Source organism: Balaenoptera ricei, chromosome 8 (assembly GCF_028023285.1).
Source record: "Balaenoptera ricei isolate mBalRic1 chromosome 8, mBalRic1.hap2, whole genome shotgun sequence".
Classification (NCBI taxonomy): Eukaryota; Metazoa; Chordata; class Mammalia; order Artiodactyla; family Balaenopteridae; genus Balaenoptera; species Balaenoptera ricei.
The window spans coordinates 100193104-100436896 of NC_082646.1; the positions used below are offsets into that span (position 1 = coordinate 100193104).

At 47.9% G+C, this 243793-nt stretch overlaps 9 protein-coding genes and 1 pseudogene across 43 annotated transcripts in view; 4 read left to right on the plus strand and 6 right to left on the minus strand.

Moving 5' to 3' along the window:
- CSTPP1 (centriolar satellite-associated tubulin polyglutamylase complex regulator 1) overlaps positions 1-79767 on the plus strand; it is a 195657-nt gene extending 115890 nt beyond the window's left edge. Inside the window, exons 4-9 of the mRNA XM_059931530.1 lie at positions 56877-56961; positions 73195-73280; positions 75354-75549; positions 76221-76330; positions 78682-78745; positions 79009-79767. Of these exons, the coding sequence (XP_059787513.1) occupies positions 56877-56961; positions 73195-73280; positions 75354-75549; positions 76221-76330; positions 78682-78745; positions 79009-79183 (716 nt within the window). The 3' untranslated portion in view covers positions 79184-79767. The remainder of the gene's footprint in view (positions 1-56876; positions 56962-73194; positions 73281-75353; positions 75550-76220; positions 76331-78681; positions 78746-79008) is intronic.
- Positions 9270-9369, minus strand: LOC132371196 (U6 spliceosomal RNA; annotated as a pseudogene).
- A 1417-nt stretch (positions 79768-81184) lies between the features above and the next one.
- ARFGAP2 (ADP ribosylation factor GTPase activating protein 2) lies at positions 81185-91919 on the minus strand. 2 transcript variants are annotated; one of them, XM_059931528.1, is made up of 17 exons: positions 91803-91919; positions 91514-91632; positions 90921-90993; positions 90268-90399; positions 90103-90183; positions 89209-89290; positions 88862-88918; positions 88180-88221; positions 87765-87817; positions 87178-87314; positions 86947-87078; positions 84393-84521; positions 84179-84313; positions 83387-83513; positions 83134-83227; positions 82915-83033; positions 81185-82441 (listed from the first exon to the last, which is right to left on the minus strand). In XM_059931528.1, the coding sequence occupies exons 1-17, from the start codon at positions 91872-91874 to the stop codon at positions 82421-82423; spliced, it is 1605 nt and encodes a 534-aa protein (XP_059787511.1). In that variant the 5' UTR covers positions 91875-91919; the 3' UTR covers positions 81185-82420. The 2 variants fall into 2 exon arrangements, with proteins under 2 accessions (XP_059787511.1, XP_059787512.1); XM_059931529.1 differs by lacking the exon at positions 88180-88221 and having other exon boundaries at positions 91803-91918.
- Positions 91920-92597: 678 nt separating this feature from the next.
- On the minus strand, positions 92598-100426 carry PACSIN3 (protein kinase C and casein kinase substrate in neurons 3). 5 transcript variants are annotated; one of them, XM_059931533.1, is made up of 12 exons: positions 100337-100392; positions 98399-98485; positions 97304-97378; positions 96967-97055; positions 96657-96813; positions 95664-95899; positions 95394-95549; positions 94640-94815; positions 94379-94499; positions 94069-94205; positions 93536-93657; positions 92598-93139 (listed from the first exon to the last, which is right to left on the minus strand). In XM_059931533.1, exons 4-12 carry the CDS (start codon positions 97018-97020, stop codon positions 93024-93026), a joined length of 1275 nt encoding a protein of 424 aa, XP_059787516.1. In that variant the 5' UTR covers positions 97021-97055; positions 97304-97378; positions 98399-98485; positions 100337-100392; the 3' UTR covers positions 92598-93023. The 5 variants fall into 5 exon arrangements, with proteins under 5 accessions (XP_059787516.1, XP_059787517.1, XP_059787515.1 ...); XM_059931534.1 differs by lacking the exon at positions 98399-98485 and having other exon boundaries at positions 100337-100426; XM_059931532.1 differs by lacking the exons at positions 97304-97378; positions 98399-98485 and having other exon boundaries at positions 100337-100422.
- A 13251-nt stretch (positions 100427-113677) lies between these two features.
- DDB2 (damage specific DNA binding protein 2) lies at positions 113678-134382 on the plus strand. Of its 2 annotated transcripts, XM_059931566.1 has the most exons (10): positions 113678-113959; positions 115102-115235; positions 115641-115832; positions 129548-129693; positions 130990-131089; positions 131185-131362; positions 131691-131833; positions 133343-133507; positions 133654-133699; positions 134001-134382. In XM_059931566.1, the coding sequence occupies exons 1-10, from the start codon at positions 113833-113835 to the stop codon at positions 134048-134050; spliced, it is 1281 nt and encodes a 426-aa protein (XP_059787549.1). In that variant the 5' UTR covers positions 113678-113832; the 3' UTR covers positions 134051-134382. The 2 variants fall into 2 exon arrangements, with proteins under 2 accessions (XP_059787549.1, XP_059787550.1); XM_059931567.1 differs by lacking the exon at positions 115641-115832.
- On the minus strand, positions 132480-141994 carry ACP2 (acid phosphatase 2, lysosomal). 2 transcript variants are annotated; one of them, XR_009504702.1, is made up of 12 exons: positions 141852-141994; positions 141166-141261; positions 140748-140834; positions 139706-139858; positions 139498-139596; positions 139329-139418; positions 138702-138834; positions 137835-137917; positions 137614-137720; positions 137351-137526; positions 134687-135422; positions 132480-134588 (listed from the first exon to the last, which is right to left on the minus strand). XR_009504702.1 is itself a non-coding variant. In XM_059931569.1 (11 exons), the coding sequence occupies exons 1-11, from the start codon at positions 141963-141965 to the stop codon at positions 135289-135291; spliced, it is 1272 nt and encodes a 423-aa protein (XP_059787552.1). In that variant the 5' UTR covers positions 141966-141994; the 3' UTR covers positions 134659-135288. The 2 variants fall into 2 exon arrangements, 1 of the variants encoding a protein (XP_059787552.1); XM_059931569.1 differs by lacking the exon at positions 132480-134588 and having other exon boundaries at positions 134659-135422.
- A 129-nt stretch (positions 141995-142123) lies between these two features.
- Positions 142124-160512, plus strand: NR1H3 (nuclear receptor subfamily 1 group H member 3). 5 transcript variants are annotated; one of them, XM_059931563.1, is made up of 10 exons: positions 142124-142217; positions 154638-154717; positions 155234-155422; positions 155847-156113; positions 156377-156585; positions 156692-156871; positions 157038-157137; positions 159604-159717; positions 159936-160030; positions 160219-160512. In XM_059931563.1, the coding sequence occupies exons 2-10, from the start codon at positions 154675-154677 to the stop codon at positions 160363-160365; spliced, it is 1344 nt and encodes a 447-aa protein (XP_059787546.1). In that variant the 5' UTR covers positions 142124-142217; positions 154638-154674; the 3' UTR covers positions 160366-160512. The 5 variants fall into 5 exon arrangements, with proteins under 5 accessions (XP_059787546.1, XP_059787545.1, XP_059787544.1 ...); XM_059931562.1 differs by lacking the exon at positions 142124-142217 and adding an exon at positions 153436-153610; XM_059931561.1 differs by lacking the exon at positions 142124-142217 and adding an exon at positions 153667-153869.
- A 339-nt stretch (positions 160513-160851) lies between these two features.
- On the plus strand, positions 160852-201147 carry MADD (MAP kinase activating death domain). Of its 23 annotated transcripts, XM_059931560.1 has the most exons (36): positions 160852-161364; positions 165178-165337; positions 166116-166712; positions 167129-167432; positions 167954-168085; positions 168509-168622; positions 169319-169399; positions 171256-171434; positions 171788-172023; positions 172223-172379; positions 172658-172761; positions 173347-173537; positions 173915-174168; positions 174423-174562; positions 175395-175496; positions 177155-177214; positions 177573-177675; positions 178033-178219; positions 178317-178467; positions 178784-178990; positions 180736-180789; positions 181765-181865; positions 182450-182533; positions 182871-183029; positions 185508-185616; positions 185892-185954; positions 186190-186310; positions 186414-186519; positions 187611-187721; positions 189372-189479; positions 194884-195048; positions 195294-195366; positions 195504-195610; positions 197787-197856; positions 199671-199717; positions 200059-201147. In XM_059931560.1, exons 2-36 carry the CDS (start codon positions 165276-165278, stop codon positions 200161-200163), a joined length of 4944 nt encoding a protein of 1647 aa, XP_059787543.1. In that variant the 5' UTR covers positions 160852-161364; positions 165178-165275; the 3' UTR covers positions 200164-201147. The 23 variants fall into 23 exon arrangements, 22 of the variants coding, with proteins under 22 accessions (XP_059787543.1, XP_059787520.1, XP_059787521.1 ...); XR_009504701.1 differs by lacking the exons at positions 180736-180789; positions 185892-185954; positions 197787-197856 and adding an exon at positions 197881-197963 and having other exon boundaries at positions 182450-182560; positions 200059-200097; XM_059931537.1 differs by lacking the exons at positions 180736-180789; positions 185892-185954 and having other exon boundaries at positions 182450-182560.
- A 1581-nt stretch (positions 201148-202728) lies between these two features.
- MYBPC3 (myosin binding protein C3) lies at positions 202729-220448 on the minus strand. The gene is made up of 33 exons (XM_059929674.1): positions 220406-220448; positions 219004-219270; positions 218313-218426; positions 218142-218234; positions 217911-218059; positions 216830-216947; positions 216291-216339; positions 216045-216074; positions 215816-215869; positions 214532-214552; positions 214099-214262; positions 213060-213192; positions 212787-212789; positions 212543-212667; positions 212357-212462; positions 212096-212262; positions 211575-211740; positions 210674-210780; positions 210544-210573; positions 209508-209647; positions 209165-209245; positions 208299-208458; positions 207878-207982; positions 207600-207788; positions 206032-206166; positions 205666-205833; positions 204835-204923; positions 204513-204708; positions 204118-204257; positions 203763-203922; positions 203525-203661; positions 203057-203243; positions 202729-202793 (listed from the first exon to the last, which is right to left on the minus strand). The coding sequence occupies exons 1-33, from the start codon at positions 220428-220430 to the stop codon at positions 202783-202785; spliced, it is 3819 nt and encodes a 1272-aa protein (XP_059785657.1). The 5' UTR covers positions 220431-220448; the 3' UTR covers positions 202729-202782.
- A 1492-nt stretch (positions 220449-221940) lies between these two features.
- SPI1 (Spi-1 proto-oncogene) lies at positions 221941-238650 on the minus strand. Of its 2 annotated transcripts, none has more exons than XM_059929676.1 (5): positions 238443-238650; positions 236020-236116; positions 224162-224349; positions 223230-223392; positions 221941-222860 (listed from the first exon to the last, which is right to left on the minus strand). In XM_059929676.1, the coding sequence occupies exons 1-5, from the start codon at positions 238485-238487 to the stop codon at positions 222541-222543; spliced, it is 813 nt and encodes a 270-aa protein (XP_059785659.1). In that variant the 5' UTR covers positions 238488-238650; the 3' UTR covers positions 221941-222540. The 2 variants fall into 2 exon arrangements, with proteins under 2 accessions (XP_059785659.1, XP_059785658.1); XM_059929675.1 differs by having other exon boundaries at positions 236020-236119.
- Between the last annotated feature and the right edge of the window lie 5143 nt (positions 238651-243793).

A 243793-nucleotide genomic window follows, 5' to 3' on the forward strand; every position in this document is an offset into this window, starting at 1 on the left:
ACCAATGGACAGATCATCCAAAATGAAAATAAATAAGGAAACAGAAGCTTTAAATGACACAATAGACCAGATAGATTTAATTGATATTTATAGGCTATTCCAACCAAAAACAGATTACACTTTCTTCTCAAGTGCTCAAGGAATATTCTCCAGGATAGATCACATCTTGGGTCACAAATCAAGCCTCAGTAAATGTAAGAAAATGAAATAATATCAAGCATCTTTTCTGACCACAACACTATGAGATTAGAAAAGAATTACAGGGGAAAAAACGTAAAAAACACAAACACATGCAGGCTAAACAATACGTTACTAAATAACCAAGAGATCACTGAAGAAATCAGAGAGGAAATCAAAAAATGCCTAGAGACAAATGGCAATGAAAACACGACAATCCAAAACCTATGGGATGCAGCAAAAGCAGTTCTAAGAGGGAAGTTTATAGCTATACAAGCCTACCTTGAGAAACAAGAAAAATCTCAAATAAACTATCTAACCTTACACCTAAAGGAACTAGAGAAAGAAGAACAAACAAAACCCAAAGTTAGCAGAAGGAAAGAAATCATAAAGATCAGAGCAGAAATAAATGAAATAGAAACAAAGAAAACAATAGCAAAGATCAATAAAACTAAGATCTGGTTCTTTGAGAAGATAAACAAAATTAATAAACCATTAGCCAGACTCATCAAGAAAAAGAGGGAGAGGACTCAAATCAATAAAATTAGAAATGAAAAAGGAGAAGTTACAACAGACACTGCAGAAATACAAAGCCTTCTAAGAGACTACTACAAGCAACTCTATGCCAATAAAATGGACAACCTGGAAGAAACGGACAAATTCTTAGAAAGGTATGACCTTCCAAAAGTGAACCAGGAAGAAATAGAAAATATGAACAGACCAATCACACGTAATGAAATTGAAACTGTGATTAAAAATCTTCCAACAAACAAAAGTCCAGGACCAGATGGCTTCACAGGTGAGTTCTATCAAATATTTAGAGAAGAGCTAACACCCGTCCTTCTCAAACTCTTCCAAAAAATTGCAGAGGAAGAAACACTCCCAAACTCCACCATCACCCTGATACCAAAACCAGGCAAAGATACTACAAAAAAAGAAAATTACAGACCAATATCACTGATGAATATAGATGCAAAAATCCTCAACAAAATACTAGCAAACAGAATCCAACAACACATTAAAAGGATCATACACCATGATCAAGTGGGATTTATCCCAGGGATGCAAAGATTCTTGAATATACGCAGATCAATCCATGTGATACACCATATTAACAAATTGAAGAATAAAAACCATATGATCATCTCAATAGATGCAGTAAAAGCTTTTGACAAAATTCAACACCCATTTATGATAAAAAACTCTCCAGAAAGTGGGCATAGAGGGAACCTACCTCAACATAATAAAGGCCATATACAACAAACCCACAGCAAACATCATTCTCAATGTTGAAAAACTGAAAGCATTTCCTCTAAGATCAGGAACAAACAAGGATGTCCACTCTCACCACTATTATTCAATATACTTTTGGAAATCCTAGCCACGGCAATCAGAGAAGAAAAAGAAATAAAAGGAATACAAATCAGAAAAGAAGAAGTAAAACTGTCACTGTTTGCAGATGACATGATACTATACATAGAGAATCCTAAAGATGCCACCAGAAAACTACTAGAGCTAATCAATGAATTTGGTAAATTTGCAAGATACAAAATTAATGCACAGAAATCTCTTGCATTCCTATACACTAATGATGAAAAATCTGAAAGAGAAATTAAGGAAACACTCCCATTTACCACTGCAACAAAAAGAATAAAATACCTAGGAATAAACCTACCTAGGGAGACAAAAGACCTGTATGCAGAAAACTATAAGACACTGATGAAAGAAATTAAAGATGATACCAACAGATGGAGAGATATACCATGTTCTTAGATTGGAAGAATCAACATTGTGAAAAATGACTATACTACCCAAAGCAATCTACAGATTCAATGCAATCCCTATCAAATTACCAATGGCATTTTTTATGGAACTAGAACAAAAAATCTTAAAATTTGTATGGAGACACAAAAGACCCTGAATAGCCAAAGTAGTCGTGAGGGAAAAAAACGGAGCTGGAGGAATCAGACTCCCTGACTTCAGACTATACTACAAAGCTATAGTAATCAAGACAATATGGTAGTGGCACAAAAACAGAAACATAGATCAATGGAACAAGATAGAAAGCCCAGAGATAAACACACGCACATATTGTCACCTTATCTTTGATAAAGGAGGCAAGAATATACAGTGGAGAAAAGACAGCCTCTTCAATAAGTGGTGCTGGGAAAACTAGACAGGTACATGTAAAAGTATGAAATTAGAACACTCCCTAACACCATACACAAAAATAAACTCAAAATGGATTAAAGACCTAAACGTAAGGCCAGACACTATCAAACTCTTAGAGGAAAACATAGGCAGAACACTCTATGATATAAATCACAGCAAGATCCTTTTTGACTCACCTCCTAGAGAAATGGAAATAAAAGCAAAAATAAACAAATGGGACCTAATGAAACTTAAAAACTTTTGCACAGCAAAGGAAACCATAAACAAGACCCAAAAGACAACCCTCAGAATGGGAGAAAATATTTGCAAATGAAGCAACTGACAAAGGATTAATCTCCAAAATTTACAAGCAGCTCATGCAGCTCAATATCAAAAAAAAACCCACCCAATCCAAAAATGGGCAGAAGACCTAAATAGACATTTCTCCAGAGAAGATATACAGATTGCCAACAAACACATGAAAGAATGCTCAACATCATTAATCATTAGAGAAATGCAAATCAAAACTACAATGAGATATCATCTCACACCGGTCAGAATGGCCATCATCAAAAAATCTACAAACAATAAATGCTGGAGAGGGTGTGGAGAAAAGGGAACCCTCTTGTACTGTTGGTGGGAGTGTAAATTGATACAGCCACTATGGAGAACAGTATGGAGGTTCCTTAAAAAACTAAAAAGGGAACTACCATATGACCCGGCAATCCCACTACTGGGCATATACCCTGAGAAAACCGTAATTGAAAAAGAGTGATGTACCAAAATGTTCATTGCAGCTCTATTTACAATAGCCAAGACATGGAAGCAACCTAAGTGTCCATCATCAGATGAATGGATAAAGAAGATGTGGCACATATATACAATGGAATATTACTCAGCCATAAAAAGAAATGAAATTGAGTTATTTGTAGTGAGGTGGATGGACCTAGAGTCTGTCATACAGAGTGAAGTAAATCAGAAAGAGAAAAACAAATACCATATGCTAACACATATATATGGAATCTAAGGGGAAAAAAAAAGGGTCATGAAGAACCTAGGGGCAAGATGGGAAGAAAGACACAGAACTACTAGAGAATGGACTTGAGGATATGGGGAGGGGGAAGGGTAAGCTGTGACAAAGTGAGAGAGTGGCATGGACATATATACACTACCAAACATAAAATAGATAGCTAGTGGGAAGCAGCCGCATAGCACAGGGAGATCAGCTCGGTGCTATGTGACCACTTAGAGGGGTGGGATAGGGAGTGTGGGAGGGAGGGAGATGCAAGAGGGAAGAGGTATGGGAACATATGTATATATATAACTGATTCACTTTGTTATAAAGCAGAAACTAACACACCATTGTTAAGCAATTTTGCTCCAATAAAGACGTTAAAAAAAAAAAAAAAAGGACACATGCACCCCAGTGTTCACTGAAGCACTGTTTACAATAACCAGGTCATGGAAGCATCCTAAATACCCATCGACAGACGAATGGATAAAGAAGATGTGGGACATATATACAATGGAATATTACTCAGCCATAAAAAGGAACGAAATTGGGTCATTTGTTGAGACATGGATGGATCTAGAGACTGTCATACAAAGTGAAGTAAGTCAGAAAGAGAAAAACAAATATCGTATATTACCGCATATATGTGGAACCTAGAAAAATGGCACAGATGAACAGGTTTGCAGGGCAGAAATTGAGACAGAGATGTAGAGAACAAACGTATGGGCACCAAGGGGGGAAAGTGGCGGGGGGCTAGGTGGGGGGGAGGGGTGTGATGAATTGGGCGATTGGGATTGACACGTATACACTGATGTGTATAAAATTGATGACAAGAACCTGCTGTATAAAAAAATAAATAAAATAAAATTCAAAAATTCAAAAAAAAAGAAAAGAAATAATAGAGTAGTAGCTCTTCCAGATATTAGAAATTATTATAAGGCTATAATAATTCTACTAATAATTACTAAAACAAAACACTTACTCTGTGCCAGGTACTGTTTTAAGCACTTTCACTATAATAATTCATTTAATCCTCACAACAGCTCATTGAGATTAACTTGCTCAAGCTCACAGAGTTAATAAGTGGCAGCGGTTGGATTTAAACTCAGATACTCTGGCTCCAGTGTACATGCTCTTCATCACCATGCTATACAAACATTCATTACTGGAACATGAATAGATAAGTAAAAATCAATGGACCAGAATGAGAAGCCTAGATATTGACCCAAATATGAAAATAGAGTTAACCTGCATTGGGGGAGGGAGGACCTTTTAAATCAATGAGCATAACTGGTAGCCATCTTTTAAAAATAAAGGGATTCCTTCCTCACACCTTACATGAAAATAAATTCCAGATGGATCAAAAATTTCAGTGTAAAAAAAATGAAACCATAAACATACTCAAAGAAACCACAGAAAAGTGTTTTTATAGTTTAACAGAAAGCAAAGCCTTTCTTAATATGACAGAACATCAAAGCCATAAAAGAAAAGATTGATATATTTCATTAGATAAAAAGGATGAAAAATCTGCTTGACAAAAAAAAAATCCTATAAATAAGGATAAAAGATTAACAACAAACAAGGAGAAATATTTGCAACATATATCACAGGTGAAGGGCTAATTTCCTTACATATGGAGTTCCTAAAAACAATAATAAAAATAATAAAAACTCAGTAGAAAATTGAATGAAAGAAACGAACAGAAAATTCAAGCAAAAGATTGTATAAACCGTTCTTAAAAATACTTTTTTAACAGTAGCTTGATTGAGATATAATTCACATGACATACAGTTCACTTACTTAAAGCATGCAATTCAGTGGTTTTTAGTATATTCACAGAGTTGTGCAACTATTACCACAATCAATTTTATTTTATTTTTTATTTTTTAAATTTTTAAATTTTATTTATTTTTTTATACAGCAGGTTCTTATTAGTTATCCATTTTATACATATTAGTGTATATATGTCAATCCCAATCACTCAATTCATCCCACCACCACCCCCACCCCCCGCCACTTTCCCCCTTGGTGTCCATGTTTGTTCTCTATGTCTGTGTGTCTATTTCTGCCCTGCAAACTGATTCATCTGTACCATTTTTCTAGGTTCCACACATATGCATTAATATACGATATTTGTTTTTCTCTTTCTGACTTACTTCACTTTATTTTATTTTTTTAAAGGATTAGATTTTTAAAAATAATTTGTATTTGTTTATTTATGGCTGCACCACGTGGCATGCAGGATCTTAGTTCCCCCACCAGGGATCGAACCCGTGCCCCATGCAGTGGAAGCGCGGAGCCCTAACCCCTGGACCACCAGGGAATTCCCACCACAATCATTTTTAGAACATTTTTATCACCCACTCTCCGCCCCCCCCACACACACACACAAAATACTCAGCAGTAACTCTAATTACTAAATACTTATCCCTACTCTTTCCACTACTCACCCACCCACTTCCAGCCCTAGGCAACCACTAGTCTACTTTCTGTCTCTATGGATTTGCCTATTCTGGACATTTCATGTAGATGGAGCCATACAATATGTGGGCTTCTTTGTCTGGTTTCTTTCACTTAGAATAATGTTTTCAAGGTTTATCCATGTTGTAGAATGTATCATTTCCATACCATATTTCTTTTTTATGGCCAAATAATATTTCATTGTATGGATATTCAATGGATATTTATCTACTCATCCATTGACAGACATTTGGGTTGTTTCTACTTTTTTGGCTATTATGAGTAATACTGATACAAACATTTGTGTAGAAGTTTTTGTGTGAACATATGCTTTCACTTCTCTTGGGTATATACCTAGAAGTGGGATGCTGGATCATATGGTAATTCTATGTTCAACTTTTTGAGGAACTGCCTGCCTACCTGCCTGCCTGCCGAAATGGCTGCACCATTTTACATTCCCACCAGTAATGTATGAGGGTTACCATTTCTCCAGATTCTTGCCACCACTTGTCTTTTTTTTTTTTTTAATATAGTTGACATACAATGTTATGTTAGTTTCAGGAGTACTACATAGTGATTTGACATTTGCATACATTATGAAGTAATCACCATTATAAGTCTAATATCCATCTGATCCCATACAAAGTTGTTACAGTATTATTGACCATATTCCTTATGCTGTATGTTACATCCTTGTGGCTTGTTTATTTTATAACTGGAGGTTTGTACCTCTTAATCCACTTCACCTATTTTGTGCCCCCACCTTCCTGGCAATGACCCATTTGTTCTCTGTGTCTACTGAGACTGTTTTCATTTTGTTTTGTTTGCTTGTTTGTTGTTGTTGTTGTTTTTTTGTAGATTCCACATATAAGTGAGATCATGTAGATCTCACTTTGTCTTTGTCTGACTTATTTCACTTAGCGTAATACGCCCTAGATTATCAATGTTGTTGCAAATGGCAAGATTTCTTTTTTGTGGCTAATATTCCATTATATATCTACACCACATCTTCTTTATCCATTCATCTATCAATAGACACTTAGGTTGCTTCCATATCTTGGATATTGTAAATAATGCTGCAGTGAACATTGGTGTGCATATATGTTTTTGAAATAGTGTTTTTGTTTTCTTTGGGTAAATACCCAGAAGTGAAATTGATGAATCATATGGTAGTTCTATTTTTATTTTTTTGAGGAACCTCCATACTGTTTTCCACAGTGGCTGCACCAATATACAAAACCACCAATAGTGCACAAGGTTTCCCTTTTCTCCACATTTTTGTTGTCTTTTTGATGATAGCCATTCTGACAGGTGTGAGGTGATATCTCATTGTGGTTTTTACTTGCATTTCTCAAATGATTAGTGATGTTGCACATCTTTTCATCTGTCTGTTGGCCATCTGTGTGTCTTCTTTGGAAAAATGTCTATCTGGGTCCTTTGCCTGTTTTTTAATTGGATTATTTGGGTTTCTGCTATTGAGCTGTATGAGTTTGCCATATATATTGAATATTAACCCTTTATCAGATACATGGTTTGCAAATATTTTCTCCCATTCTGTAGGTTGCCTTTTCATTTTATTAATTGTTTCTTTTGCTGTGGAGAAGTTTTTAGTTTGATGTAGTCCCTCCTGTTTATTTTTTGCTTTTGTTGCTTGTGCTTTTGGTGTCATATATACAAAAACTTGTTGCCAAGACCAGTGTCAAGGAGCTTTTCCCTTATGCTTTCTTTTAGGAGTTTTATAATTTCAGTCTTACATTAGTCTTTAACTCATTTCAAGTTATTTTTTGTGCATGGTGTAAGATAGAGGTGCAATTTCATTATTTTGCATGTGAGTATCCAGTTTTCCCAGCATCATTTATTGAAGAGACTATTCTTTCTTGACTATCTTGTCAAATATTAGTTGATCATATATGTATGGGGTTATTTCTGGGCTCTCGAGTTTGTACCATTTCTCTGTCTGTTTTTATGCCAGTACCATACTGTTTTGATTACTTTCGCTTTGTAATATAGTTTGAAATCAGGACGTGTGATGCCTCCTGCTTTGTTCTTTCTTTTCAGGATTGCCTTAGCTCTTCAGGGTCTATTGTGGTTTCATATGAATTTTAAGATCTTTTTTTTTCTATTTCTGTGAAAAATGCCATTGGAATTTTTAAAGGGATTACATTGAATCTATGTTGGCTTTGGGTAGTATGAACATTTTAACATTATTGATTCTTGCAGTTGGTGAACACATATCTTTGCCTTTGTTTGTGTCTTCAATTTCTTTCATCAAAGTCTTGCAGTTTTCAATGTACAGATCTTTCACCTTCTTGAATAAGTTTATTCCTAAGTACTTTATTGTTTTTGATGCTATTGTGAATGGGATTATTTTCTTTATTTCTTTTTCAGATAGTTTGTTGTTAGTGTATAAAAATGCAACTGATTTTTGTATGTTGATTTTGTGTCCTGCAACCTTACTGGATTAATTTATTAGTTCTAACAGTTTTTTGGATTAGATTGTAGTTTTTAGGATTTTCTATATGTAAGATCATATCATCTGCAAACAGAGACAGTTTTACTTCTTCCTTTCTGATTTTGATGCTTTTTATTTCTTTTTCTTGGCTAAGTGCTCTGGCTAAAACTTCCAGTACTATGCTGAATAGAGGTGGTGAGAATTGGCACCCTTGTCTTGTTCCTGATCTTAGAGGGAGAGCTTTCACCCTTTCACCACTGAATATCTTGTTAACAGTGAACTTGTAATATACAGCTTTTATTTTGTTGAGGTGCATTCCTTCTGTATCCAAATTGTTCAGAGTTTTTAATCATGAAAGGAGGCTGGGGCTTCCTTGGTGGCACAGTGGTTAAGAATCCACCTGCCAGTGCAGGGGACATGGGTTCGAGCCCCGGTCCGGGAAGATCCCACATGCCCCTGAGCAACTAAGCCCGTGCGCCACAACCACTGAGCCTGCGCTCTGAGCCCGTGAGCCACAACTACTGAGCTCGCCCGCCACAACCACTGAAGCCCACACACCTGGAGCCTGAGCTCTGCAACAAGAGAAGCCACCATAATAAGCCCGTGCACCGCAACGAAGAGTAGCCCCCGCTCACCGCAAGTAGAGAAAGCCCGCGAGCAGCAAGGAAGACCCAACACAGCCAAAAATAAGTAAATTAAATAAATAAATTTAAAAAACAAAAAAGGAGGCTGAGTTTTGTGGATATATGTTTTTATTTCTCTTGGGTAAATATCTAACGGTGAAATTGCTGACAAATTGTTTTCCAAATTGGTTGTACTGTTTTACACTTCTATCAGCAATATCTGAAAATTCCAGTTGTTACACATCCTTGCTAACATTTGGTGTTGTCAATCTTCTTTTTTCCTCCAGCTTTGAGATATAATTGGCATATAACATTGTGTAGGTTTAAGGTGTACTATGTGATGATTTGATATATGTGTATGTTGTGAAATAATTACCACAATAATGTTATTTTTTAAAATATGGACTGCTTCACAAATTTGTGTGTCATCCTTGCACAGGGGCCATGCTAATCTCTGTATTGTGCCAATTTTAATACATGTGCTTCTGAAGCAAGCATAGTCTTTTTAAGTTTAGCTTTTCTAATGGGTATGAAGTAACCTTTCTAGTATCTCGTGGTTTTAATTTGCATTTTCCTGATGACTAATGATGTTGAACACTTTTTTATTGCTTATTGACCATTTCCTCTGTGAAATGCCTCTTCAAATCTTTTGCCCATTTTTAATTTTTTTAAAATTATTTTTTGATGTGGACAATTTTTAAAGTCTTTATTGAATTTATTACAATATTACTTCTGTTTTATGTTTTGGTTTTTTGGCCACGAGGCATGTGGGACCTTAGCTCCCCGACCAGGGATCAAACCCGTATCCCCTGCATTGTAAAGTGAAGTCCTAACCACTGGACCACCAGGGAAGTCCCTTGCCCAATTTTTAGTGGGTTGTTTATTTTAATCATTGAGCAGCAGTTCTTTATATACTCTGGATGCAAGTGAGGTATGTGTATTGCAGATCTCTCTCCCATTCTTTGGCTTGTTTATTTATTTCCTTAGTGGAGTCTTTTATTGAGCAGAAGTTTTAAAAATCGATTTTTTCTTTTATGGTTAGGCCTTCTGGGTCTGCTCTAAAAAAATCTTTGCCTACACTAAGTTCGTAACAGTATTACTCTACATTTTCTTCTAAAAGCATTAGAAATTTAGCTTTTATGCTTAGGTATATAATCCACCTTGAATTAATTTTTGTGTGTGGTTTGAAGTTGAGGTCAGGGTTTTGTTTTGTTTTTTTCCATATGGATAGCTAGCTGTTTGTTCCAGCACCACTCTTTGAAAGACTTCACCTTTCCCACTTAATTGTTTTGGTTCCTTTGTAAAATAAATCAGTTGATTTATATAAGTGTGGGTGTATTTCTGGATTCTCTTATTTTGTTCCATTGATCTATTTGTTGAACTTTAGTCTTGATTACTTTATCTTTATAGAAAGGTAGTGTATGCCCTTCAACTTTTGCATTTTCAAGATTGTTTTGGTCATTGGAGGTCCCTTGAATTTCCATATAACTTTTAGAATAAATGTCAATTTTTACACACACAAAAAAGCCTAACAAGAATTTGATTGACATATCCATTGAAAAGCATATCTAAGTTTGTGGTTGATTTTCGACTGTGGCTTATTGTGATATTACGATTGATTTTTTTTTTTCAATTTCAGTTTGGTCAGATTTTGCTTGGGGATTTTTCTCTAGAAATAACCTAAGGAAGGAAGTATTAGGAGACCTGAATGAAAGAAGAAGCATACTGTATTGTGTTCCAGGTTCAGATTCAAAACTGTAAAGAATTAATTCTACCTAAAAGTTATTAATTCACTACAAAAAAAAAAAAAAGAATTTGATTGAGATATGAAGAATCTGTAGATCAATTTTGGGGAGAATTGTTATCTTTGCAATATTGACTCTTCCAATCCATGAACATAGTAAATTTTTTCTTAGGTCTTCTTTAATGTCTCTCAGCATAAAGTGTTTAATATACAGATCTTACACATTTTATTAAATTTATCTATATATTTCATGTTTTGTGCTACTATTTTAAATAGCGGTTTTTTTCAAAGTTTTTTTATTTTATTTTATTTTATTTTACTTTATTTTATTTTATTTTTGGCTGCATTGGGTCTTCATTGCTGCGCGAGGGCTTTCTCTAGTTGCGGCAAGCGGGGGCTACTCTTCGTTGTGGTGCGCAGGCTTCTCATTGCGGTGGCTTCTCTCGTTGTGGAGCATGGGCTCTAGGAGCATGGGCTTCAGTAGTTGTGGCACGCGGGCTCAGTAGTTGTGGCACATGGGCTTAGTTGCTCCGTGGCATGTGGGATCTTCCTGGACCAGGGCTTGAACCTGTGTCCCCTGCATTGGCAGGCGGGTTCCTAACCACTGCGCCACCAGGGAAGCCCTAAATAGCGTTATTTTTAAAATTTATTTTCTTTACCAACTTTTCATTGCAAGAACATAGAAATATAATTGCTTTTTGTATATTCCTCTTATATCCTGAGACTTTGCTAAATTCACTTATTATTTCTCGTAGTTTTTTTGTAGATTCCTGAGAATCTTCTACATGCAAAATCATGTCATATGCAAATCAGAGGCAGTTTTACTTCTTCCTTTCCAGTCTCTGTGGGTTCTTTTCCTTTTTCTTTCTTTATTGCACAGAGTAGGACCTCATTACAATGTTAAATAGAAGTGGTGAGAGCAGATATCTTTGCTTTGTTCCCAATTATGGCAGAAGAGTTTTCAATCTTTCATATTAAATATGAGGTTTTTCATGGATGTCCTTTATTAGGTTGAGGAAGTTTACTTTTATTCTTAGTTTGCTGAGAATTTTTATTGTGAATTGATATTCAATTTTTAATTGGTTTTCTGCATCTATTGAGATAACATATTATTTTCCCCTTTATGCTATGATGTGAGTAAATCCACCTTAGTTGTGATTTATTATCATCTTTATATATCTATCATTGGATTCCTTTTACTAATATTTTGTTAATGATTTTTGCATCTATCTGCATAATGTATTTTAGGCTGCTGTTTTCTTTTCTTGTAATATCTGTCTGGAGTGTCAGGATGATGCTGGCCTCATACAATGAGTTTGAAAGTATTTCCTCCTGTCTTTTTTGAAGGCATTTATGTAATATTGGTAATATATCTTTTTTAAATGTCTCTTTTTCTAGGCAGACTTTTCTGAACTTTTAAATAAGGTTTAATATGCTTCTTATAAGCTCTGTTTCCTAACACTTTTCGTACATATAACTGTTTGCTTAAATTCTGTCTTCTTCATTAGACTGTAAGCTTCATGAGAACATTTCTCTGTCTTGCTTACCCCTGTGTTCCTAGCATCTAGCAAAGTGCCTCATTCAGAGTACAGTTGACCCTTGAATAACATGGGTTTCAACTGCATGGATCCACTTACACATTGATTTTTTTTCAATGAATATATTGGAAATTTTTTCAGAGATTTGCAACAATTTGAAAAAACTCACAGATGAACCATGTGTCCTAGAAGTATCTAAAAAAAATTCTTTTAAAATTAAGTATGTTATGAATGCCTAAAATAAATGTAGATGGTGGTCCATTTTATCATTTACTACCATAAAAATAGTCAAATATATTATAAAAAGCTAAAATTTATAAAAACTTATGCACATACTTACAGACCATATATGGCATCATTCACTTTCTAGAAAAATGAAAACAAACATAAAGATACAGTATTAAATCATAACTGCATAAAATTAACTCTAGTGCATACTGTACAACTGTAATAATTTTGTAGCCACCGCCTGTTGCTCTTGCAGTGAGCTCAAGCATCATGAGTATCCACTTAAAATGTGACACTAATCATCTCCACCTGGGCAGTTCATCTCTCCAGTACTGCTTATCACAGTAAAAGGTGACCTCTTGCAGATCACATGTATTTTTCATCATGTTTAGCACAATACTGTAAACCTTGAACAACACCAGTGGCCCCATACGAAGTGCCACTAGTGATGCTGGAAGTGCTCCCCAGAAGCAGAGAAAAGTCATGACATGACACGAAAGAGCTGAACTGCTTGATATGTACCATAGATTGAGGTCTGCAGCTGTGATTGCCCACCATTTCAAGATAAATGAATCCAATATAAGGACTATTATAAAAAAGAAAAACGAAAAAAGGAAAAAAGAAGAAGGAAGGGAAATTCATAAAGTCATCGTTGCAACTAGGTCAGCAGTCGCAAAAACCTTGCTCTTTTTGAAAAATATTGAATATTGCACTTTTTTTTAACATCTTTATTGGAGTATAATTGCTTTACAATGGTGTGTTAGTTTCTGCTTTATATCAAAGTGAATCAGCTATACATGTACATATATCCCCATATCTCCTCTCTCTTGCGTCTCCCTCCCACCCTCCCTACCCCACCCCTCTAGGTGGTCACAAAGCACCTAGCTGATCTCCCTGGAATATTGCACTTTTTATCTCATTGAAAATGCAGCTTTTATCTGGGTGCAGGATTGCTGTAAGAAAGGCATGCTTATAGACTTTAATACGACTTGAGAAAAAGTGAAGTTGTTATATGACAACTTAAAGCAAAAGGAAGGTAAAAGATCTAAAGCTGGAGAATTTAATGTCAGCAAAGGGTGGTTTGATAATTTTAGAAAGAGGTTTGGCTTAAAAAAAATGTCAAGATAATAGGAGAAGGGGCTTCTGCTGACCCGGAGGCAACAGGTGAGTTCCCAGAAGCCATTGAGAAAATCATTGAGGAGAAAGGATATCTGCCTGGACAGGTTTTTAATTCAGATGAAAGTGCCCTATCCTAGAAAAATTGCCATAAAGGACATTTATTAGTAAGGAAGAGAAGTGAGCACCAGAATTTAAGGCAGAAAGAAACAGACTAACTCTACTGTTTTTTGCAAATGCAGTCAAGTGCATGGTCAGGACTACCCTCATCTGTAAAGCTGCTAATTCTCAAACCTTGAGGGAAAAAGATAAACACCAGCTGCCAGTCTTTTGGTTGTACAACAAGAAGGCCTGGACAACGAGAGCCCTTTTTCTGGACTGGTTTCATCGACACTTTGTTCCTGAAGTCAGGAAGTACCTTGCCGGTAAGGGAATGCCTTTTAAAGTTCTTTTGATATTGGACAATGCCCCTGACCACCCAGAACCCCATGAATTCAACACTGAAGGCACTGAAGTGGTCTACTTGCCCCCAGACACAATGTCTCTAGTTCAGCCTCTAGATCAGGGGATAATAAGGACCTTTAAGGCTCATTACACATGTACTCTATGGAAAGGATTGTCAGCACTATGAAAGAGAACCCCAATAGAGAGAACATCATGAAAGTCTGTAAGGATTACACCATTGAAGATGACATTTTTGTTATAGAAAAAGCCGTGAAAGCCATCAAGCCCAAAACAATAAATTCCTGCTGGCAAAAACTGTGTCCAGATGTTGTACATGACTTCACAGGATTTACAACAGAGCCAATCAAGGAAATCATGAAAGAGATTGTGGATATGGCAAAAAAAAAAAAAAAAAAAAAGTTGGGGGTGTTGGTTTGAGAGGTTTCAAGATATGGATCTTGGAGAAATTCAAGAGCTAATAGACACCACACCAGAGGAATTACCAGAAGATAACCTGGTGGAGTTGAGTGCTTTTGAACCAGTGCCAGGCAATGAGGAAGAAGACGTAGAAGTAGCTCCAGAAAACATACTGACATTAGACAGTCTGGCAGAAGGGTTCCAGTTATTCTTCTATGATACAGGCTCTGAAACTAAAGCAAACAGTAAAAGAAGGATCAGTACTATATAGAAATATTTTTAGAGAAATGAAAAGGCAACAATGTCAGACAAATTATGATATATTTCCGTAAAGTTACACCGAGTGTGCCTGCCTCTGCTGCCTCCCCTTTCACCTCGGCCACCCCTAGGACAGCAAGACTGACCCCTCCTCTTCCTCCTCCTCCTCAGCCTACTCAACGTGAAGACTTCCACTTAATGAAGAGTAAATAATCATGTCATAAACTTATCTGTTGTGTATGTATGTGTGGGTATCTTCATGTGAAAATGTAATAACTGAACAGCAAGAACTGTATGAGATGTTTGTGTGTCATCACCATCATTATCACCTAAGTATTCATCATGTAGAACACTGTGTGCAAGACTGGTAATGAGGTAGTTAGTCTATCCGTACACAAGCATAAGGTGAGTGATATTTAATATAAAGTTAACAATCTGTTAGTTTTCTTCCTGTTTTATAACTTTGCTTCCAAAGAATTACATTACCATACTGTATGCCTCCCTTTCTTGTAATTGGAGAAACTTTGTATCATCCTGTCATCACAGGTAAGTGTTTTTTTTTAAATGTAGCAATATTTCCAGTACTGCATTATGAATATGACCATAATACTGTATGCCATACAAATTTTATAATGATTTATTCATTTGTGTATAGGCTAGCCTACCGTACAGTAATCGTATTGCTGCTTCTTCGTTATCAATACATGAATCATTATACCTGGAAATAAATATGAATTTCTTTTTCACATTATCTTTTCATTTTTGATGTCTAGTGTTAGTAATACATGTAACATCTACAGTGTTTTATATCGTATAAGACAATATTGTTGTAGATACTGACAGATGATTCACTTGTAAACAGACTATGTAAACTTAACGGTATAAAAACAGTACAGTACTGTAAATGTGTTTTCTCTTCCTTGTGATTTTCTCAATAATGTCTTTTTTTGTTTGTTTTATTTATTTATTTTTAACTGCGTTGGGTCTTCGTTGCTGTGCACGGGCTTTCTCTAGTTGCGATGAGCGGGGGCTACCCTTCATTGTAGTGCACAGGCTTCTCATTGTGGTGGCTTCTCTTGTTGCGGAGCACAGGCTCCAGGCGTGTGGGCTTCAGTAGTTGTGGCACTCGGGCTTCAGTAGTTGTGGCTTGCAGGCTCAGTAGTTGTGGCACACGGGCTTAGTTGCTCTGCAGCACATGGGATTTTCCCAGACCAGGGCTCGAACCTGTGTCCCCTGCATTGGCAGGCAGAGTCTTAACCACTGCACTACCAGGTAAGCCCAATAATGTTTTCTTTTCTCTAGCTTACTTTATTGTAAGAATACAGTATATAATAATATAACATACAAAATATGTGTTAATTGACTGTTTATGTTATCAGTAAGGCTTCAGGTCAATAGTAGGCTATTAGTAGTTAAGTTTTGGGGGAGTCAGAAGTTATACGCAGATTTTCAACTGCATGGGGGGCTGGTGCCCCTAACCCCTGCATTGTTCAAAGATCAACTATATATACAAATGAATGTTTATATTTATATTGTATTAAATTAAAGGGAAAATAAGAGACTAGGAAAACTGAGAATTGTGACAAAATACTGAAGACAATATAAAAAGTCTTCCTTTTAAAAAAATTACATCAGAGCCAAAAAGAACAATGAAGACTAGGTGGGTGGTATAATATTAATGAATGAAAGTGAGAAAGCAAAACCTCTTATTTTGATTTAGTCTTCTCAGTCAAAGAGGATGCTCTTTGGACTGGAAAAGATAAAATAAACACTGGTTCCAGAGAATGTAATCAAATATAGCTGAGATTATAAGAGATCACCTAACTGCTTTAAATGAGCTCAAGTTTCTGGGCCTAATTTACATTCTGAGGTGCTGAGGCCCAGTAGATAAACTGGCTGAACCACTGCTGGCAGTCTTTGAGAAAGCAGAAAGTGTGCACGTTGTGTGGAGGGGATGGGGGATGGGCAGGGGGAGGGTGGCATGGCAGGTGGAGAGGAGAAGTTCCAGAAGATTGGAGTCAGAAGGTCATTTCAGCAGGCTGAAGGCTGATGACCTTGCCATCCATCTTGGGTGATATTCTTCAACTATTTATTAAAAAGAATAAATTGTAGGTATTTAGAAAAGGAAGTTGTAGTCACTGTAAGCCTATCAGAGTTTACTGAAAAAGAAGGGGGTGGGAGGGGATGAGGGAAGGAGGAAGGGGAGGAGAGAAGAGGTGAGTAGAGTAGAGAAGAAAAGGAAAAGAAAAAGAGCGCAGGCTTGGTGGGTAAAGAAGGCCTGATTTCAACCCCATGTTTCACTTCTTAGTAAAATGACATTAGGCAAATTATTTATCTCTATAAGCCAAATTTCCTTATTGGTAAAACAGAAATAATAAGAGAACCTACTTCATAGGGTAGTCCTGAGTTGTAAATCAAATAATGTGTGTAACGCACTTTTTTATCAAAATCAGTGATGATTGTGACGGGAGTGATAAAAGATGAATGATTGTAATGGCAATAATCCTGAAGGAGGAGCAAGTGAAATAGTTAATGCAAACTTACTCCGTTTTTGAAGGCATTACCAGACAAATTGGGAGAAAGCTGTACTTAGTTTTAGCTATACTTATCATAAGATTATTCTAATGTTTAGCTATATTTATTGTATTTGTATAGTTTAATTGGGTTTCAACAAGACCTTGACAACATCTCCGTGATATCCTTGTGAAGAAGCAGAAAGAATACAGGCTGGTTGAACAACATATAACTGGTTGAACAGTCATATCAAATTGTGCTAATTAATGAGTTCATGTCATGCTGGAGGGGGGAATAGTCCAGAAGTATGATTCCGGACTATTCTTAAGCCTATCTTTTTTTTTCTAATCCATTATTTGCATGAAAGCATTGATAGCAGGCTAATCAAAGGTGGGAGAGATAGCTAATAAGCTGCCTGAAAGAAACAGGACCTGAAAAGTCATAGTATAATATAGTACAAAAAATATGGGCTTGGTGTCATGGGTCTACCATTACTTGCTTATGACCTTGAATAAATTACTTAACCACCTGAGCCTTTGTTTTCTAATTTGCATGAAGATAACACCATCTATTCCATGGTGGTTGTGGGAATAAAAAAGATAATATATGTGTACTAGTTAAATATATATGTATTAGTTATCTATCAGTATATAATAAATTACCCCAAAACGTGGAGGCTTAAACAATAAATGTGTATGTCACACAGGTCCGGAGGGTCAGGAATCCAGGAGCGGCTCACTTAGGTGGTTCTGGCTCAAGGTCCCTCATAAGGGAGAAATCAAGATTTGGGTTGGGGCTGCAGCCACCTGAAGGCTTGAATGGGACTGGGAGGTCTGCTCCTAAACTCACTCATATCACTGTTGGCAGGAGGCCTCAGTTCTTCATCATAAGTTCCTCATGATATGGTAGTGGCTTCCCCAGAAAAAGTGATCTCAGAGAGAGAGCAAACAGGAAGCATCAGTACCTTTTATGACCGAGTCTCTGAAGTCACATACTGTCACTTTTATTTTAGTCTATTCTTTAGAAGTGAATCAGTAAGTTTAACCCATACTCAAGGGGAAGGGAGGGGAATATCATAGAATTCTGTGGACCTTAAAACCACCACATTATAAAAAGTACTCCGTATAGTGCTTAGCACACAGCAGGCACTCCATAGATGGCAGTTGCTTTTATACTGTTACTAATATACACCTAATACACGTGGTCCTTACTATAAAGCTATTGTGAGCAGGACAAGAAAAACTCATGGTTTTTTAGATTCCTGGAAAATACAGAGAAGGAAGCACCATATATCACAATATTCATTATATCTGTTTTGTAAACTAAAATGAATGAACTATTTTTGTACTGCATATATTGCATTAAGAACATAACTGATAGGGACTTCCCTGGTGGGGCAGTGGTTAAGAATCCGCCTGCCAATGCAGGGAACACGGGTTCAAGCGTGTTGGTCCGGGAAGATCCCACATGCCGTGGAGCAACTAAGCCCGTGTGCCACAACTACTGAGCCGGCGCTCTAGAGCCTGCGAGCCACAACTACTGAAGCCCACGTGCTGCAACTACTGAAGCCCGTGTGCCTAGAGCCCGTGCTCCGCAATGAAGAGTAGCCCCCGCTCGCCGCAACTAGAGAAAGCCCACACACAGCAACGAAGACCCAATGCAGCCAAAAATAAATAAAAATAAAAAATAAAAATAAAAAAAAAGAACATAACTGATAAAAAAAAATTTAACACTTAATAGGTATACTTAAAATGTATAGTCAGCCTGCAAATACCAGTGACACAGATAGTTTGAATGACGGTTAATCCAAAAATTGATTTTGTTAGGTTTTGTTAAGATAAAATATAAACATCTATATTTATATTTAACAAATATGAGAATTCTTAAAATTTTAACTGTGTAGTACATCAACTTGTATGAGTCCTGCTCTCCTTTCCATCTAGAAATGGGCCACTAAGCTAAGACTGAGGGGCCCCAGTCTGCAGCAAAGATAAGAAGACTTGCTAGTTCACACACCTTCCATGAGGGCAAGGAGTAATTTAGGGGGGAATTAAACCAACAAACAAAAAAGCGTATCAACAAAGGGCTCAATTAAGCCAGAGAGTTGATGTTGACAGTAAAAATTTAGGAACAAGAATAAATATGGCTAAATCACTGGGTAACCCAGAGTTCCTCTGTTTATATATACATATGGATACATAGTATCCATACTAGCCTCAAGAATTGTCTAAAGTTCTTTGTAAACAAAAGCATAAGAACTCTTGAACCCCAGGTGGACAGAGTAATTCACTGGGCCACTTGTGTAAGATAAGATCATTAAATTGAAGATATTGTCATACCCTAAACTGGTTCATTTACTAGTGTTTTGATTTGTATTAATCATTAGACAGATCCTCAGGCTAATGTCTGATGTGGTAGAACGCTACTTAGCAACTCACCAACATAGCAATCAAACTTCTAACATGTTCAGAACATAGTCACTGATTTGAAAGTAAGTAAAAATGGCCCCTGAGGAGCCAGTGTTTACAGAGTTTATATGTGTCTTTGTAGGAGAGGCAGAAAGTCTCCCAAGAGTTTGACAGAGAATCCGTTTACTTATAAATGCATAACCTTCAAGTACTGATCAGGTCAGCAGCAGCAGATAAAAAAGTAGTGAGGAGGGTCTAAAGTGTTGCCTTAGCCACACACTGACAGTGGTGATAAATGTTATCAGAAAAGAAAGTCACTAGAGAACCAGTGAAGAGAAAATCCATATTAAAGACAAACAAGAGAAAATCCATATTTAAAACAAGCAAGCAGTATTTTAAGGTCATTTACCATATAGGGGACATGTAAAGGCTTTATTAATCTTTTTGTTCATCGAGGGTATCTTTCTATTATGGCCAGGGCAGTAAGCAATAGTCATAATGTTGAACCAGAGTTGATAAACAAAAGGTTACTTGTGTTTATTATCATCTTTTTAGTAAGCCAAGGAAGTTTGTGATACAGTTAGAGATAAGATACGCTTAAAAAAATTTTTTTTTAAGTTTTGACACTTGAGTAAGCTTTACTTATTGACTTATATAGAATGCACATAGAAGAAGGGGTCACTAGAGGCCTCTGGAAAAACTGTGTACTGATTTAGCATCATGAGGGTTGCACAGCCTGTTCTGTGAATAATAAAATAATTATAATAGTAGCCATCATTTAATGAGCACTCACCATGTGTCAAGAACTGTGTTAAATCTTTACATGCATTATAATATTGAATCTTCTCAACCACCATTTAAGTATTATTATTATCTCCATTTTAAAGATGAGGAAATTGAGGTATAGCAGTTAAATAATTAGTGCAACAGAATCAAACCAAGGTCTGAATACATCCATTCGGGTTTCCCAGCTCAGTCTAAGTGTTTTACGGTGATGAGAAATACCCTTTCTGAGGAGGAATGACATTGTGCCTTCTAATTTATTTTCAAAGAATGAGTGAGGATTCCCTCCTTTATTTCTTTTTTAATAAAATGTTATTCATGTATTTATTTTTGGCTGCGTTGGATCTTCGTTGCTGCGCGCGGGCTTTCTCTAGTTGTGGCGAGCGGGGGCTACTCTTCATTGTGGTGCGCGGGCTTCTCATTGCCGTGCTTCTCTTGTTGCAGTGCATGGGCTCTAGGCGCACGGGCTTCAGTAGTTGTAGCACTCGGGCTCAGTAGTTGTGGTTCACGGGCTCTAGAGCGCAGGCTCAGAAGTTGTGGTGCATGGTCTTAGTTGCTCCGCGGCATGTGGGATCTTCCTGGACCAGGGCTTGAACCTGCGTCCCCTGCATTGGCAGGCGGATTCTTAACCACTGCACCACCAGGTAAGTCGCAGCCTCCTTTATTTCTTACTTATTCATGTGACCCTTTATTTTCTCTCACTCTGTGGTAGGCTGAATAATGGCACCCAAAGATACCCAGGTCCTAATCCCTGGAACCTGTGAATGTTATCTTATATGACAAGAAGAACTTTGCAGATATGATTAAGTTAAGGATCTTGAGATCGGGGAGATTTTCCTGGATTATCCAGGTGGACCTGAATGTAATCACAGGTATCCTGATAAGAGGCAGACTGTGGGAGACTTTATGACGGAAGAGGAAGAAGACAATGTGAAAGCTGGAAGCAGTGGACAGGGGAAGGTGATGTGATGTGGGGCCACAAGCCAAGTAGTGAGGACAGCCTCTAGTCGATGGTGAAGCCAAAGAAATAGATTCTCCCGGATCTGCAGAAGGAATCGAGCCGCTGACACCTTGATGTTAGCCCTGTTAAGACTCAATTTGGATTTACGGCCTCCAGAACTATAGGAGAATAAATTTCAGTAATTTCAAGCCACCAAGTTTGTGATAATTTGTTAAAGCAACCATAAGATTCTAATACACACCCCATATTACTGGCTTCACGGTTTATTTCCTTCGTACTTTGTCCTTATATTTTTCCTATACTTTGCAATTATTATATTACTTTTCTAAATTCAGTTATAAAAGCATTATTTCAGATCAAGTTTGAGGAGTGTTGAGAGTTTAGCTAAGCTACTCCATGCTCTTGCTGCCTTGCAATCCATTTTGTTTGGCCTGCAGAGACCTTAAAATGATACCAGCTTCCTCAGCAAGTGCATGCCTTAGATAACAGCCTGCAAAGTCACAAACAAATATAAGTTCCTGATGTGACTTTACCACTAGCAGTCTCCCCTGCCTCCCAGGGCTTTCACCTTGCGCCTTAGATAAGACCCCCATGGGAGCTTACCAAAAGCCCACTCTTTTGGTTTGAATTGACCAATCCGGCCTTAGCCCAGGAACCCCAAAGTTCTCCACCCACAGACCCTAATAAAGCCTTGTTGCCCCAGGTCCTGTCACTCTCTGTCTTCTCTCTGCCTTGACCTCCCCCTGTGGCCCCTTGAGGTATGCTTTGTGCTTCCTCCAGGACCTGTCTGTAATAAACATCTCTATTTCAGTTTCTCTTGTGGTCTGTTGCCGAACAAGATAATATCTGGTACCCTATGCTCCACTTAAGAAATGTTGATTTAACAAAGTCATAACAAAGAGGTATTTTATTTTGAGAGAATATCCTATCCTATGGCTATCCCATATCCCAGCTTTTCCTATGCTGCAACAGAAAAGGGAAAGTGACAGGACCAGTGTTGCTATATGTATAATGAAAGGAAATCTTTTCAAGATGAGGGAGTAACACATTTATGGAAGAATACTGAGAAACAAAAGTCAAATCAATTAATCGTCCCACATCTCTGACTAGAAATACAATAGATTTCCCCTACACCCACCACTCTTCATTTAAAAAATTTTCAAACCTACAAGAAAGTTATGGGAGTAACTTGGATTCACCAAATGCTAACATTTGTTACATTTGTGCACAATAGGTAGGTAGGTAGGCAGATGGATAGATGGATGGATGGATGGATGGATGGATGGATAGATAATTTGAAACTAACTTACAAGAATCATGACACTTAACCCCTACATACTTAATCTCCTAAAAGTAAGAACATTCCCCTCTTCTCCTGGATAACCCCAGTCTCATTATCACATTTAAGAAAATGAATAATAATTCCATAACATAATCTAACATCCAGTGCAAATTACAATTTCCCCAGTTGTTCTCAAATATATTTAATAGCTGTTTGTTTTCTGACCCAGGGTCAAATCAAGGTTTACACATTGTACTTGGTAATGTCTCTTTAGTTTCTTTTAATCTGGAACAAACACTGTACTATTTTGTTTTTCATGACGTGTTTTTCTTGTGTTTTGCCTGACCCTGCCTGCACTCTCATGTAAACTCTATAGGGGCAGGGATTTGAGTCCCTTTTGTTCATTGCTATATCCTCAGCATTGAGAATGGGGCCTGGCACTTATTAAGACTTAGTAAATATTTGTTGAATAAATAGATGAGTGAATGCATAAGTAATACAAGTATAATGAGTGTCATGATAGGTGATTTAGAGGATGCCAAAGAGGCTGAGAATCTAATCTGTTGTTGTTTGTGTGTTAACTGTTACCTCTGTGTTCCAGGGATACGTGTTCCAGCAACAGGCTCATTTTACAAATCAAATAGGAAAATATAAGTATAATAAATAAAAATAAAAATTGAATTTGAAAAATACCCGATTGAAAAAGCTGGTCAGGAAAAAGAGGCATGGGGGACTTTCCTGGTGGCGCAGTGGATAGGATCCCGAGCTCCCGATGCAGGGGGCCCAGGTTCGATCCCTGGTCAGGGAACTAGATCCCACATGCATGCCACAACTAAGAGTTCACATGCCACAACTAAGGAGCCCATGTGCCACAACTAAGGAGCTGGTGAGCTGCAACTAAGGAGCCTGCCTGCTGCAACTAAGACCTGGTACAACCAAATAAATAAATAAATAAATATTTAAAAAAAGAAAGAAAAGAACAAGAGGCATGGGAATTCCCTGGCAGTCCAGTGGTTAGGACTCTGCGCTTCCACTGCAGGGGGCGCAGGTTTGATCCGTGGTCGGTGAGGGGGGGACTAAGATCCCGCAAGCTGCAAGGTGCACCCAAAAAAAAAAGAGGCATAATGACAAGCAACTTAACAGTAAGACTACAAGAGACTTAAATTGAGTATTGGGCAACAGGACGATGTGACTGTCATGAACCTAAATTAGCCTTAGATTAATACAAAAATAACAGAGGCTGTAAGGAGAAGATGATTGTTTTGCTCTATTTATTCATTCTTTCTTTCAACAAGTATTTATTGAGTGCCTACTGTATCCCAGGAACTAGTTTATAGATTCTTGAAGGTCATCTTTTTTAACCGTGCAGTAAAAAATAGAGATAGTCACAGTTTCAGTTTGGAATAAAGGAAGGTAATTATCACAGAAATAAAACTATTGTGTTATTTGGAGATATTTTTGTTTTACTGATTGATTTAAAATTGCTTCTTTTGAGCTCATCACTGTAATTAGAGAAATAAATTCCTGACCGGGAAATGGCCTACCGAGGGCATAGTCAAGACAAAGTGCAACAATCATTGCATCTTTTTCCTGAAAGAACTTTCCCATGATTGTTTAATTCGGCCTGAAGAGCCTTTTGTGACACTTAAAAATCACTGAGGGGATAAAAAAGGGACTGAGCTGGGTCAGTTTTGCAAAGGACGTAACAGGTGAGTCTTGTTTCAGTTGCCAGTATTAGACAGGATTTCATCTATGAACTTTGTTTCTTGTCCAACTCCAGTTTCCACAGGTTTCCATTTTCCTTTGCTCTCCAGTCAAAAGGAAAAATACTCACGTAATTAGTAGGAATACTGGAGCAGTAAATTGTTTGTGGGACTTGAAACACCCTTTTTTCTCTCCCTTCAAAGCTTTAAATGATACTTGCTTCATTGAAGCTTACAGATTATTAAAAGCAGGCCTGACAGAGTGCTTTAGCTTCCAGTAGAAAAAAATCTCTATCAAACTAATCTTTAGTCATGTAGAATTTTTCCTTTTCTAATGTTAATGCTTTGGAGCATTCCAGCACCTTTTCACTAACTGCCATACATAAAACTCCTATAGCTTCCTTGAGCCAAAAATGAAACTGGTGTCACCTCTAACAATTGTTAGAATTCCTAGTCTTTTTCAAATATGTTATTATTTACCCATTCTATTCATTGCAAAGCAACTCCCAAGGACTAGTGTCCTGGAAAAACAGAAATAACATAGTAGATTAGCAGTAGTTATGTGAACATTGAGAGTACCATTGCAAACCTGAATTTCTTGCATCTTTGTGGCTTCAGTTTAGAGTAAATGTAGATGGACAGAGGTCAAGCTGTCTCCAATTTGACCCTTAGTTAACCTAAAAGCTATATAAAAAATATAAAAACTAAGGATACCCTACTTCCTGTTACTTACAGAGAAAGAAACATAAAAGGGCCAGACTAACAAAAAAAGGAGATAACATTTGTTGAATGCCTACAATGAGGTAGGCATTGTGACAGGCACTTTTTAAAGTTATAATTCCTGCAGTATCACATTTAATCCTCATCACAATCTACATGGTATTGTCTCTATATTATAGACAAGAAAACTGAGGCTCACAACTAATTTGTTCAAGACCATACAATAAGTAGTGGAGAAAAGATTTGAAACAGTCTGTTGGGCTTCAAAGTTATGGCCTTTCCACTACCTCTTTCTTCCTACTTCTCTGACCAGTCCTCCTCAGTGTCTTTTATTTTTTTTTAATTAACTAATTTATTTTTTGGCTGTGTTGGGTCTTCGTTTCTGTGCGAGGGCTTTCTCTAGTTGCGTCAAGCGGGGGCCACTCTTCATCGCGGCGCGCGGGCCTCTCACTATCGCAGCCTCTCTTGTTGCAGAGCACAGGCTCCAGACGCGCAGGCTCAGTAGTTGTGGCACACGGGCTTAGTTGCTCCGCGGCGTGTGGGATCTTCCCAGACCAGGGCTCGAACTCGTGTCCCCTGCATTGGCAGGCAGATTCTCAACCACTGCGCCACCAGGGAAGCCCCTCAGTGTCTTTTAAAAAGTTACTCTCGGCAGGGGGAGGGGAGGTGGGCGAGAAAAAAAAAAAAGTTACTCTCCTGTATTCGGCTTAAATGTTGGTCTATCCCAGGGTTTCATTCTTGGCTCATTACTTTTCTCACTACACATGGTTACTGAGCAGTCTTGTCTCCTTTGACTTTTCCTACTACCTTAGGCAAATGACTTTCTAGCCCCGAACTCTCCCTGAGCACCAGACCCACACATGCAGTGTGCTATCAGCCTCAGACATCACTACTGGTGTGTCTGACAGTCACCGAATTTTCAGTATGTCAGAAACAGAACTCCTCACCCTCACCCTTGAATCTGCCTCTCCTCGTGGGTTCCCCAAAATTATACTCTATCATTCTAGACTCCTCTTTTCCTCTCACATTCAGTCAGCTAAAAAGTCCCACTGTTGGGCTTCCCTGGTGGCGCAGTGGTTGAGAATCTGCCTGCCAATGCAGGGGACACAGGTTCGAGCCCTGGTCTGGGAAGATCCCACATGCCACAGAGCAACTGGGCCCATGAGCCACAACTACTGAGCCTGCGCGTCTGGAGCCTGTGCTCCACAACAAGAGAGGCCGCGACAGTGAGAGGCCAGCGCACCGCGATGAAGAGTGGCCCCCGCTTGCCACAACTAGAGAGAGCCCTCACACAGAAATGAAGACCCAACACAGCCATAAATAAATAAATTAAAAAAAAAAAAAAAAAAAAAAAAAGTGTCTTCTCTTGGGGAGACCATTTGTATAAAAAAAAAAAAAAAAAAAAAAAAAAAAAGTCCCACTGTTCTCCCCTTCAAAATAGTTCTTGATTCCTCTTATCATTGCTCCGGTTCTTGCTTGAACCTTTGAAATTCTGCTCCCTTTACAGTCAAGTTATCTATATACGAAGAAAATCTGACTGTGCTGCTATTATTATTCTTTTACTTGAAACCATTTAAAGGTGCCCACACCATCTATAGAATGAAGCACACAAGACTTTCTGTGACCTGATCTCTGCCTCCCTCTTCAGCCTCGTTTCCAGCAACTCCTTGCCTGAAAAGCTACTCTCCAATTATACTGAACTCAAGTACTGGTAGTTCCTCTCATCTCACATGTTGCTTGCCATGGGGATGCCTTTGTTGAGGCTCTGCCTGTAGCCCTGCCACCCCCATCCTTCCGCCTAGATAAACTCCCGCTTCAGTACTCATCTCAGGTAGCACCTCCTCTAGAACACCTGCCCTCAGCAGCCCTCTACCTCAACCCACCAAGGAGGCTAAACCCTGTCCTCCCTGTCATTACTTCATCAACATTGTTTTGAAATCAGTTTTTGTCTTCTCCATTAGACTTTAAGTTCTTTGGGCACAAAGACCATAACTTATTGAATTTTTTAATCCTAGTGCCTAGCCTGGCACAGAGAGGGCTCTTAATGACTGTTTAACCTTAGTTAAACAACAGCATACTATCTCTCAAAAATGACTTCTGTATTGGCAGCTCAAACCATATCCTTCTCTATGTAATAAATCTGACAACTGTTAAAACACAAGGACATCAACCATAAAAAAAAAAAAACCTGATTTAAAAATTGGCAAAGGACTCGATAGACATTTCTCCAAAGAAGATATGCAAATGATCAATAAGCCATGAATGAAATGAAAAGATGCCATGAAAAGATGCTCAACATCACTAATCATTAGGGAAATGAAAATCAAAACTACAGTGAGATACTACCTCACACCCATTAGGAGGGCTACTATTAGAAAAAGAAAAGAACAGGTGTTGGCGAGGATGTGGAGAAACTGGAACTGGAACCATTGTGCATGCACTGTTGGTGCGAATGTACAACGGAACAGCTGCTATGGAAAACAGTATAGTGGTTCCTCAGAAAATTAAAAATAGAATTACCACCTCTGTGTACATATCCAAAGCAGAGTCTCAAAGAGATATTTGTACTCCCATGCCCATAGCAGCATTATTTACAATAGCTAAAACGTGGAAGTAACCAAAATGACTATCAGTGAATCAATGGATAAGCAAACAGTGGTATATACATATAATAGAATATCACTTGCCTTAAAAGGAAGGAAATTCTGACACATGGTACAACATGGATGAACCTTGAGGACACCATGCTGAGTGAAATAAGCCAGTCACAAAAACACAAATACTGTATGATTCCACTTATGTGAGGTACTTAGAGTAGTCAAAACCATAAAGACAGAAAGTAGAATAGTGGCTGCCAGGGGCTGGAGGAATGGGAGGGTATTGTTTAATGGGTATAGAGTTTCAGTTTTGCAAGATAAAAAGAGCGCTGGAGTTGGATGGTGGTGATGGTTGCATAACAGTGTGAATGTACTTAATATCAGTGAACTGTACGCTTAAAAATGGTTACAATGAATTTTTTGTTATGTGTATTTTACCACAATAAAAAAATTTGTAAAAAGCAAAAACAAAAGAAAACACAGGACAGAGGAATAGGTCTAAGTGTTAATAAGCTTCTTTTTTTTTTCAATTAAATTTATTATTATTATTATTAATTTTATTTATTTATTTATTTATGGCTGTGTTGGGTCTTCGTTTCTGTGCGAGGGCTTTCTCTAGTTGCGGCAAGTGGGGGCCACTCTTCATCGCGGTGCGCGGGCCTCTCACTCTCACGGCCTCTCTTGTTGCGGAGCACAGGCTCCAGACACGCAGGCTCAGCAATTGTGGCTCACGGGCCTAGTTGCTCCGCGGCATGTGGGATCTTCCCAGACCAGGGCTCGAACCCGCGTCCCCTGCATTGGCAGGCAGATTCTCAACCACTGCGCCACCAGGGAAGCCCAATAAGCTTCTTGAATTGGCACCATGGTGCCCCAATACAGACAGCATCCAATTATCACTTCATGATCCTTAGGGTCCAGTAGTTCCCAAATAGCCACTCTGGGGTGTGGCTAGAGAACCTGTAACTTTAGCAAGCACTTCAGATGATTCTGATGAACAGACAAATTTGGGGAACTGCCTAAGCCACATTATTATAAAAGAATGATTGAAGAACCCTTTATCTGGATATTTTTTTTTAAAAAGACATCATTTTTTATTGTGGTAAAATATACATAATAAATTCACCATTTTAACCATTGATAAGTGTACAATTCAGTGCCATTAAGTACATTCACAGTATTGTGCAACTATCACCAATATCCATTTCCAAAACTTTTTCATCATCCCAAACTGAGACTCTGTACCCATCAACCAGTAACTCCCTGCTTCTCCCTACCCCACCCCCAGCCCCTAGTAACCTGTAGTCTACTTTCTTTTTCTGTAAATTTGCCTCTTCTAGGTACCTCATAAAAGTGGACAGATAACTGATTTTTAACCTAAGTTTAATTGCTTTCTTGCCTGGAGGCATGAGTATGGGTGAGGGGAAGCAAACATTAAGTGGGTGCCTTGACATGACAAGCCAAGGTTGCATTCAGATTTATTGGATTTATCTCAAGCAATAGAAAATTATATTTATAAACTTTGGTTTCATGAAATCATGTAGATTCCTTTTATCCTAATTATTTTTATCGTGACTTATGTGTTCATTATAAAATCTATTCATTCAAGATGGTTACTGATTAGTTGGTGATATTTATCTGATTTTCTCTAAAAATTAATAAGCATCTTTCAATTACATTGTTCTAAGATTTTTCTGTAATATCAAGGCCTAGCAGAAAAAAATAAGGAGAATATTACTATTAAAATTGTTCCAAAGTTCAAAAACAGAGGAATTAGGACTTTTTAAACTCTTTTTATAAAAGGCATCTACTTCAAACCATCAAAAATTTGAAATTTCAAGTCATCTGGTCCACAAGATTTCGTACTTGAGTGCAGCCCTACTGGCTTCTTCTAGATATCCCAATGAAGCAAAGAACATCTTATGTGCTCAGCAGACTACTCTGGGGAGAAAGTCTCTTCATCTTGTCCAGAGCAGGACTTCAGACATCTGTGCCAGAGGCCCAGGAAAGAGCCACTACTTGGAATGTTTATTTTAACCATATTCCTCAAACTTTTAAGACCAAGTATCTGTGACATACTCACCACCTTCACTGTCTGACAGTATAAGTCTGATCCATAGTAACCTAATTATGTGTTTTGTGCAAAACTATGGAACTACCTGTTAATTACTTAAACCTTGCATTATAAAATTGCTTTTGATCTCAGTCCCCACGGGGTTGGACCACTGTATCGTGATAAATCATTGGCCTAAGGTCTTCCTACACATTCCTGTTCTCCATTAAAAAAAAAAAAAAAAGTATTCCAACTTCTAATTCTCAAACCTGTAAGGGCCCTTCTGATAGCCTACATCTATCACTGAAGTTGACCCTTGGATTCTATAATGCTCTTTGTTACAGACCTACTTTGCAACTTTGAGCGAATTACTTCTTGAATACTTAACTTTCCACACCACTGTTCATTGAGCATAAAACCAGGTTAACAATACCACCTCTAGAAAAAGAGAATAGTGAGTCAGTGGGTCAGTTTCCTTACTTATCTCTGGATGGGAAAATGCCTTCTTACTCTTCTTTCTGAATTCTCCCTTTTGGTACCTGGCCCAAATGAAGAATTGTTCTTCTTGGCAGCATCTGTGGCTACCAAGAGGGAGTTTACCCGCACTGCCGATGAAGTGGTAGAGCAAAGTCTTTACCAAGGGCTTGGAGGATCTGGCGCCCTGAGGAATCCTACAAGCCCCCATCCACAACCTCTTTGGGAGGTCCTTTTCCTAAAGTTGTATTCAGACTTACATCGATAGGCAGAGGAGACATCCTTCCTACAGAAGGTCTGCTTTTCCCCCACAGCTGTGGGAAGATGGTGAAGGGGAAGTGGGAACTGGGTATAACATTGGCATATGTTTTGAGCGCTTCAGATAAAAACGTTTGATGAGTACTGTCTTGTTTTTATTGCCTTATTATACTGCTCGTTGAAGAATGTGTTTTCTCTGGTCACCTGCCAGTGAAAATTATTAGCCTTTTCCTGAAACTAGGATTATTTCTTTAACTAGTTGTGTAGGTAGAACAAGATAGACAAATGCTTCTGAAATTAGCAAATCAAGACTGGAGCACAGTGGTGCTCGTTCCTGCTCACTGCCCTTTCCAGCTCACTGACAGCTGCTGCAACCAACAGGAGCGGGATTTCGGTGGGGCTCTCTTTCTCTCCTCACCTACTCCAAGTCGGAGTGTTTTCAGTTGGTTCCTTTGTTCTGATGTCCAAGACTTTAAAGGACTTGCCCCTCCCCCTCTTCATTCCTGTTTTATGGTACCCGGTAGGAACTGATTTTTCACTTAAATCCCTCTTCTGTAACAAAAGAATCACTTTTTTTTTTTTTTTTGCAGGGGGTGTTGAGTTGGGTCTTCGTTGCTGTGCGCGGGCTTTTCTCTAGTTGCGGCGAGCAGGGGCTACTCTTCGCTGCGGTGCGCGGGCTTCTCACTTAGGTGGCATCTCTTGTTGCAGAGCGCGGGCTCTAGGCGCGCGGGCTTCAGTAGTTGCGGCACGTGGGTTCTAGAGCGCAGGCTCAGTAGTTGTGGTGCACGGGCTTAGTTGCTCTGCAGCATGTGGGATCTTCCCGGACTAGGGCTCGAACCCGTGTCCCCTGCATTGGCAGGAGGATTCTTAACCACTGTGCCACCAGGGAAGTCCCAGAATCACTTTTTAGATTTCCATACCTTGTGTCTTCTAGTTTTTATTTTAGTCCAAAATAGTTACAGTTTCATTTTTTGAGGCAAAGTGTGAAGTTTTTTTGTTTTCGTTTTTGGGTTTTTTTTGGCCCTCTCTCAAATTTGTTCCTGGTTTATAGCAAAAGAAATGGCTAGCATAACATTTCTATATCAGAAGCTAGTTGAGCTAAATGTGTATACTACTTTGAAATTCTCCTTAATGTGTTTGCGTTGATCTAGGGTGTATCTTTTGGCTCTGGGCATTCTGAATAAAAGTTAAAGCATTTAACCCACCATTAGCTCATCTCCACCTCTTCAAACAAAAAGGAATGAACTATTGCAATGTGAGGGACAGAGGTCATATATGAGGGCAAATTTATTAGAGATAATGTTATTCAATGTCATGTTAGGTTCCTAAGCAATATTGCAGAATAACCTTCCCTGAAGTCTTTGTTTTGTTTTAATAGAGTAGACTCTGGTAGTGAGGAATTAATTACATACAGATCTACTTGAAGGCATGAGATGGACTTTATCTCTTGAAGTCACTTATTCTTTAGAACGAATAAGTTGTATATTATTTTGAGGGAATTTTAACACTGATTTAATTGGGAAAATTAAAATGAGCCTAAGCCTAGTTTACAGAGAGGAGCCCTTTTAGATAGTACTTTTTATTTGATTTGCCAACTCTCACTCACTTATGGTGAGTTTCAAGTATGGATAGTTCTACGATGTGGTCAGTTTCCATGACTACTAAATAAAATATGAATTTCTCATGTTATTTGAAGACTGCCTGTGGGAGTTGTTTTTTTCTTTTCTTTTTATTTTTTGGCTGCGCCGCATGGCACGCGGGATCTTGATTAGACCAGGGATCGAACCCGCGCCCCCTACTGTGGAGGCGCAGAGTCTTAACCACCGGACTGCCAGGGAAGTCCTCTGTGGGAGTTCTTGATTTGAGTCTTTGTATCTTCTGAGGAACATATCATGGTTTACTCTGTCTCATCTGAACCCTACAAAGATGATGGTATGCATCTTAGAAAAGAAAAAACTTTTGAACCTCCCTATACAGTGTACTATGCTACCTAAGCCATTTGCTTGTGAAATAGAAACCTTTAGGACAATAGCCTGAGTTCTCTTCCTCTCTCCCCATCGGTCAGTTCTTATCTGTTAGCACCTTCTTTTGCTTTTCTGTCATCAGATGGAGAAAAGGGGTTGTCAGAGGCAGAACAACTTTCTTAAACTTTTCTCTAGCAGAGTACCACGATCCTAGATTAAAGTAGGAACCAGAAGACATGAGGTCTAGAAACCTCAGAGTGACCTTATATGACAGATAAGACAGTTATATGAAGAAATATCAGTCCCTGTGACCTAAATTAAGCTACCTAATCTCTCGATGATATCATTTCTCTGATGGTAAAAGGGGAATAGCAATACCAATCACTGTCTTCCTCTGGAGTTTGGGAGAAGTTTAATGACATAATGAACTTAATTCTACTCTTACAAGGGAATATATTGTTGACGTTTAGGAGAGTGAACTATTTGGGGGTCCCTAAGGGACTTGACAATCTACTACCTCTTCCAGCACTCAGAAAGAAGTATTGTAAAAAGTTAACCCACAGCCAAAAAGTAAGCCATTATTCAGTGGATAGATCAGGTCCAGTGTGAAAAAAAGTATTTTGCTCTCTTCTTTGGAAGAACTATCACTAGATAGGCACAAAGATATCCTTTCTTCTTTCTTTCTTTTTCTGAAATCAGAACAGTGGTGTAGGGCTTCCCTGGTGGCGCAGTGGTTGGGAGTCTGCCTGCCAATGCAGGGGACACGGGTTCACGCCCTAGTCTGGGAAGATCCCACATGCTGCGGAGCGGCTAGGCCCGTGAGCCACAATTACTGAGCCTGCGCGTCTGGAGCCTGTGCTCCGCAACAAGAGAGGCCGCAATAATGAGGCCCGCGCACCGCGATGAAGAGTGGCCCCTGCTTGCCGCAACTAGAGAAAGCCCTAACACAGAAACGAAGACCCAACACAGCCATAAATAAATAAATAAATAAATAAACCCAAAGTTTAAAAATAAAAAATAAAAAAAATAAAGGTCCACACCCTTAACTATATGTGCAAAGTCCCTTTAAAACAAACAAACAAACAAACAAAAAAAAAAAAAAAAACAGTGGTGTAATTGTGTTTGGTGGTTCACTTTGGGAGAACTTTGGGTTCAACTCTGGAAATCAGATGATATACTTTTTAAAAAGTCTCTGGAACATGCATTCTCAGTGGGAGCAATATTTCTCTGAAGGGGGAAAATACTGGTTCTTTGAGAGGCAAAAAAATTAAATATTACAGTGGTTTGTGGCCCTCCACTTAAAAAAATAGACATACAGTGTCTCTATGGTGTTAAAATTTCTCGGCGGGGGGGGGCACTTGGAAAAAAATGTATGAAAATGCTGGGGGGGCAGGATTTTAAAAGGTTGGGAAACACTGCTGTAGTCTAGAACAAGCATACAGCTGTCGATTACTCTTCTGGACATGTCTGTCCCTAAGTATAGGTGAGCTGCACATTGTCAGGCTGAATGCAGATTGCTATTGATTCCTTCACTCCAACAGAAACTGAGTTCATAGGAAACTTGAAAGAGATTAAATTTGTACCCTAAGGGATAATGATCTCACACAAACAACTCAAACATAAAATCTACCCTTTTAGAACCAATACTTTGTACTTAAATGTGGTTAAATCCTTAAGGTAAGAGATTCCTTTTTTCTCCTGCCTCTTTAGCCTCACAGAAAGGCACGTCAAGGATAGGAACAATCTTCAAAGTGCTGCACAGAAAACGTCAGATTGAGAGAAAAGGGAGGGTATGGACCCCGCAGGCAGGAAGGGAATAATTGTCTAAATAGCAATGTAAAGTGCAAAGGAGTGAAGACAAGAAATATAGTGGGAATTGATGTTTAAGTGTTTAAGAAATTTGAAGTTTGATGTTGCTGCTGATATTAATAAACATTTATATATCCTTCCATCCCTCTCATATGTCTTATATAGTCTTTCATACCTTTTTAATGGATGGGACGTCTCAAAATTGACTTGCTCCGTACTATGAAATTTGGAAGAGGCCCTGTGTTCTGTAGGCTCAGCATCCCTGAAACAATAGAATGGCCATATTTTCCAAAAATATTTTCCCCCAGTCTCTGACTCTTCCTTGTTTGATTATACTATTCTTTGATATACATAACATAACCATAACTTGGAGGAAAGAGAAACAGTGATTTTTTTTTTTTCCTCCCTGCTTACCCATTTCACAGTGATGTTCTGGACAATGAGTACTCTTTCTCCAAGCCAAGCATTTGCTAAGCATTAGTTGCTGTGGGCATTTAACTGTCTTACAGAAATCTACCCCAATCCCCTGTTTGTCGATTTCCTTAAGATCTTAGAAGAAAGTGAAATGAATTGGAGAGAGGCCTTCAAGCCCCCTGATCCACAGGGGGCCCACTCATCTCCACTTCCCACCCCAGTTCCAAAACCTAACATATTGTCCCTTTCATAGTTCCTCAGATCCCCACCCTTCAGCTTCTTTTTGTTACCCACTAGGTGGGTGTAACCAAACCTCAGTCACACCATGGCCCCAGCAGCTGGGCTTCTCTCTCCCGCATCACATTGCAGACATTCTTTTCACATCATTTTGTCCTCTCTGCTGCATTCCCTCCATTTGGCATCATTCCCTCTGTGCAAACTTCTCTTTCAAGGGACAGGAGTTTGCCAAGGAGATGCTGGCAGAGAGGGTCCAGTTCTCTCCTTTCTATCTGAAGAGCCCAGTGTCACTCATTAGCATATGAGAAGAATGGTTGTAAATAAACATCAAATGAGGTTAACGAGCTGCAACTCATCAATATTAATGAAGTCCACCTCACAGTCTTGGAGTGAGGTACTGATGGCTCTAATCACAAGAAGCAGCTTCCTAAGGCCCCGTCCCCAGCTACAGGGCAGGAAGGGTTAGATTCAGCCTGCTGGAATGTTTGTCATTTTACAACCCCAGGAATGCTGCAGAGAAAGGCTGTCTGATACCAGATCTGTGCTTGCAGGGCCCCTCTTGTGTTCAGAATACATCTGTTTGTATCAACAGGTGGAAGCCTAGAGGAAGAAAGCTGTATCTGCTCAGCCAGACTCTGGGATGGGAAAATGCCAGGTCCATCTGCAAGCCAAAATGGAGGTCCCCAGAGTACTAGGATTTAATCTCTCATGGTCCTTTCATCAGTAACCCCATGAAACTCAAACTCTTGTTTCCAATGTACTGAGGGAAGATCTGGAGACCTTCTAAGCCCAGTCCAATAAAGAGATGAAGAAACTTCTGTTTCATGTAGCTCATGTGCCGACTACCAGTTAGGTCCCTCCCCAGAGCCATGTTTGATTCCTGTGCCTGTATTTAGAAGATTCAAAGAGTAATAAGTACAGCTGTAATTTATTGAGCACTTACTGTGTCCCAGGCACTGCACTAAACATTTTTCGTATGTTATATAATCCACATACTAATCCCATGAGGGTGATTCCCATTTCACAGGTGAGGAAGTTGAAGCTCACTGATCTTATGTGACGTGTCTAAGATGACACGCAGCAAGTGACAGATCTACAGTAGATCTGTCTGACTGCAAGATCCATGCTTTCTGCAAATGCCAGTCTAATCACTGCATTCTATGGCATCTCAAAGTCAATCACGGAAAGTATGTGAGCTTCTGTGCTGTTCCTTCTCTTTTGTAAGATGCGTGCCCTTGGGCTTCCCTGGTGGCGCAGCAGTAAAGAATCCGCCTGCCAATGCAGGGGACACGGGTTCGAGCGCTGGTCCAGGAAGATCCCACATGCTGTGGTGCAACTAAGCCTGTGCGCTGCAACTACTGAGCCTGCGCTCTAGAACCTGCGTGCCACAACTACTGAAGCCCGCATGCCTAGAGCCCGTGCTCTGCAACAAGAGAAGCCACCACAATGAGAAGCCTGCGCACCGCAACGAAGAGTAGCCCCTGCTCACCACAACTAGAGAAAGCCCGCGCGCAGCAATGAAGACCCAGTGCAGCCAAAAATAAATAAATTTATGATGCGTGCCCTTTTTTCTCTAGTTCAACAGACCAAACACAAAGTAGTTCTCTGAAAGTGGAATCAGAGGACTTTAGAATTAATTTTTTTAATCAGAGCACCTCTTTGAAATTATTTTTAGAATGGAAACTTTCAGTAGATGTGTTTTCCTGTGTATATGAATTTGAGGTCAGTGGGATGTGTACTTTGAGGTTTTGTGTGTGGGTGTGTGTTGGGTAGCACTGATACTGATTTATCCAGCTCACCAGGCCAGTTCCTTTTATGATTAAGCACACACCTTGTGTGAGATCGGTGACTATGGGACACAAAGGAGCCGCCTGACTCTCAGGGCTGATTTGAGCCTATGATCCTAGCCTCAATTACACTGTTTCAACAACTGAACCCTGGTTTATTTCTCAATGTTCATACTATCAGCTTCTTTATCTATGATTTCCTCGAGGGCGGAAAGGAGACCCTGGTCCTTCATCAAATGGTTGTTATCACAAAAGCTATACCTGATTGTTTTTAAAGAACAACTCACAGTGAAAGAGTCTGAGAGTGAAACAGCCACTTATCTTTCTTCTCCTTTTCTCCTTGAAAACTCAGGGACCTTACTTGGTAATTTTTACTTAGGCAAAATGCCCAGGAATGTTTCCACAGAATAGCACCCAAAGCCCACCCATGCAGGAGCCCTGCCCGCCACCAAGGTAACCAAGACTGGGAAGCAATTGAAACTGGGCCTTCCTTTCCCAGGCCTGTGGCCGGCAACTTGGCTCAGAAAGAGGCAGACTGATGACTCTGTCTCCTCACCCAGTCACATTACCACACAGTTCTCATTTGAGCCTGAAGTCACATGGTTATGTCACTTATGGCCAAACAAGGATGCGCTGTTTCCAGTTCTTTGAACCCTGGGTTTGGCCTGGGCGTCCTTAGTCGAAACCATCAGCGCCCCCAAACCTGAAGCTTTTCCAGGGACAAATTGCATGCAGCGGTGGAGAGGGGGAGCGGAGCAGCGCAGTGGAGCCGCGGATGGGGCGCCGTCGGGACATTGGCGAGAGCCAAGGGGTTAGTTCATTGCTGCTTTGTATACTCAGGCGCACCAGAAAACTCAGATTAATAGGCTGTTTATTCTTCAGCATGTTCCGTGAATCAAAGGCTCTGGATGGTATTATCAAAGAGTGTTTGTGAGAGTGCCCTGGAACACTCCTCCTGGCCTCCGCTCACTGAAGAGGAACGACTGAGTCCTTTCATTTCCTGGGCAGCATCCCTCACGCTCACTGCTCACTGTAGTATAAATGTCTGCAGAGCCTTTGTTAGAAACAGAATCTTTTGTTCGGTCTCTATGAGGTCCCATTACCTCCAGCACCTTGGTCTGTTAGAGTCTAGTCATTTCATGTTCTTGTCTTTGAGCTACCTGAACCTGATGAATGCAACCACTTTATCTCAGGGAGGTTTTTTGGTTTGGGATTTCTGGGGGTTTTGGGTTGGCTCTGTTTGGCACCAGTTCTCTGTCTGGGCATTACAGTCATCTTTTATTTTCATGGTTATTTAAAGGAATTTTGCCAGGGGTGAAGAAAACATACACCTGAACCCTATTCTGTGAAGCAAATGAAGAATATTTTTTTTTTTTGGCTATTAGAAGAGTCCCCTGAAATGTAATGAGGTTTCTTCAAACCTTGGAATTGAAACATGTCGATTATGGAGTTACTTCCTCCACCACCAACCCGCACAGTAGACATTTATGTCGGAGAAGGTCAAAAAATTAGGAGGAAACTGCTTCTCCACTCCCCCTCCCAACCTCTTGTCAGCAGCAGCCTGCTGTCACGTGAGGGATCGCTGTACCCTGTTCCCTCTAGCAGTTATACTTTTCCCGTGGCCTGGAAAATAATTGTATTTCAGGCCTTCCACGACTTTTGCGCGTGCACACACACACACACACACACACACACACAACCACAACCCTCACAGGCATGCCCTTAACACAGAGGCATCCAGTGTATTGCAGAGGTGCTCGAAGCTCACTAATCACTATAGACGATGCAAACGCTCAGCACATTGCGGGCACCCGTATATATCAAACAAACCCAGTACAAATCATAAGCAACAGTTTTGAATCTGGCACAACCTTAATTACCACAGAAAATGAAATTGGGGTCATATATCTGGGGCTGGAACTCTAGAAACCATCTGGCATCCTGTAGCCCAAGATTCCACCAGGGAGGTGCTCCTTGGAGGGAGCCCTTGGAGCACTCCACCTTGGGGCAGTGGGAGTCCTCTCGTCCAGAGGGTGCTGTCCCCTCACTTCCCTCCAAAACCAGCACAGCTGTGTGGATGAGGACTATCTGTGATATATACACTGAGATCAAGATATATATACACACCCTGGCGTTCCGCCTGATTCCTTCTGTGAAGGCCATCTGTTTATCCAGTTCCAAATCCCAGAAGACAGTCACCAAAAAGTAAATAGTGAGAAGGGACAGGTTTTTTTTTTTCTTTCCTTCTAGATAAACATGTTCCAATGAACAAAACAGATTTTGCAAACACATTCTATCTGGTAAATCTTACCTAACAGCTGTGTGAGAAGGGCTTAGAGGGGAGAAGGATGAGGCATGGGACATCTCGGACTTGATTAAGAGAATTAGAAAGTTCAGAAATCCACAAAGCAGGGCAGTTCAGTACTGTCTACTTCTTGTTAGATGGAAATTTGCTTCTTTATTCTATGCCCTCATCCCAAACCTGGGATCTGTGGTGGGCTTGCCGAAGATAAAGATCTGGCTCCAAATATCAGCTTCTTCAGCTGAAAAACCAATCTATCAAAACTTTATCTTTAGAGGACGTGTCCTGCCTTCTGACTGTACCCTCTTCCTCTCCCACTGACCCTGCTATCATCCACTTCAGCTCTAACGCTCCTCTGGAGTCAGACAAGGGAGTATTGCCCTAGAGCAGCCCATCTGGCCTGACTCTGCTTGGAAATGAGGGACTGAACTTAGATGAAGAACGGATTCTGAAGATCAGGGACAAGCACAAGAAATTGACCTTTTGCCTCAGAGGCGGCTGGATATTTGTGTGTGTCTGTTTGACGTTGAATTGGCTCACTGTACCATTCAGGAGTTGTTGTTGTTGTTTTTTTTTAATGCTCTCCTCACTCCTCAATTGCGGGTCAGATGCTTTGGATAATCTAGTGGAATTCTCTCTGCTTCACTGCTGGTTGCTGCCAGAAACAGAGTGCTAAATCCTGTCAGTTGGTGACTTGAAATGATGATGTGTGAAACAGTGCTGCAATTTGGACATCCTGCACTATTTCACACGGACTGCTTTGCCAATTAACCATAGTAGGGAAATGCAGCAACAAAGGGGGAAGGAGCCGTTTCTAGAGTCCTTGCCTTATCTTTCCTCTGGGATCAGAGTACCTACTTATGCTCCCAATCCTCCGCCAGTGCCAATATGTGTCTCCAGTAATCAGTGAGGCTTGGAATTACGTTTCGTTCAATATCATTCCTTTCCCAGGCCTCACAGAGCAATTTCTTTAACAGATTGTAACGTGCCAGAGACAGAGAAGTAGTATGTGTGTGCAGAGTAGGGAAATGGGAAGCAAAACACTCTTGCTGCTGGTTCCCATCTCCCGGCCTGTGCATGTGCTGTTTCTTCTTTCCCCAGATTGCATGCCTGGCTTCTTCTCATCTGGTTAGGCCCCAGCTCAAATGACACCTTCTCAAAGAGCTTATCCTTGACCACCCCATCTAGTATCTCACTTTCAGTCACTCCACATCACACCACCCTGTTTTACTTATGTCATCGCCCTTATCACTTTCTACAAGTATTTTATTTATCTCTTCACCCACACACACATACTGGAATGTAAGCTCCATGAAAATAGGGATTTTTGTCGTATGCATTGCTGTTTCTGCAGAGCCTAGCATAGCTCCTGGAACACAGTTGGCACTGAATATTTATTAACTGAATAAATAGGTAGGAATGTAGCAATTAAGAACCCCCAAAGCAAATATATGGTTACTATCAGGAGATGGTGAAAGCAGACTGACAAATAGTTTGAGGAATGGAATAAAAATACAAGGTTTCTCATACTGGTTTTCATAATGGTTTCGATTCCAAACTGAATGTGTTGAGTTGAACATCACATAAAGTGAGTTGCTCTTCACTTCTTCTGACTCAGACTAAACTGAAAGTAACACCTAAGTTACCTATTGAGTAGGTTAGGTCAGGGTCATGGAGACCAAGCACTTCACCCTTCCTTGGCAAGCTGGCATAACTGAGGCCACAGAGGATGCCCACTTCCAGATTTCCACTGGATAGTACCTGGCTTAGCTTTCCCGAGGGCAGGTGCCAGAAGAAACTGGCACAGAAATGTAAAGCAGTTTAAAGCCCAGCCTGGGTATCTTTATCCGGCCTTTATTACACTCTTGCCTGCCTCCAGTTTCCAAAAAGACCACACCCCTCTCCAGAGCTCCGGGGCCCTGCAGGCAGCTCTTCCCACTGGGAGAGCCCTGGAGGGTGGGTGGGTGTGTCTTAGCGCTGACCTCCCCAGCTGTGAAACAGGAGGGCTGAGAGAACACATCCTTTTAGCCTGGCAGCCACATGGCACTCATCTCCTCAGAAGTCCTTTGCCGAATCCAGAAGTAATAGCTTCTCAGACGCTATCCTTTTTCTTGTTGGGGCAAGATCAGTGCCTAGTGTCAGGAGAGAGATATTAAAGATTAAAGAGCCTCCTCCACCAGGAAACGGGATAGTTTTGCCTGAATCTCTTAATTTGCTTTTCCCCCCATACAAGTGCATTCATGTTGCTGGGCTCCCTGGCTTACTCCCCAGCAGTTTGTAGTCATTATTCTCCTGACTTTGTGGTCTCATTGATATTAGAATGTTTTTCATCTGCTGTGATGCTTCCACGCTCCACTGCTTTTTCTCTTGCCTTACTAACGACTCTTCTGTTGATTTCAGCCTTTAGCCAAGCCCACCCCATCCACACCCCACTCTTTCCCTGTCTTTTATTGAAGCTATGTTGACTTTGTGTGTCTCTGTTAGTTCAGTTTTCTGAGCACCTGCAGAGCATTAACCATCTCTACTTGCTGCTGGGGATCACCCAGGCCTTTGATCTGTTTGATTTCTGTACTTTTGGAAATGTTGAAGGATTCTGTAACCCCACCAAAGTACATAAAACCTGCTATAGTCCCTGTAGCCTGACCTTCCAGACTAGCTCTGCTTAGGGACCAGAAGATGTTAATGTAAATACAGATGTAGATACCGTCCATTAAGTGTTTACTATGTACCATGTACTGTTCTAAGCACCTAACATGACTATCTTATTTAATCCTTACGTGTAGGCCTAAAAGGCCACACATGAACTGGTCCCAGTTATTTCTCCAACCCTATTCCTTAGTCCTTTCCCTCTTGTTTTCTTGGCCGTAGCTACACTGGCTTCTATGCTGTACTTCTTACCCAGTAGGTATGTTCCCTCCATATAGCCTTTGCATTGGCTATTCCCTCTACCTGGACTGCTTTTCCCTCAGATGTCTGCCTAGGTTACTTTTTAACTTTCTTCAAGTCTTTGCTTAGGCATTACCTTCTTCATGAAACTGAACTAGACTCCTTTCTATAAAACGATGCCACCACTACTACCTCACACTCCCTATTCGACTTGCTCTATTCTATTTTTTCCATTAAACTTATCAATAACTTACTATATAGTTAATTATTTTGTTTATCTGTCTTCTCCAATATAAGGTAAGCTTCAGGAGGGCAAAGAACTTGTCTATTTGTTCCCTAATATATCCTAAGCACCTAATAGAGCAGTATCTGGCACACAATAGATGCTCTATAATTCCTGGTGAACTTCGTCCCTTCAAGAACCATGTGAGGTAGGTGTTTCTGTTATTTCCATTTTAAAGATGATGGAATTGAAGCTCAGAGAATTTAAGTAACTAATTTGCCCCCACATCACTCAGCTATTAAGTAGTGGAGCTGGGATCTGAAGCCAGGATTGACTAACTCCAAAGAATGTGCTTTCAAGCACTAGGTCAATAGTTCTCAAAAAATTTTTCTTTTAATTTTTTGGCCATGCCAAGCAGCATGTGGAATCTTAGTTCCCGGAACAGGGATGGAACCCACACTCCCTGCATTGGAAGCGTGGAGTCCTAACCACTGGACCGCCAGGGAAGTCCCATCAAACTTTGGTATACATAAATTCACCTGAGCTATTTGTTTAAATGCACATTCACACATCCTAACCCTGAGGATTCTGATTCAGATTCTGTAGGTCTGGGATATAGATGATCCGTGAACCATCCTTGGAGGTACATTGGGATATACTATGTTACCTTTAAGGGCTTGGGATCTATGTAAGGAGGCATAGAGATAAAGTCCATGGAACATTTTCTAAGTGCCCACTATGTACCAGTCCCTGTGGCACATAAAATCCTCACTCTCAAGATTCAATCTTTTGGTGGTAATGGGGCAAACAGACACATATATCATTAATAAATCATGGAATACTTAAAAGCACATGCTTTAGATTCAGGCAGACCCATGGTTCAAAGCCTGAATGGCAAATGACTTAACCTCCCTGCATCTGCAAGTAAAATGAAAACAACAATATTTACCTAATAGGACCGTTACGAGGGATTAAATGAGGTAATGGGTGTATAGGACTCAGGAAGGTAGCTTAAAAACAAATAACCAACACCAGGATAAATAAATGGCTCAGAAACAGTAAATATAGAAAAACTCAGAAGAAGAGTTTTACAGTTTTACAGCCTACTGTTTTATACTTAGAGTACCAAAAATTTTTGTTGTTTGTAATGTACATGGAAATCTTTTCAAAATATATTTGTATGTATCTATATAGAGATATAGATATAGGTATAAAATACTGTTCCCTGCATTCTTAAATAGAACTTATCTTGGCATCTAAGTATATACTTATAAATTGTGTTATGCTGGAAAACACTGCTGCCGTCAGAGCTTATTGAAGTGTACCCTAAAAGCATCGATTGTATTTTAAATATTTTTTCCTGCTTCTCTATCGTGTTTCTATCATGCTGTTAATGCCTAATTTCTCATTGCTGTCCTTGCACCTGCCTGTTATAGTTCCTTTTCCTCTCCCAGGTTACTTTGTCTAGTCTGTATTGGGTTTAGAAACTAGATGGCCAAGCTTATTACAACTGCGAGCATAATCGGGACATTTCTCAGAAGCCTGTAAGTTAACCACCTAAGCTTTAGTGTGCGAACTTGGTGACACCTGTCTTGCCTACTTAGAGGCTTATTGGCATTTAGACATTTGAGATTGCCTATTAGTTAAGTTTTAAATACGTTAGGTATTATTGTGTAGGGTACAGACACCTGGAAAATCCATTTTCATTGTTCTCAGCATTGGAAGTTAGTCCATTTTGTAGCTCCATAACTTGAAAGAGCCTTGGGAATCACAGGATCATAGATCTGGCCTTTTGCTGTCAAGTAGGTAACTGATTGTTATCTCCATTTTACAGATAAAGAAACTGAGGCCTAACGAGTAAGTAGCCTGCTCAAGTGAGGTAGTCCAGCAGAGCCAAGGCAGGGTTCCAAGTCTCTGAGCCTTCCCTTCTGCTCAGGCACACTGTTCCCAGGAGGAGACAGAGAATCACCTTAGGTTGTAGAAAGGAAGGAAAACCATCAATAACTATGACTAAAGAAAAATGAAGTCTGATTAGCATTGTAACTAATCAGTTTTAGCCCTGACTTTGATAGGTGTTTTTCCCCCTACCCCTGCCCTCATTTGAAGGGATGTATAATCTTATTGTGCCCCCATTGGGCCCGAACTGTGAGCAGGTATTGATATATAAGGAAGGGCCAAGGGGCATTATAATAAGATCCAGAAGCCTGTAAAGGATTTTAAAAGATGATTATCAGCTTTTCAAACTCTTTTCATTATGGACAAAACAATGTGATTTAGAGAGGGCAGATAGAGCCACTGAGAATGAGGGACATGGAAATAGGTTTCTGAAGGAAGATGCAGAGTTGACTGGCTGCATCTTCTTGCTTGCTGGCTGGGTGGTTGGCTGGCCTGCTTGCTTGCTTTTTTTTTTTTATTTTTTTTATTTTTGGCTGCATTGAGTCTTTTCTCTAGTTGCGTGGCTTCGTGCGGGCTTTCTCTAGCTGCGGCGAGCGGGGGCTACTCTTTGTTGCGGTATGCGGACTTCTCATTGTGGTGGCTTCTCTTGTTGTGGAGCATGGGCTCTAGGTGCTTGGGCTTCAGTAGTTGCAGCATGCAGGCCCTAGAGCGCGCAGGCTTCAGTAGTTGTGGCATGCAGTCTCAGTAGTTGTGGCATGCAGGCTCAGTAGTTGTGGCTCGCGGGCTCTAGAGCACAGGCTCAGTAGCTGTGGCTCACGGGCTTAGTTGTTCCACGGCATGTGGGATCTTCCCGGACCAGGGCTCGAACCCGTGTCCCCTGCATTGGCAGGCGGATTCTTAACCACTGCGCCACCAGGGAAGTCCCAACAGAGGCATTTTGAACCCAGGCCTGTCTTAATTCCAAATCTCATGTCCTTAGTTATTATGTATACTGCACTAGCAGACAATAACATGGGTTTCATAGCATCCCCACTCTTCTAGCAAGTTATGTGCTCCCTAGATGCAAATTATGTCCTACCTGTTCTTTAGGCTACTGCCTTAACCACAGAGAATTACAATTAAAGAATCCTAGAATATTAGACCCAAATAGAACCCTGAGGATTATTGAGACAAAAAATTTGCAATTTTTTATAGTTCTGAATGGTCTTGCTTTTTTAAGACCTGTTGATGTCTTCCCACTGCTCATACTTTTGTCTTCTTAATTTTTTAAATGGGTTATACATGAACATGACAAAATTCAAAAGGTATAAATCTTACATACTTTAAAATATATTTAACTTAGTCTAATCGACCCCGATCATTTGCGTGTGAGGCATGACAGAGGAAGAAACTGAGGCGTAAAGAGCTGGTGCCCAGTTGAAGGCCACCCATCAATGGGCAAACCAAGTACCTGATCCAAACTCCGGTGAGTAAGACCAGACTTTGTCTTCTAGAATACTTATGCCTAAAAGAAATTGGGTAGGTTTATCCTTTGATGTCACTGGGGTATTTTTCACCTTTTTCGTTTCCTTTTGTATACCTGCCAGTCCCACTGAAAGATAAGCATCCGAGTTGAGAAAGCCTAACCATTGTATCATTTCCCAGGATGGAGAGCCGCTAGCATTTGGTTCACATTTTTATTAAAGTAAGGTGAGTGATTCACTCACATTACAGGCAAAGAATCTTTTACCAGGAAAACCATACTTTGAAAAACAAAGCCGATGGCTTTAAGGAACAGAAACTGCTAACATCAATTTCCTTTCCCATCCAGTCCCAAAAAAGTCAGACACTCTCTGTGTCTAGCTGCCTCTTTCTCTTACCCACACATACACATATAATTATAGATATGTTACGTTATGTACGCCCACAAACGACAGAAGACAGCAGGAAAGACAAAGGTGGATTCATCTGAAGAAATGTATGTGTTGTCTACATCCAACCCTCTATCTGGTTCCTGCTGTTTTTTGTTCCTGAAGTCTATTTTTTTAGTTGATGGGTAGCCATAAATCCATCATCATTGGTGGAAGTTAGTGGATTCTGACAAGAGAACAGGCTGTGGTCTTTATAAATACGCCTACATGCTGGCAACAGCCTTCCCATACTCGCACAATCACTGAGGACCAGGGAACTTAGATTGTTTTTTATTTTTAGTCTGTCTTGGTTCAGCTCACCCTCAGTGAGTAACTCTGTTAGCCACTGCTTCTTATTATGTTTATTTAGAAAAGAAGGAAAATGCATTTGAAGCAAAACAAATGCATAATCTGTTCCACTTCTTATTTATTCTATGGCTACTTTGGACAGTGGAAAGCCCAGAGAAATAATAACTTTTATTGGTTTTTGTTTTCTGTGGCTTGCTTTCTCAGACAAGTCCTCATCAGACAGTTTTGCTGATAGCTTATAAAACTCCATGCCAACTATCAGCCTCATTTTAAATTGGAAAGGAAAAAGGTAGTTGGAAGTATTTTTTATGTACATTAAATATACATTTCTCTTGCTAATCTGTGTCTGGTCCTGTTAACATTGCAGATACAGGCTAATAATGACTTTAAATGTTTATTGTTTTTGTTATCCCTTCTCTATTTTCTTATAGAGATTAGCAGCAAGTCACCAAAAATAGAAAGCCTCTGTCAGTTTGTTTGGAGGGCAACAAGGAAGCTGGGAGCCAGATAGACTACATCTGACCCTGGAGTCAGCCTAGGAGAAAGATGATAGAAAGAGGTGGAATAGCTGGTGGCAGATTTCAATAGTGACAGTAATGATAATAATAGCATTTGCAGCTAACATTTACTGCATTCTCACTATGGAATTCGCTATGCTAGGTGTTTTTCATCCATAGAAGAAATAAAAGCAGGCTGAGTTCCCAGGGTCCCAGGGGACCATATGGCAAGAAAGAAAAAGACATCACAGGGAACTGGCCTATGTAATAGAAAGAGGCCTTGCCCTGGAATGGGAAGGCTTGATCTGATCCTGGCTCTAACATTTACTTGGTGATTTTATCCCTTACTGAGGTTCATTTTCCTTGTCTATAAAAATGGGAATATTTTTATTTGCATTTTCCTCTCTCTGCCCCACAAACTTCTTATGGAGATCAAAAGTGATAATGCATATGAAAACAGTTTGCATAATTATACAGTGTCTTTATAAATATGACTCAGCATTACTTTTAATAGTGAGAAGAGAGAGGATTGGCAGTGCACTGACTATCAAGGAAGGTGGTGTACACCTGCCTTCAGGCAGGAAGTCTGTTATTCACTTGTCAATAAGAACAAAGGAAGCAAGATAAAATAATTATGAGATAAGGAATAAGATTATTCTAGCCACCCACTGGCTGGAGCTGGAGAACTTCCATGAACTGTGCCTTTTGTTATGCAGGTGCCATCCCACCTGTGTGCCTCAAACACAGGAGAGTAATAGCAAGAGTAGGTACTCTTTATTGAATGCTTGCCCTGTGCCATATTCTAGCACTTTAAGTTTACTACCTCTCTCGTTTTTTTAATCGTCTCTTTTAATCCTCTCAAAAACTCTTCATGATTAGTATTAGTATCATCTTTATTCATATTCATGTGATGATTATTATTATTCACTTTCATTTCTAATTGGCTTGCTCAATGCCACATGGCTAGTTTAAGAACCAGGATTTAGATCCTCGTCGGCTGATTCAGGAGCCTGCACTCTTAGTGAGGCACTATATAAGACCCACTTAGGGGTCAGGGCCAGTGGGGTTTTCTTTTTTTTTTTTTTTGGCCACGTTGGGTCTTCGTTGCTGTGCGCGGACTTTAGTTGCAGCAACTGGGGGCTGCTCTTCGTTGTGGTGCACGGGCTCCAGGCACGCGGACTTCAGTAGTTGCAGCACGCTCAGACTCAGTAGTTGTGGTTCGCGGTCTTTAGAGCACAGGCTCAGTAGTTGTGGCGCACGGGCTTAGTTGCTCCGCGGCATGTGGGATCTTCCCAGACCAGGGCTCGAACCCGTATCCCCTTCATTGGCAGGCGGATTGTTTGTTTGTTTTTTTATAAATTTATTTGTTATTTATTTATTTTTGGCTGCGTTGGGTCTTCGTTGCTGTGCACGGGCTTCCTCTAGTTGCGGCGAGCAGGGGCTACTGTTTGTTGCGGTGCGCGGGCTTCTCATTGCAGTGGCTTCTGTTGTTGCAGAGCACGGGCTCTAGGCACGCGGACTTAAGTAGTTGTGGCTCGCGGCTCTAGAGCGCAGGCTCAGTAGTTGTGGCGCACGGGCTTAGTTGCTCCGCGGCATGTGGAATCTTCCCGGAACAGGGATCGAACCCATGTCCCCTGCATTGGCAGGCGGATTCTTAACCACTGCACCACCAGGGAAGTCCCGGGCCAGTGGTTTTTAAACAGTCCTCTCTAGAGCCCAGAGTTTAAAGCAGTGCCTCAGGCCTTCTCCCGCAGCCTCCTCATCCCCACACCTCTAGCCTCGGTGAAGGCTATTGAGGACAAAGTTGGGTAAGAAGAGGTTTGTTTTTATCTATGTTATACATTAAGGTTCCTTATAAAATTTCCATTTTTTTTTAAAATTTATTTATTTATGGCTGTGTTGGGTCCTCGTTTCTGTGCGAGGGCTTTTCCTAGTTGCGGCAGGCGGGGGCCACTCCTCATCGCGGTGCCCGGGCCTCTCACTATCGCGGCCTCTCTTGTTGCGGAGCACAGGCTCCAGACGCGCAGGCTCAGTAATTGTGGCTCACAGGCCCAGTTGCTCCGCGGCATGTGGGATCTTCCCAGACCAGGGCTCGAACCCGTGTCCCCTGCATTGGCAGGCAGACTCTCAACCACTGCGCCACCAGGGAAGCCCATAAAATTTCCATTCTTAAAAAGTGTATCTGTTTAGGGACTTCCCTGGCGGTCCAGTGGTTAAGACTCCACGCTTCCACTGCAGGGGGCCCGGGTTCTATCCCTGGTCGGGGAACTAAGATCCTGCATGCCATGCAGTACAGCAAAAAAAAAAAAAAAAAAACAAAAAACCTTCCAAAAAGTATACACGTTCAAAAATTTTGTTCAGCCCTCACATACCACGACATCCTTATTTTATAGGTGAGAAACTGGAGGTCCAGAAAACCTGTGGCCGGTATCAGGTAGTTAGTTCTTTGCAGAACTCAGACCAAGTTCTTTTTAAAATGCTACCTCTGTTTCAAAAATTGAGTGAGGTATTCCAGATACACCACCATTGAGGGGGCAGGATTTTCCTGTCACCTTTACTTCCCGTGAGGGGGGAATTAAGTTCATTGTCCAGCTCTTGTGCCTGTTTGACCGTTTCTGTTCAGTTAAGAACAGGAGCAGGTCACAGGAGGTTACGGCAGCACCTGCTTCTTCCTGGATAAAAATTACACCTTAGCTCTGAAATCTCTGCTTCCAAGGGCACACCCTGTCCTCCCATTTCCAAACAAAAATGTGAAGGAGCAGCACCTGAGAGGGCTGGACTAGTTGGCCTCTGGATCAGAGTGCGAATGGTAGTGCAATGCTAGGCTTGAAAGAACTTCCTCGGTGGGCTGCTGGGCCCTTTGGGAGCTTATGGTGCCAAGATCCTGCTCTACATTTTAGTGTCCAAAGCTGCCTCCATCCCTCTGTAAACTGTCAGGAGACTGTGCCTGTGCCAGAGTAGCTAGCCCTGTCGCTACTGGAGAGAGACTTTCTTTCCTGCTGGCTGGGGCCTCCTTCCATAATGCCACGTGGCTTCCCACCCTGGGCATGTGCAGCCTGTTGTGTTTCATGTTATCAAAGCTGTCTAAGACAGTGCCTCCCCCCAGAACCAAGCCTTGCCTTGGTCCTCCAACTCTCAGGAGCCTTTCAGGATGTACAGAAGAGAGGGTAACACCCCAAGGTGTATACACAGTACAGAGGGTTCTTACATATCAGCCCAGCCCACTGGTTCAGTCCCACAGCGGTGGCTGGAGATGGCCATGGTTAGCCCCAAAACCTGATCAGATTGCCATTATGTGCCACACACAATCCCTGGGGAAGAATTTTCAGACCCTGATCAGAAATGCTCACATTTCTTTAAACCTTTGTATAATATAAACAGTTCCTGGGGAGTTTCTTTTATTCATTCTAAAAATTGCCATGAAATTGTTATTATATCTGATTTAGTACTTTGCCTAGAACATATATACTGGCCAAAAAGTAATAGTCACTTGATGTTGGGCTTAGTCATAATCAAATATAAAAACTAAAGAGTCTGGCTTTCTGCCCCTGTTTGAACACACTACACATACTCTGGGGAGTAATGAGTTGGCAAAGGATAGTGTTAATAATGGCCCCACAGGTGTCATTGGAAGCCATTGCTTCTCATTCCTTTTGTAAAATCATTTCCCTTTTCCTCCATTTACAATATAAAACAACAGTGCTGTCAAAGAAGATAAAATTTAAGAACACAGTCTGCTCTTCTTCTGGGGTTTTGCTCGACAGGAACATGGCCCTAGGATGTGAGCAATCTTCCTGTGACTTTTGGTACCAAGTGCCACATGGGGAGTGAAGCTGTCAGATGTCTGCCCCCTTCCTTTCCCCTCCCCCAACTCTCCCCGTCTCCCTTCCCCTCCTTGCAGAGTAACACTGAGATATTTACTCAGCTGTGGACTGGTACCAAAGCCTCAGTGCCCTGGGGAAAGGAAGGGGTGGTATGGTCATGCCCTGAATTACCCATGTCCTTCCGAGCATATCTTGGCAGAGCAGCCTGGCTGGGGGTGAGTGTCATTTGGAATGAGCCTTCACAACCCCTGCATAAAAGAATATAAAAACAATTGCAGCTGAAAATTGGAGAGTCCACTCATGGGCTGTGGTGTTCTCTGGCCTCTGTGGTAGTTCCTATTGAGATCATGCAGCCAACCAACTAGAGGTTGTTGAGTCCTCTGGGATTCTCCGTGGCTTGGTAGCATTTCATTATCTCCGGCTCCAGTCTCAGCACTAGCTCACTCAGCCCTCAGCATGAAGGCAGTCATGCAAATGAACTCAGACTAAACCCCAGTTCATCCTCCAGAGTTTTGGAGGTAAAAACCCTTGATTCGGGCTTTGGGGAAGGCTTCTCTGAGTAAGGAACAAAGGTATGGCCCTCATTCCTTCCATCTGGCACTCCTCCACTGGTCTCTTTTAGTGACACCATTCTGACCCTGGAAAAGGCACCGTTTCCTAGGAAGAGCAGGACGCCTCTGAATCTTCAATGACACACTGCCGCAGTTCTTCTGAGCAAACGTGTGGACACACGTGGTGGTCTGAGAGGAGGATGTAGAGATGACTAAGCTGCCCCCGCAGAGCTTCAGAGACCAGAATTTCCACAGCAAGAAGGCAGACCAGATGTAGAAAAGATAAGAGAAGGTCTTCAATCCTTCTTTTCCAAGAAAGGAGGAAGTGAGAACGAGTTAGCCCTTGAATATATTGGGCCTCAGTAATTTGTGACAAGATTAGTTTTCTTAGCCAAAATAACCTCATCCATCACTCTCTAGGATTAGAGTAGGGCTAGCCAAGAAAAGAATATTTTGAGTCAGGAGTTGGTTATCTTGAAAACTCCAGTATTCATTTTAGAGTTGTAACAGTAGTAAAATGAATCACTAAGAAGTAAACCCTAGGCGGCTTCTGATTTTCATGGTAAAATTGGTGATCTATTCCAATGAAAATAAATATTCGAGTTGATTGGATTGAGCACCTGATAAGAAAGTGCTAGGAGTCAGCAAGGCCATGGAATGTAGTTATACCTTCCATAATGTATTGAGTTCACTGAGAGCTGTGGTACCTACCAACCAGGATGTTTTCCATTTTCAGCACTTTACAGCTCCTGGCACCTCCTCACACTGCCCTAAACTTATAGTCATGCCTCCTGTGCCTGGAGATCCCCCATCTCTGTGTTCACACAGTGACCAGAAACTCGTCCCTCCGAATTGTCATCTGGGTCACTGTGCGGTGCATGTTTTTATTCAATCATTCCTTCAACAGATATTTACTACTATATGCCAGGCATTGTGCTGAGGGCTTTAGTTAAGGCCAAAGATGCCTTAATTTCAGGACTTCAAGTTTTAATCAGTTAATAATTATTAAACAATTCTCCCATTTATTGAGCATTTTGCTAACTTTTCAGAAAAGTTCCTTATATACAAATTACCTCATTTGATTTTTACAACAATCACATTAGGTAGGTACTGTGATAAGTCACATTTCTAAGAGGAAACCAAGGTTCAGAAAAATTGTCTAACTTGTCCAAGTCATACTGGTGGTAAGGAGTGGAGGCCGGGTTTTGAAGCCAGGTCATCTGATTACATAGTCTGGGCTCTGCACTAACACAACTGCCCTGCCCACCTGGAGGGTATCTGTATGTTTAACTTAGATATTGGGTTGGCCCAAAAGTTCGTTCGGGTTTTTCCGTAAATGTTACAGAAAAACCCAAACGAACTTTTTGGTCAACCCAATAAGTCTTTAACTTAGATGTAAAGTTTGTCAATCACCTGGCATAAACAATCCTGTCATCAGAAGTCAAGTCCCCCACTAACCAGCCAGATCACACCTGCTAGAGTAGAACTTGCAGGACCTTTGGAGCTAGACAGGCGTATGTCTGAATCTCAGTCCTCCCTCCTCTTACTAGTTCTGTCTCCTTGAAAAAGTAATTAACCTTAAAGAAACCCTAGTTCCTTTATTTCTTAAAATAATAGTAGCAAATACTAACAGAGCACTTATGATGGGCTATTATTCTTAGTTCTTAACATCAGCTCACAACAACTGAATGATGTTGGTACCATCATTATACCCACTTTATAGATGGGGAAACTGAGGCATAGAGCACTTAAAGGTCAGTAATTTGAAATCAGTGGCAAAGCTTGGATTTGGACTCAGGCAGTCTAACTCTAAAGTCCGTGCTATGAGCCACAATGCTGTACTGTGCTGCCTCCTGAGATGATAGGATTGAGGGTGTAGAAACCTCTGGTCCAGAGCCACACAGTCAATGGAACTATTACAAGGTTTAGAATAAGAAAATTTAACAGCTCTGACCACCCACAAAAAGAGAAGCACCAATTTGTGGGGAGTGTTCTGATTTTGATCTTATACCAGAGTCGTCTTATGTCTTTGCCTTTGAACTTTCAGGACCTGCTGGCTGAAGCTTTCCTAATTGTGGGGGGATTCCTTTAGAGAAGGCATCTGTTGGTACACACCGCTTACCTTCCCTGCACCTGCCAGGATGGAGAGCACCGGCAGGTGGGAGGGGATGAGAAATGGCAGTGTAGCCACCAGCACAGGTGTACTCATCCCCCACCTTCCCATGGCCTCCGGCTCAGCAAAGGCTGTGGTGCTGGAGCTGCAGTCTTTCCTGTTGACAGTAATTAGAGCCTTTCAGACTTGATTTCTTACATGAAAAAATCCCAATTCACTTGAATTGTCTCCTTGATCCAGTTCACCTGGAGCTATTTAGTTCCTGCAGTTTGTTTGGGGAGGAGAACAAGCTATTAAGCCTTCACACATTACGGTTGATAAGATCAAGGTGCTGAAAATGTTAGTTGGGTAAACTTTGGAGCCAGACTGCCAGAGTTTGAATTCCAGTTCCAGCAGTTAAGCATGATCTGAGTTTTTGTGTCTGTGAAATGGGGATAACCATAGTGAAGATTAGATAAGATGAGATGGCACAGGTAAAACCCTTGGAAGATCAGTGTCTGGCTCATAGTAAGTGCTCAATAAATGTTAACTGTTAGTATTATTATCATTATTAAGCCCATCCAGCCCTTAGACCCCAGCCTAGGATCTTGCTCTGGGAAGCCAAGTCCCCTTCCTGTCCCCCAGGCTCTGGAGCTTTCTCTCCTCACTTACCAGATGATTCCATCTCTCTACGCCTCCACGTCCTTATCTGTGAAATGCGGCTGGGAATACTAGCGTCTACTTTGTGAGGTTGTTGTGAAGGTTAAGTGAGCTAATTCAAAGCCTGAGCACAGAGCTCAGTGACCAGTCAGTCTCACTACTGTTATTCCTGAAGCACAAAGGGCTGCCTGGAAGGCAGATCTTTGAGATCTTGGAGAGCTCTTAGAGCCAAAGGACCCAAAATAGGCAGGAGCATTTAGGGTTAACCAATGCCTGAGTGTGAGCCTCAGGAGCTGGGGAGACCGCTGGCTTGTTGGGAACGGAGGAGGCATTAAGTGAATGCAGACTGCAGAAGAGTATTCAAAAACAGGTTCGGCTCAAGCAGTCCGACTGAATTTTCAAGGCAGAAAAATTTTAAAGGGGTTTAAGCATTTACACTCAGCAGGAAGCACCTTCCTCCTCTCCTGCCTTTGCCCCCAGGATTTAAAAACAAAACCAAATAGCTCCTGTTGTTTGGTGTTACTATGTTCTAGACGTTCTGCTGAGTACTTTATAGACATCATCTTTTTTGATCTTGACTTCAACCCTTAAAGGTAGGTGTCATCATGCCCATTTTACGGATGAGAAACTGAGATTTAAAGAGATTGAGCAATTTGCCCAAGGTTGCATACCTGGGAAATTGCAGAGCCAAGATTTGAACCCCAGCCAGGGGGACAGGAGGAGGACAGCTCCCATTTGTTCATCCGTGTTCTGATTTTGGAACAACACTTACGGCTCACCATTCTCCCAAATACCCACTGTACAACCCAGGAGTTTCTCCAAGTGGCAGATGCCTCTCCCTTGAAATTATCTGGCCTTGATATTATCCCACTTCTACTTTAATAGAACTGCTGTCTTCCACAGTTAAACTGACCAAAGTTGTTTATTTGCCTGCACTTCCCGTTCATCTCTTTATCTGACTATCTTCCTCACTTTACGTTTGGGATAGTCAAGTTCCAGAAGTGGTGAACAGGATGTATTCTGTTTTTCTGATGTATTTAGTATTTCCAAGAACTGTTGTTGCATTGGAGAAGTACAAAATTATTTTTGTAAATCGTTCTTCTACCCTTAGGAAGCAAGTATTTGAAGCACATGAGTTAGAATATCATCAAGAACCTAGAGAGAGCTGAGGGTCTGGAAACCAGGAGGCTGAGATCGATTCCCAGCATTGTCTTTCTTGATTGAACAAGGGGGTCATACAACTCTCTCTCGGCTTCTCATTTTCCTTTACCCTGTTTATCTTCCCAAGGATATCTTGTAGATAATTTGGGGGATAAATATGAATAACTGTGAAATACTTTGACCCCCCCCTAAGAATGGTATCAGATCCATCCACCAAATCTTAGCCTAGAAAAGCGTTAATGGGGACTCCCTGGTGGTCCAGTAGGTAAGACTCCAAGTTCCCAATGCAGGGGGCCTGGGTTCAATCCCTGGTCAGGGAACTAAGATCCCGCATGCATGCCGCAACTAAGAAGCCCTCATGACGCAACTAAAGGTCCCACGTGCTGCAACTAAAGATCCCACATGCCGCAACGAAGATCCCGCGTGCCGCAGCTAAGACTGAGCGCAGCCAAAATAAATAGATTAATTAATTAATTAATTTTAAGAAAGAAAGGAAAAAAAGCATTAATGATTCAAAGATAGAACTTTCCTTTATTTAGTACCTGCCAGAACTCACTTCTGTCTATACAGGGGGTTTTGAAGTGAGAATAAAGTGGGAACATATTAGATTCAGTGGCTTTTCTCCCTTTCGTCTTTCCTGTCCCTCACCCCAAGTCTGCGAGCCCACAAGTGGCTATTACTCCTTCCCTTGAAGAACAAAACCTCCTACTAGGCTGTGCCCTAGGTCAGGCGAGTGAGGAGAGGGAAGTGCACACCCCATTGTGGCTAAGATGAAGGCCGCAAAAGCCATCTTGATCCTTTGACCTACATTGACGCTGAGTCTGTCGCTTTGGTGTCCCTGACTTTGGCAGTGTGGTTAGTCTAACTCTATGCCCCCACCTTGAATTGAGCCTTGATGAAAAAGTAGTAGGAACCCAGGCCTGTCCCTGGGGATTTGGGGGTTTTATCTTGGAAAAGCATCAACCAAACTATCAGGGACAGGAGATCTGGATTCCTGTGGCTTGAGCTAACTTAGGTCCAAAGAAACCAAGTGCCTGTGATCATCATGTTCATTCCCCAAATGTGGCCATGCCCTCTGGATTCCCTTCTCTCACTCATGCTCCCAGTTAGGAGGGCTTCTGGGTTGCTTGATCTTGCTTTACCATCAGCACGTCGTTCCATATTTGAGATGCTTTGGTATATGGAATACTTGTGGATCGCAGCTGCCTGACTGATCTAAAATCTCTTGGCTTTGGGACATGCAGTAACAAAACAACTTTTAAGCATCAGTGTATTTCCTCTCCCTTGGCATTCTATAAACCCCCCTGAGATTTACCTCTCTGGGTTTTCTACTGGGCCACAGAGCCTCATCCTGGCTCATCTCTCCCAAAGCACTGCTTCTGTATATCAGGAGTCATTTGGTTGCCTTGATTGTATATCTTGGATCTTTGTCTTGGCTTCCTATAATAGGATGACCAGATTTGTGTGCAGGCATCCAAAAGGAGCCAGCCTGCACAATACTGGATGACAGAGTAAGAAGGTCTGTGGGTTGCTATGCTGTATTCTTCTCCTCCATACATTGCAAGACTGCATTTGCCTTAGTCCTGCCTGCAGATATTCTGTGGATGGTCTTTGGGCATGTTGTGGTGAATGTTACCATGCCAGAGAATTTCAGCAAACTTAGCCAGCTCTGAAATGACTCACTCTTGTGGATTTTCATACATAAGAAGGCTAATAAAGTTACCCCTCTAATTCCCCCATCTTACCCGACCGTCTTTCAAACCAGTGAAGCTCCTTAGGCCAAAGTGTTGTAGCTGGGTGCCTCCCATCCAGGAAAAACTTTGTAGAAATATTGATCTTAAAATCTCACCCTTGGAGGGTTAGTGGCTAATGCAGCCTTAACACTGACTCACCTTTAAAAGAGCAGCTCTACTGAGAGTAGGTCTGAAACCCATGAAATGACCAAAAAGACAGCAGTGACTTCACATGCAGAGATCTAATGTGTTCCTATCCATTTCCACTCCAGATTTGCTGACCATGAGGGAATATCACTGCTTGCTGCAATTACTGTGCCCAGATTTCCCGCTGGAGCTCACTCAGAAAGCAGCCAGGTATGTCTCCTGGGCTTTTGAAGTCAACTCAGCCCCCTCTTTGGCCCGGGCTTCTGAGAGAAACCTGAAATGTATACAAACAAACATACCATTAGGGGAGAATAAAACTGATAAGGAAGAAACTGGCATTTGGAGAGGGGTCTATTTGGGATTTGCCCAAAAACATAATACTTTCTGCATTTCCAAAAGGAAGCCAAATGATCTTTGGTGGTTTCTGCGGGGAGTTTTAGGGGCTGCAGATAAAGTTGGGAGGTGGTGAGAGGAAAAGGCAAACACACACACACACACACACACAGGCACGCACACAAAGAAATATCCCTAGAGGACATTCTGAGAAAATATGGGGCAAGTTTGGCAGCAACTTGTGATAAAGGGGGTTGAAGTTCGAGACTGGAAAACATGAAGGTGATAAAGCCCAATTGAGGGGGGGATAAATTGTATTACTTATACTAAAAGAAGGTTTTCAAGATTAGTCCAGAACCAGGAAGACTTGGTAGAAATAGTTAGAACCCTCTAATTTCTGTGTTTGGTTTCACTGTCATTCACATTTTTTAACCAAATGAGGTAGTTGGGCTATGCCTCAGTTAACTTTTTTTTTTTTTTAATTTATTTATTTATTTAATTTATTTTTGGCTGTGTTGGGTCTTCGTTTCTGTGCGAGGGCTTTCTCTAGTTGCGGCAAGCGGGGGCCACTCTTCATCGCGGTGCGCGGGCCTCTCACTATCGCGGCCTCTCTTGTGGCAGAGCACAGGCTCCAGACGCGCAGGCTCAGTAATTGTGGCTCACGGGCCTAGTTGCTCTGCGGCATGTGGGATCTTCCCAGACCAGGGCTCGAACCCGTGTCCCCTGCATTGGCAGGCAGATTCTCAACCACTGCGCCACCAGGGAAGCCCCTAACTTTAACTTATTTAACTGAAAACCTGAGCTAAGGCAACAAATGGAAGTATAGCAAAAATCTTGTTTTCTGAAAAATGCCAGAACAGAGGATTTTTAGGAAAATACTCTGTATTATATCATACATGATAGATACGTGTCATTAGACATTTGTCCAGACCCATAGAATGTACAACACCAAGAGTGAATCATAAATCTAAACTGTGGACTTGGGGTGATGATGTGTCAATGTAGGTTCAACGATTGTAACAAAGGTACCGTTGGTGGGGGATGTTGATCTGGGGGAGGCTGAGCACGTGTGGAGGCAGGAGGTATATGGGAAATCCCTGCACCTTCCCCTCAATTTCACTGTGAACCTAAAACTGCTCTAAAAAAGTAAAATCTAAATAATAATTTTTTAAATGCCCAGCTTCCCTAAATCAATTAGTCAAGTATATTTACAGGGGAGAGTTGACTAGTGAACAGGGAGGGGCTTAGGGGCACCGACCCTCTGTGCAGTGGAAAATCCAAGTATAACTTACAGTCAGCTCTCCATATACACAGTACCTCCATATACATGGCTCTGCGTCCGTGGGTTCAGCATCTGCGGGTTTAACCAACCGCAGATTGCGTATTTGCTATTGAAAAAAATCCACATGTACGTGGACCTGTGTAGTTGAAACCCAGGTTGTTCAAGCGTCAACTGTATATTCACATCCATCACCACAATCAATTTTAGAGCATTTTAACTACCCCACCAAGAAATCCAGCACCCCTTAGCCATTACTTCCCAATCCCCCCATCCTCCCTAGCCCTGGACAACCACACTCTGTCTCTATAAATTTGCCTATTCTAGACATTTAAAATAAATGGAATCATATGATATATGGTGGTCCTTTTTGACTGGTTTCTTTCATTTAGCCTTATGTTTTCAAGGTCCATCCACGTTGTAGCAGGTCTCAGTACTTCCTTTCATCAAATATTTCTTGAGTGCCAATTTTGTGCCAGGATCTATTCTGCATATTAGGGCTACAGTGATGAATAAGATATAGTTTCTGCCCCTCAAGGAGCTTGCCATTTGATTTAGAAGTGGATCCCTTGGGTACCGATCACGGCCTGCCACCACTTTGTGTCACATCACCTTGGTTTCTGTCACTGCACAGCAGCCTCCGTCCTCCTGTCCCACTCCTGAAAGGTAGCGGGCGAGTCTGAGGGTGAGCCTTCTGTATGATTTTCAACCCCACCAACCCCGTTTTTGCATTTGCCCCACCCATCTCCCAGACCCTTCCAAACAATCTGATGTGTGTAAGCATGGCACAATTAGACTAGAAGGAATAGAACCCTCTAAGATCCACAGATTCGTACAATTATTGATACCAAGGGGCTTCTGGAGTGGCATTCCCTTAGCTGTGTCAGAAGCTTACCTCCTCCTCCTCAAGAGTTCAATAGAAACTTCAGACCTTTCCATCTGAGGAAGAGGAAGCAAGGTAGCCAGTCCATGTCAATAGCAGGGAATGTGAGGGGATGATGGGGATGCCAGTATCAACAACAGAAGGGCCCCAGGTGAGCCTCAGGATACTGGCTACAAAGTTAGAGATGAACTCAGGACTCAGGCTTTTGTGTCAACCCCGCCTCCCCAGTGCCCTGCTTTCGTCACTCCACTCCAGCTGGTGTGTGTGTGGAAAAATTGCATACATCCCAGAAAGTGTCCTCTGATTGTTTAAGCTATTCTCATCTTGTCCTGAAGGTCAGGATCCCAAATTCCTCACACACAAACCCAGGCTTCTGACCAGAACTGCAGATGGGGGTGGTTAGGCCTCCAAGGCAGTTACTCTAGCTGGAAGAGGCACTGCCCTCTCCTGTCTCACTGCTGGTCTCACTGTATTCATGGCCCTGAGGTCTGGGGACGGGCTGCAGGAGGAGGCTCCAGTCTCTGATGCTGTGTGCGTGAAAGCATGTAATCCACAGGCAGCTGTACGCGAGAGCCTGTTCAGCGGCAGAGCAGCTCCACGTGCGCCTGACTCGTGTGCGGCCAGCACCGTGGCCAGGCCCTGGAGCGGCAGGTGTGAGCCGGAAACAGGAGAGCAAAGAGCAATCAGACTCCATGACAGCGCCCAGCCAGAGATCCCCTCCACCGCAGACACTCCTGCAGCAGTGGAGTCGCTAAGTAATTTTATCCCTAAATGGTCACCATAGCATCTCTGTCTCCATCCTCCAAGGACTGGGAGGCTTTCCTGATGGTTAAGAACATTCAACTAGAGCCAAACTTCTTGAGTTCAAATCCTGGTTCCACAATTTACCAGCTTGTGCCCTTGGGAAAGTTATTTAATTTCTTCGAGCCTCAGTTTCCTCACTTGTAAAGTGGGAATAATCATAGTTGTAATAATTGAAGAAGCATATAATGTGCTTAAAATAATGCCTGGCACAGAGCAATGTTAGAAGCAGTGGTATTAACCTTGACCTTTAAGAGCACAGGCATCATAGGGTTAGAAAGACCTGGGTGTACACACCACCTGTGCTCTATTAACTGGATGACCTTGAGGATCTCAACTTCTACAAGCCCTATTCCCGTATCTGTAAAATGGGGCTAATAATAATAACTAACTCATAGGGTGGTTGTAAGATTTCAACAAAAAATTATATGTAAATTGCTTAGCACATTATATACATTCAATAAATAATAATTTCTGCTGTTAAAATAATGTTAGTATTATTATTATTACCAGATTTTTTTAAGTAAGTGAGAAGTCAGACTTAGAGAGCAGACTTGTGGTTGCCAAGAGGGAGCGGGGGAGGGAGAGGGATGGACTGGGAGATTGGGGTTAGTAGATGCAAACTATCACATTTATTTATTTGTTTGTTTGGTTGGTTTTATTTATTTATTTTTTTGGCTGCATTGGGTCTTCATTGGCTTTGGGCTTTCTGCATTGGGCTTTCTCTAGTTGCGGCGAGCCAGGGCTACTCTTCATTGTGGTGCGTGGGCTTCTCATTCCGGTGGCTTCTCTTGTTGTGGAACACGGGCTCTAGGCGCACAGGCTTCAGTAGTTGCAGCACACGGGCTCAGTAGTTGTGGCATGCGGGCCCTAGAGTGCGCAGGCTTCAGTAGTTGCAGCATGTGGGCTCAGTAGTTGCGGCACATGGGCTTAGTCGCTCCGTGGCATGTGGGATCTTCCCAGACCAGGGATCGAACCCGTGTCCCCTGCATTGGCAGGCAGATTCTTAACCACTGAGCCACCAGGGAAGTTCCAAACTATTACATTTAGAATGGATGAACAACGAGGTCCTACTGTATAGTTCAGGGAACTGTATCCAACCTCCTGGGATAAACCATAGTGGAAAAAAATATTAAAAAAGAATGTGTATATGTGTATAACAGTCACTTTGCTGTACAACAGAAATTAGCACAACATTGTAAACGAACTATACTTCAATTAAAAAATTAAATAAGTGAGAAGTTCCTGGGTTCCCTAAGGCAGTGGTTTCTGGCCTTTTTTCCCTTCACAAAGTTCAGAAAATAATATATAACAAAAAGTAGGGTAAAGACAGGACTGCCTGTGATTAGCCTGTAGGCTCTTGTCTCCTCCCTCCTGGGCCAGGGAGACCATCATACCTGTAACCCATTCAAGGCCCAAATGACACAGGGGTGGGAATCTTCCCTCCAAGGGTGAAGGTTTAAAGCAGTGGTTCTCCAACTTGAGTGTGCATCAGAATCACCTGCAGGACTTATTAAACCGCGATGGCCCAGCCCCATCCTCAGAGTTCAGTGGGTCTGAGGTGGGGCTCAAGAATCCATATTCCTTATAGGTTCTCATGTGATGCTCATGGTCTGGGACTACACTTTGAGAACCACTTTAGAGCATTGCATGCCAATCTCTTTCTGGCATTTTAGAATTGATTGCATTAAAAGGAATTGCTTTTCCTTCTCACTCTTGTCATCTGAAACACTGTTTAACTCACTTCTCCCTCACTTAAAGCCAGATTTCCTAGTGAGTAATATATGTTTAACAGGAAAAGCTCTTTTATCACAGTTATATGCTGAATACATATAGTGCTTCAAAAGCACATAAACTCCTCTAAGGAATCTAGTTTTAGACCTAACAAGTCACCTCCATTTAAGAGAGTCATTTTTCAGCTGGTCCCTGTATCACAAAGGTTGAATGGCCTAATGGTGTAGGACTCAGGTGCTGGAGCCAGACAGCCCTGGGTTCAAATCTCACTTCCTTCACTCATAGGCTTGTGACCTTGAGCAACTCCTCTGAGCCTCAATTTCTTCATCTTTAAAATGGAAATATAATAGCACCTGCCTCATAGAGTGTTTTTAGGATTTAATGAGATAATGCATGTAAAATACCTGTCACAAAACCTTTTTTTTTTTTTTTTCTGGCTGCACCACGTGGCTTGTGGGATCTTAGTTCCCCAAACAGGGATTGAACCCGCACCCTTGGCAGTGAGAGCACAGAGTCCTAACCACTGGACCTCCAGGGAATTCCCTTACCTCTTATTTATTTGTTTGTTTGTTTGTTTGTTTGTTTTGGCTGCATCGGGCCTTAGTTGCGGCACGCAGGATCTTTCGTTCTGGCATGCGAGCTCTTCGTTGCGGTACTCAGGCTTTTCTCTAGTTGTGCGTGGGCTTGCTAGTTGTGGCCCATGGGCTCAGCTGCCCCATGGCATGTGGGATCTTCGTTCCCCGACCAGGGATCAAACCAGCGTGCCCTGCATTACAAGATGGATTCTTAACCAGTGGACCACCAGGAAAATCCCTCCCTTACCTATTTTTAAAGAACATAATTATAATTAGTAAGTGGGGAGTGATACTTCATTCCTATATTCATTTTTCAAATGTTTACTGAGCATCTACTCTCTGCCAGACCTCATGCCATGCCCGGAAGATACAGCTTTATGCTCTCTTGATGTCTTTCTTTCTTTATGCCTCTCCCCTGCAGTATCATCCTGCATAGATCTCCTCCCCAGATCTGACCTGCCATCTGACAGTGTCACTGTTGCCCCAAAGGTCTTTCACCTAAACAGACTATCCTTTCCCTCCCCATTCTTTCATTTACCAGATTTTTATCGAGTGCCTGTTATATTGCCAGTCGTGCTTGTGGAGGGGCTATGACAATGTTGCTCCAGCCCTGGAAGAACTTACAAACTGACAGAGCAGCAGACATTAAGTAAACGAAGAGCTAAGTGCTATAGGAACATATAAACAGGATACCCAGCCTAACCTAGGGAATCATGAAAAACTTGTCCATAAAACAGAGATGTTGAATCTGAGACCTGAAGGATTAATAAGAGATGAATTTGCCCTGTCAACTACTAGGACTGATTATAAGGCCATCATAATGCCAACTAAAAATTTGGGACTTGCCATTTGCCTTTACAAGGATTAAGCCACTACAGCCGCTGACCTTCAGCACACCCTGAGTGGGATTCAGAGTGGAAATCAGGAATGAAGCACTCTGTGCTCTGGGGAAAAATGGCAGAACAGGCCTTCAGATAGTTAGATTTTTTTTTTTTTTTTTTTTTTTTTGGCCATGCTGCATACCGGATCTTCCCCAACCAGGGATCAAACCCATGCCCCCTGCAGTGGAAGCGCAGAGTCTTAACCACTGGACCGCCAGGGAAGTCCCAGATAGATATTTTCAAGGGAAGATTTTACAAGCCCAATTCTTGCATCTCCTCATACCTAAAAAGGCATTAAAGTCATTAATGGAGACACCTGCTCCTCGTGACTAGCAGTAAACTTCACAAGACTAGCGACAGCCTTCTGCAAAAATGTGTGCTGGATTGAATGTACATCCCCTTCACCAAAATCACGTATATACCGACCTTCCCCGCTACCTCTCCAGAGCAGTTTCTCAGAGCTATCTATCTGATATGCTATTTCCTGGGCCGTAGTCCTCATTTTGCCCCAAATAAAGCTTAACTCAAAACTCTCACGTTGTGCATTTTTTTTTCAGTCGACAATTTATCCACATAGGATGAAATAAAATTAGATCCCTACTTCAGACCATATTCAGAAGTCAATTTCACATAGATTACAGACCTAAGTGTAAAATGCAAAACTGTAATACTCTTAAAAGAGATTAGGAGAAAATATTTTTATGGCCACCAGGTAGTTAAAAAATTCTTAAACAAGACAAAAATTCTTAAAGCCCAAGCCCAGTGGACAAGGTTGATAAACTGACCACAAGCAAAATTGCATTCACTTATTCAGTCATTCAGCCAGTGTCCATGGAGAGTGCCTGTTCTGTGCCAGGCACTCTTCCAGGTGCTGAGGACAGAGCAGTGAACAAAACCAAGCCCCTGCTCTCGTGGAGCTGACATTCTAGAGAAAGGGGAAGTCTCTGCTAGGAAGTACGAATTCCCTGATGGCAAAGTGAACCCTCGCCACAGCGATGCAAGTGCTGAACCCTAACCTGCAGGACTACCGGAGAATTAAGATTAAATTTTTCTATTCAACAAAAGATGCTGTAAACAAAGTTGAAAGACAAGCCAGTGACTGGAAGATATTTATTACATATGTAACTAACAACAGATTAGTCTGCAGAATTTTTTAGTCTCAAGAATGGTTTATGGGGGACTTCCCTGGTGGTCCAGTGGCTAAGACTCCGTGCTCCCAATGCAGGGGGCCTGGGTTTGATCCCTGGTCAGAGAACTAGATCCCACATGCCACAACTAAAGATCCTGCACACCACAACTAAAAAGATCCCGCATGCCGCAACGAAGATCCTGCACACGGCAATGAAGATCCTGCGTGCAGGAACTAAGACCTGGTGCAGCCAAATAAGTAAATTAATTAAATAAATATTTTTTAAAAAAAGAGTTAAAAGCGATTTAAAAAAAAAAGAATTGCTTATGAAGAACTCCTACAAATCAATAAGAAAAAGATGAAGCCCCTCAGTAGAAAACAGTCCAAAGATACAAACAGATAATATATAGAAGAGAAAACCCTAACAACTAATAAACATTTGGGCATATTTTCATGGCCAAACTCAATAGTATCAGGGAAATGCCAATTAAATTGAGATACCACTTCACAGTCATCAAATTGGCAAAAATTTTAAAGTGAGATAGTACAAGTATTGGTGAGAATGTGGAACAGTGGGAACGCTCATAAACTGCTAGTGGTAGTGTAAATTGGTATAGTCACTTTGAAGCAATTTGGGCAAATCTTTAAAAGTTCAAGAAGTGTGCCTGGTTATAAGGAGACAGGCAGCATTATTTGTAATAACTACCAGTGGAACCCTCTGCCCGTCCCTATGCAGTAGAAAGGACAAAGTGTGTTATCTGCATTCTGTGGAAATCTATACAGCAGCTAAAATGAATGCAGGGAGATATATATGCATCAGCACTGATGAATCTCAAAATGTCAAGTTACCAAATGATGCATAGAGTTTGGAAACAAGCAAAACAAAGTTACATAATATTTTAACAATGTAGACATTTGTGTGAGTTAATATAGTATGGAAACATGCGGAGGGATGCCAAGCCCAAGTTTAAATGAATGAATGCTAAGCCCTCAAGCCCCAGTGACGATCTCTGAGGAGGAAGGTAGAGGAAGGGGATGAGGAAGGGTGTCCAGGTGTCCAGGTGTTTTAATCAATATGTGTAATATTTTACAAAGCTTTTAAACATTGAAGCAAGGATGGCAAAATGTGAAGTTTTGATGAAGTTAGCTAGTGGGTATACGAATGTTTGTTATGTTAGTCTGTGTAATTTTTCTGACGTTTTAAATATTTTATTTAAAGTGAAAAGGGGACTTCCCTGGTGGCGCAGTGGTTAAGAATCCTCCTACCAATGCAGGGGACACAGGTTCGAGCCCTGGTCCAGGAAGATCCCACATGCCGCGGAGCAACTAAGCCCGTGCACCACAACTACTGAGCCCGCGTGCCTAGAGGCCACGCTCCGCAACAAGAGAAGCCACTGCAGTGAGAAGCCCGCGCACCGCAACGAAGAGTAGCCCCCGCTCACCGCAACTAGAGAAAGCCCGGGCACAGCAACAAAGACCCAATGCAGCCAAAAAAGTAAAAAATAAAGTGAAAAGGGTGGGTAGGATTTAGGGAGGGAGCAGGGAGAGGGGAAGGCCGTCTAGGGAAAGTAAGCAGCCTGGAAAGAAGCCCCTCTTTCTCCAGTGAGGACCTAGGGGAACTGGGAGGAGTCAGTGGGCCTGGAGTTTGAGGAGTTTGGGGACTGGGAGAAGAGAGGGCCTCACAGGCCATGCCCTGGATTTGGGTTTTTATCCTAAGATCATGGAACATTCCCCCACCACCCCCCAGCTGTAAAGCTTCTTGGGAGAGACCAGGATAATGGAGCTGAAGTGGCCAAGCGGGGCCTTCACGGTGTCTGCAGGGAAGAAGCAGTATCCGGGCCTAAGGCTCCAGCCTTCCTGGGGGCCACGGCTCTACACCAAGGGTGGGAGGAGGGACAGCGCCACCGGCAGGAGGTGTTATTGCCACTTCTTACTGGAAGCAGCTGCAGTGGCCTGGGAACTGTGGTTAGAGTCAGAGGGGCCTGTGTTTGAATTACAGCTCTTTTGCTTCTGCCTTGAGACCCTGGTCAGGTTTCTGAACCCCCGTGTTCTCGGTAAAGATATCCACTGATCTCACCTCATAGGATTAACGTGAGAAGAAAATGCAATGACAGATGTATGGCACTGACCAAGTAAGCCCTTAACAAATACCGTGTTGCTGTAGTTGTTGCTACTTGCCACACTCTCTGGATCCAGCTTCTCAGGCACCACAGGGCAGGTGGGATTGGGACCCCCTGCAGGTGCAGGCCAGAGCCCAGGGAGAGCCATGACCTGGACACCCCATGCTGCTTTGAGGGCCTGGACTTGGAGGCAGCTTGTGAGGCACAAGGGTGCCTCCGACACAGTCCAGAAGAGGGGCAACCCTGAGGAAGTGTCACAGGAAACCTTGCCAACACCTGGAGAAAGTGGCCAGGGTGTAGTTTCATCCTCACTCATGGCCCTGACTTTAAGACATAGTCCACAGAGGTGTCCCAGGATCCCAGACAGACTCGGAGACATGCTTCAGCTGCACCCATGAAAGACGCTGCTCGTGTGACCTCCCAAAGGAAGTTCAGTCATGGAAGCGTTCTTCCTGGCCCTGGCTTAGGCCTGGCTTCCCCCAAAAGTGGACTTGAAACAGGATAGCTAGCTTCCGCCTGAGAGCCTCTGCCCGGCCGGGTGCTGGCAGCACTTACTTCCTCTGAGCTATATTTTATTTGCTATTTTGAGCTCTTCCATCACCTGAAACCAGCTAGAACACTTATTGATAGCAGCTAACACTTATTTTGAGTGATTACTCGTATATAATAATAGAATAGGCACAGTATATCACCATATTGAGTCTTCACAAGAATCCCATGAAAGAGGAACTATAATTATCCCCTCTTTACAGATGAGGAAACTGAAACTCCAGGAGAAAACGTAACTCGCCCAAGAAAAGGTAACTTGGCCAGTCAGTTCTAGAGCTGGGATTTGATCCCAGGGCTGCTAACCCAGAACTGCACAAAAACAAAACAAAACAAAACAAAAAACCAGGTACAGCTCATGCCACTAGACCAGGGATACTGACCCTTAAGGGGGAATAGGAAGCTGGCAAGTCAGTAGGTTCGGACTGAAAGCTGTTGCTTCCTTGGCACCCACTTAACTCCCAGCCAGCCAGCCCATCCCAGCTGTTGGAAGTCAGCATGGGAGTGAGAGCACGGCCAGCCCCCTTGGGAGTAGCTCAGACGCTGCCAAGTGCTCTTTCTCCATTCCAGTCGCTGCCCTGGACTCCACCCTTCACATGGTTCTGCTCAGAGCCAGCCTGAACTAGAGTGCCTTTACTTCTCCCCCAGAGTTCCCCTCTCTAGCCTTGAGGCCTGGCCGGCAGGGATCTCTCCACAATCCAGTGGATTTGCACAGACTCTCGTTGGCAGCAGCTTCTTGCTGGCTCCACTTCAAAGCAGGGGCGGCCAGTCTCCTCCAGGTGTCAGACGCAGCTGGCACGCTAGCAGGAGGCCTCTGGCAGGAAGGGATTTTGAGCCAACTGCCATCAACTGGAAAACAGCACACGTGGATGACCTGTCTTCAGGAAACTCCTCTTGAGCCCTCTGGGGGCTGGTGACAAGTTTGAGTTCAGGGTGAAGCAGCTGTCGGTGGCTTGTAGGGCCTACAGCCTGGGGTTGTCCCTGTCACCAAAGGCAAAGACAGACCTGTAGCCTCCTGCCTGCCTTTTCCCACAGTTCTGCCAAGACTCCAATGCGAGATGCCCAGAACTTTTATGGGTCAGAGCATTAGTCTGGAGATGGACAATGCAGCATATGATTTTTCTAAAAGCACCTTTTTGTAAGTCTTTCAGACTTTTCTGCAGCGACGGTCCTCTGAACAGCAAACTTTCCCCCCAGCAGAACCCTCATTAACAGGAGAAGCTGTTACTTCTGTCCACCCTTGGGATGACACTCTCTCAGGGCTAGAAGGAGCTCTTTCATACTTTTGGGAAGTATTCTGCTTGAATATCTCCAGCAACAAGCAGCTCACTCCCTCACAAAGCAGCCATAATCCCAGAGATGGGCATCTTCAAGTCTTCTAGAGCCAAACTCTAGATCCCTGTGACATCTCCCTCAGAGGCAGCCCTTCAAGAGTCGGGGGCCTCACTTCCTCCTTCATCTTCTCTTCCAGGCTAAAGGATCTAAAGGCAGTCATTTGTCTGATATCCTGGTTTGCAGACTCCACCACTCTGACCTACCTATTCCGTGACTCTAGTTTATTTCTCTTAAATGGACTGTCCAGAGCTGAATGTAGTATCCAGATGTCACCTTGCCAGGGAAAAAGAAAAGGGTACTGCAGCCTCTCTTAGTCATTTGTTCATGCTTTCCTTCATTCAACAAATGTTTACCGAGTGCCTACTGTGTGCCCTGCACCATGCTGGCGCTTGAGTCAGGCAGCAAACAGAGAGACAGAGGTGTAACTTGGTGGATCTTATAGTCCTGGGGCAAAGACAGACACGAACAGTGTGAGGGGGTCACAGAGAACTGTGGAAGCCAGAGCAGGGAGGCCTGCCCTCGCCTTCCCAAAGGGGTGCTCTGTGGCTGTACCCCGAAGAGTGAGGAGGCATCAATCAGGTCCGTGAGGAGAAGGGCATGGAGGGCAGGAGGAAGGAAGAACTGAAGGATCTGTGTGGCTGGAACATCGTGAGGGACCCTGCCTGGGGCCTCCGATGAGTATAGAAAGGTGAGCGGAGGCAGAGGGCAGGTCATGCAGGCTCATAAGCCAGGATAAGGATGGGAGACTTTGCTCTAAGGGCAATGGGAAGCCCATGAAGGGTTTCAAACAGAGTTGTAAAATGGTCAAATTCGCATTTTGAAGATCCTTCTGACCACAGTATGGATACTCAATTAGAAGGAGGCAAGAGTGTTGCAGAAAACCGGGTAGGAGGTCGTTCCGTTATCCAGGAAGAAGAGGTGGAGGTGGGCATGGGATGGGGGCTGTGGAAGTGGAAAGAAGCAGACAGATTCAAGAGAAATGTCCGGAAGCGGACTGATAGGACTTGGTGACTGACTGATGTGGGGCAGGCAAGGGAGGGAGTGTCCAGCATGCCAGGAGGACCCCAGGTTTCTGGCTGAGCAGAGGCGTGTTGCTGTTAATGACAGCTGAGGTCCAACTGGCTTCTCTGGCCGCCAGTCCCCCTGCTTGCAATCAAGAAAACCCCTCAGTCCTAGGCACGGGTGCTGCTGGGATCCAGCCACCTGCTCCGCAGAAAGAAAGCCCCTGCTGCCTGTCTGCCTCCCCCAACTAGCCCGCTGGTCCCTCCTGACCAATCTGAGTCTCAGCCCACCGAGGAGCAGGGGCCAAAACCAGAGCACGCGCAGGGTCGCCCTGCTCCCACGGAGGCTGCCACCCTCTCAAAAGAGGGAGCTAACGTTCATAGTCAAGAATGGCTGCGGACAGAAAGCTGCAGTCGGGTCTGGGGCTGGAAGGGCGGGCCCTGCTTGCAGCTGACAGTCCTGGCTGCGGCTGGGAGAGGAAGATGCTTATGGCAGTTGGCTGGAAGCCCTGGCGTGGCAGGGCCTGTCTCAGGAGCATGATGATCAGCAAGAATTACAACTTCTGGAATTAAACAATGGTGATGATTGTGCAAGTTTGTGAATATACTAAAAAACACTGTATGCTTTTTTTTTTTATTTTTATTAATTTAGTTATTTATTTTTGGCTGCGTTGGGTCTTCGTTGCTGCTCGCGGGCTCTCTCTAGTTGCGGCGAGTGGGGGCTACTCCTCGTTGCAGTGCGCGGCCTTCTCATTGCGGTGGCTTCTCTTGTTGCGGAGCACAGGCTCTAGGTGCGTGGGCTTCAGTAGTTGTGGCACGTGGGCTCAGTAGTTGTGGCGCACGGGCTTAGTTGCTCCGCGGCATGTGGGATCCTTCCGGACCAGGGCTCGAACCCGTGTCCCCTGCATTGGCAGGCAGATTCTTAACCACTGCGCCACCAGGGAAGTCCCACACTGTACACTTTTAAAGGGTGAATTTTATGGTATTTGAATTATATTGCAATACAGATCTTCCTCGACTTTCAGTGGGGTTACATCCTGATAAACCTGTTGTAAGTTGAAAATATCAAAAGTCAAAAATGCGTTTTTATGCCTAACCTACCAAAGATCATAGCTTAGCCCAGCCTACCTGAAATGTGCTCAGAATACTTACATCAGCCTACAGTTGAACAAAATCATCTAACACAAAGCCTATTTTATAATAAAGTGTTGAATCTCTTATGTAATTGATTGAACAGTGTACTGAAAGTGAGAAACAGAATGGTAGTCTGGTACAGAATGGCTGTCTGCGTCCACCCTGGTGACCGTGTAGCTGACCAGGAGCTGCCACCGCCCAGCATCACGAGGGAGCATGTGCTGCGCATCGCTAGGCCAGGGAAAGATCAAGATTCAAATTTCAAAACATGGTTTCTACCAAATTTGTCTTGCTTTCACACCACTGTAAAGTCAAAAAACCTAAGTTGAACCATTGTAAGTCAGGGACCATCTGTATGAAATGAATGAATAAATAGGTAAAGAGAGAAATAGTAAATGGCGGTAACTGCTATAAACAGGAGCACCAGGTCCCAGGTTGATGATAAACCAAGAGGAGCCAAGTAACATCTTCAAAGGCTTTGGTTCCCCTTCATGGTTTCCTGCTTGGGGGTGTTCTCAGCCCAGCACTCTTCCCTAGCAATTAACTTCAGGCCATTCGGGTTCTTAGCTGTCCCGGGAGTGGGGCAGGAAGGAGAGGTCACTGCCTTCTCTCCTCTGGGGCCTTTTCCTTCCCTGTGAGCCTGGGAAGGCACGACTTGGTGGTGCTGTTGGCTCCTCCTCCCTGGGGCTCTGGGAGAGCTCACTCTTCCTCTGTAGTTTGGGTGTCTCTGTCACCCAGTCCCTACTACCTGCCCTCTCTCTACCTCTCTCGCCTCTCTCTCCCCATCCAGATATCAGAATCTGGGCTTTGTGCCCTCTCTCTTCCCTTTCGCCTGCCTGAGGTTATGAGAAACGGGGTAACTACTTGGCCAACGGCTCAACGCTTGGGCCCAGGAGCCTCTGCCGGAGAGACCAGGACGCCCTCCTGTGGCCGTTGGCAGCATTGCTTCCTCCCACTCTCTGGCCTTGAATTTTTTTCCAGCTGGAATTTTAATGTTGAATTCTGGTAGTTGAGGCAGCTTTTTTCTTCCCCAAGAGATACATGAGAAACAGTTAAGGCCCTAAGATATAGGCGAGAAGAAAAAAGATAAGTTAGGCAGCTAATAAACTGAGAAGTAAAATGCAAGTGTTCATATTCTGTATCTTTATTTTAAAAGAGGCAGTGAGACCTAGTAGAAAGTAAGTACATGACGTGTAGAGCAAATTCACCAGCTGTGCGACCTCAGCAAGCTGACTGCTCTGAGACTTAATTTCTTCACCTGTAAAATGGGAATAATCAACAAGACCTACGTCATAGGATTGTTGTGGGATAAATTTTAATTGATATAAGTTAAATACCTTATACAGTGCCTGCCATGAAGTAAGTACTCAGTTAATATTGCCTGTTTCTGTCGTTACCATTATTACAACTGAAGACTAGAGGTAGGAACCATTTCTCTCTTCGGGGAGACCTGAAACCAGGGCAGCTGCCTGGCACAATTCCAGGGGCACCGCTCACATTATATTCTCTCTAAAGCCCCTTCCCCAGAGGTGAGCAATGCCTGCTCTCTCTGGAGCTGATCCAGTGGCCAGTCTGGGGACTCTCTGACCCAGGGAGGTGGAGAGAGAATTAGAAAAATGCACGAGAGAGCAAAATAAAAGTTTTTTTTTTTTTTAAAGGAAAGATAGGGCCCAGTCAAAAACAGATGGGGAGGTGGTGGTGGGGGGGGGTTACTTCCCTGGTGGTCCAGTGGTTAGGACCCTGTGCTTCCACTGCTGGGGGTGCGGGTTCGATCCCTGGTCGGGGAACTAAGATCCCACATGCCACGCAGCACAGCCAAAAAAACAACAACAACAAAGAAAAGAAACAGATGGGGGGGCCCAGCTTCCCATCAGTAGATGAGTTTGGCACCCTGCCTGGCACATGGATGGAGTCCAGCGAGTGCTAACTTTCTTCTCTTCCTGTCCTCTCCAGTGAGGCCCTGAGCAGAGCACGAACGTGGCCTTGGTCTGAGTCCTTTAGTGGTCACATGGTTTCCTTCCTGCGAGGTGGGTGCACAGGCGGAGGGGTTAGAGAGAGCAGACACCAGGAGGCGGTCAGCTTGTGAGAGCGGACAGCGTGTGTGGAGGAGCACCGGCCACCGCGGCGTCGCGGGATGGGGTGTGTTCTCGGACCCTCTCAAGTGCAGACCCCAAGCGGTACCCTCTGCTCTCTGTGCCAGCTGTGTCCCAGCACGGAAGTGCCCGTAGCCATTCTGAAGGCCCTTGGTAGCTTATTAAATCTCAGTGCCACTTGCCAAGACCCCTTTAAACCTCTTGGCTTTCTTTTTGCCTTTTCTGATCAGCTGTATTTATTCTGAACTAAATGGTCCTCACTGCAGGATGAAAGTGTTTACTGCTTCAGGGTATGAAAAGGGGTCTTGGCTGCGTTGTAGCTGCACCCTGTCCTTGTCAGCACCCCACCCATGTCCCATCCTCTAGCTGGTGCCACAGACGCTGAAGTGGGAGCCTGCCTCCCGCTTCAGTTCAGTTTGGTGACAGAGTCCAAACGATGGACAAGTGACGTGACCGGGAGGAGCTTGTATGGGGAGCCCCATCCCCAGTGTCTTGCTGTCCCAAGGGAGACTGGATCCGCAGGAGCGGCTCACTCGAATGCTCCCCCAAACACACACGTACACGCACTCTCTCATATTTTCTCTCTCTTTCCCCCTCAGGATTGTGCTCATGGACGACGCCATGGACTGCTTGATGTCTTTTTCAGATTTCCTTTTTGCCTTCCAGATCCAGTTTTACTACTCAGGTGAGAGTCTCCCAGGACCCCTGTGGCTCCTGCCAGGACCACGTGCCCTCTCCTACCCTGTTGCCCTTTCCATCTGTGTGCCTAGCGCATGCATTTCTCCCCTCCTCCCTCCGTCGTGTGCTTCACAGCCGGTCACCCACCAGCAGGATGTCTAGTTCTCACTGGTGGTCACAAGATTCAGTCTGCAGAGCCGACTCCCTCAGCCTCCCCAAGACATAGAAAACTACAGTGCTTCCAGCCAGCAGCGCGACGAATCGGTTTAAGTGATAATGACAGTAACAACAATACACACTACTGGATCAACACCCGATAAATTCACTATCGAAAACTTACCGTGTGCCAGGCATAGCACTGAGCACCTTAATCCTTACAACAGCCCTGAGAGGTAGGTCCTTTAAGAGAGAAGCTGACAGAGGCAAAGCTGCCAAAGACACAGCGCTTATGGGGGTGGAGCCCAGACCTGCAGAGGGCCCACGCCACAGCCAGCGCGCTCAGCCACTCTGCTGTGTCACTGCGATCGGGGGTCTCTCCCTGGGCCCTGACTCAGATGTGTGAGCACACATTTTCCACCCACACAGCTTTTAATAAGCGCATGCCAGTCCTCTCTCACACTCCCACCCTGCTCCCCATTGCTCACCAGCTGTGCCCTTAAATACCTTCTGGGCTCAGGTGGAATAAAAATAGATGAATGAATGCCGGTGCACACCAGCTCACACACAGCCGCATCAAATGGAATGTTGGATTTAGAAATTGCTGGCTATGTCCATAAACAAACTTGTTTAAAACAGGCCCTTCCAGTAAACAGAAGGCTGTCCTTGGAGCCTGGACATGGCCTTCCTGCCAACGGGTGGCCCCAGCCAGCCCTGGCCTCACTCAGGCCCCACATTCTGTTTTCCTGATGGCGGCCCAAGGGCCTGGTCAGGCAGGGGCTGGAGGCTGGGGTCTCGCCACCTGCTCTTAGCAGCTCCAGGCGTCTATTTCCCATTTCTCTGAAGTTTCTTGGGCCCTAGAGAAGGAGCAGCCACGTGTGGAGACCCGCTTCCCCTCGCTGTCTGTCGGGGCTCTCTTCTCACAGCGCTCCCAGGATGGGGCAGCAGCTGGGAGATGGGCCATAAGTCTCTGCTTATCTACGAGGGCTCAGCTACTAGCATTTGAAAACGAATTCAAATGTTTAATAAATTAGCAGCTTGCAAGAGTTCTCTCCCACACTGGTATTCCAACCTGCTTTTTTTTTTTTTTTTTTAATAAGTTTAAGCTATCTTTTATTTATTTATTTTTGGCTGTGTTGGGTCTTCGTTTCTGTGCGAGGGCTTTCTCTAGTTGTGGCAAGCAGGGGCCACTCTTCATCACGATGCGTGGGCCTCTCACTATCGCGGCCTCTCTTGTTGCGGAGAACAGGCTCCAGACGCGCAGGCTCAGTAATTGTGGCTCACGGGCCCAGTTGCTCCGTGGCATGTGGGATCTTCCCAGACCAGGGCTCGAACCCGTGTCCCCTGCATTAGCAGGCAGATTCTCAACCATTGCGCCACCAGGGAAGCCCCAGCCTGCTTTCTTGAGTCCGAGAGGCAGGTGGCTCACAAGATGGGGCTTACCAGCAGGAGTGTGCACACGTTCACCCTTTAAAATTTTTAAAAAATATTTATAGCATTTTCTATGTGCTGGGCACAGTGCTAGGTGCTGGGACAGGAAGGCTGACAAGGCATGATCCAGGCCTTTATGCAAGATCTTCCATTCCAGCAAGGAGACAGAGTGAACAAGTAGTTACACAGAAAACCCCTCACTGGATAAGCACTACAGAGGAGTACAGGGTGCATGAAAGTATGTAACAGGGGGTCTCACCTGGTCCAGGAACAACTGCCAGAGGAGGGGACATTTGAGCTGAAACACCTATTAGTGTCATCTCTCATGAGTGTAGTGGTCACATGAGGCCGAGGGCCCCTGCTCCCAGGACACTGTGCGCTGAGGACTGAGGCTGGTGTGGAGCTGAGCTAACACACAGAGAAGGGAGGGCACTGTGAGGGGACCAAGTGTGTCGTCCCCGCCTGACCTATGCCCCTCTACCCCTGTACCCAGAATTCCTGGAGAGCGTGGCTGCCATCTATCAGGACCTGCTGTCAGGCAAGAACCCCAATACGGTGATTGTGCCGACGTCGTCCAGTGGGCAGCACCGCCCGCGGCCTACCTTGGGCGAGGCCAGCATGCTGGAGGGCGTGGAGGCGTCCCTGTTCTGCCAGTGCCTGGAGAACTTGTGTGACCGGCACAAGTACAGGTGAGAAATGGGCACGCAGACCCCACCTCAGCCCCAGGATTGCAGGCTCCTGGCCCAGAACAGATCTCCAGCAGGCTGTTCTGACTGGCCCAGAGCTTTTAGGCCCTTGATGGTCATAGTATAAATTAGAACAGTGCCATTTGCCCCCAGTCCAGGATGTTGACTGAAAGTCTTCCCAGGTGGCTCACAGGAAGGATTGCTTTCACCTGGGCAAGAGCAGCTGTAGATGACCAACTTGGGTCCCTTCTCCTTGCCGGGAGATAGATTGGTCTTGACTTTTTAGAGAGAAGGAAAAAAATATTCACTGTGCGAGGAATTCACCCTACAGAAAGGGAGGGTTAAGCTGTCCTGTGTAGCACAAAGTCCCCTTGGGGACAGAGCAGCCAGTTTTGGTCTCCTCCAAGAGGAGGCCTTGCCCAGCGCCATTTCCCCATTCCCCCACTCCCACCCCTGCCAGTGAAGCACCAGTTAGTGAACATGCCAGCCTTTCTGTTCACAATCAAGGCCTTGCTCGTGGAGATCTGCCATGCTCCCCAGGGTCTTAGGGCTCCCAGGGTAGGCAGATCCCTCGGTCTTGGCTTTGGGCATCCCCTAAGCCTGAAGGTTTGGATGAAAAGATGGCACTCAGACTCACTAGTCTTTGAATTTGGCATCTGTATTCTCCCTTCTAGCTGCCCACCCCCAGCACTCGTCAAAGAGGTCCTAAGCAACGTTCAGAGACTGACCTTCTATGGATTCCTTGTGGCCCTCTCAAAGCATCATGGGATCAACCAAGCCCTAGGTAAGCCAGAGCTAGCTGTGGCCAGCCTCTCCTGCCCCTACAGTGTAAAGCCACATAGGAGCTGGCCCGTGTTGGTGGCCCGTGTTGCCTCCCTCCCAAGGGGGAGGCAGCTTCACCATGTCTGCCTTGACTTCTCAGGGCCAGACTCTGAGGCCTAGGGAGCCAGAACGTGCATAACACAAGATGTGCCCTCTGAGGCCTCCCACCCTCCCGTGGCAAGGCATAGCCTTCCCCGCCCGAGGTCCTGCCCCAACATGAAGCAGCCTCTCCATGGCAGGGGCGTGCCCAGCCCCTCCCATGGAATCATCATTTCTGCTTTGGGGAGCCGCCTGCAGGTTGGGCAGACACAGGGCTATTTAATCAGTGGCTCTGGAGCTTATGTATCAGAGACACCTGAATCCCATTTGTAAACAGGGCAAAGGTGTGTCTGGGGAGACCTTTTTTCCATCTGGAAAAAAAATCTTATTAGTCTGAAAGGGAGTGGAAAAAAAGGGGGGCGGGGGGCGGAGAGAGGCCCGCACTGGCCCATTTTTTCCTGTCCATCATTTTACTCTCACTGGTTGGCCTTCCCACCCACCCTCCTCTTCCCCCTCCCACACCTGCTGCCCTCCCAGGGGAGGGGCCACCAGGCTGTCATCGCCACAGAGCTTGAGAGAGGTTCTTATTATTAGTCTCTCTCCTCAAGAGATATCCAGGTGTGCTTGAGATCTCAGGTTCCTGAGTCTCAAAAGAAGACTTTTGCCAGTTGAGGGAATGGGGTCGAGAGAAGGAAACTGAACATTCGTTAAATGCCAGCCACAGCAGCCCAAGTGCTGGGCTAGATGCTTTAGGTCTTACAGGACAGAGAGCCTGCTAGGGGTGGCCTGGGTGCACAGGAGCACAAACCTCAACAGGACTGACTGAGGGTCCACTCAGGCACAGTGCACGGGTCTGGGGACCCCTCAGCTGAATGAGGTTGGTAGCCAAGGTCACCAACTGGAGGAGGAATACAAATGTGGCAAATAGGAGTCAAGAGTAAGGGGGCAGGGAGTGGGGAATTGGCTTAGGTTTTCTTTTACACTCCTAGGTAACTGACCCTCCCTTCCTGTCCACAAGTCAGCCACTAGGAAGAAAAAGGAAAAGCTAAGTAGCATCTGGGTCACAGCGTAGACTAACGTCATGCCTGCACGTTTTCTGGGGCCTTTACGAAGGACAGTCATTCAAGTTCTTTCACAGAGCACTAATGTTGGGCAAGTGGGAGATGGAAAGAAGCGTATGGTCTCTACCCTCACCTGCATCTCCAGTGTATGAAATAGAGACCTGAGGTACACCAGGTGCAGCCAGTTGTGGAGGGGTTGTCCTGTTCCCTTCGTCCCCCTCAAGGCACCCCACCCACTCACAGACACAAAACAACAAAAGGGTTCCATCGGACCATAGTTTAAACACCACTTAGAACAAAAGGGGCCAGGAGGCATCATCTGAAAACGTCAGGAACTGAACTAGAGCCAGATGGATAATTGTAAGATTGAGGCTTTCTAGAGACTAGCGCGGTCAGCAGCCGCATCTTGCTTCTGACCACCAGTAAAGCTCTTTTCTCTAACCATTTGCTGTTAAGAAAATCTTTCCATCTGCAAACTTCAGCTTTACCTTCCCTCCCACTGTTAACTGCTCCAAAGAGCATCCTAGACCCTCTCCTCTCACCTTTCCCCAGTATCCAAAAATTACTTCCCTTGGTTTATAGCTGAGGAAACCAGCTCAAAGAGATTTGTGGCAGAGAAGGGACGGCTCCCCTCCCGGCGGCTTCTGGACACGCAGAGGAGAGTTTGGTCTGATCCTGACCCAGCCTTCTCTTCTCACCCTGGGACCCTCCCTGGAGAGGCTGAGGCAGCGTTCTTGACCATTCTGTCTCCAAAGTGGGGTCACCCTGATTTAGAGGCACAAAACTAGATAACTTATGGTCTTTGGGGCCTGGGCTATATCCTGTGTCTCTGGCTCCTTTTCAGTTCAGTAACTGGGGCCTCAAGAAAGGACCAAACCCTCAGTACCAGCTCACAACCCACCATCTAGTCTTGGAAGGAGATCGTCCTGTTTGTGCAATGACCTTGAGGTTTGGGGATGTCTTGTAGCTATGACTGGGGAGGGTAGGCAGTGGGCTTCACTAAATTTTTCCAGCAGTACCTAGGACTTACTGCCCCCCTAGCAGACCTCTTAAACTTCTGTTCCCCAAAGCTTTTAGATCAGCTCTCCCAGGGTTGGTAGAATAGGCAGACATGAAGGTGAGGGGCCCAGCATCTGCTGGGCATGGGGCTGTGTGACTGCAGCCCGGGTGAAGGATCCTCAGATTAAGTTTTGTGCCCCCAATTATTTCCTAGGAGCTTTGCCTGACAAAGGGGACCTGATGCACGACCCAGCTCTGGATGAGGAACTAGAACGGCTGTAAGTGTTGGGTGGGAAGATGCTGCCCCCTTGTGGGGACAAAACCTCAGTCAGACACGGTAGTGCCCCATGACGGGTCACACACACAGCACTTGTCCATCAGTCGGGGAGGGGTTTGGGGGCCAGCAGAGGCCTGAGGGATCCTCTCTGAGTCCTTTGGGAATACAGCCCATGGGTTCATCCACATGCAAGAGTGAGTGTGAAGGTCCTGGTCTCTGGACAGGAGGCACCTCGCTGCCCTCTGGGCTTCTTCCCTTCTTCAGGCTGGCGCAGATCCCAGGCCTGGTCAACTCGGTCACTGCCGGTCCAGAGGCCAGCTGCCTGCCTGCCCGGACCCCTCCCCGGGTTGGCTCCCCCTGGAGACCCCTGCATCACGCCCGCAAAGTGGATGCAGAGAGCGACGGCTCCACTGAAGAAACAGATGAGTCCGAGACTTGAGGAGTCTGAAGGGTCCTGTCTACCACGCCCAGTACCCAGCTCCCCCGCCCCCTGTGCCCCCCCTTCCCCCCCGCCCCTCCAGCCCTTGGGACTCCAGGCCACCTCCTCTCCCACCCCCGTGCCATGCTGCCCTCTGCTGGTGAAAAGGCCAAATAACGGCCCCAGCCCAGAGACCCGCCAGAGGGCTTCTAATGATCAGCCAAGCTCAGCAGTGAACCTAGCAAGTTAACAGCCTACTCTCCAGGCTGCCAGCCTTTCATCAGGCCCCCAAGCTGACAGCAGGTTGAGCTGAGGCCACCAGAAAGGTGACTTGGCTTTAGCCTTTTGCTGACGGTCCCCATCTCCTCACAGCAACTCCAGGAAGGGGGAGACCGTGCAGAACCTTGCATGGTAAAGGGTGACACCCAGTGATGCAAGTATTAGGAGGATATAGCCATGGTGGCCTTCTGCTGGAGGAATAGCCACTAGCCGTAAGATGGAGAAGAGTGGGTGAAAAGACAAATTTCACTTTCAAACACTGCTTCGTCTCCTCTGTGTCTAATAGTTAAATATGTGAAATGAATAAAGTCCCTTGTGTCTGGTAAGTGGTGAGTCTAAAGCCACTAGACTGAGGGGGTGAAAGGAAGGGGCAAGTTTTTTTGGTGCCAAGTTCCAGCTTTTTTCTGGCAGGACTGGGAAGTGGGGGCCAGAGGGCCACTCAAGCCTGGAGAACTGCCTCAGATAATGGCAAAGAGGGGCTTACCTCCTGCATACGACCTTGGCCTTTCATGGGAAAGGTGCCTCACAGCTGGAATGGACCTTCAGGAAACAAGCTCAGACGGTTCAAGGCCAGGTTCCCGTAACGTTAAAGAGAGACTCTGGCCATGAAGGGTTAGCGTTGCAGAGCCTCTCAACCAGAGTTTCATTAAGCATTTTCTAAGTACCTGCTCGGGGTTAGGCCAGTGGGGATGCAGCTGTGAACAAGACAGGCCGAGGAGTACCAGCTTCCAGCCAAGGCTGGAAGGTAAGGCAGGTGGTCTTCAACAACTTCCCTGAATTGGGCAGTAACACCCACCTAGGGACCCAAACAGGGCCGCTTCCTCTGAAGCCACTGAGCACACACATTTTCCTGGGCTCCTCCCTGCGCAGACCAGCACCCCTGGATAGTTACAGGGACTGGCTCCCAAAGCTCTGAAGCACCGGGCCAGGACTGGGAGTTCCAAGCCATGTGGTGAGGACTCAGGACCAGTCATCTCCAGCCTCCAGCTGATTGAGAGCAGTTCGAAAATCCTGACATGCATCAGTCACCTGGGGAGCTTGCTTACAACGCAAATGACCAAGCTCCAGCTTGGGGTGGGGCACAGAAATCTCCATCATGAACACTCCAGATGATTCCAAAGCTCCAAGATCCACACTTTGGAAATCACTGGCTTAGAGCCCCCATGGCTCCCTCCACCCATCCTTTCAAATCACCCATCTCCCAGACCAGTGGTTTACAATTGTACCCCGAAGACCGCTAAGGTGACACAGAGATGTTCCAAAAGCCCTTATAGGGGAAAACGGTTGCCAAGCCAGGGGTTTACACACACACACACACATCCTTTCTTCCTAGATTTAAAAGATTGAAAAGGGTTCCATTAAGGTCTGTGTTGTTTTTTTTTTTTTAACTCCACTGACACACACATCCCCAACCAAGCCTACCGTTGGGATGAGGTGTACGCTGCTGAAGTCGCTCGCCTGCCTGCAGCCATATGGCTCAGCGGGTGAGTTAAAAGGCCATCTAATACCAGCTCTGTCCTCCACGTGCCACAGGGTGGTGAGGTCGAGGCTGCACCGGACCTCACAGCAGCACAGGGCCGAGGAGCCGGGGGCCTTTGGCTTTCAGAGAAGGGACAAGCTGGAGGCCCCGGTGAGAGTGCCCTCAGCTTCGGCACCGACGCCCTACCCATGTTGGTGGGAGCCCAGAGAGTGAGGCGAGGGGCTTGCACTGGGCAGGGAGGCAGGATCCAGAGAGGACACTACTTCACTCAGACCAACAGAGGCCTAGGGCCCCGTCGGGGCTTTATTTGACACCACTTAGTTTCAATACAAACAGTCCAGAAAGAAAGTCACATCCCTTTGGGTGAGGGGGTGGTGGGAACAGTGGTCTGTGTTGCTTGGGACCTCAACCCTCAACCACGGGGTGGGGCGGGCCCAGGCTGCCGGCACGGCAGGGGACGACGGCACCAAGGATGACAGTGTGTGGCCCAGAGGGGTGAGACCTGCAGCTCTGTAGGTGCCTCAAGCTCTCAGTGGTGGGGTGCTGTCCAGGCCCCTAGACCCAGATGATGCGGAGGAAGAAAGCTGAGCCCCAGCAGCCTGCCTTCTGTCCCTCACGTCCTCTGCTTTCTTTGCCAGCTTTACACTCACAGCATCCAGAGCAGAGCACAGGGCAGATGAGACCCACCATGGCCACCAAGCACGAGAAGAAGGGACAGAGTCTCAGGAGGGGACAGAGAGTCCTGTGGTCCACAATGGATGGTATGGGAGGACTCCAAGACACCCAGGAGGAGAAGTAATCCTCCAAGTGATCACTGTAAAAAGGGGCAGTGAGACAGGAGAAGATCACTCGGGCCTCCAGTCTGATCCCAAATGAAACCTTTCGGTACCAGGTAAAGTCTCTAGCCCTCAGTAAGGCCCAGACGAAGGTCCTTCCCCTCCCCTGCCCTCTCCTGGTGCCCGGAAGAGACCCCTGGAGCAGCAACAGCAGCAGCCAAGTCCAGAGCCTCCCTCCCCTGGGGGCCGATCTACAGCAGAACTCTTTCTAGACCTCCCTGCTGGCTCCAGAGGACAGGGGCCAAACCCCCAGACAAGCTGGAAGGATCCTAGAGCCAGCCAAAAAGCCTTATACTTTTTACCTTCCCTACTCGGGGAAGGCCTGGACCCAGGATAAGCCATTCTGAGGGAACTCCCTCCCCTCACTCCCAGTGTGGCAGGACAAGTGAGCAGCAGCTTTAGAGGCAAGACTGGATTAACAATAATCTAGCACACAGGGGTGGGAGTGTGAGAAGAAGAGAATACAGGGCTCAATCTCCAGGCAGAGGTCTGGGGCTGATACTGCCCATCCCTCACCCGAGATCCTCAAAGGCCACCCACTCACACACCACAGGTATAAAATAACAATTCCTCCCCAGCTTCCACAAGGCAAGCATCCCAGGCCTAGGAATCATGAGGTTTTTGCTGCTGTCACCACCATATGTCTGAGCCATGGAGCCTGGATCAGTAGGAACCATAGCGATCCTGGGGATGGGGAAAGAAAAAACAAAGTCAGAGTCTCTAACCTGCATCAGCTTTCCAGCGTGCACACCCTCCCCCAACACACCCCACGGGACTGGGGTACTGGCAGGCGGGGGAACCAGGCACCAATCTCACCCTGGCAGAGATTGTTTTCTATTTTACTGTGACCCAGGAAAGGGGTTGTGGCCAGATCCCAAGGGGGAAACCCTGCCTGATCTCACAGAAGCTGGAGAGGGAGGAGAAACAGTACAGATGACAAGAGTGGGGGAAAATCACTGCAGACATGGCATCGTCTTAGGGAGAGGCCCAGCCCTGGTACCAAGCTCAAAGGAAGGAAGCTGCCCTTCAGGAAAAGAAAATGCTCTCTCGGGCTGAGGGCTACCGTGCAGCTACGTCTGCATCTGGTGGAGAAGGCCAACTTCCAAGCGTCACCCTTCGGTCTCCTCCCACCCCAGGTCAAGCAGCCCCAGCCTCACCTGCAAAGAATTCATCACACCATTGGCCAGCACGGCCATCTTCCCGGCCACAGACCTGACACCCTGCTTAAACTGGGCAATGTCAGCAGTGGGCAGCACGTTCCCCAGAGACACACTACCTGTCAAAGCAAGGGAAAGGGTGACCCAGAGCCCAGCAGGAAGCCCGTCCCAGTCCAGGGGGCCCTCCAGCTCTGCTCGCAGGCTTCGCTTGGCGCCTACCTGCTCCATGAGCGCCATCCATGTCCCCAAAGAGGTCCGAAGAGCTGATGGCACTGCTGCCTGAGAGCCGCTGTAGCCGGGACCTGGCTTCATGCTGCGGTGAAGGAAAGGCAGGGCCTCGGGGCCTCTGGGCCAGTGACCCAAGAACTCATCCAGGCCCAGCCACCCTGGTGCCAAAGCCCAAAACAGTAGGGAAGAAACTCTGCTTCTACCTGCTGCCTCCAGGCTCAGGTAAGCGGACAACTCTACTTACCTCAGTATCCACCTCCCGCCCAAAGAACATGTCAGATGAGATGGCTTTGGCTCCTGCAAATTTCTGTCGTGCTTCACTCGACTCAAGGCCTGAGCTCCTGCTTTCCACTTCCCTCCGGTTTGTGACTCTGAGGGGTGGACGTGGGACAACAGCTCTGACTCCTCCCATTGCTACCAGGCAATAGTATCACTATAGCATTACCCCCCTTTTACTCTCAAAAGCATCCCAGTGTGGCTGAAAAGGTGTACGGTCACTCCCACCTAGCACTGACACAGACACTGAGCTAGGTGTCTTATAAGTTTCATTACATTTAATCCTTATGGCAGCTCTGAAGTCATTAGTTATGTCCCCATTTTACAAATGGATTATTTGCAGATAATTTATCAGTTAAGGACTACCCCGATTAACATGGAATATGCTTTTAAAAAATTACTAGATGAAGGCCAGAGACACATAATCCTTGGGAGGTCAGAACTGAAGCATAAAATCAGGCTCCTCCTGCCAGAGAAATGGACCTCAAGCACAAGAGGCTACTAAGCTTCCTGCGATGGTAGAGCACAGCTCAAACCAAAGCCTGATTCCTGCACTCTCTAATCTGGTAGCCACTAGCCACATGTGGCTATTCAAATTTATTCAAATTAAATTAAAAACTCAGTTCCTCAATTAACCCTAGACACTTTTTCAGGACTCACTAGCCACATACTTGGTGGCTACCACAGCAAACGGTGCAGATACAGGACACTGCCACCGTCACAGAGCATCCTACTGGACAGCTGCCCTAGAGCACTCCACCTGTCTGAAATGGGCCGGATGCTTGAGACAGTCACTTCCGGCTCCTTCTCCTCCATCCTGTCCATACCCCAGGCAGCATCTGTATCCCAGCGGGAACCAAAACTCTCCCCCAAGGAAAAGGGGTTGTCCTTGTACCTGGGGAGACAGTACAGTGGCTCAGAGAAGCTTGATGAGGAACATGGTAGCCAAGTCTGCACCCCAACAATAGCCTTACTTTGGGGGTCCAGAGGCGAAAGTACCAACATCGTCAAACAAGTCCAGCTGTGAGCGGGAGGATTTTGCACTCACTGGGGTTTCCTGCTCGATCACCTGCATCTCAGACAGCACCGAGTGGGAGACAGAACTGTGGAGAAAAGCAGGAGTGAGCATCAGTGTCACTGCACAAGAGAAGATGCCCAGGGCTTCCCTGGTGGCGCAGTGGTTAAGAATCTGCCTGCCAATGCAGGGGACACAGGTTCAAGCCCTGGTCCAGGAAGATCCCACATGCCGTGGAGCGACTAAGCCCGTGCACCACAACTACTGAGCCTGCGCTCTAGAGCTCACGAGCCACAACTACCGAAGCCTGTGCGACTAGAGCCCGTGCTCCGCAACAAGAGAAGCCACCGCGATGAGAAGCCCACACCACAACGAAGAGCAGCCCCTGCTCGCTGCAACTACAGAAAGCCCGAGCGCAGCAACGAAGACACAACGCAGCCAAAAATAAATAAAATAAATACATTTATTTAAAAAAAAAAAAGAGAAGAGAAGATGCCCAGCTGCTGGCAGAAACCTGGGTTCTCCTTCACTGAGCACCACCCAGAACCTTCTTCCCCTGACTGTGCCCAGGGCTGGGCAAGACCCAGCAGGGAGTGCCAGCAACTGTGCTAAACTGGAGAGCACTCCTCACCTGTCAATACATCAGCTTTGTTTTCTCGAAGTAGGGTTTCCCTGACAAATGACTGTTTGGCCTGTTTTAATTTTAACGATAACGTGCACCAAATAATAGTGCTTTCTGGCCTCAACTTGCTGCACCATAAGCCACATCCTTCACCAAGATAGACGCATAAAACAAAAAAGATGAAAAATGCCCCAGAACCAGGGAAATGAGTCTAATGGCATCAAAGGATGAGTTCTTAATTATCCCATCCTTTTTTTTTTTTTTTTTTTTTTTTAAAGAAGAAAGCATTTCAAAGTAGAGAGTCTGGCCTTACGCACTAAAACCTGGATCTGCTATTTGGTTTCCCAATGAGAAGAGGCATTGAATTTGGCAGCCAGTACCAACTCGTGATGCCTCTCTTCCCTCCTGTGTTAAATAAGCTCCACAGAAGCTTTTAATGATTAATTTCATTTAAATAAATTCATTAAAAAATATCTACCACTTTTGGTTGGTGGTACTCCAAGGAGTGAATATTTTGCAATAGGGTTTTAAATAAGGTGGGCTGGGTTTAAATGATTCTACTGCAGTACAAAAAAGAAAAAAATGTTTTAAATATACCCTTTAATCCAGTCATTCCTGTGACCAAACAGGGAAGAGGAAAGTCCTTTTGGGATAAAATTTTGTCTCCCTGATTAGCTGTGGGTTACACTAGTAGCACACAGACTAAAAGGGAGTAACTTAAATCCAACTGGCCATGTCCTGAAAGATTAAGTAGAAATACCCAGCTGTATCTTCTTCCAGAGAAGTAGAGCATAATGGCTACAAATACTAAATATGAAATCAAACAGTTCTATGTTCAAAATCTAGTTGTATCAATTACTAGATTTTTGGGCTTTAGGCAAATTGCTTAACTGCTCTGAGTCTCAATTTTCTCATTTGTAAAAAGGGAAAACAGTTCTGTATAGGACTGCTGTGTTTAAGTAAATAAGGCCATTGGCGAAGCTCACGCCCCATGGAAAGGAGCAGACACCACTTAGCACAAGCTCACTGTAGCCAGGATTGCTCACCCTGGTGCTGCCAGATATTCCAATTTTTAAGAGAGATAAAAAATCTAGTATTACTGAAATCTCTAGACGCTAACTCTTATTGTAAAGAAAACAAAATGCATAAGAGAACTGGTTAGCAGCCCTTGTTCTTTTTTTTTTTTTTTTTAAGAAAACCACAGCAACATAAACCCAGTGGTCCTAAAACAGGAAGGGTACCACCCAACCAAAGGGCATTTGAATGTCTGGGGGTATTTCTGGGTGTTACGGTATCTGGTAACACTAATGGCATTTAGGGGACAGGTATTAGGAATGCTGAAAGCCCTGCGATTCTTGGGAAGCTCCTGAGAAAACTGTCCTGCCATTCAAAGTGCCGTTAGCACCCTTTTTAAGAAACACCACCCTAGAGACTTCCCTGGTGGTCCAGTGGTTAAGACTCCATGCTCCCAATGCAGGGGGCCCAGGTTTAATCCCTGGTCAGGAAACTAGATCCCGCATGCCGCAACTTAGAGCCCACATGCCACAACTAAAGATCCCGCATGCCGCAACTAAGACCCGGTGCGGCCAAATAAATAAATAAATAAATAAAATTTTTTTTTAAAACAAAAGAAAAAGAAATACCACCCTAGTTTCTTGGACATATCAAAAGAGCACCTGATCCTGTGTTTCATTCGTTCAACAAATACTTAGCGAGCATGTACCTACTATGTGCCAAGCACTACACTAGGGGCTTGAAGACAATAAGCAAAGTCATCTATTCAGCCTTGGAGGAAGACTAAGCCTAGAACCCCAAATTGCTGGGAAGAACCTCCAATGGTTCCCAGGGGAACAGTGGCATTTCCCTGCCACACCCCAAAGCTGAGCCTCACCTTCGGGACACGAGTCCCATGCCCAACCTCTCTGCCTGCTCTCGCTTCTTCCCTTCCAGATTCTGCAGCTTCTTCTCCTCCTTCTTACGGTCAATCTGAAGCTCCTGGTAGGCCAGACGCATGGAGGCAACCCTTAGAGGGAACAAACGTGTCAGAGGCCGGCACCACCCCGACCTGTCCTACCTGCCCACCCAACCCCGTAAGCGCTGGGCCCCTGTGGCAAACACTCACACGGACTCCTCGGCCTGCTGCTTGGCATCAGCCGCCTGCTGCTCACGGAGCTTCTCTGCCACCTGGGCCTGCCGCTCAATCTCGCTGAAACTCTGGCTGCTCACCTTCTGGGCCCCTAGGCCTTTCCTGGCACCCAGCTGGCAGAATTATGTGATGAGAGCTTTGCCAGCCACAATGCCTTCTATCCCCTCCCTGGCATGGAAACACCCACAAGGAAAGGGTTCCTTCTTAAAGTTTACTGTAAAAAAAATAGGAGCCCCGTCAGCATGGTGGAGAGGGAGAACAGTGGTTCTGCTGGAGCTGAGCCTCAGGTGGCCCACACAACCCCAGCGGAGGCCTGGGGGCCAGAGGACAACGGCTAACGCTACCAGGCCCGGGATGTGCCAAGCACTTATGTGCACAATCTCACTGACTCCTCCCAGGAGCCCCTTAGAGACAAGCATCTTGACAGTCCCTCACAGATGAGGTGCAGAGAAGCTAAGCACCTTTACCAGTCATACAGCCAGTAACTGGTCAGGTCAAAGGGGGAACCCAGGCGCCTGACTCCAGCTCCTAACCACTCTGCCATACTGCCAATCCCCACCTACCCCTTTCTTAGCTGCTGCTGGCTTCTTCTTGCCAATGAGGGAGGTTTTCAGTTCTGTGTGAGGAAGAGGGTGGGGCGTGAGCAGAGACAAAGGGAGGTCAAAGGCAGCAGCTCAGTCCACATCATGCAGCTTCCTGGCAAGAGCTTCTACAAAGAACAGCTTCAGGCAGGGGAAGGCAAAGCTGCCACCACCAGCTCCAACCAATGGCGTCAGGACGTCCAAGCCAAGACAGACGAGGTTAGAGGAGGTTACTGATTCCCAGCCGATGGACCTAAGAACCTAGACCTGAAGCACCAGAGACAAAGTCCCTGACCCAACACGAACACTGCCAGGCAGGGGCAGCACCAAACACCAGCCTTGGCTCCTAGAGCAGGGGGAGGGCGTGCAAGGGGCTCCCCAAGCAGCTGTTGGTTACCTCTGGCAGGAGGAGCCCCTTTAGGTGACAGATACATGGACTCTGGAGAAAAACAGACTTGTGGCTAACAGGGGGTCCCACCTCAGAGCCTCCATATAGCTCCCAAGCCCAAAGGCCTCTACAGAGCCTCACTCCAGACCAGGCCATGCCCAGCCTTCCCATGGGGTCAGACTGACGGTCATTCTGCTGGCTTCCTGCCCCAATCCCCAAAGGTCGACAAAACAAACCAGGGCAGCAAAGGGACTGTTCACCCTGAACTAAGTCTGAAGGACATCAAGAAAAGAGTAGAAAAGAGCTGAAAGGCCAGGGACTGGCCGAGAAAGGACAATGTTGCCTCCAGCCATTAACAGCTCAGAGTTGTCCCCCTTCTCATGAAATGGACCAGACAGGCCAATCCTGCCTCAGCCCCCAGGGTTAGGTGTCCGGCCTCACGCTGGCCAGCCCCAGCCCCAGCCCCAGAGGCAGACCCCAGGCCTGGGACACCAGCCGCCAAGGGCCTGCCCTCAAGTCCTTGTGGTCGATGTTGCAGCCACAACTTCAATCCCAAGCCCCACTCCAGAGAGATCAGATGCTCAGTCTCCTGGGACCTCAGTCCACGTGATCAGGCAGCAGCAGATCTGAAAAGAACCCCCGAGGCCCACCCTCTCCCAGGCACCCCACACCTGCCAGCTGGCATACTGACCCAGAGAAGCTTTGGGTGAGGTGCCAAGCAGCTCCATGTTGGGGCCGTGCTCCGGCTCTGTGGACGCAATGATGGGAATCAGGTGGGAGACTCAGAACTTCCTATGACCTCCCCTTAAGGGAAGTGATGGGGTAAAAGTAGGAGCACCGGCTTTCCTCAGCTTTCTGAGGCCACCAAAATAGAGAAAGAATGCCCACCACCTCCTCCGAGGGACTTAAGTGAATCCCAGCCCACCCAGAGATAGTAGGAGACCCCTCACTCCCATTACCTTGGCCAGGTGTCCCATTCCTAGCCCCAAGTCCTTTGCCAGGACCAAGGCACATAGTTGGAATCTGGGCTAAACTCACGTGCCAGGCCACTGCTCTCTGCAGATGGGGTTGGCTGCTGGGTCTCTGATGGGTCCGTGGCTGGTGCATTCCAGGCAGGGGGCTGAAAAGCCAGATGACAGAAGCCTTGATGAGCCACCATTCCTGCTGGCAAAGAGCGCCAAATACCTTGTGGGTACAAGGCCCTACTCCAAGCCCATGAGGAAAGAATACTGGAGGTCAGCAATCAAAATTATAGTTGCTATTCACTATGGAAGAAAGCAGCACAAAACTAGCAGCCACCTCCACCCCTTCACTATTTACTTAGAGCCAAAACCCATTCCCCTAATTTAATAATCACATCGGGCACTCACCATGTGCCAGGTACAAGTCTAAAGGGTTTTTACATGTAAATATGTTTAATTATCACAACAAGCCTATGAGGTAAATACGTTCTCCATCTTAGAGACTGACCTTAGGTGTCTTAGCCACCACACTAGAAAGACTAAATAGAGGAGCAGGGATTCAGAGTCTGACTTCAGCACCCAGGGGGTGGGAAGAGGGGAAACCTCCTCCCAGGGGTAGGTTGCTTGAGAGGGAATCCCTTCATTGTGCCCAAGCACAGTGCCTTTCTCATAGGGGAAGAATCCAGGAAAAGTTATCTGGGGTTCCTGATACCTCAAGCCTTTAAGAAGCTTCTCGTACTCCCTACCACCCCAGCTTATAGGGGTGTGTTCCTAAGGAGGGCCACATTGCACCCCTACTCATGGGAAGAGGAAACACCTGAGTCTATCCAGCAGTGGGCCCCAAACATTCCCTGTATGAGGTATCACACCAAGGCGAATGGAATCCATGCCCATGACCGTGGGCCTTGGCCTCAGTAAGTAAACCACCTGTCAGGAACAACTGTGGGAAACGTTCCTTGCGGGCACTCACTTGAGTGTGTTCCGAGAAGAAATCAGAGTCCTTCTTCTCTGGGGAGTGACTGGGAGCACTACTCATATTGTCTATCCAAAGCTGGAAAGAAGACACAACTGAAACACAGGACTCTGAATATTCCCCGTTACCCCACGACCCCGGCCCGGGAGAACAGGCACTTACATCAGTGCCATGCCTAGCCAGGGCCGCACTCCCCAGCTGCCGGATCTTTTCCCGGTACATCTGGGCAGCTCGGCTATTATATTTGGTGTTGGCATCACTGGCTATACATCCATGTTGGCGGAAGAAGGCTGTCTGGTGAGCAAAGAAGAGAGGAGAACATGCTACAGGTGATTCTCCCCAGAGCAAAAGAGGCACCTCCTTCTAACAGTCTGGTTATTACTTATACAGGACAATACGCTCTATTGACACCTGCAGTTTTTCATAAAGTTCCTCAGAAACTCCTACAAAAAACACAGCCTCCCATCCTCTACGATGAATGACTGAAGCCCAGACCTCACTCAACTCTGCCTGAGGACAGCATGCTGTACCCACTCTGCCCATCCTTCATCCAGGCCCACGAGACCCAGACAACTGTGGAGGCCCCAACTCCCTTGGCCTCTCCCCCCAAGAACGTCTGTCCAGTTTAGTTTGAATCCAAAGCTCCTTTGAAAAGAACAACGACCAATCTCCAAGTTTAGAGAATAGTGTACAGTGTTGCCATAGACCAGAGAATCCTCTGAACAGAGAAACTGAGAGGGCCTCCAAGAAGTCACTGTAAAGTCAGTACCCAGGCAGGAGAACGGGGGCAGGAGGATGGTAAGGAGGAGCTTTACCGCATTGGCATTCCCGCCGACCTGCATACACCTCAGCTGGAACCAGTTCCAGTTGGAATCCAACTCTGTGGACCTGTGTGCAAGGGCTGTGTGTCACCTACCAGCAGGTTCCAGGAGACGCTTCCCTGGCAGACCCACACCTGTCATTTGGCCTCGGGCTGCAGTAGGCACCCTGGAAATATTCATCAGCCACCTCCCTGTTTCCTCCACTCTACCCTGTCCAGGAAAGCTTTGCTCTTCATTCATCTAACCCAAAAGGTACTAATTATTTTCCAGATGCGAAAGGAGGTCGAAGCTTGGACTCGGCCTTTCCCTTAAGGACAGCCACAGTCTCGCTCCAGTGCATCAGCAACAAGAACAACGCAGATAACTTTTCCCTGAAACTAACGCTTGGGAGTGTCGAGTTTGACCACCAGGAAATAACGGAGTTTTGACCCAGACGCGGAGACGAACCGCCTGTGTAACAAGGGGCCCACGCTGGCGGCTGCCTCCCGTGAGAAGCTGGCGAACACCAAACTCAGGGCGGTCCAAGTCCAGGCAGCCACTCTCCCCTGCTGAGCACCCAGTCCCGGCCGACCGCGAGGAGACCCCACCTGATGAAGCTGAGATGGACGCCCAGGGAGCGATGCACCCCGGAACAGTCAATGCACAAGAACACACCGTACGTGATGCTGGCCCAACTCGGATTCTTGGCGCCACAGTCAAAGCAGGCCTGGGTGGAGAAGGAGATGAGCGAATGGTCAGGGGCCCCGAGTCGAGGCCGGGCGCTGACACCCCAGGAAAACAGCCCGCGCCGGGCCCTCTCCCTCCCTCAGAAACCAGGGGAGCCGGGAGAGTCCCTCTCGGCCGGCGCCGGGCGCCGCGCGCCTCCCTCTCACGCACCTTGTTGGTCGGAATTGCGCGAAGCCTCTTAAAAAGGGTCTGGATCTCTGTCTTGCTCGGCTCGGCCGCCATTTTCTCTCCTTCCCAGACACCAGCGCGATCGACGGGTCCCGTCACGGGCCAATCCGCGTCCGCGAAGGCGGCACAGTGGGTGGGCCTCAGCGGGGGCCGGCCCGCCGAGGGGTGGAGTGATTTGTCCCGATCTGGACCAATGGGCGGCGGGCGGAGCTGGCGCCGAGACGTCAGCGTCCCGGGCCCCACGAGGTCGCCCGAATCCACGCCGCGCCGCGCCGGGGCCAATCCGCAGCCGGGGCGGGGCGACGGCCGGCCCACAGACCCAAACCTCACCGCAGAGCCGCCCGCAGGCCCCGCCATCCCCAGAAGGTGGAGGCACCTCACAGAAGCGTGGGTTGCGAGGACCCGCACACGGCCCTAGCTCAGGCCAGTTCCCGAATGGTGAGTAATGATTAACAGTCCTACCAAGCAGTCGTAGTCCCGCCGGCCTGGACTGGAAGATAAACGGGCTGGGCTCCCGCCCGGCTCAGAACTCAGCCCCCAGTCTCCACCAAGCCTGGATGGCTCACACCAACTCTGATCTCGAGTCCCTTCCACCCCAGGTTACTTCGGTGGACTTCCACCCCGAAGTCCCAGAACAGGTACCAGGCTGGCAGACCTTCGCCCAACCTCCGCCCCCCCAATATAGTCCAGGCCCACGACCTCCCCTCAGTGCCTCTCTCCAGATGCCCTCGGCAGCCTGGCAAGGGTGGAATAGCGAAACAGATGCACACAAGCCTGTTTTGTTTTGGTTTTTCTTCCAAGTTTAATACACACTAGAACAAGCCACAAAAGAGTGCTGCTAGCCCAGAACTACACTCACCCCAAGCCAACCCCAGGAACCCCAAAACACAGAGATCAGGAACTGCGTCCACAGCTCCTGGGGAGACTGGAGGACTCTTGGGGAGGCCCAGGCACCCCTGGGCCCTTCTGTCACCTCCTGACCTCCCCATCTTCCCCTCAACCTAGACTCAGTTGGCCCTTCCCTACCAGTCCCTTCTTAGACACAGGCCCCTCCCGTTCCCTGGGTCCCAGGACTTCCTCCCTCCTCAAGGGACAGAGGGGCAGCAGGGGCAGGATGGTTCAGGGCCCTCAGGTCCGGCTGTCCAGACAAGCTGGCCTCTGACCCAGGGTGGAGAAACGTTGCAGAAGGGCTGCCAGGGCAGGTCAGGCCCCCACACACTCCACGTAGTTGGCAGGGTACAGGCCAATCCTGCCACTCTGCAGCTGGCCCTGACACCAGCCCTGCTCATCCTCCTCGCTCATCTTCAGCAGCTCCTCCCCTGCGAGAAGGGGAATTGGTCACTGGCAATTGTCCTGGCCCAGCCCCATTCCTGCAATTGGGTCAAGGACTGAGGGGGAGGGGGTAGTCGGAGAACCCAGCTAGAAGAGACCTGGCTCAGGCAGAGGGAGGTCAAAGTCAGCCACTCCACCCCCCACCCTGAGTGCAGCAGTCAGGCCCCAGCTGATGACTTTGAGAGGCAGATGAGGACTCCAAGCGGACACTCTGACTCCTGGGGGCTGGACCCAGAGCAGCCTTAAGAGTCAGAGAACTGGCCCTTGATAAGTGGATGTCTGGCTTCCCTTTTCCACAATCCTGCTCAGGCTAGTAAAGGGGCAGGGGAAAGGGGTGGAGGGGCTGAAGTCTGGAAAGGATCAAGAAAGGAGTTCCAGGGTACCTGCTCGGAAGCTCAGCTCATCAGCTTCCTGGCCCGCGTAGTCATAGAGTGCCCGCACCCGGACCCCAGTAGCAACCTTCCGGGGGTTCTCCTCATCTGACCACTCCTCATCCTGCCCGCTGCTAGAGAGGGAAGGACAAAGGGGCAGTCTCAGGGCACAAGGAACATGAGCAGAGAGCCTAGGACTCAGGGCCAAGGGCTCACCTCCTGGAGGAACCCAGGGAGAGGCAGATGGGGAAAAGCTGCAAGATTCTAGCCTGACCTCGGCCATGAATGCCTGCAAGCTCAGGCACACTTCCTGCCGCACAGAGCTGACATGAGCAGTAGATGAGAGGGAATGCGGGAAACGCCAGGCAAATCTAAACCACCATAAAAACTGGCATCATTACAACTCATAAGCATGTCCTAAGGTACCTGGAACCGATTTTCAACCCACTTCAGGTGTGACGGGAATGAAGGGAAGGGACAGAGGAAGGAGGGCAGAGCAGGGGGCAGAGCTGCTTCCTTCCCACAGCCCGAATCCTGGCTCTCACCCTGGGGACCCCAGGGACTGGGGTGGGGATGCAGCGCCATCTCTTGTGGGTACGATGCTGGTCAGAGTAACCTCGTCAGGGCTCCGGCCACCCTTCTCCTTCCGGCTGATTGTCCTCTGTGTGTCCAAGGACCACTCCTGTGGGGACAGCGTTCAGGGTCAGGCGGGGCTGCAGGCTCTGGTGGCTGCCAGGACCACCCAGACCACCTTGACCTCCTTCATCCCAAGCCCCAGCCTCCCTCCTGAGGTCCAGGCTGAGCCCAGTGGGAGCCCACCCCACCTCCCAGCCCCAGCCTGCCTGGAACACGTACCTCAAACTGGGGCCAGTTCATGGCCATGCCCGGCCCGTGGGTGCTGCGCCACCACCGCAGATCCTCCCTGTCGCTGGCTGCCTCGATGCCCTGATGCAGGTCTCGGTGGAGTTCGTGGAACCTGTGCCCCAGGCACAACCCTCAGGCTGGGAAGCCCTGGGCCTCTGCACACCCCGATCTCATTCGGCCCAGCCAGAGCCCAGGGGAGATGGAGGAGACCCAGCATCACCCAGATCTCCATGCCCACCCTGCAGGCCGTACCTCTCACTGCTGGAGAGGTCAAGGTGCTGGTGTAAGGTGAGCAGCATATCCTTGAAGAAGAGAAGCCGCTGGCGCTCGGCAGCCTGGCAGGTCTCGAAGGCCTGCTCCATGTCCTCCATGTAGCGTGGGGTGTAACGATGCAGCTCCACCAGTGTCTGCTCGTACTGGGTTTTCATCTGGGTGGGAGAGGAGGGGGTCTGGTGAGGACAAGACCTTGTACTGCTAGTATTTACTGAGCACCTGCTGTGGGCTAGGCACCAGGGTCCCAAAACCTGGCTCCTGCCCTCAAGGAACCCCAGGAGCCTAACAAGGGGGGTGACATTCAGGCACGGCAGCTTTAAGAGTCTGGTGGAGAGTGAGATGAGGTCAACCTACGGGGAGCAGTGGGAGAAATCAGAAGAGGCTTCCCGGAAGAGGTGGAAACTGAGCCGCACCTCAGAGGACAGGGAGGATGTCGATGTGCAGAGCTGGAGGAAGGGCGCTCTGCAGGGTAGACAACGTGAGAACTTGTCCCAGGTGGGACACTGTGAAAGGAAAGGAGCTGGGAAGTTCTCCGCAACTGCGAAGATTATCCCAGTGCCCGAAACCACACCATTTCTCTCCTGAGTAAAGCATCATCTTTCTCAGGTTCCTCCCTTAACTGATAATCTGGAGAGAAGGTGGCAGGTGAGGATGAGAGCAATACAACTGCTGGGGACGGGAAAAGGCACTCAGGGAGCCCTGACCTGGGCCGGCCCAGTCCCTCAGCCAGTACCTTCTCCGACTCCTTGGAGCAGCGTTCCACCCGCTCCTGCAGCTTCCGCAGCTGCTCCTGGGAGACGGCGCTGTCTGCCTTCGCGTGGCTCTCCCGAGTCTGGGCTGTCTTCTCCTCCTTCCGGGCCGCGTGGTAGCTCTTCTTGGAAGCCTCGACCTGGCACACACACAGGGACCACTCTGGACCCTGCATGCCACGCTCTGGCCCCCTCTAGCCCCAGGCCGACCCAGGAAGGCGTGTGCCTCTGCTGCCCATCCCGCCCAGGCTCACCTCCTTCAGCCTCTTCAGCCAGGGCTTCTGGGCCTTGCGGAAGCCGTCCTCGGCAGCCCGGCTCTCGCGGAAGCCGCCCAGCACAGGCCGGTGGAAGGCCCCCCGCTGCCAGGCGCGCACCCGCTCGCTGTCCTGGCCCTGCAGCTTCTCCCGCACCTCCAGGTGCAGGGCGCTCAGCCGCTCGGCCGCAGTGAAGAAGGCATGCCAGGCCTTCTCCAGCGTGCCGTACTGAGGGCCTGCAGGGAGGGAAGGGGCTTGGGCTGGGCCAGGGATGCCCCTTGCAGTGAGCCCACCCCCTCTCGTCGGGTGCTGCTCTGGGTGCCAGACATGGAGCAGAAGTGCAAAGATGAACAACACATAATGTCAGCTGCTGCTCACTGAATACCTAATCTGTACCTGGACAGACGAGATCTCACTGGATCCTTGTCTCATCCACCATTGTGAAGACAGTGTCACAAACAACATGGAACAAGCAAAAAGGCAGCCCAGAGAAGTGAAATTAATTGCCCAAAGCATTACGGCTACAATTGGAGCTGAAATTCAAACCCAGGTCTGTGGTATAATCCACTATACTCTATTGCCTCAGAGGGAAGAACTAATGTCCGTCCCCAAGGAAGGCAGCTTGTTTGGATGGAAAGAGCTCAAGCTCCTGAGTCAGAAGGCCTGGGCTCAAGCTTTAGTTCTTCTTAGCTGTGTGACTTCAGGCAAGTCACTTAGCCTCTCTGAACTGCCACATTCTCCTCTGAAAAATGGGTAGAAGAAGATCATCTCCATTATAGGGTTGTTAGAAATATCAAAATGACTCATGACGGTACTTTGGGAACTCTAACAGCACAGCTGTAAGAATAACCAGGAGGATCGTCTCGCTTTAAAGGGAAGGCAGACGTGGAGGCCTCGAACTTTTCCACGAGAGGTGCAAAAAGAAGCTGCCTTGCCTGGTCACCCCACCCTCGGCAGCCCTCTTCTCGCAGTGAGGCCCAAGCACAGGCTCACCCTTCTCCACGGAGCCCCTCCACTTGCGGGCCCATTCGGCCAGCTGCTGGGCATAGGCCTTCTCGATGCGGGCGCGCTCCTGGAAGCAGCTGACCAGGTCCCCACACAGCCGATGCCCATCCTCCACCCGCTGCACCGTCCGCCTGTAGTTGCCGGCCTGGGGAGGATACGAGAAGGATGGTGTCACCAGGGAGAAGCCCCCGTCAAGGGCCGGGGCTGACAGCTAGGCTCCTCCCTTGGACAGATGACTGGGCCCAGAGAGGGGTGAGCATTTCCGTGCCACCCCCAAACCTGGGACCCAGCTGCTCACCTCCCAGAAACTGCCCTCTAGGGCCTCCCCTCCAGCATCTTCCTCTGGAGCCATGGTGTCCCCGCAGCACGGAATGGTGGCGGTTAGAGCTGTAGAGGGCAGAGGGGTAAGCAGGGAAGCCAGACACACACTTTTGGGGATAGGAAAAGACCCTCTCCTATCCCTGGCTTTTGCCCCCCACTGCCATCCCCACTACCCAAGGAACTGTTAAAAGCCAGGACTTAGCAGGCAGGGGTCTGGAAGTCCCCAGGAGGGCCCAGGGTGGGGGCAAAGATGGAAGTTTCAAAGCTTCTCCTCTCACCCTGGTCTGCCCTCCCCACCACCTCACTCCATGTACCTGGGGCCTAGAGCTCACTTCAGGGACCTGGGTGTATCCAACTCTCAAAGCTGCCACTGTGATTCTGCCTTGGAGCTAACAAGAGCAAAGCAGGGGGTGAGGGTGGAGCTGACAGTGTCCAGGGCGGTGCCCAGCTCCCCCGATATAGCAACTGCTGTCAGAAGCGCCAGATTCCAACCAGGAGAATGCTAGTCGGGTCACATGGTCCAGCTGGGGATTACATGGCCGGCGGGGGTGGGTAGTGGGCAGAGAGCCTCTCACTGCCCCAACCGCAGATGAGACAAGAGGATGCCTGCCCAAGCCAGGGCTCTGTGGCCTCTCCTTGAACAAGGCGACCCTTTACCAGACCAGGCCAGGTCAGAGGGTGCCCAGCCACACTGCGGTAGCTCCCCGTGCTGGGAAGAGCAGACTGGGAGCCAAGAGGCCTGAGTCTTATCTTGGCCATGAAGCTTGAGCAAGTGCATTATACTGTCCTCTCTTAAGGGGCTTCAGCTCCCTCCTAAGATGGAAATTCCGCCTCCTGGTCTGCTTCTGTGCCAGGGCTGGTACAAGACTCAAACCAGGCAATGAACAAGAAATGTGAGGGGCCCGGCAGTCACAAGGGACACTCATCCTGCTCCACAGCACCCACTATGAGGTCCCAAAGGGCTCCGTGGATAATGAGTAACTCAGCCCCACCCTCAAAAAGCCCAGAGTATGGGGCAGCACGGGGTGTCAGACAGGTGATCAGCCACTTATGACAGTGTGCTCCAGAACTGCGGAGGAGGACAAGGCAGATTCCAACCCCAGAGCCACCACCCCCAGGGGCTAGAGGACACAGTGGCATGCAGCCACTCCCCTCCTGTCTCTGGGCAGGGTCTCAGCTGTCCCCAGCATCAATTCAAGCCCCTAGAAGGAAATCACTTCCTCTTCTGAGCAAGCCCAAGGGACACCGCCAGACCCAGGAGGATGGTGTGCTTGTTGCTCCCAAAGCAGGGCTCTATCACAGCACCCCCCAAACTGATAAATCCCTCCCCTTCCTTCAAAACTCAGAGTGAGGCGCCTTCTCCAGCCCCCTGCCCATTCCTCCATCCCCAGCTCCCACTCCTCTCTCACCCCTTTATATCCCACTGGGTCGTGACTACAGGACAGGATCTGTCCCCAGTCACTGGCAGAGACTTCCTGAGGGTCCAGTTTGTGTTTCTGCAGGCACTGGAGTTAGTTAGTAGCTGAATGAAAAAACAAATGACATCCACCTGAAGACCAGGAAACCCACTGGCTAGAGCAGCTTTGAGAAAGCATGGCCTGAGTGGGCTTCCACCACTCAGCTAACAGGAGGGAGAGCTCAGGCCTACAGTGGAGGTGCCTGGGCCCGGAGCAGGAGAGGAGCAGGGCAGCTGGCCCCACCAGGGTCCTCAGCACTTCCCCTTGCTTCCTCTTGAGGCTGTCCCACTTACCCAGAAAGGACTTGCCAACCAGATGGACAGAAACCGAGCTGCAGCTGTAAATCCCAGGGCCTCAGAGCTGTGTCAGTCAGGCATCCAGGGGCCTGGGCCCCCTGCCTGCTCCAGCCTCTGTGCTCCTGGCTCCCGGGAGAGCTGCCCCCCACCCGTTCCCTCTCTCTGGCCCCAGAACAGAGCAAGCTGTGTGTGCAGGGCTGGCACTGCTCCCTTCGGCCTCCCAGAGCAAACACAAGCCCAAGCCCCAGGCACAGCCAGGCCCCACTGCCCCACGGGACCTAGCAGCAGGGGTGGGCCTTGTGCCTTGGCCCCTGCGGAGAAGGGCCAGCACCCTGTGCCTCCTGACCCCAGCAGAGACCCAGATTGGTCCCCAGAACACGTTCCGCCACAGGCAAGCGCTCAGAAAGCAGATAATGAACCTTCCCAGCTCAGGGAGCCAGCACCTACTGGGCTGGGGCAAGTCCTCTGGGGCTTGGCAGGGTCTTCTCACAGCTTGCTAAGCCAAGGTAGGGAGTCTTGGAGTTCAGGGAAGAACCCACTCCCTTACCTGAGGCTGGTATGTACCCCCAACCAGACCAGCCCCCACCCTTTCCAGGAGCCGGGGACATGCCCCTGGGAGGGAGCACTGCTGCCCTGCCCTGCCCATCCTCTGTCCTGAGGCACAGGCTTGGCCTCAGGACCTCTTCTCCCAGCTGCCCCTCCCGATCCGTCCGCAGCCCGAGGATTTGAAGGCACAGAAGGGGCCGGTCGACTGGTCCAGAGAGGGGTACTTGGGCAAGAGCGACTGGAACCAGCAGCCAGAGAGGCCCGGGAGGCTGGGGGAGGAGGTGGCGCGGGGAAAGAAGAGGAGGCAGGGCCAGGGAGGGGCATAACAAAGGGGCGCTTTTGGAAACCCGACCTGCCGCCTGAGGTGCCTGCTCCCTGATGACGCGCTCCAAAGCCGGAGCGCTCACACCAAACCTCGGAGGCCAGGGTCTGCCGTCTCTAACCTCAACCCTTAAGGACGGCTCCCTTCGACCTGGCCCTCTTGCGGGCCCGGCGCTGCACGACCCGGAGCCCATGGAGCCCACGTGGAGCGGCCGGGCCAGGCCTAGCCATGGAGGCTCTAGCTAGGACTTCTTGGGCAAACTTGTTGAACTTGGTCTCGGCGGGGGTGGGGCCAGCCGGTCATCGCTGAGGGGAGGGGGCGCACCCAGCCTTGGCCGGTGCGGCCTTGAATTCCGGATGGTTGCCCGGGGTTGCGGCCCCAAGAATTGGGGCCCTTTGCTAAGGGCGAGGGGTCGCTGGGGAGTAAGGCCCCTACTGGGGTCCCAGGGCGGATTGGGGCCTTTTAGGGGCCCCAGGAGATGGTGTGGCCCGCCAGCCCCGACGCCTCCCTCTCCCCGGCAGGTCCCCGCCCGGTGCGCGGCGCCGCAGATAATACACCCCTTCGGCTCGGCGGCAGCTCTTGCTGTCCTCCCGCAGAGCGCGGTGGCCGGGGGCTCCCGGGGAGGGAGTCACTGCCATTGCAAACTTCAGGAGCGGGAGGAGGAGAGGGCGTGCTCGAGCCGCGGCTCCCGCCGCCGCCTCCCCGCCCCGCCCGGGCAGCACTCACCGCGTCCTCCCTGGGCGCCTCGGCGGGTGGGGGTCCGGCCACGCTCCGGCCCAAGTCCTGCCGCTCCCGGGCCGGGTCCGCCGCCTCCCGGTGCGCGACGGGCCCTCCCCCGGGAAGCCCAGCCCCCGGCCCCGCCCTCTCCTCGCTGCTGCGGCCGCAACCCCACCGGCCAGCGGCCGGGGCAGGGGCTGCCGGCATAGCAGCGACCGGCGCTTCCCTGGGCGCGGGTCGTGGGGTCTCGGCTCCCGCCTGAGAAGCGCCAGGGCCGACTCCCCAGGGTGGCACCGCGTGGCTATAGGGAGTCAGATTTCGGCTTTGCCCCTCCCCGGCCTCCGCAGAGCCTGGGAGACCGGTGGAAACGCGAAGGGATCGGGCCTGCACTGGCTCCCTTTGGAGGGAGGCCTGGGGGCTACCCTGCCTTACTCTTTTTGCTAAGCACACCTTTCTTAACTCCCACGAGGCTCACAACCATCCCCTTGTAAGCATTAGGAGTCCCATTGTATAGATGCAAAAACTGAGGCTCAGTGACCTTTAGTAGCTTGCACAGTATCTGTAGTCGGGCGGGGTCGGGACTCTAAAGCCGTGCCCTTTCCTTGCACAGCCCTCCTTTCCAATCCAAGGGCCCATTCTGAGGACTGGGCAGACAAGTAGTGGAGGTGGGGCAGAACGGCACGAGCTCCTCCCCCTCCGTGTTCTTATTCCCAGATTTTGTACCACGATTCATTCTTAAATCCCTTCGCCCCTCCACCCCCTTTGTTAGTAGATCTTTGCAGATCGCCACGATGCCACTCCCCTGCCCCTTAATAAATCCCTCTTCCTCACCCCCTTGCCCCCCACCCCGGGATTTTTCGGAGCCTGTCCATCGGTTATTTATATCCACTGGAGCGGTCCAAGAATGTTCTGAGGCTGAGCTAATCGCCACCTGCTCGGTCTCCCCGCCCCTCCCTCTCCCTCCTGGGCCCGGTGACCAGGCGGTCTTGCCCTCCGCCTGGCAGGCGGGAGGGAGCGCAGGTCTGCGCGGTCCGATGCCGGGGGCACTCAGAGGGTCTAGACCGCGCACATAGCTGGCGGTTGCGAACCCCGCCGCGCGCTCCGAGGAGTGCGCCCCCAGGGGACCGCGCGGCGCTCTGGGAAGCCAAGAGCCACGCTGTTCTCTTTCCAGCACGTACTCTTCGTCCTCACTCCCCGCAAGCCCATCCCACCCCCACTCCCCGAGGAGTGCGAGTACGTGTGCACGGATTTGTAAACGGCGGCTTTAAAAATAGCAAAACTATGTAGTTTCTAAATCCGGGAGTAATCACGGACGCGTTCTTTGTGCAGATAAATCCGCTCGTAAAATGGAAAGGGGCCCTGAAGAGAATGGCGGGTAATTTCAGGTGGTAATTTTAGCCGCTGAGGGCTGACTCGCTCCGCAGTCCTTGTGGGAGGGTGAAACCGCCTGTGGGGCACCCGAGACAAGCCGCGTTTGGCCAATCGTAACAGAGTAGTGGATCCTGGCCTTGGCGCTCTCAGGGTGCAGCTTCTGAAACAAGTTTCAACACCCACTCTCTGTTGGGGCTTGGACAAGTCCCTTTTCTCCATATCTCTGTTTCTACCTCTATGAAACATGACAGGTGACTGGGCTGACCTCCCAAACGGGCATGTGCCCCAGCCAATTAATGATTATAAAACGACTGCAAATGAGAGGAGCTGAGGTAATATCTAATGACAGCCATACTGTTTTGTATTATTCAAAATCAGTTAACATCCCACCAAGTGCCTGGGGGCTTTAGGCACCTGGTGAGAAAGTGTGAAAACACAAGAATGAAATTAATTACAGGAGCCACCTATTAAAACCCTATTAAAAATAAAGACTGCAAGCCAGGCTCTGGGATCTAGGGAAGCCAGGCCACAGAGAGACTCAAAACACAGGGCTATTCATCAGACCACAAGGAGAAGGGAATGCGGAGTGGAAAACATCTGGCTTCCCTTGGGTTCAGATCTGGAGGCAGAGAGCACAAATGTTGCCGCTGATCTTAATTTAATTGCCCCTAAGGTACTGTAGGGAGAGAGGAAAAAAAAAAAAAAAAAAAAAACCCGAGCATACTGAGCTGTTTCAAGGGTGAAAGGAGACAGAGCTGACCTTGGAAAGCCAACCCCATGCTAGTGCTGCCCCGGTGCTCAGATTTCTGTGCTCTGCGGCCAGAGCCCCTACACACTCACACGGCTCCATCAGTGAGGTACCCAACTTGAACAGAGTTCAAGATGAGATGCCCAAGGTCAGAGAACTGGATAGACAGAAACCCAGAAGTAGCTTGGCCCGGGGCACCAGGTGGCAGGTTGGTCCAAAGCCCAAGTTCACAACATTCACAGACTCACTCACCTTGAGTTTCTGGAATGTCCTAACCACTGTACCTTCATGTGTTTATTTATTCATTCATTCATCCAGTTAAGAAAACATTTAAATGTTTGCTTTATGCTAAGCCCTATGCTGGATGTTGAATACAAAGATAAATAAGGCAGAGTCCTAAGGGTATGACAATGATACAATATGGACAGGAAGTACTCTGGGAAAACAGAAGCAGAAGAGACCACTCTTCACCAGGTGATGACACTTGACTGGTCTTGATAAGCAGGAGTTAGTCATGTGGAGAGGCATTCTAGGCGGGAGCACCTGGGTGTGCCAAGCCCCAGAGGTGTTCGCATATGACTTGGTGACCCAGCAATTCCACTTTTCGGTATCTACCGTAGACAAACATGTACAAGTCCAGAAAAAGGTACAAGGATGTTTGCATATAGTATTGTTTGCAATAAGGGAAAAACTGGAAACAAATGTCCATCAAGGGGGCAATGGTTGAGGGACTTCCTGGGTAGCGCAGTGGTTAAGAATCCGCCTGCCAGTGCAGGGGACACAGGTTCAATCCCTGGTCCGGGAAGATCCCACATGCCTTGGAGCAACTTAAGCCCGTGCACCACAACTACTGAGCCTGCGCTCTAGAGCCCACGAGCCGCAACTACTGAAGCCTGTGCACCTAGAGCTCGTGCTCCACAGCAAGAGAAGCCACTGCAATGAGAAGCCCGCGCACCCCAACGAAGAGTAGCCCCCGCTCGCGGCAACTAGAGAAAGCCCGAGTGAAACAAGGAAGACCCAACACAGCCAAAAGTAAATGAATAAAATAAAATTAATTAATTAATTTTTTTAAAAAAGAAGGCAATGGTTGAATAACCTAAAGTCCATTCATGCTCTTGGATATAACTAAAGCACAGGGGAGGTAGAGATGTGCTCTTATATGAAAACCTCTGAGACACTGTTGAAGAAAAAGCAGAACACTCGAAATATCCAGAGACTATACACCAAACTGATTTTGGTGATTCTCTCTAGAGAGAATTGGTGAGGGAGAGTTTTGTAATGTTTGAAAATTAACAATGAGAATGTACTTTTGTGTAAAATATATCATTAAAATAAAGAGTTTTGTTTTAGGAGATAGTGATGGGTCTTATTGTCTGAAACGGTGCTGTCCAAATAGAATTTTCTGCATTAATGAAAACATTCTATAGCTGTGCTATCCAATATGGTAGCCACTAGCCACGTGTGGCTATTGAGCACTTGAAATGTGGCTAGTGTGACTGAGGAACTGAATTTTATTAATTTATTTTTATTTATTTTATTTATTTATTTTGGCTGCACCAGGTCTTACTTCCGGCACGCAGAACCTTCGTTGCGGCATACGTGATCTTTAGTTGTAGCATGCGGACTTCTTAGTTGCGGCACGCGGACTCTTAGCTGCGGCATGCATGTGGGATCTAGTTCCCCGACCAGGGATCAAACCCGGGCCCCCTGCATTGAGAGCATGGAGTCTTACCCACTGGACCACCAGGGAAGTCCCTGAATTTTAAATTTAATTTAATTTTAATTAATTAAAAATGTATCCGCTACGTGTGGCCAGTGGCAGCTGTATTGGACAGTTCCCGGCTAGAATATCTAGAACATTGAGTTCAGGATGGGGTAGAGGCAGATGGAAGATGTGGCTGGAAAGATGGGTTGGGATTGAACGGTGATTTGCAAGATGGGCTAAGGAGTTTGGGTTTTATCCTATAGACAGTGAGGAGTATGAATGGAAGTGACTAGATCAGATTTATCCTTTTAAAAGATAACTCTGGCAGCCCTTCAGAGTGTAGATTAGAGCAGGCAGAGGGCTGCAGGCAAGGTTTATCTCCTCCGAAGGCTGCTGTTTGTCTCTGTGGCCTCTGGACATTGCCCCAGCATTCCAGATGGGCAGCTGAGTAAAGTACTCTGATTCCACAGCTATATTTTTCAGATCTCAGGCAACCCCAGGTGGGAAAACTTGTCTGAGTTATTGAGAAGGGTTAACCTCAATGGGGGAGGCTGTCTCTGGGTTGGAACACAGGAAGAACAGCAGACAGATGGCATTAGAGTGAAAATGTGTAGCAGGTTTCAGAGCCGGGACGTAGAGAGTTTCTCCAGGGTCAGGAATTTGCCCGGGGCAGATTCTTTGGAAGGTACGGTTGCATAGTCCATGTTTCAGCTCCACAGGCAAGGGTTCTGCTCAGGAGGCCTGCCCTGGTTCATTGGGGCCCTTCCCTGAAGTCCACTGGGGACCTCCTTTTTGGTGAAAGAGGAGTTCTAGTGGGGGATCCATTAATTTAGCTGACTTTCAGGGAACACCCACTATGCAAGACACGATGCTGGGTGCTTGGTCCAGTGCAAACAAAGCAGACATGGTCCCTGACTCCATGGGGTTTCCCACTAAAGTCAAAGGCCTGAGTACATAATTACAAATTGTGATATGTGTTTTAAAGTGTAATAAAAAAAGATAAGTGCTATGAGAGAATAATAACAAGGGGAACATAATTTCAATTGGCAGAGGGTCAGAGAAGATCTCTCTCAGGAAGTTTAAGCTTCTCTACCCCGTAAGGGCCCAAAAGACCCAAAAGACAAATGGAAGTTAGCTAAGTAAAGAGGGAACCTAGAAAGCAGGATTCCAGGCAGTAGGACTGATGTGTGCAAAGTCTCTGAAATGGGAACTTGACCTGGGAAAGAAGGGTAGAGTGGATAGGGCGTGGTGAGTGAGAGGGTGAGAGGGCCAGGGTGAGGTAAAGAGGGGCAGGCAGCACCCAGACACTGCAGGCTTTGTTTTATTCTCAGTGCAGAATTTAAGCAGAAGAGAGACCTGAATGTCTTTCTGGATGTTGTATGAGGAATGGATTAGAGCAGGGGATCAGCAAACTGTAGCCTGGATGACCCACAGGCTAAGAATGGTTTTTATTTATTTTTTTTTTTTTAAAGAAGGATACAAGTCATCCTTTTTTTAAAAAATTTATTTACTTTATTTATTTATTTTTGGCCACATTGGGTCTTCATTGCTACGTGCGGGATTTCTCTAGTTGTGGCGAGCGGGGGTTACTCTTTGTTGCGGTGCACGGGCTTCTCATTGCTGTAGAGCATGGGATCTAGATGTGCGGGCTTCAGTAGTTGTGGTTCGCAAGCTCAGCAGTTGTGGCGCACGGGCTTAGTTGCTCCACAGCATGTGGGATCTTCCCAGACCAGTGCTCGAACCCGTGTCCCCTGCATTGGCAGGCGGATTCTTAACTACTGTGCCACCAGGGAAGCCCTAAGAATGGTTTTTACATCATTAAATGGTTGAAAAGAATCAAAGGAAGAAGAATACTCTACGTGTTATGTGAAGGTTTTAAGGAATTCAAATTTCAGTGTCAATAATTTCAATTATTTATTGAAATTAAAATTTTCAATAAAGTTTTATTAGCACACAGCCACGCTCACTTGCTTACAAATTGTCTACGGCTGCTTTGGCACTGCAGTGGCAGAGCTGAGTAGTTGCAATGGTGATTGCATGCCTGCAAAGCCTAAAATATCTACTATCAAGCCCTTTACACAAAAACTATGCCGACTCCTGGATTAGAGGAAGACCAATTAGGAGATTGCTGTAGTCATCAGGTGCAAGATGATAGGGACCTGTTCTAGGTGGTAGCCGTGGAGGTGCTCAGTGCATGGACTGAAGTATCCGGGGGAGAGAATCGGTACAATTTACTCAAGTGTGGATGGTAGGGGGGAGAGACATTTCAAAATGACACCCTCTAGGGACTTCCCTGGTTGTCCAGTGGATAAGACTCCAAGCTCCCAATGCCGGGGGCCGGGGTTCGATCCCTGGTCGGAGAACTAGATCCCACATGCATGCCGCAACTAAGAAGCCTGCATGCCACAACTAAAAGATCCCGCATGCCGCAACTAAAGATCCTGTGTGCCGTGACAAAGATCCCATGTGCCGCCACTAAGACCTGGTGCAGCCTAAATAAATAAATAGATAAATAAAATAAATATTAAAAAAAAAGACTCCCTCCCATGAGTTTGGAGGACTCAGAGTAGGACATTAGTGGGGCACTTGACAAAATTTGAATAAAGTTTGTTCTTTAGGTAATAGTGTCATTCCTGTTCATTTCCTCACCTTGATCATTGTATTGTGATTCTGTATGATGTAACATTTGGGGAATTAGGGAAGAGTATGTTTAAATTCTTTGTTCGGACTTCCCTGGTGGTCCAGTGGGTAAGACTCCGCGTTCCCAATGCAGGGGGCTCAGGGTTCAATCCCTGGTCGGGGAACTAGATCCTGCATGCATGCCACAGCTAAGAAGTCCACATATTGCCACTAAAGATCCTGCCTGCCGCCACTAAGACCCAGCGCAGCCAAAATAAATAAATAAACATTAAAACAAAAATTCTTTGTAACCTTTTTGCAACTCTTTGTAAGTCTGAAACTATTTCAAAATGAGAAGTTGAAAAATAAAAATAGATTAAAACAAAGTAAAAATGACTCCCTGGTTTTCAGCTTGAGTACCTACATAGACAGGTCATTTACCGGGATGGGGGAAATGGGAAAGAGGCAGGAGAAGAGGGGAGGATCAGACTTCACTTTGTCTTTTTTTTTTTTTTTTTTTGCCGTACCACAGGGCTTGTGGGATCTTAGTTCCCCGACCAGGGATTGAACCTGGGCCCTCAGCAGTGAAAGGACAGAGTCCTAACCACTGGACCGACAGGGAAGTCCCCAGACTTCACTTTGGACAATTTAGGTTTGAGATGTTGATCTGAGAATGTGTCAAGAAGGCAGGGCCAGGCACTATCCTGAATCTCACTGATGAGTCTGAGACCTGGGAGAAGGTATAGAAACTGTGCAGCTCAACCTCAGAATGGGAGCTCTGTGCCTGAGGTGAGGCTGGACAAAGCGGGTCGGGGGAAATTTGTGGAGTATCTGTGGAATTGCAGTCATGCTGCTCAGCACTTGGTCACCTCAGCCTCATAACAACCCTGTCCAGTTGGACTTATTCTTCCCAGTTTACAAACGAGGAAAGAGACTTAGAGAGGTGCAGATCTGCTTTAGGACACAGCTAGGAAGTGGGAATGTGAGGGCTCGCCAACGATTTTTCCCTCTTGGTGATACTGAGCACCCATGGCAGAGACTGAGTGTGTTAGCATCCTAGAGCTGCCATAACAAATACAGCAAACTGGTGACTTAAAATAGCAGAAATTTCTTCTCTTACGGTTCTGGAGGTCAAAGATCCAAAACCAAAGTGTTGGTAGGGCCACACTCCCTCCCGAGGCTCTGGGGGAGAATCTTTCCTTGCCCTTCTGCTGACTGCTGTTGGCTGCTGGCAATCTGGTAGCTTCTTTGGCATCCCTTGGTTGACAGCCATATTACTCCAGTCTCTGCCTCTTTCTTCACATCATCTTCTCTGCGTGTCTGTCTCTGTGTCTTACTTACCTCCCTCTGCCTCACTCTTCTAAGGACACTTGCCACTGGATTTACGGTCTAATTGGATAATCCAAGATGATCTCCTTATTTTAAAATCCTTAACTACATCTGCAAAGACTGTTTTTCTAAATAAGGTATCATTCACAGGTTCTGGAGATTAGGATATGGATATATCTTTTCAGGGGCCATCATTCAACCCACCACAAGAGGCTAGAGGAGGCCACAGCTGCTGGCCTTGGAAATCTAGTAAAATGCTTCTTGAGCTTAAAAAACAGGCTGCCTTTCAGAGTCTTTCTTCATCCGGTTTCACAAATGTGCCTCTTTGTGGAATGGATCAGCGTCCTAAATGCTGCCAACACAAATGTGGCTTGCTCTTCCCGACTGCCTGTAATTATGACAAAATGCTCAGACTCTGGGGCCTTTAGACACAGGGATATTTGAGCACAAAGGGGAATTGCAGTAAACGCACCGGCAATGATGCCCACTCAGAGTGTGGAGTGTTGGGGAGATTGCGTGTGAATCTGTACCAAGAAACACCCCCTTCCCGAGGCTATCGGCTTCACCTATAAGAACCACAGCTACCTGGGCGGCTCACCACCTTCCTCCACAAGGAGAATGTTAGCCGAGTTTCCTTGGGCGAGCTTCTTGTCACATGCTGCTGAAGTTACAATGACCTAATAACAGGACATTGGCTCCTAGGGACAGAAGCCAAAGCAGGGCAGTGGAGAGGGGAGTGGGAAGAGCGGAATGTAAAGTGATGTAAATGTAGTTCTCCCGGTCCCACCAGCCTGTGACTCATCTGCTCATAGAGAACTGGCTTGGCCGTACCACAGAGAGAATCATTTTTATTTCTGCCACTTGGGATTTTTACAGTCCTTGAGACCTTTGGCATGAAAAGAGTGAGTAGAAGGCATTGCCAGAACTCAAACCCCTGGTTTCTGATTCTCTGGTCCCCACTCTTTCCATGATGGCTTAGTGACTGGTGAGAACTCTTTGAGAACAGCTTCTTCACCACCTTTATCAAACCTTATCAGTAAATAACATGCTGCCAGGAGATTATATAACAACTTCTATTTGTAGAACACTTTACAGTTTGCAAAGCACTTTCGTATATTATTTCAGCACTCTGGCAACTGCCGTGCAACTCTGGCTTCCTAGAGAAGTTTCCTGGCATCTTGCACCAGTGGTATTTCATGACAGGATATTGATTTAGTGTGTGGATGGTGCCTCATCCCACACAGCAGAGACAGAAGGTGGGGTTTTGGGGTATTTACACAGCTGTTTGACACTTCCAAAGCTACCCAAAATTATATTTTTGAAAACTGATGCTGTTCCCAGAGGGTGGGAAGCACGCTTTCATTTCGCTTTATTACAAATCTATTCATATTGGGGCGGTTAAATATGTATTGGAGATGCCAAGCAACGAGGACTCTGGATGCTGTATTCAGTCTGTTTCCAATCCTTTAGGAGGAATTTAAACTTCAGTTCCCTGCAAATGCTGCAGAAACCTTGAGGCTGTCATTTGCAAACCACTTCATGCAGTAACTGTGTGTGGGAAGCCTGCACACACCATCCGTGTGGATTATGGATGGTTTTGCAGACTCAGCAGAGTGTTTGGATCCATTGACAGCTTGATCAGAATCAGAGTCATGTATCAGCCTGCAACAGGAAAATAATTCCTACTAGATGGAAACTTCCCACAGGGAGGCCAGAGTTGAAAGCAGTCACTGGTTTCTGCTGCTTTAACAGCAAGTCACAGGACCACAGATTTTAAAACTGGAAAGGATCTGAGAGACCACATCTTCCCTCCCCTTTATTTTATGATGAGGAAACTAAGGCATAGAGAAGTGAAATGATGACTCCAAGATCACATACACAGTCTAAGTACAATGCTCTTTCCACCGTGCCATAGTATTTGTTCCAGAAAACACCTAAGCCACATATTGTTTTGCAGATCAAAGAAACTGGCATTATTTAGGGTCATGCTCATGGTCTGCCCAGCTTCCAGTGCAAACACGAGACCTTGATTTGTTATCACCAGCAGCTTTTGAATGAATTGCCTTGTGATGCCTTATGTCAAAAGTAGTGTCACAGTTAGAACCAAAACATCTATAAACGTGGTTTCATGGCACAGCCTCTCCGTGGCATGAGACCAGAGCAATACTGCACCATTCACCTCATTATCAGATTAGCTGTGTCAAAAAAAATGTATTAAGTACTTTTATCCACCCTGCACCCGACGGTTCATCAGATGGGAATGGATGACGTCAAGTCCCTCAGCAGCTGCTTTGCAGTGAAACAGCAAAACTCAGGGTAAGAATGGCCCAGCACACAACCTGAGGCAAAGCGCTTTACTCGTATGTGCAAGGCAGGTTTTCACTGCTCACACGTGGTTTGTTTTTTTTTAATCCACCATGGAAGACTCCGCAATCCTAAAAAGGGATCGTGGGAAAGTCTGGCATTAAGCAGGACATTTCCTTTGCTCATGAACGGCTATAACCCTCCTGCCTTTCCATTTTCTACTCCTTTTGCCTGGAATGTTCTTCCACTCTCCCCTCCCTCAGTCTTCTCTCAAGATTCAGCTTAAGTGTCACCTTCTCTGGGAACATTTCCTTGACTGTTTTTTTTTTTTTAATTTTTTGGCTGCACCCGTATGGCATGTGGAATCTTAGTTCCCCAACCAGGGATCGAACCCGCGTCCCCTACATTGGGAGTGAGGAGTCTTAACCGCTGGACTGCCAGGGAAGTCCCAACACTGCCCCTTCTTTACCCCACTCCAAGCTGAGTTCAAAGTGTCCTTTTTCTGTACCCCCCCCCCACCCCACATGAATCCAATGCTTCCTCTCTCACCCAGCTTGTCACACAATACAGTAGCTATAGGTTTACTTGTCTGTTAAAAGGCACACTCCATGGGGGAAAAGAACATTTTTCATATCAGCATTCTTTTTTTTTTTAATTTTATTGAAGTATAGTTGATTTACAATGTTGTGTTAATTTCTACTGTACAGCAAAGTCAGCATTCTTTTTGACTGGAATAATGCCAGGAACAGTGTAGGTTTTTGATAAATGTCAGTAGAATGAATTCTTCTGCTTGCCATTCAACCTCCCCCTTTATCTGTCCTCTCTTATTTTGCCCAAATCCTTAATGTGGTCAATTTTCTCCTCTTCAAGCTGTCTCCTATCCTACTTATAAATGCCCCCAAGCCAAATACTATCAGGGACACTCCTGTAGTTGAACTCTGGGTCTATTGCTCATTGCAACAGAGGATGCATACCATGGAGAAGGGTGGGACATCGCTGGAAGAAGATATTAGAAAGAAATAGGAGGGAATTCCCTGGCAGTCCAGTGGTTGGGACTCCGTGGTCTCACTGCCAGGGGCCCGAATTCCCTGGTCGGGGAACTAGGATCCCACATGCTGTGCGTTGCAGCCAGAAAAACAAAACAAAACAACCCAAAAAACAAAATAGGATTGGCTTGTGTTGGATGGTTTGGATAACGGATCAGAGAAGTGGGGCTTTGCTCTGTATTGGAGGCTGTCAGGAAACAGGGGTGATTCTATGATTGGGTATCAATAAGAATGAAGCAAAGCTAAAGCTGTGATTAACAAAGAATCTGCAGGCATTCATATTAGCCAAAATAACAGGGGAATGTTTGGCCATTTCTGTGGTTTGGACAATGTTCATACTTTTGCCTGTGTTCAAACATCAGCGATTATGTTTTTGTGTTGACCTATCATGGTCACAGAATGGCCTTGTCTGTGCTGATGTTTTGCAAAATTATTTCTACACAACACTAAGGTCTAGCTAATAATAGCAGGCCAGCACCCAGATGCCAGGAGCTGCTTTTCTCTTTCTCATAACCCCCACCCATTCCTAACTTTCATCAATCTGTTTCTCCTCTTAGGATGCTATTCTCCGTCCCCCAGCAAACTCCACAAAACCCCATCTTCCCCATGAGGCTTTCCTAAATACTACTTTCTCCATTAGATTATCTTTTCTGAATGCATCTAAAAGTCTTGGTTGGCATACCACAATTTAGTACTCAACTGTGTTCTATCTTGAATTGTTTGACTTGTTTCACATGTATTTTTTTTAATAAATTTATTTATTTGTTTTTATTTTTGGCTGTGTTGGGTCGTCCTTGCTGTGCGTGGGCTTTCTCTAGTTGCGGTGAGCGGGGGCTACTCTTTGTTGCAGTCCGCGGGTTTCTCATTGCAGTGGCTTCTCTTGTTGTGGAGCACAGGCTGTAGGTGCACGGGCTTCAGTAGCTGTGGCACGTGGGCTCAGTAGTTGTGGCTTACGGGCTCCTGAGCACAGGCTCAGTAGTTGTGGCGCACAGGCTTAGTTGCTCCATGGCATGTGGGATCCTCCCGGGCCAGGGCTCGAACCCGTGTCCTTTGCATTGGCAGTCAGATTCTTAACCACTGCACCACCAGGGAAGCCCTCACATGTATTTTTCTTCTTAGTAGATTGTAAACCTCATCTAGGGGCAGGGCCGTTTCTCATACTTCAGGATCCCCCAGAAATGAGCGCCTGCTGAGGTGAAACGAATGGCTGGTCTGAGTAAGGGGGAGGGGGCAGCTTGCTTCTGTATCACAGCTCTGAAAACACAGCTACAGGCCTGCAGGGGAGAAGCCATTAGCTTGCCCTTTCCCCTGCTGGCTGCCATTTCTAACACCCTGAGCTGATCTTCCCATCAAGAAAGCTTTTTCCGATTTTTCTTTTGGAGCAATCATTTCTTTCCAAGAGTTATTTTTTTTGGCACTCTCTTCCGTCCCTACCTGTCTGAAAGCTCCTTGAATGCAGGATCTACCATTAATGCATTTTTGTCTCCTGTCACACGCCCAAAGCACCTGGCACCTGACTTAGCCGGTGGAAGGAAAGGATCAGCAGTTCCCTACCAACCCCATCTCCTGCCTGGCTCGACGCAGAAAGCGGGGTGCATCAGAACTGTCTCCTGTCCGGCCGGGTGGGACGCCTATGAGGCTCACTGCAGTGGCCTTTGGCACAAGACCTCAGCCTGGGCAGTTAGCCGCACGCTCTCCGGCCCATCATCACTGCCCCGGGTTGCTCCTTAGGAGGACACTAAGCAGGTTTGGGGAAACTTTAATTAAAAGCTGCGACTTTCAACCACTCTCCACAGAGACGCTGGGATTCGGCGAAGCTGGAGAAGTATAAGCAATCGACATCGACCGCAAAGCCAGCAGGCAGACTGCTCGGTTTCCACCGCCCGGACGCAGCTTGCTTTCTACAAAGCCTACTCACGGCAACTGTACGGATCAGCCAATCACACAACCCGAGACGGCGTGGTCGCCAATTAGAAGGTGGAGAAGGCGGAGCCGAAGCCTTGATTAGCATTGGTCTGGGGCGGGGGGCGGGGCCCAGAGGCCTGGCAGCGCCGCGTCTGAAGAGGCTTCAAGTTGCGAGGCCGAGCACCGACGGCCATGTTTATTTCTGGCAGGTCAGCTGACTTGGACTAGCTCAGGGCCAACACGTAGGCGGTATCCCTTTTATCTGGGGAGCGGTGAGGCCCTCCCCTCACACACTTCCCATCTCTCCGCGCGCGCCCCCGCCTTCTCGGTGAGCCTGTTTGGCGGGAAGTTGGCTTAGTTGGCCTACCTGTGGCTTAGCGGGTTCTCTGGTCCCCGCCTTGTTTCTCCCCAGAAGCTTCTCAATCTTTCCTCGGTGATCTCGGCATAAGGCATAGTACCCCTTCGCACGGAGGACGCCATGGCTCCCAGGAAACGCCCAGAAACCCAGAAGACCCCCGAGGTGGTTGTGCGCCCCAAGAGCAAGAGGAACAGAAGCCCCCGGGAGCTGGAGCCCGAGGCCAAGAAGCTCTGTTTGAAGGGCCCCGGTACTGCCTGCGCCTGCTGCTTTAATTAATTCCGCCATTTGGGGTTCTCACACAGGAGGCTGGAGTGGGGGATGGGTGCGCCTGGGTCCCCGAGGCTGTCCCAAATTTTGAACGCCTCAGGCTGTGCATTTTGTCCGCAGGTCCTTTGACACCTTAGAGCTTGGGCTTAACCTCCCTCAGGTGACAGGAAGAGGCAGATGAGCTCCATTACAACAGACACAACGGACTTTTCAAATTTCTTGTTTGTACCAGAATTTTTACACACTGAGGACTGCTTAAGATAATCCTACCTTGCCTAGTGGTGTGTGTACTTAATTTCTCTAGTCACGATTGCTAGCTGTATGTCCTTGGTTTAACTGCGGGAACCCTCCATTTCCCTCCTTCCTTCCTTCGAAAACTCATTCTTAGGGGTTTATTGGGGCTTGAACCTGGGGCTATAAGGAATGTAGGGAACTCAAAAGACAGGGGTTGTTTATGAAGTGTTTTTTTGTTCATGAGAAGAATGAATTGGTTGTCACGAGGCGGGATTCATAGAGATCAGGTCCTCACATACATGTTGGTAATCCAGAGTTGCTTTATTCCTATTCTAGGTGGATCTACCTTCCCAAAAGTAGCCTAGCGAGTTTAGCGGCACACCAGACCCTATGGATCCTGCTGTTTTTAAGAAGAGATTGGAGTTAGGGCCAACCGCTGGTCACCTCTACATTATTTTAATATAGGATTTAAAGAAACTGCTTTTCCCAAAAAGTCACTTCTATGCTGTCCTAAAATCTTTTTATTGTGCTTTATATATAACTTTTAAATTGTCACCCAACCCTATCACTAGTTTTCCAGCCCAAACTGGGAAGAGTTCTGCAGTTCTCATGTGTTTCTTTGGCTCAGTTCTCAGGAACCCTGCAAGATCATAGTTTCACTTCAGAAGTACTATTTTGGGGAATGTTTTTTGGAAGGGGCTGAATCCCTACTCACTATTTATTTGTTGTGCTGGGTGAGACTGAGCAGAACGTGGAAAAACCTTAGGAGATGATAAGAGAGATTGTCTATGCTGAATGAAGCAACAAGGCTTTCTTTCTGGGATGTTTCAGCAGAAAAATCTTTGAGTGAGATTGGAGCGGAAAATATGTGTCTGTTCTGCTTGGCAGGTCCTAGCAGAAGATTTGACTCAGGCTGCCTTTGGGCGGGGTTGGCTAGCCTGCGGGTCCCGCCGCCATGCAGCATCGTCAGGGCCCTCCACCAGCATAAGCTGGGCACAGCTGCCTGGCCATCACTACAGCAGGTGAGGCGTTTCCTGGCTGAAGAGCTCAAGGGTTTGCATGGTGCCTTTTTTTTTTTTTACTGCTGGATGGTCTAAAATTAGACGCTGGGTTGGTTCAGTGGGTCGTCAGAGTGGTCAGATCACCCCCACCTTGGTGACTCCTGGGCACTCAGCCATGTCGAAGTACCTACTGGGCACTCAGCCATGTAGAAGTCCTATTCTGTAGGGGGTCCCAGCAGGAATGCACCCTGCCTCCTTGCTTTCCATGACGAGATCATGTATATTGCAAATATTTTTATGCACAGAGTCAGGCAGTTATTTTTCCTTTAGTGGGAGGACCTGACCCCACTTATCTATGCGGGAGTCAGAGATTGGCAATTTACCCTTATGTTTTAATTCAGCTTAATTTTTTTCTCTCTGTATCAGGGTCTCCAGCAGTCCTTTTTGAACTCTCTGGCTTCTTACCGGATATTCCAAAAGGCTGCCCCTTTTGACAGGAGGGCCACATCCCTGGCATGGCACCCAACTCACCCCAGCACCCTGGCTGTGGGTTCCAAAGGGGGAGATATCTTGCTCTGGAACTTTGGCATAAAGGACAAACCCACCTTCATTAAAGGGGTGAGCAGTTCCCTGTGCCAGACGTTAGTGCTGAAGAAGTGTTTGTTGAAGGGATGAAAAGTCATCCGGTAACAAGGAGATAATTGGGATCAAAAATAACTGGGGTTATTTTCAAACGAGTCAATGGTGATGATACTCAACTCTTTATTGAACACCTGCCCTTAAAATATTAGAAAGTATGAAATATTGATCACCCTCGTAAATCACCTAGAATCTAAGCCCTTTCTTACCTCCTTGACCTCATCTTGTACTACTGTCTTTCCTCATTTCCTATGCTTTAGCCATACTAGCTATTTCTATTCCTGAAACTGAGTCTTTGCACTTGCTGTTCCCTTTGACTGGAGTGCTCTTTCCCATGGTTTTCTCATGGCTGGCTCCCTCTTATCATTCAGGTCTCGGCTCAATATATTTCTTCAAAAAGGCTATTACTGACCACTCTGCCTAATCACTAATGACTCCCTATCTCATTATCCTGCTTCACTTTTCCCCCACAATGTTTATCAATATCTGAAATGTTTTACTTATTTGTATGTCTTTACCCACTGGAAGGTAAGCTCCATGATGGCAGGGACCTTGTTTTTCTGATTTACCACTGTATCCCCAGTACCTAAAACAATGTTTGGCCTAGATAGCTGCTTTGTATTTGTTGAATGAATGAGGGGCTTGGAGTATAACTGGATAGGTGGGATGTCTTCCTACAAGATAACTAACAATACAGCAGTACAGATGCTAAATGCTACAGAACATGAGAGAAGGAAGAACCTCTTGTGAATTAGAGTCAATAGAGGTTTCATGGATGAGCGAGGAGTGAGGAAGAACAATATTTAAATGGAGAGAAAAGGAGGAAAGGCAGAGTGTGTTTGGGGCAAGGTTTGGCCGACAGCTTTTTAGGGATGGTCTTAATTGTGCTAGTGTTTGTCATCAGTCGCTGAGGGGTGAGGGTATTGGCCCCTCCACCAAAGACAAGACCCTTAGCTTGCCCAGCTGGGGACTGACATTGGAGGGCTATACTGTGAAAGGTGACGCTCTGGGTTTAGAGCAGGAGCCACAAATTCACATGCCTAAAGAAGCCAGACAGATAAAAGAATGATGTAGGATGGTGGTTAGTGGTAAATTGGAGATGGTTGACAGGTGAGAATCTAGGTCCTGAGGTATCAGATCTGATTTTTTCAAATGAAGACTGAAATGTTCTGACTTTTAAAAATTGTAATGAAACACATATAAAATTTACCATCTTAACCATTTTTAAGTGTACAGCTCAGTGGCTTTAAGTACATTTACATTCTGTGTAACCAGTCTCCAGAACTTTTTCATCTTGCAAAACTGAAACTGTGTAGCCATTAAACACTAATTCCCCATTCCTCCTTCCCTCCAGACCCTGGCAACCACATTCTGCTTTCTGTCTCTATGATTTTGACTAAGTATCTCATACACGCGGAATCAGACAGTATTTGTCCTTTTGTGACAGGCTTATTTCACTTAGCACAGTGTCCTCAAGTTTTATCCATGTTGCAGCATGTGTCAGAATTTTCTTCCCTTTTAAGGCTGAATAATATTCCACTGTATGTATGTACCACATTTTGTTTATCCATTCATCTGTTGATGGACATTTGGGTTGCTTCCACCTTTTGGCTTTTGTGAATAATGCTGCTGTGAACATGGTTGTACAGATATATCTTCGAGCCCCAGCTTTCAGTTCTTTTGGTTATGTACCCATAGTGGAATTGCTGCATCACATTGTAACTCTATTTTTCATTTTTTGAGGAACCACCATACTGTTTTCCATAGAGGCTGTACCATTTTACATTCCAGCCAACAGTACACAAGGGTTTCAATTTAAAATATCCTGGTTTTTAATGTTGGGAACTAAATGAAATTGAACATGCTCTGTAGCTAAACAAAACACATTTGTGAACTGGATTCTGCATTAGCTTACTGTTTTTCTACCTCAGGTTTAGAGGCCAAAGATAAACCCAGGATGAGTTCTTTTAAGTGGGGGGTTTGGAGAGCAGCTCAACAGAAAAGGCCAGGTTAGGCAGGCTTGAAGATTAGGATTCAAGGTATGACATCAGTGTTCAAGAAAATAAGTGCCTGAAGCCCAAAGGAAGGCAGCCAGGGGATTACTTGGTGGTCTGTCTACCCAGCTGGTGAGACAGGGGACCCCCAGGAGGGGTAGCTTTAAGTTGAAGTCAGAACCCAGAGCTCAGGCAGGAGGAGATTGGTTTTTTTCCTAGGCATCCAGGACATGGGAATAGAGAAATTTAAGAAACAGCCTAAAAAAAAAAAAAAAAAAAAAAAAAAGTAACAGCCTAAGAGTGTCCTAGGGAAGAGTTTCCTGACTAAAAGGGGAATGATAACTGCTTTGAACTTGTGTCAGGCTGAAGCTGCTTTTGGTTTATATCACCCTTTATTATGATGTGCATTTAAGTGAAGTTTCCTTACACACTGTTGTGGAGATTGGTCTGGGCATTTGAACTCTGTGACTAGTAGGGAGCTAGGTTGTAGCAGGAGAAGGGTATGTGGTCTGGAGAACTGTCTGTTTTTACTCCCAGGAACTGACAGCAGAAAGTTGATTTGAGACCAGTGACTGAGGGAGCAGCAGTGCTTCATTTTGTCATTTCTTTAGTCATCTGACCTTGGCTCTGATCTTAATCTTTCAGGCCCTTGGCGAGGGGACATGTATTACATTTTCAAAATGAAGATTATTTTATTCTCATTGTAAAAATGACCTGTGCTCATTGTAAGAAATTCAGGCAATACAGAAAAAAGTATAAAGAATAAAGTAACTATTACCTGAAATCCCCATTTGGGGCATCTTTATGTACGTGTATATACTGTTATACACACCCATTCTTCTACTTATATTTTTATGTAAATATTCTATCCTAGAATCTGTTGTATTTTACTTATTAGATCATATCCTAGTTTAGTCATGTTGTACCAGATGACGACCACTTAAAAATATCTTATTTCCTGGACTTCCCTGGCAGTCCAGTGGTTAAGACTCCATGCTTCCACTGCAGGAGGCACGGGTTTGAGCCCTGGTCGGGGAACTAAGGTTCCCACATGCTACTGGGCATGGCCAAAAATAAATAAATAAAATTTAAAAATATGTATCTTATTTCCTTTTTTTGGTAATGCCTTTGGTTTTGGTATCAGGGTAATGTAGACCTCATGTAAAGAGTTGGGAAGTATTCCCTCCACTTGAATTTTCTGGAATAATTTGTGTAGAATTGGTACTATTCCCTTCTTAAATTTTTCATAGGATTCACTAGTGAAGCCATCTGGGCCTGGAGTTTTCTTTGTTGGAGGGTTTCTAACTATATATTCAATTTCTTAATAGATACAGGGCAATTTAGGTTATCTATTTCTTCTTGAAGGAGCTTGGTAGTTTCTTTCAAGTAATTTGTCCACTTTATCTAAGTTTTTGAATTTAGTGGTGTAAAGTTGATCATAGTATTCCCTTTTTATCCTTTTAACATCCATAGGATCTGTAGTAATGTCGTCTGTCATATTTCTTGATATTGGTAATTTGTGTCTTCTCTTTTTTTTTTCCCTGATCAGTCTTGTTAGAGGATTATCAATTTTGTTGATATTTTCAAAGAACCAACTTTTAGTTTCATTGGTTTTTTTCTCTGTTGTTTTTCTGTTTTCTTTTTTGTTGATTTTTGTTGTATTATTTTCTTTCCTATGCTTACTTTGGGTATAATTTGCTTTTCTTTTTCTGGTTTCTTAAGATAGAAACTTGAATTGTTTATTTGAGACCTTTCTTTTCTAATATACCATTTAATGCTATACATTTCCCTCTATTTCTTTAACTGCATCTCACAGATTTTGTTGTGTTTTTGTTTCCATTCAGTTCAAATTATTTTCCAAATTCTTTATGATTTCTTCTTTGACCTATGGGTTATTCTGAAGTATTTTGTTTAATTTCCAAATATTTGGGCATTGTTGAGATATCTCCCTGTTATTGATTTCTAGTTCAATGCTGTTACGAACAAAAGACATTTTATGTGATTTCAGTCATTTTATAATTTTTATTTGTATTTTGGCTGAGCATATGGATTATCTTAGTGAGTTTTCCATATGCATTTGAAAAAAAATGTGTATTCTGCTGTTTGGGGGTGATTTTTTTTTTTTTTCCCCTGTGGCTGCACTGCACAGCATGTGGGATCTTAGTTCCCCGACCACGGATAGAACCCATGCCACCTGCAGTGGAAGGATGGAGTCTTAATCACTGGATTGCCAGGGAAGTCCCTGTTTTGGGGTGAATTATTCTCTAAATGTCAGTTAGGTTAAGTTGGTTGATAGTGTTGTTTAAATGTTCTGTATCTTTTTTTTTTTTAATGTTCTGTATCCTTATTGATTTTATGTCTCATCAATTATTGAGAGAGGAATATTGGAATCTTCAACTATAAAATTGTGGTTCTGTCTATTTTCCTTTAGTTTTTGCTTCAAGCATTTGGAAACCCTGTTATTAGGTGCTTACACATTTAAAATTATGTCATTTTGATGAATTGACAACTTTGTCATTGTGAGATGTCTCCCTTTACCCCTGGTAATATTTCTTGTTCTGAAATCTTTGTTTGATACTAATGTAGCCACTGCAGCTTTTTTATCATTAGTATTTGCATTGCATATCTTTTTTCTTCCTTTTATTCTTAATGTATTTGTGTATTTGTATATAAAATGAGTTTCCTGTAGATAGCATGTAAAAAAAAATCCAATCTGGGAATTCCCTGGTGGTCCAGTGGTTAGGACTCCTAAAACTAATACAGTGTTATATGTCAATATCTCAGTAATTTTTTAAAAAGTTGCATTTAAAATAAAGTTAACCCGTGGGAAATTCCCTGGTAGTCCAGTGGTTAAGACTTGGTGCTTTCATTGCTGAGGGCCTGGGTTCAATCCGTGGTTGGGGAACTAAGATCCCACAAGCCACATGGTGGCACAGCCCAAAAAAAAAAAAAATCCAATCTGACAGTCTCCACCTTTTAATTGGAGCATTTGACCATTTACATTTAATATGATTATAAATATGATTGGGTTTAAGTCTGTTATCTTGTATTTCTATTTGTCCCGTTGCTTTGCTCCATTTTTCTTTTTTTCTTGTCTTCTTTTTGGTTGAGTACTTTTTATGATTCCATTTTATCTCCACTATTGGATTATTAGTTACACTTCTTTTCCTTTCTCTTTTCTCTCTTTTAGTAGTTGTTCTTGGGTTTATAATGTACATCTCTTTTTTTTGACCACACAGCTTGTGGGATCTTAGTTCCCTGACTAGGGATTGAACCTGGGCCCTTGGCAGTGAAAGTGAGGAGTCCTAACCACTGGACCACCAGGGAATTCCCCACAATGTACATCTTTAATGTAAGAGAGAACCTTCAAATAATGTTATACCACTTCACATGTATTGTAAGACTTTTACAACTATATATTTACTTCTGTTTTCTCCCTTCTGTCATTGTCCTACATTTTACTTCTACGTATGTTATAAACCCTACATTTTTTTTTGCTTTACACAATTATCTTTTTGTTTTTGTTTTTTGTTAAATCTTTATTGAGATATAGCTAATATATGATAAACTGCACATGTTTAAAGTGTACAATTTGATGAGTTTTGACATATGTATACAACCATGAAACCATCACCACGATTAAAATAATGAACATATCCATCACCCCCGAAGTTTCCTCACACACCTTGGTAATCCATCCCTTTCTTCCCTCTGTCCTGACACCTGAAAACCATTGATCCACTTTCTATCCCTATTGATAAATTTGCATTTTCAAGACTTTTATATAAATGGCACCATACAATATATACTCTTTTTTTTTGGCTTCTTTCATGCAGTATAAATATTTGAGATTCATCTACATTTTTGCCTGTATCAGTAGTAGTTTTTTTTCTTTCTGAGTAGTTTTCCAGTGTATTGATATACCACAGTTTATTTATCCATTCACCTGTTGAAGGGCATTTGGACTTTTTCCAGTTTTTGACTGTTGCAAATAAAGCTGCTATGAACATTCCATGTACAAGTCTTTGTGTGGATGTATGTTTTCATTTTTCTTGAGTAAATACCTAGTTGTGGAATTGCAGGGCAGGTATCTTTTAAAGATATTTTTTATTTATTTTTATTTTTTAAAATATTTATTTATTTATTTGGCTGTACTGGGTTTTAGTTGTGGCACAAGGGATCTTTGTTGCGGTATGCGGGATCTTTAGTTGCGGTATGCGAACTCTTAGTTGCAGCATGTGTTCTAGTTCCCTGACCAGGGATCGAACCCAGGCCACCTGCATTGGGAGTGTGGAGTCTTAGCCACTGGACCACCAGGGAAGTCCCTAAAGATATTTTTTTTATTTTTATTTTTTAATATTTACTTTCTTTATTACTATTATTTTATTTTTTTTGGCTGCATCAGGACTTAATTGGGGCATGCGGGATCTTCGTTGAGGCACACAAGATCTTTCATTGCGGCACAGGCTCTGTGTGGCGCATTGGCTTCTCTCTAGTTGTGGCGCTCAGGCTCCAGGGCACGTGGGCTCCAGAGCACGTGGGCCCTTTATTTTTCAGCAGGCGGCCTCTCTTGTTGAGGCGCATGAGCTCTGTAGTTGCAGCGCACGGGCTTAGTTGCCCCGTGGCATGTGGAATCTTAGTTCCCCGACCAGGGATCGAACCTATGTCCCCTGCATTGGAAGGTGGATTCCTTACCACTGGACCCAGGGAAGTCCCAAGATATTTTTTAAATGAGAAAAAAACTTTAATATTTACCCACATATTTGCCATCTCCAGGGCTTTTCATTCCTTTGTATGATCCAGACTTCCTTTTGGTAACATTTTCCATTTTCTTTCTGCCTGAAGAGATTCCTTTAACATTTCCTATAATGTAGGTTGGTTGGTGATGCATTTTTTCCTTTTGTTTGTCTGAGAAAGTCTTTATTTTGCCCCCCCTCCTTTTTTTTTTTTTTTTGAAGGTATTTTTGCTGGGTATAGAATTCTAGGTTTATGGGATTTTTTTTTCTTTTAGTACTTTAAAGATAATTTCTGATGCAAAGTCTGCTCTCATTCTTATGTTCCTCTTCATGTGATTTTTCTTTTTTTCTTTTGGCTGCTTTAAAAATGGTCCCTTTGTCATCTAAAGTAATATTCACAGGTTCCAGGGATCAGGGCATGGACATGTTGGGGGACCATTATTCAACTTACTCCAGTTAGCATGGGTCTAAGGCAGCCTATAGTTTAGATGTGAGTTGACCTCACCCTGAGGCAGTACCCTTCTGAGGACTCTACTCAATGTTCTGTGTATTAAGAATTTTTTCATTCTGGATGGTGAGAATACAGACTGTTCTGAGGATTTCTCCTATTCATTTCTGGTGTTTTTACCTCAGCCTTATATAGTTTCCTTATACACATTTACCCAATAATATTTACTCCAAGGCCTGTGGGGACCCCTCTGAAAATCTCCAGAATGCTATCTCTGTATATCTCCCCCTCCAGCATTTTCCCCCACAAATTCTTGCCCTGTTGGCTTTCCCAAATTGTCACCTCAGCTTAATGAGACTATTAGGCTGTTTGGGTCCTCCCTCCCTGTGCTGCAGCCTGGATACTCTTTCCAAGCAGTAAGCTGGGACAATTGCAGGGCTACCTCATTTCTTTCCCTCTTGTCTTGTGCTGCCTGTTGCCCAATGTCTGAAAACTCATTTCATGTATTTTTTCATTTTTTTTAGTTGTGTAAGGCAGAAGGATATATCTGGTTTCTGACACTCCATCATAGCTGGAAGTAGAAATTCATACTTAACTAATTTTAATAGTTTCTCTGAGGATTTAAATTTTTTTCCTACACAGTCTTGTCATCTACAAATAAATGAGTTTGATTTCTTACTTTACCATTTTTTCACTTCTTTTTTTGCCTTATTTCATTGGCTAAGACCTCTGCTACTTTGTTGAATGTTAGCTGTAACAGACATCCTTGTCTTGTTCTTGATTATAGAAGGCTTTTATTTTTTGTCATTAAATAAGGTTTCTGCTACTTTTTATTGTGATAATATATACATAACATGAAAATTACCATTTTAACCATTTTAAAGTGTACAATTCAGTGGTACTAAGTACATTTACATTGTTGTGCAACCATCACCACTATCCATCTCCAGAACTTTTTCATCCCCAAATAAAACTCTGTACCCATTAAACAATGACTCTCTATTACCGCCCCCCCAGCCCTACTAATCTGTTTTCTGTCTCTGAATTTGATTATTCTAGGTACTGCATATAAATGGAATCATACAATAAATATTTGTCCTTTGGGGTCTGACTCCTTTCACTTAGCATAATGTTTTCAGGGTTCATCCATGTTATAGCATGTATTAACACTTTATTCCTTTTTGTAGTTGAATAATATTCAATTGTATGAATACACCAAATTTTGTTTCGCCATTCATCTGTTAATGGACATTTGGATTGTTTCTACCTTTTGCTGTTATGATTCAGCTGCCATGAATGTTCATGTATAAGTTTTTGTTAGAACTGTTTTCAGTTCTTTTGTGTATATACCTAAGAGCTTGTTTGTTTTTAAAACTTGTTTTTAAATACCTTTTATCAGATTAAGTAAGTTCCTCTTTTATTCGTAGTTTGCCAGAAGCTCTTATCATGAATGATAATTGAACTTCATCAAATACTTTTTTGTCTCTTGAGGTCAGCAATGATTTTCTTCCTCTATTCTATTAATGTGGTAAACTACACTGATTGTTTTTTGTTTGTTTTGGTTTATTAGTTATAGTCGATTTTTTCATTTAAATGTTTTTTTTTTCACTCTTTTACCTTTACAGTTATATTTCTAGCAAGTGATACTGTTTCTTTTAAAAACTGTGGGAAAAGCACATAACATAAAATGTATCATCTGAACCATTTTTAAGTGCACTAACACTATATTCACATTGTTTTGCAACAGAGTTCTAGAACTTTTTCATCTTGTAAAACTGAAACTGTGCCCACTGAATAACAGTTCACCATTTTCCCTTCCCTCCAGCCTTTGGCAACCACAGTTCTACTTTCTGCTTCTATGAGCTTGAACTACTTTAGATACCACTAAGTTTTGGTGGTTTTACGGTTTTACTGTGGCTATGTCAGAGAATATTCTTGTAGGAAGTACACAATAAAGTATTTGAGTGTGATGGGACATCATGTTGGCAATTTATTATCAAATGGTTCCAGAAAAACAGTTCTTTGTGCTATTCTTGCAACTCTTCTATGAGTTTGAGATAGTTTGAAAATAAAGTTTAAAAAAAAAAAAAAGATTGTTTCTTCCTTAAATATTTAGTACATTCACCACTGAAGCCATTAGGATCTGGAATTTACTTTGCAAGAAAGTTTTTAGTTGTGACTCAATTTCTTTAATAGATACCAGAGTATTCAGATTTTTCTTTTTCATCTTCTTTCAGTTTGGCAAGTTTGTACTTTTCTAGGAATTTGACGATTTCCTCTAAGTTTTAAAATTTATTGGCAAAAGATTGTTTATGATGTCCTCTTATTATCTTTCAAAATGTCTAAGATTTATATTGATAATCTTTTCCATTCATTAAATTGGTTATTTGTGCCTTCTTGTTTGTTTGGTCATTCTCACCAGGGATTTATCAATTTAATTATATTAGTCTTTTCATGGAACCAACTTTTGGCTTTGTTGATTCTTTCCACAGTGTATTTGTTTATTTCATTAATTTCTGTTCTTTTTTTTTCTTTTACTTTCTTTGGTTTTAGCTTCTTGTTTGTTTTACAGCTTCTTGAGTCATTGATTTTTAGCTTTTTTAACTTTCATTATGAATATGCTCCTATAAATATCTGCATACAAGTTTTTACATCAACATATTCATTTCTCTTGAGTATATATCTCTTGGTGTATATATCTCCTGGGTCATATGGTAACTTTATGTTTAATTTTTTGAGGAATTGCCTGTTTTCCAAAGCAACTGCTCCATTTCACTTTCCCACTAGCAATGTAGGAGGGCTTCAATTCCTCCACATCCTCACCAACACTTAACTGACAAAAACTGTACATATTTAAGGTGTACCACATGATGTTTTAATACATGTATGTACTGTGAAATGATTACACCATCAAGCTAATTAACATCCATCACCTTACATAGTTTTTTGTGTGTGTGCATGCATGCATGCGTGCTGAGAACACTTATCTACTCAGAAAATTTCAAGTATACAGTACAGTATATTAACTATAGTCACCATGCTGTACATTAGATCTCAAGAATAACTGAAACTTTGTACCCTTTGACAAACATCTTCCCATTCGCCTCCCCCCACCCCAGCCCCTGGCAACCACTATTCTACTCTCTGCCTTTGTGAGTTTGACTTTTTTAGATTGCACATGTAAGTGAGATCATTCAGTATTTGTTTTTCTGTGTCTGACGTCCTCCATGTTCATCCATGTTGTTGCAGATGTCAGGATTTCCTTTTCTTTAAGGCTGAATAATATTCCATTATACACACACACACACCCACCACATTTTCTTTATCCATTCATTCATCAGCAGACACTTTAGTTGTTTATCTTGGCAATTGTGAATAATGCTGCAGTGAACACAGGAGGACAGAACTCTTTGAGAAACTGATTTCATTTCCTTTTGATATATACCCAGAAATGGAATTACTGGATGATATGGTAGTTCTATTTTTAATTTTTTGAGGAACCTCCATACTATTTTCCATAATGCCTCTACCAATTTACATTCCCATCAACAGTATTCAAGAGTTCCCTTTTCTCCACATCTTGGCCAGCACTTATCGCTTATCTTTTTGATAATAGTCATTCTAACAGGTGTGAGGTGAGATCTCACTGTAGTTTTGCATTTCCCTGATGATTAGTGATGTTGAGCACCTTTTCATATACCTGTTGGCCATTTGTATGTATCCTTTGGAAAAATGTGTATTCAAATCCTTTGCCCATTTTTAATCAGATTGTTTTCTTGCTATTGAGTTGTCCAAGTTCCTTATATATTGTTAATATTAACCCCTGATCAGATATGTAGTTTGCAGTATCTTCTCCTATTCCATAGGCTGTCTTACAACACTTGTAATTGCCTTTTTGATTATAGCCATCCTAGTGGGTGTGAAATAGTATTTCATTGTGGTTTTGATTTGCATTTCCCTAATGACTAATGATGTTTAGCATCTTTTCATGTGCCACTATTTGTATATCTTCTTTGGAGAAATGTCTGTTGAAATCCTTTGTCCATTTTTTTTTTTTGGCTGCACTGTGCAGCTTGCCAGATCTTAGTTCCCCAACCAGGGATTGAACCCTGGGCCACGGGAGTGAAAGCGCCAAGTCCTAACCACTGGACCGTGAGGGAATTCCCTTTGTCCATTTTTAAATTAGGTCTATTTTTTAAATGTATACTAATTACAATTATTTTAAAGCCTGTGTCTAATAGCACCAATACCTGGATCTCCTGTGAGTGTCTTTCAACTGTTGTTTTTTCTTTTAGTTATTGGTTATTTGATATTCTGGATAATTTTAGATTTGATGCCAAATATTGCACATAAAAACTTGTAGAGATATAATTTGAAGTTTTGAGTGCTGTTATTTTCCTCCAGAAAGAATTTTTTTCCTCTGGCAGGCAGGTCAGGTGGAATCAGATCATCTTAATCTGATCAGCGATTGAAATGATTTGAATCTGGACTTCAGTCTTTGTGAGGGATGGTCTGTTTCCAGTTTGCTCTTATTTTTAGGGTTTCGGGGATCCTAACTGAAAGCTGGGTTTTTTCCAAGACCTCTCCTCCTTGACAGGTCTGAACTCCAGTTTTTGCCCCTCTTGAGACTGACAGAACCTCTGCTCAACTTCTCAGTCACCACTTTCTTATCTGCATACGCCTCAAGAGGAAAAGCAGCATCGAAATGTCAGGCCTACCTCTCTGCTTCTCTTCTCTCTAGGAGGCTGGACTTCAGGTCCTTGATGCCTTGATAGCTCTTCTTTGACTTCAGAAACTTTCCTTTGAAAACGTGTATTTTATCTGTCTTTTCTAGTTTTTCTTGACAGAAGGTTGGCCTGACACCAGCTAACCCACCATCACTGGAATTGGAAGTCTCAAACGTATTTCTTTTTCATATTTTGTCCAGGTTTGGTTAGTCCTTCTCAGTGCAAGAGTTGGTCATAACCATTTAGCCCACCCTTGCTAGAACACTCATGCGTTTTACCTTAAACTGTTTACATTTGTGTTTATTACTAACGCTTTGACATAGGGCCAGTCCTTTTCTTGGAGTAAGTGTTCACTGATAAGGGTTCATCTGGTCTTATATAAACCATATCCATAATGCCTTTTTTATAGGGTCTAGTTTCCATTCCCCAAAAGAGACATAATTTAAAATTAGTTGTGGAGCAATCTGATTGCAGATTCTTTTTAAATTTTTATTACTGTTTCCCACCCTAATTGTTTATAAGTATCTCACCCATGCTTAATTCAACAACTATTATTTTTAGCAAATCATTTTTATCTAGTTTTTCCAAAGTGTTCGTATGGATTTCATAGAAATAACAATAGTCTTTCTTTTTGCACATATTTCATCAGTTTAATTAAATTACATGTTTGATGAAATGTTTTAAGTGTTTAAAGTTTAATAAATCACATCATGTAAATTAAGTTACATGATTACAGTACAAACTACAACTGGCATATATAGGTTTAAGAACAAACACAACTAACCCTTCGTAAGCATAGAACTCAGCTAGTGGGAGCAGATTATCTTACAGCAGCAAGGGTTTGGTGAACCATGGGCATCAGTTAGAATGTTTTATAGAGGGAATGGAAAGTACCAGTTAGTATGCTGATTGAGTTAAGTGGATGTTGTATAAGAGGCCTTGTAGAACTAAGGCTGGGATAGCAACAGCATACGGGAGAAGTGGAGGAGGAGCCTTGAGGATGTAAAGTTCTTAAAACAGTGCTTGATCTATAATAAGCACTTAATAAGGTTATGCTACTGATGTTATCATGATTATTTTCATCATCATTGTCTGAGATGTCTGGAAAAAAACAGGAAGGAGCTCAGATCTGACATCAGCCCTCCTAACCCAGCCACTGTTCCAAGCTGAAGCTCTTCTGAAAAGAGCACTTATATCATAAACAGATTATGGTACATCCACACAATGGAATACTCAGCAATAAAATGGAACGAACTATAGATACAGACAGCAAGTTGGATGAAACTCAAGGGCATTACACTGAGTGAAATGAAAGAAGCCAGTCTCAAAAGGCTGCATACCGTATGATTCATTTATATGAGTCTGTCAAAGGCAAAACTATTGTATAGTGATAGAGAACGGATCAGCGGTTGCCAGGGGATAGGAGTCGGGGGGGAGGATGGGACTACAGTGGGAGAGCGCAAGGGATTTTTGGGGAAGTGACACAACTGTCCTGCACCCTAATTTTGGTGGTGGTTATTCAAATCTATACATGTGTTAAATAAAATTCATAGAACTGTATACCAAAAACAACAAAATTACTGTATGTTAATTAAAAAGTATAAAATTAAAACTAAAACCTTAAGAAACAGAGTACTGTGGAGAGCATCCTACTGTCTAGGCATCTAAACTGGCCTGGCCCCAAGTGCAGTCTGGCTGGCTCTTGTGTCTGAGCGGAGTTACGTGCACCCAGGCTTCGTCCTCTTCCTGGGCCGTTGTCACTCACTGGCTTTTTTCTTCCTTGTGTTAGATTGGAGCTGGAGGGAGCATCACTGGGCTGAAGTTTAACCCTCTCAATACCAACCAGTTTTTCACCTCCTCAATGGAGGGAACAACTAGGCTGCAAGACTTTAAAGGCAACACTCTCCGAGTTTTTACCAGCTCAGGCACCTGCAAGTGAGTAGTTTAACTCAGAGGGGAAAGGGCTTCTAGGCTCTCGGTGTAGTTCTGGCGAGAGCATCCAGGTCCCATTTCTTTTACCCAAACCTGGCACAGGGAAGAAAGGAAAGGTGTTAGCTCCTTTCCACGCTTCCCTCTCTTTCTCAGACTTTTTCTTTAGCTGCCCTTACTCTGGGCCAGGTGGGTTTCTGCTTCAGGGAGCGGTTCTGGAGCTTCAGCTTTTCTCAGCATGGGAAGCTTCAACTCTTCTGTCAGTCATTCCTGTATTAGACTAGACCTTAATTCTCACTGGACAAGTCAACGTGGCATTTGCCTAGAAAGCCACTTAAAGCCTGGAGCAGGAATGAAGAACTTAAGATTCCATTCCTTGCATTCACTGGGATGTAATGACCTGACCAGTTCCTTGATGGAAGCTTAAATGGATATAATCATGTCCGTAAAGCACTTTGGACTCCCCAAGAGCAAGTGGCTGGAGAAATTACAAAATGCTTGTCACTTTGATTTCTAGCCAGAGATACGACTCTGCTCCCTAAGTTATTTGGGGGTGTGGGGGTCTAACTAGTACTGGGCTACCCCACAGGGGTAAGAAATACAGGAGCAGTAGGACAGGTGACAGAATGGACTTACTCTTCCACAAGAAGCCCTCCCCCTGAAAGATGTTTACAAGGGATGCAAAAGGCAGTGTAGCAAGGATTTGAGGGGAAAAAATGTGAATCTGAGCTCTCCTGGCTGGGCATCAGGATCCCTGAAGCACCCTCCAACCCCATCTCTTCACATCATGTAGTCCGAGGGACAAAAGAGCAAGATACAGCTTCTGAGTTGTGTGTGCCTTTCCCCCTGAATGCTCAGAAGGGGGCAGAAGTTCCTTTCTAGCCAGCTGTGAGGAACAGAGCTGGCCAGTCCCTGTTTGGTGTGTCACATCTCCTTTGGCCCGAAGGGTGGAGAGTGAAGGGAGAAAGCAATACCCGAGTCTTCCTCAGGACCCAGGGCTGAAGGGGGTGAGCCTGCCTGGGGACCTGCCTTATGGCTCTGGGTTTGGCTGCTTCAGGGACTCTCAGTAGCTGAGGCTCCTGGGCCCAGCAGTAACTGGACAAGTTTCTGAGCCCCACCACCCCCCATAACCTCTGTGGGGATGGTAGACAAGTCTGAGTGCTCCTCACTGGGAGTCCATGACAGGTTATTCATTCATTCAACAAATATTTATTGACTGTCTAATATACGTGAGCTGCAACAGTGAATAAATGGAACTTGCCTCTGTCCCCAAGAATCTTACAGCACAGTCTCTCCCTCCAGCGTCTGGTTTTGCAGCCTGGATGTGTCTGTCAAAAGCCGAGTGGTGGTCACAGGAGATAACGTGGGTAACGTGATCCTGCTGAACATGGACGGCAGGGAGGTGCGTTCTCTGGAGCCCAGGTCCTCCCCTTCCCTCCCTGACCCCCAGTCTCGGTTCTGCACCGGCCCCCACCTGAACCGAGCTCTTCTCTGCAGCTTTGGAATCTGAGAATGCACAAAAAGAAAGTGACCCACGTGGCCCTGAACCCGTGCTGTGATTGGTTCCTGGCCACAGCCTCCGTAGATCAAACAGTGAAAATCTGGGACCTGCGCCAGGTTAGAGGGAAATCCAGCTTCCTCTACTCGCTGCTGCACAGGCATCCCGTCAATGCAGGTGTGATATACCAGACCTCGTCCTTCCTGCAGACCCTGCTGACCCGACCGCTTCAGGGGTTTTCCCTCAAAGTGTAGAAGCCACTAGGCCAAACCTTTATACCCCTGATAGCATCGGCCAAGCTGAAGTCCTGAAGCCTTTCTGACTCTAGCTGCTCGTATCAGCTGCTGAGCCTGTAGGATGTTTTTGTTCGCAGCCCAGATTCACCTCCCTTCCACCTGTCTCTAGAAAGGAGAGGGAGGGAGGGTGCCCCTGCAAGAGGCCTGTGAGGGCCAGGACAACAGGGGGCCCGTGGTTCCCCGAGCTCAGGGGCTTTTCACTTTGCCAGCTCATTTCAGTCCCGACGGTGCTCAGCTCCTGACCACTGACCAGAAGAGTGAGATCCGGGTTTACTCTGCCTCCCAGTGGGACTGCCCACCAAGCCTGATCCCACACCCTCATCGCCACTTCCAGCACCTGACACCCATCAAGGTAAGTAATGGAGGGAAGGGAGCTGTGATCGTGGGATGGATCAGGTCTACCAGGGTGGGGAGAATGGGGCAGATACAGAAGCCTTCAATGCTAGACCTCTTCCTGCACTGACACAAAGCAGTCTCTTATTCTCTGGCTCTCTCTGCACCTTTTGTCCAGCTCTGTGATCCCATTTTGCTGAGTTTTCTTCATGTCTCTTTGATAAGCTTATTTCCCTGAGTTTTTTCCACGCAGCCCAGATCTCACTGTGGGCACTTTCTGAGATCCTAACCCTCTGTTCTGCCCTTAGTTTCAGTTACCTGTGTGTGCAGCTGATCTGCAAGCTAACCTTAGCCTTCATTAGCGGCTTCTCTAGCCTCAGTCCCTAAGGCTTACAGTCTTCAAGTCCTGTGATTCTTTCCTGCTCATGCCCCAAGCAGTCTGAACTCTTGCCAGTCCTTCTGCTTTACCAGTATATATTCTTTTCTAGAACCACAGTCCCTCTTCAGACCTCCAGATCTCATGCCTGTACTTCTTTAGTCAGTATAGCATAGTTCAGGCAGGCGGACACCCCTGGGGTTAGAATCCTTGAGCAAATTACTCAAATTTTGGATCCCAGTTTCCTGGTCTATAAAAAGCGAATAATAGTATCTGACTGACAAGGTGGTTGTGAGGATAAATCTTTATACTTAAAGCACGTGGCAACGTGCTTAGCGCCTAGTAAGTACTCAGTAAACAGTGATTACTTGGTAGTAGAGTGGCCCCCACGTACCTCAAATCAAATCCAAGCTCTCAGTAACATCAGGGTCCTTGAGCAGTTGGTGTTCCCCATTGATCCTTCCTTCCTTATCTCCCACTTGGTATCCAGCCAGCCCAACCAACAGCATCCCAGGTGTGACTTGTTTGTGACTTATTTCCAAGCCACTGCTGGTAGCACTTCTTCCTTCCTGCTAACCATGTCGTTTCTCCTTCAGAACTTCCTTGAACAGCTTTCTTGGGAAAATCCCATCAAGTTCTGTCATCCCAATAACTGCCCCATTTGTTCTGAGCAGGGTGATCTGAGGAACACAGGTGTCCTCCCCTTTCTCAGTCACTAGCCATTTTCTACTCAACTCATTGACGTTGATGGAGGAGGGAGAGTAGTGGGATTACTTCAGAACTTATTAAGTCCTATTTGGTTTTGGTTACCAGAGGCATTTCGCTTTGTTGCAGGCTTACCTCTTTGGTTCATGTCTGGGTCGGGCTGATGTTAAAACATTTATCAGTTGGTATGATCTCAGGAAATGCAAAGGAGAGAGAAGGCCTGAAGGTGTCCTAAGGGTCAGGGAGGCCAGCTGGGGATTTTAAATTTGCAACAGTAGATGCACACGCACTTGAAAACCATTCTTGTTGTTTCATGTAGGGTCTTATCTCCATTATTAAATTGTGGGCAATTGTATTAACAATTGTTGTTAGTGGCAAAGATACTTTTGATGTCCCTCTTGACAGTGTTCTGTGTTTACTCTTGTGACCTGCCTCTCCATCTCCTAGGCAACCTGGCATCCTCGGTACAACCTCATTGTCGTGGGCCGATACCCAGATCCTAATTTCAAAAGTTGTACCTCCCATGAATTAAGGACGATCGATGTGTTTGATGGAAGCTCAGGAAAGATGATGTATCAGCTGTATGACCCAGAATCTTCTGGTATCATGTCGGTGAGGCTTGGGCCCTCAAATAATAATGGGAGGAAGCAGGGATTCACCCTACCTTATTGGATCAAAAACGACCAGAAATTAATCCTCATGTGCCCTTCTCCCAGTACCTTCATTCCCTCCTCATGCTTATCCCCTTGTCTCTGCAGCTCAATGAGTTCAATCCCATGGGGGACACACTGGCCTCTGTGATGGGTGAGTGAATCTCAGGCTGGTAAAGCCCACCCTACTCCCCAAGGTTCAGGGCAGGCTAACCTCAGCTTAGTGCTGCTCCATTCACCCTAGGGTCGTAGTCAGTAAAGATGATGACCAGGGGACAGCGGGCTCTTCGGCCTAGGCCCTCCATCCCTCTTGCTTTGTCTTGGTCACAGCAGTGCCTGGCTGCTGCTCAGTTTCCTGGTATCTCCTTACCAAGTCCTAGGTTCCCCACGCCAGCCCCAAGTTTTCGGAGGCTGATAATGGAAGGTAAGAGTCAGACTGGTCTCACTCCTCCTAGGTTATCACATTCTCATTTGGAGCCAGGAGGAAGCTTGGAAGCGGAAATGAAAGACATTAATGAAGGTGGGGGCCAAGCAAGGGCTTGGAGCCCCATGAGAACAAGTTCTGCGAGAAGAGGCGGCTTTGTGTTAAAGGGCCAGAGGTATCCGAGTCTTAGGGTTGGCGCAGGGGCACTGGGACTGGGACACGGCATGTGCTGTTCTGGACGTAGCTCCAGAAACTCCAGAGGTGGCGCCCCAGCTGCCCCAAGGGTCCTTGCTATATGTAGCCTGGAGCCAAGCTTCTCTTTCTCCTCTCTGACATGCAGTGGCAGAGGATCAGGTACTGGTTTTCGATTTGTGCTCACTATTCACATGGCCAATAAAACCATACCCAACTGAGCTTCTGAGTGGATCTTCCAGCACTGACCTGGTCAAAGGGCTTCTCAGGTCCCCAAAATGAAGAAAAGGCACAGAGAACAGCACTGAGAGTCCAAAACCTTCATTCTCTGGAAGCTGTCTCAGCCCCATTCTGGGCCACAGTCAGGAGCTGTTCAGCTCACAGCCTGCCAGCTGGAGATCCCTGGCAGATCCCAGGAGATCCCAGCCTAGATGAGAGGGATAGTAGTTTCATGATTCTGTACCACAGCTCACCCCCCCCCCCCACCTCCCCCGACTCCCTCCCAAGTACACACATCCTTCCGACCTGCTCAAGGTGCAGGGGTGACAAAGATGCTGGAAGCACTATGTCTGACTCCAGTTAATGGTGGCTTCAGCTGGACAAAGGAAAACTTCGCTGGCTGGCTCTTGGGTGATCTGGTTCCTTGGTGGCCAGTGTTTGTACCCCCAGTGTTGTGCAGTTTTTCCCACTAAAATAAGCACTGAGAGGCAGGACTGTGTCCTCTGGGCCATTTGCCAAAGACTCTGGGTTGGAAGAGAGAGTGAGCAGGGCTCGATGCAGAGGCACAGCAGATCAAGCAGCAACTCCTTCAGTCTTTTTATCCTAGGTCCTGAGTGAAACTTGAATACTCATCTACATTTCAGGTCCTTAGAAGGGAGCATGGAGGAGGCAAATCCTGTTTGGAGAAAGCCAGCATCCAACACAGTACTTGGTTAACATCAGGCACATGAATGCTGAGTGACAGGTGCCACGGGCCAAGCTGAGCCCCACTTGTTCATCTAGGTTGGGGTGATCAGAGGGAGGCCCAACCCAGGGTCTCCTGTCCATGGGCTGGGGAGCAGCAACAGTCAGGAGCAAGGCCCAGCCCACCTCCCCTAGGAGGCAGAGGGAAGGGGGCTGAGTGGTTGTCAGGCGTGATCCTCCCCGTCTGGAACGTGGCGGTAGCCAGGAGGCTGGGCCTGCGTCCGGAAGAGGACGGTGAGGAGCAGCACTACGAGGAGGAAGAGGATGGAGCCACATACAGCCAAGGCCACGGTCACCTCTGAGCACGGGGCGGGGACGGGGAGAGAAAGGTCACGTCAGTGTTTATTCCACACGCACGCCAGGTGCTCTTCTCACAATGGGGATGTCACAGGTGGCCAAGACAAAGTCTCCCTTGTAGATTTTACATTCCAGGAGAGGAGATGCCATGACAGGCAAATGACAGACATGATGGATTAGTGGCAGATACCATAAAGGGAAACAAAGCAAGGTAAGGGGGAAATGATGGAGAGGTAGGTCAGTCAGGGAAGGTGTCACTGAGAAAGTGACCATTTGAACAGAGATCTGGAGTCCCTGAGACCAAAGATCTGAGAGAAGAGTGTCCTGAGGCCGGGGATGGGGGGATGGGGGGGTGGGGAGGCAGGGAGGTGGGTGGACGGGAAGCAAATGCAAAAGGGAATTAGCTCGGCATGTTCTAGGGCCAGCAAGAAAGTATCGCTGGAGCAGAATACGTGAGCACCGGAGATGAGGGCGGAGGACCAGACCAAGTAGGGCCTGGAGACCATGGTAAAGAACTTGGGTTTTATTCCAAATATAATGGGAAGCCACTGGAAGATTCTGAGAAGGGTAGTGATGTGAACTGATTTATGTTTTAAAAAAATTAACTCTGTTGCGCTGAAACAGTGGTAGGTCCAAGAACAGAATCAGAAAGAACGTTAGGAAGTTTTTCAGTACTTCAGGCAAGAGATGACGGTAGACTGGGCTAGGGAGAAAGAGTGTGTACTTTAAAGATTGGGCTGGTAGGATCTGCTAGTGGTTTGGAGGTGGGGTCTGAGAAAGAGGGTATTCAGGATAGCGCTTTGGGTTCTGCTATGCACCTAGGTGGCTAATGCGGCATTTACTAAGGTGGGGAAGCCTGGAGGAAGAGCAGATTTGGGGGAAGAGCATTTGGATTGATTGATTGATTGATTTTTGAACATTTGGATTTAGACTTCAACTGTGACATGCTTTAGTTGACATCCATGTAGAGACCTCAAGTCAGCAGCTGGATATGTAAACCTGCAGCTCAGAGAAGAGGTCATGAATCTGTGAGTCATAAAAAGACAGAACTTGGCATGGAGATGGTATATAAGGCTATAAGGCTGGGTAAGCTCACCTTGGGAGCAGGCATGGATGGGGAAAGAGCGAGGCTGAGCCCTGGGCCATCCACTGGTTAGTGGGGAGGAGGAGCTAGTAAAGGAAGCTGCCTATGAGTTAGGAGAAAAACCAGAGAAGCCAAGAAAGTGTTTAAGGAAGGAGTGATCGATTCGGTAATGCTGCTGAGAGGTGAGAGAAGCTGACTAAGAATTGGTCACTGGCTTTGGTAAGAGGAGGTCATTGGTCCTTGACAAGAGTGGCTTCCATGGAGTGGCAGGTGACATAAGACTGTCCAGTGTGAGTCTGAGAGAATGGGCAGTGAGGCAGTGACACCAGAGTCTAGGCAACCCTTTGAAGGATTACACCCGAAAAGGGGAGAGAGGGAGTGGCAGCTGGAGAAGGACGTGGGCCAAAGAGGTTTTTGTTAGGCTTTGAGATGACACTGATCCAGTAGAGCGGTAACACTGAGCACCGGGGTCCGTGTGGAGGTGAGAAGAGATGGACCCAGAGTGTAAGTGGAAAGGCTGGCTCCAAGTGGTGGCTTGTACCAGCGAGTAAGCCAGAACACCTGGTGGTGGGAGGACAAGGCAGTTCTCCCCCGGTTGCTTTTATTTTCTCTTAGTATAAGAAGAGGGGCATCGCCTGAGGGCGAGGAGTACCTCTCAGGGTGGGAAGTTAACTGTCTAGGGATAGGATGGGCCTCGCCCCAAACCATGCAGCGTCTGAGCCAGCTAAAGGACTGCCATCCCTGCAACAGGATGGCTGGAAGTGCATCAGCTCTCTCGAGACCTGTGGATATGAACTGTAAGCTGTTCTGGGACACGGCCAGCATGGAGGCAGGCAGCAGCTCACCTGTGTCTGCAGGACTGCTCGCCAGCCGGCACTCCTGCTGCCAGTCCTTGGGCACAACAGGCTCCGTGAGGCGAAGGAAGTCCTGCAGCGGGCAGCGGTGAGGGCAGCCAGGCAGGGTCAGTGCCCAGGGGGCCTTGTTACTCTCATTCCGAAAGTACATTTCCACGGAGAAATTCCTGAGGGTTGATAGGAGACAAGATGGGAGCTGCCCACAGTCCCCACGTGAGCGCCCCTCCTCAGGGCAGACCCATAGCTCCACTCACCCGGTATCTTCCTGGTACAGTTCAAATATGTGGCAGGACGCGTAGGGGGCTTGTTCACCATTGTAGACATCCAACGCCATTTGCAGAGCAACCAGGGTGGTGTCGTGCTGTAAGAGAGAAGAGCTCCCCATCAGCACTGCCCCCCACACCCCCAGGCGCTGAAGAGAGGAGAGACCCAGCTCCTACGTGATGTCAGCACACTGGGGACCGTGGGAGCTTACCGCAGAGTAGACCAGCAGCTTAGGGAGCTGGGAGGTGGTTGCCATCAGGGTCAGGTTCTTCCGTATCTGAGCCAGCAGGACTCCTGAAGGAGACAGTCCCCAGTGTCAGTGGCTACAGCCATCACCGTCTTCTGACTAGACCTATCCGAGGTCCTCTCACCCTCTGCCAGTCCTGGGTCTGATCACCAGCACAGAGAACGCTTTAGATTCAGGGGAACCACGCAAACTCTACAGCACCCCCTGCTCTCTAAGAACTTCCAAATTTACAGAAGGGAGCAAAATAAAACAAGATATCTATATTTCCCACAGATGCAGAAACCTGCCCATTTATTTATAAAGGAGCTACGAGGCCCTGCCCACGTTTGAAGAATTACTCCAGTTGGGAATAAATATAAACTTAAGATGGCTTCAGAGCACACAGGATGGGGGCTCCAGGCCAGGGGAACTCTGTCATGTGCAGGCTCTGAAAACTTTCAAGATGTTGGAAAGGTCTGGCAGCTGGCACTCCCTTGGGTGCTCAGCATGTGTATTACTCTCAGCGTCCTTTCGGAGTGGCCCTCGGTGGTCCTCTGGAGGTAGGAAGTCATTTGAGGGAAGGGAGGGTCTTCTGACATGGGTGAAACTTAAGGATATGAATGGCAGAAAAGCACAAAAACCTAACTGTGGTCACTCACACAGTGACAAACGTGCTAAGTATCTGGAGAACTGGGGAGACTGGATGATTGACGGGATACCTAGGGTGATCTGGTTCTGAAAGAGCAGAGAACACTTCAGGTACAGAAGTAAGCATGTAAGAAGCCCCCAGTAGCAGATGTCTAATGCTGTAGGGTTCTGACAGGGGAGTGACATGCTGCTTTTGTCACTCACCCCCCTGCAGCCGGGCCTTCTCTGCCTGCTCGTAGATCCCGAAGAGGAAGCGGAAGCTGAAGTCCTTTAGCCGGCTCAGACGCTGCATGGTTTGGGGCGAGGCCCAGGGCGGCAGGACCAGCCCGTGTGTCTGCTGTGTACGGCAGCGGGCAGGTTAGCTCCCCAGCCTAGGCCAGAGCCTCTCCCAGGAGCAGCTGTCTTCCCACGTGGGACAGTACCTGTGTGTGTGTGTGTGTGTGTGTGTGTGTGTGTGTGAGTGTGTGTGTGAGGGGAGGGAGAGGAGAGGCAGAGGGACCGGAACCAGGAGACACGGTGGATGGTGTTGAGGCTGCAGGGAACAGGAAAGGAGGCTTGGGAGTGAGAAGTGTGACTCAGCAGAATGGAGTCAGATACCACGAGAGCTCTGGGTGGAGAGAAGCAGGAACTGCTGACGACTGATAAACTATTTCCCACTCTGAGGTTCTTTTTCACCCGTGAGGGAAGTTCCCTTGTTTCACAAGAGGTGGCTTGCTTGGACCTCCCCAGTGAGCATGGTGTCCAGGCACGGTGTTCTACTTGGCCTGGTCACCTAGGCCTGTCGAGGTATGAGAGAAGAGCGGTCACACCGGGGACCCTGAGCCGGCTCACCTCACAGAAGAGTGTGTCGTAGACATTCCAGACGGTCTCCAGTGTCAGGTCCGTAAGCCCTGTCTCGTTGGCCACCATATCCAGAAATTGCTATGAAAAATGGATCAGGGGATCAGTCCTGCCCTGGGGGAAAGGACAGTGTGGTGACCTCCACCTCAGCCCCACTCACTGCATTCTGAATACTCTCATTCTGATACTCCGGTGTCCGCCGGGTCTCGTTCTGCAGCTGTTCAAAACGGGGACACGGGCCCAATGGGAACTTCAGCAGCTGCAGACCAAAGCGGGGAAGCAGAGGCAGAGAAGGAGTCGGGGATCAGCAGGCCAACGGCCAGAACTGTCCCTGTCACCACCTCTAGGGAAGAGCTGGCTGGTCTTACCCTGTCCTCGGCAATGGGCACAGTGTGGACGGGGATAGGCTGCCAAGAGATGTTTGGGTTAAAGCGCTGCATCCCATCGGGAGGGAAGAGTCCAGCCAGGTTGGCCTCAGCACTCATGAGAGTCCGGTCAAAGTCTGTGCTTCGCACATAAACCTGCAGAGATGACAACACAAGTCTCACCTGTGGGAGCCGGGTGGGGGAGCTCTGGCCCCTCACTGGGGCTCCAGGGGAGGATATGTTCTTGATGGTCACCTAGCAAATTATAAATCCACCATGCATCTGGCCCTCTCCCCCTCTCTGGCTTTCCCCATCCCTCTTCCCAGCCAAGGGCCACTCAGCTGGGGGCGTAGCTGTCCCCCATCTGTGAAGAACTCCTGTGGGAATGGCTCTAGTTCAAATGCCCCTCCCAGTCCAAAGTGCTTAGTCAACAAGGCTCTCAGGTCTGTCCGCTTGCCTGGTTTATTACAACACCTATCTCCCTATCTAGGCCTGGGTCCTTGAGGGCAGAAACTGTCTTCAATCACACCCCCCTTTATAACTGTCTTAGAGACCAGGAGAGGAAATAAAATAAGGAACAGAGATATTTGCTTGTGAAAAGGGAGGAATAAGCTGTGAGAAAGGGCAAGATCAGGATAGGGCTGGCCCTCAAGGAAACAGTAACAACATCTAGGGACAAAGATCATATCTGTATGGTGCACCATTATGTGCAGTGCTAGCATAGTGCCTGCCCCATAATAGGTACTCAGTAAGTGTCTTGCATGGAAAGCCTGAGTTACTTCACAGAGTCAGAAACTACTTTGCCAGATCCTTAAGTCAGCTTGGATGCTTGATCACTTTTGCCTCTTTTCAAGCCAAGCAGGGGCAACTCAGCCTCTAGGGTTTTGCTCTAGACAGCCCTTGGATGTCTTGTCCTGTAGCTGTGCTGTAACTAAAAATGCATGGAGGGAGGCCAGAGTGCCCAGCCTCACCCGTAGTCTCCCTGAGGGCAGAGGGTGAGAACAGCACTTCCCATTTCCCTTGCCTCTAGAGCTCCCAGCCTTACCTCTTGCCGGTGGTAAGAGGTGTTGAGGAAGTCATGGTAGCGCTGTCGCAGAGCCTGGCCCAGCTCCCAGTGCTGTAGCATCCCCTCCTGTGGGCAAACCCAAGGGTTAAGAGGCCCAGAGGGAAGGGATGGCTCACGATTACCACAGGGCTTAGCCACTGTTGCTTTCCAAGTTCCTGGCTGAAAGTAGGAGTGGGTTAATCTGATCCCAGGAGTCATTTATTAAGTGACCGACTGTGCATGGCATTATGTATGCCCATTTTAATCTGGGCACAGATGAAAGTAAGATCAAGAAATGTGGTCAAAATCAGCACCCACATGGGAAAAAGCAGTTTGGTGAGGCCCCAAGTTCTGCAGCCTGCTCTAGAGGTCACTCATTCTACAGCTCATCCTGAGAGAGAGCTGGCTTCTGACCCACCTTGGTTAGCTGACCAAATCCCTGGGGCCATTCGTCTTCCTGATAGGGGTCCTTGGGGTATGTCTTCACTGGCGAACGGTCTCCATGTCGGTACAGCTGAGGAAAGAAAAGGTTAGCCTACAGGTCAGAAGGGTCCCCTCGATGTGGACACAGAGCCAAACTCTGCCCCATGTTGAGAAGGAGCCGTCACTCCCTCTGGGAAGCCTTAACTCTACCAACTGCAAAAGACCCCAACTCAGAAGTCAGTAACTTCCTCCAGGTTCCAGAGGTTCTAACTTGGCTAAGCAATGCCACTGGAGACCTTGGGAAAATCAAAAGTACAGGTGGGAAAGGAAAAGAAATAAAAGCAATGCAGATGGTGAGGGAAACTGGGAAAAAAATCACCAAAGGTTTTCTTCGCGAGCCTCTTACCATTCAGCTACATCCCCGTCCCAAGGCAGACTCACCCGACCTATCCTCTAATACTGAACTCCGTACACCCTGCCCCCCCAAATACCCCAGAGCTTCACAAAAACTGCGAACCCTGACCTCCAACCCCGCAGACCAGTCGTCTCCTCTTAAACCAGCTCCTCCTCCTCCTCCAGACCCCAGACCCCAGACCCCAGCAAAGCCCCGCCCATCCCTCCACCCGCAGGCCGGTGCCCTCCTAGCACTGGCGAGCCCTTGGCGACCCCATCTCTCATTACCAAGGTAACGAAACGCAGACGCCGGGCCTGGGTAGGTGGCATCACCATCAGGTTCACACCAAGAAAGAGCTGGAGAAGAGCCACCCGGCTCCAGCCAAACTGCCTGCCCGCCATCACCGCTGTAGTCTGTGCAGCAAAGAGGCTGGAACCCGCTGAGTGGCACTTGCAGCAGCCGCCCGGACGCACCCTTAAGGACACACGCCGGAAGTGCTCTCGCCGCAATCTTGTTAAAGGGGGAGTAGGGATGGTGGGAGGAGGAATCCGGTAGGGAATTCCTGTAGGAGGTTCGCGATCCCGCGGTGGCGGAGAAGCGTGGGAATGTAGCGCGACCTCGCCCTGCAGAAAGGGCTTGGAGACCTCGTCTTGGTAAAGAGAACACTAAGCGTGGGTTTTGCCTCTGCCCGCGGAGACTAAATACCAAGGTGGCTCTTGTATTGGGCCGGACTGTGGCCGGCACAGCAAGCGACCCCCTCGGGCCGGGATGCTGCCGGGCCTGACGTAGAGCGAGAGCGGGTGCAGAATTGGGGCGAGGGGTGGTTTAGGGCGCCTTTCTCTGCACCCCTTCCTTCGGGTGGAATTTGAGCCTTGGCCCTGGCTCTCTTCCCCGGAAGAAGTCTTGTTTTGGGTGTAGGGCACAGCGTGTAAACAGCCCTTTGGACTCCCTGTGTCCCTGAGGTTGGTCCCAGTGTAGCCAATGCTCATTTCCTGAGCAAAGCTTCAGGGCTCCTCTCACTCCCCCTTCCAATCCTTTCCCTGTCCCCCCACCCGTCCACTTACAAGTTTTAGTTAATTAGAATCAAGATGTCATGCCTCTTCTCAAAGGAGTTGGGTTGCACAGGATGTTCAGACTTTGCAAAACCAAAGCAGTGAATCCGTAGGGGAGAAATTTCAGACCAGTGGGGAGATATATAGGGGTAAAGGGAAGGAGCATATACGGTGGGAGTAGGTGGGGTTTCCACAGAATCAGAGAGAGGCCCTCTTGGCAGTGACCATTAGGATACAGGTGGAGCCAGTTGGCTTCAGGTCTTTGTGACTCAGCTTGGAGGGACTCACAGCTCCAGGAGGTCAGATCATAGGCCCTTGGGATGCTTTGATTCAGATCTGCCCCCTAGTAGCAAATCACCTCAGATCACTGGAGAAATAAAACGTGATCAGAACATATGGAAGAAAGCAGGGTCAGTATCTTGCCCCAGGACTCCAGATTGAATTATTTATATATACCTCAGGATCTAAACATTACTTCCAGAATTGTTATGGAGAAGTGAATAGAAATTGAGAGCTGAAGACTAGGTAGTCAAAAAGTTAGGCTTATTTAGTCACAAGCCCCCCCCCTTTTTTTTTTAATTTTATTTACTTTTTATACAGCAGGTTCTTATTAGTTATCTATTTTATACATATTAGTGTGTATGTTAATCCCAATCTCGCAATTCATCACACCATCACCACCACCATCCGTGCCACTTTCCCCCCTTGGTGTCCATACGTTTGTTCTCTACATCTGTGTCTCTATTTCTACCCTGCAAACCGGTTCATCTGTACCATTTTTCTAGGTTCCACGTATATGCGTTAATATACGATATTTGTTTTTCTCTTTCTGGCTTACTTCACTCTGTATGACAGTCTCTAGATCCATCCACATCTCAACAAATGACCCAATTTTGTTCCTTTTTATGGCTGAGTAATATTCCATTGTATATATGTACCACATCTTTATCCATTGATCTGTTGATGGGCATTTAGGTTGCTTCCGTGACCTGGCTATTGTAAATATAGTGCTGCAATGAACATTGGGGTGCATGTGTCTTTTTTTTTTTTTTCTTTAGAACTTATTATTTTTTTTTTAAAAACATCTTTATTGAAGTATAATTGCCTTACAATGGTGTGTTAGCTTCTGCTTTATAACAAAGTTAATCAATTATACATATACAATATGTTCCCATATCTCTTCCCTCTTGCATCTCCCTCCCTCCCACCCTCCCCATCCCACCCCTCTAGGTGGTCACAAAGCACCGAGCTGATCTCCCTGTGCTATGCGGCTGCTTCCCACTAGCTATCTATTTTACATTTGGTACTGTATATATGTCCATGACACTCTCTCACCCTGTCACATCTCACCCCACCCCCTCCCCATATCCTCAAGTCCATTCTCTAGTAGGTCTGTGTCTTTATTCCCGTCTTGCCACTAGGTTCTTCATGGCTTTTTTTTCCCTTAGATTCCGTATATATGTGTGCATGTGTCTTTTTGAATTATGGTTTTCTCTGGGTATATTCCCAGTAGTGGGATTGCTGGGTCATATGGTAATTCTAGTTGTAGTTTTTTAAGGAACCTCTGTACTGTTCTCCATAGTGGCTGTATCAATTTACATTCCCACCAACAGTGCAGGAGGGTTCCCTTTTCTCCACTCCTTCTCCAGCATTTGTTGTTTGTAGATTTTCTGATGATGCCCATTCTAACTGGTATGTGGTGATACCTCATTGTAGTTTTGATTTGCATTTCTCTAATAATTAGTGATGTTGAGCAGCTTTTCATGTGCTTCTTGGCCATCTGTATGTCTTCTTTGGAGAAATGTCTACTTAGGTCTTCTGCCCATTTTTCGATTGGGTTGTTTGTTTTTCTAATATTGAGCTGCATAAGCTGTTTATATTTTGGAGATTAATCCTTTGTCCGTTGATTCGTTTGCAAATATTTCCCATTCTGAGGGTTGTCTTTTTGTCTTTTTTTTTTTTTTTTTTATTCATTCATTTATGGCTGTGTTGGGTCTTCGTTTCTGTGCGAGGGCTTTCTCTAGTTGCGGCAAGCGGGGACCACTCTTCATCGCGGTGTGCGGGCCTCCCACCATCGCGGCCTCTCTTGTTGCAGAGCACAGGCTCCAGACTCGCAGGCTCAGTAATTGTGGCTCACGGGCCCAGCCGCTCCACGGCATGTGGGATCCTCCCAGACCAGGGCTCGAACCTGTGTCCCCTGCACCAGCAGGCAGACTTCCAACCACTGCGCCACCGGGGAAGCCCTCCTGTCTTTTTGTCTTGATTGTAGTTTCCTTTGCTTTGCAAAAGCTTTTAAGTTTCATTGGGTCCCATTTCTTTATTTTTGTTTTTATTTCCATTTCTCTAGGAGGTGGATCAAAAAAGATCTTGCTGTGATTTATGTCAAAGAGTGTTCTTCCTGTGTTTTCCTCTAAGAGTTTTATAGTGTCTGGTCTTACATTTAGGTCTCTAATCCATTTTGAGTTTTTTTGTGTGTATGGTGTTAGGGAATGTTCTAATTTCATTCTTTTACATGTAGCTGTCCACTTTCCCAGCACCACCTATTGAAGAGACTGTCTTTTCTCCATTGTATATCCTTGCCTCCTTTGTCATAGATAAGTTGACTATAGGTGCATGGGTTTATCTCTGGGCTTTCTATCCTTTTCCATTGATCTATATTTCTGTTTTTGTGCCAGTATCATATTGTCTTGATTACTGTAGCTTTGTAGTATAGTCTGAAGTCAGGGAGCCTGATTCCTCCAGCTCCGTTTTTTTCCCTCAAGACTCCTTTGGCTATTTGGGGTCTTTTGTGTCTCCATACAAATTTTAAGATTTTTTTTTTCTAGTTCTGTAAAAAATGCCATTGGTAATTTGATAGGGATTGCATTGAATCTGTAGATTGCTTTGGGTAGTATAGTCATTTTCACAATATTGATTTTTCCAATCCAAGGACATGGTATATCTCTCCATCTGTTGGTGTCAACTTTGATTTCTTTCATCAGTGTCTTGTACTTTTCTGAGTACAGGTCTTTTACCTCCTTAGGTAGGTTTATTGCTAGGTATTTTATTCTTTTTGTTGCAGCGGTGAATGGGATTGTTTCCTTAATTTCTCTTTCTGATCTTTCGTTGTTAGTGTATAGGAATGCAAGAGATTTCTGTGCATTAATTTTGTATCCTGCAACTTTACCAAATTCATTGATTAGCTCTAGTGGTTTTCTGGTGGCATCTTTAGGATTCTCTATGTATAGTATCATGTCATCTGCAAACAGTGACAGTTTTACTTCTTCTTTTCCAATTTGTATTCCGTTTATTTCTTTTTCTTCTCTGATTGCCGTGGCTAGGACTTCAAAAACTATGTTGAATAATAGTGGTGAGAGTAGACATCCTTATCTTGTTCCTGATCTTAGAGGAAATGCTTTCAGTTTTTCACCATTGAGAATGATGTTTGCTGTGCGTTTGTCGTATATGGCCTTTATTATGTTGAGGTAGGTTCCCTCTATGCCCACTTTCTGGAGAGTTTTTATCATAAATGGGTGTTGAATTTTGTCAAAAGCTTTTTCTGCATGTACTGAGATGATCATATGGTTTTTATTCTTCAATTTGTTAATATGGTGTATCACATGATTTGCATATATTGAAGAATCCTTGCATCCCTGGGATAAATCCCACTTGATCATGGTGTATGATGCTTTTAATGTGTTGTTGGATTCTGCTTGCTAGTATTTTGCTGAGGATTGTTGCATCTATATTCATCAGTGATACTAGTCTGTAATTTTCTTTTTTTGTAGTATCTTTGTCCGGTTTTGGTAGCAGGGTGATGGTGGCTTCATAGAATGAGTTTGGGAGTGTTCCTTCCTCTGCAAATTTTTGGAAGAGTTTGAGAAGGATGAGTGTTAGCTCTTCTCTAAATGTTTGATAGAATTCGCCTGTGAAACCATCTGGTCCTGGACTTTTGTTTGTTGGAAGATTTTTAATCACAGTTTCAATTTCATTACTTGTGATTGGTCTGTTCATATTTTCTATTTCTTCCTGGTTCAGTCTTGGAAGGTTATACCTTTCTAAGAATTTGTCCATTTCTTCCAGGTTGTCCATTTTATTGGCATAGAGTTGCTTGTAGTAGTCTCTTATGATGCTTTGTATTTCTGCAGTGTCCATTGTAACTTCTCCTTTTTCATTTCTAATTTTATTGATTTGAGTCCTCTCCCTCTTTTTCTTGATGAGTCTGGCTAAAGGTTTATCAATTTTGTTTATCTCCTCAAAGAACCAGCTTTTAGTTTTATTGATCTTTGCTATTGTTTTCTTTGTTTTATTTCATTTATTTCTGCTCTTATCTTTATGATTTCTTTCCTTTTACTAACTTTGGGTTTTGTTTATTCTTCTTTCTCTAGTTCCTTTAGGTGTAAGCTTAGATTGTTTATTTGAGATTTTTCTTGTTTCTTGAGGTAAGCTTGTATTGCTGTAAACTTCCCTCTTAGAACTGCTTTTGCTGCATCCCATAGGTTTTGGATCGTTGTAATTTGTCTCTAGGTAATTTTTGATTTCCTCTTTGATTTCCTCAGTGATCTCTTGGTTATTTAGTAACGTATTGTTTAGCCTCCATGTGTTTGTATTTTTTACGGTTTTCTTCCCTGTAATTGATTTCTAATCTCATAGCGTTGTGGTTGGAAAAGATGCTTGATATGATTTCAATTTTCTTAAATTTACTGAGGCTTGATTTGTGACCCAAGATGTTATCTATCCTGGAGAATGTTCCAGGTGCTCTTGAGAAGAAAGTGTAATCTACTGGTTTTGGATGGAATGTCCTATAAATATCAATTAAATCTGTCTGGTCTGTTGTGTCAGTTAAATCTTGTGTTTCCTTATTAATTTTCTGCTTGGAAGATCCATTGTCCATTGGTGTAAGTGAGGTGTTAAAGTCCCCCACTATTATGTGTTACTGTCGATTTCCTCTTTTATAGCTGTTAGCAGTTGCCTTACGTACTGAGGTGCTCCTATGTTGTGTGTGTATATATTTATAATTGTTATATCTTCTTCTTGGATTGATCCCTTGATCATTATGTAGTGTCCTTCCTTGTCTCTTGTAACATTCTTTATTTTAAAGTCTATTTTATCTGATATGAGTATTGCTACTCCAGCTTTCTTTTAATTTCCATTTGCATGGAATATCTTTTTCCATCCTCTCACTTTCAGTCTGTATGTGTCCCTAGGTCTGAAGTGGGTCTCTTGTAGACAGCATATGTATGGGTCTTGTTTTTGTATCCATTCAGTGCGCCTGTGTCTTTTGGTTGGAGCATTTAATCCATTCACGTTTAAGGTAATTATCGATATGTATGTTCCTATTACCATTTTCTTAATTGTTTTGGGTTTGTTTTTGTAGATCCTTTTCTTGTGTTTCCCACTTAGAGAAGTTCCTTTAGCATTTCTTGTAGAGCTGGTTTGGTGGTGCTGAATTCTCTTAGCTTTTGCTTGTCTGTAAAGCTTTTGATTTCTCCTTTGAATCTGAATGAGATCCTTGCCAGGTAGGGTAATCTTGGTTGTAGGTTCTTCCCTTTCATCACTTTAATTTTTTTTAAAAAATATTTTATTTTATTTATTATATTTTTGGCTGTGTTGGGTCTTCATTTCTGTGCGAGGGCTTTCTCTAGTTGCGGCAAGCGGGGGCCACTCTTCATCGCGGTGCACGGGCCTCTCACTGTCGCGGCCTCTCTTGTTGCGGAGCACAGGCTCCAGACGCGCAGGCTCAGCAATTGTGGCTCACGGGCTTAGTTGCTCCGCGGCATGTGGGATCCTCCCAGACCAGGGCTCGAACCCGTGTCCCCTGCATTGGCAGGCAGATTCTCAACCGCTGTGCCACCAGGGAAGCCCCACTTTAAATATTTCGTGCCACTGCCTTCTGGCTTGTAGAATTTCTGCTGAGAAATCAGCTGTTAACCTTATGGGAGTTCCCTTGTATGTTATTTGTCGTTTTTCCCTTGTTGCTTTTAATAATTTTTCTTTGTCTTTAATTTTTGTCAGTTTGATTACTGTGTGTCTGAGCATGTTTCTCCTTGGGTTTATCCTGTATGGGACTCTCTGCGCTTCCTGGACTTGGGTGTCTATTTCCTTTCCCATGTTAGGGAACTTTTCAACTATAATCTCTTCAAATATTTTCTCGGGTCCTTTCTCTCTCTCGTCTCCTTCTGGGACCCCTATACTGTGAATGTTTTTGCATTTAATGTTGTCCCAGAGGTCTCTTAGGCTGTCTTTATTTCTTTTCATTCTTTTTTCTTCTGTTCCGTGGCAGTGAATTCCACCATTCTGTCTTCCAGGTCACTTATCTGTTCTCTGCCTCAGTTATTCTGCTATTGATTCCTTCTAGTGTATTTTTCCTTTCAGTTATTGTATTGTTCATCTCTGTTTGTTTGTTCTTTAATTCTTCTAGGTGTTTGTTCTTTAATTCTTCTAGGTCTTTGTTAGACATTTCTTGCATCTTCTCGATCTTTGCCTCCATTCTTTTTCCGAGGTCCTGGATCATCTTCACTATCATTATTCTGAATTCTTTTTCTGGAAGGTTGCCTATCTCCACTTCATTTAGTTGTTTTTCTGGGGTTTTATCTTGTTCCTTCATCTGGTACAAAGTCCTCTGCCTTTTCATTTTGTCTGTCTTTCTATGAATGTGGTTTTCCTTCCACGGGCTGCATAATTGTACTTCTTCTTTGTTACAGGCTCCTTTATGAATCAGATGAAAATTTAGTCCCCTCTCCTCCAGAAAAATGTCGACACACACAAATGGAATTTTGCATACAATCCCAAGAGGTTCATGAAGACCATTCATAGGCTTCATAAATCAGCATCTCTGAATCCTTGATCTAACCTAGTCCCCTTAATTCACAGATAAGAAAACAAACCCAGAGAGAGGAAGTGACTTGTCCAAGTTCACAGAGTTTAGGAGAATGGATTAAAATTCAAGTTTTCTGATTTCCAGTCAAGTAGCCCTTAAAATGGGTTATTTCTCACAGACTACTCAAACTGCATTGCTTAACTGTATTCAGTGGCCCCAAAATACTTTCAATTAAGAGATTTCTAGCAAAGGAAACCTTTTCACATTGGTGGGGTTGAATGGGACATGGCTAATTGGCAAAATTCTGCATATTAGTGGGACTTTTTGAGTGTTTTGTTTTAATATGCCCCTTACTCTCCTTGCAAACTAGCCAGACCATTGTGATTTCAGAATGTAAATCCTGGGCTTATTAAATTTTGGCAAGTAGAACAAAAATCCCTTAAATTCATCTTTTGCTTTTCTTCCCACTTGTTCAAGTATTTCTATATTCGTTGTGCCTGCAAGCATCCGATGTAGGAAGGATTGATGGAGAAGATATTATTTCATTTTTTATGGTGAGAAATAAACCCAGGAAGGGTAAGGATTACACCACAAGTACATGGTAGAGCCAAGAGCTGAGCCCTGGTTTCTTGACCCCCAGCTTCTGCATGTTTTCTGCCAGATGATTCTGTGGTCCCCACACCTTGGTTCCTAACTACAGATGCAAAAAGAATAGATGTGTAGATGGATAGTTAGATAGATGGATACATGGGCATACCTCAGACCAAATAAATCAGAACCTCTGAAAATAAGGCCAGGTTTGGGAACCACTGCTGCACCCTGTGTTGGCAGAAGCGAACCTAAATCCAGGTGAGTGGACTATTTTTCCTATCTGGGAAGGCAGTTTTGTGTAATGGAGTGAGGTGGTCATTTTTTGTTTGAGTTTGAGCTTTTGAGTCAGCTATACTTGTATTCAGATTTGATATTTGACCCCTTGCTAGTATTCTCTTCTAGGATTATATATGAGGAGAAATAAAATAATACATGTAAAGATAAATGTATGTAGTAGGGCCTAATAAATGTTACTTTTCTTCTTTCTGTTGTCTATATCATCTCTGAACTCATAGACCTGGGAAGCAGGAATTCCTGGGTTCTTCTCTCTCCTGTGATTGGGAGGCTGGGGAGAAGTCACTTGAGCAGCATGCAAGATGACCCCCACACTGTGCAGCCTTCCAGAATGGTGATGGAGGCAGCAAGAAGCAGTTGCCCCAGTCCATCCCTGCAAACTGCACCTTGTGGCCTGCCTCATGGGAGTGCCATCCAGTAGTGCATATAACTGTGGGCTGGTGAATGCTCCTATCTTTGCTTCAAGATTCCCTTTGCTGCAAGGAGAAGCCTCTGGAGGTTCTGGGGGTCAGAAATGTGACCTGGAAGACCCTAAAAGGAATTCCCAGGCATGTTGCCTCTTCTAGGAGCCAAGAAAACATAGGAAAGGCCCCGTGGGACTGGGAGGCTTTGCACCTAACACCTCCATTGGGCTGGTGGGACTGTACAGTGGGGGCCGGGGGGTTGTCTGGCAAAGTGAGACATGTGATTCCCACTGCAGATCACCTGACTACTTGCCCTGGTTTGGGGAAGAAGTCCCAGTCATTCATCTCCAGAACCTTTGTGGAGATACCACCAACAGGTTTTGGTCTTCACCCCTTTTGCTCTCCCTTCCCATCTTCATGTGGGGGAGGCTCCTGAACCCCCATAACCTGAAGGGGTAACTCTGGCAGTAATGCTTCCTCCTCCCTTACTTGAGATTAGGCCGAGGCTGAATCCCTTGTGTGGGGGAGATGGCGCCCTAACCTGCTTGTTCAGCAACTGGCTCTAGCCTGGGTCAGAGGGCTCCCAATGCGGCTTGTGTGTGGTGCTGGGTCCTGGCCTGTGGGGAGACTAGGGTGTCACGAGAGAGAGTTGAGGATCAGGAGTGAATGGGTCTTCTCCCAACTCCCAGAATATAGATCATCAGACCCCAGACCAATGTTCCATCCCAAGTTCCTTGAACCAAGTGTTTCAGTGACATCACTGACTCTGCCTCTGTGCTGGAGCTTCTGGGGATGGGGAAAGGTGGAGGAGGGAGCTGGAGCGATGATGTGGGTGCTAAGACAGGACAGTTCTAGTTTCCCAGGGGCTACGGTCCCTGGTTTTTACTTTCCCAGGACAGCTGGGGCCTTGTGAAAATCAAGGAGGGAACATAAGCAAGAGGAATGGAGAGCCTTGTGCTCATGACTCAGAGATGCCCGGACCAGGGTGGGGGCCTCGTGAGGGGATGACCTTGTGATGAGAGGGAACAAGAGCAAAAGCTGGAGGCAGAACTTTGAGATGGGGGTGTCAGAGGGGCTTTTCTGAAATGTGAAAATGAATACATGGACAGATTTTGCAACACCATCCAGCCTGCTGTCTTCTCAAGTTTTGCTCCCTAACCTCCGCTTGTTCCTCCCGCCTGTTCCTCCCGCCCCACCCTGTGCTTCCTCCCATCTTTCACCAAGCTCCTTTCTATTTCTGTTTTCCCTGTCCTTCTCCCGTCCTGTTCCCCCACACCCCATGTCCACTCTTTCCCTACTCCCTCTCTTCTCCTCTTCCCTGGTGTCCTGTTCATCTCTGTCTCGGTGCCTCTGGCTGCCTGCCCTGGCCCCCTGTCCTTCTGTGCTTTCATGTGGAGCCCATGGGAACTGGAGTTCACAGCAAAACAGGAAGAGCCTGTGAGCAGGAAACTGGGAGTGGGGCAGGGGGGGAACAACCAGCAGTAACCTCAGCTCCTCGCCTCCCACATCTGGACTGAAGCATCCCCAGGGCCCCTTGCCTCTCCCACTGCAGCCCACCAGCCTCAGCTTCGTCCATCTCACTTCACTGGTCCAGCAGACCTTCGAGGCAGCAAGATGAGTATCCTGGACTCTGACACAGGAGAAAGAAAGAGGACAGGGACTTGAGTGAGGACATCTGGATTCTGATCCCAGCTTGGCCACTGACTGTGTGTGGTCTTGGAAAAGACTCTCCCATGAGCTCAGTGTTATTGTACCCTCCCTCCCTCCTGGGGCTGCTCTAAGGACCAGAAGAGATAGTGAGGGGTTTGTATATGGAAATAAGCACAGGAAGGTTAACAGTATACAGATCCAAGGTGATGGGAAGACCCATAGCTGAAAGGATTGGGAGTTTAATTACTGCTTCCATTTCTAGTACTCTTACTGTGTGCTCTGATACATTGTTTAATTCTCAGGACAACCTTATGTGGCAAAAACCATTATTATTATACCTGTTTTAAAGATAGAGAAACAGAGGTTCAGAGACATTAACTTGCCTAATCAAGATCACACAACAAATACGAGGCAGAGGCAAGGCCTGGATTTGAACCCAAAATCTGAGCTCAGAGCCCAAGCACTAAAAAGCAATGATGAAATTGACTAGAGCCAACAAGTATAGGATAGAAGAGGATGATACTATTTTTCTTGTTTACTTATTCATTCAACAAACAGAACCACAGTACCTGCTCTGTTTCTACTTTATGGCAGGCCCTGTTTCAGGGGAGATAAAATCAGTAAAACGAGGTGTCTACCTTCAGGGATGGACCTCATGTTCAGGCGAGAAGGCACGGCTACAGTCTCAGTATATGCTGGACAGAGCCTGCCCTCACTTCTGACGGAACCCTTCCCCAGATGAGGGAACCTGCATGCCCTCTCAGGTCCATCCTGGACTGGCACCCAGATCTACCGTCTCCCGTCCCAGACCATCCATTGCTATAGCGACTTCTTTCCACCACCCATCCCCCCCAGCCCCCGCTCCGGCCTCCTTCCTTCTCTGGCCCCCGCAGGGCACCCACGTTCAGAGACTCCCGGGAAGGTCCAGCACCTGCCTGTCTCCACCCCTGTAGTTCTATCAGCTTGGCTGAGGCCTGGGGCTAGTGGGGAGAGCTTCTTGGCCCCTTTCCAGAGGTACAGGAGGAGGAGGGAGGCCGGGAAAGCAAGCTGGGGCTCGGTGTCGCAATTCCGGGCCGGGCCGGGACCTTTGCTCCGCGAGGTGTCTGTGGAAGGGAGGAAACGACTCTGGAGGCTGCCGGGAGTGGGGTGGGGGCGCCTGGGAGGTGCCTGTAAGAGCAGCTCAGAGCCGCCAGGATGAGGAGAGGAAGGGGAGAGCCGGGCAGATCTGCAGGAAAATGCGGCCTTCGGGCTTGGGGGTAGGGGCCGGGGGTGGCGCCGGGCCGAGGGGGTGGCCGGCCGGCAGGGGGCGGAGTCAGCGCGGTGGGGAAGCGGCCCGTGGGCGGGGGCGAGGAGGCCAGGGCTCCGGTCGGTCGGCTCCCGGCTCCCTGCCCTTCTCTTGCTCCGCTCCGGCTCCCCGGCCGCTGAGGCCTGTGGACCAGGGACTGCACCATCCTCCTCTCCCAGCAAGGGGGCTCCAGAGACTGCCCCAGCCAGAGTCTGGCGGCCTGGCACTCGGTGGGTCTGCTCCTCAGCGCTGGCCTGGGGCTCTGCCTGTGTGTCTGGGGCGCGGGTGGGGGCGGGGGCGGCGGGGTGTCCTGTGGATTTAGAAAGGGGTCTCTGGGGAGAAGTGAAGAGGATGATGGTGACGGAAGCTCGGACAGCGACAGCATTCTGTTTATGTCCCAGGATAACTTCTGAAGGGGTCAGGGGCAGGAGGTCCTGTATGTGAATTGGGGTGACTTCTGGAGGCAAGAGTTTTGTCTTGGGACCCTGGAAGGTGGCAGGAGTGAGGTTGTCTAACCAGCAGTGTGTTTCACTGGGTGGAGGGAGCCTCGATCACATGTCCTGATTCTGCCCAACTTTGGCGGTCCCCAGTGCTAGAGTGAGGGGGAAGGGGCTCTGACAGAAGTGGGGCAGTTGTGCCCAAACATTTCCTGATGGCCTGGAGGGGGTCCTGGGGAGAAAAGGTGGCATGGTAGCCAAGAAATCAGACTTCGATGTCAGAGAGACCAGAGTCGGAGTCTTGGCTCTACCACTGCCTAACTGTGTGCCCATAGGCTATTTTCTTAATGTCTTTGACCCCAGTTTCCTCATCTGTAAATTGGGCTTGAGAATAGCCCTGACCTCATAGGGATATTGTGAGGAAGGCATGGAAAGCCTTAGCACAGGCTGACACATATGCGGCAAGTAAATGTTAGCTGATAAGTGAGTACAGATAAAAAGCAGGATCAGGAGGGGAGGGAACCCAGTTTGGGAAGAGTGTAACCTGGATCATTCCTGCAGGACAGTCCCTTGGTAATGTCCAGGGCTCCAGGAAGAGATGTCTCTGTGGCTGGAGGCCCCTGTGCCTGATGTTTCTCCTGGTAAGCTTCTTCGCTCCAGCCCTCTCCCCTGAGCCCAGGCCCCAACTCCTCTCCTCCCGCGGGAATCAGCCTCCTTCACTACCTACCTTCTGCCCTTCCCTGGAGAGCAGTCCAGAGCTGCTCTTGGTGTTGCGTGCCTCCTTCTGCCCAGACTGCCTCTGCCCTGGCTCCGGTGCCTGTGGCCCTTGCAGATACCCGTCCGTCCTTCTCAGTCCGGGCTTGCTGCTGGAGAGGCTTGGCATGTCCAGTGCTTATCCAGCTTGGCTTTCAAGAGTGCTGTCTCATCTCTGAGATGGATGCACTTCAGCCCCGCAAGGGGACAAAGGTTAACATCCTTATTTAAGGTGTTGAGGTGCAGGGGACTACAAGTGATTAGCCCTAGAGCCCACACAAATCGCAGGGTCCCAAAGCTGGAGCCGACGTTTTACTGCCCTCTATGGGTGAAGATAAGTTTGCAGTTTCCCAGGAGAATGCTGGGGACCTGAGACCCCCTTGTGCCTCTCTTTCGGGGTTCAGACTGTGCAGTGGAGCTGTGGGAGCCAGACGCACAAGATGCAAGCAGCCAGCCTCTGGGAAGCAGCAACTGTATCCTCAGGGAGGAATCTAGCACACCCCAATCTGCTGGGGGCACTTCGAGGGTGGGGCTGGAGGCAACAGAGCCCACAGCCCTGCTCCCCGGGGTGGAGGCCCCTCCAGAGTCCACAGGTGAGGAGCTGCTGGATTTGGAGGAGGTAAGGGCTCCCTGGATCTGGGAGGGGTAACTTCAGGGCTCTTTACCTTATAAGATCATGGTTAAGTCCAAAGGCTTTGGAGTCAACTAGACCTAAGTGATCTGAGTGTAAATTTTGTTTCTTAGGCCTTTCTGAGCCTCCGTTTCCTTATTTGTAAAATGGAAATAACAAGAGTACCTATCTCTTATGGTTGTAAGGATCAGTGCATATAAAGGGCTCAGACAGTACCTAGGACATAATAGCACTTTGCATACGAGAGCTACTTTCTTAGAATAGAGAGACTAGATAGACTTTGTTCAGTGAAGTAAATGAAGGTCACTGAGTGCTCAGGGCAGTGGCCAGCTGGGCACCAAGCCTTTTCCCTGAAGAAGAACATTAAGGCTCTCTCCTGTACCCAGAGCTTCGTCCACAAAAGCGGAAAAAGGGGCCAGCCCCCAAAATGCTGGGGAATGAGCTGTGCAGTGTGTGTGGGGACAAGGCTTCCGGCTTCCACTACAACGTGCTGAGCTGCGAGGGCTGCAAGGGATTCTTCCGCCGCAGTGTCATCAAAGGGGCGCGCTACGTCTGCCACAGTGGGGGCCACTGCCCCATGGACACCTACATGCGTCGCAAGTGCCAGGAGTGCCGCCTTCGCAAATGCCGCCAGGCCGGCATGCGGGAGGAGTGTGAGTGTCTGGGGACTGGAGCTGGGGGAGGTGGGTGGTTAGGCCGATGGGGAAGAGGGCATGTCTGGGTGCCAAGGTCTGGGGGCAGAAAGGCAGCTGAGCCTATGGGCCTTCCTACACGGTCCCTAAGTGTGGATTAAAATCTCTTCCTTGTCTTTACCTAACACTCTCTGCTTTTCTGGAGCCTCAAACTACGCCTCTGCCCCATGCCCACTTCCTGTCTCCCCCTCTTCTCCCCTCCTCACCTCTGGCTCTGTTCTCAGGTGTTCTGTCAGAAGAACAGATCCGTCTGAAGAAACTGAAGCGGCAAGAGGAGGAACAGGCTCAGGCCACATCCGTGCCCCCGAGGGCTTCCTCTCCGCCCCAAGTCCTGCCGCAGCTCAGCCCGGAGCAGCTGGGCATGATTGAGAAGCTGGTGGCTGCCCAGCAGCAGTGTAACAGACGTTCCTTCTCGGACCGGCTTCGAGTCACGGTACCTGAGGGGCCTGGGGAGAGGCCGCTGTGCCCAGAGCACCCGCTGGCTTCTTGATGCCTGACTCAGAGTGGTTTGTTTCTTTCCTCCTTGCCTTTCGGGGTAGCCCTGGCCCATGGCACCAGATCCGCAGAGTCGGGAGGCCCGTCAGCAACGCTTTGCCCACTTCACGGAGCTGGCCATTGTCTCTGTGCAGGAGATCGTTGATTTTGCCAAACAGCTGCCGGGCTTCCTGCAGCTCAGCCGGGAGGACCAGATTGCCCTCCTGAAGACCTCTGCAATTGAGGTGGCTGGCAAGGCCGAGGGTGAAGGGAGGACCAGAGCGGGATGTCTGTGGGAGGGGCCCCCAGCCCGCCAGCTGGGAAGCCACATGCACTGGGAAGTAGGGATGAGGGGCTCGACCTTCCCTTGAAGGTGCCCTGGGCCAAGACCAGCCCAATATTTGTGTGCAGGTGATGCTTCTGGAGACATCTCGGAGGTACAACCCTGGAAGTGAGAGTATCACCTTCCTCAAGGATTTCAGTTATAACCGGGACGACTTTGCCAAAGCAGGTGAGAACTGAGATCACAAAGGGACTGGGTTGGATGAACGGATGCACTTTGTCATGGGGCCCATAGTGACTACAGAGCTACAGGCCCAGGGTTTGAGTGGCTACAAAGGGAAGGATCCACTTGTTTTTCCAAGACAGAAAGTTGGAATGCTGATAGGTCTCCCTTAACTGCCCCAGATAGATTCCTGTCCTCTGTTGCATTAGGCCAGTGGTTCTCAAACTGTGTTTCCAGGAACCTGAGGGGGGTTTCCATGGAAGTGTCACCTTAGAGGAAAAACGTCCTTCACCCTAACTTAAGCCAAACCAGAAGCTTCATTTAAATCTGCGTTATATATTGTGCTTCTGCGTAATATTTTGCTTGAAGAAAAGACTTTACAGCTAGGAAAAAAAACTTGAAAACCTCACCAAGCCTTTTAGTAGCCAAAACTGAAACGTCTTTCTCAGATGTGCTCTTTAAGGATCATGTGGACTGATTTCCTCCTCTTCAGCTGTGCTTTCTGAGTAGCCATGGAATTGGCATTAAAACATGGCAGATGTGCCCAGATGAGGCAGTTTTAGGATAAGAGTGAACACTTCTATCCCCATCTTGGAGTATCTTGGAGTACTTTCTCCAAGAATTAGTTTACGATGCTGTTCTCTATCTGACATTTGCTTGCAGGCTAAGCAGTTTTGGTTTCCTCATATTCAATGGCTGGTTTGTGCTGTGGGAGGAGGGCCGGGAAAGGATGGAAGGTGGAAGGTGTTTTGGAGGGACAGGACTGAGGCTGAGCAAGAGACTGGGTGGTTTAACCCCTGAGTGAGTGGGTCTGTAAAATATGGCTCATGCTGACTCCATTCTCGGGTTTGGAGAAGACTGGTTTCCAGTGCAGAGCTCACAGAGGTTTCCCGTGACTCAGGCCAGCTCTTGTCCCATCACAGGCCACCCAGTGAGCTTTCTAGGTAGGCCTCCCTTCACTATAGGGTACGGCAGGGCTGTGTTGACACCTCTTGCCTTCTGTAGTGCGCGGTGTGCTGCCTGAATGTATAGGCACCTAGTAGGAGTGATGTAATGACTTTTCCCAGCTTTAAAAGCCCAGCCCTGCCCCCTTTCTCTACCCAATCACCTTTTCCCCAGATGGTTACTACCCCACTCCTTCTTAACCACGGCCTCCTCCTTCATAACATCCTCCTTTCTGAACTCTTCCCTGTTCTCATGTCTGCGTGTTCCTTCGGCACTTGCGGACTTGTGCTGTCTGAATCTGTATCTATTTATAGATTCATTTATATAAGCGGTTTTTATGTCATCATGTTTGTCTTTCATTTCTCACTTTTTCAGTGAGGGGAGAAGAGACAGGGCTGCTCTTTGGGCAGGTCTCCCTCCTCCTTTACCTCCACTACCATATGCTGCTCGCGTGGGTGACTAACGATGTGAACCGATCACACTGGGGGCGTCCACTCAGCGAGCAGTAGCAGACCCTCGCAGGGGGCATAACTCTAGAACTTGCTCGTCCTCTCTGTACAAAGGGGCTGTTCAGCACAATTCAAGGCTGGACACCTCACCAATAAATGCTTTCTAAATGGGGCTTGTCCATTAAATGGATCAACACACATTTGATAAACATCGGGGTGAAAGCACAGGAAGTGACTAATCAAGAAGCCTGGAATGGAAAAGTTAGCAGATGGTTGCTAAAAGACATCTGAGAAAACTAGGGGATGGCGTGGGGTGGGGAGACTTTGACAGTGTGTTTGGGAGAAGTGTTCTTTAGATGTCACCACTTCAGGTCATGGTTTATTGAACTTCGGTCTCCTCAGTAAGAAGGCTGGTTCTATTTTTAAAACTTATTATTTATTTAACAAACACTTACATGGAGTTACCATATGTGCCACTCATTATTCTAAGGACCCATTATGAGGTAGGTACTATTATTATCTCCATTCTAGAGATGGGAAAACCAAGGCCCAGAGAGCTTAAATAACTTACTCAAGGTCACACAGCCTAGTAAATGGTAGAGCTAGGACTCAAACCCAGGGAGTCTGACACCAGAGTCCACACCCTCAACCACATTGCTTTGTTTCCCCTGTGATGTGAAACAAGAAATGTATTGCTAGTATTCAAATAAGTAAGGCCAATTGCCAGTGAAGCAGTCTTTTCATAAACAAACATAAGGGTTGCTTCTATTTCTAGTAATGTGGTGCCCTCAAGCATTCTAAGAAGAATTCTAACAGAATTATTGTCATTTAATTCAGCACGTTCTGTATGCTGGGTGCAGTGCAAAGTGGTCTGTATGCTTTATCATTTAACCATCACAACAGTTTTATAAGTTCAGATATGATTCCCGCCTCACAGATGAGGCTTAGAGAGGTTAAGAAACTTACCCAAGGTTAATACAGCAGAGCCCTGGAGACTTCTTCCTGAGTTCCTGGTAGTGTCCTCAGCTGAGCAGTGCTGCCCATGCCACACAACCCAGCCTCTCTTCTTCCTCCCCAGGGCTGCAGGTGGAGTTCATCAACCCCATCTTTGAGTTCTCCAGAGCCATGAATGAGCTGCAACTAAATGATGCTGAGTTTGCCTTGCTCATTGCCATCAGCATCTTCTCTGCAGGTGTGGAGGAGGGGCAAGAGGGAAAACGAGCAAGAGACTCACACCAAAGAGGGCTGCAGGCCCCATAGGGCAAGAATCGTGGGGGTGGAGGCCCTTGTTGTGTTACTTTGGGATGGGAGAGGTTGGGTAGGGCATGTCCCTATTTTTTGGTTGTGATTTGGGGTATGGAAATAAGACCCTGGCCAGACCTGCTACTCAACTCTGTTGGTGACCTATAGACCGGCCCAACGTGCAGGACCAGCTCCAGGTAGAGAGGCTGCAACACACATATGTGGAGGCCCTGCATGCCTACGTCTCCATCCACCACCCCCATGTGAGTCTCCCCACTGTGCCCTCTTTCTCCTCTCCACAGGCTCATCCCCTGACACATCTGCTTTCCCTTCAAGAATCCCTCCCTGACTACATCGTGCACAGACAATTCTCTACCTCTCCCACAAAGCCCCCACCCTTGCCCCCCTTCCCTGGGGAGAGACAAAGGCTGTACTTGTCCTTCTTTCCCAGGACCGACTGATGTTCCCACGGATGCTAATGAAACTGGTGAACCTCCGGACACTGAGCAGCGTCCATTCAGAGCAAGTGTTTGCACTGCGCCTGCAGGATAAAAAGCTTCCCCCGCTGCTCTCTGAGATCTGGGATGTGCACGAGTGACTGATCTTCCCCTGTATCTTCTCTTTTCTGAGCTGGATGGCTGAGGCTGGTGGCTGCCTCCTAGAGGTGGAACCGACTGAGAAGGACAGACATTCCTGAGGGCTGGGCAAAGGAGATCCTCAAGTGGCATTAAAGGAGAGTCAAAGGGTTGGGAGTTTTGTGGCTGCTGGGTAGTAGGGATCCTGCTAAAACGGTGCTCCGTGTGAAGACTGTACTAACCGGGCCCAGTGGATGAACCTGGGGGCCACTTTGCACAAGGTTCTCCAGGGCCCTGCCCATCCTGCCTCTACCACTTCCTGTTTTCCCCACAGGGCCCCAAGAGAAATTCTCCACTGTCACTCTGCGGCTTGGCCATAAATGCCGCCGGGCTGCCTCACCGATAGGCCTGGCACTGTTTGTACAGGAAGGCCAAAATGAATTCAGAATGAGAGAAACCAATTTCTGGAATGGGGGTGGGGGCCCGACAACAGAGGAGAGAAGCTTGTGTCCTTGCGGGTCCGTTTCCAGACTCAGAGGAGGGAGACAAGTCACAAGTGACAGCCTTGGCAGTGAGTGGGGACCTCATTTTACCAGTCCCAGTGCGATGTAAGGGTCAATGAAGTGCTGAGGCTGGGACGCACCCTTGCCCCCCCTCAGTGATCCCGGTGGGATCGTGTTGCCTTTCTGTGAGGGAGGGGTTGTTGGATTTTCGGAACTAACGCCTCAGTCGTGCACCTGTGTTCGTGCGTGCGGGTATAATGCCTTGGTTTTTCCGTTGATACTTAAGAAGGTACAACAATCCCTCCTCTTGGCCCGCAGGCCCTGTGGGACAGCGAGAAAAGTCCCCAGAGGCCAGGAGGAGGCTGCTGTGTCCCAGGTTTAGCCTCGCGGAAGGGCTGGACTCCCTCTCCCAGCGCGCACCGGGGCACCGCTCACGCCCCCTGCCTTGGAGCGCACCGGGTGGAGGAGATGCCGCGGCTGCGCCTTCCGGCCTCAAGTCCCCCCGCCGCCCCTGAATTGGTAGGCTCCACCGCCGCAGTCGCCGGCTTTCCTGCCCACGCGGCTGGGCACTTCCAAAGCGCGAGCGGGGGAGGGAGATGAGGTGAGGGGAACGGTGAGAAAGTCCTAGGGCAGCTTATCTTGAGACGTCGCTTCCAGATTCATCCGCAGTTCATCGAAATGGGCTCTATTTCCGTGTCGAATTAAAACGTTTGCGCAACCCAAACAAAAAGTATTCCTTTGGGTCCTCCCCTTGTCACGTAGAGGCGCTGGGCTGGCCCAGCGCTCCCCATCGCGTTCCCACTTCCACACGCATAGGTGTGTGCGTAGCCGTCTCTCTCTCGAGGGCCGGCTCCACCCTGCAACGCTCGGCTTGGTGCAGCCCTGTCCCCCCGGGGGTGAATGGTCCGGCCCCTGGCCCCTCAGCCTCCCCCTCCTTCACCGAGTCGGAGTGGTACACGGCCCACGGTGCAGACGCGGAACTGGCGCGCGGTCCGAGCGGCGCCCGCGCCGAGGAGCGATTGACGCTCGACTGCCGGGGGACGTCTGGCCGAACCCGGCCGGTACCCCGAGGCTCGAGAGGTAGGAGGGTCCGGGCCGCTGGGGGCCCCGGAAGGGTGTTTGGGACGAAGCTGCCCGGGAGAAACGGACTCTGGGAGGAAACAGGGGCTCTAGGGCGAAGGGGCCTCTAAGGAGGCCCTGAAGGAGTGTGAGGGGGCGTAGGGTCTCGAGAGGGACAGCAGGGGTCCGTAGGGAAGAGGGTGGCGCTAGAGGTGGGGGCGTCCGGGCCGTCGAGGGGGTTCGGGCTGCGAGCCTAGGCGCAGCTCGCAGCTGCAGGGCGAGATTCCTACGGGGCTGGCGGGCGGTCCTGGTTCCGGGGCGGGGGCGGGGGAGAACTGTCCAGCAGGTGAGGGGGCGGCCAGAGCTGTCCAGCTCGGGGGCCCGAGCCTTGCTAACCACATGGCGCGCGTGTGTGCGTGTGTATGTGCGTGTGTGTATTTGTGTGCGCGCACCCGCGCGCCTTATTTTTGGTTAGGGTTTGAAAAGCACGTTTGGCTCTTTAAAAAAAATTTTTTTTTTTTTAATTTGGTGTTTCAAAATCGGCTTGTTGGAGAGTGGAGACACCGTTCAGTTTTTCCTGCAGCTGCTTCCCTCCCCATCCTCGTGCACCTCTAAATTCGTCCTCCTGTTCCTGCCCTCCCCTCTTCCCCAACCGTGCCTATTGCCTGCCTCTTTACTCTCATTCTTCCCCGCGCTGGACCAGTCTGTGCTGATGCGCTTGCAAGGTCACTGCCTGGGGAGGCGGTGGAGGGGAGAGAGCCTCCTGTTGTGCTCACGTCAGCAAGGATGTCATATCGCTCTCTGGTTCCTGTGGTTTTACTATGACATCCTGCCCAAAATGAGGGGCGAATCCAAAGGGTTGGTTAATGTGGCCATTTGTAAGCTGAAAAGACATAGATAATTTAAAGCGGTGGATGGAGTGGATGGTAGTTGTGTAGAACTTCAGCAGATAGGTATGCGTTTTGAGCTTGATGCCTTTGGAATTGTAGGGGCTAGGAACGAGGATCTATACGTTAGTAAATGTAGCTGAGGCAAGAGGCAGAGTGGGTGGATGTGAAGACAGAGTGTGAGTTATAGGTAATGCGAGAGAATTTAGAGTCTTCGTGAGGAGGGGAGAGAATGGGAAGAAAAGCCTTGGTTATCTCTGCAATCTGAAAAACCAAAGGCAGTGGCTGTTGATGAGATATAAATTGAGACTAAAAATCCATCCTATCACTAGTGGCTAGAATAGTCACAAGATCTCTGGGTCCTTGTGGCTTTGGAGGGAGGTGAGCACTGTAGTGCATGATGATGATTTCAGTTTTATCAGGTGATTCTCAGTGGAGAGGGGGCTGGGATCCCACCAAGGATAGAGGCCTGATGCCTAGCATATTAGTAGAAGATGCTTCAGGTGTGATCTTTGAGATTTTTATTTGGAAAGGGCTCCTGGTTTTCAACATAAACCTAGATTTCAAGGTTTAGCCTTGAGCTCTGGTCCTGTAAATTGTTTTATTTTAAGATACTTTGGCTCTCACTAGGCATTTTCCATATAATTCTTTAGAGAATGAATTATGCTTTTACCCATCTCCCATTTCATTTCTGTGTTTCCCTCCCCTTCTCATTCTGTTTGGGAGGAGCTGAACTCTGCTCTCTAACAGTCCATACTGCAGTGCCTCACGTTCTGCAGTATGCTTATGAGTCCGTAGCAGTGGAGAGGCCCAAAGGGCTTTTGGGGTGGTAGTGATGCCTAGAAATGAGTATTTTGCAAGCTTGGGAACTTGGTTTTCGTTGTGTAGAAAGGAGATATCTCTATCAAAATCCAGAATTAAGACAAAGTGCAAACTAAAGACACATGGGGGAGAAGATGACCTAACAATCAGTCGGTGCTATCAGTGGAAGAGGTGTCTCTAGATTCAAGGAGAATGAATTATTATGGGCATTGACCAACTCTGGAGTAGCAGCTGATAGCACTGTGCGGTCCCCAAGCAGGGGAGGGGCGGTGGCTCTGCTATAAATAGTGCTGGAGCCAGAGTTGCTATGGAGACAAAACTGAATCCTATTACCTGCAGGTCCTCTATTGGGAGCAAGAGAAAGGAGGGAGAAGTATTTTGAGGATTTGAGAGGTGTTGTAAAATTTTTTTTTTTAATTATTAAGTAGGAGAGAAAAAAAGATAGAGCTTCTCATCTAAATCAAATAGAGCCTTAAGCATACAGAGAGTGTGTACGTTGTATGTATGGGAGTGCACGCAGCAGCAAAGAAGAGAGTGATGTGTGAGAGTGTGTGTCGTGTAATGGAATTCTCTGTGTGTGTGTAGTGAACAAGGTCTTAGTGTGGCTACGTGTGGAGCACAGAGGTGGAATACTGGAAGCACTGAAAGTAACCTTGTCACGGAGTGAAACATTTTGTTTAGAGGAGTGTATGGAGACCCAACAGGAAATAAATTACAGTTAGGACATGTAAGCTTTTTCTAATTTTTGGACTATGGCTTAGAAATTCCTCTGAGCACCTCTCCCTGTCCTTGCAGGAATACTGTTATTTCTGCATCTAATTCTTAATCTCTGTAAGGTAAAGAAGGACAAGGCCTCATCTGTGTATATTGTATTACTAATTCGAATCCTGGGACCAGAATATAAGTGGAACACTGTGATTCAGCACCAAGGGCAGAGCCAGTAGCAGTAGCCACTGGACCCCTTTCTTGCTTGAAGAGGGGAGAAAAATGGTTTAGATGAAGCAATTGGGGCATAGATATTCTTCATTTGAGATCACATGGGGTAGAGTAGCCAGCTGTTGTTACTGTCTGAGTGCAATTAACTGTATAGACTATATGGTAATTTCACATCAAGCTGAATGCAGAATGTTGGAACAGAGAATAATTAGGTTTCCACCTAGACCTAGGAGTGCAGATTAGTTCTGATTAGAGAGTCTGGTTTGATCCTGATCCACTCTGGAGCAGTCCTGAAAGTGACTTAATTTTTGTTATCATAATAACTGAGTCCAGATTAGACCGACTGGGCCTGTTTTTCAGAAACAGAAACAGCCCCAGGGGTGAGGCTGGAAATGAGCTGGTTTGTAGGGACGGAGAGGTGAACCATTATTTATCCTACTTCTTGACATTTGACTCTGTGAGCTCTTAAGCCTGGACAGAGCTCTAGGCTAGGAAAAGTGTCATGTTCTCCTATCTTTAGTACTAAAATGGAAGATCTTCTGACCTATGTCCCTGGCTGGGTTGAAGCTGAGAGGGATGAGTCCCTTAGGCACAGCAATGGACCTTATCAGTACTTTTTTCCTATTAGACTTGGATTTTCAGATAATATCAGAATTCCTCCTGGGGACATCGATTCCATGCTTGGTGCCTTGAAGTTTCTCTGAGATGAACTGATGAATCGGAACCATGGTGCAAAAGAAGAAGTCCTGTCCTCGGTTACTTGACTACCTAGTGATCGTAGGGGCCAGGTAACCAAGAAGTGACTGATTTTTGTCTTGTCATCTGGGATAGCCACAAAATCTGTGATGATTTCCCTTCCCCATTTCCACGTTGCTTTGCATATCTCATTCTTCCCCCCCCCCCCGCCGGCCCCGCCCCCGCCCCTGCCCCTGCCCCTGCCCCTGCCCCGGCCATGCCATGCCATGCGGCACATGGGATCTTAGTTCCCTGACCAGGGATTGAACCCTTGCCCCCTGCATTGGAAGCACAGAGTCTTAACCACTGGACCACCAGGGAAGCCCTGCATATCTCTTTCTTCTTCTATTATTTCACCCTGGTGGGAACCTTGCTGCCAGTAAGGGAAACAAAACAGGTAGATTGAGAGTGTTGGCCTGGAGGAACAGAGATAGAGCAAAACTCTGCTCTTAACTAGCGTCTTTGTGATTTTGAGCAAATATACTCTATACACTTCAGTTTCCTTATTTCGAACAAAGGAAAAGTACATTGTGCTCCTTCTGTCTCTACATATGCTCTCTTGGGAATTCATTAGCTAATACACCTTGAAAGATGCTAGTCATTTCAAGGTGTTAGTGATAATTTTATTGTCGCCATTTTCCTTTTATTTCAGGGTGGGCATCTTCATGGCAGCACAGACCTCATTTAGCCTATAGCTAAATGTGGCATGTTTTCCAAGGTCCTGCAGCTAGGTTTCTTTATCCAAAAGAGCATTTATTTCTTGACTGTGGTTAAAATTTGAAAGGGCGCTCTGTCCCTTCAGGCTGCTGAATTTGTCTTTCTGTTCTCCAGGCACCCGAGCAGTGATAGCGTGGCCCAGACTCCAGAATTGCTACGGCGATACCCGTTAGAGGATCACGCCGAGTTTCCCTTGCCCCCGGACGTCGTGTTCTTCTGCCAGCCGGAGGGCTGCCTGAGTGTGCGGCAACGGCGCATGAGCCTGCGCGAGGACACCTCTTTTGTCTTCACTCTCACCGACAAGGACACTGGAGTCACGCGTTATGGCATCTGTGTTAACTTCTACCGCTCCTTCCAAAAGCGCATGCCTAAGGAAAAGGGGGAGGCCGGGGCAGGGTCCCGTGGGAAGGAAGGACCCCATGCCACCTGCATCTCAGAAGAGGTTGGCGCCGAGAGCTCGGAGAGTGGCCCGTCCCTGCAGCCTCCAAGTGCCGACTCTACCCCGGATGTGAACCAGTCTCCTCGGGGCAGACGCCGGGCCAAGGCGGAGAGCCGTTCCCGCAACAGCACTCTGACGTCCCTGTGTGTGCTCAGCCATTACCCCTTCTTCTCCACCTTCCGAGAGTGTCTGTACACCCTCAAACGTCTGGTGGACTGCTGTAGTGAGCGACTGCTGGGCAAGAAACTGGGCATCCCTCGAGGCATACAGAGGTACGGTTCACTGCTTATGCTCAGAAGAGAGGGGCGGCATCTAGGGTTGAGGTGTAATTGGCTTGTGAGGGGCGTAGGAATTTTCCTCTAAAGCCTGAGCTCCTTCAGACCTCCTTAAGCACTTTGTGTTAATCCGTGCTAAGCAAAAGACTACTGCAGAGTTAGACTTCCTTCCATGATCGTGTTTGGAGTGATGCTGAGGAATTTGGTGTTTCACGATGGGCAGGACAATAAGTCTTGCTATGTATACATTTTTGCACTTGTCATTACTCTTATGTATACCCTGTGATCCTAGCTGAGACCAAAGGGTGGGCTTCTCCAGCTGCTGTCATTAGACCCTCTATGGTTACGCTGGGCTGCAGTGGGGTGTCAGCTCCTAGTGCTTATGTGTCTGTTTCCTGCTGTCTGCTGCTCAGGGACACCATGTGGCGCATCTTCACTGGATCGTTGTTAGTGGAGGAGAAGTCAAGTGCCCTTCTGCACGACCTTCGAGAGATCGAGGCTTGGATCTATCGATTGCTGCGCTCCCCAGTACCCGTCTCAGGGCAGAAGCGAGTGGACGTTGAGGTCCTGCCCCAGGAGCTCCAGCAAGCTCTGACCTTTGCTCTTCCAGAGCCCTCTCGATTCACCCTAGTGGATTTCCCACTGCACCTCCCCTTGGAACTTCTGGGTGTGGATGCCTGTCTTCAGGTGCTAACCTGCATCCTGTTAGAACACAAGGTGAGAGGGCCAGCTTCCTAGACTGTTCTAGGGGAAGGGCTTTGAAATGTGGCAGAAGCTAGACCATGAGTTCTCTGAGGATAGGGACTACATCTTTTTCATCATCTTGTCTCCAGGAGATAACACGATACCAGGTATACAACAGGTACTCGGTTGGTGTGGGTTGAATTAAGGTACTAGTATCCTGTGGGATATATTCAGAGGGCTTGACACTCAGTTGAAATCTCCTTAACTATACCAGCCTAATTCTCTGAAAATTTCAGTCGTTCTGTTCCAGTGAGTGACCCTGGGATCTGGGGGTACAAGAACTAGGATGACAAAGGAGTGATTCAAGGGAGAATTACTGCAGTGCTTGCACTGGGAGGCGGCAGGCAGGGTGAGGCGTGAGGCAGTGATAAGTGTGGAAACTAAACTCCCAGAGCCGTAGGCTTGGTGAAACAGAAACTAAATTGTAGCGTGGGAAGCTGTTTTCTCACAAACCTTCTCCTGTCGGGTAACCCTTGTGGTGTGGCTCGTTGCAGGTGGTGCTGCAGTCCCGAGACTACAACGCACTCTCCATGTCTGTGATGGCATTTGTGGCAATGATTTATCCCTTGGAGTATATGTTTCCTGTTATCCCACTGCTGCCCACCTGCATGGCGTCCGCAGAACAGGTGAGTCTCAAGGTGTCTTCTGGCTTTGTCACCTCTGTTCCAACTCTGTCCAGCTCTGAGGGCGAAGGCTCAATGCCCAGAGAAGTTGTAAATCAGTACTGGTCCTGAATTCCTTGTTATAACTTACTTGTCTACAAAATCTGAACTGATCTGGTGGCAAAACCTATGCTATTTATGTTTTTTATTTATCACAGTTAGTATAATGATTACAGGCTGCTGGCTACACCACTGCAGGTGCTACATAATATGTAGAATACGCACTATTACTTTTCTAAAATCTGAAAAATTCTGAACTTTGAAACACATCTGCCTTCAAGGATTTGGAAGAGGGATTGTGGACCTGCGTTTTCCTTATCTAGGAAAAGTCGTGACTCAATATATGATCGCAGTAGGTTTTGGTTTTGTTTCTTGTCTTTTCCACAGCTGCTGTTGGCTCCAACACCGTACATCATCGGAGTCCCTGCCAGCTTCTTCCTCTACAAACTGGACTTCAAAATGCCTGACGATGTATGGCTGGTGGATCTGGACAGCAGCAGGGTGAGGCTCTCGGCTGAGGCATTGTAGGGTCTAGAATAGGATTGTGTTCTGTTTTTCTAGATTACTCCCAGGAAGTTCCTAAGTTTGTGGGTGATTGCTGTTATGAGACTCATTGAAACAACTTTTTAAAACATACTGCTTTTACTTTATTGGCTTAACAAACCCTTGGTTAGGACTCAAAGAATTACAAGATTTAGTTTTGCTGGAGTTAAATGCTTCCCCACATCTTCCAAGAGCAGTAGGGCAGTTGCGGTTGCAGGATTATTAGATATGGTGTAGGTCATCTAATGGCTTTCTGGGAGTGTAGTTTCTAGTAAGAAACTGCAGACTTTAAAAAAGTATATTAACACTCTGCAGTGTGAGTACATTGAAACTTCGGTAGGTAGCCCTTATATGGGTTCACTGTAAAACTTTAGAAAATGCAAATAAGTATAAAGAAGTCAATAAAAACTATGATCCTGTTATCTAGAGATAGTCATCAATAACATTTAGGTATAATATTTCCTTGCAGGTGTGTATATGTGTCATATACATGTGTATGTGTGTATTTTATATGTGTGTACATGATATATGTGTTTGCATATATATAATAATACCGTATATATAACTTCCTATTCTTGTTGCTTACCTTTATGTAAGAGAAACTTTGGAGCAACTAATTCTAAGGTCATGCCTTTTAACTTTCTTCTGGTGCAGGTGATTGCCCCCACCAATGCAGAAGTGCTACCTATCCTGCCAGAGCCAGAATCATTAGAGTTGAAAAAACATTTAAAACAGGTAGGTGAAGAATGACGAAAAGGAAGGGGAGCAGTAGTGGCTATAGGGCTGCTGTAGGGGGACAGCTATTGTAAGAGCCAGTTTCCTTTCAGACTTCAAGTGGAGTAGATTTTCTTAGCCTTGGGTGGGCTTAAAAAGAGATGTATCCCATTTCTGGGTTGCAGGGTGAATCTCAAAAAGGGCTTTTTAGATTCCTTTTAATTCATTGTGTGTCCCCTCCCACCCTCTAATCCTTGTAATGCTGTGTAAAACAACCCTTCACTTCCTGCTGCTTGTCCCATCTGCCATTCTTGATGGCCTTGGAGCATTCTCTGAGTGTTACAGGAGGGAGTTAGTAGTTTGGATAATCTGGCTCCTTTTATGTTTTCCTCTTGAATTGATCTCTGGTCCCTACAGAATCATTTCTTCAAACATCCCTTTCTTTGAGTAAACCCTTAAATACATTTTTCATTGATTGATTTTCTTCTTCTTCTGCATGCCGAACACAGTACCTGAAGGTAAAGTGTGATGAGGCCCTGGTCCTCTGCACTGCTGTGTGTGTTATGTAGGACCACCAGTAGACAGCTCTGTATTTCTGTTTAGGAATCTGTCATTTGAAGGGTCTTCAGGAATCTCTCTCTGTGTTGTCTCAGTTCTTAGAAATACCTCTAGGTGGGGACTTCCCTGGTGGCGCAGTGGTTAAGAATCTGCCTGCCTATGCAGGGGACGCGGGTTCGAGACCTGGTCCGGGAAGATCCCACATGCCACGGAGCAACTAAGCCCGTGTGCCGCAACTACTGAGCCTGAGGTCTAGAGCCCGCGAGCCATGACTGCTGAGCCCGCGTGCCACAGCTACTGAAGCCTGCGCGCCTAGAGCCTGTGCTCAGCAACAAGAGAAGCCACCGCGATGAGAAGCCCACGCACCACAACGAAGAGTAGCCCCCTCTCGCCGCAACTAGAGAAAGCCCGCATGCAGCAGTGAAGACCCAACGCAGCCAAAAATAAATAAATAAATAAATAAATTTTTTTAAAAGAAATACCTCTAGGTGAAATCTGTTTGGATATAAATGGATGATTTTGTATTATCCCTCTCTCTTTTTCACTTGATTCATCACTACTGATGTAATACGATATCTTGTTACTGCAGAGTCTGGTGAGGATTGCAAGTTCAGAAAGTTCTCTAGCTGTCTTCCTTTGCTGTGTTTTTCATCCTTGGTGATTGCTTTAGTATGACTAATGAGATGGAGAGGTTGATACATGATATTGGACTTTAAATGTTTGTAGGAGCTAAGATTTTTGGGCTCACAGATCCTGTATTCTGACCCCTGTTGCTCAAAGTGTGGTCCATGAACCAGCAGCATTAGCATCACCTGGGCTTGTTAAAAAGTGCAGAATCACCTCAGGTATACTGAATCAGAATCTGCAGTGTAACAACATCCCCAGGTGATTCCTATGCTCATTAACATTTAAGAAACACTGCTGGGCTAGACCAGTGGTTTTCAAATTGCCCCGTGGAGCCTCTGAGGGTTGATTTAGGTTGGGACCCCTGAGCATATGAGGCTCTGGGTTCCTTATGTCCTTCAGAGAAGCTTTACTTTTACATGTTTCGTTTGTTTGTATTTCTACATAGATTTCAGTTGAAAAACAAGATTTTGTAGCTAAAACAAATTTGAAAACTGTTGCCTTGGACTTCAGGTTTGATCAAGTTGCCTTGAGTCAGATTGGCTTAAGCTGAAGATTTCATAATTCAGATTGTTTTCTAAAGGTTAATATATTTGGATTCTTGTTTCAAAGATGAAGGTTCTTTTCTAGGAATTGAGATTGGCTGGCTGCCCCAGAAATCTGCCTTCTCTGAGGGACTTCTTATTGTTCCGCAGGCCCTCGCCAGCATGAGTCTCAACACCCAGCCCATCCTCAATCTGGAGAAATTCCACGAAGGCCAGGAGATCCCTCTTCTCTTGGGAAGGCCTTCTAATGACCTGCAGTCTACACCTTCCACTGAATTCAACCCACTCATCTATGGCAACGATGTGGATTCTGTGGATGTCGCAACCAGGTACAGCCAAGCCAACCCCACAGTCACAGGCTCTTAAATTGGTCTCTGCTCACTCAGTGACCTTGGGGCAGATGACTTCCCTGAGCCAGAGGTTCTTTATGTATACAATGTATATCATATTTGGTTACCTTTGCCACCTTAGTAAAAGCAAACAGAAGACATAATCATACTCTCAGGCCTCTTAGACCTTGCGTGAACAAGGGGATTGATGATTCTTTAAGATACCTCTCCCCTTGCTGTTGGAAACCCGTTAAATGATGACTGTGGGAGGTGGTCTGAGGCCTCGGGTCGTAGGGATCCTTGCTCTGCAGGGCGAGGGACTCGGGTCATCTCACCATCCCCTTCTTCCCCAGAGTGGCCATGGTCCGTTTCTTCAACTCCCCCAACGTGCTGCAGGGCTTTCAGATGCACACACGTACCCTGCGTCTCTTCCCGCGGCCCGTGGTAGCTTTCCAAGCTGGCTCCTTTCTAGCCTCACGTCCCCGGCAGACTCCTTTTGCTGAGAAACTGGCCAGGACTCAGGCTGTGGAGTACTTTGGAGAATGGATCCTCAACCCCACCAACTATGCCTTTCAGCGGATTCACAACAGTGAGTCCCCCGACCTCTGCTTTGCCCCACCTTCTGCGTTTGTCCTCCTGATGGCTCTTCCCTTTGCTTCTTCCCTTTCTAATCTTCCACCTGCCCCTGCCATTCTGATTTTGCTTCAGACTTTTTCCCACCTTTCTTGTAGGTTTTGCTTGCTTTTTTCCCTTATTGCTGACTCTCTCCTTTTTTCCTCCGTGGGTAGACACGTTCGATCCAGCCCTGATAGGCGACAAGCCGAAGTGGTACACCCACCAGCTGCAGCCTGTCCACTATCGAGTGTATGACAGCAGTTCCCATCTGGCTGAGGCGCTGACCGTGCCACCGGAGCACGACTCTGACTCTGACCCTACTGATGACAGGTGAGCAGCCCCTTATGGCAGCAAGACAGTCCTTGAAGTCTAAGAGGCTCTTGCTAGCTGTTATTTAGCGCAATTGCAGAATTTCATAGGATTTAGACATCAGTCCTTGAAGCCTTGGGTTATATTTTGGTTGATTGTTTTGTGTTAGTTTCCTTATTTTATCTTGCTCCCTGGCCTTGAGTTAAGAGTGCTCCTCTGTTTATTTTTCCTAATGCTGATTGCTGATTCTTCTCCCTGCCCCTTCTTTCTGTTTTATTTTTTTGCTCTTCACTCTGCAGCGGCAGTGATAGTATGGATTATGATGACTCAAGCTCTTCTTACTCTTCCCTTGGTGACTTTGTCAGTGAGATGATGAAATGTGACATCAATGGTGATACTCCTAGTAAGTGTACTTGAAGAAATTGGCCAGCTTGGGACAGGGTTTGGGGTTCTGTGATGGTATGGTCTGTACCTGCCATCCTTGTTTTTTTTTTTTTTTTAATTAAAGAAATTTTTTTTAATTAATTTTTTAATTGGAGTATAGTTTTTTTTATTTTTTATTTTATTTTATCTTTTTGGCTGCATTGGGTCTTCGTTGCTGCACGCAGGCTTTCTCTAGTTACTGCGAGCGGGGGCTACTCTTTGTTGCGGTGCGCGGGCTTCTCATTGCAGTGGCTTCTCTTGTCGTGGAGCACGGGCTCTAGGCGCACAGGCTTCAGTAGTTGCAGCACGTGAGCTCAGTAGTTGTGGCTCGCGGGCTCTAGAGCTCAGGCTCAGTAGTTGTGGGCGCACGGGCTTAGTTGCTCCGCAGCATGTGGGATCTTCCCGGACCAGGGATCGAACCCGTGTCCCCTGCATTGGCAGGCGGATTCTTAACGACTGCGCCACCAGGGAAGTCCTTGGAGTATAGTTGATTTACCATGTTGTGTTAGTTTCTACTGTACAGCAAAGTCAATCAGCCATACATATAATCCTTGGGTTTTGGCAGACGTGGATCCTCTGACACACGCGGCACTGGGGGATGCCAGTGAGGTAGCTATTGATGAGCTGCAGAGCCAGAAGGAAGTAGAGGAACCTGGCCCAGACAGCGAGAACTCTCAGGAAAACCCCCCTCTGCGTTCCAGCTCCAGCACCACCGCCAGCAGTAGCCCCAGCACCGTTATCCATGGAGCCAGTTCTGTACGTGAGGACTTGGAGGAGTGGATGAGTGAGGACTGTTACTTGGGACGTGGGCCTCAGCTCTGTTAGGAAAGCTAGGATGAAGCTATTCACTTCATTTGCTACTTTCTCCACATTTCCCCCTTCTTCCTCTCCGTAGATCCTATAGTTCAGAGCCTGTGAGATACAATTTGACCCCAGAAGGACATCCAGCTTTGTTCAGGGGTTAGCCGAGATCCCCTTTGCATAATTGGTGGAGATAGAGAACAGGGGTATAACAAAGATCTTTTCTCACATACTCCTTAGGCTAGGAACCTGACAGGCCTGGCTTGAACTGAGAACATAGGAAGGCATCACAGGGCACCAGGTGACTCCTTTTCATTTAATATATACCCTAGGAACCTGCCGACTCAACGGAGATGGATGATAAGGCAGCAGTAGGCGTCTCCAAGTCCCTCCCCAGCGTGCCTCCCAGCATTGGCAAGGCGAACGTGGACAGGCGTCAGACAGAAATTGGAGAGGGGTCAGTGCGCCGGCGAACCTATGACAATCCGTACTTCGAGCCCCAGTACGGCTTTCCCCCTGACGAAGATGACGATGAGCAGGGGGAAAGTTACACTCCCCGATTCAGCCGACATGTCGGTGGCAATCGGTGAGAGCCTGGGGTTGCCTTCTAGATGGGTGACTGAAGGACCTCACTACAGTGGACCCTGGGCGAGGGTTAACCAGAAAGTCTGAGCAGTCTGAAGGCTCTCATGGTCCTGCGTCCCCAGAGGGTCGTGCTTTGACCTAGGCATTTAGAGATTGTGGGGAGGGAGAGGTGACTGCAGTGTAGCATCAGGCCCACACGCCCCCCACGATTAGGTGCCCCTGCCCGGGGCTTATAGGTGCCACTGTGCATTCAAGGGCTCAAAAGCTGCTGCGGCCCAACAGCTTGAAACTGGCAAGTGACTCAGATGCAGAGTCAGACTCTCGAGCGAGCTCGCCCACCTCCACCGTCTCCAACAACAGCACTGAGGGCTTCGGGGGCATCATGTCTTTTGCCAGTAAGTGCCTTCAGCTCTCTCACGCTTCTGTCCCATCTTCGCTCCAGCAGGGCCTGACCGTGGCAGATATGGCTTAGAGCCTCAGATACAGGGCTGGGTTGGCATCATCAAGCTCCGGATCAGGTCGTTTGGGTGATACTGAATAAGGTATTTTCAGGGGAGGTCAACGAAGAACAGGGACAGATTAGTCGTTATCTTTATACCTGGAGGTTTTAGTCTGTTTCAGGTAAGACAGCTAGCTGTTCAACTGAAAAATAATCGTTATATTAAAAATCATACACTTGTACATGTATTTTGTGGAAATATTCTGGTCAAATTTGATTTGGGTATATATCTAGTATCTTCTTTGCCTGGGAAAGGACTTTTTCATGAACGCGCCTTGAAATCTATGTGACATTGACTTGTGCATAGAGAATATTACCAGAAATGAGGGGTGGTGTCAGTTAAAGACTAAAGACAGACTAGGGACCGGAGAAAGCCAACATGGGGGATAATTGTGATGGTGAGTTTTTTAGAAGCCCAGGAGGGACAGCACCAACATCAGACCGGAAGCACGTTAACTGCCGGCGTTCATGCTGGGTCAGCAGTAGAGGAGAGACTTGGATGTTATCGTGGGAAGCAGTCAGAGAAAGTTGTTACGGGGTTATGAGCAGTCCTGGCAGTGGCCCCTTTGTTTGCCCCGAGTTAGGCGTGATCCTTTCTAAGCGAGGTCAGAGGTTCTGGAATTGCATTTGAAAAGGAGGAGGGTGAAGATGATGATACGGTCATTGGAGCATAATGCTCTGATTCTTTATCCCTCTGACTCACTGCTCTCACTTGCTCCCCTTGACAGGCAGCCTGTATCGGAACCACAGTACGAGCTTCAGTCTTTCAAATCTCACACTGCCTACCAAAGGAGCGCGAGAGAAGACCACACCCTTCCCCAGTCTGAAAGGTAACTCCAGCCCTCCTTTTGCCAAGCCAAGATTCTCTGGGAAATATTTCAGGCCTGTGGGTGCTTGTCAGGAGCCCCATGTATGAAGAATCCTTTGATCCGGCCATTGCCTCTCATATCGCTTCCCATGACTTTCACTGCACATCATGAGTTCTTCCTGGTTTTCAGATAGAAACTGTCTTTTGTAGCTAAAGAGAAGGCCCTGTTATATAGGATAATGGCAGCTGGGGGATTACTGCTGCTTCTGGGGGGGACCTTTGTCAGAGGCACGTAATTAACATAGGGCTCATCAGCTGCCACCAGTCGTCTGCCAGGTTCCTACCACATGAACTTAGGACAAACTCCGTCCTAAAGAGCTGGTCCCCCAGGGGATGGTTGTGAAGAGCCTGGCAGTGTTTATAGAGTCAAGAAGGCTCTTTGGCTTCATGTCAACTTAGGCCCTATGAGTGGGCCTGGTAGCATTGGTTGGCTTCTAGGGGCAATTAAGACCTTATTTGATTTTCATTTGTGATCTCTGGCAGTTTGAAGGGTTCTTCTTTTTTATAAATTTATTTATTTTAGTTATTTATTTTTGGCTGCGTTGGGTCTTCGTTGCCGTGTGCAGCTTTTTCTAGTTGCGGAGAGCGGGAGCTACTCTTTGTTGCGGTGGGTGGGCTTCTCACTGCGGTGGCTTCTCTTGTTGCAGAGCACGGACTCCAGGCACACGGGCGTCAGTAGTTGTGGCTCACGGGCTCTAGAGCGCAGGCTCAGTAGTTGTGGCACATGGGCTTAGTTGCTTCGCGGCATGTGGGATCTTCCCGGACCAGGGCTCGAACCCGTGTCCCCTGCATTGGCAGGCGGATTCTTAACCACTGCGCCAACAGGGAAGCCCTGAAGGGTTCTTCTGAATTTAGTCTGACTTCTGTTTGTTTACTCTGGATTTTGTGCTGAAATATTTAATCACAGAAGGAAGCACAATGAGAAGCAGCTTCATGTATTTTTTAACTGACCTCTCTTCCCAATGTTAAAAATATCAGGAATCTAAGGAACGTTCTTTGGTGGGGATAGGAACATAGGATAGATGGGCAAAAGGACATCATAGCTAGTGGTGTAGGGAGCTAACCAGCCCTGTAGAGTGAGTCCACACAAGCTCAGTAGGTTAGGGATAGAAAGCTGTTAGCGTCTCTGGCTTTCATTTGATACAGTTGAAGGGGAGAGCAATTGAAATGCTTTCATTGCATGCTGATGCTTCACTTCATTTGCTGCACTCATCACTCCCATCCAGCTCCCATCCTCACCCCCACCCCTCTTCCCATGACAGCATCTACAAGTTGGGTCTCTTTCCTCTGCATACATGCAGCCCCCCCTGGACCCCTGTGCTAGATGTTTCATGAAAACCAATGGTCCCCTTTCATGCATGTGCCTGTTTAGTACCTAAAGGCTCCTTGTGTTATTACCCTGCCTCTGGCTTTGAGAGGCCATAGTCTTAAGGATGGTCTTTCCACAAGCCTCAGTTGTTTCCTGGCCACTTGGCTTCCAGCTGTGAGGTGCCTGAGAACTAAGGTTATGTGCACTAAGCTTTGGGAGAATGCTCAGATTATCTGACTTACAGCTCCATTGAGGGGTACAAGGGTTGTGGTATCATGGTGCACCTACTAATTGTGTATTTTGTGTCCCAGTATTTGGGCTAAATACTCTAATGGAGATTGTTACTGAAGCCGGCCCCGGGAGTGGTGAAGGTGGGTCTTGCCCGTGAGCTATGCATGATCTTTTTTCCTAGCATCTACTGTGCCTGCCTGAGGGCCATCCTCCTCATGGAGCAAGCGGCATCACTCGAGTGACCTGCCTTGCCCCGTCCCCCGGGATGCCCATGCTTGCCCATGGGGCGCGCTGCTGGTGCATGTGGAGTGGCCTGAGTCTCCATCCCCACTTCCTCCACATTGCCATGGCTGGTTTCTACCTGTGTGTGACGCCCCAGTGCTGCCCTCACCCAGCCCTTCCAGGGAATGGGTGTGGAACACGGCTACCCAGGGCTGTGCTGACACCAGCTACTGGACTACAGTAGTGATGTCTCTCGTTCTACCTTCCTGGCTGTAGGAAACAGGAGGGCCTTAGTGGACCAGAAGTCATCGGTCATTAAACACAGCCCAACAGTGAAAAGAGAGCCTCCATCACCTCAGGGTCGATCCAGCAATTCTAGGTAATAAATGGCAGAGCTGTTTTAAAAGTCCTCAGATAGAGGTAGTGATCCTTATACCAAACACTAGGGATGCTCAAAAGTGGGAGGGAAGCTCTCAGTGGGTAAATGAAATCCCTTCCCCTTCTGACTCAATCCCCACGCGGCAGTACTAGCTCCTGGTGCTGAGCAGAGCGTAACAGCAGTGGTGGGGACTCGGGCAAACCAGGCCGTCTGGAGAGGTAGGGTTTGCAGTGGACTTGGATGTTTGGAGACGTGGCTTTGTGTTTTGCCCCTGGAGGCAAACATCTAGTCTGGTGAAAGGGGGAGATGCTCTGCAAAGGAGCCGATGACCACAGAAGTGGTACTTGGACCCCCCAGTGAGAACCAGCAGTTCCTGAAGGAGGTGGTGCACAGCGTGCTGGACGGCCAGGGAGTTGGCTGGCTCAACACGAAGAAGGTGCGACGGCTGCTGGAGAGCGAGCAGCTGAGAGTCTTTGTCCTGAGCAAGCTGAACCGCACGGTGCAGTCAGAGGACGAGGCCCGGCAGGACATCATCCCAGATGTGGTCAGTGCTGGGGGTTGGGAGTTGGAATCAACTGGGAAGAGGGACATGGGCGCCAGAGGCAGTTGCCCCAACTCTCGCCCCCGGGTTATTGTTGCAGGAGATCAGTCGGAAGGTGTACAAGGGCATGTTAGACCTGCTCAAGTGCACGGTCCTCAGTCTGGAGCAGTCCTACGCCCACGCTGGTCTGGGTGGCATGGCCAGCATCTTTGCGCTTCTGGAGATCGCCCAGACCCACTACTACAGTAAAGGTAGGGGTCGGACCGGCAAGGCAGCATGCTGTCCACAGCTCTCCTACTCTTCTCTGAAGAGAATGAACTGGGCCCCTTGACGAGTTTCCCAGTGTCAAGCTGCTTCCTGTTAGGCTTTGGGATTTTATTTTCTAGTGCGTGTCTGTAGGTAGTGGGTGTTTTTCTGTCATGGAAAAGAGTGATGTCAGCTTTTCTTTCCTTGCACTTCTTCCCTTCCACATCCTCTTCTATCCTTGCTTCTCCCATCTCATTCCCACACCTTGACTCTCACTCACTGTCTCTTTTGACCTCTTCCTATATTTGATCTTTTCCTCAGAACCAGACAAGCGGAAGAGAAGTCCAACGGAGAGTGTAAATACACCAATTGGCAAGGATCCTGGCCTGGCTGGGCGGGGGGACCCAAAGGCCATGGCACAGCTGAGAGTCCCCCAGCTGGGACCTCGGGCACCAAGTGCCTCAGGAAAGAGTCCCAAGGAACTGGACACCAGAAGTCTAAAGGAGGAGAACTTTGTGGCATCTGTCGGTGTGTATCATGTTGGGTGTGGCAGAGGAGTTCTGGCTTCTTAATGTCCCTCCCTTTCAATTCATCCAGATCCCCGCCTTTCTCTTACCCATGCTTTGCTCTGTAGACAGGAAGATAGATTTGTGTCCTTTTCTAATGGCATTTCTTTATACTTCTCTATCCCTTATGCTTCATTTACAGCCACCCTCACCTACATCTTAGAGGAAGAATGGAAGTTTTGCTTAGAGGGCCCAGCGAGGCTTAGTGCAGGAGTCTGAGCTGTACTCCCGTCCCTCTCTTTTACTTACATCTGGATTTCTTCACATAATGGAGAGGCCACATGAGCTCCTGGAAGCTATAAGGAAGTTTATAGATGCATCTTTGGGCTATAAAATTGTGACTGTCTGGGTCTCTAAAGCCAGTTTTCCCCCATCCAACCATTATGCTGCCCTCGAATTTGCTCCTTTGGGGCATGTCCAGCAACCCCATTTCCCTGGGTTCTGGACTTCGAGGTACAGAGTTCTGAGTCAGCTTTTCTTTAAACATGTCCTTACTGGACTTGATTAGACCTTGCTTACATTTGGTGTTTCTCCATTCCCACTAAGGCAGAGCCTTGGTGAGCTCTCTGGGTGTCACCTCTGTTTGACTCACTCCCTACCTGACCTTGAGTCATCTAGATTGTGTCTTTCTTTTTCGGGTTCTAGGTCCCTGGGCAATGTGCTTCTAGCCGATGCCTCTTTGCCACATCCATTAGCAGTTGCCTTTTGCTCCCATAAATGGTATGAGGAACCAGTTTCCTTCTTAGGAGAGCTGTGCTTCTCTAACCAGCAAAATATTGTCCTAGAGGCAGTCAACCATGATTTTCTCCTACCTGTTGTGATGTTCTAGAAAAATGTACTGACCTACCAGTCTGGAGGTCTGGAGTTTTAGTCCTGTATCTGCCCCCAACTAGGAAAGTGACTTTGGGCAAATCATTTCCCCTTTCAGGGTCTCTATCTCCTCATCTGGAAAACAAGGAGATTGCACTAAGTAGACTCTAAAGTTCTTCCAGGAAGAGAATTGCTATGATCGATACTCTCTCTTCTTAACCCCTACTAAGATGCTCTTGACCATTTAGTGTTCTCTGTCACCTCTACCGGAAGCGTTTTTCCAGATGACTGGCTAAGATGGGTCTCTTGGTAGGGCAGGCACTGCTGCTGAGGGTAAGTTGGGTTTTTTTGGTAGCAACAAGAAGGGATGGTAACTGCCTACCTTGAGTGGCCTCTCTTCAATCCAGTGAGTCAAACAGATTTGTGCTTATGCTTCTGAAACCCTTTGGCTGCTTGAGGTAATCATCTGTCTTATCTGGAATCTTTAAAATTTGCTGTTGCCTAGCTCATTTGGCAGAGACTGTGGTGTGGTGGAAGTTTAAACTGGTCCTGAGTTACCTGATCTTGAGCAAGTGCTCCAGCCTCTTTGGGATCAGTTTCCTCATGCCAGAATGGAGGAGCTTGATGAAAGGCTCTGCCAGCTCTAACATTCTGTGGGATTTTTACTGCCACATTGAGGTTAGGATAGGAATTTAGTTCTTGACCTGGGGGGAAGGTGTTAGATCTCTTGATTTTTTTAACCCCCCTCCCCGCAATGAAGATCTCTTTTTATCTCTTGATTTGTAATCCTGTGCCTGAGACTGAATCAGCTTGGGTGGGTGGGTTTCCATTTCGTCTGTCTGACCAGCCTCTGACTCTCTCTGTCTTTCTCTCCTGCTCACATTGCATCTGGGGTAGAATTGTGGAACAAGCACCAGGAAGTGAAAAGGCAAAAAGCTTTGGAAAAACAGAGTAAGGAACAAATGCCCCTTCCCGTTCCCAAGTCTCCCATACCTGCCAACTCCCCAGGCCCGGTTGGGGCAGGCTCCCTTTGTCAGCCCCACCCCAAATTTGCTCCTGGGGTGGGTATTTGGCATGCAAGCAGGTAGGTGGTATGTGCTCATAGGTACATGCGCGTAGGCTGCTTCTTTCCCCTCCCCTTGTAGTAATCAGGCAGTAATCAGGGCATCTGCTGTGTAAAATCCCTTAGAGCTTGGTTCTCTATTGCTTCCGAGTTGGTGGGGAGAATGTTTGCCTATTTCAGTGCCCCTCATTGGCTGATATCTCCCTCCCCCATTAGAAGGCCTGTGGGCACAGTTGGCAGAGATGGTTGCTCTCCCTCCGTGTTGAGTCTGTAGCTTCCCAACTCTCTCTGGTGGCTTGCCTAGGCACGCTTTCTTGCTTTCTGTCATTCTGTCCTTCTGCCATACCATTGTGGGCGGGCGAGAAATAATGGGGGTGGTTTTTAATGTCAAACACAGGAGCTGCAGGGTGGGGGTAGGCAGCGTCGGCTGAAGCAGCTGGTGTTTTTTAATCTCACTGGGCTCTTCCTTTTCTAGCCCCTTCAGACATATTTGTTTGGGAAGCAGAGTGACCTGGGGACCCTTAAAGGGTCTTAGGCACGAGTGAAGCTCTGATTCTGAGTACAGTGGAATGTGGTTCAGATGTTTGTTTGTGGAGCTTTTCTGCTTTAGGATGATTTGGTCAGAATTTTCTCAGGTTGAGAAGATGGCTGCAGAACCCCTTGAGACCAGGTTTAATTTTTCCTACTTGGTTCTTAAGGCATCTGGGACTTCTTCCAGTGCGGCCTGAGTGGGTGGCAGTCCCTGGAAAGGTGACTGGGACATGCTGAACTGGTCTGGGACCGGGCTGTGCTGCTGTCCCACTCCCTTCGCCAGCCTGCCCCTAGCCTCTTGTAATGAGTAACACAAGTCTTCCCCTACTCAGGGCCTGAAGTAATCAAACCCGCCTTCGACCTTGGTGAGACAGAGGAGAGAAAGTCCCAAGTCAGCGCAGACAGTGGTGTGAGCCTGACATCTGGTCCCCAGGTTTGTGACAGCCTTGTTGAGGATTGCGAGCATTAAAAATTTGCTATCTCAGAATACTTCTTTAAGATCAAAACAGAACAAAATGACAGCATTGAAACAACATGAATATCCCGTCATAGGGGAATGATGAAATAAGTGTAATATATCCATGTAATACAATATTAGTATCCGTTAATGACTGTATTTTCAAAAATGTGGTGACATGGGAAAGTGTTTACAAAGCTATATACAGTATGATTCAAATTTTATTTTTAAAACATACATAGAAAAGACTGAAAGGAAATATGCTAAAGACTTAACAGAGATTAACGTAGGTGGTAAGTTTATGGCTTATTTTTATTTCCGTATTCTTTCGTGTATTTTCTGTAGTGAGCATGTACTTCTTTAACATTCATTATTTTTCTCACTCTGTAAGTCATATATATTTTATATTCAGGAAAAATGTTCATTTTTCATGACCTATCTAGGGATGACAATAGAAGGGTGGGGATGGAGAGAAGGGAGAAGATACAGTATTTCTTAGGGAAACTGAGACTAGACTGGACACCTCCCTCATGTGTCTGAGTCCGCGTGTCTTGTTTCAGAGGACTGATCCAGATTCTGTCCTTGGTGTGAGTCCAGCCGTTATGATCCGAAGCTCAAGTCAGGACTCTGAAGTTAGCACCGTGGTAGGGGAACACCACGCTGGCATCTTGGTGGGTGGGGTGTGGGTCCCCCTTTGGAAAAGGGGGCTACTCCCTTCTTTGGGGGCTGTTCTTAGTCTCAGGTCAGGTTGGTTCTCTTGGTGGAGATGTTTACCTGTCATAGGTCTTTGTTTGTGGGATCAGACCCCGAGATTTCACCCAGGGCTTCTCCTCATCTTGTAAAGAAGGTAGTTCCAGAGGCTGTCTGACACACCTTTGAAGTTGGATACTTTTTTTTAATGGTAGCAGAGAGCTCTAGCAGCTTGACATTTCTGGGACACATCCTGGGGAATATCCCTTACCACCTTTTTTTCCTTTCCAGGTGAGTAATAGCTCTGGAGAGACCCTTGGAGCAGACAGTGACCTGAGCAGCAATGCAGGTGACGGACCAGGCGGTGAGGGCAGCACCCACTTGGCAGGCTCTAGAGGCACTTTGTCTGATAGTGAAATTGAAACCAACTCTGCCACCAGTGCCATCTTTGTAAGTTTGTTTACTAACAAAAGAAGACCATTTTTTCAGTGGGATGGGGATGGGTCAGAAAAGGATGAAAAGTTAGGAAGCAATTAGAAGGAAAAGAGGAAGGAAGGAATGGATAACCTTCATATATTTGACTTTAAAGAAAATGTTTCTTAAGTTAGCTTTTTTCAGAGTCATTTGACTCCGTGATCTGGGGCTTTTAGAACCTTCTCCTGAATCATTGATGAGTTAGGCTTCCTGCCCAGTCAGGTAAGGGCTTCGACTCCTATGTGGCGGTAACCCCCGTGTTTAAAATAAGCAAAGTGATGCCTTTATAGCAATATCAGGGCAGTTGCAGCTCTCATTTTGTACCAGTCTACCTATTTTTATGGACTAGTCTGGTTTTTTCTGGTCACTGCTTTATTTATATAGCACCTTAAAATAGCATTTCATTTTAGTATATTCCTAACAGTTATTTGAAGCTTTCCTTCATTAATAAACATCTATTAAGTGATTTACTAAATGCCAGATTCTGTACTAAAGAAACAGGGATGATAAGACATGATTCCCATTTTCAAGAAGTTTGCAATTCAGTATATTGCTACAACTAATCTCTTCTGCCAAGTGAGGGAAACAAAGCCTTAGGAAAAAAAGATCTTGCCCTAGGTTATACAATAAGCCAGTGATCAGTTGGAATTAAATGAATTCTTTTTAGTCCTTGCCTTTAGACCCACTGCCCTTCAGTGTATACAGGCCTCTTTAGGCAGCTTTAAGGGTTCTGATACACTCACCACTTGGTTAGGCAGAGTTGAGAATGGATATTTTCTACACGAGCTCATAGGTTCTTCTCTTTGGTCTGTGGGGAGAATGGAAGATGAAATTTAAATGAAATAAATTATTTAACACTGGTGATCATTCCCACCCCCAGGGCCTTCTGTATACATGTTTCTAATAGAGCAAGTGACATCCCAAGGTGGAGGTAGGGGATAGGATTGAGAGTCAGCAGAGCCATTCAAGCTAATGGATCTTAACTCTCCCTGAGTCTAAACAGACCCTTTTAATTAAGAGTATTTTATTATTATTATTTTTTTAATACATTTATTGATTTTATTTATTTATTTTTGGCTGAGTTGGGTCTTTGTTGCTATGCGCGGGCTTTGTCTAGTTGCGGTGAGCGGGAGCTACTCTTCGTTGCAGTGTGCGGGCTTCTCATTGCGGTGGCTTCTCTTGTTGGAGAGCACAGGCTCTAGGCACGTGGGCTTCAGTAGTTGTGGCACGCAGGCTCAGTAGTTGTGGCTCATGGGCTCTAGAGCGCAGGGTCCATAGTTGTGGCGCATGGGTTTAGTTGCTCCACGGCATGTGGGATCCTCCCGGACCAGGGATTGAACCTGTGTCCCCTGCATTGGCAGGCGGATTCTCAACCACTGCGCCACCAGGGAAGCCCCAAGAGTATTTTAAATCCTTCTAGTGTGCTTCCATTCTGGAGGCTGAGATAGATGTTATGGAGTAGCAGTCTTGCAAGAAGCCATTCAGCTGTGTGCTACTTTTCCGGGCACCGTCCTGGGACAAATTCGTACTTTTTCTGTACTTCTGGGCAAGGGCTCTTTGTGCAGTTGAGTTGCTGAGAGCAGTTACCTAAATTTCTTGGCTCAAAAAGGGCTATTTTGGTAAGAAATAAATTATCTTAGGTTAATATGGTTCATTGAACAAAGTCTTGGGCTGTGAACCAGGAAGCTGGCATTTGGACACACTAATTAGGTATTGCCTAATAATAACCTTTGTTCAGTGGCTTCTTTGCTTATGCTGTTGCATGTGTTGTGAAGCAGGCATGAAAACTACCTCTTACCCAGCCAAAGATCTTTTTTGAATGAATAGAAAGTCTAATATTGCAGAAGTGGTAGATAAAGTTAGTGGTATTTCTATGTGGGAAGATATTTCTAAGAGATGGTAGAAGAGAAGACTTAACATTTATCAAATACCAACCATGTGCCAGGCACTGTTAAGTGATTTATATGTATTTTCTCATACTGAATGAGAATAGTCCTATCGGGTAGGTATTATAACCTTCCTTTTACAGGTGAGGAAAATGACTCTCAGAGAAGCTAGGCTTTGTACCTAAGATCACACAGCTAGTAAGAGGCAGGGATCTGAACGTTGGTCAGTCTAGACTTCAAACCCAGTGTTCTTTTCACTGCATCACGCTGCTACAGAGAATTTGCCTAATTTTTTTTTTTTTTTAAGAGGAAAGAGTCTTACAGAGACTAAAGGTTAAAGGTAAGTAAAAATGAAAACTTGATTGCATGTTTTGGGAGGCAGTAACAGAAAGCAGGATTATCAGATTGACTTCTGATTGAGGCAAGCAGAGTAGCAAAGGCAGGGCTACTGGAATATATGTGACTAATGATGGTGCCTAGTGTGTGAGCCTCTTAATGAGCTGCTTGGTTTACTTTGCCCCTATTCATTGTTACCTCTGGCAGCTGACCTATTGCCTCTTCTCTCTAGGGTAAAGCCCACAGCTTGAAGCCAAGTGTAAAGGAGAAGCTGGTGGGCAGCCCAGTTCGCTTTTCTGAAGATGTAAGCCAGCGAGTCTATCTCTACGAGGGACTCCTAGGTGAGAAATAGACTGCGAAGGCCACTTGCACTGGAAGGAAGCTGGACTCAGCCCGGGGAGAGGGTGGCCCTGAACAAGTAGCTGCTTGGCTTTTTTGCGGATCTCAGTGCTGATGTTAGAGGACATTTTTATATCTGAAGCAAGCGACTTACTGGGGAAAAAACAGTGGGTGAAAACTAGAAGAGACTGAAGTTTGGTATTAACCAACAGCCTCTGTCTTTCTGTCTTCTTTTACTTTCTTGCTACCATGGTCCTTCCTGCTCACAAATCGGCAGGAAGGGACAGAGGATCGATGTGGGACCAGTTAGAGGATGCTGCTATGGAGACCTTTTCTATAAGTAACCACCTTTCTTCGTGTGCTGTTCATCCCTCCTCCTCGGGAGGGATGGGGCCTCACTTGGAGGCAGCTGGGGCTGGTGGCAGGACTGTTAGATCTGGGGTGAAGAGTCTCGTGTTTCCTTTGCCCTGGAATTTGTGATGACTTCCTTTTTTCTGGAATTTACTCTGTTTTAGTTTGGCAGCCATATTCTTTATACGTTATATAAGCCCCTAAAAAAACTCTATTCCACACAGGCAAAGAGCGTTCTACTTTATGGGACCAAATGCAGTTCTGGGAAGATGCATTCTTAGATGCTGTGATGTTGGAGAGAGAAGGGATGGGTATGGACCAGGGTCCCCAGGAGATGATAGACAGGTATGAGGCTTAGAAACCCTTGGGAAGATGCAAATTCAGCCTCTTCCCAGTTAATTCTGTGTTCTCCCACCTGGGGGCTGACTTGTCCTGGTCTCCCGCTCAGGTACCTGTCCCTAGGAGAACATGACCGGAAGCGCCTAGAGGATGATGAAGATCGTTTGCTGGCCACGCTCTTGCACAACCTCATCTCCTACATGCTGCTGATGAAGGTAACGTCTATTTTGCTTATGCCCAGCTACTGCTGATACTGGAGGGCAAGGCTTGTTCCTGTTGCCTAAATCTTGGGGCAGTTGGGAAGCAGTCAGAGCATCCTGCTGGGGCTCTCTTCTTCACTGAAAGTCTGAGGCCTCTCTGCAGCTCACACATGATCCATTTATCTGAAGCTGCCAGGCTGTTGTGCTAAGGAATGTTGTAAAGGTGATTGATGATTACATGCCACTTGTTTATTTTGAATTTTAAATGGGCTTCCTTTGCTGAATAGTTTTAGGATGCCTGTAGAACTCCCCACAGAATACAGTGGAAAAAAAATTTTTTTTAAGTAGTAGGCTCTGAAACCTTGGAAAGAATGCTCAGAATTTACTTTTCAGCATTAGTCCTTTATCATATATACTTTGCCATAGATGTAAAAAAAGCTACTCATTGAAAAAGCAGTGGTAGGTTCTAGTTTGACTTGGTTATACTTGGTTTTTATAGCTGTGGGAGAACTGTGTTACCAAATGGAAGAGTCCCGTTCTGAAAGGGACTTGGTGGGTAGAAGAGAGTTGTTTTGAGAATGAGCTCCTGGGTTTCTCCTCCTCCTGTTCTCCCAGCCTCTCTAAATGTGAAGGGATTAGTTGATCAAATGCAGAGAATACCCTGCAGGCACTCTTGGTTTGTTTCCTTTTCTGTTTAAGGGTCTCTTGAACTCCAGGGGTGCCAGTTAACTCTGGTTGGGAAAGGGTGGTGATCTTTAACCCTAAGATGGTGTCTTGGTGACAACTGAGTGTAGAACATTGCTACTTCTAAGTCTTACTATGTGAGAATCACACTCTGAGGAGCCCCAGGGGTTTTTAGAGGTGAATGTTATGGTGTTGGTTGGGGGGTTAGGGAGGATGTGTCCCCATGAGTCCCCGTCCACTTAAACCAGAACTTCTCTAAGAGCCACTTTTCTGCAGAAGCCACCTGGAGACAGAACCAGGGTTTTTCTTCTCAGACTGTTGGCAGAACACACAGTTGAATGTTTTATCCTCAGTGATGTGGTCTTTTAGAATTCTGCTTTTCTCAGGAGGAAAGTTATTAAGATCCTGTTTTGGCTTTTCAGGTAAATAAGAATGATATCCGAAAGAAGGTGAGGCGCCTGATGGGAAAATCGCATATTGGGCTTGTGTACAGCCAGCAAATCAACGAAGTGCTTGACCAGCTGGCAAACCTGGTGAGCACACCTGGGCCATCCTTTAGGCTCCCTTCCATTGCTCTTGTCAGCCTCCCAGGCGTGGGCCTCACGGCCTAACGCAGAGGCTTCCGCATAGGTCATTTCTTGGCTCGTATATTTTCAAAATCCCTAGTTCTGAAAATAGGGCTTTGACTAGATGAGGCTTTTGCCCTTCTGTTCTGTGATAGGATTCTCTGCACTAAAACCATCCCAGTGCAGCCATTTGAACGTTTGTGTGGTCTGTGGACCCCTGTGGATCCACAAGGTGAATACTGTTTTCATGATAATACTAAAATGTTATTTGCCTTTTTTACTGGGTTGACATTTGCACTAAGGGTGCAAATGCAATGGTGGGTAAAACCACTGGTGCCTTAACACAGTGAAGATGGTGGCACCGAACAGTGCTAGTGTCCCCACCTCCACACACTCTCAGTTAAAAATAAAACAAAAAGCCAGTTTCACTTGTGAATGTCCTTGATGAAGCAGTTAAAATCATCAGTTTTATTAAATCTGATCAGTGATTATACATCTTCTTAGTATTCTATGTGACAAAATGAGAAGTATACATAAAGCATATCGCTGCAAATGAAAGTATGATTGTTTCGAGGAAAGGGAATTTGTGACGATTTGAGTTCCAAGGTGAACTGACAGCTTTGCAGCCAGTCATGGGACATCATTTTTACTTGAAAGAATGACTAACAAATTGTTATTTGGAGTTGGGTATTTGGCAGACTTTTTGTGCATGAAGCTTCCCAATATTTAAAACCTTTTCCAGTGAGATTGGTGATGAATGTGATTCTCTGATATTGTGTAATGAAATGCGTCAACATTTGGAAGAGCTGCATAACTGGGCGAACCAGTATTTTCCAGATGACTGATGTGTGATTTTACAAATTCACCTGTGGGTAAAAGATCCACTCCAAGTGTAAAGCAGACAAATGGATTTTAATGTAACAAAGTACAAAGTGTTCATTGATGTGTTTTCAGATTACACACTGCAACTAACTTTAAGAAACTTCTTGAGGTTCTGGTATAGCATCAAAGAAGAATATGCATATTTATCTGGAAAGCCTAGTAAAATACTCCTCCCTTTTCCAGATATGTATCTGTGAGGTCAGATTTTCTTTAATATACCTCAACCAAAGCAACATGTCACAACAGATTGAATGTAGAAACAGATATGAGAATACAGCTAATTTTCATTAAGCCAAACATTAAAGAGATTTGCAAAAAATGTAAAATAGTGCCACTCATCACATTTTTTTTTTTGTTCTGGAAGATACGGTTATTTAAAAAGTATATGTTATTTATATTATCATGTAATGGATTTATTATTAATGAATTATTAATTCCTTTTAAATGAATTAATAAACATTTAAATTTTTTCAGTTTTAATTTCTAGTGTGGTAAATACCTGTAAGTAAAACTCACAAAGACATAAGTTCTTGGGGGTCATCAATAAAGTTGAAATGAATAGGAGTCTCCTGAGACCAGGAAGTTTAAGAACACATCCATGGCGGCCAGTGGCCAGCAGATGGCGCTGCTCTAAGGAAGCTAATAAGAATTGAATTGCTGAATGAGGGATTCTTGGCCCAGAGGGCTGTGTGAGAGGGATGTTTGGTTGTCCTTAAAGGATCTCTCTTTCCTCAGAACGGACGAGATCTCTCTATCCGGTCCAGTGGCAGCCGGCACATGAAGAAGCAGACATTTGTGGTACATGCGGGGACAGACACAAATGGAGATATCTTTTTCATGGAGGTAGGTGCTGGTTCATGCTAGGGGCCCAAAGCAATATTTGAGAGTCACAAGGAACTCCTAGAACTGATGCCCAATATTTTTCCCCACTTATTCATCTTCATGATCCATTTATCATTAAATTGTCAGGCTCTTATGCAAATAAATTAATATAATAGATTCCCTATCATTTTTTTATTTTTTAATTTTTTAAAAAATTTTAATTTATTTTTGGCTGCGTTGGGTCTTCGTTGCTGCGCGCAGGCTTTCTCTAGTTGCGGCGAGTGGGGGCTATTCTTTGTTGCGGTGCGCGGGCTTCTCATTGCGGTGGCTTCTCTTGTTGCGGAGCACGGGCTCTAGAGCGCAGGCTCAGTAGTTATGGCGCACGGGCTTAATTGCTCTGCGGCATGTGGGATCTTCCCAGACCAGGGCTCAAACCCGTGTCCCCTGCATTGGCAGGCGGATTCTTAACCACTGTGCCACCAGGGAAGTCCATCCCTATCATTTCTTTTAGATTTTATTTTATTGATTGATTGATTGCTATGTTGGGTCTTCGTTTCTGTGCTAGGGCTTTCCCTAGTTGCGGCAAGCGGGGGCCACTCTTCATCGCGGTGCGCGGGCCTCTCACTATCGTGGCCTCTCTTGTTGCGGAGCACAGGCTCCAGATGCGCAGGCTCAGTAGTTGTGGCTCACGGGCCCAGTTGCTCCGCGGCATGTGGGATCTTCCCAGACCAGGGCTCGAACCCGTGTCCCCTGCATTAGCAGGCAGATTCTCAACCACTGCGCCACCACGGAAGCCCCCTATCATTTCTTTTATATATAGATTGCATAGATGATATAGTCACATTGTCCATAAGTCAGAACAACATAGAATGGTATACGCTGGCAAGTCTTGCTCTCATTCTTATCCCCTTCCACTCAGTTTCCCATCCACCTCACCCCTTCCTCTTGGAGGTAACCACTTTTATTTATAACCAGTTTGTATCTTCCAGTGGTTTTCTATGCAAACACAATAAAATATGAACATAAGTTCTTATTTTTCTACTCTTTTACCTAAAGGTAGCACATCATATCTACTGATCTGTACCTTTTTTTTTTTTTTCATTAAACTTATCCTGGAGATCTTCTGTATCAGTACAAAAAGAGCTTTCTCATTCTTTTTACAGCTGTATAGTGTTCCACTGTGTGACTATACCATAGTTTATATAACCAGTCAGTATTTATGTACCCTTGATTTTCTTCCAAATTTTTGCTATTGCCAGTAGCGCGACTCTGGTTGATGCTGTGCCTGCTTCATTTCCTACATGTGCAGGTTTATCTAAGAATTTCCAGAAGTGGAATTGCTGGGTCAAAGGAAAAATGCATTTATAATTATGGTTGATAAGACTCTAAAGTATCTCTTAACATATAATAGTTTCCCTCCCATGTTGCCATTTATTTTGTTGAAGAAATGTGCCCTATAGAGCATCTTACATTTTAGATATTTTGCTGATTGCATCTCCTTAGTGTTGTTTAACATGTTTCTCTATCACTTGTATTTGTACAAGCTAGTAATTCAATCTAGAGATTTGGTCAGTTTCAGATTCAATATTTTGGCAAGAAGAGGTGGTGCTGTATATTTCCTGTCGCCTCATATGGTTGGCTCTGTCCTAGTGATCAATGGGTTCACATGTGGCCAACCTGACCTATCCACTGCAAAGTTCCTCATTAGTTTTCTGATTTAGCTTATGGTATTTTTTTTTTAATATTTATTTATTTATTTATTTGGCTGCTCCTGGTCTTCGTTGAGGTATGCGGGATCTTCCTTGAGGCATGCAGGATCTTAGTTGCAACATGTGGGATCTAGTTCCCTGATCAGGGATCGAACCCAGGCCCCCTGCATTGGGAGCACAGAGTCTTAACCACTAGACCACCAGGAAAGTCCCTAGCTTATGGTATTTTTTACCATGCAGGATTTTTTTACTTTTTTGTAGTTAAATTAATCAGTCATTTCTTTTGTGGCTTCTGGATTTTGAGTCATAGTTAGAAAATCCCTTTCTTAATCCAGTATTGTAAAGGAAATTGGCCATGTTTTCTTCATTTCTGTGTTTTTAATTCTCAAATGGATCTCTTTCTAAGTAATTTTAGGGACCAAGTACTGCTCCTCTATAAAGTAGTGAAATTAGCTAATATTCTGCTGCCTTTTGGCTTAGTTGAATTTGATTTTCACATTGACAGCTTTTTGAAGAGGTAGTTTGTCTAACGTAGGGTGGGATTTCTGCTCTGAGGCAGAAACATACATGATGATGTAGCTGAGAAGGGAGTCATTTTCATGTCACCTTGAAGTGTTAGAATTTGGCTAGGTGCCTATCAGAGCTGAGGGCTACTTAGGACATCTGCACCACAGTAAATTTCTCCAGAGGATTCCTTGAAGTATAGGATTCTCTCTCACCACTCTTACAGGGAGCCTCATACGAGGGCCTTGGAGCATGGGGTGGGTCCATCATCTCATAGATGCTCCCCCTTGTACTGCAAAGCGAGGGTTCCTTGCCCATTCCATCAGTGCCTGGCTACTGTGATGCTGTCAGATTTAGCTGTTCTCAGCACAGCCTACTGCTTGCATGAGTAGTTGGATAGCAATTTGCAAAGACTTTAAAAAATTATCTTTATTGCCTTTTATTTTAATTACAAAAGTAATAGAGTATGTGCCGTAAACGTTTCAAACCATATAGAAGTAAATAAAGTAAAAAGTAAAAATTTTCCTTCACTTCCTTCCCGTGCCATGTCTCAGAGGTAACCACCGTTAAAGAATTTGACATGAATCCTTTCAGATTTAAAAAATGCATATTTGTATAAATACAGCTTACTTATATGGAATTTTGTTTCAGTGTTTATAAAAGTGATATCAAACTACAAATATTGTTATATAATTTGGCTTTTTTCACTTAATGCATCACAGGCATATCTATAATATGTCTACATTATATAGAAATCTGTTTCTATTTTTTAAATGGATGCTTAACCATTAGGTGTTATATGGATGTGCCATAATTTATTTAACTGGTCCCTCCCACTTCTTTTTTTTAAACAACACTTCACTGATTATCCTTGCACACATAAATCTTTGCACACTTACATGAGAATTTCTATAGGATAGATTCTTAGTGTGAAATTTCTCGGTCAAGCTTATATACATTTACAGTTTTGATAGATTTTGCCAAATTGCCATCCCAAAGACTATGCCAGTTTACACCTCTACCAGCAGCATAGACAAGTATGACACATTATTACCATCGTCTCTCTAGCCTAGAAATCATATGTTCTTCTACATACCCGTCCCTCTCCTTTCCATCATGTTCTTAGAGGGTTATGGAAAGTGGAGTGGTATTCTCCATTTTCCACGTGGAGAGAACCACAGAGTTCAACTGGGGCTAGAATCCAAGTTTCTAATTCCTACTCAGCTACGTTGGCCCTTTTCTTCCTAAAGCTTTTGAGCCCCAGTAAAGTCTTAGATGGTAGATTAAAACTGGTAATCTTGTATATTCCTCATTCATTCATCTAATTTTTATGGGGCGCATATCATAGCCAGGCACTCTGCTGGGTTTGCTGGGTTTGGGGTTATATCAGTGAATAAGGGAGACATAGTTTCTGTTGCCCTAACAGGGTTGACAAGCCATTGGGGAAGTCAGATAATTAAACACCCAGTGTCATAAAATATAATGAGCATTGAGAGAAGATGTTCAGGGGGCAGGTGTTATGGGAATACATAGCAGAGGGTCTGGGAGTCGTGGGCGACCCTCAGAAGTGACCTTTGAGCTTAGACTTGAAGAAGAGTAGGACTTGATGGCTGGAGTCAGGGAGGGGAAGTGTGTTCCAGGGGTATTTGGGGTAGAATGGTGGGACTTGATGGTATAGTTAGAGGGAAAGAAAGGAGTCTTGCATCACTCCTTCATTTCTGGCCTGGGCATCTGGGGGAGACAGTGATGCCATTTACTGAAATAGGGAACTGAGAAGGAGGAGCTGCCCAGGAGGAGGTGTGGAGTTCAGATTTGGACATGATGAGTTTGAAGTGCTGCCAGTGAGACATCCAGATAGAGAGAGGTCAGGACTCAGGAAGACAGGTCTCATATGGAGAAAGATTTGAGAATCATCAACGTGGTCATAATTATTATATTTCTTACATCATAGTTGTATTGTTGTTATAGCAGCTAACTCCAGGGTACATTCTATGTGCCTGGCTTTATTCTAAGAATTTTTTTAAAAATTTATTTAATTAACTAATTTATTTATTTTTTGGCTGGCATTGGGTCTTCGTTGCTGCGTGCAGGCTCTCTCTAGTTGCGGCGATCGGGGGCTACTCTTCGTTGCAGTGTGCGTGCTTCTCATTGCGGTGGCTTATCTTGTTTTGGAGCATGGGCTCTAGGTGCACGGGCTTCAGTACTTGCGGCAAGGGGGTTCATTAGTTGTGGTTTGCGGGCTCTAGAGCACAGGCTCAGTAGTTGTGGCACACGGGCTTAGTTGCTCCACGGCATGTGGGATCTTCTCGGACCAGCGTTCGAACCAATGTCCCCTGCATTGGCAAGTGGATTCTTAACCACTGTGCCACCAGGGAAGTCCGATTCTAAGAATTTTGTGCACATTAACTTATTTAATCTTCACAGTAACTCCATGAAGTTACTACTATCCCCATCTTACACATGAGGAAATATAGACAGATTAACTTGCTTAAGGTGACACAGCTAAGTAAGGAGACAGCCTTAAATCTAAATCCAGGTAGTCTGATCTTAGGCCTGTTCTCTTGCCCATCGTGCTATAATGTCTCCACCATAATTGAAGGCATACGAACAGGTACGTCCACCTGAGGGAGAATGTTGAGCAAGAAGAGGATGTGGAGAACTTTGCCTTTTAGTTTATATCATCCTGTGGAGTATAATTTTTTTTTTTGCAATAAGCAATGTCCGTGTGTCACTTGTGTAATTAATTTTTGAAAAGATTTATGCAGAACTAGAGCCGAGCCAGGATTAGAAAATGTGTTGGTTCTATTTTTTTTCTCCTTGGTTAAGTCTGCCCTAATTCCCTGCCTTTGTGCTTGTCAATAGCAATGATTCCGAAGGTTGTAAGGTGGAGGCATAAGATACCCTCTGCGTACTTTAAGTCCAGAACACGTAAGAAGTAATGAACACTGACTGAAGTGAAGTGAGCCTCCTTCCTTGCCCACAAGTTCCTTTCAATGGCTCCTCCTCTGTCAGTAAACGTTCTTGTGGACTGTGTGTCCAGCAGTTCAGTGTTTGTGTCTCCACGTAAGGAAGACTGAGCATAAGACAGAAAACCTGACCTTGGGGATGCTCCTAGGACCAGTTGTCCCATCTTTCCCCGTGGGGAGCAGCGTGCAGTGTGGCCTGGGGTGGGAAGAGACCAGGGCCACCGACCGCCCCGTGCGCCTCTGCAGGTGTGTGACGACTGCGTGGTGCTGCGTAGTAACATCGGGACAGTGTACGAGCGCTGGTGGTACGAGAAGCTCATCAACATGACCTACTGTCCCAAGACCAAGGTGCTATGCTTGTGGCGTAGAAACGGCTCTGAGACCCAGCTCAACAAATTCTATACTAAGAAGGTACCCGTGAACTCTGTGTGCGTTGTGGGTTGGGCGTTGAGGGAAAGTGCGGAGCTCCCGCAGGGAAGTTAACATTCCAGAATCCACGCTGGAGCCCCACTTTTGCCTCTGGCTGTGGCGTGGAACACGTAAAGCTGTCTCCGAGGTCCTGGCATGGGCCCAGGCCTCCAGCAGCCATTCTAGAGCAGAGGGTGGGGAGCCGGGAGAGCTTGTATGACAGGACAGCTCTCCCCACTGTGCCGCAGTGTCGGGAGCTGTACTACTGCGTGAAGGACAGCATGGAGCGTGCTGCCGCCCGACAGCAGAGCATCAAGCCCGGTGAGCAGAGGACGGCTCCCTGGGCGCGCGCCTTCTGTTGGTTTTCGGCCGTCCTGAGCGGCGGAGGCCCGACGAGGAGGTCAGGCCGCAGGACGCCCCACCTCCCACTTAGCTGATGACCTCCTCCCTCGCCACAGGGCCGGAGCTGGGTGGTGAGTTCCCCGTGCAGGACATGAAGACTGGCGAGGGTGGCTTGCTGCAGGTCACCCTAGAAGGGATCAATCTCAAGTTCATGCACAACCAGGTAGGTGCAAGCGGCAGCACGAGGCTTCCCAGCCCCGGTGTTGCATCTGCAGTAAGGATCAGTGTCCAGGTCCCCAGTGCTTCCCCAGAGAGCGTGCGAGAGGCCTCCGGGGCTAGTGAGAGGATCGGAGCAGCTGGACCGGAGAGAACAATCAGAGGGGAGGGCGCAGTGACACTGGCAACCACCTGGAAGGTGCGGCAGGGAGCCTGTGCGGGGAGGAGGGGAGAGAGAGGGGGCCATGGTGGCCCGGCTGCCCCAGCCCATTAGACTCAGCACAGTGTGAGTGGGAGCGTCTCACTTGGCCCTTCTTCGCACAGTGTCCGCCTTCCCTTATCCCAGGGTGTGCTTTTGCTTGGTGGTTTTGCTTTGAGAGTCTATACCGGCTGATCCCCTCGCGTGTTTCTGGTGCGCGTGAAGCACGCGCGTACGCGTGTGTGTGTGTGTGGCTTGTGTCTGTCCCATCTGGAGTGTGTGTGTTTATTTGCCTTTTTTTTCCTGCCGATTCTTCTTCCTATTCTCTTCCTTCCTCTGAGCGTCCCCGCTCTGTCGCCTGCTCCACAGGCCCCACTCCCCTTCTTTTGACTGGGGAGCACTTCAGGATCCATCTTGCCCTCACTGCGACTCCACCATAGGAGCTGACTTTTTTCTCTTGGTTCTAACGCAGCGTTACTTTCTCTCTCAGTGGACATTCCTTAAGCTAATTCCTTTCTGAGGCCAGCGCACCACCCCAGGTCCGCGCCCAGCCCTGACTCTTCACACAAGTGCCTTCCCTCCCCCTCCCCTGACGTGCTGGTTCGTCTCCTTGAGGCCCTGAGCTAGACCCGAATGTGCGAAGCACCACGGCCCCTGGCCAGGCAGCAGACACTCAGGGGCGGTGAACATCTGGACTCTGGGGCTTCCTCCTACCACTTGCCATTTTAGTTCTCCTTCTTTCAGGAATCCAGCTGGGCAACTTGGTGTGATGGGAAACAGCTGCCCAGGCTTCCTGGCAGTATACTTGCAGTAGTATATTTACTATTAGTCATAGTAATATATTAAATAGTATACTTAAGACCTTAGGGTCCACCCAAAGAGGGGTTTACTTAAGTACTTTTCTAGACCATGAAGGTGCCAGCACTTCTCGGGGACCAGGCTTCTGACTGCACTTTAGGGCTGTGGCCTCCCCTGATGCCTCACCTTCTGAAGAAGAGATCTCATTAAATGACACCCAGATGCCCTCTTCCCGCTTGGTACACCCCCTTTGGACTGACCTACCGTCTAACCGTTACAAAGTATGTACAAGCTGGTCTGTAGTTTAAGGCTTTGCCCCGGAAGAGAGATCCTGAAGAGAGAGAGGAAGTCAAACCCTGACTGATGATGAGATAATGGCCTTGGGGTCTATCTTCTACCACATAACAGTCAGCTGGAGTTGAGGAAGCATCGGACCCCTGGTGGAGTTCTGCAGTGTGGGGTAACAGATGGGAAAAGCATGGTCTTTGGAGTCAGGACGTACTTGGATTCAGAGCCCCGCTTCGTTATCCACGGGCAGATAAACTTTCTGATCCACGGTGTCCGCATCTGTACAATGAGGGCGATACTGTATCCTGTGTGTGCCACGTAGATGTAAGGACAAACAAATAGTATTTGTAGAACTCCTAGTAGGTGCTCACAAGTGGTTGCTGTTAGTACCATCCATCACCACATACTCTTGGGAGAGCCTGAATCCTGTTTCAAGGAAGATGCCAACACCTCCCTCCCAAGGACAGTCTGAGGGGAGCTTTGCGCCCGTGCCAGCCCTCTGCGCCGGAGGAGGATGCATGGAAGGGTAGAGAGCTGATGGGCTGAGGGGGGGCCCCTGGGGCACAGTGTCCTACAAGCACTGCCCTGGGCAGAGGGTGTGGGCAGGCAGCCCAGGCCAGCAGAGGGGCCTTTGCGTTGGCTTTGACGGTTAAAACTAACACCTTCCTTTCTCTCCCATGCTTTCTCCTCCGGCCAGGAGCGGAAGGTACATGCCCTTTCTGCTGTCTTCGCTTCTTAGCGCTTTTGAGTTGTGTGCGTGTGTATTCTTCCATCCTCCCTGTGGGAAATAGGTTTTCTGTGTGGGTGGGGCTGTAGCTGGGAGAGTGGGCTTTGCGGGGCAGTGGGGGAGCCTCTGGGCCTTACCCCCTCCCTCCCTCCCTCCCTCCCTCTCTTGCAGGTTTTCATAGAGCTGAATCACATTAAAAAGTGCAATACAGTTCGAGGCGTCTTTGTCCTGGAGGAATTTGGTAATTACACTATTTTGCTCTTAGGTCTGGACTCACATGGCAGTAACTCAAACCTCGGAGCTCCAGAGAAGGGACTAGAGACAGAGAAGACGAGCCTCTGCAGAGAGGTCAGGAGGAGCAGGAGTGACAGGGAGGAAGCGGGAGTCCTGACACGAGAGGAGGGAGGAGGAAAGGAAAGCTAGTCGGTCGGTGGCTGCCTGAGAGTGGGCCGAAGAGCAGTGGCTTAGGCGCCGGGCTTAGAGTTCAGCGCTGGTAGTGAAGAGGCTCCGCGAAGCAGCGCTGCCTTCCCTCGTTTGGCCAGCTGGTGGGGCAGAGCAGACGAGCCATTCCCTAGCTCTGCTGTGTTCGTGCCGCCTGCCTCGGTCCCTCTAGCAGCCCAGTGCTCTGTCCAGCTGCCCCGGGGCCCCGCCAGGGTCCATCGAGCCTCTGGGCTGCTGCAGGAGGGCGTGCGGCGGTGCAGGCAGGCTCACTCTAGGGGGCAGGCAAGCCTAGTGGCCTCAGAGGCAGAGGGCAGTGGTAGCTGGAAGCCGGGAGCTAGGCTCCCCCCAGCCAAGTGCTGACTATGAGTGGTGTCTGGGTTCTCACCCTGGGGCTTTGAGTTCCTGCTGTGTTTGTGCTTCATTCTTTCGTGCCCCTCATCGCTGCTATGAAAACCTTCGTTCTCCAGCAGGTAAAGTGACCTCGCCGTGCTGCCTGTCCCCAGGCCCCTGCCTTGGGCCCTGCGGTGGGTGGGCAGGCTCCCTTCGCCCAAGCCAGCTGCTCGCATCACCAACTTGTCTCTTCCCTTCTCTCCCCACCCTCTTCCTTCCCAACCTCCTCCACCCTCGCGCTGGCTCACTGGTTCCGAGTTTTCTCCCATGTGCTCCTTTCTCTCTTCTGCCAGAGAGACGTTTGGGGGAGTCTTCCAACTCAGGAGAAGGACCTGGGCTCATTGCTCTACCTTTGATGAGTTTATTCCCTGTTAACCCTGGGGCCCCCTGAATTCTACCTCCCAGGGTCAGAAGAAGGTGTGGCCAACTCTCATCCTACCTTTTCTGGCCCCCAGGGGATGGCACGCCCCCTGCTCCCAGTCTCCAGGGGCCATGATGATGGCTGAGGCTGGGGGACCTTACTCCTTCCTCTGGCCAAGCAGAACCCCTGCATGGCTGGGGCAGGGGTGACTCTTAGGTCTTGCATTCCGGGCTGTGGACATGTGTGTATTTTGCCTGATGCTCCCTGTCACCTCCCTCCCCGGGTGCTGTACTCACCTGTCTCTTCTGCTCGGTGTGTCTGCTCCAGAGCCCTCTGACGCTCTCCCTCACACAGGCAGGCCTGGGCCTCTCCTGCCATCAGGGAAGGAAACTTCCAAGTCTGGTGGGTTTAGTATCATGCCATTTCTTCATCCAGCCTCAGGACCCTCAGTGTAGGGGCTGGGAGTACAGGGAACGTGTTTAACTTGACCAGAGCATGGGGCTGGTGACTGACAGGGGTGAGTTCTCGGGTGTCTCAGCAAGGTGAGGCACAGGCTAGAGGCAGTGCTTTCCTCCCAGCCAAAACCTGGGAATATCAGCTGTGGTCCTCGGGCCCTGGATGGTAGCAGCGACCTGGCTGGTGAGAGACTAGCCTGCTCCTGTGCTGAGGCCCTCCAAGTCGGTAGAGTCACGGCGGCCGTGGAGCCAGGGGCCACTGCAGACCTCAGATGTCAGGCTGAGGAGGCCGGGCCAGGCCCAGAGGGGAAGGGGACCCTGGTGCCGGGTGCTGCCGCCTGGGGGAGTGTGGCGCTATTGCTCTTAGTTTTCAACTTTCTGTTTTGTCTCTTGCCCGTCCGGTTTTAGTTCCTGAAATTAAAGAAGTGGTGAGCCACAAGTACAAGACACCAATGGTGAGTGTGCCGACAGGCCAGTCTGCGAAGGGCTCCCTGGGGGCGTTCCAGCAGGAGTGGGGTGGGCCTCTGAGAGCACAGGGTGAGGGGCAATTAATGGTTGAGAAGAGAATTTAGTCTAGATGCCAAAGATTCAGCTGGAGCTGAAGCAGGTCTTCAGCCTGGGAGAGGCACACATGCTGATCCCCTCCCACAGGCCAGCTCTGGGGCCTCGCTTGGGGCTCTTTAGTCTGGAGGCCTGAGCCCAGAGTTAGGGCAGGAGTGTCCCAGTTGGCAGATCTCCACGTGTGAAGATGTAGGAACCTGCGTGACGTTGATCTGGCTGGTTTTCTCTCCTCCAGGCCCACGAGATCTGCTACTCTGTGTTGTGTCTCTTCTCATATGTGGCTGCTGTCCGTAGCAGTGAGGAAGATCTCAGAACCCCACCCCGGCCCGTCTCTAGCTGATGGAGAGGGGTTAAGGCTGCCCCAGCCCAGGGGCCGTCCCTTGCCTCTCGCTGTTCCCAAGTGCACGATGCTGCTGTGACTGCGAAGTGGGTGATGTGTGTGTGTTCTCTGCCAGCCCCCTCGCTGAGGCTTAGGTGGGTCCCAGTTCTGTGTGTCTCAGTGTCTTCTTAGTGTGTCTCACAGGGCTGAGCTAGTCTCTTCCAGCTTCTTCCTCTCCACCCCCCAAAGACCATCCTCCTGTCCCCTCAGGGCTCAAAAGTACGTGTGTGTCTGTCTGTTGGGCCAATGGCTTCTAAGACGAACTCGGAGTACAGGCCAGAGCGAGCCCACTATTACGTGTCATTGAGACAGTTGTGTTGTAGTTTCTCGTCCTTGACATTATAACCTTCCAGAGCAGGACTTGGGCTCTCCGTCCTCTGTGATCCGGCACCACTAGGTGCCTGGAGCAGTCCCACTATGGGGCGTTGAGGGAAGCTTGAGGCTTGTCGCCCCCAGACAAGGGCGGGGTGGGGAAAGAAGGGGAGAGTCAAGGGGCAGCAGAGCGAGTGGCAACCTCCCTGCTGCCCTAGTTCCTCCCTGGAACTTCCAGGCAGTTCCCAAGCTGGCAGCGACTGCCCACGGGCACAGGCCTGGCTGCTGCTTCCATGGTCTCCACCGCTGCAGTGGGGCTGCACTGACGGCTGCTGTTTGCTGAGCAGCAGTTTCCGCGTGGTCCGCCTGGCCTTCGGCAGGGGAGAGCAAAGTGACTGGGGCTAGGAGAGTCCCAGGGACCACAGGCTGCCACGCCCAGGAACCTGGTGGTGTGGGGAGAGGCCAAGTTCAGTACCCACCTCTGTGTCTGCGGGTAGCATCGCAGCACTGGCTGCCAGGGGGAGAGAGAGCCTGGGAGTGAGTGGGCAAGAGATGACTGTAAATATTTCAGCTCCACATTATTTATAGAAAATGTACAGATGTGTGAATGTGAAATAAAGGTCCCTAACTCCCCTTGGGCTCCTGGCTGCCATGCGTTAAATGACGCCTTCTCTCAGCCTGGGCTGAGGAAGGCTGACCCTGGACTCGAAAAAGGCACCTTTGGCCTGAAGCAGTCAGGGAGGTGAGATCATGCCCATCCAACCTCTGGTGTGCTGAAGGCCCCGCTTCCCACCCCTCTGGCCCAGTGGAGCTCACCACGCTTCCTGTGCTCTCGAGAGGCCCCATGGGAGGGGCCTTCCCAGGGCCTCATCAGAGCGCTGCTGTGCTATGAGTTGGTCACTAGAGGGAGCAGCCAAACAGGGCTTTGACACCTAAGCAGAGATTTAGTAGTAAAGGAAAAACCAAGGCCCAGGGTCTCAGCTCCCGGTGCCTCTTAACAGGTGTGGTCCAGAGAGGTGTTTGTTTGTTGTGACTCCGCCAGAGCCTCCCATGGGGCCTGGAGCCCAGGGCTCTGGGCTCTTGGCCAGGAGTGTCTTGGGTCGGGTAGAACTCCAAGAAGCAACCTTGGACCAGCCTTCATGGAACTTCTTTCTATGCCATGGAGAAACCACTCCCTGGGCAGGAAGGACCCTTTTCACTCTATCAGGGCACCTCTGAGAGCTGCTGGCTTCCTCCTCCCAAAAGAAAACTGGTGATGGGATTTGGGCTCCCCACGGGGGAAGGAAGAGCAGAGCAGGGCCCTGGCGCCTACACCTTCCTGGTTCCCAGTGCCTTGTCTAGACAGGATCACTCTCTTCCTGTGCGATATGGGTGTGGATGGGCAGTGGGTTTTTTGCCCACTGGGACCCCAAAGCAGCTGGTACACTTTCACTCCAGGCCTTATGGGCACAGAACCACACTGAGATTAGCACTGCCCCCCATCCGGGCTGCTGTGACCATGGGTCACCAGGACAAAGATGGGAGAGCCTGGGGATTCTGGCTCTTTTGCTAATAATACACTTTCCTCTGTCACAGCTCCTCAGTTTCCTCATTTGAAGGTGGGGAAGACTGAGGTTCCTTCTAGTATTAATGTTTTATGAACTTAGGATCCCGCTCTGGTCCTCATTTAATTCATCTGGGAGAAAGAATACCTGCCTTCAGTTGGCTCTCAGAATCAAGTAAATTTTCCTGTGCTTTTTCTGAAAATAAGCATCTTGGACAAGAAGAGTCAGTTCTCTGTGATTGCACTGATCTTTTATTGCCCTTACACACTGAGAAAACACGGCAGGCAGAGAGGCCTGTCCCCAGCCATCATTTCCTGAGCCCGCACACTTTTCGCCCCGAGGATCTGAGGAGCTTCCAGATGGAGCTCTGACAGGTTAGCCTGTGCGGAGTGCCCCCCATGCCTGCTCATCGTAACTACGCTGCCCTACTGGGGCTCCCCCAGCCCAGCTCCCACACACACACTTGCACACACATCCAGCAGCAGAAGGCGGCTTGTCCAACTTCCTCCCAGGCTCCTGGTACATGGGCTGGCTCCAGTTGCACCTGTGACACAGGCTCCCTTGTGAATGAGCTGGACCGAAGCCCTACTAAGAGCCACCTGCACCCCCATTATTTCCTGCTGGCTGCCCTGGACCGAGGGCCAGGGCTCAGCCTTTGATTTGGGCCCTGGGCATCAGGGTGATGTGGCGTACGTACCCGGCCGTCCCCAGGGAGCCAGCCTGGTCACTGAGGCACTGCAGGAGAGAAGGAGGCCACGCCATGCATGTGTTGAACCGCACAGCACTACATGTTTCCCCCGCCCCCAGCCTTCGGGAAGGCTCAGGCAAGCAGCTCTGGCAACAGAGTTCAGAAGCCAACACCATCTGGACATGACAGGGTCATTGCTCTTTCAGCCAGAGCAGCTGCTTGGGCCAGGACAGCAAAGCGAAAGCCCAGAGTCCCAGCTGGCACCTGGCCTTTGCCACCACCCCAGGCCCTAGCCCAGCGGGTTCCTCACCTCGCACTTCCAGGCGGCACTCACACTGTGCCTCGCCTTGCAAGTTGGTGGCCCTGCAGACATAGACGCCCCTGTCGAAGAGGCAAGGTTTTCTAATCTCCAGGGTCAACACTCCCTGCTTGCTGAACATGCGGAAGCGGGCGTCTTTGCCCAGGTCCAGGCCATTCTTGAACCAGGAAATTTTGGGCTGTAGATGGGAAGGAGGGAGATCTCTCAGGTTGAGAGAGGACCTGGCAGGAACCTAGGGAGACGAGGCATTTGGGTTTCTACTCTGGGGATCCCACTGGAGTCCCAAACTATGCCCAGGGCCGAGTATGAGCAGGGAGCCAATGAGGAATGCCAAGGCCCTGTTCAGGGAGGGCCCTGATACCCAAAAGTGGGGACAGGCTTGGGGGAGGACTGCTTGAGGCGGGGGCCTACGAGCCAGGCCTCCTGGGTCGGCCTGGACCAGGGCCCAAAGCGCCCTACCTTGGGGCTACCCCGGACAGCACAGCAGAGGGTAGCGTTGTAGCCGGCAATGACCGAACGGTTCACCAGGGGGCGGGTGAAGCTTGGGGCCTCAGAGAAGTCCAGGGCCTTGTAGTTGGGTGACTCATACATGATGCCTGTCGGTGACAGAACTTGGTACCAAGAGGGCCACACCTAGCCAGGCTCGCCCCTCTGCCCCAGCCCCTGCCCGCGGGGGGTGGGAGTGAAGGTACAGCACCTGGTCGAGGGATAAAGACAGGCTCCTTGGTGATGGCGGCTCTGTCACTGGGCCCCACCATGTTGTGGCTGAAGACCCGGAAGTAGTAGCCATTGCCGATGATGAGGTCTGACACCACACAGTAGGTGCGGCGGTAATGCTCCAGGACAGTGAACCACTCCTGGGGTGGGGAGGAAAGGTAGGGGGGGGGTCTCTGGGGCAGGCCCTACTTCCTGCCAGGGGCCTCTCTTGGGTACCCCTGGTGTCAGCACCTTCCCTGCGGAGGGAACCAGTCTATTGGGGAGGGGCAGCCGGGGCCCAGGTCTGCCTGGACCCAGAGAGGGTGCGTGCGGGGGGCCCAGGCCCCCGGGCTCACCATGCTCTTCTTGTCAGCTTTCTGAACCGTGTAGCCCCAGAGCTCTGTGTTGCCGTCATCTTGGGGTGGCTTCCACTCCAGAGCCACATTGAAACCCCATGCCTCAATGACCCGGATATCCTGGGGAGGACTTGGCTTGTCTGCAGGAGACAGACCCAGTGGGAAGCCCAAACCTCCTGACATCACCTGAGTGTGAGTAGGGGACGCCAGGCTCCAGGGGCCCCCTCGCCCCTGCCAGGACCTGGCCTGCCATCTTCTGCAGGGGCTCTGGGCATCCCAGAGTAGGGGCCCCAGGCCTGGAAGACGAGAAGCTCCAGGTTGAGCCCTGGGCCCTGGCAGCCCAGCTCAGGGACTGAAAATGCTCGGACTCAGAGGGAAGCCCCAACGCCACATACCAACGACCTGCAGGACCAGCTCGGCCTTGTCCTCCATGCTCTCGATGCGCAGAGTCACCTGGTAGGTGCCCGAGTGGGCGACGTGCGCGGCCCGGATGAACAGGATGGTGTCCGTGGGGCTGTTGCGGATGCTCACCTCCTCGCCTGCCAGTGGCTGTCCCTCTTTGGTCCAGGTCACCTGAGGCCGGGGCTTGCCCTGTGCGGGAGGACAGCTCACTCCCGAGCCTGGCTCTCCCTACTGGCCACTGCCCCAGCCTCACTGAGACATCTGTCTGCTGGGCACGGACAACACACGGGGGGAAGGGAAAGGGGCCAGCCCTACCTGGAAAGGAATGAGGAGGTTCACGGGCTCTCCGACCTTCTTCTGGATGGTCTGGCGAAGATGTCTGGGTAGCTGGAGCCGTGGCCGCTCTGTGGGTACGAGTGAGGGGCTCGGCGGGGGCCCCCACAGCCGCAGGCCCAAGGAGCGCCACAGCGCCCTCCGCTGGAGGCAGGGCCTGGAGAGCCGCAACTAGGAAACATGCCGCCTGCCGGGCCCTCCTCTCCTTTAGCTCCCCAACCCCAGCCCCAAAGGTTCCCAAAGCTCCTGCTTCCACCCGAGCCTCTCCACACTGCTACAACAGGCAGGGATCAGAGAGAGTGAGGAACTTATCTGAGGTCACACAGCTAGCCAGTCACAGGCCAGGATGCAAACCTAGGCTTTTGGACTCTATGCCCCCTGCTGTTTCCATCCCAGTTTGCTGCCTCTTTCCACTCTGAGAACCAATCCTTAAAGGACTGACTCTTTGTTGGCAAAATAATGGAAAGTGGATCCCACATGGGCCAATCTGACAAGTGACCTCACTGCTCAGTCCTTAACACGTGGACAGTACCTACCTGTTGGAGCTCAGAGACCCACAAAACAGAGCTCGAAGGTGATGGTACAATGACCTACATTTTCCCTGGTCCAGAACTGGGGGTTGACATGGAAAACCAAGAGGGAGGCCCTCTCCGCACATCTGGCCTGTGGCACGGGTATAGGCACCGACCCCTCCTGCCCCTGCCCAGCATTTATCCCCTCCAAGTAGGGTCTCCCTGACTGCCCCCACCTCCACTGGACCCCAAGGGCCAGGGTGCCAGTGGCAGGTCTCATCCCTGCACGAGGGGCACTCACGCAGTATCTCCTGCACCGTCACAGGCTCCTTGGTGGTGACAGGGGCTCCAGGCCCCGCCACGTTGTGAGCCCGCACGCGGAAGAGCAGCCGAGCCCCCGTGGGCAGGTCCTTCACCAGCAACGATGTGTGCTCGCTCAGCCCCGGGAGCGCAGCCACCCACTCCGAGCCTGGGGGCGGGGGTGGGGATGAGGAGGGAAGGCCATGGGCAGTGTCCGCATCCTGCCGCCCACATCCCTGGTGGCCGACTGGGGCCTCCACCGCAGACAGGGGCCCTGCAGGGTGACAGGGACCTGGCCTGGCCTGGAGGGCAGTTCAGAGAAGGGTGCTGGGAGGCGGAGGGCCCAGGGCTGGGCTGGAGCACTCACAGCCATCCCGGCAGTACTCCACGCTGTAGCCGTCGAGGCCTCCAGCTCCCATGCGCTCTGGGGGCCTCCACTTGAGGGAGACGGTGGTGTCAGAGACATCCTCCACCGCCAGGTGGCTGGGCTCACTGGGGGGGCCTGGGCAGAGGGAAGGCCAGAGAGGGGTCTGAGCGAGTCTGCACCAGCCAGGGCAGCTGAAGGACCACAATCCAGGGAAATCCTCCCCCTTCGACGGGCTTTCAAGCACGTTGAGAAATATTTCAGCTCCATTAAAAGACATGTCTCTAGGGCTTCCCTGGTGGCGCAGCGGTTGAGAATCTGCCTGCCAATGCAGGGGACACGGGTTCGAGCCCTGGTCTGGGAAGATCCCACATGCCGCGGAGCAACTAGGCCCGTGAGCCACAACTACTGAGCCTGCGCGTCTGGAGCCTGTGCTCCACAACAAGAGAGGCCACGATAGTGAGAGGCCCGCGCACCGCGATGAAGAGTGGCCCCCGCTTGCCGCAACTAGAGAAAGCCCTCGCACAGAAACGAAGACCCAACACAGCCATAAATTAAATAAATAAATAAAAATTAAAAAAATAAACAGGAGCTGTTGTTTAAAAAAAAAAAAAAAAAAGACATGTCTCTAGATAGGCTTACAAACAAACACACACCCAAGCAGCATCAGCGATTACAGAAGAGATCTAAAAAGGAAGACACCCAAAAACAACACCAACATGCTTAGAAAGAGCCACTTTTGTCAGATGGTGTAGGAAATTCTACAAATGTAATTTAAGAAAAAACTGGCCTTAAACATGGAAATTTCCTGACCCTGTATGAGTAACTGAGTTGACTAAGAGCTGAGAAAACCAGAAGTCAGCTCCTAAAGAGAGGCCTGGCCCCTTCTCCCCAGAGGCACCCTCTTCCTGCCATCTCACCAAACTGTGCCCCCCTCCCTGTGTCTGCCCCACCACAGACAGCCACCCTCCTCCCCCCGAGACTCACATGCCCCAACAGGGACAGGTGTCCTCGAGAGTGCCACACCCTCGGTGTCTGTTCTACCTTCTCAACCTCCATTATACAGATGTGGAAACTGAGGCACAGGGGAAGACGATGACTCCAGATACCCCTCCTGGGGATGAAAGAGCTGGCTCTGCAAACCCCATCTCTGATTCCTGGTCCAGGGCCCTTTCCGAGGGACCCAACTGCCCTTACCCTCTTCCCTGGTTAACAAATGCTGGCTGAAGGGACTGGGGAACAGGGAACAATGAAGATTTACTGAGCTGCTGTATGCCAGATGCTCCACCTGCATGATCTCATTTCATCCTAACAATTCTATGAAGTAGATATTGTCATTATCCCCATTTTATAGATGTGGAAAGTGAGGCTGGAGAGGTGTCTCAGCTCCACCCCCTGCCAGCTGGTGACCTCGAGAAAGTCATCTAACTTCTCAGAGCCTCACTTTCTTCACCTGTGAAATGAAGGTGATTAAAGGAGACCACGGGTGTAAGCGCCACCCACAGAGTAGCTGCTATTACTGGGGCCCCTGAACGGGAGGGCGTGGGGCGGGGCAGGCAGGGCAGGCTCACCAACAGGCATGAACGGCTGGGAGGCAGGGCTAGGCCTGGACATGCCCACTGCGTTGACGGCATAGACCCGCATCTCGTAGACCACGCCCTCGATCATGCACCGCGCTTCGTGACTCAGCTCCCGCAGCAGGTCGAAGTTCAGCCGCATCCACCGGTAGCTCTTCTTCTTCTTGCGCTCCAGGATGTAGCCTGGCGAGGGGAGGTGGGAGCTCTGGTCTAGGGCGCAGGCACCCCCGCACCCCCTGCCCTGGGCTATGTCCCCTGTGCCCTCGGCTCACCTAGGACTGGCTGCCCACCGTCGTAGGCAGGGGGCTCCCACCGCACCGTGCAGGAGTCCTCGCCCACGTTGCTGATCTCTGGGGCCGCTGGAGCATCCGGCACATCTGGGGGGAGGGTACCCACATCAGCCCTGCCCGGCCGAGGCCAACGTTGCCCATCCCCACACCACCCCAACCAACAGGCTTCCCCCACTGCCCCCAGAGCCTAAAACGATCTTTCCAGAGTGCAGTTCTGATCACATCACCAGCCTGCAAACAACCTGTTACGGCTCCCCGCTGCCCATATTCACCGGTCCCAGTCCCAACCCTCTCTATGGATCTAAGGATGTGGCACACAGTGTTTGTTTAGAGACTAAATGAGTGCATGGATGGGTCCTCCCTGGTCGCTCCTGTGGCTTCCCCACCTGGGCCCCTGCCTCACCGATGACCTTGACTGTGAGGTTGACCTGGTCCTCGCCCACGGGGTTCTTCACCGTGACAACATAGACGCCCTCGTCTTCCTTCTCTGCTCCCTCAACGGTGAAGATGCTGCGGTCCTTGGTGGTCTCCACTCGGACCCGGCCCTCGGTCTCACACAGCAGCTGGCGGGGGAGGAGGAGTTGGGGGGAAGGACCCACGTGAGAACCAGGGGCTTCTGCAGCCTCTGCAACAGCTGACAGCCCTGAGATGGGAGCGGAGCTCAGGGCTGGGTCTGCTGGAGAGACACAGCCTGTGTGGAAACTGCACCCACGTGAGCATCTAATCCAAGACCCTTTCCTTACCACCTGCCATGGGCACGACACCAGGGCAGGGGTCACAGGTTCTAGCTCTAGCTCTGTCATGGAAGTTTAGACAATCGCCTGTCTGCTCCATGCCTCAGTTTTCCTATCTGCTGAATGGGAATAACATGACCTCACAGAGCTACTGTGAGGATCCTGAAAGACCTCAGCTGGGTAGAGGAACCAGCAGTGAGTTGGGGACGAGAAGCTGACCTGATTGGTGCCCCTGCAGCTACTCCTACTGAAGAGTACCAGGGAACCCACTCCCTTGCTGGGAAGAAGCACAAAGTCAAGGCCAGCTCAGGAAGACAAGAGCCAGGGAGCGCCCCCAGTCAGGAGGACTTCCTGGCAATGTTGAAGGTGTGAACGTGTGTCTGTCTGGGGCGTGAGGGCCCCGTGGAGACCCTACCAGGGGCAGAAGCACAACTCCTGCCAGATGTGGCACCTTCACAGAGACCTCACCTGAGGGTGGATACCACATGGGCAGAAAATGACTGAGGGCAAATGAGCCACCTTCAGCCTCACTCACCTTCTTGTCAAATACCCACTCATCACTGGCACCTGAATCCCCTGATGCATCGAGGGCTGGCCCTGCTGGGACCTTATTCCCCTGGGAACAGAGCAGGAAGGAAGGAAGGAAGGAAGGAGTGAGGGGAAAGAGGGTCTGGCTCAGCCTGGAGGGAACCCCTACCAAGCAGCCCCTACCCCTGTCTCTCCTTTGCCCACCTCCCTGACCTCTCAGCCAGCTGAGCCTCTGTGCTCCTAGTCAGTGGCCAGGGCGTGTACATGTGGGGTGGGAAGCAGGTCCCAGCATACATTAGTCCCGTGCACCCATTTTACAGGTGGGGAAGTGGGGGAGGGATCCACAGTACCTTTGTGATGGTCTTCTGCCAAATCACAGTAGGAGCAGGGTCCCCGGAGATAGGGACGTCCAGGCGTAGCTTGTTCCCGGCCACCACCACGATGGTATCTGGCACGCGACCTGGGCAGTCCAGGTGGATCTTGGGAGGTTCTGGCAGGGAGATGGCACAGGTCAGCGAAAGAGGAAGGGGCCTAAGGCCTATGAAAGAGGGGAAAGCTAGAAGGAGCACATGCCCCTGGTTGTTTTGTTTTTAATTTATTCTACTGAGGTATAGTTTGCACACACTAAAATGCCAAGACTTGAGCATACAGCTTGATGAGTTTTGACAAATGTATACACCCTGTGTACATGTATACACCACCCAGTCAAGACCCAAAACATTTCCATCTCCCCAGGAAGTTTCCAGGGAGGTTCATCACATCAGGTCACCTAGTGTAGCATTTCTCAACTTGTGTTTGGGGGAACACTAATGTCTTCCTAGAAAAAAAAAAATTTCCATGGACAATTAGGAAACCTTGGGTTAAACAAAGTTAAGCAGGATTTTTTTAGAGCCTTTGACATGCTAATGCACCTTCTGAATCAACAAGAGGTTCCCAAACTTATTTCACCATGGAACCCTTGTAAAATGGAGTATCATATTAAGTGAACTCTGTTTGGAAAGCCCTGACCTACAGCATGCCTCAGCCTGGACTATTCTCCTGAAATTAGGATCCTACACAGTTTAATCTAAAAGCAGGAAAGGTACTTCTAAGAGCAGAAAAGATTTAATAATAAAATCTCACCTCTGTGATGTCATTTGAAAGCTCACACACACCATGTCAGATCATTGTTCCTACCATCCCATAGGGGAGCCACTTCAGGATCCCCATTTTAGAGGTGAGGAAACTGAGGCTCAGAGAGACTGCAGTTGGCCCGTGGTTGTGAGTGGCAGAGCTGGGGCTGGGCCTCAGGGTCCCCACTCCCGATTCCTTTCTTCCCTCTGCTTGTGAGTGGAAGGGAGACACGGGCAGGGCGTGGGAGGCAGCACGCAGGGGCCCAAGACTCACCCTGCCTAGGCACGAAGTCAATCTTGACCTCTGCAAGAGATGCAAGAGCAAGTCGCACCAGGGTGAAGGCAGGGCCCACAGCAGCAGGGCCCAGCGGCAGGGGCCCCCATGCCCCTCAGCACCCGCTCACCCATGAAGTGGAGCTTGGCAGACAGGTTACAGGCAAAGCCTTCTGGCACAAAGCTGTAGTCCGCCTCGTCTGCGGGCGTGACGTCGTCCACGGTCAGTCTGTGCACCCTGCAGGGCAGTGATGGCTCAAGGCACCCTGCTGCGCCACGCACTCCTGGCCTCACCGGACACCCCAGCCAGGGCTCCAGGGGGCCCTCATCCCACCCTAGTTCAGTGGTGTTCTAAAATGCTCTCTTCCTCTATGTTTGAATTTTTCAGCTCCCTTGCATGCTTTCAGAGGCAAGCAGTGTAGACGTGTCCCCTCGGCTGGGCCACTGGAGACTGGGCAGGGGCTGGTCTCATTAATCTCCGTGAACTTGGGCCCAGATGCTCGGGGCATGAGTAAGAGAGTGGGAGAGAGTGAGGGCCCCTGGCCAGAGCCGTCCTCCGAGGCCTCCTACTCTGCCCCGGTCACGAGTTGGGGGAGGGGGAGGGGGAGGGGGGCTCCCCTCTGTCTGTATCTCTCACTGCTTCGTCTTTGTCTCTGTCTCCCTCCTTCTCTGTCTCTAATGGACTCTTCTTCTCTGTATGCGTCTGCCTCTCCATACTTCTGTCTCTCTCTGTATCTTTCTATTTGTCTCTGTCCTGATTCTGTGTATCTGTCTCTCTGTTCATCTGTTTCTCCCTCTGTCTCTCAATCTCAGTCTGACTTTGTCTCTAGTTCAGTCTCGGTCCTGTCTCTGTCTGTCTCTTTCTGTTTATCTCCATCCATCTGTCTGTCTTTGTCACCCATCTTTTTCTCTGTGTCTCTATCTCAGTCTCTCTCTCTCTCTCTCTCTGTGTATGTATCTCTCCCTCTATGTCAGTCTCTGTTTCTCTCTGTCTCTCCGTGTGTCTGTCTCTGGCACACGCTGCACACTCACCGCCCGATGTGGGACACCTTTATGCGGCTGTCAGGCACCAGCTCCTTCCCGTTCTTCAGCCACACGCCCCGCACGTTCTCATCCGACACCTCACACTTGAACACGGCCTGGTCCTTTGAGCCTACCGTCAAGTCCGCGATGCTCTGGTACACCTCCAGCTTTTTCTCTGGGGGGCATAGGGCAGAGCCAGTGAGCTGGGGAGGGTGTGTGTGGGCGTGAACCCCTGCGGACATCCCTCGGGCTTGTGAAAACACATGAGTGCAATGCATGTGTGCCTGTGACGGTGCCGTGGACAAAAGGAATCTCATGTGTGCCGGGGTGGGTGACACTAACCAGGCCCATGTGAACCTCCACATACCCTCCAGGTGGTCACCTCAGCATCCCCATTTTATGGATGAGAAAGGTGAGGCCTGAGGTGTCAAAGTGACTTGTCCAAGGCCATGCAGGCCTCGATCCCGGGTTTGCCCAATTCCCCTACACGGCTGGGGGGCTAGTGCTGAGGGGGCCTCCCAGGGCCTCACCCTGAACGATGAGTTCAGCCAGAGCCTGGCCCCCACTCGTGCGCAGCGCGTAGTGCCCAGCATCCTCCAGCGTTGCCTCGTTGATGATCAGGTGGTGTCTCTGGCCGTCCTTCTTGAACCGGTATTTGAAGGTCTCCTCCCGGGTCAGTTCCACCCCGTCCTTCAGCCTGGCCAGAGGGTGGGCAGTAGGTGCCAGGGCCTCCTCTGGGGATGCCCCCGGGTCCCTGGCCCCGCCCCGAGCCCCCCGCCTCTGGCACTCACCATTTGACCTGGGCCCCCTCCTCAGACACTTCACACTCAAACTCCACTCGCTGTCCCACCATCACCAGCTGGTCCTCCAGGGGACATGTGATCAGCACGGGGGGCTCTGTCAAGCAGAGAGAGCATGATGGATGGGCCGTTCTGCGGCCCCCCTCCCCTCTCAGGGTCTCAGGGCGCCAGGCCCACCTTTGACAAAGAGCTCGGTGCTGCACTTCTCGCTGCCCACCACGCACTGGTAAGCCGCGTCGTCCGCCAGCGAGCACTGGCTGATGGTCAGCGTGCGCTTGGCGCCGACGGACTCGAAGATGTACCTGGGCGGGGCCGGGGTGCGGGCAGGAGAGCCATGGACGTACCTCCTGGGCTCTGGGTGCCCCCTCAAACTGCCGTCGGGACCCCCGTGCCCACACCCCAGGCCTTCCAGGAGCCTTACTTGCTGTGGAGCAGAAGGGGCCATTGGAGCGTCCCCGATGGGAGGCGCGAGACCGAGAGAAAACGAGCAGGGAACAGAGCCGGGAAGAAACAGAAAGGTGGGGAGTTAAACCCAGACAGAGAGAGAGAAATGGCGGGAGACAGAGAGACAGGGATCCAGAGCTGGCCAGAGAGCATGGGTGGAGGGAGAGGCAGGGAGAGCACGGCTGGGGAGCAGCCCCCCCAGGGCCCCTCCTCACCCTGCAGTGTCCCCGGGTCCCACTCCCACCCGCACCTGCCGCTCATCTGGATCTCCTGTCCGTTCTTAAGCCACTTGACCTCGGCGTCGGGGTCGGCCAGCTCCACGGTCAGCCGGATCTTGTGGCCCTTGCTCACCTGGTAGGCCGGCTGCAGCTTCTTCTGAAAGGCTGAGCGCTTCCACCCCTCAGCCCCCTGCTCCCGGGGCTGGCCCAGCGAGGAGGGCGAGGTCCTGCCTCTCTCCTCCTCCTGCCTCCCCACGTCTCTCTCTGTGCCTCCGCCTCTGCTGTGACTCTGTCCCTTTACCCCTGTCTGTCACCTCCTTGTCTCTCTGTCTTTGTCGTCCTCTCTTCCTTGGGGTCCTCTTCACCTGCTCAGCTCAGGGATAGGGTCTGGGGCTCTCCAGAAAGACAGAAGCTTGGCAGGAGAATGGGTGATGGGACAAATGGGTCTTCTTCTCCTCTCCACTCTGTTTTACCAACAACCTCCGGTTTTATGCCCTCCTACCAGGTGCCTCCGCTGTCCCAGCTCAGTTTCCTGGGCTCCTTGTCAACCCCTTGATGGGGAAGGGCTGGCCTGAGCCCTCTCCTCGGACCCGCCTGGGGGCGAGCGGCGCTAACCTGCACCCACCTGTTCTGTTTGCCTGTGAGGAAGATTATCCAGGCTCTTCTCTTCGCGGGTTGGGGGTCTCTGGGCTAAACTGGCTTCTTCCCCTTTTTTGGGTGTGGGGAGAATTAAGCAGGCTTTTTTTCCCCAAGCCGGCTAGGGGAGGAAGAGGCCGCCTGGCTTTGGCTGGGGGAGGAGGGCTGGCCCGGGCTCCGTCCTCTGCCTGTGGCGTCTCTGGGCTAACTTGGCCCTTTTCTTTTTCTGGGCGGCAAGGTGCCAGCCTGGGCACTCCTGCTTTTTCCCCCACATGAGAGGGGATTCACCTGGACTCTCCTTCCCTGAGTGTCTCTGGGCCAAGCTGGACGCAGCTCTTTTCCTGTGGGCATGTGCGCGTGCGTGTGCGTGCACGTGCGTGCGTCTGCGCTAGGCGCTCACCTCGCCCTCTCCTCTCCCTGGCAGGAGAGTCTCACCTGTGCTCTTCTTCTCCTCCCGCCTCATGCCCTTGAGCCGCTTGAGCATGCCTCGCAGGTCGGTGATGCCGTGCTGGAAGGCGATGCGCTCGTACTCTGACGGGGATGCCTGCCGCAGAATCTCCCACACATCCTCCTCCGCGGGTCCCTCCAGCCTCGAGTCCCTGTGTCACGCAGTCCACGTGGCGAGGCTTCAGGGCAGGCCCCATGGCCAAGACAAAACTGCAGCCCCCTCTCCTCCCCTCCCAAGCGGAAGCTGCCCCTGCCCCTCTGCCTCTTCCCTTCTGGTGGAACAGCTCGAGCTAGAGTGGGTCCTGGGCCAGTGCTGGGGCTCAAGGGGGCTTAAGGCTTCAGTATGGGGGGGGGGCTGGGACTGGGAGGTGCTCCTGGCTGAAGTAGGGGTGACAGGTGCAGAGCTTCATGGGGCACTCACCGCGGGGTCCGGAAGCTGCTGCTCCAGGTGGGGAAGAAAAGCAGTGGACACATTAGAGGTGTAACAGAGAAGAACAAACCTGACTCCATATTGGATCTATTCCTTTAGCTCTAACCCTTGTGCTGTGTTGCCTGTGCTTGGTCATGCTGGCTCTGCATCTTTGTAAAAGAATGTTGCCTATGGCTCAAACTATATATGATAGCCCATTCTCAAGGCTTTGCCTCCCAGGCTTGACCTTTAAAGGTATATCGCACTTTTCATTTGTATAGAGATAAAAAATTACAGAACAGAAAATAACATTTGTCTTGTTGGAGGTTTACAGGAACGTTGTGACCAGACCTACATGGCCGGCTGCAAGAACAAAGGATTCCACCAAGAAGTCTGCAATAACTAGCCACACCCCCTCTCCTTTTAGTAGAAAAGAAGCCTGAATTCTAACTTGGGTGAGGTGGTTCTTTGGGACACTCGCCCACCATCTTCTCGGTTTGCTGGCTTTCCGAATAAAATCGCTATTCCTTGCCCCAACACCTTGTCTCTCGATTTATTGGCCTGTCGTGTGGCAAGCGGTATGAGCTTGGACTTGGTAACGAAGGAACGGGTCATCCCTCCATGGACCGCAGCCCATGGGTCCTCACCTCGACCCTCTTCCCTGCACTTACACCTCTCCGTTTACAGGGCACATGTGGCCTTGTTTATTCCTCCTGAGCTCTGGCACGTGGGTATCAGGAGAACCCGAGGCTCAGAGACTCTCTCCAGTCAGTAGGGATCCTCACCCACGTCAGTCTGATCCCCAGCCCTGTCATCTGTCATCCGCCCTGGCGGGGATGGCTACAGGGTCCTGCCAGTGCCCTGCTGCCCCAAAGCACTTGACCCCGATGCTCATTTTCTGGGCTGTAGCAGCATCGGCCATAATGCAGGGTCCAGGAGAGGGAGGGACAGGACACTGAGGACACAACTCAGTTGCACTAGGCTAGGTGGGCAATTCCTGAGGCTTTGGAGCCTTCTCCCAGCTTCTGGGTCCCCAGAGCCTATTGAGATGAGCTATCGCAGACTCAAGTGTAGGATGGTCATGGGAACGGTGTGAGGATGTTAGTTCACAGGATGTAACTTCTGCTGAGCCCTCTGACTCTTCGCAACACCTGGATTGTCCCATTTGACAGACAAGGAAACCAGCTCAGAGAGGTGCAGTGACCTGCTCAGGGCCACACAGCTGGAAAACCACGGTGCCAGAATTTGAAACTGGGCCACGCCACCTGCTCTGGGAGCTGCTACCCAGGGGCTCACCTCTTCCTCAGCAGCGAGCTGAAGTCCAGAGTCCCAGCATCCTCATGGCCATCACTATGGAGAGGAACCCCCATAAGGCCACAGCTGAGCCAACTAGAAGGGGTTTGGGAGCAGGGGGTGGGGTTGTGGTGGGGGGATGGACGTGAGAGGAAGGGACACTGGCTGAACGGCTGCTCCCTGACCATCTCAGACCCCCGGGACCTGTGTACAGGTGGGTAGGAAGGGGTACCTGATTCGCCGACCACCTCCAGCCAGGCTCCTGTGGGGGTTAGACTCAGTTTCTCACCTGCCCAGGGGAGCTTACTCTCTTCCATTCCCATCCTCTTCAGCCTGGCCCTCCACATCACCCCAAGTCCTGACCCCCGTATCACCCCCCCATCCTGGTCCCCCCGACATTACCCCTGGCCCGAACCCCAAGGGGCCTCAGACCCCAGCACCGGCCTCCCCCAGGCCTTGACGAGAGGTGGCCACTCACGTGCGTCGGAAAGCTGATCGGAGGTCCACGTCTCCGGGGCCGATGGCCTCTGAGTTCAAAGAGGGGGATGAGTCAGGGGAGGAGGCTTCAGAGGGGGCCATCCCAGAAGCCCTGCCCTGGGATCTCCTGGTGTTGCAGACCTGCCCATCCATGACCCCTTGACAGTGGACATCTGCCCCAGGACCCCATCTTCTCAGCCTTTCCCAGCCAGGGTCGAGGTACCAGGGACGTGGGGCAGTTTATCGTTCCCAATACCTTTGAGGTGGTTCATCTCCCGCCCATCTCTCAACTCACCCTTCACCTGTTCACCTGTGCCAGGATCCCAGACACCAAGATGACTAAGACCCCAGATGAGATCTGGGCTCAAGCCCCACCCCAACCCTGGAAGCCTCGATGGGTTTCTTTCAGTATTGGGCATGTGGTCAGTGGTTGCATGGCCAGGGCTCAGCATCCTCCTAAGTATTGGGAAGTGGAGGCAGGTATGGGGACAGGGCCCATGGGGAGCCCAAACCCAGAACTGATGCCAGAGGGCCCCTTACCATGGACAGTGAGGTTGAAGTTGCAGCTGTCAAATTTGTCCTTGGTGGAAACCTCACAGCGGTAGCCACCAGCAAAGGTGGTCTGGGCATCTGTGATGTGCAGCTCAAACAGGTAGACCTGTGGAGGTGAGGTGTCAGGGGAGACTGGAAGCGAGGAGATGAGGCCCTTCACCCCTAAAGGAGACTGTGGGTGGTTAAGGGCCACTGACCTTCTCACCCCTCAGGGCTTAAATTAATCCATACAGTTTTGTATAAATAGAAAAAGGGGCCCCTTCTCAAGATACATTGACTGCCATCTGCTGGTACAGGGTGGTGATAAAATATAAATCAAGGGTGGCTACAAGGCAAATGGCATTCACTTAAGATGAGGCACTTTGGGGAATTCCCTGGTGGTCCAGTGGTTAGGACTCCATGATTTCACTGCAGTGGGCCCAGGTTTGATCCCTGGCTGGGGAACTAAGATCCTGCAATCCACGTGGTTCGGCCAGAAAAAAAAAAAAAAAAAGAGGCACTTCTGTTCAGTGCACAGCCCACACAACTGTACATGTCTACCCTGCCCTGCCAAAAGCCCTTGTGCCTGGGCCGGGACTGTGGAAGAGTGGGAGGAGCAAAGGCTGGGAGTCAAAGCACAGGTTCTAGGCCTGGCTCTGAGTGACCTGGGACCAGCAACAATAAGCTCTCAAGCTTTGGTTTCCTTGTCTGTATAGTGAAGAATTGTTATGGTTGATCATTGAGCGTCCCTTGAGCTCTGATACCCATCCATCTGGGGCCTTTACACCCTCACTGTCTGGTGCCCCTTAAGCCTTATTTATGCCCCCTTGAGACTATCATGCCCTCCGAGCCCCCCATGTCCCACAGGTCCCCTGTGCCTCCCCATAACCCTCCTCTGAGCCTCCCATGCTCCCTGTGTGCCCCTGGCCCCCCAACCAGCTTCCCAGGCTCCCCATGACCTTCTTTGCACCTCCTCTGTGCCTCAAGTCTCATGGTGCCCCTTGCCTCTCTGTGCCCCCCATGCCTTCCAGGGGCTCTCCAGGTCCCCTTTCCATGCACCCCCATGACCCCCGTGCCCCGCAGCTCCCACCTTGCTGGTCCGGTCATAGCTGTCATGCAGCTGCAGGTGTTGCCCCACCTTGCTGCTCAGGTCCACCCACTTGCCCTTGAACCACTTGACTACAGGTGGTTTCAGGAGGCTAGCCCCGGCCACGCGGGCTGAGAAGGTGATGCTGCCACCTGCAGGAGAGGGGTGACAATCGGGGAATGCCCTGCTGCCTCCCTCCCCACCTCACCCTGGGTGCAGCAGCCCTGCACTCACCCGCGGTCACCTCGCCATCCTGTGGCCTCATCACAAAGAGGCCGATGGGATCGTCAGGGACACTGGGTCCATCAGGGGCTGCTGAGCTTGACCCTGTGGACAGAGGCCTTTGAGACCTTCCCTGGGACACCCCCATCCACTGACCCAGCCTCCCTGACCCGCTCCTCTCACCTTCAGGAGTCAGGGAGCCTCCTTCCACTACAGTGGCCGAGGCCAGGGCTTCTCCAGGGGCTCCAGGAGCCTCAGCAGGGGCGGCAGCAGGGCCTGGCACAGGCTCTGCCTTCCCTGGAGAGGATCAGATGGGGGGTCGTGGAGCAGTTTCTAACCAGAGACCCCCTCCTCTTGTCCGTGGTCCTTCCCGTCTTTGCGGTGTGTACAAAGGTTCATTCAGCCTGCCTCTCACCTTCTCCTCACCCTCACCGGCCATCTGTGCCCACATTCCAGGGGGTCGGCCTGAACATCCCTCCTCTCCTTCCCCAGGCTCTGGTCTTGGTCCAGCCCCTCAGGCTGGGCTGGGTCTCCCTCCATGCCCATAAGCTAATGGGGCTTCCCTGCCAGCACACACAGCCCACTGAGTTCCCATCTGCGTGGGCATGTCCAGTGGGAGGGCAGCTTATGTCTTATTCATCTCTGAACTTCCCCCACCTCCGCAACGGCCGTGACACGCCAGGGAGCCACGTGGGGACACTCAGAAAGGTCTTGCTACAGAAAACGGGAAAAGGCCATTGCTGGCTGAGGGCACAGCCGAAGCAAAGGTAAGAAAGTGGGAAAACACCTCCTGCACTCTGGTCGAAGGAGAGGTGGCGGGGCTGCCCCTGCCTCCAGTAGCTCCAACTTCAGGGAAGGCTGCCCAGGGTCTTACCTGCTTCTAAGACCTTGAGGTCAAACTTGACCTTGGAGGAGCCAGCGATGACTGCATAGGACCCCTGGTCGGCAGAGCCCACGTCCCTCACTGTCAGCGTGTGCCGCGTGCCCTCGGCTGCCAGGCCATATTTGTCACTGGCACTGATGTCACTGCCTGCCCGCTGCCAGCGCACCTTCACTCCTGCACGCTCCGTCTCGGCCTCGAACACGGCAGGGCTGCCTGTGGCCACCTCCACTGACCGTGGCTTCTTGTTGAAGGCGGAAACTGAGGGGCAAATGGAATCTGCAGGGGCCCCTGGCTTGCCCATGCACACCACCCATATAACGCTTCTTATTAAATACGATGACAAGCAGTTTAATGCATCACCTCATTTAATGCTCCAATGGCTCTATGAGGTAGGTGCAGTTATTATGCCCGTTTCTCAGATGAGGACTCTGAGGCTCAGAGAGGTTAAGTGACTTACCCAAGATCACATAGCCAGTAGGTAGGAGAGCCAGGCCTGTGGTCCAACCTCCATACAAGAATTTTTGCTAGGTGTGTCCCTGGATACCCCACCCTCTCAGCCTGTGGAAGCCCATCCCCCTTTCACCCCACCAGCTGGGGCCCTTGGCAAGGGACCAGTACTCTGCCTACTTGGACGTGGCTAAATTTGTCCTCTAAGGGCTTCAGGCTATCAGCAACCGAGATAAGACTGGCCTGGGAGGGAGCTGGGGCTGGGGGGATGATCCCTGACATGGACAACCTTGGTAAGGGCACAGGCCAGGACTGGGGCTCTGGGCTGTGACTTTCTCTGCCCTTGGCTGGGGACCAGGGGCCTCTTGACCATCCTCTCCCAGAGCAGAGGGGCTGCAATACCCCACTGCGGGGGTCTTGACTTGTGTGTGGGCCACAAGGGTGCAGGCTCATAAAGCAGACAATCTCAGAGCTGGAAGGAACCAACCTAACCCCTCTTTGTACAGATGGGGAAACTGAGACCCAGAAGGGGAGGGACCTGTCCAAGAGCATTCAGGGAGCCTGGCTCAAGTCAGCCTGGGGTCCTTCCTTCAGCAGCCTTTTCCCAAAAGGCAAGCCCAGGCTTAACCTTGCTGCAGGAGATGGGCATGGAGGCAGGGAAGGGGTCTTCCTGCGTCCTGAGAGCGGGGTGATGGCCCACTTCCCGCCTTGGCTCTCTCCCACTCTGTGCCCCTGACCCTGGTTTACTCTCACTCTCATCAGAAGGATGAGAAGGAGAAACTGAGAATCAAAAAAGGACCCAGGAGGACGGTGCCCCTGTGCTGGGGCTCAGAGGCCTCGTCCTCATCAACCCCCTCAGGAACTCGATCCTAGGCCCGCCCCCAATTGCAGATGTCCCCAGCCCTCCCTGCCCCACGCTCAGCCCCAATCCCAGGCCTGGAGCTACCTGGTTTCTTCCCTGGCTCAGGCATCTTGGGAGAGGTCACACCAGGAACTGAGCAGGCACGGACCACCGAAAGAGAATCTGAGCAGGGATCCGTCCCCCTACTATATAAGGGGCCACCCCCTCCCCAGGCCCTCCTTATCTGCACCCTGCCCAGCCACCTGCTAAATATAGACAAATTCCAGAGATCAAGGGCTCTCCAGGAGAACATGGGATCCCATCGTTCCTGGCTGGCCCTGGCCCCTCCCCCGCCAGCCCAATATGACAGCTTCTGCCCCCCAACCCTCAATGAACCTCAGGAGTACCCCAAGCCCTGTCTGTACGTCCTTGTGACAGGCAAATTGTGCGGTGGGAGCGTGTGGGACCCATAACCCAGAGGCTGATGGGTCAAACACATCCTTGCCGGGCAGTGGTCACATGCACAACCGTGGGCTGGGCCGCCCTGAGTCCTGGCTTCCCCCGTCAGTGTTCCTCTGTGACCTTCTGCCCCCTGTGACTGCCTCCACACACCCTCCCCCTGCCCCCGCTCAGGTCACATCAGGAACATCAGTTGCTACACAGAAAGAAGCAAATTACATGTGACCCACTGTAAGCAAGACCCAATATCAGGGAAGGTCATTTGTCCCTCACAGTCAGGAGGGAGGAATTCTGTACACAAGGACTGTCCACATGGTCAAAACTTACCACCCCTTTTAACACCGAAATCCATTCTTTTCTTCCATTTTAACCATGTTTAAATCGCATCTCATGTTCCTGGGCCTTCTTTAAAAGGGCACTGGGCGCCACTTTCCCTCTCTCAGGGCTCAGAGATCCACGTAGGGAGTGTCATGTTTGGGCTTCCCCAGTCTGAGCCCTCGGGGCAAGGAGGTGTGTGTGGGTGTCTGCCCCAACGCGGATGGCCCCAGAATCTGGATTCTCTGAGGTCTGCAGGTTGCTGAGGAAAGTGTCCTCACTCCCAGGCTGTCGGCCACCTCTTCTTGCTACTGTTGGAAGCAAGAAGCTTACAGGTTTCCCTGCTCATCTTTTTCTGTCTCTCCCCTGCTGTGGGCCAGAAGCCAGAGCAACCAGACACTAGGGTACATGGGAGGAGTTCACCCGTGTCAGGGTCCTGCCAGCATGGATTCCGTGAGGATGCTTTGCGGCCAACGGGGGCTCTGGGGCTTAATTCCTGCTCCTGACCAAGCTGCACGTTACCCCCTTCCAGGCACGTGAAGCTTCCCACCTCACACTGCCATGGTGGCCCACATGGGGTGGGATCAGGGATCCCACACAGGAAGCCTCGCTGTGTGACCTTGGACAAATTATTTGACCTCTATGAGCCTCAGTTTCCCAGTCTATAACATGGGATGATATTAGATTCCACTTCTCAAGGTTACCATGTAATAAATAGCCCGAAAATCCAGTGTTGTTGTCATTATTATTAATATCATCATCACTGGGGTCATAACCTAAAAGTTATGAGTTTAAGCCTCATTGAGGCATTAAAAAAAATTTATCAGGCGCAGAGGGCTTTTTAATGATTTATTCCTCTAAGAACAACTGAGGATTCGTCCTTTCCACCGGCTCTGACTCCTAGTCAGGCACGACGTGTCATCTGTTCTCATATCCCCAGTGTCCAGCATTGGGTAGGATCCTTAGTAAATGCCCGATGGACAGGTGAGAAAAAGAGAGATCAGATGGGGGGGGGGGGGCAGACAAGGTGCACAAAAAATTTTAAACGAGACTCTCTGTGCCACAAGAGGACTCACTGAGAATAATTTTAATAACTGGTATTCCTGAGGAAGCTGATGGGAGAGAGGTGTGGGGAGAAAGGGATGCTTAAAGAGGAAGGTTCAATTTACACAAATATGATGACTTCGAACTCCCAAGGAAGCACCCCTGGTACTAAGCAAGCTGACCCTTGCTGGGGCCAGACGCCCAGGTGGCCTTCTGAAGCCGGGGCTGGAGTCCTGGTGGGAGGCGAAGCAGGGGTGTGGGCGGGGGCTTGGAGGAGGAGGGGGTGGGCGGGGAGGCGAGGCCTGGCCCGCCCCAGTCCTGCCCCTGGCCCCTGGGAGCTTCCCCCCTGTGTCCGGCCGGGCGAGGGGTTAATGCTATGGCCAGAGGGGAGGCCTGGCGGCCCGGCGGGCTCGGGCCTGGGCTCAGTGGGGCGGGTGGCGCCGCTCGGCCAGGCCCCCGCGGCCCAGCACCTCCCCACTGAACTGGTAGGTGAGCTTCTTCTTGACTTTCTTGACCTCGCCCGTCTTGCCGTAGTTGCGAAGCGCGCGGGCCATCTTCTGGTAGGTCATCTTCTTGCGGTTGCCCTTCTGGATGCCCCAGCGGTGCGCCAGCGCCTCCTTGTGCTTGGACGAGAACTGGAAGGTGCCCTTGTCCTTGTCCACCCACCAGATGCTGTCCTTCATGTCGCCACTGCGCAGCAGGTCCAGCAGGAACTGGTACAGGCGGATCTTCTTCTTGCTGCCTGCGGCCGGAGGTGGTCAGCGCCCACGCGGGGACCCAGTCCGCCTCCCCCTGACCTGGGACCCCCGGGGTGGTCGCTGGGGAAAGGTCGCCAGCGAGCATGCGCACACCCACTGCCACTCTCGGCCTCGGCACACGTGCTCAGACACATGCGCGGGGACGGTCCCAGGCGCCCTCCCGAAACACACGTGAAGACACATGTCATCAAACACTCACGCACTCACACACACACACACCCATACACACGCACTCAGCTCTGCGGCTTGACTGCCGAGTCCGTCGGCCTTGGCCGCGGTGGGTACGGGGCGCAAGGACGGACCGGGTCACGGCTGGGCCCAGGCTGGGTCGGGGGTGGGACTGGGCCCCCTACCTGTCTCCCCGTGCAGGAGGCCAGGCCCTGGCTCCAGGCCGTCGGCCTCCCCGTCAGACACCTCCAGTGGGGGGCTCTGCCGCTCGCCCTCCTCCTCATCCGAGCTGGGCTGAGCCGGGGACAGGGAGGGGTACGGGAGGCACATCCGGGGCAGGTAGGAGACCTGGAAAGGTGGCGGAAGGAGGGTTGAGGTCACTGAGGGGCAGTTCAAAGCTCAGGGCTGCCGGGTCGGTGTCGGCTGCATGAGAGAAGAGGGGATGCTGGCGCGGGGCAGAGGGATTTGGGGGAAGGCTGGGCACCCTGCAGGTCAGGCAGGGTCACCCCACACAGGGGGCAGGTTATGGGGACAAGGGGCCCCTGAATTCCCACCCATCTCCCTGGTTCGGGGCGGCGTGGCCCGGGGAAGGAAGCGCACGGACCGGCAGCAGCCCCGGGGTGAGGAGGCGCTAGAGAGTCAGGCACTGGAGCGAATGGGGCTGGGTAGGCGAGTGGCAAGGGCGCGAAGAGGCGGTGGAGGTCCGTGAGGGTCGTGAAGGTCAGTGGAGGTCACTGACTGGGGTTAGGGTCGGTGGGGAGGAGGAGGGGCCGTAGAGGTCAGTGGAGGTCAGGGCGCAGGGACTTGCGTGCCCGATCCGTGAGGGGTCAGCGAATGGTGGTTGCGGCCACCGGGGGTCGGGAGGGCCCAGGGCCGGGCCTTCAGGCTCGGGAGGATCCGTGGGGACATGGGGATGATCTGGGCTCTGTCCGTGGTGGGGCGAGAGGAGATAAGGGGTGTGGGGTCACGGGGTCAGTCGGGGGGTCAGGAGGCGGCCGTTGGCGCTGTGAGGCAGGAAGCCAAGTTGAGTAAGAGCCCGCGTCAGCTTCCTGCGAAGCGCCGGCCTCACCACAGGCCACGGGCTGGGCCAGGCCAGGCCGGGTGGCCCCGCACGCACCTGGTGGCCAAGGCTGGCATGGGTGGGCGCCATAGGTGTGTCGAGCACGTGCATCTGCTCCAGCTCCATGTGGCGGTAGAGCTGCTGCAGCTGCGGGGCCTGCACGCTCTGCAGCTCCGTGAAGTGGTTCTCGGGGAAGCTCTCGAACTCGCTGTGCATGTGGTGGGGGTGGAAGTCCCAGTAATGGTCTGGAGGGCAGGGCAGGAAAAGCTTATGCTAATTAAAGAATAATAATGCCAGGCCGTGGGCTTCCCTGGTGGCGCAGTGGTTAAGAATCCACCTGCCAATGCAGGGGACACGGGTTCGGGCCCTGGTCTGGGAGGATCCCACATGCCGCGGAGCAAGTGGGCCCGTGAGCCGCAACTACCGAGCCTGCGCGTCTGGAGCCTGTGCTCCGCAACAAGAGAGGCCACGATAGTGAGAGGCCCGCGCACCGCGATGAAGAGTGGCCCCCGCTCGCCGCAACTGGAGAAAGCCCTCGCACAGAAAAGAAGACCCAACACAGCCAAAAATAAATAAATTAATTAATTAAAATAATAATAATAATAATGCCAGGCCGTGTTACCATATAATAATCGCCACGGGCCAGGCTGGACTGCAAGTTGACATTAATCATCTCACCACCCACCCTGTTGTTTTCCGACCCTCATTCTGTAGATGAGGATACTGAGGCTTGGAGGGGCTACATAGCCTGCGGTCAGAGGCCTCATCAGTGGCAGAGCTGGGACCCAGGTCCGAGGCAAAGGCTTTGTTCTCAACAACCGTTCTACCCTGCCACGCATGCGATCACAAGGACTCAGGCCTTTGAGCCAAAGAGTCCGAATCCTGGCTCTGCCGTTTACTTTGCGTGTGACCTCAAACACGTGCATGGACCCCTCTGGCCTCCGTTGACTCACCTATAAAGTGGGGATAATAGTTACCGGGAGGATACAAATGAGTTCACAGTTGTAAAACCTCCTAGCCCCAGAGTCGGCCCTTGGGGAATGTTGAGTCCCCTCTCCTCCCCTTAAGACACAGCAGCGGTTCCTGAGCTGACTGGCTGCCCACCGTCACAGCTCACGGCCTTGTCACATGGCCAAGGTGTGACTGCAAAGTCACAGGGCTGACATTCCTCACACGCCAGAACTTGTCTGGGCTCCCGGTACCGCCCCCTCAAGGCCATGTCCTTGGGCAGCTCCACCTGTGTTCCAGCAAAATTGCCGGGACCCGAGGCTTTCCCAGAAACTCCCTGGTGGGTGCCTTCAGAGTTTGCGGTAGGGTGGCTTTGAGTTTGGGGAATAGCTACGTGCCACTGGGAGCCCTGCCTGGGACTGGAGCCAGCCTTCAACATGGTTTCTCTGGGCACCATTTCCAGGAACAAAAACTGCCACATGTCTGAGGACTTCCTGGGGTCCAAAAGAAGATGTGGTGATAAAGTGACCAGAGGGATTTTCTCGTGTGACCAAAGAGGGAGTGTACAGGGTGCTAAGTCAGGATGGTGTCTCCAGGACAAGCACAGGGCCCTGTAGAGGGACCATCACCAGCCTGGTGTGCGTGTGTGTGCGCGTGCGTGTGTGTGCGCGTGCGTGCGCGCGTGTGTGTGTGTGTGTCTGTCTCCCTCTTTCTGTTTCTTTCTCACAAACACGTACTCACTCACACATCCCTAAGAAATGACATGTGTTGTTTTGGCTCTGCACTGGTCATCAGGAGACTCACTTTCGAATCCTGCTCTCTGGTGGCTTTGCTGTGTGACCCTGGACAAGACATTTTATCTCCCTGAGCCTCTGATTCCCCACTGCAAAAGTCAGAGACCCAACTGAGTGGTTACTGAGGTCCGGTCCACGTGTGGAATCATTTGAACCCACAATCCAGGCTCCCACCTCCGTGAAGCCGCATGGCATAGGAGAGAGAAAGTACATGATTTGGCCAGAGCTGGGTTCGAATCCTGACTCTGCCACTTAGCCCTGAGCGACACAGGTCATTCTACTTCTCTATGCCTGTTGCCTCAGTTGTGAGATGGAGCTAATAATTACACCCATCTCATAGGCTTGCTGTGAGGATTAAATGAGCTAATGCCCGCAAAGCACTTAGAACAGAACATGACACAAAATAAGACTCAGTAAAACATTAACTATCATCATCATTAGAGTAATTATTATTATTAATGTTTAATGCTCTCTTTAGAGAACCTAAATCAGCACTTGAGCGAACAGCAGATGCTTTAATATGTGTTAGTTCCTCATCTTCCCTTGCTCCCTGCCACCTTAGTCTGTGGCCCAGAGAAAGAGTTTGAGGGCCCTGGCTGTCACTTTCTCCCAGAGGCTGGAGTTGGGGGCCCAGCGTCGCACCAAGGGCAGGGACTGGTTTTGTTCGCCTCTGTGTTCCCAGTGTCTAGACTCAGTAGGCACTGAACAAACATTTCTGGATGAATGGATGAATGAGCAAATCCTATCCTCTTAAGAACTCTGACTCTCCTTCAGAAAATTATCCAAATCTGAAGGGAAAACAAAACACGGCAACATTGAATTTGTACTTTCATCTTGCTGTGAGTTAACAAGACCCAGAAATTCTCCACTTGCTTTGGGAGAGTTGGCTTTGTCTTTTAGAGAGGGGCTCTTTGTGGCTCTGGGATTTGGTGAGTGGATCCAGGTTCCTCTTTAGCTGTAGAACTGCCCTCCGGCCCCACTCCTGGCCCTTCCCATTTTTGCCTTCTCCTGCCCAGGCTGAAGTGCCCAGATCATTATAGAATGCCTTATCCTGCCCACCAACCCCACACGCTCACACCTACTCCAATTCTGGGTTGGGGAGCCCCTGAGTTCTGTCTTTCTCTCCTGCTCCCCACCTCTGTTCTAGCTCCTCATGAGACCCACGGGCTCACTCTGGTGGGCACAGCCTGAGGCCGGCACTTTCCATAGCAGGTCTCAGTACACCCACATCAGAGTCACTTTGGGGGCTGGAAAAGCCTGCAGGTTTGGGGCCCACTGGAGACCCACAGAATCAGCAGCGCCAACAGGAGACCTGGGAATCTGGCCTTTAAGAGGATCCTAAGGAGGTCCCTTGGCTCGCTGAGGCTCTGGAACCCTGCCCCAGGGTCCCCTGAAAGCTGCAACAGAGACTCTTGGGCTATACTTAAGGTTTCAAAAAGCCCAACGGAAACCTCGCCTTCACCCTTGATTTGAGGGCTCAGGCATTTATGTAATAAATGCTGTCTGTTTGGCAGGCAGAGACGTTCCAAGGATGGGGCCCTCTGAAGGAACACAATGCCAGGAGTCCATTCTAATGCAAATGTCAGCACTCCTGGGCTCTTTGGACCTCATTTCTGGATGACTGTTCATGAATGCATTGCTTTATCCCTTTTTGTCACTTCAAGAGGTCACCCAGACTATCCTGCAACTTATGCCCCTTTAGCATGACTCTGCTCCTCAAAAGAATATAGTGTCATTTGCATATCTGGAGATAGCTCTGGACCCTCCCTTCTACAGCCTGTTAGGCACCCAACACATACTAGGCCTCAATCAATATTTGATTAAGTGACCAATAAATGTTAACTTTTAATGTGTTTTTTATGTACCAGGCACTGTGCTAAGTACTTAATCCACATTATCTCATTTAATCCTCACCTTAGCTCTGACAAGGTGGCCACTATAGTATGATCTTCCTTTTGCATATGAGGAAACTATGACTCAAAGACATTACGTCCCTTGTCCACAGACAGTCATTGGTAGAGTCAGGATCCAAACCCACCTATGTATGACTCCAGGGACTAAACTCTTACCACTATGCCATACCACCTCTGAGGAAAAAGACTGCTAATGAAAGCTTTAAGTAAGGCCCATGGTGACAGAGAGAATTTACAGGCTGCTCTTATCCATCTGTCTGTCTACCATCATTTACCCCTCGTTCATTATTCATCATCCAACATCATCCACCCATCATCCATCCATCCACCCATCCATCCGTCCATCTGTCCATCCATCATCCAACCATAATCCATCCATCATCCACCCATTCATCATCCATCATTTAATCCATCCATCCATTATCCATCCATCCATCCTTCCATCCATCACTGAACCTTCATTCATCCAGCCAGCAATTACCCATTTACCAAAATCTTTCACTTCCTCCCTCTAAACCAGCTCCCAATCTGGGACCAAAGTCCTGCCCACACATCCCTATTCTAATGCAGTTTTTTGGTGTCACTAATACCTGCATGTCACTAGGACAAAAATAAAATGATATTTAAAACAACCCCCCACCCCCCTCCCCCCCAATACACAAAATTCAAGCCTTAAGTGTCATTCAGTTGACCTTTCCTCCTCAGAGCAGAAACCCCAGCCTGAAGCCAGGGCTCACCCCAGGGAAGGAGAAGTAAGATCAAGATAAGAGAAGGAAGATGAGGAATTAAGAAAGCAAGGGATGAGAAGAAAACCTTCACAGGAAATCACAGACCATTGGACGAGGGCTCCTTAAGCCCAGCCCTCCTGCAAATTGTTCAGATATGGAAACTGAGGGCCAGAGAGCAGAGAGTTCTGGGTCTCTTTTTCCTTGTTACTTTCTACATCGTATCCTAACTATTAAGGTTTTAGTTATTTCCCTTGTTACAAAGATATAGGACCTGTGTTTTATTCACTCTACAGCACCTAGCAATGTGCCTGGCATGTAAAAGATGCTTAACATATATTTATTAGATGTATAAGTCAGTGGGAGATGCATGGAGGGTTTGGTAGGGGGGAGGAAGAACACTTGGAAAGGTGAATGAATGGATGATTAGATGAATATGTGAATAAATTGGTGGATGGTCTATTGTGTGAAAAGATGAATAAGTGTTTGGAAAGATAGAAGGACAAGAGAAGGGTCATACTTTGGAACTACATTTCCTTCAACAATCCCACTGCAAATAGCAAATCCTATCACACCCATTTGGATGGCTACTATCAAAAAACAGAACAACAAGGACCTATTGTATAGTGCAGAAAATTATATTCAATATCTTGTAATAACCTATAATGGAAAAGAATCTGAAAAAGAATATATATGACTCAGTGAATCACTTTGTTGTACACCTGAAACTAACACAACATTGTAAATTAACTATACTTCAATTTAAAATATGGTTAAAAGAACAGAAAATAACAAGTGTTGGCAAGGATGTGGAGAAATGGAATCCCTGTTCAGTGTTGGTAGGAATGTAAAATGGTGCAGCCACTATGGAAAACAGTATGGTGGGTCCTCAAAAAATTAAAAATAGAATTACCTTATAATCCAGCAGTTCCACTTCTGGGTATATATCCCAAAAGAACTGAAAGCAGGATCTCAAAAAGATATTTTTATACCCATGTTCACAGCAGCATTATTCACAATAGCGAAAAGGTAGAAGCAAGCCACGTGTCCATCAACGGATGGATAAACAAAATGTGGTATATACATACGATGGAATATTATCCAGCTTTAAAAAGGAAGGAAATTCTGACCTATGCTGCAACATCGATGAACCTTGAGGATATTATATGCTGAGTAAAATAAGTCAGTCACAAAAAGAGAAATACTGCATGATTCCATGAATATGAGGTAGTTACTGTAGTCAAGTTCATAGAAACAGAAAGTAGAATGGTGGTTGCCAGGGTCTGAGGGGAGGGGGCAATGGGGAGTTATTGTCTAATTGGTACAGGGTGTCAGTTTTGCAAGATGAAAAGAGTTCTGGAGATGGTTGGTGGTGACGGTTGCACAACAACGTGAATGTTTTTAATGCCACTGAACTGTACATTTGAAAATGGTTAAGATAGTAAATTTTATATTATGTGCATTTTATCACAGTTTTAAAATAATAATAATAAATAGCAAATCCTATGAGCCCCACTTTCAGAATCTATCCTAAATCTGTCTGCTCCTTTCTTTTTTTTTCCTTTTCTTTTTTTTTGGCCACGCTGTGCGGCTTGTGGGATTTTAGTTCCCCGACCAGGGATCGAACCTGGGCTCTCAGCAGCGAGAGCACAGAGTCCTAACCACTGGACTGCCAGGGAAGTCCCTGTCTGCTCCTTTCTGTCTCTCTCGCCACCACCTTTGTCCAAGCCACCGTCATCTCTCGCCTGGATTATTCCAGTGGTTTTCTACTGTGCTTTCCCCCCGTTCCTACTCTTGTCTCCTCTCCATCTATTCTCCACACAGCAGCCAGAGTGATCTTTTTAAAAGCTTATTCAGTGGAACCACTAGGTATTGGGAGAAGATACTGAAAACTTCCAGAGAGACAAAACAAAACCAAACAGAAAAGAAAAAAAACCCAAAAATGGTTACATTCAAAAAGAGGACATAGAATGACATCAGATTTCCTAAGAAAAACTCTAGTAACCAGAAGACAGTAGAGAAATGCTTTCAATTTCAGTGAGAAAAAAAATGATTTTTAACTTAGATTTCTGTACACAGCCAAACTACTGTTAATCAAGTGAGAGCATAAAGACACCAGGTAAAACAAACAACAAGAACAAAACCTTACCTCCCATACATCCTTTCTTAGGAGAGTATAATGAGAAGAGTAATAAATCCTTATATAGTGTTCACTGTTCTAAGCATTTTAACTGTAGTAACTCATTCCATCCTTACAGCAATCCTGTGAAGTAGGTATCATTAAGAAGAAGTTGAGGGACTTCCCTGGTGGCGCAGTGGTTAAGAATCCGCCTGCCAATGCAGGGGACACGGGTTCGAGCCCTGGTCCGGGAAGATCCCACATGCCACAGAGCAACTAATCCCATGCACCACAACTACTGAGTCCGCATGCCGCAACTACTGAAGGCTGTGCGCCTAGAGCCTGTGCTCTGCAACAAGAGAAGCCACCGCAATGAGTAGCCCGCACACCACGACGGAGAGCAGCCCCGCTCTCTGCAACTAGAGAAAGCCCGCGCGCAGCAACGAAGACCCAACGCAGCCAAAAATAAATAAATAAATTTATAAAAAGAAAGAAATTGAGGCACAGAGGGGTGAGACCTCTTGCCCGAGGTCACCCCACCCAGTAGCGAGGAGATGGGGCGTGACTCCCAGCAGCCTGGCGGCAGCGTGAGGGCTCCACCTCCCTGCCACACTGACCCTCAGAAACACAGCGATAAGAAAGTGCAGGTAATCAAAGTACGCCACGTGGCTCGGCTGTGAGTAATATTCACATGGTCCTAATAACGGAAAATTCAGATACTGATTTAACAAAAGTTAGAATACAGAGGAAGACAAACACTGTATGATCTCACTTATAGGTGGAATCTAAAAAAAGCTAAATTCAGAAAAAGAGATCAGATTTGTGGTTGCCAGAAGTAGTGGTGGGGAGAGGGACAGGGGAAATTGGGTGATGGTGGTCTAAGGTACAAACTTCCAGGTGTAAAATAAATAAGTCCTGGGGATGTTATGTACACAATGACTATAGTTAACACTGCTGTGTGGCAACTTCGAAAGTCAAGAGAGTTTCGCCTAAAAGTTCTCATCACAAGGGGAAAAAAAATTTTTTTTTAAATTTATTTATTATCATTTATTTTTTTTGGCTGCGTTGGGTCTTCGTTGCTGCGTGCAGGCTTTCTCTAGTTGTGGCGAGTGGGGGCTACTCTCCGTTGTGGGGCGCGGGCTTCTCATTGCGGTGGCTTCTCTTGTTGCGGAGCACAGGCTCTAGGCGTCCGGGCTTCATTAGTTGTGGCACGAGGGCTCAGTAGTTGTGGCTCACGGGCTCTAGAGCGCAGGCTCAGTAGTTGTGGCGCACGGGCTTAGTTGCTCCGCGGCATGTGGGATCTTCCTGGACCAGGGCTCGAACCCATGTCCCCTGAATTGGCAGGCGGATTCTTAACCACTGTGCCACAAGGGAAGCCCAGAAAAACATTTTTTTGTAACTATATGAGGTGATGGATGTTAACTAAACTTATGTGGTAATCATGTCACAATGTACATGTGTGTGAGGTCATTATGCTGTCACACCGTAAACTTACACACTTATGTTGTATGCCCATTACAGCAATAAAATGAAAAAGAAGGAAAAAAGTTACTATAAGTATCTTGGTATATGTGGAGAAGTGTGAGTGTGAGTGTGTGTGTGTGTTATAAATACCTAGAAAGTCAGGTTCTCATTTTCATAGTACAAGTGAATAGATGCCTCAAAGTAAAAAATCAAGCTAGATTCATCTCCACCTAGCATATAGAAAGTACTCAATAAATGTTTGTGAATGAATAAATAAATGCTGTTCTAAGTCTCTATTTCAGATCTTCATATATACACTTACATAGCCCTGTAATAGAAAGACTGGAGAAATAGCTTTTATCTCTCTCTGGTTGCTGTGTATGCCATGGAGGAATGGCTATGATAAGTGTATGTAAAAAGTAGCAGATTGCAGAACAGCATGATACTACAGTCCATTTTTGAATGGATAGAATATGCACATGTGGACATATACACTTACAAACATACAGGATTATACATGTCAAACAAAATATCTGCAAGGATAGACCAAGGTGCTGTCAGGGAAGAGTAAGAACGGGAAGAGGGTAATATTTCACTTGATATGCTGTTGTATTTTTAAATTGTTTGCAATGGGTATTTCTTGTTTTAATAATTAAAATTAAACATTTACAATTTATTTAGATTTTCGCCACACACACACTCACACACACACACACACACACACACACACACAAAGGTTATTCAGATCATGTCATTTCCCTGCTCAGAACCCTCCAATGGCTTCCCATTAGATGCAGGCTAAAACCCAAACTTCTGCCACGGCCAACACGCCCTGCGTGATCTGCCCCCGGCAGACCCTTCTGGCTTCATTTTGTTTCTGCCTGTGCTCACTGGCCACTCTGGTCCTCGGAGGAGGTCCCTCCTGCTCTTGCACTTGCTCTTCTCTCTCCCTAGAACACCTGTCCCTACCTGCCTTGACATTCACTTTCCTTCCCTGCACTCAGATTTCCACTCAACTGCCACCTCCTCAGAGGCCTTCCTTGACCACCCAATTAAAGTGTCCCCCACCTAGACACTCCGAATCACATTACTCTACTTTCCATAGGACTTATTAGTACATGTCTGTTAATTTGATTTTTCACTGTCTCTCTCCCTCACTGTAAGCTCTACAAGAGCAGTGGCCTTGCCTGGCCTGCTCATCATGGAAACTCCAGTGCCTAGAACAGTTTCTGGCACATGCCATGTAATCAGAGATTATTTGGTGGATGGACAAATGAGGGGATGAGTGGACAAGTGGATTGTACAATAAGCGTTGGAAGGATGGGTGGGTGAGTAGGTGGCTGGGTGGATGGGAGGGGAGTGGATGGATGGGTGAGTGGGTGCCTGGCTGGCTGTCATCTGGGCCATTGGAAAATGACCCAGTTGATCTGTCACAGAACCTTCTGTGCTTCTCTACTCTCTCAGCTGCTTCATCCCTCCCACCTGGGGGGATTCGGTAAAGCTAACCTACTATGTCCTGAAGGTTTACTGGGCCTTGTACTCAGTATATTACCTCATATATTACATGTGTTAACCTCATTTAATCATTGCAACTCTGTGGAGTGTTTTCATGCCCTCAGTTTTATAGATGAAGAAACAGGGGCTCAGAGGGGTTAAGTCACTTGCTCCAAGGTTACACACTAGTGAGTGATGGAGCCAGGACTAGACCCAGGTCTGGCCCCAGTGCCTTTTCACTAAGCCTCACCACCTAAAAATACAGATGCAGAGGACATGCAGGAACAGGTGGGAGAATGTGCGGGTGTCTCTACTCTTGAGTCCTCAGAGAATACCTTCCAACAGATATTAAGGGACAGAACAGATGGCCAGGTGGGCCATGATGGCAGGGGTGTGGCAGGGAGGCGGGGGTTGGTGAATAGGGACCAGAACACCTGGGGATGCTGGAGGAGTCTATGAAGGGTTTGGGTCTGAAGGACCCAAATGGGGAGCTCACACATTAGGAGTCATTCCTAGAGCCCCACCCCAGATATAAGGGATCTGCCTGATCACTGAGCCAGGAAAGCACTGGCTTTCTCTAAAGTGCTCACTCCATCAGCCCACCCCAGGCCTAGCTGGTTTCTAGATATACAAACCCATAGCACACCCATATCGCAGGAGGAGAAAATGAGGCTTCAAGAGACCCAAAAGAAATGCACCCAAACCCAGTGAAACTGAGAAGGGGTCAGGCCAGAGGAGAAAGGATCCCTAATGCTGGAAGGGGTCAGAGGTAGCCCTGAGCTTGCTGGGACCCGAGCTGTCCTGCTGCCTGAAGCCACCAGGGGGCGCCAGTCCTCAAGCAGGGACCTTCTCTGGTCCCGAACTGCTTGGTGGAAGGGTGTGCCCGCAGGTCTCTGGATCAGGGAGACCCAGCCCTTGACCCTGGCAGTGGGGGATCTGGGGATAGAGTTGGATGAGGGACACTCTCTAAATTGTCTGGATTTTCCACAGAGAGGATGCATTTCTTGTAGAATTATAAACAAGCTTAAACGGATGGAAAAAGGATATTTTTAAAGACTTTCTAGCCCTAGAGTTCTGAAAGAAGCCTGTGTGTTCCCAGAAATGACCTTGAAGTACATCCACCACCTACTCTCAAGACACAGCTTCCAGGTATAGTCTTTACAGTAGTTGTCAGGTGTGAGTTCCAGCTGAAACTGTTCGCAAGGTTTGGCATCTGGATGTGAGGGCCCTAAATAAGGACTCACCACAAATGGCATCTCTGGGTGTGGCCGTCAGGTTTAAACTGCCATAGATGTGCCAGCAGAATGGAGCTACGGGTGTGAATGGCTCCCAGGTGTGGCCCTCAGGTGTGAAACCTTCCTCAGCTGTGGCACATAGCATGCCTGTCCCTCTGGGACTGCAGAAACCCCAGTGTCTGGCCTGCCCAGGTCTCAGGTCCCCCCCAAAGAATCCTCCAGTGAAGACCCGTTAACTGGGCCACCTGGCCTTCGGTCCAGAGATGTCCCATCACTATACCAAGATCCACCTCAGGTAACCTCTCTTATCTCCCTGCCCAGGTCCCAGGCACTGAAGGCCTCTCTCTCCTCCCCTGAATTTGCTTCAGGATCAAGGCTGGGCCTTGGGGGAGCACAGTTAGACCCAGATGGAAAACGTCCCTGGCCCAGGCCCCATCCTCACCCCCATCCCGAACAGACTGGGGGCTTCAGCCCCTGCTGAATGAGGGAGTCCTCAGAGCCTTTCCTTTAGCTCAGCAGCTCTCACATAGGAGCGGTTCTGCCCCCGCCCCCAGGGGACACGGCAATGCCGGAGACATCTTTGGCTGTCGTGATTGGCAGTACTGCTGGCATCTAGTGGGTGGAAGCCAGGGATGCTGCCAGATATCCTACAATGCACAAGACAGGCCTCACAACATAGAATTATCCAGCTCAAATGCCAATAGACAAATTCTGCTCGCCACACACAGCAGGGAGTGGGGCTGCACCAGCAAGGAGGTGGTGGGGGGGAGTGTGTGTGTGTGAGACAAGAACGGAGAGGAAGACGGGGAATTGGGGGAGGGGAAGGTGAGAAAGCACTGGACCTGGAGCAGACCGACAGAGCTGGGTCCCACTGACCGGCTGTGCCACCTTGTACGAGTCCCGTAGCCGCTTAGCTTGTTTCCTCGTGTGTAAAAAGGCCAAAAGTGTTGGGCAAGAAGATAGATGTGGAAGAAGCTAACCCATGCCTGGATACGCCAAGCATGGTCCATAAATGCAGCCTGGGGGTGCGGGGTGTTGGGAAGCAGGAGTGTCGGGGATCAGGGTAGTGAATTCACATCCCCAAGAGCTAACTGGATCTGATTCTCAGAGTTCCAAAGAAGCCCTGGGAACGAGGCTCCTTTCCCTTCTCCCCAGAACCCAGCAGTGCTCAGGTGCGCAGGCCAGGCTGGGGAAGTGGGGCTGGGCCGGGGCCCGGTACTCACCGCTGTGGCTCTCTCCATCACTGCTGAGATAGGGGTAATATTCGTGCGTTTGGCGTTGGTAGAGATCCGTGTCATAAGGAACTAGATCTTCCGATGGCTGCTGAGAGAGGAGGGTGTCAGGGCTGGGATTGTGGCCGGGAGACCGTCTGTATCAGGCTTACAGCCCTCTCTCTGCTTGGAACTGGGAGAGGCCACAGAGAGTGGAAGAGGGGGACCCAGGGGAGCAAGAGCCTTGGCTCCTGCAGAAAGGGGGTGACAGGGACCCTGGAGGTCAGAGGTCAAAAGAGGACCAGGTCTGAGAGGACAGCCCAGCTGCTCCCCACGTCACCTCACACTCATACTCACATTCCAGCATGTGCCCGGATCCCAGCCCCACACACTCACCCTCTCACGGTCACACTGATATGCCTACACCCCCCAAATACATACATACTCCCCATGACACATTTCTACCCACACTCCCACATGCGAACTCTCACCCCCTCGTCCACTCACAGCCCTCACACTCGCTCTAGGGGGCACTCACACTTACACACACTTGTCATCACACACACACACCATTATGCACCCATCTGTAGGCACACGCAGGGTCACTGGGATTAACGCACGTATCCACCCACTTGCCTGCAAGTGCACTAAACCACACATTCATACCCGCGCCCTTCCTCGGTCACTCACACGCCACACTCACCCCACGGCACACACGCTTGTCCTCCTGCTACAGCCCCGCCCTGACACCCACTCTCTCTCTTAGCCGGTGCCCAGGGCCACCACCATGACCAGTGGCCGTTCACACTGATGGATTTTACAGGACTCACCCAGGCAGGGCAGGTTTGGGGGCCTCTCCCTCCTCCCCCTCCTCCCGACACCCTCCCTGGGATGCTCCCTGGTCTTCCTCCCCGCGCCCCGCCCCACTGGCACAGGGAATGCACACCCGGAGGCTTCCCAACGGTCATCAGGCCTTTCCTCCCCCGCACAGTGTGTGCCCGAGGATTGCACAACAGTAACTCTGGCCCTCAGGGCTTGGTTTGGCAACCAGGGCTGCCTTGGTAGCCCACCCTCCAAGGACCCACTCCGAGTAGCCCCTGGGCTGGGGCGAGGTGTGGGAGCCCAATAGGATGTGCCTCCTGCCCCGCTCTAGCTGGAGTTCAGGGATTCAGAGGTCAAGGGTCAGAGACAGGGTGGCTGAACCCCAGGGCCTGTGGCTTTCTGGAGGCTGAGCTGGCTCTTCTCGGGACCACCTCTGTCACCCCTGCCGCTCCCCAGGTCGGGGGAGGGTGGGCCAGGGCCAGGTGCTGGTTCTGTGTCCGGCCCAGGGAGGAACCTGGCACTGGGCTTGCAGGCAGTGCAACCCCACAGCAGGATGTCAAGCCCGGGGTGCCTCCCCCAGGCTCTGAGGCCCGGCTGGGGTGGGGCGGGGGTAAGGGAGCTGCCTCTAGGCCGGGAAAGCTGAGTCAGGTGGGCAGGCCCTGCCAAGCCCTTCCCGTCTCCCCCCAGAGCTCCCCACCCTGGCTGAGTTAGGACAGGGTGGGAAAAGGGAGAGGGGTCCTCTCAGAGGGACCCGGGTCTGACACCTGCCGAAGGCTGCAACTGTCACTGAGAGCAGCAGCAGAGGGGGTCTGCCCCAGACGGCTGCCCTTCCCTCCCCGGGGTCCCCCGGGACTCCTGCTTCTTCACCTCCAGCCTCAGCCCTGCCCCCACCCCAGGCTCCCCCCTTGACCTCTCCCAGCTCCTACCCCAGCCCCAATCTCAGCCCCGGGATGTGCCCAGCACCAACCCCTGCCCTCCACTCGCTGATCCCCAGCCAGAGCCCACGCCTAACTGCGTGGCTAGTCTCTGCTCCCCTCACTGCTCCGGCCCAGCGCCTGCCCCGACCCCTGCCTCTGCCACTCAGGGCCCAGGGCCCAAGCCCCAGACCCTTGGGTCAACAACAGTGTCCTCTGTGCCAGGCCCCAGGCTGGCTGGTGGGGACCCAGGCTTAAGGCAGCCTCAGTCTCCAGAAGCACCCAGGCCACCTCTGGCCTCTTGCCGCCCGCCCTCAAGCCCGTACTGTCCTGGGGACTGTCATCCCCCCCCCCCCCCAACCAGTCTCCCCATTTCCTCCGCCACCACCTCCCTGCCGCCACCCTCACCATCCTCAGCCCAGCACCCTGCCGTGGAGCTCCGGCCTGCCACCCAAGCCCCATCTATAAATAACCGTTCAGGCCCCACCGATCACAGCTCCACCATGGGCTCAGCCCTCAGCCCGCCAGGGCACGCTCCGAGGAAGCCAATGGCCCCCTTGCTGGGTCTCAGGCCGGGAGCTCCAGGGAGGAAACACCAACTTCCCACTGATAGTGGGAGGGCAGCCGGCGGGCTGGCAGGCAAGCTGGCGGGCGTCCGAGGGCCACAGGTTGGGCTGGTGGAGGAGTCCCAATACTCACAGGGGGGACGAGGGGAAACCCTTCCATTTTGCACGCCTGTAACATCCAGCCGAGCTCCGAGCCGGTCAGGTCCCCTGCCTTGGTGGGGGCCAGTGCGGAGCCCCTGGGGATGGGGCGCCCCGTCGGGGGCTGGACGGACTCAGGGCGGGTACAGGGCTCAGGCCTGCCCCTTGAGCTACAGGAGCCCTGGGTGAGCCCCCTCCCTTGACATTGCAGGGCCAGCGCAAGTTCCTGATTTTATCGAAGGCCTGCCGCTGGGAGATAGTCCCCTTGGGGTGACATCACCACCCCAGCCCGTTTGCATAAATCTCTTGCGCTACAGGAAGTCTCTGGCCGGCTGGGGCAGGTGGTGCTCCAGGGGCTGGCCTGGGAGGCCATGGGGGCCAGGCCCCCTGCCCAGAGGAAGCTGGGACTGTGAGGGGCGGCCTTGAGGGCTGGGGTGGGGAGGAAGAGTGGGAGGGAGGAAGGCTGGCTCCACCACCAGAGGCCTTTCCGGCGCCCAGGCCCTGCAGAGGCTCTCTAACCTCTAACCCCTAACCCCACAAATACCTGCTTCTCTTGAGACCCCCACGTGGCCAACAGTCACTTCCTTGGGGTCAGAGCTGTTAAGGGTGGCCTCTTGGGGTCTCTGCTTTCTGGGGCAGCCTGGCTGGCTGAGGGCTCTGATCCAGCAGAGTGCCAGGCCTGGCTCTTCCTGGGCCCGTAGGACCCCAACCCCTGGGTTCTATCCAGCCTGGGGCTGGGCTCTCGGGCAGGGTCCTCAGCACAGCGCCGCTTTCCCCTTCCCTCCACCAGCTTCCCTTTCACCAGAAGCGTTCTTACACCCTCCCCTCCCAGCTTCCTAAGTACCACCACTTCTTCCAAATCCCTAGATGCTCTACTCCCAGCCCAGATTTCTCAGTGTCTCCTCCCCTTAACAATGCCTTAATATCAATCTAGTCTTCCTAGTTTACAAACTTTTCCTGTCTGTCCATCCATTCATCTATTTTCCCATCCATTTGTTTATCTGTCTGTTTGTCGATCCATCTATCCACCCACCAATCCAGTCATACATTTGTCTATCAGTTTATCCAACTGTGCATTCATTCACCCATTTATCTGTTAGTCTGTCATCCATCCACCCATTTGTTTATCTACTTGTCCAAGTAGCCATCTATATGTTCATATATCAGCCCATCCATCTGTTATTCATCCACATTTCCATCTGTTTATCCACTTGATGTCCAGCTATCAATCTGTTCATCCATTGGTCCTTTTCATCCACCTATCCATCCATCCATTCATCCATTCATCCATCCATCCATCCATCCATCCATCCATCCACTTATCCATCCATACATTTATGCATCCATCCATCCATGTATCCTGCCAATATTAATTGAGTTCCAGGCTTTATGCTGAGTGCTGGGAGAAGAGAAAGATACTGGACAAGATCCCTGCCTTCAGGGAATTCCTGATCTAGTCTGGAGGGCAGAAGGATGAATAGAGACATTTTTTGATCCTTTGATCTCTGGTGAGTCCACTTCTCTTGGGGAAGAACTTCTTGAGCATTCAGTTTCCTCCCCTGTGTAGTCTAACTCTTTGCTTTATATCCCCTTCCCACTAAGACTAGCCAGCCTCCTTCCTGTCAGTGGAATCCCAGACGCCCAAGTGTTTCTTTACTTGCAGCAAAGACCAGGGATTCACAGGTCTGGGTTCACCATTAGATCTATTTCACCTACATCTTCACTGATTTTTTGCATCCACACTTGGGACTCTCCAAGGGGTCCACGTCACTGGTCCTCAGGACTCCCTAGGTACCTGACCAAGGTTCTTCACCAAGAGGAGGAGAGAGGCGGGCTGACTTGGCATCAGCTCCATCCCTGTCCCCACTTTCCCATCAAGAAGGCCTAGGGACTTCCCTGGTGGCGCAGTGGTTAAGAATCTGCCTGCCAATGCAGGGTTCGATCCCTGGTCCGGGAAGATCCCACATGCCGCGGAGCAACTAAGCCCATGCGCCACAACTACTGAGCCTGCGCTCTAGAGCCCGCGAGCGACAACTGCTGAGCCTGCACGCCACAACTACTGAAGCCCATGTGCCACAGCTACTGAAGCCCATGTGCCTAGAGCCCGTGCTCCGCTACAAGAGAAGCCACCGCAATGAGAAGCCCACGCACCGCAATGAAGAGTAGCCCCCGCTCGCCACAACCAGAGAAAGCCCTCACACAGCAACAAAGACCCAACACAGCCAAAAATAAAATAAATTAATTAAAAAAAAAAAAAAAAAAGAAGGCCTAGTCCCAGCTGACTGGCTGTGTGTGGGGTTGGCTCTACTGCATGAGAACCAGGTCCTGCTTGATGTGTTCATTCATTCTTTCATTCATTCATTCTTATCTTGGTTTGTTTTGCTTATATGCTTATTTATCTACTTATTCATTCATTTAATCACTTTTTTAAAAAAATTAATTAATTAATTTATTTTTGGCTGCATTGGGTCTTCGTTGCTGTGCCCAGGCTTTCTCTAGTTGCGGCGAGCGGGGGCTACTCTTCGTTGCGGTGTGCGTGCTTCTCATTGCGGTGGCTTCTCTTGTTGCGGAGCACGGGCTCTAGGTGCGTGGGCTTCGGTAGTTGTGACACACGGGCTCAGTAGTTGTGGTGCACGGGCTCAGTTGCTCCGTGGCATGTGGGATCTTCCCAGACCAGGGCTCAAACCCATGTCCCCTGCATTGGCAGGCGGATTCTTAACCGCTGTGCCACCAGGGAAGCCCCTAATCACTAACTTTTTATTGAGGGTCTCCCATGTGCTGGCCTGGCAAGGGGACACAGACATGAAGGAAGCATGCCCTGGGCCTCCAGGAGCTCACAGGCCTGCAGAGAGAACACACATGTGAGCAGACGGCATGGTCCTTCTGGGAGGCAGGGGCACAAGAGGTGCCAGTTGCATTAGCGAACAGTTAATCAGGTCAGGGCCCCAGGTAGGAAAGCGTGCAAGGGAGAGAGCATGTCCGGCTGAGGGACCAGCCTGAGCAAAGGCAAGGAGCTGGGAGAGAACAAGGGAACAGTGAGCTGCCCTCCTTGTGGCTGGAAGCAAGACAGGGCAAGAAGGCAAAGAGCCTTGAGTACCAAGCCCAGGAGGCTGGTGGGTTTCCGGGGGCGACTGTGGAGCCTTTGCTGGTTATAAGCAGGGCGTGTGGTGCTCCCCTCCGTGGACACAGGGAGCAGACCAGGTCGGCTCTGTGTTCCTGAGCCCTAAGCCTCAAGGGGCCTCAGGAGAAGAACGAGATTCCATAGTCCCAAGTCTGGCCAAGCCCAAGGGGCCTGGGTAAGGAAACCCATAAAAGACCCAGGGCCCCAAATCTATGGAAATGGGCAGAACTGACTCCCACTTTCCATGCAACTCCAGCATCCTGTGTCCATTCACACAGCAAGTTCTCCCCATTCTTCCTCCCACTGCCCCTCCTCCCAAAGTGCACCAGAGGCCTCTTCCCGAGATTCGAATTCCTAGGGACCTGATGTTATCCTAAGCCTTTGGAATAGTAGGACCCAGATTCTAAGCAATTCTGAGCAGAGCAGGGAAGGTCTGATAATCCACAACCCCAGGGCTAACAGCTCCTTAAAAAGGGGGGAAAGGGACTTCCCTGGTGGCACAGTGGTTAAGAATCTGCCTGCCAATGCAGGGGACACGGGTTCGAGCCCTGGTCCGGGAAGATCCCACATGCCGTAGAGCAGCTAGGCCTGTGCACCACAACTACTGAGCCTGCGAGCCACAACTCCAGAAGCCCGTGCACCTAGAGCCCATGCCCTGCACTGCATTGAGAAGCCTGCGCACCGCAATGAAGAGTAGCCCTCGTTCACCACAACTAGTGAAAACCCACGCGCAGCAATGAAGACCCAACACAGCCAAAAATAAAACATTTTAAAAATTAAAAAATGTTTTAAAAAGGGGGGAAATTATTTTCTGAGTCAGCACTGTGCTGAGTGCTTCCACCCTTGTGATCTCACGTAACCAGGACAACCATCTGTTACCCTGAGGCCCAAGAGGTCAGTGACTCGCCCAGGGTCACACAACCTGTGAGTGGAGAGCTGGGGCATGAACCTGCCTTCTGGGGCTCTAGGAAGGGCTGGATCCTAGGACAGGGGAAAGAGGCAGAGGAAGAGAAGCCAAATATGGGGAGAGCAAGGAAGGGCAGAGAGGGGAAAGGCAGCCAGAACTGGAGAGGAAGAGAAAGGAAAAAAAAAAGGAGAAAGAGTCAAAGAAGGGAGTAGAGAGAAGTGAGGCAATGAAAGAGAGAACGGGGCGGGGGTGGTGGGAGGGGAGGACAAGGGAGGGAGAGAGGAGACAGGACAGCAGGGACTGGGTAGCGACAGGACCTCAGAGGAGCACAGGTCTGGCCTCCTTCTGCAGCAGAGGAAATGGGACCAGAGAGGGTCCCCAACTTGCTGGAGGCCCCCAGGAGCATCATGTTGGCTTGTGGTTCATATTTCTTGTGGCCAAGAAATTGGTTTCACACCAAAAATCTTAGGTGCTCCAGGGAATGAGAAGTGAAACAGTTTTTAAAATTACTTTATCTTTTGAATAGGTAATATATGCACATGGTATGAAATCCAAAAGGTACAAAAAGGGAAACAACTGTCCAGTTCCCTGTTACCTGATTCTTGGGTATTTTTCTAGGGATAGTCTAAGCAGACAAAGGCATAGAGGCAGACATAGTCTTTTTAAAATTTCACCCAGAAAGTAGCATACTAAACATATTGCACTTCACTTTGGTTGTTTTCCCCCCTAAATCCATCCCATGTCCATGCGTATAGAGCTGCCTCGTTCTTTTTAATGACTATATAGTATTCCACTGTTTGGATGGACTGTGATAGTTTAACATCATGAGAGACTTCATTCATACAAAAGACTGCATGAACCACTTATGTCCAATTTAAAGAATAATTATAAAGTGAACACTTATGTAACCACCATCCGGGTCAAAAAATAAAACGTTGCCAGCACTACAGAAGCATCCCCCAAATCCCTTCCCTCTCTCTAGAAGTAACACTATCTTAACTTTTTCAGTAATTGTGTCCTCATTTTCTTTATAGTTTTCGCACTTATGTAAACACCTCTAACAATATAGTTTAGTTTTTACCTTAACAGATTTTAATCTTTATACAAAGAGAATCATAGTGTAAATATTCTTTTGTATCCCACTTCTTCTTTCCCACTATGTTGTTGCATGTAGCCGCGGTCTGTTTTCATTGCTGTATAGTATTCCATTGTTTAAAAAGTTACTTAACCAGTCTCTTATTGATGGACATTCAGGTTGTTTCCAGTCTTTTGCTATTACAAATAATACTGCAATAGATAAAATTTGCTAACTTACACA

Coding starts and splice junctions, on each gene's coding strand:
- PACSIN3 (XM_059931531.1), bottom strand. CDS start 99,803: ATGGGCTCCGGGTCGTGCAGCGCCGGGCCCGCAAGAGGGCCAGGTCGA. Junction 94,816..95,393: donor GCTCCAAGGAGTCGGAGAAG/GTACTGGCTGAG, acceptor TCTCCCACCCAG/ATGAAAACCCAGTACGAGCA. Junction 93,658..94,068: donor CAGTCCCTGGGGTCCCCAGG/GTGAGAGCCAGG, acceptor TTCCCTCTCTAG/CAGCGGGCAGGATGAGGAGT.
- MADD (XM_059931560.1), top strand. CDS start 165,276: ATGGTGCAAAAGAAGAAGTCCTGTCCTCGGTTACTTGACTACCTAGTG. Junction 168,623..169,318: donor TGGATCTGGACAGCAGCAGG/GTGAGGCTCTCG, acceptor CTTCTGGTGCAG/GTGATTGCCCCCACCAATGC. Junction 189,480..194,883: donor GAGATATCTTTTTCATGGAG/GTAGGTGCTGGT, acceptor GCGCCTCTGCAG/GTGTGTGACGACTGCGTGGT.
- SPI1 (XM_059929675.1), bottom strand. CDS start 238,487: ATGTTACAGGCGTGCAAAATGGAAGGGTTTCCCCTCGTCCCCCCT. Junction 224,350..236,019: donor TGATGGAGAGAGCCACAGCG/GTGAGTACCGGG, acceptor CCTGCCCTCCAG/ACCATTACTGGGACTTCCAC. Junction 222,861..223,229: donor CCTCCTGCACGGGGAGACAG/GTAGGGGGCCCA, acceptor CTCCGGCCGCAG/GCAGCAAGAAGAAGATCCGC.
- ARFGAP2 (XM_059931528.1), bottom strand. CDS start 91,874: ATGGCGGCCGAGCCGAGCAAGACAGAGATCCAGACCCTTTTTAAGAGG. Junction 90,400..90,920: donor TCGGCGGGAATGCCAATGCG/GTAAAGCTCCTC, acceptor TTTGCTCACCAG/ACAGCCTTCTTCCGCCAACA. Junction 89,291..90,102: donor TCTTCTCGGAACACACTCAA/GTGAGTGCCCGC, acceptor CTGGCTTTTCAG/CCCCCTGCCTGGAATGCACC.
- DDB2 (XM_059931566.1), top strand. CDS start 113,833: ATGGCTCCCAGGAAACGCCCAGAAACCCAGAAGACCCCCGAGGTGGTT. Junction 131,834..133,342: donor AGCACCTGACACCCATCAAG/GTAAGTAATGGA, acceptor TCCATCTCCTAG/GCAACCTGGCATCCTCGGTA. Junction 133,700..134,000: donor CACACTGGCCTCTGTGATGG/GTGAGTGAATCT, acceptor CACTCCTCCTAG/GTTATCACATTCTCATTTGG.
- ACP2 (XM_059931569.1), bottom strand. CDS start 141,965: ATGGCGGGCAGGCAGTTTGGCTGGAGCCGGGTGGCTCTTCTCCAGCTC. Junction 141,262..141,851: donor GTCTGCGTTTCGTTACCTTG/GTAATGAGAGAT, acceptor TTCTTTCCTCAG/CTGTACCGACATGGAGACCG. Junction 139,419..139,497: donor ATGAGAGTATTCAGAATGCA/GTGAGTGGGGCT, acceptor CATTTTTCATAG/CAATTTCTGGATATGGTGGC.
- MYBPC3 (XM_059929674.1), bottom strand. CDS start 220,430: ATGCCTGAGCCAGGGAAGAAACCAG. Junction 216,340..216,829: donor CTTCAACCTCACTGTCCATG/GTAAGGGGCCCT, acceptor CTTTGAACTCAG/AGGCCATCGGCCCCGGAGAC. Junction 207,983..208,298: donor CCTCACAGTCAAGGTCATCG/GTGAGGCAGGGG, acceptor CCCTCCCCCCAG/ATGTGCCGGATGCTCCAGCG.
- NR1H3 (XM_059931563.1), top strand. CDS start 154,675: ATGTCTCTGTGGCTGGAGGCCCCTGTGCCTGATGTTTCTCCTG. Junction 154,718..155,233: donor TGTGCCTGATGTTTCTCCTG/GTAAGCTTCTTC, acceptor TTCGGGGTTCAG/ACTGTGCAGTGGAGCTGTGG. Junction 160,031..160,218: donor TCTCCATCCACCACCCCCAT/GTGAGTCTCCCC, acceptor CTTCTTTCCCAG/GACCGACTGATGTTCCCACG.